At 31.6% G+C, this 285,084-nt stretch overlaps 30 protein-coding genes and 1 pseudogene across 45 annotated transcripts in view; 14 read left to right on the top strand and 17 right to left on the bottom strand.

Annotated features, from left to right (window-relative positions):
* The window catches only part of LOC114423496 (probable WRKY transcription factor 20), a 5,945-nt gene extending 679 nt beyond the window's left edge, over window positions 1–5,266 (bottom strand). The window contains exons 1-6 of one of the 6 annotated variants that reach the window (XM_028390269.1): window positions 4,709–5,266; window positions 2,987–3,163; window positions 2,138–2,687; window positions 1,873–2,038; window positions 1,631–1,789; window positions 1–150 (exon numbers count right to left, since the gene is read on the bottom strand). The exon at window positions 1–150 is cut by the window's left edge and continues 679 nt beyond it. In XM_028390269.1, coding sequence (XP_028246070.1) covers window positions 1–150; window positions 1,631–1,789; window positions 1,873–2,038; window positions 2,138–2,687; window positions 2,987–3,163; window positions 4,709–4,909 — 1,403 coding nt within the window. In that variant the 5' untranslated portion in view covers window positions 4,910–5,266. The other 5 variants (XM_028390271.1, XM_028390274.1, XM_028390273.1 and 2 more) reach the window with 5 other exon arrangements.
* An 8,707-nt stretch (window positions 5,267–13,973) lies between these two features.
* Window positions 13,974–17,290, bottom strand: LOC114423495 (FRIGIDA-like protein 1). The gene is made up of 3 exons (XM_028390268.1): window positions 16,411–17,290; window positions 15,262–15,425; window positions 13,974–15,188 (listed from the first exon to the last, which is right to left on the bottom strand). The coding sequence occupies exons 1-3, from the start codon at window positions 17,249–17,251 to the stop codon at window positions 14,553–14,555; spliced, it is 1,641 nt and encodes a 546-aa protein (XP_028246069.1). The 5' UTR covers window positions 17,252–17,290; the 3' UTR covers window positions 13,974–14,552.
* A 10,436-nt stretch (window positions 17,291–27,726) lies between these two features.
* Window positions 27,727–30,007, top strand: LOC114424427 (probable serine/threonine-protein kinase WNK11). Its single transcript, XM_028391274.1, has 3 exons — window positions 27,727–27,819; window positions 28,317–28,820; window positions 29,261–30,007. The coding sequence occupies exons 1-3, from the start codon at window positions 27,817–27,819 to the stop codon at window positions 29,651–29,653; spliced, it is 900 nt and encodes a 299-aa protein (XP_028247075.1). The 5' UTR covers window positions 27,727–27,816; the 3' UTR covers window positions 29,654–30,007.
* Window positions 30,008–43,231: 13,224 nt separating this feature from the next.
* Window positions 43,232–47,667, top strand: LOC114423494 (heterogeneous nuclear ribonucleoprotein 1-like). 2 transcript variants are annotated; one of them, XR_003668845.1, is made up of 6 exons: window positions 43,232–43,452; window positions 43,568–43,689; window positions 43,978–44,199; window positions 44,477–45,680; window positions 45,990–46,062; window positions 47,015–47,667. XR_003668845.1 is itself a non-coding variant. In XM_028390267.1 (5 exons), exons 3-5 carry the CDS (start codon window positions 43,978–43,980, stop codon window positions 47,026–47,028), a joined length of 1,440 nt encoding a protein of 479 aa, XP_028246068.1. In that variant the 5' UTR covers window positions 43,233–43,452; window positions 43,568–43,689; the 3' UTR covers window positions 47,029–47,667. The 2 variants fall into 2 exon arrangements, 1 of the variants encoding a protein (XP_028246068.1); XM_028390267.1 differs by lacking the exon at window positions 45,990–46,062 and having other exon boundaries at window positions 43,233–43,452.
* Window positions 47,668–53,553: 5,886 nt separating this feature from the next.
* On the top strand, window positions 53,554–59,721 carry LOC114423491 (protein TORNADO 1-like). Its single transcript, XM_028390262.1, has 3 exons — window positions 53,554–55,291; window positions 56,240–57,483; window positions 58,031–59,721. The coding sequence occupies exons 1-3, from the start codon at window positions 53,785–53,787 to the stop codon at window positions 59,414–59,416; spliced, it is 4,137 nt and encodes a 1,378-aa protein (XP_028246063.1). The 5' UTR covers window positions 53,554–53,784; the 3' UTR covers window positions 59,417–59,721.
* Window positions 59,722–59,982: 261 nt separating this feature from the next.
* LOC114423493 lies at window positions 59,983–62,630 on the bottom strand. Of its 4 annotated transcripts, none has more exons than XM_028390263.1 (2): window positions 62,359–62,630; window positions 59,983–61,566 (listed from the first exon to the last, which is right to left on the bottom strand). In XM_028390263.1, the coding sequence occupies exon 2, from the start codon at window positions 61,540–61,542 to the stop codon at window positions 60,250–60,252; it is 1,293 nt and encodes a 430-aa protein (XP_028246064.1). In that variant the 5' UTR covers window positions 61,543–61,566; window positions 62,359–62,630; the 3' UTR covers window positions 59,983–60,249. The 4 variants fall into 4 exon arrangements, with proteins under 4 accessions (XP_028246064.1, XP_028246065.1, XP_028246067.1 ...); XM_028390264.1 differs by having other exon boundaries at window positions 59,983–61,584; window positions 62,359–62,627; XM_028390266.1 differs by lacking the exon at window positions 62,359–62,630 and adding an exon at window positions 62,129–62,307.
* A 14,310-nt stretch (window positions 62,631–76,940) lies between these two features.
* Window positions 76,941–83,377, top strand: LOC114423490 (kinesin-like protein KIN-12F). Its single transcript, XM_028390261.1, has 16 exons — window positions 76,941–77,284; window positions 77,410–77,547; window positions 77,744–77,827; window positions 77,951–78,076; window positions 78,171–78,230; window positions 78,343–78,396; window positions 78,490–78,582; window positions 78,768–78,863; window positions 79,012–79,157; window positions 79,779–79,928; window positions 80,031–80,157; window positions 80,247–81,161; window positions 81,248–81,346; window positions 81,427–81,498; window positions 81,629–82,414; window positions 82,784–83,377. The coding sequence occupies exons 1-16, from the start codon at window positions 77,045–77,047 to the stop codon at window positions 83,030–83,032; spliced, it is 3,435 nt and encodes a 1,144-aa protein (XP_028246062.1). The 5' UTR covers window positions 76,941–77,044; the 3' UTR covers window positions 83,033–83,377.
* A 2,153-nt stretch (window positions 83,378–85,530) lies between these two features.
* Window positions 85,531–88,731, bottom strand: LOC114423489 (probable cytokinin riboside 5'-monophosphate phosphoribohydrolase LOGL3). The gene is made up of 4 exons (XM_028390260.1): window positions 88,368–88,731; window positions 86,600–86,728; window positions 86,236–86,420; window positions 85,531–86,151 (listed from the first exon to the last, which is right to left on the bottom strand). The coding sequence occupies exons 1-4, from the start codon at window positions 88,572–88,574 to the stop codon at window positions 85,755–85,757; spliced, it is 918 nt and encodes a 305-aa protein (XP_028246061.1). The 5' UTR covers window positions 88,575–88,731; the 3' UTR covers window positions 85,531–85,754.
* A 1,202-nt stretch (window positions 88,732–89,933) lies between these two features.
* On the top strand, window positions 89,934–92,506 carry LOC114423488 (40S ribosomal protein S8). Its single transcript, XM_028390259.1, has 5 exons — window positions 89,934–90,092; window positions 90,164–90,236; window positions 90,476–90,812; window positions 91,499–91,668; window positions 92,124–92,506. The coding sequence occupies exons 1-5, from the start codon at window positions 90,089–90,091 to the stop codon at window positions 92,197–92,199; spliced, it is 660 nt and encodes a 219-aa protein (XP_028246060.1). The 5' UTR covers window positions 89,934–90,088; the 3' UTR covers window positions 92,200–92,506.
* A 3,268-nt stretch (window positions 92,507–95,774) lies between these two features.
* On the bottom strand, window positions 95,775–99,514 carry LOC114423487 (beta-1,2-xylosyltransferase-like). Its single transcript, XM_028390258.1, has 3 exons — window positions 98,757–99,514; window positions 97,904–98,053; window positions 95,775–97,050 (listed from the first exon to the last, which is right to left on the bottom strand). The coding sequence occupies exons 1-3, from the start codon at window positions 99,387–99,389 to the stop codon at window positions 96,328–96,330; spliced, it is 1,506 nt and encodes a 501-aa protein (XP_028246059.1). The 5' UTR covers window positions 99,390–99,514; the 3' UTR covers window positions 95,775–96,327.
* A 1,289-nt stretch (window positions 99,515–100,803) lies between these two features.
* Window positions 100,804–104,857, bottom strand: LOC114423486 (beta-1,2-xylosyltransferase-like). Its single transcript, XM_028390257.1, has 3 exons — window positions 104,117–104,857; window positions 103,098–103,247; window positions 100,804–102,190 (listed from the first exon to the last, which is right to left on the bottom strand). Exons 1-3 carry the CDS (start codon window positions 104,753–104,755, stop codon window positions 101,468–101,470), a joined length of 1,512 nt encoding a protein of 503 aa, XP_028246058.1. The 5' UTR covers window positions 104,756–104,857; the 3' UTR covers window positions 100,804–101,467.
* Window positions 104,858–106,984: 2,127 nt separating this feature from the next.
* LOC114423483 (pirin-like protein) lies at window positions 106,985–110,577 on the bottom strand. 4 transcript variants are annotated; one of them, XM_028390250.1, is made up of 6 exons: window positions 110,399–110,576; window positions 110,214–110,263; window positions 110,074–110,112; window positions 109,935–109,963; window positions 108,769–108,935; window positions 106,985–107,592 (listed from the first exon to the last, which is right to left on the bottom strand). In XM_028390250.1, the coding sequence occupies exons 1-6, from the start codon at window positions 110,512–110,514 to the stop codon at window positions 107,097–107,099; spliced, it is 897 nt and encodes a 298-aa protein (XP_028246051.1). In that variant the 5' UTR covers window positions 110,515–110,576; the 3' UTR covers window positions 106,985–107,096. The 4 variants fall into 4 exon arrangements, with proteins under 4 accessions (XP_028246051.1, XP_028246052.1, XP_028246050.1 ...); XM_028390251.1 differs by lacking the exon at window positions 110,074–110,112 and having other exon boundaries at window positions 110,399–110,577; XM_028390249.1 differs by lacking the exon at window positions 110,214–110,263 and having other exon boundaries at window positions 110,074–110,177; window positions 110,399–110,577.
* A 3,637-nt stretch (window positions 110,578–114,214) lies between these two features.
* On the bottom strand, window positions 114,215–121,596 carry LOC114423481 (glycerophosphodiester phosphodiesterase GDPDL4-like). 2 transcript variants are annotated; one of them, XM_028390245.1, is made up of 9 exons: window positions 121,414–121,595; window positions 120,118–120,414; window positions 118,681–118,793; window positions 118,102–118,606; window positions 117,009–117,047; window positions 116,562–116,846; window positions 116,039–116,181; window positions 115,222–115,705; window positions 114,215–114,860 (listed from the first exon to the last, which is right to left on the bottom strand). In XM_028390245.1, the coding sequence occupies exons 1-9, from the start codon at window positions 121,529–121,531 to the stop codon at window positions 114,559–114,561; spliced, it is 2,286 nt and encodes a 761-aa protein (XP_028246046.1). In that variant the 5' UTR covers window positions 121,532–121,595; the 3' UTR covers window positions 114,215–114,558. The 2 variants fall into 2 exon arrangements, with proteins under 2 accessions (XP_028246046.1, XP_028246047.1); XM_028390246.1 differs by lacking the exon at window positions 116,562–116,846 and having other exon boundaries at window positions 121,414–121,596.
* Window positions 121,597–124,650: 3,054 nt separating this feature from the next.
* Window positions 124,651–137,590, bottom strand: LOC114423482 (glycerophosphodiester phosphodiesterase GDPDL3-like). Of its 2 annotated transcripts, XM_028390247.1 has the most exons (14): window positions 137,398–137,590; window positions 136,053–136,348; window positions 134,875–134,990; window positions 134,297–134,800; window positions 132,889–133,054; window positions 132,094–132,269; window positions 130,800–131,096; window positions 129,154–129,269; window positions 128,577–129,081; window positions 127,725–127,763; window positions 127,278–127,562; window positions 126,646–126,788; window positions 125,685–126,168; window positions 124,651–125,309 (listed from the first exon to the last, which is right to left on the bottom strand). In XM_028390247.1, exons 6-14 carry the CDS (start codon window positions 132,209–132,211, stop codon window positions 125,011–125,013), a joined length of 2,286 nt encoding a protein of 761 aa, XP_028246048.1. In that variant the 5' UTR covers window positions 132,212–132,269; window positions 132,889–133,054; window positions 134,297–134,800; window positions 134,875–134,990; window positions 136,053–136,348; window positions 137,398–137,590; the 3' UTR covers window positions 124,651–125,010. The 2 variants fall into 2 exon arrangements, with proteins under 2 accessions (XP_028246048.1, XP_028246049.1); XM_028390248.1 differs by lacking the exons at window positions 132,094–132,269; window positions 132,889–133,054; window positions 134,297–134,800; window positions 134,875–134,990; window positions 136,053–136,348.
* Window positions 137,591–140,298: 2,708 nt separating this feature from the next.
* On the bottom strand, window positions 140,299–146,407 carry LOC114423480 (glycerophosphodiester phosphodiesterase GDPDL3-like). Its single transcript, XM_028390244.1, has 9 exons — window positions 145,900–146,407; window positions 144,886–145,179; window positions 144,224–144,345; window positions 143,604–144,108; window positions 143,249–143,287; window positions 142,863–143,147; window positions 142,451–142,581; window positions 141,473–141,947; window positions 140,299–140,735 (listed from the first exon to the last, which is right to left on the bottom strand). The coding sequence occupies exons 1-9, from the start codon at window positions 145,997–145,999 to the stop codon at window positions 140,503–140,505; spliced, it is 2,184 nt and encodes a 727-aa protein (XP_028246045.1). The 5' UTR covers window positions 146,000–146,407; the 3' UTR covers window positions 140,299–140,502.
* A 3,246-nt stretch (window positions 146,408–149,653) lies between these two features.
* Window positions 149,654–155,659, top strand: LOC114423478 (sodium/hydrogen exchanger 4). The gene is made up of 14 exons (XM_028390242.1): window positions 149,654–150,004; window positions 150,834–150,952; window positions 151,042–151,139; window positions 151,250–151,309; window positions 151,435–151,481; window positions 151,570–151,761; window positions 152,579–152,625; window positions 152,780–152,846; window positions 153,271–153,371; window positions 153,451–153,552; window positions 154,068–154,218; window positions 154,326–154,388; window positions 154,647–154,730; window positions 154,938–155,659. The coding sequence occupies exons 1-14, from the start codon at window positions 149,831–149,833 to the stop codon at window positions 155,220–155,222; spliced, it is 1,590 nt and encodes a 529-aa protein (XP_028246043.1). The 5' UTR covers window positions 149,654–149,830; the 3' UTR covers window positions 155,223–155,659.
* A 166-nt stretch (window positions 155,660–155,825) lies between these two features.
* On the bottom strand, window positions 155,826–156,600 carry LOC114423479 (putative lipid-transfer protein DIR1). The gene is made up of 2 exons (XM_028390243.1): window positions 156,225–156,600; window positions 155,826–156,117 (listed from the first exon to the last, which is right to left on the bottom strand). Exons 1-2 carry the CDS (start codon window positions 156,529–156,531, stop codon window positions 156,110–156,112), a joined length of 315 nt encoding a protein of 104 aa, XP_028246044.1. The 5' UTR covers window positions 156,532–156,600; the 3' UTR covers window positions 155,826–156,109.
* Window positions 156,601–164,745: 8,145 nt separating this feature from the next.
* On the bottom strand, window positions 164,746–168,955 carry LOC114423477. Its single transcript, XM_028390241.1, has 6 exons — window positions 168,322–168,955; window positions 167,406–167,517; window positions 167,135–167,306; window positions 166,872–167,053; window positions 166,103–166,246; window positions 164,746–165,152 (listed from the first exon to the last, which is right to left on the bottom strand). Exons 1-5 carry the CDS (start codon window positions 168,720–168,722, stop codon window positions 166,121–166,123), a joined length of 993 nt encoding a protein of 330 aa, XP_028246042.1. The 5' UTR covers window positions 168,723–168,955; the 3' UTR covers window positions 164,746–165,152; window positions 166,103–166,120.
* A 2,762-nt stretch (window positions 168,956–171,717) lies between these two features.
* Window positions 171,718–185,363, top strand: LOC114423476 (protein ENHANCED DOWNY MILDEW 2-like). The gene is made up of 12 exons (XM_028390240.1): window positions 171,718–171,880; window positions 172,333–172,796; window positions 172,882–172,978; window positions 178,220–178,279; window positions 178,423–178,559; window positions 178,714–178,810; window positions 178,920–179,018; window positions 179,367–179,614; window positions 183,430–183,440; window positions 183,540–183,663; window positions 183,827–183,890; window positions 184,008–185,363. Exons 2-12 carry the CDS (start codon window positions 172,375–172,377, stop codon window positions 184,479–184,481), a joined length of 1,833 nt encoding a protein of 610 aa, XP_028246041.1. The 5' UTR covers window positions 171,718–171,880; window positions 172,333–172,374; the 3' UTR covers window positions 184,482–185,363.
* A 1,322-nt stretch (window positions 185,364–186,685) lies between these two features.
* Window positions 186,686–188,030, top strand: LOC114423583 (probable long-chain-alcohol O-fatty-acyltransferase 1). Its single transcript, XM_028390399.1, has one exon. It carries the CDS (start codon window positions 186,910–186,912, stop codon window positions 187,954–187,956), a length of 1,047 nt encoding a protein of 348 aa, XP_028246200.1. The 5' UTR covers window positions 186,686–186,909; the 3' UTR covers window positions 187,957–188,030.
* A 12,471-nt stretch (window positions 188,031–200,501) lies between these two features.
* On the top strand, window positions 200,502–201,732 carry LOC114424296 (annotated as a pseudogene).
* Window positions 201,733–208,001: 6,269 nt separating this feature from the next.
* On the top strand, window positions 208,002–213,232 carry LOC114424218. The gene is made up of 7 exons (XM_028391070.1): window positions 208,002–208,045; window positions 208,142–208,790; window positions 208,932–209,128; window positions 209,454–210,114; window positions 211,490–211,595; window positions 212,341–212,507; window positions 213,173–213,232. Exons 1-7 carry the CDS (start codon window positions 208,002–208,004, stop codon window positions 213,230–213,232), a joined length of 1,884 nt encoding a protein of 627 aa, XP_028246871.1.
* Window positions 213,233–214,204: 972 nt separating this feature from the next.
* On the top strand, window positions 214,205–218,094 carry LOC114423472 (disease resistance protein RPM1-like). Its single transcript, XM_028390235.1, has 2 exons — window positions 214,205–217,229; window positions 217,818–218,094. Exon 1 carries the CDS (start codon window positions 214,478–214,480, stop codon window positions 217,196–217,198), a length of 2,721 nt encoding a protein of 906 aa, XP_028246036.1. The 5' UTR covers window positions 214,205–214,477; the 3' UTR covers window positions 217,199–217,229; window positions 217,818–218,094.
* An 11,730-nt stretch (window positions 218,095–229,824) lies between these two features.
* Window positions 229,825–231,148, top strand: LOC114423469 (probable long-chain-alcohol O-fatty-acyltransferase 1). Its single transcript, XM_028390232.1, has one exon. The coding sequence runs from the start codon at window positions 229,901–229,903 to the stop codon at window positions 230,969–230,971; it is 1,071 nt and encodes a 356-aa protein (XP_028246033.1). The 5' UTR covers window positions 229,825–229,900; the 3' UTR covers window positions 230,972–231,148.
* Window positions 231,149–231,384: 236 nt separating this feature from the next.
* LOC114423470 (mitochondrial import inner membrane translocase subunit TIM22-3-like) lies at window positions 231,385–234,432 on the bottom strand. Its single transcript, XM_028390233.1, has 5 exons — window positions 233,487–234,432; window positions 232,817–232,881; window positions 232,612–232,684; window positions 232,155–232,208; window positions 231,385–231,741 (listed from the first exon to the last, which is right to left on the bottom strand). Exons 1-5 carry the CDS (start codon window positions 233,650–233,652, stop codon window positions 231,620–231,622), a joined length of 480 nt encoding a protein of 159 aa, XP_028246034.1. The 5' UTR covers window positions 233,653–234,432; the 3' UTR covers window positions 231,385–231,619.
* Window positions 234,433–234,561: 129 nt separating this feature from the next.
* Window positions 234,562–237,274, bottom strand: LOC114423471 (V-type proton ATPase subunit e1-like). The gene is made up of 4 exons (XM_028390234.1): window positions 237,133–237,274; window positions 236,855–236,997; window positions 235,898–235,945; window positions 234,562–234,931 (listed from the first exon to the last, which is right to left on the bottom strand). The coding sequence occupies exons 2-4, from the start codon at window positions 236,950–236,952 to the stop codon at window positions 234,865–234,867; spliced, it is 213 nt and encodes a 70-aa protein (XP_028246035.1). The 5' UTR covers window positions 236,953–236,997; window positions 237,133–237,274; the 3' UTR covers window positions 234,562–234,864.
* Window positions 237,275–237,923: 649 nt separating this feature from the next.
* On the bottom strand, window positions 237,924–241,244 carry LOC114423468 (cell division protein FtsZ homolog 1, chloroplastic-like). The gene is made up of 6 exons (XM_028390230.1): window positions 240,810–241,244; window positions 239,829–239,928; window positions 239,448–239,677; window positions 239,031–239,198; window positions 238,562–238,795; window positions 237,924–238,453 (listed from the first exon to the last, which is right to left on the bottom strand). The coding sequence occupies exons 1-6, from the start codon at window positions 241,059–241,061 to the stop codon at window positions 238,184–238,186; spliced, it is 1,254 nt and encodes a 417-aa protein (XP_028246031.1). The 5' UTR covers window positions 241,062–241,244; the 3' UTR covers window positions 237,924–238,183.
* A 1,750-nt stretch (window positions 241,245–242,994) lies between these two features.
* Window positions 242,995–249,779, bottom strand: LOC114423467 (transcription initiation factor TFIID subunit 6-like). Its single transcript, XM_028390229.1, has 12 exons — window positions 248,871–249,779; window positions 248,438–248,524; window positions 247,947–248,048; window positions 247,742–247,850; window positions 247,370–247,464; window positions 247,145–247,282; window positions 246,943–247,038; window positions 246,544–246,668; window positions 245,548–245,680; window positions 245,052–245,177; window positions 244,669–244,780; window positions 242,995–243,576 (listed from the first exon to the last, which is right to left on the bottom strand). The coding sequence occupies exons 1-12, from the start codon at window positions 248,994–248,996 to the stop codon at window positions 243,206–243,208; spliced, it is 1,620 nt and encodes a 539-aa protein (XP_028246030.1). The 5' UTR covers window positions 248,997–249,779; the 3' UTR covers window positions 242,995–243,205.
* Window positions 249,780–251,551: 1,772 nt separating this feature from the next.
* On the bottom strand, window positions 251,552–256,063 carry LOC114423465 (syntaxin-51-like). Of its 2 annotated transcripts, none has more exons than XM_028390227.1 (6): window positions 255,828–256,063; window positions 253,282–253,491; window positions 252,874–253,076; window positions 252,686–252,786; window positions 252,546–252,590; window positions 251,552–251,913 (listed from the first exon to the last, which is right to left on the bottom strand). In XM_028390227.1, the coding sequence occupies exons 2-6, from the start codon at window positions 253,485–253,487 to the stop codon at window positions 251,782–251,784; spliced, it is 687 nt and encodes a 228-aa protein (XP_028246028.1). In that variant the 5' UTR covers window positions 253,488–253,491; window positions 255,828–256,063; the 3' UTR covers window positions 251,552–251,781. The 2 variants fall into 2 exon arrangements, with proteins under 2 accessions (XP_028246028.1, XP_028246029.1); XM_028390228.1 differs by having other exon boundaries at window positions 251,560–251,913; window positions 255,823–256,063.
* A 1,553-nt stretch (window positions 256,064–257,616) lies between these two features.
* LOC114421175 (putative BPI/LBP family protein At1g04970) lies at window positions 257,617–263,656 on the top strand. Its single transcript, XM_028386999.1, has 6 exons — window positions 257,617–258,239; window positions 260,616–260,895; window positions 261,003–261,354; window positions 261,905–262,153; window positions 262,404–262,529; window positions 263,257–263,656. The coding sequence occupies exons 2-6, from the start codon at window positions 260,891–260,893 to the stop codon at window positions 263,347–263,349; spliced, it is 825 nt and encodes a 274-aa protein (XP_028242800.1). The 5' UTR covers window positions 257,617–258,239; window positions 260,616–260,890; the 3' UTR covers window positions 263,350–263,656.
* A 13,117-nt stretch (window positions 263,657–276,773) lies between these two features.
* On the top strand, window positions 276,774–281,608 carry LOC114424307 (indole-3-acetate O-methyltransferase 1-like). Its single transcript, XM_028391152.1, has 4 exons — window positions 276,774–277,092; window positions 277,513–277,929; window positions 279,452–279,727; window positions 280,858–281,608. Exons 1-4 carry the CDS (start codon window positions 276,991–276,993, stop codon window positions 281,212–281,214), a joined length of 1,152 nt encoding a protein of 383 aa, XP_028246953.1. The 5' UTR covers window positions 276,774–276,990; the 3' UTR covers window positions 281,215–281,608.
* The last annotated feature ends 3,476 nt before the right edge of the window (window positions 281,609–285,084 follow it).

The raw sequence follows: 285,084 nt of genomic DNA, 5'->3' as shown, positions 1-285,084 counted from the left end.
CCTGCCATGTCATGGCAACTATTCCTTGCAGTTGGTACATCATGATTGTGTTTCCCCTCATACGTGGTAATCACAGCTTTTGGATCATGAGATGCCCTCTCCACGTGTTTTCTAACGGGGCAACCGGTGTTCGTGCATTTGTAATAACTCCTGAATAATAAAGTGAGCATTATAAGAAACAAGATTATGCAAAAATATGTAGCACCACATTGTTGTCAAATAGCCAAAAAACTCAGTGAGCAGCCAACCTCATCAAGGTTCCATGTACACACATTTCATTTACATTCCATGTTTTGAAGTTCTAGCCAAAAAAACAACATACGATTACACTACAGAGGAAACACAAGATTATACACTATAGTGTTGACAGCCATATTAATAATCTTCTCATAAAATAGAAAGGTATGAAATTTGAGATGCATGAAAGGAGTAGCATCCAGTTTGCATCTGCAATCTTACAGGTCATTCCTAGGACAACTATTACACCACCAAAACTGGCAGAACATAATAATATAGTTCAATATATAAATACTTCCTTCCAAGTGCCAGGCAGCTTCAGAAAATTACATCAACATTAAAACAACAGACCTTATTGTAAAATTGGGGTCAACTATGCCAATCATGAATAAAAACTAATAGGAAGTCCAGACAGTTGGGTTGAGATAATCACTACTTGTTTCAGTAGGGGGCACATGCTTATAAGGAATGCATGTTCTCAGACAACGAGAAAACTACAGCTAATATTTCATTTCCAATATCATGACGTAGAAAAGAACAATATTTGGCTAACATGGCAGCATACTGTGAAGGAAAAAACTTTATAACACCTAAATCCTAAAATCTTGACAATCATTAGATAGTAGAAAGCCTTCATTTCCAATCATGCAAGCCAGTGGATATCATACTGCCTTTACTTTTCCCCTAAATTGCCTTATAACTTACTATTAGTCTACAATCATGACTACACTAACATTGATATATTTTCTCTGGGAGCATAGGAGCATCAACACATATTCATCCACGCGTTCTTGATATCCAAGTATCTAACAGTATACTATTACTGTTGCATGAACCTCTCAGTTGACATTTCTTTGCAAATTCTTAGCAATAATGCTCTTACAGTCAATTTGCTTCCTTAAACATAATGTATTTGACCATTATTACAATTTCTTTTTAACCCACCATCACCAACTTTCCTTAATGAAAATACCATGCTGGTATATAACATCAATATCCCTCACACCAACATCCTATTACCTAATGTAATTTCACAATTATTTCATATTTGAATTTCATGAGTCAAGGAAAACAATACAATCTCCTTAACGAAATATTCAAAATGCTTTGGAATAAATCTGTGTAAGCAGATTTACAGTTTAGAATATGCATCATTTCAGAACATATTATAGTAACTACTCTCTTTCCTATTCTAGAATATATTATAATACATCACTCCTCTGAGTGAGATGAGGTTGGAGGTTGTCTAACCCTTCTTTACCGTAAGCAAAACACTAAAATAGTTTAATAATATACATGCCAAAACAGCCTTTGATAAAGAACATCTTTTCAGATTTCAATTGGATATCATCAATTTTGATTATGCTGTATAGTCGTCAATGAGAGGACATACCTAGGGTTAGGATTGCCTCTCACCACCTTCTGCCCATACTTGCGCCAGCGATAGCCATCATCCAAGATATCAACCTCACTCAGAGTTTGTACAACAACACGTGGCTCCCGGATAGGCTTAACTACAGGAGTGATGTCAGCAATTCCAACGTCCATTTTTCTGCTCAACAAAAACTTGTGATCATCGGCAATTATACATAAGCAGCAGAAAGAAACTAAGAGCTTTGGGAGAAATTGTCAAACCTTCGCTTTGAGAAGGGATCATCATCATCAACCTCATCATTATTCCGGTTTGACAAAACCCCCAAACCATCTAGATCACCATCATTTGTTGCTACAGGCAATAACTCTGGTTTACCGTCGGGCTCAGCCAGGTGAGACCCCTGGCCACACATATTGGATCCTTTGTCTACAATTCAAGAATTAGAAGAAAAAGAAAGCCACATTATTTGGTTTACATTAAGTAGGAATAAAATGGAATCAATAAGAAGCATCTAGCAGGTATTACCATCTCGGCTAGTCAAAGAAGCTTTATCAGATCTGTCTTCTTGCACAGACATTATAGTTCCTGCAGAGTAACGGCGGTTTGGTTGAGGTTTAGGATGATCATGTGTTCCCTTGTAAATTATCTCAGTGATTTGTCCATCATGGGAGCGTTCAAATAGTTTCTTAACTTCACAGTTAGGATGTGTACATTTGTAATAACTGCGTGGAAATTCACTTCCTTTAACATGTTTTTGCCCATATTTTCTCCAGTTGTATCCATCATCAGATACTCGCTCAGCTGCAACGGTAAGTCCACTACCTCTATTGTCAACTTGTGATGCTTGAAGCCCAGTTGTTATGTTGCTCCTAGGGTTCAATTCATCCAAATCACCTTCAACACGGGCACTAGCTCCTGAGCAATCCATTTGAACAGGCGATGATAGACTTAATTCATTTGAAGGGGATGCTGACTCATTTTTTACTAAGGCTGATGAATCAAAAGCTTGAGCTTTTCCTTGACTGTCTATTTGAGTAGATTTTTCACTTGCATGGTTGTCAAAGTCTGCGGGAACCTTAAATAAGTGAATAGCATTGAATCAGTACCATGCAACCAGTAATCTTCAAAACAACATTAATCAAAGCGTGAAACATGACAACCAAATCTGTTTCTAGTTAGCATTTTTAAACCCCTGTGCATCCCCCAGCCCTAATAGTGAAAAGATTATAATACTTAGGGACTGATTTAGTCTGAAATGACAATGACAAAGTGATGAATAGCAGCAAAATATTTAACTACTTATCTTATCCTGTTGACAAAGTGATCAGATATATTCATCAGTTTTACTAGCAGTAACATCAAGTAATTCATTACCATATTTGATCCACTGTGTGGTTTAAACTCAAAGAAGCTAGGTTTTCTCTCATCAACGGTATTGCTATTGAAGCACACAGTGGTTACAGGAAATGTAGCAGATGCAGCAGAAGTCATGGAACCATATGCTGTTTGATGAAGCAAAGAAAGCGACCCTGTAGTCGGTGAAGGTTCCACCTACAGGGTATACAAGAAAGTAATATATAATCTACAGCCCTCTAAGTTGGCAAATGCTGAAGCAAAAGAACAATCATAAAATCAAATATATAAACATATACACTTAAAAAATAAATTCTCAGAGCAACAAATGAAAAAAGCAGGAAAAAATAACAGGAAGTTTCAGAAAAAAACAGTAGCCAATGATGGACCATGAAAAATAACAGACAGAAAGTACGTATACAATAATCTGAGTTAACCACAAAATCGAGCAGATTTATCAGCTATTTGTGCAGAGAGACCCAATTACAATTGAGCAAATACAAAGTTCATCATTTTCAATCCAAGATAACATCACATGCTGTTCATTTAGAGTTTATCCAACATGATAGCCCAGTGCATCATGGCATGTGGGAGTTATATAAACACAACTCAGAAAAGCCGTTCCCACGTCAATATTGCACAGCATTCTGCACAAATTAGGACCACCCACACTATTACACATTAAGATTTTACAAAATCTTGATGTATTTTTGTGCTTTCACAAAAAAAAAACAAATCTTAACCCACAATCTTTCTCACATTCCTCATGCTATTCCCATGTCAAGCCATACAGAACTAAAATGGATCCACTAATCCTTGGCAATGCATTTATTCTTTTGTTCCACACATATAAATAGGGAAAAGGAAAAGTATTTCCTGTAAAACCTGCAATGCAACACCGTTGAAAACAAAAAGGGAAAGCACCGACGACGCAAAAGGAAGATTCAGTATGTGAAAAAACAACACTGACGCAAAAGAAAATGAGAATGATGAGTGATCCTAATAAGAGAAAGTCATATTCCAACACAACACCGTATTGAGCATAAAGCAAAGAATACAGAATTCAATAAGAGCAAGCATCAGAATCTCACGGTCCCAACAAAAAGCAGTAGCCACCCATATAATAAAATCTATCAAAGTGAAAAAGATCAAACACAAAAAATGGGCCAACCCTAATTACAAAAATTAAATTAAAATAATTAAAAAAAGCAAAACAAAATTAGCCTTGGCCACCAGATTAAATAAGCACATATACTCACTCTGTCACACACACACATCGAATTTTCCATGAAACAAACAGCATCTTCAATTCATCAACATTAAAATCACGCTATTTTTTATAAATAAATAAATAAATATATATTCCTTCCAAGGCATAATACTGCCCCATATGCCCCATTTGGATGCCCTTGGCATTTACATGAAAATCACACCGAAAAGAACAAATTTTTTATACGCCACTCACACTGGATGGACTTCAACTCACTCGGGTCAAGTAAAAACATTTAAACACACCTTTGACCAAGTTCAACTCAAAAAGAATTTATAAAATTTAAAAAAATAAAAAGCACCCAGAAATGAAAATCACGTTTTGCCAACGAATTCACTTACCCATTTCTTTCTTTATTCTTTTTCGGAGCAATTTAACGGATCAAACCCGAACCTTGAACCCAGCCCCAAAAATGAGAAACCCTAGAAAATTAAAAAAAAATTGAAGGCAATCATTGACTACTGAGTACTAACCTTCATGTTGGAGAGCAGCACCGGCGACTCGAGAAACGACGTCGGACTGAGCCCCGGCGAAATCGTGACGCACGGGGAGCGGGAGATCGGGAGCTTAGCCGGCGACAGGAGCTTGTACCTTGCTCCCGCGGGGGCCGGAGCTGCGTCGGCGGCGGAATTGGGCCGATTCGGATCGTCGGAGAGGGCTTCGCCGGCGTCCATTGCGGTGTAGAGAGAGAAAGTATCTCTCTGTGTGAAAGAGAGAGAGGGGGGGTTGTTGAGTCAAAGGAGAAGAAGAAGATGAAGGCCGAGAGAGAAGGGCAAAAGGGTCATTTCAGGGGAAGGGTATGTGTGTGTGAAATGTGAATGTAGAGAGTGAGACATAGTTTTAGTTGTAAGGATGGATCTCTCATCTCTCTCTCAGAAACTGAATTGTTAATGTGTGTTGTGTTGGGTCATTGGGTTTTCATTTTAAACGTTTTGTCTGTGATTCTTTCTTCTCTTTTTCAATCTGGTCGTGTGTGTGCTGCTGCTATGTATACTACTCCTCAACTCCACCCCCCCACGTTATAGAACTGTGATAATAGCATATTTCTTAGTAGAAGTAGTGCTAACAAGATTGTACTTTTTAACGTGTTCTTTTATGAGAAAAATAATTATTCACTAATTATCTGTTTATAGTTTATCATGTATTGATTTATTAATTTTTAAAATAATTATTTTAAAGTAATTTAAATAATAATTTATAATTAGATAATTTTATAAATTTATTTTACATTAATCATATTAGATAAGCATTAAACTCTTCTACTTTTATATATATATATATAAAGGAGTAATGAGAATAAGAGATTAACTAAATTTTGTAATTTTTAATAAATTTTAATTAATATTGATCAAAAGATTGTGTTAGATAAAATTAATCTTATTAAATAAATAAATGAGAATAATATTAATATTAAATTCAAAAATAATATTGATTATAAATATTGATGAAACCAAATAATGTTATATTTAAAAGATAAATATAATACTTATTTTAGAATATTTTTTTATCAAATCATATACTTATTTTAGGATAGAGGTAGTAAAATATTACTACATGGAAAAAGATACACAGATTGATGTATCTTAGTACTTTTTTTTATTTGATGAAGCACACGTGTGATTCTGTAATTTTTAATGATTTTTAATTAATGATAATAAATATATTTTTTTCTAAGTCACAAGTTTTTTTCATTAAAAACAAGACTCTAATGCTACACATTTGGTTAGACCGAAATCATTTCACACCAATAAATTTACGTATTTGGTGGTATAAAAAATGCTTTTTGAAAGAGTATATTAAAAAATGTATCAAGAACATTTTTCTTTTCATAATAGAGTTTAAGATCCTACAACAAATGATACAAGTAAAGTAATAATTTGTTAGGACTAAAACTAAAGAAAATAAAATAAAATAAAAAATATAAATGATAAGAACTAAAAAAATATTTAAAATAGCTTTAAATATTACAAGTAATAATTATATTTAATGTTATTCATAATTCATAAGATATTCTTTAAAAGTATAATAAAATATATTAGCAATTAATATATTAAAAATTAGTCTATAATTCTAATATTTCTCTTTATATATATATTAGGTAAAATTAACTGAAAAACTAGTTATAGTAGAAAAGTGAGTCAAAAACTAAAAAATTAAGCTCAAAGTTAAAAGTTGAAAGATGATAACTGAAAGATAAAAAAATTAGTTTATTAAATTATAAGTGTTAAGTAAAATTAATTTTTGAAGTAAGTAGAAAGTGTAAAATGACTGAAAATAATAAAAATATGATTTATTTAAAAATAACAAGAACTTTGATAAATATATTAAGGATAAAAATAGAAGAAGATATAAAAAAAAATTAAAAGTTAAAAGTTAGCATTTTAAAGAATGTTACTTGAAATAACTTTAAAAAAAAACATTAGAAACAACTGAACAGCTGCTAAAAAAAATTATTTACGGAACCAAATGAATTTTTTAGTTAATTAAAAAAGTTAAAAACTAGAGAAACATATCCAAAAACTATATTTCTAATTTTTAGGGAAAAAAACTGCACTTATTGTTTATTATCAGAAGGACTTAAAGTAGAATTATTGTGCATTAATTGTATTTAGGATAACATACTACATATATGATTTTATGAATTTTAAAAAAAATTAATGTGCATTGATTGTATTATTTAGTTGATTATAAATATAAAAATCATCAGATAATTTTTGTCTCTCTTTTATATGTCTATTTTGGAAGATAGAACATATAATGGTATAAGTTGATGAATATAAATAATGTTATTCTTTATATTAAGCATGCAAAATATAATTAATAATTTTCTAATATGTTTTTTATCAGTACTATTTTTTCACTTACGATAAGTGTATGAAATATTTAAGAATTATGAAATCAGAGTATAATTAAAAGCATAATTTAAACAAAAAAAGATAATAATTAATATATTTCTTGAACATTTTTTGACAGAATATTGCTTGAACTTTTAAATGGACAGATAAACAAAAAAAATATTATTCCATCCAAAAATAGACAAATAAAATTAAAAGAGAATAAAAATTTAAATTTTTTTCCAAAAAAAAGTAAAAAATAAATATTGTGTGATTCATTAGTGCTTGGTACAGGTCATATCTTATATTTATGAATAAAATATTTTAAACCTGAATTAATTTAAATTGAGTTGAACAATCTATTCAAGAAGATAAAGTTTTCTTCAGAAATTACAACTTAATTCAAGAAAAATGAATTTCTTATTATTCCATATTTAGTTCAAAGTATACAATTGCGGTGGAAAACTATAATTATAAAACATTTTTAAAAACATTAACTATACTTTAACGGAAAAAAATGATATAACTTTAAAGAAAAAAGGAATTATGGAATGATAGTGTAAAAAAATTTACATAACTATCTCATCATAATTTATTATGTATGGTAAGTTTGTTAATTTTTAAAATAATTTAAATGATAATTTATTTTGAATCACAAAATAAAAATGTATAGTTATTAAACTCAACTTTAAATATGAAAATGTAGGATTTTTGTAACATTAGTTTGATATGAAAGAGAAGGAAATGTGTGGATTGAAATTTAGACTTTTTAAAAAGTAATGTGGTAGATGATTTTGTCAAGGAATGGTTTCACTATTGGACAAAGATTTCATAACAAAATGATTCTTAATCTTTTCTTTTCTCTTTTGTTGTTGTTGCTAGCTCTTCTTAATATCTTTCGAGAAATAAAAAATTTGTTCTTTTGATTATCTGATTTTCTGGGCTAGGTAAGATTTGAAAGGGAAAAGTGGTGTGCCAAGTACCAACTCTATGTTACTCTTTACCACACAAAAAAGAGTTTGAGTGATTGGTGTAGAAGAGCAAATCAAATCCCTTTCTGCAAGTTGGAAGTTAAGGCCACACCAAAATTGGTTCCACAAAGGGATAGATTCAAATAATTTATCACCATGGGTAGGAGGGTCAAGCTCAAGCAATCAGATCTTAATGCATGATTGTTTTCTTTGTTATTTGTTTATTCGTTCTATATTCTTTTTAACAAAACCTCAATTTCATCCTAAAGTATTACTCTCCCTCCTAAGTAGTTTCAAAAATAAAAATACATATATAAAAAATCTTCCAAGTATTAAATATAATATTAAGTAATTCTTCAAATATTGAAACATCTTTTAAATCAGTCCCTGAACTTTAGTAAAAATATATTAATTTAAGGACTAAACAAATGAATATTCAATACTTGAATGATTATTAATATAATTTCATTACTTTAGGGAACACTGAGAAGAGAAAATATTATTTAAAAGATTGGAGGTTTGTTCATAATTTTTTTTTTATATTTGTTGTCTATGTTATTTGAAATTTGGTCTCTAGACTACAAATCAAATCAACCAAGCTATATTATCGTCGGCACTCCCTTGTATGATAAGTGTTACAACTTACAAACAAGTGACCCATGAGTGAAGTTGGAAGTTGATTAAATGCACTGAACCAAAACTTGTTCACTATAGCAATTCAGGATGCTTTTGGTGGGGTTTAGAGAGAAACAATGAAGTTGGAACAGTGGACATTAATTATAATTTGAGTAAATTATATTTATATCTTCGGTATTTTTCTCAAGTTGCATCAGATATCCATTTTTTTATATTATTTTTACTTATCTTCTATTAACATCGTTAATTAACGTCAATTAAAATATGTGAGCGGATAAAATTGTCTTAACATCTTTGTTATACTTGCGCCCCCTGTGTTTTTCTCAAATTGCACTCGATACCCCTCCCTTTTTTACTTTTACTTCTTTTTTGTTAACATCGTTACCTAACTTCAACTGAAATATATGAGCAAATGAAAATTGTCTTAACATCTTTGTTAAATATTCAATAACAAATTAATAATTGACCATAACATACATTTCTTAAGGCAATAACAATTTTTCCTTTAATATTTGACTCTTACTTCATTGTTGTTAACACTTGAAGAAAATACAGCTCTTAACTAAGACACTATATCAAACACCTAACCATAAAAAATAAACATTTCAAAGAAAGGAGTTAAAAACACAAATGTAGGAGCAAAACATTAAAATTTGAAACAAATGATCATATTTAATCAATAGGCATTGTTGGGAACATGCTCAAAAAAAACACAACAACCAAACGACCCAACACGTATCAAAAAAACTGAACTAAAAAGAAGAAGAAGAAAAAGGAAGGGTGTTAACACATTTGTATCAACAAGGTGGGTCCATGTCCAACAAAATATTAGGTTCACGTTCAATTAGAGAAAAAAAAAAGAATGATAAGTGTTAAAATATTTTCGGGTTGAAAATGATGTCATGTCTTTTATGGAGTTAAGATGAAGAAGATGAGAGTATTTTAGACTTAAATTTTTATTAAAAGTCATGTGATCAATATGTGTTTACTTTCTGTTAAATTATTAAACGGTGTTTAAGAGGAAGATAGTCTAAGTATAATGTAAGTTAAACAATTAAGAAGTTTTCTGTAGGGTGCAAGAAAGGAGGAGTGTCGAGTAAACTTGAAAAAACACAGGGGATGCAAATTTGAGGAAGAAGATGAGGGTGTAATGAACATGTGCTTACTTTTTATTAAATTATTAAACTGTATTTAGGAGGGAGGAGACTTCAATGTAACGTAAACTAAATAATTAAGGAATTTTTTGTAGGATGCTAAAAAGAAGAGATGTCGAATCCAATTTTAAAAAAAAAACACAAAAAATACCCGTGTAATCTATCTCTACAATTTTTATCGCATCTATATGGGGAAATTTTTTACCCCTCCTTTTAAATTTGGATATTAATTCAACCTTCTGTCACAATAAATAATGGAATGTTGGCAGTTTGGATGGATATACCATAAAAAATTGGAAAGAGTAAGTTTTGATATGTTGGTCTCATCACCCTTTTGAATCACTTATTTATTGATCATGGAGAAAATAGCAAGTTGTCAAAAAGTGGTTAAGAAAATAATTTTTGGTCCACATTAATATAATGGTTTACAGGCTTTAATAAAACATGGTCTAGGAAAGGGTAAGCTAAGCTATGTATTACCTGAGAGAGAAAATGAAAAAGAAGGGTGTACTTATGCCTATGATTAGGCGAAGATAAAGGAAAACAACCGAAAATCTAAGCCTTTAACGGCTTGAGAAGTGGTTAGAGTATAGTTCTGCTTTCTATTCTAATTCTTTACCACTTTTTTTAATAGGGTATGAGGGTACCTCTTTTCTTCCTTGATGAATTGTACTAATATTAAAATGTGTCACATTCAATGTAATTGCATATTATACATTATATTTTATCCAGAGTTGCCTCCATTCTCTCTCCCTCCCTCCGGTCTTTTCTATATTACTATTTAATAAACTTAAAGCATGAATCACTCATGTACCATAATAGTGCTAAACTACCTGCAAATTGTCTTGTTTTATTTAAAAGCTTATTTGCACTGAATATGTAAGATCAATAAAATATCATATTAATGGAACTTTTATTGCAGGAATTTGATGTCATATTATAAAGAAATGTGATATGCTAAAAGCATTATCACATATTGCAATTCTATAGAGGTAAATTCAACCGTGACTTGAATAGATAGAGAGCCTGAATCAAACTAAACGTATTATTTGAAGTTTGATCAAACTGCAAGCCAAATTATATATCATCAAATTAGATTTTTAACTCTTATAGTAAGAGATTTGTATTAGATAGTAAAGTAAAAAGTTATAGTCTAATTGGTAGGGGTTAAGGTAGCTTGCATGAGGTCCTAATCAAATTTCACTGTCGTCATTACTTAGCCATGTAACTTCTCTTACATTGATTAATTAATTTTATCTGAAATTTAATTAAAATATTTTTTTATACTATCATCCAATTACATATTATTTTGTATCATAAATTTATTTACATTTAAATAACTATATTTACAATCATATCAGTTATTTGTAATTGGTTGATGATATAAAACATTTTACATTAACAGTGCAAAATAATTATTTGTATTTATAATTTTTATTCCTTTTAATTATTATTTCTTAATTTAATTTTAATTTGAGTTAAATTTTAAGTCTCGACGCATGTCTTATCTTTCTTTTTTAGATTAACTGAATTTTGAAAATATTGTAATATTAATCAAGCATAATTTGAATTTGTTTTTTAATTTCAAAATTTGAAATTTACAACAATTCTTATTATAGAGATAGATGGTGTAATGCATTTTTTGGATAAAAGAAAATGTCAATGTAATATATAGGAGTGTTAGAGTAATAGATTTCAAATAATAAATAAAGAAGGTTAATGTAAAGATAAAAGTAAAGAAAAATAGCATTGACCTACCTTTAATTTATGAGCATGATCTAACCTAGACTTAGGTGAATAAACTATAAACTTCCAACAAATGAACAAATTATATATACAATTTTAAATCTAATCATAAACATACTAAACCTTTTTTTTATAATAGTTTAATCATCTTCAGCCAGTTAGGTAAAACTGAATTTCAATAATTCAATAATGTTGTCGATGAATATATCAGCCCATCTTTTCTTATACAATAAATTTTTGAACGACTCAACATTCTACCTTTATCTAAGATGAGTTTTTAGATGTGATCTGATCCACTAACATGTCAGTACATTATTAAGAGATTGAAACATTATTGATAGGTCGTAATAATCAATTTTCTTTCATAATTGTATGCCGCAATATATTGAGTGTAGAGGAAGATTGTCGCCATGAATGCATGTTCGGTCCCAATACATTTTTAAAATATCCATAGTTTATATTATGTTGTCATGGCGATTGTAGGGAAATGTCTAATTACGTCAAATACATAAATAACTGTGACTTTAAATGTCGTGAAGCAATTCATTCCCAATTACTAAAAGTTGGTGATAAGCCATTCATTTTTTTATAGATAACTTGTCCATTTTCGTCTGAATGAATGAAATTCTCAGCTCTCACTTATAAAATTTTGTGGAACACATTGAGAATATGTCACAACAATCAATGTGGAATAAGCATTTTTCCACACAATGAAAACAAGGTCTCTCACAGGTTACATCACAGGAAAAAAGGTTGTGGTTTTTGAAAAGGTGGCACAATCTATACAACAAGTAGTAATACATACAAATCCTTTCATAGGTAAAAAATCACTTCATAGGTAGAACAGTGACATGTTTCTCCAATACATTAACTTTCTAAGTAGTGTAAAACTCGAGCCATATCTTTTAAATAATCTACTAGTAACTTCCTCCAGTTAGAAGCACCTCAAATAAATGATTATAGCTTCAACGTAAGACTAACAAAAACAACTTGTGCAGAAATTGATAACAACAGAGCACTAGTAGTATTCATCAAGACAAAAGTCAATAACTTTTTTAATGTAAAATTTTTTTATACTATTATTCAATTACAAATTGACATGTATGATAAGTTTGCTACTTTTACAATAACTATTTTAAAAATCATACCAAAGATCATTTCTGATTGAGTCTAAAAAAATACATTGACAACAGTGCATAAAAAAAAATAAACTAGAGAATATAAGAACCATACCCACTTTCTTAAGTAATCATAATCATTCTTATCAACCTTGATAGTAAAATTTTCTCTATTTATCGTCATTGATGTTCTTTACGGGTTTCATCAGCTTGAGTGATACTTTAGTTTATTTCTTTCTACCTTTTCATGTCACTTCCTAAGGATTCAAAATCAAGGGTTGCCACTGCCAGCCCATGGTTTATCAATTTATGACCGATGGGAACCCGCACAGGTCCCAATTTGGGCTGTTTTTCACAAAAAAGATACCTCAACAATTATAGACCAAAGCATGCATAACGTGTTTTGCTCAAAAATCATTCTTAAAAAAAAAAAGCGCACATATCATGATCCAACTACATATCCCCAGCATCGAAGACAACTAATATCAATTCATCTACCACTACAAAATACAAAAGTTACAAGTGGCTCAATTTGAATTAGTTTTAGTCAAAAAGAAGCAACCCATAAATTTATGTTTGATGCCAGCAATTAAATTGTTGATAGACAATGAGACAGTTCGTACAGTACAAACCATGAGACATAACAAGGACCCTTCACCATTAAAAGCTGTGAAGTAAACACATGATACAAAAAAGTAGAATACAAATGCAATTGTATACAATGTCAAGTTGGTTTTGAATTTTATACAAGACTATTAAATAGCCAAAGCAGAGAAACAAGAGACGAGAATCCGCACTACATATTAGTCTTGTAAGAGAATTCTGATAAATAAGACTGATGATGAAAAGAATAAAGAAAAGACATGAGTAGAAAGATAAAATTAATGGAAAAATTACAGTATAATGCATCTGGCCTTTGCCATCCAATATGGATAGTGCATTATGATTTTTTAATCAATGCAATTCCCCCAAGCCTAATGTTAGAGCTAAAATGTTTTTGGATTAAAACATTTCACATTAAAAAAGTGAGATTTTGGGATAGTAGAGTTTGATGGCCTTCTTTCAATTTTTCATCCAATGTCAAGATTAACAATAAAAGCCTCTAAATATGATGGCCTTCATTCAATTTTTCAGACTGGGACATAAAAAAATTGCCTGTTTTATCAAACTTCACATGGGTTGTAATAGGCATTTGCCAACAGCCAATGAAAACTTTTTGAATCTTTCATGATATGGAATAAACAGAAAATCAACTACAATTGTAGAACACTTGAGACCATATGATGAAAATCCTTTAGTAAAGACTAGTTCTATATGGTTTTATTGAAAATTTGATAGTTAACAAAAACCAATGATGACTGATCCATGTAACAGACCCACCTAGTACTAGTAGGATACAATTTAGGTTGTTGACATTGGACACAAACTCCTTCCCCCCAAAATAATCACATGAATAACAACAGACTTGTTTAATAACTCATCATACACACTTGAAACTACAACTTTGTAAAGATTATATTCAAGATAACTTTAGCTGTCCAAGTCCCATTGCTTACTCAAAACAACAAAGCCTAGGAAATAGAGAAGAAAGAGAGAATGAGAAAACTCATGACCATGATTAACCTAGAAATAATTTTATAGATACAATTAAGAAGTGATTCAAGTAATTAAAATTGTAACAGTAAGCATTCCCTCACAATTCTTAATTACTGAATCTACTTCTTGTCCTACAATCATGGTCAATGGCGCAAAGTTGCAAACTAGCTTTTGATAACTAAGCAGTCAAGATGTAAAGTCAGGGAAAAACTAGTATATCAACCCTCCAGTTCAGTAATGGCAAATTAAGTGAATTATTGATCTATTGAGGATAATAAGATGCTTGGTAATAATGTTGCAGACCAATCCCACCATAAGTAGAGGCTCTATCATAATAACCAACAGCTTGCACATGTGGCTCTGACGAGCTAAGATGAGAACCACCAAGACTGGGGTTGCCGCTGGGACCCATTGGGACACCATCATGACCATAAGGCCCAGCTGAAGGACCTGCATAAGGAGGAACATTTGGGGTAGGAGACACCATGCCAAATGGCATGGCTGGCAAGCTCATGTATGGATTTGGATGCTCTGTAAACAAACCTGATGGATGGACAAGATGTTGCTGGTAGTGGTGTATAGTTGAATTGACATTATTGACATTCTTGAGGACAGCTGCAGATCCAACTGGTGCTGATGCTCGAGGACGCTTGATCCCAGTTTGCTGCGGCTGCTTCTGCATATTTCTCTTTTGCTGCTGTTGTTGCTGTTGCTGTTTATGCTGAGGAGGCTTTGCAGCAGAAGTCGGTGCAGCATGTTTATTATTTGTCTTCTGCCTCTTTAATTGCTCTATATGCTGCTCCAGGCTAGCAAGTGGGTACTCAGATTCAAGCTTATAACTCTCAATAGTCTTGATCACCATTCTCAGTGTATTAATTTCTCTAGATGTACTCTCATTCTGCAAAAATACCTTAATAAATATAGGGTTTAGGGCACCATGCATTGGATTTATTAATCAAGGTGACACTTACCAATGACTTTCCTTCCTGGAAAAGTCTTTTACCAAGTTTCTTAGCTTCTTCTACACAAGCTTTCAAAATAGGAACAGGTGAAATCCTGTCAGCAAGATTAAACTCAAGAATATACTTGACAGCCGGAATATGTTTGTCCTTATCTATAAGTTTTTGAACAATATCTGCAAACCACAAACGCCTTGTGTTAGCAAGAAAACTACTTTAAGTGGGTAACACTATAAATTAAGCATCATTTGTCTATAATATATTATCAGAGAAACATAGAAGTGATAAAACTCTTGTATCATCGTAAATTAATGAAAATTCACTCTTGTTCCTATAACCTACACCACCCAGTGCCTCCACTCGCATACATGCCACATGCATGTGTGTGATTGTGCATATGCTAGCCTCCTTGTATATACAGTTTAGCATCCTCTAAATGGACAAAAACCTACTCAATTTGGAAACATACAAATTTTACAGAGAGATAAATACTAGGCAAATTTTACAGTTTTCAATTTTTTTTGTTGTAACATAAAACTATGTTTTTACCTGTGAAACTTGTGTTGTTTCCAGCTAAAAGAATGAAATTTTTGTCCTTTTTTAAAACTTGGAGGATGCTAACATACACATTAAAGGAGGAGGTACACTACACACCTAACATTTTACCAAATCTCTTCCAAGACAAGAAGCCCTTTTACGAACTTCACTTTGCACACAATAAAAGTAATATCTTTAGGCTGCAATTAGTGTGTTTTTTTATTACTTATATTCATCATTTACAAACCATATTTTTTGTTTTCACATTGTTTCCTATTTTTATCATTTCTTATGGAGTATCTACAAAACAGAAAACAAAAGTTTAAACAAGAGCCCCATTTCAATTCAAGTTACTTGCACATACAAAGCAAGTGCATAACTCTCATTACCATTCATTTCTTCCCTTCTCTCTTTCTTATCCTTATTCATCAATACCAACAATTCTAATAACCCTAAGTTAAAATATGTGCACAAAACTCAGGTCCAAGAATCATTTCTCTTTCAAACTATATCCTTATATTTTGAAATACTAAACTCCAACAACATACATAGCATTGGTATCATCCTCCAATCAGTCAAAATATCAAACACCATCAATTCATAAAAAAACGTCAACATCCTTACCGGGAACTCTCTCCGTCAACCCGATCGTCCGGCACAGCTCCGGGAAGTCCTCCTCGTTAGTCGGGGCAGCGACCGAAAAGTCAACAAGCTCATCCAAGCTGAATTCAGAGACAAAACCAAAGGCACAAATCAAATGCAAAAGCCCCAAAGCTCCAAACATATTGTCCTCATCACCCACCAACCTCTCTTTCCATTCCAAAGCCAACTCTCTAGCTCTCACACTTGCCTCAGCACTCACACTCAGAGCAGCAACCCTGAACTGCTTCAACAGCACAATGCAAGCCTTCCTAATCCTCCTTAATTCCCATTCCTTCAATTCACTACCTTCTCCGTGAAACACCTCCAACGCTCCCAGAACCATCGTACCGGCGTCCGGCGCGTGCCGAAACGCGCCGGGAAGCTCCGCCTGAACCCTGGTTCTATCCTGAAAGTTGTCATTGACGTAATTCATCAACCCTACACCGTCCATTTTCTCGCATAAAGCGACCAATTCGTTCCTGGGCGTGACCGGGCCCGGAACGACGTCGTTCTGGAGGGACACCCCAGGTGATGATTCGTCGTGATTCGATGATGGGTCGGTAGGGTTTGACGAAAAGTTCACATCTTGGGGGGTGTGGGGTGGTGGGTCGGGAATTGGGGTTAGGGTTTGGGAATGGGATTGGAGGAGGTTGAAGCGGTGGGTGAGGGAGTGGTGGAGGGTGGTGAAGTGGGAATCGAGGTCGAGCCATGAGAGAGGGAGGGGGGAGAGAAGGGAATGCAGATTGTCGAAGGCTTTCTTCAGATTCTCTTTCTTGGAATCGACAAGGTTCAGTGCTGCTGAGATCGTCTTCAGTGTAGCCATTGTTAGAGCTTTGTGAATTCAGAGGTTAATCGAGTGGGAGGTGCTTTCTAAAATTAGCATAAATAAGTATTTATTTTATACAATCAAAATTTATAATTCATAATAAAATAAATATTTTTAAATACATAAATTATATCTTAAATTTATAATAAATCATTTATATTAGGTTATATTATTATTTTTAATTATTGAGGATTTTTAAAAAAATATTTAAATTTAAATTAGAACTAAAAATATTAAAAATAATAAATTAAAAGAGATTGAAAAAATTAAGCTAGATCATTTCGTTGATATTAAAAATTTAAGATGGTATATTATATTATGTTAGGATTTTATTTAAATTTAATATATATATATATATATATATATATATAAGATGTTATTTTGATTATTAAGTTGGACTAAAATATTAATAAAAAATTAGACTAAAATAAAATTTTGTATTTTTTTAAGAAATTATACCCTAGAAAATGTAATCAAGTTTTTGTATTTTGGACCAATTTGATTTTCAAACTTTAAAAAATATGTAATTTTAAAAATAAATTATGAAAAAAAAACACGGTGAATTGTTAGAAACAATGAACTAAGTCTACATAATTATTATTTTAAAAAAATTTGATAATCAATATAAAAATACAATAAACTTTGATAATGTTTGATAAAAAAAATAAATAAAAGACAAAATTGTAAATTTGATTCCTTATTTGTTTCTAATTTTAATTTTGGTCTCCCTTTAAAATTATTCACGCATTTGATCATCTTTTTGGTCCCCGAACTCAGATTTTGACATTAACAGTTGAAAATTTATATTGATTAACGCGTGTCAACGATTGATTCTTCGCTAATAAATGCATCATTTTTAACTCAATAAAATAATTACCGCAACCCTTCAATGGTAATCAACGATAAAGAGGGATGCGGTGAGAGAAGGAAGGTGAGAAGGGGGGTGGAGGGATTTTGATGAACTCTTGAACCATGGATTTGAAGTTGTTGGTGAGAACGGTGGTGAGTACATGCCTTGAAGCTCTACTTTGTTTCTTTGAGTTGCGTACAAGGTATTTGGTATGTGGGGATGATGGGAGTTGTTGTCTTGCATTATTATTAATGTTGTCTTGGTCAACAAATATTGATTTGTTGTTGTTGGTGTTGCTAATGAAGATGGGAGGCTTTCATGGAGGGTGCAATAGGGTTCAGATCTTTGGCCTTGATAGTCTTAAGTTTAAGAAGGAATTATGGGGATTTGGGTGGGATTGTGAATTGTGAGAGAGAGTGAAGGTAGTTTGAGGAAAGATCAAACATTGAGGGATGAAAAGGAACAAGAGATGGTTGTTGCGAATGGGAGATAGAACTCAAAATGATAACTCATTAATAGACGAATCAGTCGTTCACACGTGTTGGTTAACATAAATTTATAAGAGGTTAATGTCTAAATCTGAATTAAGGGGCTAAAATTGTGTGATTGGATATAAAAAGAGGACTAAATGCATGAATAATTTTAAAAGAAGACCAAAATTAAAATTAGAGATAACTAGGAGATCAAATTTATAATTTTACCTAAATAAAAAACACATTTTTCTTATTTTTTGTTTCAATTTTATTCTATATATTTTTTAAGTTTTAAAATAATTCCCTAAATGAAGACTCTTATCCCGATTTTAAAAGATTAAATTAAGTTATTAACAATTTCACAATAATCAAAATTATGATTAAAATCTAGTTAAGTGTAATTTACGTCATATTTTCTTAAGTTGAAAACATAAAGTTGTTTATTCAAATAAAAAGAATTCAGAGTTTTTAAATTCTAAGTTGCCATGAATTAAACTTTATATGTTGTTTATAATCACTGTGAGAAGTTATATTTTTTAGAATTTTTTATTATTCTCGAAACAGATTTTCACAATCAACACAGACATGTGTCCATTTTCATGTTTCACCGTGATATCCATGTAATTGAATACTCCCTCCCTTACATAACTTTGGGTGTTTTAACTTTTTATTTTTGTTTCAAATTTTGGTGGTTTTAGAATTACAACATATTGTTTCAAAAAAAGAATTCCAACATATACATATGCAATTTTTTCCAGTTATAACCTTTTATGTAGTTGAGTATTTTTTTAATTGGCAGGAATTAAAAACAAGTATGAAAGAGTCATTTTACTCAACCAATTAAATTAGATTATTTTGGTATATTATAGTTGAATAAAAATATATTGAAATTATTTAAATCATTTGGTGATAATAAAAATCAGTTTGAAATTTAATATGGACAGACGTGTTTGAGATAATTATAAATTGAGTACTTCGAAATAACAGAAATTTATTTATAAGAGTATAATGAAGTGAATTATATTAATAATATATAAATGTGAAATATGAAAAATTAGAAATATCTTTTTATTATGCGGTAAAGTCTTTTAATCATTGTTTTTTTTTTTGTTGATGTTGTGATTCGTGATTCCTACGTCTGGCGTGGATGTGATTCTAGAATTTGAAAATTATAAGCACTTTAAGAAATGAGATTCACTTCGATTATTGCAAGAAAAATAAAATTTAACAAAGCTCGAGAAAAATAAAATTTGATTATATAATGAATTAATAAAACATAAGATCATTTAGATAAGATTTCATTACTAAAAAATAAAATTATTACTAATTTTATAATTTAAAAATTCAGGGGATGAAAATTCATTGTTTAATAACTAAAAGATGATAAAAGATAATATTTAAATAGAATTTCCTAAAAAAAATAAGATTGTTATTGATTTGATAGTTTAGAAAGAAAAAAAAAAGAGATAAAATCAGATTATATAATAACTAAAATTTAATAAAATATAATTTTAAGATGAGATTTCTTTTAAAAAAATCACTTAATAATCTATTAGAAAGAAAACATTATTTAGAACAAAATATTATTTAGAGCAAATTAGCTTTCAGACAGCAAAACAAATCAATTTGCACACCTCTTGGATCTCCGACTGCTTCAACCGCGCGGAGAGCCAGAGGTGGCGCTGGAGCGTCTCCGGCTTGCTGGCGGTGAAGACCTTGCAGAGGAAGCGTTGGAAGGGGAAGAGATAATGAATGGATAATTTGGAATTTCTAACAACAAAAAAAAGAGCAAATTTTTAATAGAAATTAATTTTAAAAAAAAATATGTCGTTAAATGAGACCAAAGATATGATTTCAAATGAGGGTATGCATGTGTAATTAAAATAAAGTAAATTCTACGGTGCCCCAATTCATTGAAGGGTTTTTAATACCCTCAATAAATCAACAGTATAATTTCATGTGTATTAATTTGTAAAAAAAGATATAATACATTTTATATTCTAGAATAGGAAATTTTTAACTCTAGGAGAAATCTTATTTTGGAACAATAAAAAAAATCAAATAAATACTATCAATTAAAAAAAATTAAATTCTTATTTATACAAATTAATTCTAATATATATTTAATTAATAAAACACTAATAATTAAGGAATTAATAGCTATACACTTTGGTAACAAAAGAAAGCTATTATGCCATGATAATATAAAAAAATTTACATCGTTAACCAATAATTTTTTTATAATAATAATGTATATCAATTAAACTCAATATTTAATAATATTATAATAATATAATTTAAGAAATTAAATACATGAAATAACTTAAAATATGTTTAAGTTGAAAATATAATTATAACGTTATATTATATTATTATTTTATATTAAGGTGTAAAAACATTTTAAAAAAATGTGTGTAACAAAATATATAAATATTAAAAGTAAAAACATTATATAAGAATCTCACAAAATGTGACATTAAAACATTAATGAATAAATATTGATATCCAAAATATTAAAAAAATATAAATATTACACTTAATAAAATGTTTTCAAGATATAAAGTACTATCAAAAAGTACTATAATTTGCTCAAATGATCTTGTTTGCTGAGAACTCAAGAGCTCAAGTAACCTTTCAATCATTTTTTTAGGATTCAGGCTACGAGGCTTCAAAGCCAAATCTAAGGCAAGCCGCATTCTTGTTCCATTGTTCATGTATAAACAATTTTTTATTCAATTATTTTTTAATGGGATATAGTTGTAAAATTTAACAATAATATAAAACAGTTAAGTAAAATTAATATTTAAACTTACTTGTATTTTGTAATCATTTGCACCTATTTACGTCATCCAAGTGCTAGCCAAATACCACAATCATTCCTATTTTATAAAATCATCAATTTTTAACTTGTAATTTAATTAGTGTACATATTCAATAAACTAAATATAATAAATAAACTTACAAGTCATGCTTTTGTATGTCTCTTCCTTTAAGATGCACAATTTCATATTTGCTAATTTGCAATCTCTTTGTTGAGGAACATAAGTAGAATGATGCATGCTACATAATTTTTTTTATATATAAAGTCTACATAGAAAATTCATTTATTACATTAACAATGACAGTTGAATTAATGTCATTTTAAACATTATAATAGTAAGTAATATTTACTAATAGTTTAACATTAAATTTTCGTTCATCTCTAGTTGATGTTGTTAAAAGTGAGTCAAAGACAACAATCTGTTTCTTTGACACATCAACAATCATTAGAAACTAATGAAAGTTTTTCTCGTTGACAAGATCAAATATCTATTCATACACAAACAAAAAAATTAGACTATCAAAATGTAAGAATAAAATGACAATGAAAGTTTATTGATGTTATTCACCTTTGTCAAAAATTTAAATTTACCCATAAAAGAATCTTGATAATATTCTCTCACTTTGTTGGGGGCTTAACTAAATCAAGAGGACAATGCTACCAAGTGAAAAGATACATTAATATTATTTTTTAAAAACAAAAAGTAAAAATAATGTTCAAATTAACGGAATAGAATGATGTCATATGGAAAAAAAAATACTAAAACATAGGTAAGCATGAACCAAACACTTGGATGGTTTGATTTTGATCTAACTTCATAGGTCATCTTATAGGTCTCCAGATCAAGTATTTATAAATATTATCTGTTAGTAATGTTAATTGATAAATAAAAAATTAATAGCAAAAGAAAGATAGATAGATATGATTACTTCTTGACAAATTTCTTTTTTTGGCGCCAAGTCTTTTAATATTTTTCTACTACCACTACAAAAACCTTTGGGTGTAGTTATTAAAATCTCATTGCTAAAATATTACGAATAGGTAAATTAAAATCCAATAACAACAATTATGCAAGTTTTTTTTTTTGAAAAAAAAATCAAAATCATCTCACTTCAATTCATATTCAAGGCAACTATCATTAGTTTTTAACTAAAAAAACTTACCTCTCCATTTTATCTACATTTGGTTTTCAAAAAAATGTACAATAAAACATAAACTTATTCTATGGTTAGACGGATGACTTGGAGTAGGTGTACTTCAAGCAATCCACTTAACCGCTACATGTAGGGACAAAATATAGTAGGTCTATTGTTGATATGATACCCTGCATTATAAGTTGTGATTTGCAAAACCTTCGAAGGTTTCATATTTTTTTAAAGGTGAGAATAATTTTTTTCACTTGCTTTCTTCTAGAAGTGTTTACTATCACCACTTGCATAAAAATTAAGTCAACTTCCTTGTTTGTAAGGCATCTTGAATGGTGTGCCAATAGTAACGTATTTTGTTAAATTCAACACAAAATCATGAAAATCATCTATGTTTTTCTTTACATCTTTCTTCTCATCCTATTCATTGGAAGAACATAAAAATTAAGAATGATTTTATTCATATGAATTTGTCACACACTTTGTAAGAAACCTAACAATAAAGAAGGCAAAACATATATGGTTACTCCATGTTTGACCTGATCAACCTCTTTAAAATTTGTTTGAACATGATTTTCATTGTCATGAATATTTTGAACAGATTGTTGGGCATACCTAATATACTTTCATCATTGATAGTTTTGTGACCTTTTTTGCGATTTATTTCACCCAAAGATTTCATTGAGTTGAATGAATATAAAATCTTATTTAATCTTGTTAAGAAACAAAAATTAAAAATGCAAAAAAATTATTATAATGTATATTGCAACTAGTAGGAATTTACCTTAAAGATGTTGATAATTTATTTATTGGAGTTTTGTTTGGAAGACCTAAACCTCTTTGTGTTGATTATCTTTAATTTAGGTTATCTTAAAAAATAATTGGAAAAGAAATTTATAAAAGCATAATTATCCAAAATAGAAAATGATTAATATTGTGTTAAAGTAAAAAAAATTATTCTAAATTATTTAAAAATAACATTTAATAATAATAAATAATTATTAAAAAATAATGAAAACATAACTGCACATAAACAGAAAATTAAAATAATGTAAAATAATTATTAAAATTGAAAATTATAATAATATAAATTCAAATTATTCAGAATTAAAAAAATACTCTTAATAACTATAAAATAATATTAAAATATATATAATTATTACATATTTAAAATTAAAAAAAATAATAAAAATGTTGAGTAATATTATATATATTATATAATTTTGAAACAAATATAAAACAATTCAAAACAAAACTATTACTGCACATAAATAACATATAAAAAGATAACGACGGATAAATGGTTAAGAAAATCAAATATACCAATAAAGATAAAAAAAATGGTACTTAATTGATTTGTAAAAAACAAAATAAAACAATTGCATAATATAAAAATTAAACTTCCTAAAATTTGCAACGGTTTTTAAAATATTATTATCTTATTTTTAATATATATATTTTAAAATGAGACGGTACCAAACCCGTCAAGTATTAACTGCATCGAAGCAAGCACCTTAAAATAAATCTTAAAGAGAGGTTAGTATAATTTGCTCTGTTATTTAATAAAATAAAGACCATTGCAGATATTTGTAGCGTTGCTCTATTTCTTTCCTCCCTCATTTTTTCTAGCAATCATCAATGGTGGCATTTCCAATTTCAACATGCAGACCAATAATATTCTATTGAATTCAAAACTTAGAAAAGAAAAAAAAAAGTCGAGGGGACCCCTCCCTTGTCCGTCCGTTCCTGTTTATAATTTTTACGTACCTAAATCTAATAAAACAAATTTTATATTTTATATAAATAAAAAAATATTCAAAATTATATTCTAAAATCAAAAATAATTTGAAATAATTGTTCTGACTAACGTTAAAAACATAAATAATTATATTGAACTTTTTAAAAGATAAAAAATTAATTTAAATATAATAAAAACATAAAGCACTAATAAAAGTATATTATAGAAAGAAAAAAAAAATACACCACTTGTGTTTAAACTTATATAGTAGGACAAACTTGAAAAATTTTCAACACTTTCGACTAAAATTTGCTTCGTGATACCATATGTCTCTATGACACCATCATCGTTGACGCTGTTTAGCCATGCCATGCATGGTTCTGTCTTCCTCAACATCATTCACGTGGAAGTGAGAACATATATTTGGTTTCCATTGAACATGGATGGGAATTGATCATACCTTAAAAGATCACAACTGCTCATTGTTTTATAAGTGTTTCCGTTGGGGAAATTTATAACTAAATAGACACATCAATTGATTCAACTTAATTTCACAAAAGCAATATATACACTTCAACTTACAGAAGAGATAATAGGTCCAATTGTTTTAGATATTTGTAGGATCGATTTTGGAAGCATTATTTTGAAAAAAAAATATTTAAGAAAATGATTTGTGTTTGGGTATGATAAGTTAAAAGTGAGTTGAGGAAAAAATTGTTTCATTAGTAAATAAAATTACTTCTAAATTAAGTATCTAAATACATATAATAAAGTGAACATTTGATTTCCACCTTTTGAATACCTATTTTTCTAATTTTAGCTATTATAAATCACCTATTATTCTATTTTAATTTCATTTCTCATTTTCTTCTACATATTTACCCTTTAACCGCTATATATAAATCCCCATAACTTCTCGTATCTTTTTTATTTGTCAAATGGAGGCATATGAAGTGCCTTTCATCCATTCATTGTTTTAAATCTCAGTTATGTATTAGACCGATTATGCATTTGGTCCGACTAGACTCAATCAATTTGGGGTAAATTTGACTATCTGGACCAATTTTTAAAATCCGTTTCACGTAAAAAAGTAAAAACAAAAAAAATGCTAAAAAAAATTGAAAACTTGTGTAGTTGCGTTAGAGAATTATTATTTGTGAACTTATATTATCAACTTTAATATTTCAATTATTATTTTAGATTTTAAAATATGAATGAATTTTTCTTAATCAAATAATGTTATTTACATAATTTTAAATTTTTTAATATATATCGTATTAAACCGAATCAATTACTGATCCATCAGATGGACCACTCATTGACTACTTCAATCAGATTAATCACCGAGTTTCATAACTTTGTTTCCATTAGTAAATAATAAGATTATAATTTATTAAGAAAAGATTTTAAAAATTAATTCCACCAAGCATAAAATTAATTTTGGAAACCACAAAAACTACCCAAACACCTTCAATCTCCCTGTACAAATTGATTATAGTAATCGCAAATTATCATTTCGCCTTAGACACACGCACTTCAATTTTGATAAAATTGATCATTTAACCTCAGTGTAACTGTGTAAGTAAAAATGTCCTTGTACCCCCCACTTATAATATGCGTTCTGTTGGCTGATAAAAAAGAGTGTATTAAAAGCAATTTGCGCGTTTTATGTTTTTAGTTTTTACAAAATTTTAAGGATATTAATTTAAGCTTAATTAAGCTTGTTTAAAGAATTTCTGATCATGTATTAGTACAAAACATTAAAGGACACATGTGGCTATTACTTATATCAAATTCTTGATTTGAAAAAGATTTTGATTTCCATTCATATTAATAATTAAGTTTATTTATAGGTTGTGAAATGCTGGATCATAAACTCTAGCAGTCTCACATATTACGGAGCACTATCTCACATACATACTTAGAGCTGCAAAAAACTTCATCTTACGTTGCAAAAATGGGATATTGAAGATGGCAATTTCGAAGAAAAGAAACACAGTCACATTATTCTCACACTGAGAAATTATGTGGTGGATGAAAAGATAGTACTATAATATATCTCTCAACATGTGACCTCATATCTTCACATGCATCACAACGTTATTTTCCGTTGAGATATTTCTTTTAACTAATACCAACAAAAAAACCGCATGCAAAACTTTCCAGCTACCACTTGGTTTCATTATTGAAAGGATATGTTGTAAAGCCAGCAACTATAATTCCATCTTATCAATTAAGTGCCCCAAATCAGGCACACCGTTTCTCAGAAAACCAGCCGTGGTTTCTAATAGTACTCGATCAATGACTCATATTTTTCGTGGCATACGACACTATATATGCTTAATTAGTAGTTGCAAAGGCCATGCAATTTGTTCATATCACATGTTCTTTCATGTATCCATAATTCCATTAAGTGCAAAAGCTAAGGCTAGGATATCACGGGTATAAGGTTGGCCTTCAAAGTATTAAGGATTCATATCTTTTGCCAGTTATAATGCTATACTACACATGTTTTGCAAGATTCATGGAATAACAAAATACTTCAACCCATGATTATCAAATTCTAGAGTTAACTTGCTAACTCTTACGAGTTTACGAGTTTACTTGTCTTCTAGTTAATAAGTTAAAAAAATTAGACCAAAATGTAAGTTATTTTTTTATTATTTTCTATCTGTTTAACATTCAACATATATTTATTTAGCGTGTTATTCTTAAATACAAAATTCCTACCTTTAATAATATCAAATTCTTGTTCTCTAATAATATCAAACTCTCGATGAAAATGATTTATCACTACTATAACATTTACAAGTTATGGTCTAGTAGTAATATATTATATTACTGGACTTGATTATTTAAATATTCTAGACTTATAATTTACTTTGTTACTTTATTATATTGTTAAAATGTTTAATTAATATATTATTTATTGATATTTTGTTATTACGAGTCTACGAATCAAGTTTATAAAACTCTCATGAGTCTGCGTAAACTCTCAAATTTGATAACCTTGTTTGAACCTTTCAAATATGAGGGTTTTTTTTTTTAAGATGAAAACTTCGTTAAACCTAAAAGGTTGAACTACGAACCAAAATTAAACTAGATTTAAGGTGTCATTCATGCACACAGAATGATACAAAGTTTTTCTTTTGTTTGACGGCTTGATAGAAAGTTATTGCATCCGAGATACACCACCTTAAAACATTTGTACCTAAGTTAATTGTGAAAATTGAACACTGCTACAATGATTTATCTTACTCTTTTAAAGTATAAACTAAAAAAGTAAAGACAAAAAATCACGAAAAAATTCTCGTTATTATTTAGTCATAATTATCTTAAAACTTTTTATTTAAATAATTTCTAAATATTCAACAATCTAAAATATTTAACTGACGTATTCTCCTTGATTTTCTGTATATATAGCTCCCACCAATGGCTCCTCTTTTCTTGTTTATGTGTCCCATTCTACTACTTCTCACATTAGGTGGTGTTTCTTCAGCTTCTCTTTTCTTCAAAAGGCAATTGATTTTTCTTCATGGTAATGATCACTACCTTTCTCTATTTTGCATTATAATTCTTCTGCTGAATCTGCTAAATAAAACCAATAGCTACTGACAACGTCCAACACAGTTATTGATGATTCGTTTTCTTAAACATGTTGGTTATGTGCCTGTGCATGCGTATGAAAAAATTATTGAAAAAGACAAGATCTACTTAGTCTTAAAGATTAATTTCATGACTTTTGATTAGAAGATATAAAAAAAAAAACAGTACCCATAAGATTTGATTTCTTTTTTCTTATTTGCCTCTTGGATTAATTTTGATCAGAATTTCGTGCATACTAATATCCGAGGATTTTTTTTCTTTAATTTTCTGTTAGAAACTGAATCTTTATATGAATTTTTATGATCGGTTGCTTACTTTCTTCCTTTTTTTTCTCCCACAAATTATAGTTACCATGATGATTTTGTTCTCTGAAAATTTGAACTAAGAAGCAAAATTTTGATGGTACTGTGATCTATGTTTTGGTGCTAGATGCCGAGTGTTAAGCCTGATGCATCTGACAAAGACTCAGAACCATTTGTTGAAGTTGATCCAACAAGAAGATATGGAAGATACAGTGAACTATTAGGATATGGTGCTGTGAAAAAGGTGTATAGGGCATTTGATCAAGAAGAGGGAATAGAGGTGGCATGGAACCAAGTGAAGCTGAGGAACTTCAGTTATGACCCTTCCATGGTGGATAGGCTTTACTCTGAAGTGAGGTTGCTAAGAAGCTTGACCAACAAAAACATCATTTCCCTTTACAGTGTTTGGAGGGAGGAGAAACACAACACCTTGAACTTCATCACTGAGGTCTGCACCAGTGGGAATCTGAGGGAGTACAGGAAGAAGCACAAGCATGTGTCCATGAGGGCCTTGAAAAAGTGGTCCAAGCAGATCTTGGAAGGGCTGAATTACTTGCATTTGCATGATCCTTGTATCATCCACAGAGACCTCAACTGCAGTAATGTGTTTGTGAATGGGAATACTGGCCAGGTAACTTTCTTTTTTTCCAAATGAATTTTTTTCTTCAATCACATGTTTTCTTTTGATTGTCAAGATGAAAATCAACCAAAAGAGAAAAAATAATAGCAATTGTGGTCTCATTGGCCACATTTATTTACAATTTCCCACAACATCATTTTATTTTAAAACCTGAGAAATTGTTAAGTGCTTATGATTTTATGGAATTTGGTTTCATTTGATACATGTTTTAAGGTATAATCAGTAAACTTTAATAAGTCAAGAGGTAAATCTCTTAAATATATCTCAATACTTTGAGAAATTAATCTCGGCTAGGGGATACCCAGAATTTAAAAAAAAAAAAAAACTTAACATGTCATGGTCAAATTAGCAATAGTTATGATTTACTTTTTTGTTGCTCTTAATTTATTGCAAGATGTCAAGAGTGATATTTTTGTTTTCATGTGTATTAGGTTAAGATTGGTGACTTGGGCTTGGCAGCAATTGTGGGGAAGAACCACTCTGCACATTCAATTCTTGGGACACCAGAATTCATGGCACCTGAGTTGTATGAAGAGGACTACACTGAAATGGTTGACATATACTCATTTGGAATGTGTGTGCTAGAGATGGTGACACTAGAGATTCCATATAATGAGTGTGACAGTGTTGCCAAGATATACAAGAAAGTGTCATCAGGTGTGAGGCCACAGGCCTTGAACAAGATCAAAGATGCTGAGGTGAAGGCCTTCGTTGAGAGGTGCCTTGCTCAACCAAGGGCTAGGCCTTCTGCTGCTGAGTTGCTCAAGGACCCCTTCTTTGATGTGCTTGATTGTGACGAAAATGATGATTCTAATGCTTCATGACTAAAATTAATTATCTTATCTTTACTTTATAAGATAATAATACTAGTATATTGATATATTGATTTTTTTAAATGATTTATCCCTTTTTTGAGTTGATAAGTCAATTGGGGTAGGCTTGGTGACTATGTTATATTTGCGTTTATCTTTCTCTTTTTAGGGTGTGTAATTGGATAAGGGTTGAACATGGGTGAACAATGAAGATACACAGGGGGAAGTGTTTATCTTCTTTTTTTTTTTTTGCTCTTCCCTTTGTAGGGCTGTGAAATTGGATAAGGGTTGAAGGGTGGGCTTGATTGGAGATATTGTCATATTGTACATTCAAAATTCTACCAAAATTTAATATTTTTCAGTAAATGTTACAAGTGTCCAGCTTAAGTATCTGTGACGGCAACAACTAAGAAAATGAGTGGCAAATAAATTTAGTTTTCATGTATTACAGTACTATATAGTACCAAGTTTGTCAACTCTGCAATTGTAGTTTAAGATTTGTTATTTTGTACTCATTTCTGAAATTCTTAGAGATGAAATGTTTGCACTTTGAAATAGTATGTATTCTTAATATTTTAGTTTGAATCAAAACATTTGCTATTTTAAAAAAAATTAAGAAAGTATTAAATGGTATTTTTAAATAATATTCTCATTTATTCGCATATCACATAAATTCGTGTGGTTTTCCTCATTTTTGTTATTGGTATCTTAAAACAAAGAATATGATACGAAAGTATTAACTAAATCTCTTGTGTAACAACTATGAGAATAGAAAGATACTAGCTAGTATTTCGTATAATGAACTATCTGTTTCCTTGCCTCCTCTTGATCATGATAATCAGATCTTGGAACAATCCAAAGCATTGGGAATTTGAAATATATGTACATCATTTGATTTGAAGTCAAACATAAAGTGTAGTCAAAAGTTTGAATAAGTCTTTGATCAAAATCACATATATAGGCTTGGAGGCCAGCACAGAGATGATAACTTCAACAAGCAAATGGTTTGTTCAAATTTTGAAAATTGGCCTAATGACTTTTGAAGAAGAGGAAAGGATCGTGATAAAGGGAAGAAGTGGATATGACGAAAGGATCAAATTTGTTGGGAAATTATGGTAGTTACCAGTCTCGTTTGTTTTTCCTAACAAGCAATGGCAGTGTTAGACTTTGACTTTAAAATTTAATTTGATTGCCAAAAGAGAAAGAAAAAAATTGATTGGTAGGTTTTGAAAGGAAGGTTGCTAATAGCCGGAAAGTCTATTCAATTATAAAAAAATTACGCTGGTTTTGGTAACGGACTTGTAGATCAATATTCAACAATTCAATTCATCCAATAACATAAAATCCATGGCGTATCTAATAATGGGGTTTTAATGGGTCGGTTTAATGGCAAGGATGGAAATGAAGATAAGGAAATGATAAACTTTATCTATTCTAAGTCATTATTTGGTGAGATATATAAACTTATCTTATTAATTTACAGGAAAAAAAAAACTTATCTTATTGATTAAGTTAAATTAAAAATAAGAAATGATAAACAACACTCTTTTTGGAAACTCTTTTAAATACTTTTTTTTATGGATATCATGCTTTATTTAACTAATATTTTAGTTTGTGTATTTCATATGATAAATATTTATTTTTGTATAATTAAAATTCATAATAAGTATTTTTTAAAACATAAAAGTTAAATACTTTTAAATATATAAATTATATTTTGAATTTACAATAAATATTTTAAATTGTGAGACAATTTTATTTTTTAATCTATTGAAAATTTCTTTTAAAAAAACTGTTAAACTTCAATTTGAAAATAAAGATAAAAGAAAATAAATTGAAAGACATAGTCAATTAAGAACATCAAGTACACATATAAAAGTAAAAGAAAAGTAATTTGAGATGGTTGAAAGATAATTTTTTTAGAGAAAAAGATTATTTCTTTTTTGGTGTGAGAAGATAGAGAAGATTAAATTAATAACTGGTATTTTAGTTTGTACAATACACATAATAAGTATTTATTTTATATAATAAATTTATAATAATAAATACTTGTACATTTTAAAATTATATTATAATTAAATTTTTAATAAATAGATATTTAAATATATAGAGTGTTTTTTTATAGATTCAATATTTTGCTATAGCTAAAATTAGCATTTTAGATTTATGATAAAATTTTTATTGGGATACATGATTATTATTTATTATTAATTATTGATAATTTATTTTTAGAATATTTAAATTCAATTTACAACAACAAAAAAAGATGAAAATAGTTTTAAAAAATATTTTATATGTGTATTTTTTTTAAATATAAAATATATATTTCAAAATTAAAAGAACGAAAATATTAAACCACATTTAAATATTACTTTTAAATGCAAATTAAATTGGCAGGGTCTTCTTGATCTTAAAGCATCAACTTTAATGAGTGGCACTCCCACAAGTACTTAGATTTTAGATTTGCTCATTTTCTGGTAAAATACGATGACAACAGTCATGGTATATGCTTTAAACAAGAGACAACGACACTTTTCTCTGAAAGTGCTTCTGCAAATTGCAAGGACTTCTTATTTTGCACTCTCCTCTTCAGTGTAAATATGCATTGCCCGTTTATCTATATTGGTCTCCATGTGATTTCAGTAATGTAAATTAAATCTTGTAAAAAAAAAAAGGTAATGTAAATTAAATGAATATTGTTTATGGGTTGAAATTTAACAAGTTAGTAAAATTAACTATCTACACGTTTCAAAAAAAAAAATTGATCTTCTGAATATTGTGGTGTATCACCACTTTAGTTTTTAAAGATTATTATATTTATTTATTTTTATAAGATATTAAAGTGATCATTAAAAAATAAATATTTGATAAACACTTTCCGATTTTAAATAAATAATTTGACAGTAAAAATATTTTATAAAATTAATACAATGACGTGCTAATTAATATTTAAAAGACAAATCTAATAAGAATTTATTTACAACATTTAATTTTATTTACTGACTTTTTGAGCACATTTCTCATCGTTTCAACATATAATAAGTGTTTGATGCATTATACAAGTATTTAAGAATATATAATAAGGTATAATATACTTAAGATACTATTAATTTAATTGATATAAATGTTATTGTATCGATAATAAAAAGTTAAACTCAAAATATAAATAAGTAAATTTTTAAATTTTTTAAACTTTGAAAATTTTAAAAATTATCTTCATAATTTCATGGATGTTGCAAATTCTAGTTTCTCATTAATTATCATTAACTAAAACAAATATATAATGTTAAATATTTAAAGTTAAGCTTATATATTGTTCAATATCATACTAAATTCGTATAATCTTTAAAATAATAATTAAATATGAAATATCATGCACACATGGTATATATATATGATATAAAAGAATTTGTTACAATTTGATCTAAAATATGTAATTTTATTAAAATATTTAGAAAAATAATTTTATCTTTCATAGTAATTTTATCTTTTTTTATTGATTATGATATTAATATGAAATAAATCTCACACGCAGCCATGATGATTCATCTTTATGGGATTCTCAAACACACAGATAAAAAAATTTAATGGTAATTATATTCTATATGACTTGTTAAGATTATATCTCATAAAAATACCTATAATTTATATCAAATAAACTATCTTTTTTATCTTTTTAAGAAATAAAAATATAAAACACTTATTACGTCGGTGATGTGCATGGAACTTTTAACCGTTAATAAAGAATTGCATCAATAAATTAATATTTTCAAGGTAAAATAATCCCTATTTTAGACGGTTCAGAAACTATATTTATTTATTTTAGAAAAACACTAGTCATTTCTTCAACATAGTGAAGCTCCACTAAGCAACAAAAGCTTCTCTTTGTGGTATATTGAGGATCTATCACATCCCATTGTCAATACCATTAGAATCAACTTGGCCTTTTATGGGAATGCCTCTTTAACGTGGAGACATTCTTGTAAAAAAAAACGTGGAGACATTGATTATTTGAAAGACCAAAAGAAGACCAAGAAAAAGAAAAGGTAAAAAGTAAAATGTAAATTCTTTATCATTATTTTCAAGAGGAAAAATTTGCATATACTTGAACAGAAGTCAACATGTGACTTGGGACTAGTTTATTTATTTGACTCACCGAATAACCTAGATTGGAGAAATATCTCAAGATTTTTATTCCCAGCAGTAATCTGTGTGACTTCTTTAAATTATGTCGAATCAAGTTCTTAATTACGAGCATTTTTTTTATAAAAAAAATGCACTTCTTTTTTTATCATTCAGAAACAAACACACACATATCCATTTTATTTCTGTTTTATTTTCTTCTTATTTTTCTCTTCATTTCCTATCACATTTTATTACGTATCATTTTATCTTTCTATTTTTTCTCTCTCTTTCTTCTTTCAATCTCAATTTATCCTAAAATTAGATTGCCGTTTATTATTTTCCATTTAAGAATGATCTATGAGTTATAGTTTTTAAGTTTAAGTTTCTTAATATTAACTCAAAAAAAATTTTGGCCGTGTATATAAAAATTGTTTTATTAGAAGAGGTAAAATCCACCTTCTAATCTTTATACTTCCAATAGATTAATTATTAGACTCGATTAAAGGCATTTTTTACGAAGGAGACGCACACACATTTCATTAAGAAAAGAAATGCAAACTATAGCTAGTAAAAGACTATATATTCTCCACTCATGTGGTTAGAGACATCATGGATTCCAAGGGAGAATTATCAAAAACAGAATAAAGGTTTAATTTATACTATAATAAAAAGATTAATCACTAAGTATTTAGTGAGAAAAAGTATAGTTACTAGTAACTCGATCACTTCAAATGGGCCATGAGGTTATGAGTGGGCGCACATGGAGCAAAAATGCAAAATATGACACTGACTGGAAAAGACAAAAACCAAATTATAGATGCTTCTTCCAAGAGATTTTTAAAGATTGTAAATTTCTGGGGACATGATTAAAGATAAACTAACTCATGATTTTATTAAGAGATGAGGGGGCAATAAATTAAGTAGCACATGCTTATAGCAGTTTTAGTTTTTGGTCTAAAATAGATGTATCAGATAGAAGATGTTTTACATATAACAAGTTAACTAATTAGTGACAAATGATGTTATTGATTTAGGTTCTGGACAGTATTTGAGAATTTATAATTAGCCAATGTGTCGTGGTTCAATAACCCAAATTCTTCAACTGAACCTTAAACAGATATGCATCCAAATTGATTCGGTTCTGAATGAATTATGACGAATGAAAACAAAGTCTTAAATCGTTATAATTCAACGTGGCATTAATTTTTCATGTCACTTCACAAAAGAAATGCCAAGATAACCAATTTAAGAATGATATACATAAACCCTATAGGGTCTAATTAAGCTATATAACTCTATAACCTTATCTTTCATTTATATCTTGCATATATATATATAAACTTAAGCATCAAAAGACCTTATTAGTATATCATCGAAGTTTAGCTCTCAAGAATTTTCAGATATTTCGTACGAATGTGTGCATAAAAATTACAGTAATATGAAAGTGTGCATGCATATGATTTAAGACCAATGTTAATATATTGTGAACATTACGAGTTAACATAGAGTGCAGAACAGTTTAGATTAAGAATTGGAAAATGATTGTCCAGAATATGATAGCATGTTTTTTTCGGGTGTAATCATGCAAGACTTGTATAGAGTAATTCTGGAATAATAGCTACATTCAACGAACAGTTGAAACTAACCGTAGAAGGTTAATTTGAAAGAGTGTTTATATTTGTTGTTAACAAATTAATCTCTCAATCGATAAACAAGAACAAGTAGTTGCGTGTGGTGCTTATGCCTGTTCATGATTGGCAGCATGTACGTAGAGACCACCAATTTCAACCTATGAAACACAGACGTCAACACAGGCACGAACACGAACACTACACGGACACACGTGGATATCTATAATATCCAAAATATAGAACTTAGTATGAGTGTTGTGTCGGTGTCAGACAGACACTGACACGGACACGTGTCGGACACCGGACTCGACAATTCATAGATTTCAACGACATGCAAATTAATGTGTAACAAATTCAGTCATGTATCAAACCACATGACACATGCCACATACAGGACATTTTAAATGTAACATTGACGCTGCATTGTTTAATTAAAAAGAATAGGAATCGTTGGAGTAGCAGCATCCATTAGGAATCACTCCATCTTGTATCCGGGATCTCTTATTCAGCTATCCTAATAAAATAATATAAGTATCTTGCAGTAAACAAAAATATAAATAAAAATAAGTGAAGCAATGGTATTCTCTTTACATGAGTATATAAATAACTAATCTCAATATTAAAATTTATTTAAAAAATTGATCTCTTTCGATATAGATCTTTTTTATACATACAATGATCATATTTGAGGATCAAATATTTGATTAAGTGATTAATTAAGAGAAATAACTATTCATATTATATCAAGTTGATCCTTAATTAGAAATAAAGTAGAATAATAGTCATTAATCAAAAAATAATCATTGATCATGAATGAATCATAAAATTTGGCTTTGAATCCTTTGATCTTAACTTTCATCCATGCCGAGGATTCATGATCATGAATGATTTGATCAATAACCTTCTCATCAATGTCCAACACTTCCTCGTTAAAAATAATATTGTTCCAGGCAGCTGCTGCCCAAACCGTTTGCCATGCCCTTTTTGTTAACTTACTTCCCAAGCCCATCCCATGTTGCATGAAGTGAATCGTTGGAGATTATGGCACTGATACAAACGAATCCAAATGGTATGGGAGAAATTACAAGAAAACATTAAATGAGACAACTCTTCTTGTTCTTGATAATGGCCGACATTTGGTGGGCCCATGGTGAGATAAAAAATAAATATTTTTTATATAAAAATATATTTCATGAGAAAATACGCTTATAATTTTATTATAAATGATACATTTTGTTATTATGCACAAAACATAAAAATTATTAAAGTAAGTTGTGTCTCTTCTAACAAAACAAACTTTATACTTGATAGTGTTTGGATAGTTAAAATTTAAAAATTGGATGAGTTTTAAAAATATCAACAAGATGAAGTTGTTGCTAAAAGAATTAAAAAAAGATAAAACATATATCTTTTTGTATTTGCTAACAAACTTGATTTTAGTTCATATATTTGATCAAGGATCATATATTTTAAAAAATAGTTGGATTTAGTGTCATAGGGATAAAATTGAATGATTTAAGATTATAAGGAATCAAAACTAAGTTTGATAAAAAAATATTAAGATACAAAACATATTTTAGCCAAAAATATTTTTCTAAATAATAAAGTTATCTCAAAATTTTTGGAATCCTTTCAACCAGGGGCCCTGGGTTAACCCTAAGGTTGACATTGTTCTTGATGACAAAAGGGATCAAAAGAGACAGAATTATTATCACAAAAATATGAACTAATCAAGTTTGATTGTTAAATATTTGACCAAAGTTTATTTATTTAATTAATTAAATAAATAAACTCAAAGCTTGATTATTTAAATAAGTCAAACCTAAGCTTTACAAACTCAACATTAATAGCTCCTTAATAATTTGTTTACTTGTTTATATATGGGTGAGTGAGAGCGAGAGGTTGAATTGTGATTTTTGGTGTGAAGGTTAATGATTTCTTCTTAATAGTATGTTTCCTTGTTTATATATGAAATTTTAGGCAAATTTTTTAGCGAGTAAAAATAAATTAAGGGGGATGTATTGGATTAGGATTTTAAAATACCATTATGGCATAAATAAAATCTATGGGTTTTAAAAGACTTTGTAAGAATATAATGAATTTTAAGATTTTTTTAAAGGAATTTAATTTAACGATTAGAATTTTTTAGTTTGGATTTTAATATGTTTATAAAATATGAATTCTTAAGATTTGAAAGACATTATGGATTTTTAAGATTTTAAAGAATTTCGTGAATTTTTTTAAAATTCAAAATTATTGATAAATATCTATGAATTTTCTCACCTAACATTTAAAATATAACTCATCCTATACAAAGAATCATAAATTTATTACATAACAAATCAATCTCGTGTAGCATATTTACAAGCATGATAAGCTCATTCTCCTTTAATCATCAATCATGTTAATTATATAAAAGCTATATACTGTCATGTTTGCTAGTACAATGAATATTTGTAATCATTCTCACAATAACAATCCCACCAAACAAAAAATATGTCTAACAATTGTTTCAAACTTCATTTATACATGTACCAAAAAGAACTCATGTACAAAAAAAAATTATATATTTATCCACTTATGCATGAGTTAATTTCTCCCATTCACTAAAACCAAACATGTAATCAAGATGTCCCAAATTTAACGAATTCTGAAGTTCTCTCATATTATTCCAGGACATGTTATCCATGGGTCGAAAAAGTTAAAAAAAAATTATGAATATCTATCACTTTCAACAAAGATACAAGGGATTATGTATGATGAAAAAAAAAAACATGTGAGATGGCAGGAAAAGAAAAAAATAAAGTCTCATGAAATCTCAATGATTTGAGTGAGATTGTTTGATGTGTATTTTTTACTAAAAAAATCTCATAAAATTCATTATAATAAAGGATTAATCAAAACCTGTATACTTTCGAATATGACAAAACTTTTTTTAAGTTACTAAAAAATCTTAATTAAATACTAACAAAATTTATTGACTTACTTAAAATTTTTAATAATCTTGATTGAATATCACATGAGTTATTTTTATTATTTAAAAATCTTAATTAAATATTTCACGACTTTTTAAAAAATATATTTTAAAATCCTTATTGAATACCCCTAAAGTTAGCTAAAATAACACTAATACATAACCTAACTCTAGAAGAATAATTCTTTATTTTCATATTTTCTTAATTTAAAATTAAAATATGAGTTACTCGGTATGTCATATTTATTTAACGTACTATCAAAAATAATTTAATTAATTAAATATATAAATAAAAGAAATAAATATATGTAAAACTAAAGATTTAATTAAAATTGTGAGATTTTTAAAATATGAGAACTAAAATAAAAAAAAATAAAAACTAAAATTGCAGATTAAAAATTAAGGGAAAAAATCATTATCTTCTTTATTATACTAAATTTGATTAAAATTTACTTTACCACGCTAAATATAACATAAAATTATAATCAGTATGATAAAAATATTGATTAATTATTTATTTATACAAGCTAATAAATAACTTACCGTATCAAATGAAATACAATAAAGTACACTTTTACCAAACTCATTAATTGCATGGTGATGGTGGTCACTGATCAGAGACTCGGAGCATTTTTGTTATCGTGTCCATGTGTACGTGTTAAAATTGGATTGCCTTGGGTCAGATTCTGGATATATTGAGTTTTTGTCTATCTAGGTAGCTTACTGCATTATTAATTAAATCTTTAATATTATAGAAACCTTTCAACTACTTAATTATTTGTTTATAATGAAGTGCTGTCGTGACATTACATTACTATATAATAGGAAAAAAAAATCTTAATTATACTTTTATTCTCATAATTTAGTTTACTTACGAATTTGATTCATTTTAATTACTTGTATCTAACCTTTATATTTTCTCAATTGTTAAAATTAAATTTCTCCTCTTCAAATTTTATATAATAATGAATAAGAATGCAATGAATATGACATTAACTTGTATATAGATTCATATAGAAAAAATATATGTAAAATGATTAAAGAAAATAAAAAATAAAATGCATAATAACCTAATTTCCCACAAATTAACGAAACATTTTTTCCTTATCTTATTCTTGTTGTCATTGTGTGCATGTTTCTTAATCACATGAACTTTCTCGTGCATATAAATTTGTTTATGATCCTTTTTTTTATGATACTCTTGTTTTATGTAAAACATATTCTCCAATTACTCAAAAGAAATATCATTTTCTTTTATATGTTTGAAACTTCTTTTGAATTTTTTCCATGAAAGAAGAACCGAAGAAGTTTGTTTATGGTTTCAAGAAGACAATGATGACTTCATTCATCTGACTCTTACGTAATTTATTCTAGACTCTTTATGGCCACTTAGGCCCAAATAAACCAATAAAGCAAACATGTTGGCCCAACTCTAAAATTAAGCCTAATTATATAATTGTTGCACAACACTTTTTATAGCTTGAGATTTTCCCTTCTATATATCAAATTTAATGCAAATGCAAAAAATTGAATCATAAATGCAATTCGTTTGTAAAAAACACGGGTCCGGTTCGAGCTTAAAAGACTTAATCCACCAAAAAAAACACTACTATAGCATCCACTGAGGGGTAGGGAATAAAAAAACCTAGACTTTTATATCCACGTGAGTGATAACTCTAATACTTGGACATTGGATGCTTATAATTAAAAATGAATATATAATTTAATTAAATACTATTAATAAATCTTTTATTAAACATTATAGTAATTTTTCACAATAACAATTTTACAAATTTATGAGTCTGATGTGAAGGTGGTGCACTCTCAAGTTGTGATACTCTGGAGGGGTGCAGTTTTATGGGAATGGGTCGTAGGGAGGGAAAGGAAAGGGATTTGGGGTTTTTAATAGATGACATCGATGGATTGAAGAGAAAGACAAGATTAAGGTTTTAATCTTAGTAGTGGAACCAACACCTCCAAAAATACTCATGAATGGAGATTTGGTTTGGAAAGTGGATTTGGTGCAATTGAAAAAGGAAATGAAAAGGGGAGGTGAAACATTGTTAGAAAAAAAATGAAATGTTGCGATCAGTAATCGCGGACGGTGCTCTATGACGATAAGTGTAAAGAGGAAGATGAATGCTGATTAAAAGACATGTTCCTTAATCATGTATGAAGAAAAAAGACATTTTGGGAAGATGTCCTTAAAATATATGTTAGTATTTCAAAAGATTTATCTGAGTCTCAAACTAAGGAATATTCAAATTTTCAAAATAATATCATTGTGACTAGTTGTAATTAAATGAATGTAAGTGCAAAAATCACAAGAAATATGGTTGAATTACGATTTAAAAATTTGTACAATTCTTTTTACAAAGAAGATTATCGTCTAATCAGCATAAACTTAAAAAAAAGTTTTGATAAAAACATGTCAAACAAAGAACTTAAACAAATTTTAAAGAGAAACTTTTCACAAAAACAAAATCACAACCCGGTTAGTAAAAAGATAAAGTGAAATAATAAAGATCAAACATTTTTGTATTGGTCCGTCTTTATCATTTAGATTATGTCTAGTTCTTGACAACTCATAAAGTTTTTAGTATCTTGCACACAAAGATACAAATAGTATTCATTGCCATTTTTAGCTCCACTTAAGTAGATTTACAACAACTTCTCCAAGCTAATAACCCCAAGCATTATTTCCTACCAAGTCATTTTTGACTTAAAATAAATCAATAGATTTGATTAGGTTGGGTGTACATAAACTATGCTATCATCTTACACATGAATATACAAGTTAAGCTCACAATCTTCTTCTTTCAGGATTTACAAAGTGTTTTGAGAGCGTTTACAACTTAAGAGAATTAGAAATAAAAAAGTTTGAAAGCTAGAGAGACTGCTTTGTTCAAAGTGTGTATCTTCAACTTGTAAAGACAGATATCACAAGAAAGGGGGGTGAATTATGATTTTAGAAAATTTTAAAGTCTTTTCACAAATAGACAAATTTTTTGTCTAAAAGAAAAACTTTGTAAAAATAGATAATAGATTTTTAAGGCTCGGTTAAACGATATAAAACAAATTTCACAAAGCAAAAGAGATTTTCGAATTTCTAAAATAAATTCAAACCCTAGGTCAGTTAAAGCAGAAAGAATACAAGTAAAGATTAGATGTAGGAAATAATACTAATTCATCTCTACCATTGAGGTTACATCTAGTTTTTTTGGCAAACCATCAAGTTCCACTAAGTTTTCACAAGTTACAAGTATTTTGTCACAACCACTTCTAGCTCTAGAAATCAAGTTCTACCCCAAGTTTGATGAAATCTATTATTCTTTATCTTATCAAGTCACTGCTGGCTCTAAATAAATAAGAAGAGATTTGTTGTTTGTGTTTGCACAATGAAGAATTTTATGATCGTCTTATAAACAATTTTGCAATCAACACTTAGTTTTTTCTCTCAATATGTTCAAGTGTTTTGAGAGTTTTTCTAATCTTTACAAGAAGCTTTTTACATAAATAATGTTGAATAAATGTGTGTAAGGTTTGTATCTTTTTATTCAAAGCTTATGGTATTTACAACCTTCATTCTTAAGTGTTCGTTGTCTCACAACGGATAAATTTATTCACTTGTTATTTGTCTATTGATCATGGGTGTTATTAAATGTACACCCTTTCTTCATGTAGAAGGTTTACTCTAGTTGACTTTTGTGTAAAGTACTTCAGCAAAAAGTCACTTTCCATTGGTCAAAGCATGTCTACACAACAGAGTGCACCTTTTGATGGAGTTTGGCAACTTTCATATCTTGTGTTTCATTTATTCTTCATAGGATTCGATAGATCATAGGAGAATGTTTATACAAAACGAATCTCAGACACAAAGTATTAAATGCCGACTCTTACATGTTGTATCGGATCATGACTTTTAGCTTGCTATTGTTTGATGCTTCAAGCGTAAACTTGTGAAGCATGATTTGATGACGCATAAGACAATTTTTAATATTTGTATTTATTTGCATGTAATCAAAATAATTAGGAATCATGATTTGCATTAAGACACAAATGTCTTTTGGCTTAACACAACTCTTCTTATATTAATTGGCTTCATGAAAAAGTAATCATTGTCTCTAAACGACATTCATTATGCATCTTAGTCATCGTTTGAAACTAGGTGTTTGTTGGAGCATTTAATGTAACATTTAATGTTTGTTAACTTTCGGTCACTACAAGCTGATAAAACAATCTGCTTATCTTTCTTGGAGAGAATTCCAAATCTAATCTTAGAGGTCAAATCGTCTTTTGTTCCGTGAAACACACACTCTTAGTCTTAAATGATTTACAAATTAACGTTTGTCTACTATGGTCTTATACAACAAATGTAGATGCAACACACACACACACTTAGTCTTAAATGCTTTACAAAATTAACGTTTATCTATTGTTGTCTTAGACAACAAATGTAGAGGCAATATTAACATTTGTTAACATTTCACACACAACTTTTTTAACTTAGTATTTATTTATATCAAATTAAAATTATTAAGACTTATGATTTATATTATAATTTAACAATGAAACTTTTTAAAGTAACTTTAAGTTAAGTGAATATGTTATTTATTCTTCTCTTAATTATAAAAAATAGTTACAAAAATAAAACATTTTTTTTCTAAAATAACATCCTTATATTGAGTAAATTCATCTTCATTTTTAAAACGAATTTTAATCATTATTCATTCACATTTTTTCTAAAAGAAAAAAAAAAATCTGTTGTCATCTCTTGGCTCCTCTAAATTTTCTTGCACTAGAGGATTTGCAGTCTCTCTCTCTATTTATATATAATAATGTCTCTCCATATGTTAGCTACAAATTCCTTTTCCTTACATTTAGATTAAGGAAGTGGAATAACCAAGAACAAGAGATTTTAAAAAAAGAAAAACAAATTAAAAAAGCAAGAGAGAGAATAGATAGAGGATGATGGTGAGCACATCCTCTGTTTCCATTCCCAGTTTGTTCTTTTCCTCTTCCTCCCATTGAAGCATTTTTTCACAAGCCCGTGATTTTTTCGCCATCTCCATCATCAAATGGTAAATTTTTCTCATCTGGGTTGCTCCTACTTTCACCGATCTCTCGTAAAGTTTTTGAATTTTGTTGTCTGATCTAGTTCCTTGTTCTTTTTCCTTGATGGGGTGTTGAGATTAGATTTTCTGGTTCGGGTTTTGATTGATGCTCGGAAGATCCGATGCTGCTAGATCGAATTTGACAAAACCCACTTCGTGTCTGATCGAAGCAACAACTGGGTTCTGTCTGAATTTTGAGATAAGGTGTGTCTTTTCTTCTCATCTGCATTTCTGATCGGTTTTTGCTTTGGTAGAAAGGTTAGATTTATCTGTTTATATTGAAAACTGTGCATTTAGATTGATTCCATGGCTTGAATTTTGGCTATCATTCAGTGATTTGGATATGGATTATTGAATTGTGAATTTTTTTGTGCTTTGAGATGAAAATTTTGACTCAAAATGTGTGTCCGTTTTGAATTTTGTTCAATCTCAATATTGGAAATTTGGAATTGGTGATTGATGGTCTATTGGTGATGGTTGGTGTTGGAACAGATGGAATCGGATCTTGGCAAGCTCTTCATTGGGGGAATATCTTGGGACACTGATGAGGAACGTCTAAAGGAATATTTTGGGAAATATGGGGAGGTGATAGAGACTGTGATCATGAGGGATCGAGTAACCGGTCGCGCTCGCGGCTTTGGTTTTGTTGTCTTTGGTGATCCTTCTGTTGCTGAGAGAGTCATTATGGATAAGCACATAATTGATGGCCGCACAGTGAGTTGTTTCTATATAGATACTTGGCATTGTGTCAATACTTTGTGTTTTAGCTGATCTGTAATGGAATCTAGCTAAACTTTTGTTCAAAATAGAGATCATTGTCTCCCATGCTTAGATTTTCTACTTTGTTGATGATCAAAGAATCATTTTCGCTTTTGGTGCTATTCACTTTCATATGTACATTGGATCAAACTCGGCCCTTTTTAGTGTATAAAATAAGAAAGTGGAAATGGGTTGCAGATTTTGATCTGTTTGATGTTCTCTTAAATTTCAGGTTGAAGCAAAGAAAGCTGTTCCTAGGGATGATCAGCAAAACATTAATAGGCAATCTGGTAGTGCACATGTGTCTCCCGGTCCTGGACGCACAAAAAAGATTTTTGTTGGTGGTTTACCATCAACTATCACTGAAAGTGATTTTAAGACGTATTTTGATCAGTTTGGTACAATTACTGATGTTGTAGTTATGTATGATCATAATACACAGAGGCCAAGAGGTTTTGGCTTCATCACTTATGATTCTGAAGAAGCTGTGGATAGAGTTCTTTACAAAACTTTTCATGAACTCAATGGAAAGATGGTTGAGGTGAAGAGGGCAGTTCCCAAAGAACTTTCCCCTGGTCCCAGCCGAAGCCCATTGATAGGATATAACTATGGTTTGACTAGGGCCAGTAACTACCTAAACAGTTATGCTCAGGGTTATAATATGAGTCCAATAGGAGGATATGGAGTCAGGATGGACGGTAGGTTTAGTCCTCTTACTAGTGGTAGAAGTGGGCTTACTCCTTTTGGCAACACTGGTTATGGAATGGGAGTGAATTTGGATTCAGGATTGAGCCCAAACTTTGGAGGGACTTCCAATTATGGGAGCAATGTAGGTTATGGTCGAATATTTAGTCCTTTCTACAGTGGCAACTCTGGCAGATATACCACTCCTATAGGCTATAGTGGGGGTAATGGGAGAAGCAATTCTCTTATGAACTCACCTTCTCGAAATGTATGGGGAAATGGGGGCATCAATAATGCCAATAACCCTGTGAGCCCAAGTCCTTTCTTAGGATCTGGAAGTGGTGCTTTTGGTGTTTCAATTGGAAATAGTGGCACAGGTTGGGGTCCATCCATTTCAGCTCAGGGTGGAGGGGCTGCTTCTGGCTATGCTTCTGGGAATAATGTTTATGAAGGTGCAGATAGCAGCTTTGGATTAGGTGGGGGAGGGTATGGAAGAAACAGCAGTACTGGTGTGGCTCCATCCTCTTCATTTAATGTGTCAACTGGTGGTTATGAAGGATCCTATGGGGACTTGTACCGCAGTGGCAGTGGCTCGGTTTACAATGACTCTGCTTGGCGTTCTGCTGCGTCTGAGATTGATGGTTCTGGCTCATTTGGTTATGGTCTTGGTGGTATAGCTTCAGATGACCCAGTAAAGAGTTCTGAGGGTTATATTGGAAACTACAATGTTACTAGTAGACAACCTAATAGAGGTAAGATTTTAAGCTACATTCTTGTCTCGAAAGAAAATCAGATTATTTTTTATAATTTGTTTGCTTTTGATTTCCAATGATGTGTTTCTATGCTTCTGAAGATGAATTTTTCTGAAGGAACTTGGAAAGGAGATCTTTATTGACTCGTTTTCTTTACACTTGTCTTTAAGCTTAAGACCAATATATTTTTAACTGTGATATATTGATGAAATTATCATGGCTGCTTTGTTAATGTGTTCTTTTACTTATGCTGAATACTTCTTGGTTTCTGACTTTTGTTATGCATGTCTTCTAATTTTATATCTTCAGATTCTTGAGCATTCTCACGAGTGTTTACTGCAATCCAAGTAGAAATATTCCTTGCAACTTCCTGTACTTATGTGTAGGTTTCGTTATCATTTCATTTAAATTTATTCGACTTTGATTCTATTTGTAAGTTATATTGGGTCAGTTTGGATAAATTTCTCAATAAACGCTTATATAAGAAGAAATTTTTAAAAATGAATCAAACTTTTTTCACTAGTTAAAATCAACCTATGCATGTTAGTTTTTTGGAGAACTCGGACGAGAGCTTCTATAAACCTATGATAGAAGCTTCATTTTACCTTCAAATTTTCTTCTCCTATAGGTAGTTAAGTACTTATTAAGAAGTTTATCCAAATTGGACTATTATATTAACCTGAAAGATGCTTAAATGTGGATAGAGATGACGCTTAGAGCTTTTATAAAGTTGAAGTGCATAAGTTAATTTTAACTTGTGTTGCGAAAATATTCATTTTATCTTATTTTCTTCTCCTATTAGTATTTATTGAGAGGTTTATCCAAACTAGACCGTTATATTAACTTGAAACTGTTAGGTGGTTTTTAGCTTGTAGTTGGGTCTCATGCGACTTGGTGTATCTTAAATGCTTTGGTGTCTTGAGTTGGGCACAACTTGTGCTCAATTTAAGCATCTTTTATAATGAAATATTTTGCTTATAAAAAAAAGAGTCCACAATCTCAAGTTGAATACTATGAATGATTATATTATCACGAAATAGGCACAGAAAGGTGTTACATTTCTGTGTTATTAGATACTTATTCTCTTGAAGTATTTAAATTTATAATGATCAAAGACCAAAAACTTGAATCATTCTACTCATTTATATGTTCTCATCTAGAATCAGTACACCTTTGATTATTGTCAAGAACGAGTTTGTTATTGGTTATCCTCTGCGTATTATATTCTTGTTAATTGGTTGACTATTTAGCATGTTCTTTATATTTTTATGATGTTCATAGTTAACTTTATTGCCAGCTACTGATTTTCTTTTACTGAATCCCCTTGCTTTCAGGAATTGCTGCCTAGGAGATATGATAGTTGGAAAGCTCATGGTAGCAGTAGATCAAGGAAAACTGGTTAAAGGTTAATGAGGTATTGTGAATTCATACATCTCCATCACCTAAGAGATACAGCTCATAAGGAAATTCGACATATATAGCTAACGGTGTTCTTTCTTCTTTCATTTGAATTATACATATTCAAAGACAAAGCAGTTACAAGTGATTTTGTGTAAGGCTTGTTTTTTTTTTCCCCCTCCTTGTTTTGGTCCTCTTCATTTTTCAAGACTTAGGTTCCTTTCTTGGAATTGGATTGAGGTGTAAAATCAGATTTGCGGGATATACTCAGGAAGATTTGTTCCATGATAGTGTAATAGTACATCTCCGGAGAGGCGCTCTGTGTTAGTTGTTTTAATGTCAGATTATTAATTTTTGAATTTCTTCTTTCTTTTGCCACTGTAATGCTTGGCATGCAAAAGTGTTGGTTCTTGTCACCATCTTTTTCTTTTTTTTTTCTATGGTATATGTAACTCTGATCAAATTGTAAGCGAGGTTCAGTTTGATTTATCAAGTGTGAAACATGAGTGGGATGCCCATGTAGGATCCCCATCAAATAATTAAGTTGTTGAACAGTTTTATTAGTTTTTGTCACACTTTTGTCATACAACTTTGCATTTGGTCTGTTATTGAAGTCAATTGCATGCTCTTGATTTTCAAGATTAGTCAATTCTTACATCCTATGTGTTGTTGTAGCAACTGTTTGGTGAAAATAACATAACTGTTGTTGAATAGCATAGAACAAAGTTGATTGGTTGCATGCGACTAGTGGGTATGACTCAATATAGAAACTTTTTTTGTTTATATAACTGTTTATTTTTATGTAGCTTATTATGCTTATCACTAGCAACTTTTATGGCAATTTAGCATTCTGCTTGTTACTTTCATGGGATTCCATCCTAATAAGAATTGAGATTTGGATCTTCAAATGAAACATGTGTGGCCATGCTTTCACCTTATCTTATGGATTAGGATTTGTCTTAACCCTTTTATCTTCAACTGAATTTTGGACATCATAATCATTAATCACACAACTTGTACATAACAACGTTACTTTTGTGAAGTTGGGTCTACGGAAAATGATATTGGCCTAGGTTTGATTTCTTGTTTCTTGATTAAATAAACTCAAATATTTCTATTCTCAAAGCTAAAATCTTTTTGATAGTTGTCGACAAAAAGTGCTAATCATTCAAAAATTGCATTTCTAAGTAATGTTTTGTGCTTGATAATTTTCCCAAAAGAGGATTAAGAGAGATATTCTAGGGTATAGTATTTGACAGGGTTGATTGAGACAAAATAAGAACATTTCTTTTTCGACGGAGAAGAAAGTGACAAGTTATTAGTTTATTATAACTTCTTGGTTTTATTGTATTTATTTATTTTATATAAAAAAAGACTATTTAAAAACACCAAAATGGGTAAAATCTTATTTAAACAAAATTTCAAACTTCTGATTGGTTAATTGTGTAAAAACAAATTATACTGGCTGCATAGAAACTAAACTCAAACAAGTGCATTTGCAAATCTCCTAAATAGAAACTATTTGCAACTTCAAAGGTAGACTTGTTAGGTTTTAAAATAAAAACTTTCTTACAGAGAAAGTTGCATACCAAATAAAGTTGAAATAGCTTTTGTTTATAATTTTTCTCTATTTATTCGTTAATAAGTTTCGTCCACAATCTTGGTTAGAACTAATTCCCGGTTTTATTCTAGTTCTTATGCAATTAGGATGTTTTAATAATAAAAAAAACTGCGTAATTAAAATTATTCAGATAGATATTTTAATTATATTTAACTATTCAAAATCAATTTAATAGAACCGTTTTACTCAAGACAAACGAGTTCTAAGAACTCTTCTTTTTAATAAACTTAAAAACCTTGTTGGAATGAAAAAAGATTTATTTATACATTTAAAAATATAATTTATATTTTTTCTCAGTTTCAATGTAAGAATTAAAAAAAATATAATTTATACATTTAAAAATATTTATTTATTATAAATTTTAATTATATAAAATAAATATATACTTTGTACATAAGATACTAATTTTATATTAAAATATATATTATGAAATTAAAAAAAAAATTGGACAGCTTATATAAGCTACTGGACTAGTTAGCCGCAATTTGCATTTTGCAGAGTTGGAAATTGCAAAAGTGGAAGGGCCCACTACAGCTAGTGTATGATGTGACTGCCACTAAGATCATACATAGGGAAGAGGCCCAATCAAACTATTTTTTGTTTTTCAAGAAAGAGACACCCATTCATAAAAGCTTTTCTGTAAGTAATCTAATAGGATCTGATTTCTCTGCTGTTCTGTTCTTGTGTGTTGTCTCTTAATAATTACACAATTTTAAAATTGAATTATAAAATTAAATATTAGTACAATTATATAGATAACAAAAACAGTTAGAAAAAAGACAACAAATAAATCAATTTTAACTATATGCCTTGCAATTGCATGTCAACAATAACTGCACCAAGGAATTGTAGTTTAATCTTTTGTCATACAATTTCTTTTTTTCCCTATTAACATTAAGATTCAAAAGTGTGTTTAAAATCTTATAAAATTGTTTTCGAAAATGTGAGCTTGAGCATGCATGGCAAATAGCCTCGAATTTGTAGATATTTATTCGAATTCGTCTTAATTTTAACAAGAAATATTCGTTTTGATCCAACTTGTGTATGCATTGGCCCACTTATATAAAGTTCAGGCCGTGTAAATGTATTCCTTGAATTTTATAAGTTACATATAAGTTTTTAATTTTTTTTCTTAGTTAAAAAATTTGTTTCACTGGTTAGTAAACATATTTTTTTAAAGCAGTTTTTAAGATTTTTTAAATGCGACTTGAAATAGCGTTTCTTTTTTTAATTAACTTCTAATTATTTATATTTTATTTTTTTTATCCTTAAAATATTTATTTAATTTTTTAATTATTCTTTTTAAATATTATTTATGTTAATTTATATTTTTTAGTTACTTCAGTTAATTTTATCGAATATTTATATTTTAACGCGTTAGCTTAAAAGCTTTTAATTATTAGTTACTATCTAATTTTTTTAATTTCAAACTAATTTTTAAGTAATTTTACTGAACATAGCATAAACACTAGCGGCAAGTAAGCTTCTTTGGCCCTACTAATCCAATGTTTGGCTATACGAGTATTACTCAATTTTCTTAAACGAAAATGGGGACGGAGACGATTTTTTTTGGATAATTTTTTGTTACAACAAATAGATATAATATATATATATATATATATATATATATATATATATATATATATATATATATATATATATATAAGATTTTATTGTTTATTTTTATTTTTTAAAATATAAGTTAATTAGTTTGAAAGTTAAATAATTTAACTATCATAATAATAATAATTAAATAACAAACTTAAATTGTACATTTAACCAAAAATATAATTTAATTCTTAATTCTTTATCTTTAATTTATTTGTTATTTATTATTTTTTTGAGTTAAAATATAATTAATAACTCAATATATAATTTATTTAAAAATATATCAATAAATTAAAAGAATAAAACAATGTATGTTGTGTTACTTATGGGGTATACCTGAACCCGATTAAACTCGACATGAATGAGAACTACAATTAAAATTTTAAATTTGTCTCTTTCATATTTGAATACATACTAACTTTATCTTTTACAAGAATAGGGATAGGGAGAATTGAATCCATCCTCAACCTAGTTGGTTATCATGTCTAAGCTTAAAAATGTAACATTCTCATGCTTAATCCAAGTAATAAAATTTATTGTCGAACATTTTTTATTCCTAAAATATACATAGTATTACACATATTTTTAACTCTTTATTATTATATAGAAGGGTGAGGGAATTATAGTTTCTTGAAAATATAAGTTCTCTCACCTCATTCTACTTTATCTTTTTTAATGTTTTTACTTTTTAATTGAACATTAAAAATATTCTAAAGAATGATAAGTAGTTATCAAACATTTAGTATGGGAATAATATACTAATCCAAAGAATATCATTTTTGAAAATATAATTTAGTTGGTGAAACAAACACTTCCTACGTAAAGGAAAAATAGACTACCTTTTCCCCTATTTTATTTTATAAAAATTAAAACTCTCTTGGCAATTATGCAATCTTTAGGTTAATGATTCTCACTTTGTTAAGGAGGTTGTCTTGATTAGCAACCCTTCCAAATGGGTGGGCTCAAATAAACACGTAAGGGGCCAATGGCCATTAAGCATGACATTAGAGTGATCGCAATTGCTTTCTGCACTTCAGAAATACTTCCTGCACCTCCTTTAACTTAAATTTTTTTTTACAACATTCTGAAACAACTTGCGTGACATAATTATTATTTAGTAATTTTCCAGAACGAGGAATCCGGAAACAAAAATATTTGGTGGAGCCTTCTAGAAATACAAATCCAGAGTTACTTTTTGATAATTTCAGACCAAGCAATTTGGATAGGATTGTTTTGTGATACAAATTGATTAATCCATAAGACTATTGGGTATTTTGTGTATTTCAGATTAGACAATCCGGAAGTAATTTTTTTTTCTCCCGATCAAGTGTTTCGAAATAGCACACATATTTCAAAAGGTAATCCGAAATAAAAATAAAACATTATTACAGATGACCTAATCTGATAAGACTATTACTTTGTTTTGGCATATTCATGAAACACAACGCCACTTGTATGATTCTTTTGCCTCCTTTAAACACGTCCTCTGTGAAGGCTGGCCATTTTTTAATAATAATAAATATGTTTTTTTGCCTTTTAAAAAAAAAAACTTAATGTGTGATGTTAATTTGTGCTTGCACTGTGTAAATTGTAGATCGAATCCAAAGATTATACAGTGAGTATTCAATATTCATTCAAGAAATTGGCAAGGACACTTGAAGTTGACCAGGGGCACTTATGAAAAAAGAGAGACATAAAAATGTAGGGGTAAGAGAATAACTGAATAAGTCTATTATATGAAGAAGGATAAATTTGAAATTTTAGAAAATATAAAATTAAGAAGAGGTACAAGAAGTATTTGATGGGGTGCGGGAAGCAACTTCCTAGAGTGATTTATTTCCCCCATTCAGGAAAGATGACTTTGTGGTTTCAATTTTATTTTTCCATTTTACATCTATAATCACTTGTGTTAACCTGCATTAGTGAACGGAATTTAATTAGAATATATTCATAATAAAAAATATCATATTGTTATTTAATTATAAACTTTAAGGTATAATAAGATTTTTTATTTTCTGTAGAATGATAACACTGATATTTAAAGTTTTGAAACTATAACTTTATGCATACTATTCCAACTCCCACTAGACCAATCCTAGTGGGTTAAAATATAATAAGATTATTAACCTTTTATGATAATTATTTTAAAAAACATATCTAAAATTAATTTGCAATTAGTTAAACGTGTAATACAGTAACAGGGTTTCAAAGTCAAACGAAACAAAAGTAAAATCTGAATCACCGAGGTTAATTAGTTGTACTTTAAACTTTGAAGAGGTTTATTAGTCGGCAAAACATATATTTGTTCATAGGGTCTACCATAACGTAGACAAAATCTCACGCGGTAAGGCACATTGCTCCACAATATCCGTTTAACACAAGACCAAAGTCTAAAACAGTTTATTTATTTTTTGCTTTTTTCCCACTATATCATATGATTGTCAACTTTGTTTTACGCGATTAGTTTATATTAGCTACATAATAATGGACCCGTGAGTAATCCAAAAAACAATCTTAATTAGACAAAGACAAACACAGGATTTCTTCACTATTAGGATCCTTGAAAAGTGGTTAAACTTGCCCACTAACTCACCTCTTCTCCCTTACTTTATAGGATTCTATGTTTATTCTTATGGGAATGAGGAAGAAAAGAAGAAATCATAAACTTTACACCGTGCCAAAAGGTCAAAAAGCAGATACCCTACACTCATCAATGGGCCCCACATTCATTCACGGTAGATTTATGGTAGAATTCAATCAAGTGAAGTTCTTTTTTTCTTGTTGAAAAATGATATCAAGGTGAGACTTCTTTGTTAATTACATGTGTTAGTAACTACAAGCAATACTTTTCCAAAATAATGGGGTTTGCAAAGGTTTTGTACAAGCATGAAGCATGCATAAAGAGGCTTTTCACATTGGAAATTTTGACCAGGTGTTGATGCACCAAACTTAACATGAAAAGGAAATAGCTAGGATACGTGAAGAATCAATGTCAGTGAGAACATTCATTTCTTGCTAAAGAAACACCATCAAGCCAAGTTAAGAATCAATCTCAAATGGTTCTTATATTTTTTTTATATATTTAAATTATAAATTAAATAAGAAGAAAATAAAAACTTTTTTCATAAACACTTATACAAGAAGAGAATAAGAAAATAACATGAATTGAGTTTATCACAGAGACAAAAATAGACCTATGTACTTAACTTTTACATAAGTTATTTTCATTTAACTTCTCCAAAAGTTAAGGTACATGAGTTGATTTTTAACTTATGGAAAAGTTTAATGCATTTTACCTTCTTATTTTCTTTCCTGATAACTGTTTATGGATTAAACAAACAGGACCCTAGTCCCTTTGAAGAACTACATTGTCAAACATTTGTGCATTGTCTTCCATAGAAGCATTTGAGTTTAACATTGTTGTTGATGTTCTGGTAAGGACACAAGTCCAAGCAACTCTGAAAGAGTTTCGAGGTGATGGCATCAAACCAGACCCTGAAAGAGCTACAATGGGTTCAGCAAGCAATCAAATCTGAGGCCCTAAATCTGCAAAGTATTTCCTTCTACCTCTCTCAACCAACCTCAGGCTGTTATCAAGAAACAGACAACTCCATAAGCATAAACATTTCCAAGGAAAATCTTCCATTCTTTTCCCTCCTCTTGACAACACTAGCAGCACCTAGGAGTACCAACTCTTCCTCCTTGAGAAACTTGGAGTTCCACAGAGTTGAATGGGACTCACAACATGTAAGAAATCTTGGCACCTTGCTTGGGAATAACCAAAATGTACAACAAGTGGTTTTTAGAAGAAACAGGTTCAATGGAAAAAGCCTGTTAGAGCTTTCTGACATTCTGAAGACAAATAAAGTGATCAAAGAGATCATGCTTTCAGAATCAGGTATAGGGTCTGTTGGAGCTGGACTCATTGCTTCTGCTCTTATGGTGAATGATAGTTTGGAGGAGCTTCAGATATGGGAAGATTCAATAGGGTCAAGAGGTGCTGAGGAGCTTTCCAAGATGATTGAAGTTAACTCAACTCTTAAGCTTTTGACAATTTTTGACTCAAATGCCATCACAGCTACCCCTCTTATATCTTCCGTTTTGGCAAGGAACAGAAGGATGGAAGTTCATGTTTGGAGTGGGGAAAATGGGGACAAAAGTTCCAAGGTGGTTGAGTTTGTACCTGAGAACAACACACTTAGGATTTACAAGCTTAACCTGTCAGGCACTTGTAGGGTTACTTGCTCTTTAGGGATGAACTTCACCGTGAAGTTGCTTGACATGACTGGTGTCAAGCTAAAGTCACGGTGTGCTAAGGAATTTCGGTGGGTTTTGGAACAAAACCAGACCCTCAAAGAGGTTAACTTGTCTAGAACATGCCTTAAAGACAAGGGCATTGTGTATGTTGCAGCTGGCCTCTTTAAGAACAGAAGTCTGCAAACCTTACATCTAAGTGGAAATTTGTTCAGTGGAATAGGTGTGGAGCATCTACTATGCCCTTTGAGTAGATTTTCAGCACTGCAAATGCAAGCCAACACTACCTTGACATGTGTTACTTTTGGAGGAGGGAGAACAAGAATAGGAAGGGATGGTCTAGCTGCTATTATACAGTTTCTTATAACCAATGAAACAGTGAGGAAATTGGGGATTCATGATGATGAGAGTTTGAGATCGGATGACTTCGTTAAAATTTTCAAGAATTTGGAGAAGAATGCTAGCTTGAAATGCTTGTCTCTACAAGGCTGCAAACGTGTGGAGGGAGAGACATTGCTGCAGACAATTATGGAGACACTGCAGATAAATCCTTGGATTGAAGATATTGATCTCTCAAGAACACCTTTACACAACTCTGGAATGACTCGGGGGATTTATCAGAGATTAGGCCAGAATGAGAAGACTGAACCAGAAATGGATTTGGTCAAGGACATGCCACTAACAGAACCCAAGAGTTGCAGAGTTTTCTTTTGTGGTCAAGAATGTGCGGGTAAGGTTGAGTATAATTTTTTATCTTTAACAAGGTATAGATCTGTGCATTGCAGGGTGTAGTAAAATTGTATAAATCGTATAATTTTAGAGACTTCATATAAATTATTAAAATTGAAATCATTCCATAATTCTTCAAATAACAAAAATAATGGCAAACATTAATCATCTTAGAATAAATTTTGGTATGACCGAGAAACATTTTTTTGAAGAGACTAGAGAGAAACATTATAAATTAGTAATTGTGAATTCGTTTGTGCATTCATCAAGTTAGTGGTACTTCATAGATTTCTATGTAGAAATTTGCTCTGAAGTTCATTTTACTAAAAAAGAAAGAGATAAATAAGATCAGCATTGACATACCCAAATGTAGCTATTCTGTTAATCTTACTGATCCAAGTGTAGTTTGTATTTAATATCACTTGTGATAGTGCCTTTCTTGGTATACCTTACCATCTTTTCTCCAACGTTCTCGACCTTAAATTTTTAGATAGCCAAAAAATACTTATGTCTTCACCATTGTTCTATCTTCTTAAATGAACTGTATTGTGGAATTCAGTATTTATCACTTATTTATCAATAATTATACTTAGTTAAGAAGTATCATAACTGAAACATTCTGTCCAATAAATTAAATATTAAAGTGGTGAGAATTATAATAGAATGAAGGATGGATGATGTGGTTTCATAACAAACAATGTTCATGCTGACATGGCATGATAAGAAAGAATGTTCATGCTGATGTGTCAACTCTACAACTCAGGCTTCAGGTTTTTTATAATATAAACAGATGTTTTACTATTGATTCATTTCATGGCACACTATCTCAATACTATATAAATAAAATAAGTTCATGGAACCAAATTAAGCTCCATTCTTTTAATATCAGCACAAGCTAATGACAGATCAACTTGAACCATAGTTAATAGTTTAAATTCATATTTTTCAGGCAAAACCACACTTTGTCATTCAATATCACAAAATTTCTCTGCTTCATCACTTCCCTACTTCGATCAAGTCAGAACAATTGTGAACCCAGTGGAGCAGGCTGTCAAGACAGCAGGAATGAAGATAAAAACTTTCAAGGATGAGGATACAAGGATTTCAATATGGAACCTTGCTGGTCAGCATGAGTTTTTATCCCTCCATGATCTTATGTTCCCAGGGCATGGAAGTGCATCATTTTTCATCATCATATCAAGTTTATTCAGAAAACCAAGTAACAAAGAACCAAAAAGTTCAACTGAAATTGAAGAAGACCTGCAATATTGGCTCAGGTTCATAGTTTCCAACTCTAAAAGGGCAATACAACAATGCATGCTACCAAGTGTTGCTGTTGTACTCACACATTTTGATAAAATCAACCAACCATCACCAAATTTGCAGCACACAGTAGATTCAATTCAGAGATTGAGAGACAAGTTCCAAGGTTATGTTGAATTCTACCCAACTGTATTCACAGTTGATGCAAGATCATCAGCATCAGTTAGTAAACTCACTCATCATATCCGAAAGACAAGCAAGACAATTCTCCAAAGAGTGCCGCGAGTTTATCAACTTTGCAACGATTTGATACAGATTTTATCAGACTGGAGATCTGAGAACTACAACAAGCCAGCAATGAAGTGGAAGGAGTTTGGTGAGCTATGCCAAGTTAAAGTCCCGTCGTTGAGAATTCGATCAAGAAATGATAATAAAGAGAGGGTGGAAATGAAGAGAAGAGCTATTGCTACCTGTCTTCATCACATTGGTGAGGTGATTTACTTTGATGAGTTGGGGTTTCTAATTTTAGATTGTGAGTGGTTCTGTGGTGAGGCACTTGGTCAGCTGATAAAGTTGAATGTTAGGAAGCAACACTCCTCAGAAAACAATGGATTTGTTAGCAGGAAGGAACTGGAAAAAATCTTAAGAGGAAGTTTGCAGAGCCCTATTCCTGGTATGGGTTCAAAGGTATTTGAGAACTTAGATGCTAGTGACCTTGTGAGGATGATGTTAAAACTTGAACTCTGTTATGAGCAAGACCCATCAGATCCAAATTCTCTGCTATTGATTCCCTCAATTCTTGAAGAAGGAAGAGGAAAGCCTCAGAAGTGGCAGCTAAGCATGCAAGACTGTGTTTGTGCGGGACGTCATCTTGAGTGTGATGATTCAAGCCACATGTTTCTAACTCCAGGATTCTTCCCTCGTTTACAGGTAACAGTTTCTATACCACACCTTTTTCCCTAAGTTTCACCCTCTCCAATTGTTTCTTGCAACAACTTCTTTTCCCTGAAATTATTCCCTGCACTTGATATCTCAAGGTTTATCTGGTGTTGGTTACTTTCTGATGGTGGATAACCTAGGTTCACTAAATGCAAAAGCATATAAAATGTAGTTTGGAAAGAAACATAATTAGGACTCACCTGCTTTGGTTAATGGTTAGGACTTAGGACACATCATACATTGTACCATTAATTATAGGACTAAAAATGAGTCGAATTGAGTTGAATTTGTCTTAGCTCAACTAGACTCAATAGGAATTGATTCGGTTCAAAACCTGAATCAATATAATTTTTTTTTTCTAGCTCGAACTTCATTTGAGTCAAGCTCGTGAACAACTCGATGTCTTGATGTGTCTTCAAATTGCTTATATTTTGATCTTCACTCCTAAGTCTTTAAAGCAACAATAACTAGGATTTCTGGATTTTTCCTGGATATAATTTTGGATTTTCTGACTGAATTTGTTCCTTTGGTGTTGCAGGTGCACCTTCACAACAGATTAGAGGCTTTAAAGGATCAACATGGGGCAACTTACAGTCTTGAGAAGTACCTCATTTTAATCAGCATTAATGGAATCTACATAAGAGTAGAACTTGGAGGGCAGTTGGGTTACTATATTGATGTCCTTGCATGCTCCACAAAAAACTTAACTGAAACTTTAAGAGTCATTAATCAACTTATAATCCCTGCGATCCAAAGCATTTGCCATGGGATCACCTTGACTGAAAATGTCATAAGACCTGAATGTGTGAGAAAATTGACACCCCCTAGATACAGAAAAACTCAATTTGCTTCCCTGCAGCAACTGAAACAAGCACTACTTTCACTTCCAGCAGATGGCATGTATGATTATCAACACACATGGAGTCCAGTCCTAGACTCTGGTAGGCCTATTCTCCAAGATGGATTTGATTTTGCGCGAGACCTTTTATCCGATGATGACTTCCGGGAAGTGTTGCACCGAAGGTATCATGACCTGTACAATCTTTCACTAGAGCTGCAAGTCCCACCTGAAAATAACCCTGAAGGGCAAGGTCAATCTGTAACCATGATTGATGAAGCTGCAAAGGTTGAACCAACCTTTGGTGGCATTGCAAAAGGGGTTGAAGCAGTTTTAGAAAGACTCAAGATTATTGAACAAGAAATCAGAGACTTGAAACAGGAAATCCAGGGGCTGAGATACTATGAACATAGACTTCTCCTTGAACTTCATCGCAAAGTGAACCACCTAGCAACCTTCAATGTCCAGGTTGAGGAGAGGAAAGTCCCCAACATGATCTATTTTGTTAAGACAGAAAACTACACAAGGAGACTGGTCACCACCATGCTTTCTGGCATGAATGCTCTCCGGCTCCACATGTTATGCGAGTTCCGGGGACAAATGCATGTTGTTGAAGATCAGATGGGGTGTGAAATCATGCAAGTCGATAATGCAGCCGTGAAGTCTTTGGCTCCATACATGAAGAAGTTCATGACACTGGTAACTTTAGCTCTTAAAATAGGAGCTCATCTTGCAGCTGGGATGGGGCAAATGATACCAGACTTGAGCAAGGAGGTGGCTCATTTGGCTGGCTCTTCGGTTCTGTATGGTGCAGCTGGGGCAACTGCAGCTGGTGTTGTAGGGGCAGCCGCTATAGGTAGCAGAAACAGGTCCAGGGAAGGTTCAAGGGACATTCAACAAGACTTAAGAGCAGCACAGCAATGGGTGGTTGATTTCTTAAGGGAAAGAAGCTGCTCCTCAGGGAAGGATATTGCAGAGAAGTTTGGACTGTGGCGAGTAAGGTATAGGGACAATGGTCAAATTGCATGGATATGCAGGAGGCACATGTATGCCAGATCTGCAGAGATAATTGAAGTGCCTGTTTGAAACAGTTGAAATCCTTATGTAGCACTAGGAGCCTTAGCCTCCAAGTTTCTTCTCTTTATTGTTGTGTGTTTATATTTTCCACTATTAATATGGCATGTAATGATGTTCTCCAATACATTTAAAGGAAGCTCAATGGCTCATACACACACTACCTTTCTGATTATGAGCGTGTATTTCAAAATCATTAAGAATGAGTTTAATTCATGCACTGTCAATGTAAAAGCTATTAGCCAATAAATTTGTTATATAAGTCAATAAATTTACTATTCATGACTATTTGTGATTCAAGGATGGTATAGAGACTTTTAAAAATTTGAAGTATGAGTGCATGTATGAATAAATATGACCATTCCAAAAAGTGGAACTAGGACAAGGAAATACGGCCTGACAAAAGATAAAAGATCTAGGATCCTGTATGTTATGAGCTTTTTCATGCGAAAGAAAGCAAATTTTTGTAGATTTTGCTTCATCTACACTTTGGCTTTCACCGTATGAATGTGGGATCACAGTATTACAAGTGCTTACTGATTATACACATGATTAATATCTTGTGAGTTGAAATAAGATTTCAAAATTATTGGCATCCAAATCAAGAGAACGACAAAGGAAGAAGGTAACACAAAAGTTCATGTAGCAGTTAAGATAGCAACAAGCTTGTGAGAGTACAAAGTTATATTCCCTGTAGCCTACAACCAACCAACTTGTGATGAAATACAGAAGGGGAAACCACACAGGATAGTACATTGATTATTTCACTTCACTACTTAATATCAGTTTTCTTCTAAGGATCTACAGCGACTGCCTGTATTCCCTTGAACAAGGGAAGCAAAAGATCAGAAGAAAGCTCTGCTGCCATAAAACACGCGGGAATTATTGCTCTTTGATGGCTGTAGTTTCTGCTCAGTGGTTGAATTTCCTGAACTGGTTGGTTCACTTTCCAAGTCCATCGGAAGCTTCATTTTTGCTAGCGACTCAGTGAATTGCTGCATGCTTTTCATGTACATGTCTACTATATCCTGCTGCACAACCTTTGGCTCAGGCTCAATGTTCACACTCACAACAGGCTTAGGGAATGAATCAATAGGAACCCCACATGAGGAATCACTCTCACCATCTTTGGCATCCACATTTTTGTCCTCTTTGGTGCCTGAAACTTGCTCCTGAATGGGAGACTTAGAAGCAGCAGCAGCAGCATCAGATGATTCTGAGTTTGCTGGCACAGAAGGGGAAGAAACCCCATTTGTCGACACACTGCTAGGGGGGGAATCGACCTTAGTTGGCTGAACAGACTCAACACTGCATGCTGAGAAGCTTTCCACAAGCTGAACACCGGCTTCGGAACTGTGATTTTCAGCATCAGAAGTAGCCAAGCTATCAGAACACTGAGTCTCCTCACACCGAATGCCGAAGTATTCTGAAACCATCAAGTGGTCTTCATTCACAATCTTTGGATCTGGGAACTCGATTTTGTCTAAATCCCGGGCCAGTGACTCGGACGTATCTGAGTCCTGCACGGTACCATCTGTGGCCACCTTGTTTGGCATTGCAGAAATTGCCATAACATCAGGTGAAGCACCAGTGTAGGAAAGCGACAACTGAACAAAACCTGAAGGAGAATGGAATAGATCAGTTGAAGAAAGAGAGAACTCTTTCTCAAGTTTCCCATTCTGGACCAGTACTTCAGACAAGGGTACCAAAGCAAAACCAAGCAACTGGTCTTCAAGGTAGTTCTTCACCCTGCTAAGCATCCATATCTCACACTTGAGAGATGCATCAACAGTCCTAACATCAATACGAAGATTCTCGTTGAAAACAGGGTTCCTTCCTCCTCCATTGATGGTTTTGGTAGACATGGTGGTCTCAGGATTACTGGTCAGACTAATCTTAGCATAAACATCTTGCTTGTGGTATATGCAAATGTTTTGAATGTCCCTGGCTTGATGTATGTAAACATCAAGCACTCCAAGAAACTCCTCTACATTTGACATGACTACTTCCTTGCCATTCACTTCAATGTCCTTGGACAAAGGACTAGAGTTTCCTGAGAAAACATCAGACTTGTGCTTCTCACCCTCACCCAACACTGAGCTCCTGAAGGGTGACACAACAGATTGTGGGGAATCCATTATGATATCACAGTAACTGGCAACCTGGCAAACCACAAAGAGCTACAAGAAAGTCAATTCACCCTTAAGTTTAAGAAAACTAAGACACAAGACCACAGCAAGAAACATGTGCTACATCAAATACTAATTACTAACAGAGCAACCTAGTACTAGCTGAAAAACACAAAATTCACTAATCCAAAACCTAGCTCAACAAAACACAAACTTAAACAAACCACCCAAAAACCTAGGCTTAAGCAGATCCAAAAATAGAAACAAACTTTCACTGCGTGTAAACCAACTTAGGCAAAAGAAGGAAGGAAGGAAAGGCAACACTCAACCCCAAAACGTGAGAGAGAAGTAGTAGGAAGCTTGAACTTGACTACTTGAGTTCTGATTACTTGAGTTCCCTCAAAAGGCAACTCAGAATTTAACAAAACCAGAAGCAGAAGCCCCCCCAAAATTGAAAATTTCCAGTGAAATACTCGAAGACCCAGAACCAGCAAAGGTTAAAAATTAGCAAGAGCAATAAAGGGTAGTGCCAAGTTTCATCATATTCCAATAAAGCTACCAACTTTATCTGTTTTACTGCACAAAAAAACACTACCAGCGGAACCCAAGGGAGGGCACGGTGACCCAGAACGCGTTAGTCACAGAATTCTAAAACCACAAGCCACTTTAAAATTCCTCCTTCAAATCACACACCAGCACTAGAAAACAAAAGAGAATTCAGAGAGAAGAAAAAAAAAGATTCAAATACAAAAAGAAAGAAAGAAATATGTATCTAGAAAGGGTATAGACAAAGGAAGATGATGAGATTTTATTTGATTTTATTACCTGGTTTTGGGTTGAAAGTCAAAGTCTTGGGGGTGTGGTGTAGCTCAAAATGAAATCCAATAATCCACAATCAGAGGATGACCCAGTTCGTGAATCGAGGTGAAAGAACAAAAAAAGCTGTGAACTTTGTTTGGTGTCTTGTGGAAAGGAAAGGGATGTTGTTGTTGCTGACTGGTGCTGAGAAATAGAATGAAAAATGTTTTCTGGGAGTGTATGGATCCGTGTAGGGAACATGCTCGCAGAACAAGTGTGTATTTGGAACAGTATTATATAATATGGGACATGATAGCCGCAGCAGATAATACTATATTTCTTACGTATAAAATCAATCATATGTTTTTTTTTTCTAATGTACTGTATGGATACGATAAGTATTTGATCCGGTGATATAATTATTTTAAATATAAAGTACGATATGCATGACATATATATTTAAATTTTAAAATATAGATATAATTAATAGAAGTGAGATAATTCTTTATAAGATTTTAATGTGTTGATATTATGTGAGAGAATTATTTATTTAAAGATAAAATTTATATGTTTAAATTTCTGTCCTTAAAATTTTATGACCTGAGCTTGAAAGACACCTATAATAAAAAAAATTATAATATATATAGAAATTTATAAATATAATTATAATTATATATATTCAAATTAACAACATACTTCTAAGAAATTATTTAAAATTAAATAAAAATTATAAATCATTATTATAATAAATCACTTTATATTCTCTACAGACTAAAATTAAATTAGTATTGAACTCATCCCTTTCTTAAATTGATTTAAAAACAATGCTGAGATGTTTCTAATTTTTTATATTATAAATATTTTAATGTCTATTTTCTTTTTTATGGTTACTTTCATATTCGAGATCTTATCTATAGAGAGTCTAGTAACACTTAAATTAACGATTTGTTATTGTTCAATGTCTCGAATGTAATGTAATTATATTGATTTTCATATTATTTTTTAAAGGCTTAGATATTTTACAAATGTATAAAACATCAGTGTTTTAAACGTATCGACTATGAATATATGAAACAAATTATAGTATTGGTGCTTCATAAATATACATCAGCAATAGTAATGATGTTTGAATTTAAGGGCTCGGGCAAACATTCTTTTTTTAGGGCTCGTGCAAACATTCTAAACATTTATTACTAGGCCATTAAAACAATCGTATATATGATTAAATATGAAATTTACAGTGAAGATCAATTTATATAATTAATTTCACTCAATTTGAAATTAAATATATCTACCTAAAAATTTAGCTAGTTAGTTGAATATGATGTGTTAATTATTTTTTTATTCAAAATATTTTTTTTAAAAGAAACATAATTATATCATTTAATTTTATTCATGACTTGTGAAACAATATAAGAGACATAATTAAAAACATGAGAGTTAATATAAAATTTTGAAGCCATTACTAAGTTATGAATTATTAGATTAATTTGTCTCTTCACAAAACCCATCCTTGACTTTGAAAAATTAAAAAAAAAAAAAAAAAAAAACCTGCTCTACATCTATGAAGAATGGCATGGAAATCTTCAAGTGGACATGCAAGCAAAAACTTCAAATTGTAACTTCTCACAAAACATATGTATGAGAACTTGTGCCCATTTCCTGTATAAAAAAAAACTTTTGCCTTGTGCCCTTATGTTTAATACAGAATACAGACATCAATTATATTTTAATGTTTAAATTATTAAAATTTCCCGCAACTTTTGTCTTTTATTTGTTCTTCATTTATTTTATTTTTTTATAATCTTATATAGAGATATCAAACATATTAATTTGATTAGTATTGATGATTCAAATCAAACTAATTCAATCTTAATCAAATTAGTTTAGTTAAAACTAACCAAAAAAGAGTATCAAAATCCATACCAAACAACTCATTGAATATAATGAATAAACTTACACTCAAAGCAATTCAACTTATGAACACTCAAAATAAGTTCTGCTTTCACAGGAGAGTCTCATCTTTTTCTTTGTTCTTTTCCATTTATTTTCATTCTAACAAACAAACAACGTATATCTCCTTTCTTTCCCTCATGAACTAACTGCTGATGAAATTCAATGACCTTCTCCAAAGAAACAAACCGTTGGTGAAAAGGACATGATATAACTATAAATTAATACTATATACTCCATTTTTGTAGCATAGTAGAGGGATGGGGTATGGGACACACCGTCCCACGCCATGGCCCCATCTCCACACAGACCAATCAGAGAGCATTTGAGTGGGTTTTTGCAAGTGGGACATGATGCTTTTAGTGCATTTTATGTCACTTTTCTTTGCATACAGTCCCACACCTCTGCCTCTGCATCAATCAACAAGAGTTATCTTTCTATATTCCAACTTTCTAATTTTCTATTCTACTTAAGGGATTCTATTTTTAAATTCCTTTCTCAAGAGCATGTTCTAACTGATTTCAAGAGCATGTGATGTGATAACTGATGAGATATGGATCTTATCTTGTTTTTTTTTTTTTTTCATTCTCTTTCTAAACAAATAAACAAAACCTAAATCTAGAGACGTTTATGAACAGAGAGAAAAAAATGATACTCACAATTTATAAAGTTTTTTCTTTCGATATATACAATTTATAAAGTTTTGATTCATACAATTTTCTTGTTTTGAAACTCATGCATTTGAACTAGCTTTGGTGGTAGTTCCAGCTTTTGTGCTTGAGTCAAATTTAAGACTGATATCAGTTTATCTAGTTAGTGTAGTTGAATTTATTGAGTGACCTATTATCATGGCATTATTATTTGCTAATATGATGTGTCTTACAAATGTTACACTCAAAATAATTAATATTCAGCCTAAACTATGTTAAAAATCTTATATAAACAAATAATATGACAAAAATAAGATGTATAAATAAAAAATAACTATAATTTATTAGTTAATTTTTTAAATTTAAAGTTGAGTGCAAACCTACAAATTCTAAGAGATATCAACATATTCTCATAGTTATTTATAATTTATAATTTGTTAAAGAGACTAACCCAATTAATTGAGTAACGTGAATAAATTAGATGTTATTTGTTTTTAATTCCTACTTGTGTGCACATAAATTATGGTATTATTTTTAATGTTTCATTTTAATTCTTCTTCTTTATCTAATCTTATATTTCCTTACATAAAATCGAATTTTGTGAAAAGCAGTTCATTACTATATATCAACACATTTTGACCACGAGAGATTCAGGTCCACCGTAATTTTCATGGAAGCGAAATCATTTGCGGTGCAAAAAATCATCATGGCTATTTTGTACTGCCTCCAGTTTTAAATATAAGATAAAAAAATAAAATTACGTTAGATAAGAAAATTAATTAATTACATGTAATTATATTAATCTCAATTAAAAATATATTTTTTTCTTTCATTAAAATTTGATATAAGAAATAAAAAAAAAATCATTGAAATTAAAGCCTTATGAAAATTGAAAGTTAATAATCATCCATACATTAGATGTTACATATCTAAATTGTTTTCTTTAAAAGAAACATTTAAAGTGAATTAGAATGAACATAAAAGAGAAAGAAAACAGGTAAGAATATATTATTTCATATTGTGATTAAATTACATTATAAAAATTCAACAAAAATAAATTACATTATAAATTTTATAATTTCGGTCAAAATATATTTAGGTAGCTAAACTTTACATGTTTATATATATGTACTTAAGAGAGTGATAAAAAAAAACATAGACTTAGAGTTAAGAAATTTATGAACAGAAGAAACCTAATCTTATCGATATAACGAACCAAAATTTAATTCTGTTGAGAGAAAAGTCTAGTTAATGTTTGACCTTTCCTTAAACAATATTGCTTCCAAAATAGAATATCTGTGGGGAAAAAACAATTATATGAATTTACAATGCTTAGTTTGGCTTTATTTTCATATAATTGTTTTTTCCCCACAGATATATGACAAGAGCTTTTGCGCTTTAATTCTAGAAGTTTTCCCTTAACTTAGTTTTCTTTACCCAAATAAAAATTGAAAATAAAGGCAGTTGCTTAGAATTTACTCTACTATCCCAATCAGATAATGGGTAATTAATCAAATAAAGCCAAACTAAGCATTGTATTAAGTATTAACGGCATCACCATCTTCTTGATTAACCTGAATAAAATATATATATATATATATATATATATATATATATATATATATATATATATATATATATATATATATAGCCAAATTTGATCACACAAAATCGTATGCAATGAAAAAGCATAAATGATTACTTGGACAAAAATAGTGTAGAACTGAGATCAGCATAAAAAATCGCCCACTTATAACAAGAGCTTTTGCGCTTTAATTCTATAAGTTTTCCCTTTTTATTCATGCATTGGCCCCAAAGAATCTTGTTCGTTCGCCCAAGGTATCGTGCAATTATTTTGCACCATACATAAATTGTGCATACAAATCATAAGCTTAATTATGGTAGGATCTTGTGTTTTATGACTATATTTGATAAGTCATTTTATTTATATTTTTGTTTTTTTATTAATTAAAAAATTTGTTCGATTATTTCATAAACAAATTTAAATTAAAAAAAAAGAATTATACAATTAGGTAATGTGACAATATAAAATATATAACTATATAGTCATTCAATCATATCCTATAATATATGATAAATTGATTATCTTTTATAATAATTATCTTAAAAATTATATAATTAATAATTTATAATTAAATAATTATGTAAAATTATTTTATATTATAAGTATATAAAAAGTGTCAACGTTACACCATTCAATTAATGACTCTTAACTACTTATCTTTGAAATGTTTCAAATTCCATCCAATGTAGGCCTCGAGATTCCTAGAAATGGCCTACTGTTGGTACTAAGTTGTCCTGCCTCTTAATGATAGTTGCAAGAATAGGTTGGGACTAGTTATTCGAACTGAAAACATAGTCACTGGGCAATTTGATTAGAGATTTTGACTATTTTTTTATATATTACACAATAGTTATTTTTCACAAAAGAACATCTATAATATAAGGGAATTAGTTCTTTTATTCTCTTCATAAGGTTTAAAGTCGACAGTTAACTTAAAAGAAAATTAAATATGAACATTTAGCATAATCACTCATTAGTAGACTTTGACTATCTTCAAATGATATAATTTAATGCCCAATATAAATATAACTCATTAAAATCTACTTACTAGTTTAAAGGTGGTTAGGTTAATACTTAGTTTGAATTATTTTTAAAATAATTTATCTTATCCTTTTTTTTTCTTTCTCTCTACAATCAGCAATCGAAAAAGTATGTTACAAAAAAAACAGTCAAAATAGTACTAACTTCTTTCTATATTTGTAGTTGTTTACGAGGTTAATGAACCTAGATTAAGAAATATTTTTTAAAAATAAAATATTAAGTTATTTTTAGATTAATTAAAACATCATTATTTAAAGGACTAAAATCAAAACATAAATATTTAGTGGACTAGAAAAAAATTATTTTATAGAGACTAAAATTTTATTTAAGTCTTCTTATTACTACCTCCATTATTTTATATAAAACCCCTAGCACAAATTCACATAAATTGGAAAAATTATTAATTTATTTAATAATATTAAATTTGTTAATCTTTAAATTACTCTAAAAATTATTCAAATTCATGAATTTACTTTTTCACTTAATTAATTAATGTTTTTTAGTTTTTTTTATTAAAACTCGTCATATCATTTTTTTCTAGTCATCTTCTTGGATCCTCATAAAAGAAAAAAAAATAGTCTGATTAATTTATAGTATTTATCGTTTATTGAGAATAAAAAAATATAAAATAATTAATAATATTTTAGTAAAATAAAATTAATTCATGAAAGAGACGGTTTAAAGAAATTATTATAAAAAAGACTGCAAATTTCTCAAAATGTTTTTATATAACACATCAGAGTTAATATCTCACTTTATTTAACTCTTCCAAAAAAAAAAAACAGAGTAAGAAAAAGAAAAATTAAATTTAATAAATATGCACGCACGTAGAGGAATAGAGGTAAATCGGTGAATTTGTACTACAACAATGCCAATATGACCCAATCTCATGGACACGAGACTCACACAATTACATCCCTTCTAGTAGTCACTTCGAAAGTCATAGAAACAAGTTGATACATAAATTGACAAAAGATTGTTCAATTAGACAACGCGAGACTTTAAATTTAAGAATACCTCTAAAATTACAACAAAAACTCCAATATGAGATTTCTTTTGAGGAGAAGGTGCATGTATATTAAGAGTTGTTTCATGTGCTTTTTCTACCTTTGATCACGTATATTGATTCCGTAATTTGCGTGTGAAGACTTCGAACAAAATTAGACAAATAAATGAAAACGACCGACCCAATAAGCATAGAATTAGATTTCAACTTTCAAGCTCTTTGGGATAGTATTTAATTAGGTGACAAGTGATTGGAACTTAAGATATTGCAAACTTTCACTTTGTCAATATATATATGGGGTGAATATTGTCTCTTCTAGAACAAAAAAAGATAAGTTTATTGACTGAGTTATTGGAGCTAATTAGTATGGGATTTGGAAAAAGTAGTTACAAATTCTATAATTTGTCTTAACTTTCTTTCTTCGATCCTTGACCATTCAACATATAGTAAGTCTTGCATGACTAGGTATTTTCATAAACAGTAATAAGAGATATTTAAGACTACTCAATTTTCATAAACAGTAAGTCTTGCATGACTAGGTTGTTTCAACTATCGGATGCTCCAAATACTAATTAATTATCTTCTCTCTGAGGTTTAAACTAATTCTCTTTTGATCATAATGTAACTTGCTTAACATGGGACATGCTCTTGTGTGTTTCTCCATAACTCTACGTGGATAGTTTTTAATTAGAGTGCGATTGTCTTAAAGATCATTATTTTTTTTTTCTTGAGGAACTGAACTCAAAAAATATGATATATTTTTGTTTTACACTAGAGCTTTGAGAATATATTTTTAGGCATTATTATAGTTTCTACAAAAATGACATCTTATGTTTTGTTTGATTTTTTTTCCCACCAAAAACGAATTCTTGAGCAAGCATGTTTTTTGCAAGAGCATTTATTTTGACAGGCCCAAGTTATTTAGAAATTGTGTGAAAAAAGAAGAAGAAGAAGAAGAAGAAGAAGAAGAAAATGGCTTTGATTTCCGGTAACAAGTCATAGTACGAGGGTATCATTTTAAGCTTAATGTCTTTTTATTTATTTGACGGTTTTAAAAATAATAAACAATTAAAAACATTAATTTGTTGATTAAGAAGCCATGGTGTAGTGATGTAAAATATGAAAAGAAATTGTTAAAAGAGTTATTAGACCGCAAGCTAATGTTCATTTGTTCCTCTTTTTCTTTTGTCATTATAATAAAATAAAATAAAAATGATTATTTTATAACAAGGCAATGACGCAGAGGATGATTGCATTCCTAACTAAAGAGAGACAGCATTCAGCAAATATTGACTATAAATTGAAACCATATTGTGTGATTACTTGAAGAATCAACATGCTTTGAAAAATTTGCATCTCATAACCCTTTTCATCACTTTCATGTGTTTTTCTTAGATGGCCCTCTTTGACTTAGAAAACCCCGTGCCTGACATGGAACTTACCTACTCCCTCATTAGTCATTCTTGATGTACAAAATACATAAAAAAAATCATACTTTGGGAACATTCATGTCCTTTTAGCCACCATGGGGAACCCACTTCTCAATGTAAACTAATTTAGCAGCAAGGTAACGGTGTCCAAATTTTCCTTATATTAAAGTTAAAATATACATTTTATTTAATATTTATTATTTCTCTCTGTCATTCTCAGCATGTTTTAGATCTCTGGTTTTGTTTGTATAAAAAAAATCTGGTTGTTAAACCTAATCTAAGTCTAAGTAGGAGTTATAAAAAATAATTATTGTATTTTTCTCTTTTAAAATTGACATGATTTTGAGAGATACATACATTGTAATAACAAGCCTTCAAGCATACATTTTTTTGTTATATCATATCATCTATCTATTTTTTTTTTCATCTTTGTCCCTCATTAGATGTTAAATATGTTGAGATGTTTTTGGGGTTGTAGAGTAAAATTTTCCAAGAATAAGAAGTCTATTTGATATATTTTTGATTTATTGGAAGAAGGCTCTATAGATTGTATAACTTAAGGATTTGAGAATATTTTTTTAGTGGAAAATGGTGTTTGCTGGGTAACTTTGAAGGATCAACTTGATGTTCAAAGGGTTATTATGATAAAATCAAGAATATGTTTTCGAGGCAGAAGAAAGACATCTAGTGATGGAGTCCAAGAACAAAAGTCGAGTAGGATTGGTTGATTAAATTGATGAGTAACAACATTTATGGGCGCGTTTATGGTTCTAATGATTTGAAAAGGCAAGGAACATGTGTAGTTCTCAACTAGGTGGTTGTTTCTCAAAAGACACATGTTCAAGGCAATTTATTATTCCATTATTTTTACATTTCTATAAATAAGTAATTCTTTGTAATCTTTATTCGATTTTTGAACAATACATTACTCCTACATAGCAATTATGGCGTGCTCATCGTGACAATCACGTTTTATGAAACATGCATGTTCTGATCCAATTTTTTCTTTTTCTTTTTCGATTCGTTTAGATTTACTTCCTTCCTCTTATCTTCCTCTAAATAACTCTTGAGACTCTTGAGAATAAATATGAGAATAAATATGTATGCACAATATTTAATTTATTATGTTATTAATTTTAATAAATAATTGTTTTTTATTTTATTATCATATTTATTGTTTTATTAAATTATTAATTTGATAAATCATTCATTAAAATTAAAAGTTTTTTTATCATGATAGAGATTATGATAATAAAAAAAATTATATAATTTTAATTTAAATTGTACTTAATCATAGTATTATTATGAATAAGACATCAATAATTTGAATATATCAATATATATGTAATAATATTTATTGAATAAAAATAAATAGATCTCATTTATTCAAATGGCTTAATTAAAAATTCACAACAGTTAATATTACTTTGACATGTAAAAAAAAAATATAATAATTTTCTTTAACATGAGATTATCATGATAATTAACAAGTTATTTGTTATATTTTAATTTTGGACATCTATGTCTTAGAACACTAGTTGAATGAATATTGGATATGATTAAATACTTATAAAATTAATGATTAATCAAGAAGAAATTCATCAACTCTAAGTAATAAGTTTGAGCTCTATTTGAATGAAAGAAAGAAGAAAAGAGTTTTTCAAGTCACTCATTGATTAAATGTGTTAGTTCAATAGAATTTGATAATGATATTATATTCTAGAGTTAACATTGAGTTATAAATGATGAAAGAAATATTATATTACTCTTCCATTAGTTCTTGAAGGTAAAAGATGTTATTTCGTGTTATTTGAACATTAAGGAGTATTCTTAAACATCTACCTTAATTAATAAATTAATTATGATTAATTTAATATCGGTCTAGTTAGACCTATGAAGTCATAAACAAACAAGTATTTCAATTTTTGTAAAAGAAGATAATATGATAATTAAAATATCAGGATCTTTATCTTATACCAGGAAGCTTCTTAAAATAAAATATATGATATAATTTTTATTTTTATAAAGATAAAAATATATGAAATTATTTTAAATAAATTATTTCTTTTTTTTTTCTTTAAAAAAGGCTCAAATTCATAACTCTTTAACATTATAAACAAAAACTTGCACAAGGCAAAATGCACCAGACAAAAGTAAAGTGAGGATTTACTCTTCTAGCCATAAACATTGAAGAAAAATTGTGTTAATTTAAGAATATAAATCCAAATACACAAATCTATTTTTTTCTATTTATTATTGTTATATATTTTTAAATATAAAATAAATCATAATTTTTCGCTACAAGTATTAGAAACACTTTTATATGTAACTATCAATAACTCCTTCTCTTGGATTGCATTTATGATATTATTGAATTTATATCATAAATGTTGTTTGTGCAAGTATTGCAGACCAAGATCAATTGTATTTGATCTTAAGAATTAGTCATTTTGTCAGAAATACAAATACTTTGGTTAAAATCTATATAATTGTTAAAATTTGATTTTAAGTTTAACGTTTTTTCGAATTGAAAACAAACTTTGTTGCTAGTTTGATTAAAGAATCTTAAAGGCATTTTGATTAATGTAAAGTCCCGTATAAATATCTTATTTATTGATTAAATCGTTTTTCGAATCTTTAACCAAAGTTCTCTATCAATCAATTGGCTTCGAACCCTTAAAGGCAGTTTCGAACCTTAATTGTTGGCTCTCTATACATCTGAGATTTAATGAAAAATTATTGAATTAAAGCAGTTCTAAAGTTATAGTCATGAGTAAAATGCTAAATAATCATTTTTTTTCAAGATGATTTAATTCCAACGGTCCCCAGCTACCATTTTAAATTATTCACCAATAATCATTCTTTTGTTATACTGAATTACTATAATATATAAGTTGTATTAACAAGGTGTGGTCCCCTTCAACGTAGTTGCCACACTAATTTTGTAGCACTCCAAGCAATGCTTCAATTTTTCTACACTAACACTCACTGTGTATTTAATTGAGATGATCAAAATAGAGAAAATAGAAATAGAAGAGATATTTAAATTAACGTATAATATAGAAGGTATAAGACTTAGGCAGAATTCATTATATTTCTTCTCTATTTCTCTCTTTAAGTTGATTGACTTTTAATAATTCAAATTATAATTTAAGATTTTATAATAATATAAAATTATTTTATACTATCATTATATCAATATTAAACTCATATTTTATTGAATAGTTTTGTAAACAGCTGAAATATGGGCTTTTGGTCCAAAACAATTTATCCTGCTTTTGTTTTTGCTTGTCTTTTTTTAGTGCATTTTTTGGATTGGACTCAATTGGTCTGTTTTCATTTTTCTTCTTATTTTTGTTTTTTTATTACTAGGTGTAAAATGAATTTCGTTACCTTATCATTTAAGATAGAAAAAAAGAACATATATAAATAGAATAAAATAAAGTAGAACAAAATTATGTGTTTGCCACACTTTATAGCAAAACCACTTTATTGTGAATGAGCTTCTTATAAATAATTTATTTTTTCGCAACTCTTAACATCCTCGGTAACTAGTTTTAAACCCCTACTATTGACTTTAAAACTTTAGAAAATAAAATGAAGATTATAATTCCAAAGCGAATTGTATATATGATTCTATAAAACATTGTTTCATCTACTAAAATCCTGAAATCAATAACACGATGTTTACAACCAGTTATTAGTGATCTTATAGTTTATTTATACTATGAACTAAAATGTATAATTTCTTAAGAAAATGAAGTGTTAAGGATGTTAGTGCAGTTTAACTATTTAAACCTCTCTAGAAAAGGAGTGTAATTTGCTCTAATAATTAAAGTAAAGTTAAACCTTTGTATTAATAGCAAATAACAAGCTAGAACGAACTAATTGCAATATTCCTTATGAGCCAGAACATATTTATGAACTCTTCACCTCATTTCCTTTATATGCAAGTAGTTTCCAGAAAGAGGTTAATTAGTAGCAAAGAACAGAGTGGAAAAGTGTAGCATCATTGCAAGTCATGTGGAAGATGCAAAAGAGTGCAAATGGTGTTCTTAAGGGCTAATGATGAAGAAATTGGGTACTTGAGTTGATATACTAGCAAATGAATTGGCCAGGCAGCCTTTTCTAACCCTCCAATTCACATCATGTTGGCACCAAAATGCTAGCTGCAGCTTAATCATGTTTATAAATGAACATCATTTATTAAAAGTTATATAGTGTGTGGAAAGGGTTGATCAATGTATTGACATATGTCAAGTACTTATGTTATATCTTAACATGCATTAATGTATTCGTGGAAATAGTGTGTGTAGCTACTCACTCAAGAGACAAAAGTATCTTAAAACGTGAGGGCATGTATATACATACACAAATAATTTGATATTTTGAGAATATACTGTAATTAGTAACCACACCTCTTATGTCATCTATTTATTTCGAGTGATTTGGTTGAGTTCAAATAAAAAGGAAAGAAAATATAATTTTTAAAAATTAGGTGGGTTTCACACCTTTATTATTTAATTTTAATTTTAATTTTTTTTCATTCCATTCCACTCAACCAAATCCAAACTTCATGTTTTATGTGCTCTAATAATCAACTAACCACTCTTAAAAAAAACCTAACTAATGCATTAAAAAACAACAACTAACTACTACTAGTACGTTAGATTTTTTTTTTTTTTTTTGCGGTTTAACTTAGCTTTTCTTTTTCTGAATAAAAAATTGCTGTTTAACTTAGCTTGTTTAATGACGATTTATTTAAATAGTCTTTTCATTAAGATTTGTAAAGATTAAATTCATAACTAAATCAAAACATAAATAGTACTAAATGGATTATATATTAAAACATTTTTTTTTATTTTTCTCTAATTAAGATTTATCAATATAATAAAATATTAATTTATACTCTATTAAATATCTTTATATTTCTTATTGTTAGTTGTTTGAAAATTGAAAAATATCCTTAAAATTATATTTTCTAATATCATATGACAATTCTAGTAGAAGAAATTTAGTATTATAATATAGATTTTATTATATATTTTAAAATTATATACCTAATATCTAATTAAAAATTTAAACTATTGTTTGGCCAAATTTTCATAATTTAAAAAATTCTTAAAGAGAAAAAAGTTTGAGTTTAAAACTTAGTGTGCTTGCGTAAAGAATAATCGTGGTGTAAGAAATAATCTTGTAATATCAAATTATGCATGGTAAAAAAAAAATATAATCTGTGTGTCATAGACTAGATTTAAGAGTGAATTAAAATAGTTTTGTTGCGGGTTTTTCTTCATTATCTTTTTTTGAGTTTTAATTTCACTAATATTTTGTTTGTTTTGCAGGGAATATGGACGAACAAACAGAGGAGTGAAAGAAAAGTATTTTTTTTTTTTAATCCATCCTTCATTTAGTAGGAAGAGAGGAGTCACTTTTGTGCAATCAACTTTATTTTTATGCTTTTATAAAATAAATACTTTTTGATTATCATTATTATATAGGTTGACCTGTCTCAGAAAAAAAAAATACTGCTCACCAAAAATTATATGCGATGATCTATGGGTATCAATAATTAAAAGAAAGTGTAATTTTGATTTCCTAACTTTTTAAATTTATAATTTTTATTTTTTTATTTTTAATCATAATATTTAATCTTCTAATTTTATAAAATTGTAATTATAGTCCTTTGATAGTTAAAATCTAAGAGACCCAAATCATAAATTTATAAAACTAGTTTAATTAATAATTAATAATTGATTGTTAAAGATGACAGGAGGGAAACGGAAGCCAGAGTCAGTCCCTCCCACCGGCCCCAACGACTAGTTATTTGAATCTAATTTTCTGCATGGACAATTTTGACCCTCGGTGCCTCATCAGTCTCTTGGAGCGCTTTCTTTCTTTTAATTTTTTCCCACTATAAAAAGTAATCATTACTTTGGTTAATTTGAACTTTTAAAAAAAATAAAAAAGAGTTTTGGGCAATTAAAAGAGACGATATGAATTTAAAATGTATATTATAAAATTATTGATTTTATGTTGATGTCATTAGTCAAGTAATAAGTAATAGCACTTGACTTTTATTAAATAAATATTATACGTACTACAATTTATATAACAAATTTGTAAAGTTGATTGAGTAAAAAAAGAGAGAGAAAATGTTGTGTGTTTGATTCTTCTACTAAAAAACTAGTAATTAATCAGTAATATTTGTTGATAAAAAACAATTGATATAATATCAATTTTTTGTTTTTTTTAGAGAAATCAATTTTTATACTTATATCTCGTTATCATTGTAACATGTAATAAATGATCTGCACATAAAATAGATATGAAATTTATTATATTAACTGTTGAATGAATTATTATATAAATAATTTTTCTCTTTATATAGTAAAAAACATTTTTTTTTTATAAAATTTAGCCCTGATAATGATAATATGATCTATGTAAAAGATTTTTATAATCATATTGAGTTTTTAACCATTCTCAATCAAAACTATCATAGTAAAGATTTTTATATTGTCAATGACTTAAATTTATCTTATAAATAATTTATAAAATAAATTTTCAAAAATTAATAATATTATCACACATGATAATTGATAATTAGATGACATTAGTTATTAACATTTTTTTATATAAATATTTTGGTTAATATTTCTTTTTTTTATACAATAACATGTTTTGTTAATAAAAAAATAACACCTTTTAAAATTCAATGCATATATACGCACATAACAATTTTCAAAGTGTAGTTCTCACCATGTTATGACAAAAATAGATGACCTGAATCATAGAGATTAAATTACAGTAAAAACTATCATATTTTAAGCTTACCTTATTTAAAAGCAATCATTTTCCCATTAAACCAAAAAGGACAATTTAGGGATTTCAGTTGAAAAATTCATAACGTTCATCTTGGCTCCCCAATGAACTACTACTCCAATTCAAACACTCTTCATCTTCACTTTCACTCTGCATCCAACGTTTGAATCCAAACTCTCTCTCTCTCTCTCTCTCTCTCTTCTGAGCTAATTTGCCAAAAATCATGAGGCAAAAGACCAACAACGCAGGTTCTAGTGGTTTCTTGGGAAGTATATCTTCCAATTTTCTCAGATCCATCTCTTCTTCAAATCGCAAACCCACCTCTTCTTCTTCTTCAAACCCTAAACCACCAAATTCTGACGCTGAAAACACACCCCCTACTACCCATCCAAACATTCCCCTCAATATTCACCACCAATCAAAGCCCAACGACCCATTTTCTCACAGCGACTCACATGTGAAGGCAAGTTCACAATTTGCTTTCTTTTGGGTCGCATTTCAATATTCAAGCTGTAGTCTGAAACCCCAGAAACGAGGGTGTAAAAAATTTTATTTTGGCTTATGATATGTTTTGTTGTTTTGGAGCAGGTTGTGGTGAGAATTAGGCCTGAAAATAGTAATGGAAAAGAGGGAGATTCGCAAATTAAGAAGGTTTCTTCAGATGCCTTGTGTGCTGGGGACAGAAAGTTCACGTTTGATGAAGTTTTAGATGCCAACTCCAATCAGGTATGAACTTCACTTCACTGTGTAATTGTGATTTGTGTTTTGAATCTTCAACTATTTTGCTTGATGTAAGAAAAAGGGTAATTTGAAATTACATTAGTTTGCTGCTATAATGAGGGAATGAGGACTTTACCAATGTTGTACTTTTTTGCTTGGTTTACGTATGATGAATGTGATTTGTGAGCTGCTGTATGTTCAGGAGGATGTTTTTCAGTCAGTGGGTGTTCCCTTGGTTAGAAATGCTTTAGCTGGTTACAACACTACAATTCTGTCATATGGCCAGGTACATTACTACATTTTGATGCTTACTATATTTTTTATGTTCTTAGTGACAATATGTGTTACACTTTTGATGGAATATTGAGGGTTATTTTCCATTTTCACTTGTGTTGTACTTCCTTTCTAGTCTGGAAGTGGAAAGACTTATACAATGTGGGGTCCCCCAAGTGCCATGGTTGGTGAGTCCTCGCGATCTAGTCAACAGGGAATTGTTCCTCGGATCTTCAGAATGTTATTTTCTGAGCTTGAGAGAGTATGTTCTATTTCCAACTTTAATTACTAATTCTAGTAATTTTTCATATGTGTTTTTTTAATTTTGAATGATTGAGTTTGAATTACAATATCAGGAGAGGCTTGTGTCAGATCAGAAACAGTTCAACTATCAATGCCGTTGTTCATTTCTTGAGGTAAATTTGAACTTGAATTTCTTTATAAAGCTTCCTGAAATAGCAATGAGCTTGTCCCTTAATGCTGCTAATGAGTTTCTTCCTTCTACTTTCGTTCTGTGTTTTAAAACAGATATACAATGAGCGAATTGGGAATTTACTCAATCCTATCCAGGAGAACCTTGAGGTAGGCATATGATGCTATCCTCTATGCTATCTTCTGTTTCTAGTTGCTTCATGCTTATTAATTATAATTATGACTTGGTGCAAATGATTGTAGATGAAGGATGATTCCAGCAATGCACCATATATTGAGAATCTGATTGAGGAATACATCACTAACTATGATGATGTGGCACAAATTCTGGTCAAGGTAGGGAACCATCAAAGCATATATTTTGTTGAAGCTAGATATTTATAATGCAATTTATGTGAAGCTGAAATCTTTTTTTTGTTAGCTAATACTTTTGGTCAAGCAATTGTAGGCACTTGTCCATTAATGACTGCTGTTCATTTCTAATCTTATCAGCTAAGTTGAGTTTTTTATGTATGCTGCAGGGTCTTTCAAGGAGAAAAAATGGAGCAATGAGCTTAAATTCTAATAGCTCTAGATCACATATAATTTTCACATTTGTCATTGAGTCTTTGTGTAAGGTACTGTCAAATTTTGTGATTCTACCCAACATTACCAGCAGTTGTGTATGGAAACTGTTGTTTTCCTAAGATTGAAGGCAGGTTTATATTGTTAAATTTTTTCGTTAGTTCTGTTGCTAAACATGATTTTCGTAAACTGATGTTGCAGGGAACCGCAAAAAGTTTAAGTACCTCAAAGACTAGCCGAATCAGCCTTATTGATCTTGCTGGACTGGATAGGGATGAAGTTGATGATGGAGGTAGCCAATGTCCAAGGGCAAGCGGACATGTAGATAAATCATTATCTCAGCTTGAGTAAGATGCCATGACTAAATTACTTCTTAGAGTTTGTTTGGGTAAACAAGTTATTAAGTACTTATTGAAGCCTAAAAAAAAGATTAAGTACTTGTTGAAGTGCTTATCATGTAAGTGCTTATGTATAAGTTGTTTCTAGTTCTGTAATTGAAAAGATAATAGGGTTAAACAATTTCCATATAAGCTGTAAGTTGTTTTTATAAGCTATATTGAAGATTTTGTTGAAATAAGCTGAAAATAACTTACGGACACATCATAAGCTATTTTCATAAGTTCTCCCAAATACTCACTCACACAAGTGCTTTATGTCAGAAGATAAGCCTAAATAAGTTGTAAACAAGCTCTGACAAGCAGACCCTTAGTTCTGATTTATAATTTCTGCAGCCTGATTGGATGGGTTTTGCTGTTATGTAGGTTGAAAGATAAAAATAACACATTACTCTTCTTATTTTACTATGCCAGATAATTCTATATATTGCTGTGGTAATTTTTTTATTCTTTGAAAAACAATATCCTGGTCCTGGTACTTCTGAGCAAGTTGCTTCTATCACTAATTAATGGCCAAGTCCATGACTATGATTGTTTTCTATTTGTAACCACTTTTATATTTCATTGGTGTAGGCATTTAGTGGATGCTCTAACTAACAAATCTCAGTCTGGAAAAAATGAAGACATTCCACACAGCGACTCCTGTTTAACACGCTTACTACATGGATCACTTGGTGGAAATGCCAAACTCTCGGTGATATGTTCCATCTCCCCTGATAACAAGTATATATTACCTGGATTGAAACCATAATTTGTTCATGTGTAGAGAGTAGTGGGAGGGTATTTTTGAGTTTTGGAAATAAAGATTGTGTTTGTTGATTGTAGGAGTAATGATGCAACACTGCACACACTCAGATTTGGGGAGCAAGTAAGATCCATTAGAAATGAGCCAGTTATCAATGTACTAAAGGAGGCTGATGTTGATTTGAGTAATAATATCCGACACTTGAAGGTATATTCCTGGACTTGTTACTGGTAGTAGTTATTGAAAGATTAAACTTATGCAAATCTTTGAATTACAATGTGTTTTCTATGGTTTAGGAAGAACTTATTAGAGCAAAGGCTGATGTTCATAGCTCAGCTGGGAGTAAAGATGGATACTTCCAAGGACATAATGTGCGGGAAAGCCTGAATCAGATGAGAGTCAGCTTAAACCGCTCTCTTCTCCTATCTAACATAGATAGTGATACCAATGAACATGTAAATGTCAATGAGGATGACATAAGGCAATTACGCCAGCAAATTGATGAATTGGATAATTCATCTGAAGGGAATCCAAAGGATATATCTGTTGATGAAGATTGTGTCCAGTTTTATTCTGATGAGGAAAATTGTGATGCAGACACCATCACCAGTGGTGATGAAGTTAAAAATGCTGAGGTATACTGTGGAGAAACATTGAGCAACCCCTCAAGGGAAACTGAATCTTCACTCAGAGATAGTATTTCAGTCAATTCATGCAATCATTCTCCAACACTTATTGGACCACAGTTGTCTGAGTCTCCAAAATTCAGCAAAACTCAAAGGAAAAGTGTGGCTATTTCGTCAAGTTATCTGGGAAGTTGGAACAATGTGGCTGAGAGTTCAACATTCAGTAACAATGTGTTAAGCAAGCCATATAAACAGGGTGAGCATGTGCAATCCTCATTACAGTCTAGCAAGGCCAAGTCCTTGGCAGCAAGCCTTCAGAAGGGATTACAGATTATTGACTATCACCAGCAGAACTCAGCATTGAGCAAATCTTCAACTTCCTTCTCCTTTGAGCACTTAACTTTGACACCATGTCTAGACATTGACAAGGCTGAATCTTGTGACCAAACAATGCGACAGAAACCTTCCAGTGATGAAGTAACTGCTGCTTTCCTTTGTGCATCTTGCCAGATGAAAATATCAAATCAGGATTCCAGTGAGGTCCAAGCGGGAAATCCTGATGAAGTGACAGATAAAATTCCAAGAGTATGTTCTGATTTAATTTTCTCAAATATCTTTTTAAATACTGTTTCTTGTCGTGTGACCTCATTTCTCCATTTTCTCCCTTTAAGCATTTGGAGAATGTAATAGCAAAAAGCATCAAGAAAGAGAAGGAGCTGGAGAATGTTTGCAAGGAGCAAGCAGCCAGAATTGAGCAACTAAATCAGTTGGTATTAATATCCTTCCCATCTTCCTTTATGAACTGTGGTTTGGATTTTACATTTATTAACAGCATGTGTCAAATCTCCAGGTGGAGAAATTGAAAGGAGAAAAAGAACTGGACTCCATTATTATGTACAACTCAATGAAAGATGAAGAAAAGGTCAGTTGAATGTTATACAATTTATAGTCTATAATATAAAGTCTATCCAGTTGAAAGTTAGTTTTCATTTGTTTTGGCTGATGTTGTTGAAAGTTAGTTTTCTATTTGTTTTGGCTGATATTGTTTGCAGCTTCTAAGGGGAATTTCCTCAAGTGGTCATTTACCATGTATTATAGAGGAAAAATGTGAAATTAAAGAAATCCAGGAAGAGTTAGCCCAAAGAGGTGTCTCTTTTGATTCAAATGAGAAGGAGTCACTTCTTAAGGAAATTCAGAATCTAAGGAGCAAGCTGCAATTATTTAGTGATGCACAAGTTAAAAAGTCTACAGACAAACTAAGGTCTTCTTTGGTGTCAAGATCCATACAACTGCAAAAAAGCGGTGTATTTTCTTATGAAAATGGCAATGAAGACCTAGATAATGAAAGACAGAGATGGACAGAAATGGAAAGTGAGTGGATTTGTCTTACTGATGAACTTAGAGCTGATCTTGAGTCCTACCGCCAACGTACAGATAGGTTGGAGATGGAACTGAAATTAGAGAAGTCGTCTTCAGTGGAGATGGATGATGCACTAAAGAGAGCTGTTATGGGACATGCTAGAATGGTAGAACACTATGCTGATCTACAAGAAAAATATGATGACTTGGTTACTAAGCATGATGCTATAATGGAAGGGATAGCAGAGGTGAAGAAGGCAGCAGCAAAAGCCTCGAAAAAAGGTCATGCCCGCTTTGCCAAATCTCTTTCTGCTGAGCTTTCTGCATTAAGGGTGGAAAGAGAAAGGGAATCAAAATTATTGAAAAAGGAGAACCAGAGCTTGAAGATTCAACTTCGAGATACTGCTGAAGCTGTACAGGCAGCTGGCGAATTACTTGTTAGACTAAGAGAAGCTGAACATGCAGCAGCTGTTGCAGAGGTACTGTTCTATCTCATTAAGTGGTTTCCTAATCAATGTATCATATTTCAAAGGTGTTATTCTGGTATCAATTAGGGATGGTGTTTTGGCACACCAATTACCAAATAAACAGGAAAAAGAAAGGTGTTATTCTGGTATCAATTAGGGATGGTGTTTTGGCACACCAATTACCAAATAAACAGGAAAAAGAAAGGGACTGGCATAAATTATACAAAATTAACAAGGAAAGACACTATAAGGAATACAGAATGAATTGTACTTCTGCCATTCTATCATTTATATTCCCCTAATTTCTTGGACCAGTAACTGCGGTTCAGGAGATTGAGCATAGTTCTGTCTTAACACATTTCTGATTCTTATGTTATACAGGAGAACTTTGCAAATGTGCAACAAGATAATGAAAATATGAAGATGCAAATTGAGAAGCTGAAAAGAAAACACAAGACAGAGATTAATACCATGAAGCAGTACATTACAGAGAGCAAATTACCCGAATCTGCACTGCAACCACTGTATAAGGAGGATTCTGATGGGGCGCACAATGCAACTTTCTCCTATACATATGATGATCAGGCATGGAGAGCAGAATTTGGAGCAATATATCAGGAGCATTTCTAATTCAACTGTAATATTAGCAGTTGATCAATTTGATAGCAGAGACTGCACATATGATCAAACTCAACTATTTGTCTGGCATCAGATCCTACTTGGATCAAAAGCATCCCTAATGCCACATTCTTTTTTGAATTCCTAGAAATTCATTATATCTTTTTCCATGTTGTGATCATTCATGCCGTGTACTGATATGATAGGTAAATTCATTGTTCTTTACCCCTAGATTTTTCCTGGTAAACAAATCTCCTTGATGCTTTTCATTTCAGATTTCTTTTATTCCCAGAACAGAAATGCAAATGCTGCTATATGTTGCCAAAACTTTTCGCTAAATGCAATATGATTCAGACGTGGCAGACCGACCCACCATTTCAGAAAACATTGTTGTTTTGTGTTGTATGAGAGTCAAACAGAAAGTCCCATTTCACAACTCTTTCGTTATGCTATTAATAAACAGTTTAATTTGGTTCCTTATTTGATTGAACTTCATCCCACTATTAATAATCAATGTCAAGTGAATTTGGACGGAAGAGACCAAATTGTATCGATTTGGAATTAAGGGACCCAATTAAACCTTTAATTATTACCATGTCAAAATTGAATAAAATAAATAAATAGTAAGACAAAATGGTAATTTGAGTTTAATAATATGTACTGAACCATTAAAAAAATATTGATATGAATTTTGAAATAATTATAATAGAAGTTAACAAATGTATCATACTTGCAAGGGATTGATAGTCTAAAATTACTTCACACTAACAATGCTTATTATTTTTCATAAATTTTTTAGTTTAAAGACTATGTGTAATGTATGTATAATTTTTTTTTACATTATCAATCATTTAAAAATAACTATCGATATAATTTTTAAGGTAATTATTGACTATTATAAAGGTAAAAAAGTTATCATATATAATAATTTGTGATTAAATAATAAGTATAGTTGTTTTGCATTCCGTGCATAATCTATTTTTTCCACTTACTCATTTTGAAAAATATGAAACCTAAAATCGAACATTTAAAATTTTTGGTACCAAAATTGTTGAAGTAAGAGGATTAAAGTACTAATCCAAATCCAACTTGTTTTGTTACAGTACGAGTTCACCAAACCTTAACATGTACAACCCAAATTTTCACTCCAATTCAAGTAAGACTTTTGATGGCTAGTGACTAATGAGTGACCACCACACTACCGCGGCACCACACCCACATGCAAACCACAAATTTGATAGCCAGGAACAACAAATTTATCATATCTTTTATTGATTCCAATGGATCATTAGTTAACTCGGAGTACATCAAAGACAAGTTTAAAAGATTTTCGAGTCGTGGAATCCAATTTGGCAACTTTTTTAACTTCCCCCTGAGGCAAAGCTTCCTAAGTGCAGATTGGGTTGACTTAAAGTTGAAGTCAATCACTTCATTATAACCTAGTGCATTAATATGTAGTTTCTCCAAGAATTGCATCTCATTGATTGAGGAACATAGTGTGTATCCAAGTTCTCCCTTGAAATTAGTTATCATCAAATCCCTTAATTGTTTTAGCTTTCCTACGCCTCTAAGACTATCCTTCACTGAACTGGAAGATATTTTGTTAGCCAGAAGATGGGTACCTTTCTAAGCTTGCTAATCTCCTTTCGTATCTCAGACATATCTGTTTGTCTTATATCCAAGGTCTCCAAGTTCTGGAGCTCACCAATGGAATTTGGAAGGCTTCCTATCCATGTATTCCTGAAGCTTAGATACTTCAAAATGGATTAAATTCTCCAAATTTTCAGGAACCTGAAATAATCGAGAACCATATATGATCGAGCATCATATATTCGATTGTTTTCACAATCAAGTACTTTCAATGGCATGGCATGTATTTTGCAAGAATTCCGCTGATGAATTGTTCATATAACCCTTTCTTTGTGAGTTAGAATTTGATCAATTGTGTGATCTTTCAATACTTCAGATTAAATCATCGGAACCTGTTGCTATTGTTAAGGGCCTAACAGTCCCACTTGAAACCAATTGATTTCATACCTCATGAAAAATTGAAAATTAAAATAAAGCTCATTTTTCAAGATGGAAGACTCGTTGATTTCAATCCATTAAGGTTATCCACCAATGAATGTAAGACAAATATTTAAATGCTCATTCAGGTTAGTAGGAGGTATGCTAGATAGTCATTACCGAAAAACACTTTTTGATGAGAGAGATAAAAAGCTTTGAGAAAACAAGTGAAGCTATTCAAAATTGCATGTTCCATGGAGATCCCATTGTCCAAGGAAGTTGGATGCTATTTCAATGACATTTCAAATATACACTAGAGTCTCAACTCTCAACGCTATGCCAAAACGAATCAAAAGTTTGTAAGTGGGAAAGATGACATTCAATGACAAAAGTTTAAGCTCACAACATCGATTAATGATAAAACTAACCATAAATGGCAGTGTACTTGAGGATAAAAATAACTAAGGGGAGTCATTAAATAAACTTCTCAAAAGTTGAAAGATAACAATTAGAGAAAACTCATTTCCTTTTGCTACTTTATCCAAATCACAAATGTGATTACAGATGAATCCTAAGATACATTTTTGGTGCAATTAGAACTTGATACTGCACATGGCTACCATCAAACTTGCTAATATTGCAATAATTCAGGAGAATATTCTACAGTTCAAGCCTTTTAAAGAAAGAAAACAATTATTAAGAAGAAGAAAAAACAAAAGAAAAATTCTTATGAGGACGGTGATTCATACGTGCTATACAGTTTAGTTACATTCTTACTTTTGTCACTAGAAGAAATGCCATAGAATTCTTCTAGGTATGCCAAAGCTTCTGAGTTGCTGTTACAAACCTTCCACAATGATGCAACCTCTCCTTTAGAGACAGTTCCCCAACCCTCACAATCATTTAAAAATTCAAGCAGCTTTGAATAAAATGAATCATAGTTCATCAACAGGAAGGGAACAGGAAACTTTGATCCAATCCGTTCTAGCTGAATCAATGCCAATATCTCAAACACCTCATCTAAAGTACCAATCCCACCAGGAAGGGCAACAACAGCAGTTTTATCAAACGAATTGTTCCTCACTACAGCGTCCACTAGCCCATGCTTCCTTGCTGAGAAAAACCTGAACTCAAAAGTTAAAACAATATAAGCAGTCAATTTCACTCATGTCAATAGAAAAAGTTATTGAGCAACAGTTGTAGATTACCGGAAGGTGAGATAATTTTCTGACGGTAAGTATGGATGAAAGTTAGACGCAGTCCATTCCCCAGCTTCTCTTCCTATCTTGAATCCACCAACTGGTTTTCCTGCTAGCATAGAACCTTGAGTAACAGCGTCCATTAGCCCTGGTCCAGCCCCTGACCAAGAAGTGCAGTCCAAAAGATTTGCTATCTGTGCATCAAGATATGTTGCAAAAATAATCAAAACTTATAATTACCTTTGCCACTATCACTGTTGTTAATGCCAGAAACAATGTGATTAAGTAACAAATGAATGAGATCTTATACAATACACACTGGCAAGTAAGCTGAAAAAAGAGGTAGGAAGCTATTGTAAGAATATTTACTTGCCTCTTTAGCCAGCTCTTGTGCTTGCACATAATGTGAATGGCTAGGTCCCATCCTTGAAGAACCCAGATACACAACTCCTCTCCCTAATCTGTTTATGAGTTCATAACATTTTTTAATCTCTTCTTTAACCTGTAATATTAAAATAAAGAAAAAAGTGAGTCAGTTTCCTGGATTTTCGCTGGAATTCCAAAGGACTACAAAAATTCTTGATAGAAGAACTCTGTGCAAAGTGCTTTTCTTGAGAACTCAAATATGTACACTTTAGAATCATTTCCAGCCATAACACAATTTATACCAAAAGCTTGAGCTATTAATTCCTTATCCCTTCATACAGCTGCTTCAAACACCAAGGGGTTGCACAAATTATAGGCACCCGAGATTGAAATGTTAAGTCCAAAAACCATAAAGTGACACCTGACGGATTAAGCCAGAAATACATTACCTTGAGTCCAAACTAGGCATAATATACCCTAGGTCATGCAACACTGTCCATCATACATTGCTGACCTGCACTCCCTCAGATGAGGTTTATCCGGTGATATTTACCATAATGAATAGAACCATCCACCAAGTGGAATGAAGAAAAATAAAATGAAAATTGAAAACAAATTTCAGAATTAATACTCTCTGAGGCAGCAAAGTAGGAAGAACTAGTAGACATCCTAGAAGCTCTACAATAAAATGACTTTCATGACTAGCCAACATGAAACCTTGTAGATACAAATAATGTTATGTTACTTTTCTAGATAGAAAATGTAAAATTTTAATTAGAACTTAGTTTTTCATGGAATATCAGGATTAAAAGAAAAGGTAAGCGTGGTCCTAGTGTAATTCTTGTTTCTTATATGGCTTAAATATGAATTTAGTCTCTGTAAGTTAGCTTTTTTTCCATTTTGGTCCCTGTAAATTTGCACTTTTCAATTTTAGTCACTTTAAGATCCATTTTTCTTTTCATTTTTAGTCCCCGTAAATTCATGCTTTAGGGACCAAAACTGGAAAAACTAAAACTTAAAATAGACCAAAAAAGAACAAAAAAAACTTGCAAGGACAAAATTCATATTTAATCAATTTACTGAGAAGAACTTCTTGCATATTCAGAGAAAGGTATCTAGCCAAATAAGCAACCTTACTCTGGTCCTAAAACCTACACATTTGTGTGTTTCAGTTTCCCAATGCACAACCTTAGCATTCACAACACAACAACAAAAAAAGAACTTGTACTACAAAAGTAATCAATTTCCATCAATAGATTGAAAACTCTCCAGAATACCAATTCCTAGCTTCCCATCACTACAAAACAGGTAATTCTTCTATCAATTATCAATAACATATTCCCAAGAACATATTCAATCGAACACATTCTTACCAATGGACACACCCTTTGTCCTTTGAACTGAAACATAACATTGCTAGTAGTTGTCACCCCCACAACTTACATGGATTTAGTAGGTCCTCTTCAAGCAGTCCAACTAAACAGTAACTTTCACGACAGAAATGGGTTTCCACTTTCACCAATTCTCATCACATATATGCACCAAGAAAAAAGAAAAAAAAACTAAAACTAAAACTAAACCAAACTAAACAAATAAGCAAAAGGGAAAGCTATAAGGTGGGTTGGATGGTCAAGGGAGAAGAGAAGGGGAGAAAGGTCGCGGGTTATCTGTTAACAAAACTAAGATTCTAACAACTAACATTTGCCGATAGAAAAAAAAAAAAAAAAAGAAGAAGCAAAAGGCACTAACTTCAACTAGAAGATGGTAAATGCTACCTCATCTGAGCTCTTCCTCTCATCCAAATCAGTGAACTCATGCTTGCTAAAAAAAATTGCACTTTGAATGGCCTTGTGCTTTGAAAACTTGAAACCAATTCTACTATTCTGTTCTTTTCTGCACAAAAATTGGCACTTGATTCTTGTTTCATGAGTGTCTCTCAGCACAACATAGGTACCCAACGAAGCTGCCACTGAGAAACCCATCCTTGAGAGATTCCTAAAGGCGTCAACTACAAGCCTTATAAGAAGCAAACCAACAATTCAAGGTCTGAGTTTTCTAGGAACACAAACAATATATGCTCATTCCATGAAACAGAATCAGTGTGAACAAGACACAGTTGTTTTTTTTTTTTTGGTCGGTTACAAGATAACAAAAAAGGAAACTCACGATGTAAAAGCCTAATATGTTATGCATTTAGGCCTCCTTGATCAGGTTATAACAAAACTAAGGCGATTTCTATTTACAACTTTTTTCTCCTCTCATTGCACTCAATTCACATAAACTTTTTGGTTACCTATAATTTTTATTTAATTTGATTTAATTAAAATTTAAAATTACGTATTTTAATCATTTTTGTTAAGTCAAATTTATTTTTTATAGATATATTTTTTTTACACGGCATTACGTTTTTATAAATAAAAAAGGATTTATTGGAAAAGAAAAGTCATTTTTATCTCCTCATAAATAAAAGAAAAATATAAATTATAATTTTTTATTTTAACTAATTTCAATTTTTTGTATAATTAAAATATTTTTGTTAATTTCAATTCATTTTTTTCGTACAATTAATAGCTAGCTTGATAATAATTTGAAAGAGATGGTAAACAAAAGATTGTTGGAACCAGGAAATGAAAAATTGCTTAAGATTTAAATTTTTTATGTTTTGCAAAAACTATTTTGTATATTAAAAAATTGGGGAATTTATAATAAAAAGTATCTTAAAACCTATCAAAACAAATTCATGAACTTGATTTTATATGTTTTGCAAAAACTAATTTGTATAATTGATTTTTTAATTAAAATTATATTAAAATAAAATAATAAATTTAAATTTATGCTCAGTAATTACTTTTGAACAAAATAGCTTGGGTTTTGTAGACCGAATAATCAAATTCATTCTTGAAAGTGTGATGGGATTGATAAATTAATTCTTGAAAGATAAAAAAATACAAATTTAATTTCTAAATGTGTAAAAAGTAATAAAAATTAGTTATGTGATTAATTTTGTGAGACGATTTTGTTCAAAAATTAATTTGATAATAAATTATATTTTTTAGGATCAATTTAACATTAACTAGTATAGGAATCAATTTGTTATTAAGTTATCTGTAGGATTAATTGATGCAATTTTTTACACAGGGATTAAGTTTAAAATTTTCTTCTTTTAAGACCAATTTATTAGTAGGTCATACTTTCCGCTACGAATTTGATTATTAACCCTAAAAAATGAGGATAAGAGACAACAAAGGATATTTTTGTTCGTATGAGGTGCAAGAGAAAATTTATAGATACAGAAAGAAAGACTGCCTACAATAGTTACAAAGTGGGCCTGGATTTCTAGGTGTAGGTCAACGGTAGCCCAATGGGTTCTTAACCCTGTCCCTTCTCTTTGATCAGTAACCCTACCCTTTCTTCTTTTTCTTCTTCTTCTCATTAGCCAGAGCTCGCAGCACCACCACCAGCACCACCACCAGCACCGTTCTATTCTTCTTCCACAATGGGTACGTTCTCTCTCTCTCTCTCTCTCTCTCTCTCATAACATGATGATGCTGATTCATGTGAATTTATCTAGGTATCTCTCGCGATTCCATGCACAAGAGGCGCGCCACCGGCGGCAAGAAGAAGGCTTGGAGGAAGAAGAGAAAGTAAATTCTTCTAACTTATTCTTATTCATCATTAACTGATTGCATTTTTAAATATTTCAATGTTACCTGATTCATCATTTTTTAACTAATAAGAATTAGTGTTAAAACTCAGCATTTTAAGGGTTCATTAGTGTGGAACCCTAATTTGAACCAAAGAAGTTACATTGTTTATTATTATCCTGTTTTTTTTTTTTTCAAATGATTATTTTGTGTTTAATGGGGGTGTGTTTGTTTTGCAGGTATGAGCTTGGGAGGCAGCCAGCAAACACAAAGCTATCAAGCAACAAGACGGTGAGGAGGATTAGGGTTCGCGGTGGAAACGTGAAGTGGCGTGCTTTGAGGCTTGATACCGGGAACTACTCTTGGGGGAGTGAGGCTGTGACCCGCAAGACAAGGATTCTTGATGTTGTGTACAATGCATCCAACAATGAGCTTGTTCGGACTCAGACGCTGGTCAAGAGTGCCATTGTTCAGGTCGATGCAGCGCCCTTCAAGCAGTGGTATCTGCAGCATTATGGCGTTGAGGTTGGCCGCAAGAAGAAGAGTGCAGCAGCTTCTGTCAAGAAGGAAGGGGAGGTACAACAAGTTGAATTGAACTGTGTACTAAATGCTAATACTTGTTTGTTTGTTATGTACAGTTTCTCTTTTAGATGCTTTAGAAGATGAATGCTTGCTGTGAGATTAGAATAGCTTTTGTCAATGTTGGTTGTTGAAACTTGGAAGCTTGAATCTTTTGCTTTATTTCTGTGGATTATACTTCAATTTCAACAATATGCACTGTGCACTTTATTTGGTTACGATGCACATATTATTGTCATTCCGCCAATTCTCTATATTTTATAAGAATTTATTTTATATGCACTACTTTTTTACACAAATATCCAATGAGATTTGATCATTTTACCACGTCATCTATTTCATTAATATGATGTGACCACACTGCAGCAGGGTAAATTCCTGTTGGATGTCTATGCAAAAATGTTTTACATTGAGCCTGCGTATAATTAAACCCATTTTGGAATTCTAGTTTTGAATTATTCAAGAGCTGTAAAGTCTTAATGCAGGAAAAAAAATCTCTAAAATGTGTTCTGGAACTGGGTTGCTAAGGCTACATATGAAATAGTTTTTATTTTTTTAAATTAGAATAGGTTTATATTTTTTTGTCAATGGTGATATTTTTTCTTCAAATTCTGTTTTTCTTGCAGTTTTGATGATAACCTTGGACTGTTTCTTTACATTATTCAATATTTCTGTTTTAACAGGATGGTGAAGCTGCAACTGAGGAGGTGAAGAAGAGTAACCATGTTGTGAGAAAATTGGAAAAGCGAAAGCAGAACCGGGTGCTTGATCCTCACATTGAAGAACAATTTGGAGGTGGTCGCCTTTTGGCTTGTATCTCATCTCGACCTGGCCAATGTGGCCGTGCTGATGGGTATGTTACTTTTTACTCAATTAGCTATCAGAGATATATCAAGTGCATGCTTCCTGCATCCAGTGAGAGTAAATTTTAGAATTGCTTTTCATAGTTAGAACAACCATCCCATTTGCAAGAGCATATATATGATGAGCTAGAATTTAAAAAATGATAGGTCCAAAAAATAAGGGATTTTCCTCATTCTAAAAGTAGCTCTCAGCAACCTCTCATGTTGTATTGCGTTCTCCAGATGGTTTAGATTTACTTTAGTAAAAAGGAATTGCAAGACATGGATCTAAATCAGTAGTGTTCGGTTCCTTATTGGCAATCTTATCCTCTAATCTGAAGCAGCATGTATGGTGATGCTGACTTCAAATATAGATTTAGAGTTAAGGGCAAGTGAACAATATTCTTCAATTTTAAATTTAATGGTCCTGGTTGTTGGAACTTAATGTCTTCTGAATTTGTGGCAGATATATATTAGAGGGCAAAGAGCTGGAATTTTACATGAAGAAGCTTCAGAAGAAGAAGGGCAAGGGTGCTGCTTAAGATATTGTCTCTCTTCCTACTCGTTGTATCAGAATTTCATGAAGCTCTTAACTATCCACCAACAGATTATCGGTTTTGCTAGGAACTCTATTTTCTTTGGGAGGGAAGGGTTTATGGGTGTAAACATGACCGAGAACTTTTATTTGTTTACTTATAGTGAGTCCTGTTTAAATTGATTATTTCCACCATTACAATTTTCTAGTGCATTGACTTTCTTTCCTTGCATTTCTTTAGAGCAGACAGAGTACTTGGAATTATTTACATTTGCCCTTTATAAGTTCTTAAAATGAGTAGTTCTTTTGATTTCTGAACTTCCTCTTCATGGATTTTGATTCTCATGTTGAGTAAAATAACAAACTCATATGGTATTTATGAGATTTTTTTAAATTTTATTTAATAGACCAGTCTTTTGGATTTATTCTCTTTATAACACAAGTTTTGTAGATTCAAGGAACTCGTTTACATTATATTGGTTGATTGATCATTTGATCTAAGTGTCTATTTGAAAATGAGGGAACTAAAATTAATACCAAAATTATATTTTAGTTATAAAAACATTACTCATGCAATAATTTGTTACATAACTGAGCAAATAACAAGAGAAAACATGGGACAACATCAAAGCATGATAAGGCTTCAACAACTCAAATGGTAGTTAGGAAAAAACACAAACTTCTGCAACAGCACGAAAGACTAGGAAGCAAATGACCCCAATTACTGTCCAAAAAATTCCTATTTCTGTCCAGAAAAACCCAACTGCACCAATCAATAGAAAGAATAACTCAACACCATCAACTAACTCAGCACCATCACCATTTGTAACCATTCTGCAAGATGTGTCCAATGGATGAAATCCAATTGATACACCAACAAGGTAAATGCTAAAGTTCAGTTTAAAGTCCAAGACTTTAAGGCTCCAAGACCAGTCACTAGGGGTTCTACCACAAGATTGAACCTGTCTCAAGAAGTTATCAGCAATCCAAAGAAGTCACCATGGAAGATTTAGGTTGTATTCATGTATGTAAGGTGCCTTTGAGACACACGGTAACTAATCCCAAATTTATGTATGTAAATACATGGCAATGATCATGTAATGAAATGAAACAACTGTATGGTTTATGAATGAATATTCCATTTATTACTGTTTAAGACAATTCTAAATGTTAATGACATTTTATTTTACTAATACTGTCAAAATGCTAGGGACCAATTACAATACCATCACATTTTACAGGGACTAAAGCAAAATTATCAATTTCTTAGGGACCTAAAAACAAAAAGTTAAAATTTCATAAGGATTTAAAACAATAGCATCATATTATATTGGGACCAAATGGACCACATACATGATTCACATAATTTTACTTCCACCAGCATGTCATGTCATTACAATTGTTTATGCTTCGCTATGACAACATTATTATACCTACTAGAACACCACTTCTTTGCAATTGCAATGCTAACAACACTCAATCAATCCCAAAGGAATCCTAAAACTTTGACCCTCTTTTGTTCAGTGTTGATCTTAGTATGTTGCTCTGCAATTTTTTTCCTTAGTTGAGCAACATCAGAATTTGCTTTAGATTGATGTTCTTTTTTAGCCAACATCTTCTTCAACTCCATGATTTGTTCAGTAAATGCACCTTTCAGTGGTGCATAACATTTTTACGCCGAATCAAATATTTTAATTGGCACTGTGAGTCAATTCTCTAGTCCTTGTTTATAATTTTATTTTTTTTTTTTTACTTTTAAGAGTAACAGCATGATTCTAGCAAACCACTGGCGAATTGAAAATTGGCTTCACTATGAAAATCAGATGTTTAGGTTTATCAATCAAACCATACAGATTCACGTTTTGGCTTCTGGGTCTTTGGAAATAAGCGCTTCTATTATTACTAAACGGCGGTTGCCTCCTCCTCCTTCATTGTCTTTCTCTGTCTCTTATTTGTTACTGAACCTATCTACACTCTACAACGCTTCCTGCTTCCTTCAGTTTTAATCAGGGATGGAAATAGGATGTTCAAAAAAAGGCTTTACATATATTGAGCTTGTTTAATGTATTCATTTGTTATTTTTGTTCAAATATTTTTCAAAGGAACTAATAGGAAATAAATATAACTTATTAGAGGCTAATTTTTTTTGTTAATTTATCAGAATTTAAAATATATTTTAGTCTTTATTTTTCTATATTTTAAAATGAGTCAAAAAGATAGTTTTAAAACAATTATCATTTTTTTTTTGCTGACAATGATAGTTTTCTCATTTTGATACACGATTTTGAACTATATAAGCCACCTGAAGTTCAAATCAAAAAGGGGCGATTAGTATCATTTAATTTTACTAATTACATCTAAAAAAATAAACTTCTTTGTTAAAGTGTTATTCATTGATCATAAAAAAACAAGTGGTTTTCATTGGAACATCTTTTAAAAAATAAGAGTCATACAAAACATAAGCACAGTTAATTGAAGAGTATTTATGTAATGATATCATTAAAATAGAATGAAAATAATTACAAATTATTTATATTTAAGTCCATCAAACCTTTTTTTGTTGCATATAAATTATATAATTGAATACGAAGGAAGTATTAACTAATTACTCTCTCCTATCCTTTTTGATTGTCAAATTTTTGAAAGAAAAAAAAAACCTTATTTATATGTAACTTTCAAAGTTCTAAATTATATTAATTACTCTTTTATCAATTATATTTTTCATTGTTTTAATTTTTAATTAATTTACACATGTATTTATTGGTGAAATAGAAATAAAAAAGAATAAAATAAAAAAGTTCACAATTATTTTATAAGGATCAAGAAAAATTATTGTATTTATTACTTTCTAGTTTCTAAAAATCTTAAAAGGCAGATAAAAAAAACAACAAAATCAGTAAATGTAAACATCAAATTAATTAAAATAAGCTATTAACTACTATCTCCAGTCCATATAGTATAAAAAACAAAAAAATCTTTTTTTTTACCCAAATTGTAAGAAACATATGACTACATAAAATTAAAATTTATGATACTATTAAAAAAAATCAACCAATTTAACAATTTGTATTATTCTTAATTAGATATTTATTTTTTAAACATAGGACCGGAGATATATTAACTAGATGACATGACAAAAACAGTCTAAGTAATATTATTTGAGAAAAATAAACTATACAAATAATATAAAATAATTTTACATGATACAATCAATGGTAAGTCATTAAACTAATTCATTTCTTATCTTTCTCATGTTAAGTTTCTCATACATCCTTTTCGGGCGGTCAAGAGTGATTCATTTAAAGGATTTTGTTGCCATATGCCCACTACAGTTACAGCAATACTATTAAATACCAATGATTAAGGGAAAAAGAAAACAAAAACCATAGTATTGTAAATAAAACGAACATGTATTTTTTATCTGAAAATTCCAAAAAGCATTTAGTACTTAGTCAGTTATTCTTGTAAGTAGTTAACATGATGTAACATGCTATTTTAAACTCTGAACATACTCATGACACGCATCAACAAAACCCTAATAAGAAATCACAAAAAAAACAGAATCTGTCTATAGAAATATTATGTCAGCCAAAACTCAACTCATAAATGCGATTTGTATGTATTACCTAAATATTAAGTAACATAATACCTGTGTCAAAATTAGTCAGACAAAAAAATGAGCTAATGGAAAACCTATTGTACAACAAAGCCATTTAAGTGGGAAAAATCAATGTACAAACAAAAAAATTGAGACCCTACTTCGGTATACAACGTGGGACAAAGAGCAAGTGAAGGTGAAGGAAACAAAATCCACTGAAAGATGCTAGATACTGTGCCAGCTACTATCATTCCATCATGCTATATAAATCAAGACAAATGGACCTTTGTCTTATGGCTTTGATTCTGCACCTTCAAGGGTATTGTAGAATTGTTAAGTTAAATTCAGCTTAGAAAGTAATGCTATTTCTGCTCCAACAAGATATCAGCATCTTTGAATCACATGGTAGTAACCAAACTGGCTGCAATTAAAGGTAAAACATTGCAAGACACATATGAGATGTGAATCAGAAAATTAAAGATCACCTTCCATTCCACTACAAAAGCTCGGATATCAACCCTTTCAACCCCAAAACACTCAACATCCAAGGCCTTTCATTATGTCAACCAGCTCTTTGATCACGGTTCCAGTATCAGCATGTGATCCAGCAAGGTTGATTGCATGATACTCTAACCCTTTCCACCGCGAAATATATGCAAAATGGGGTCGTCTGAAATAGCTGCTAATGATCTCCAGAATCACAGTTTTAGGCAATGCAGATACTATATGAGTAAGACCAGCACCATGGGCGCCAATGATGACTGATGCATCTTGAATGGCTTGTACCTGATCCTTCAAAGACATGTGCGCAAACAATCCATTGACAAGGTTAATTTTACATCCTTTATAATTAGATGCCCAGCTCTTCAATGAGTCAAATACTTCTTGCTCATTACTTAGTCGTGATTCAACTTTACCACCATGACGTGGATGAGCTAAATAATCTTCACGACGAACAAAGAGGACATTGTGTCCAAAGAGTGGTTTTCCACCACGGAATAAATTAAAAGGTAGCCCAAATGCTGCTCTGATCATTTCTCCAAACTCAGAAAGGCGTGCAGTTTTGTGGTCATCGGGGTTTTGCCGTAGTTCTTGAGCAGGAGCTCCATAACAATCTATATCTTCTGTTAGTCCTTTAAACAATGCTGTCTCATATCCCAAAGGTGAGAGAATAGCATGACGAAAACAAACTGAACCACTGAAGTTTTTAGCATATCTGAGGCTTGAGAATAAAGCTTCCCATGTCTCTTCAAGAGGAGCCTGAAATTTTAGGAGGAAACTAGTAAATTAACAACCAATTTCCATGGTTGTTAAGAAGGTAAAGAAAACTAATCAATAAGTGAAAAATAGTACATGTGTTCATATAATTTATGAAGAGAGATCAAGACACTGGTGTCCAACAAAAAACTCATAATAATCATGTTGTTGAGACTTCACAAGAGGGAATTGTAGAATTGTTGAGAATTGGAAGTTTAGAAAATTATACTTTGGATTGGTACACTGTACCGAAATCCAACCCCTCTAACCTAAAGAATAACAAAATTATTGCAAAGGCTTCGGAAATGCAAAAATAAAAGGAAAAGCTAGAAAAGTTAAACTAGGTCAATTTAACATCAATTTTTCGATTATAATCAATATTTAATCTAAAGTTTCCTACCAAAAAAAAAAAATTAAGAAATACAAAGATATACTTCAAATAATGATTCCTTTTATTTAAATCTGGAAACCCAGCTAGGTCCAATCAGTCCCTTTTATGGAAGAAAGCAAAAAGCATCTAGATTCTATAAGAACATCCCAAGTTATCAATAACTAGTTAATTTTAAATTGGGTTACAAAAATTATTCACATAGTTAATAACCTCTTCTTCATTCTTCACATCTCAACATCCTTTTTAAATTTTGTATTTTAAAATCCTACATTTCACTTCCATAATTTTTGGGCGCTTAATCTAACAGCTAATGCAAAAATCATTTAAAGAGGTAAAATGTATGCAAACCAACATTACCATAGATACTGCATGCTTTACACTTTCTATGTTTTCGTAGAATACAAACCAACAGCATTAGAATGTTGAAATTAAATGAAACAAATTAACAAAACTGATCATGCATACCTTGCTGTGGCCGTCAACAAAGATCAAATGTGGTCGATTAGGCAGACCAGTGACTCTAGAAGAAACATAAGCACTGTACCAGTCTGTAACAGTGTGAAAAAGATTAGCATACTCAAAACGTGTCACCAGAAGTGCAGGTTCCTCAATCCACTGCAAGTAGAAACTCTCTAGTCAAGCACACACAAAAAAAAACAAAAGTTGTACAAATAAAGAAAGATAACAATATACAGTAAATTCTGTCAAGAGAGGCAATTGTGAAAATTAAAAGCTAAATCAAAGAGAGAAAGTATACACGGAATGGTAGGTTTTATCAATTGAATATCAAAACCACGAAAATTCAAACTTTCCATTTCCTCACCTCATCACACTCAAAATCCTTGCCTCCCATGATCCGATTCTTGCTAATTATAAACTCTGCACGGTGTGCATAGTAAATACTCACCATAGCCACAAACGAAACCCAGAAAAATAAAATAATAAAGAAAAAGAAACCTCCAACTTTCTCGCGAGTCCAAAATTAGAAACCCTACAACTAAGGTTTTAAAAATCAGTCCGTCACCGCGATTCAAAGGCAATATCAAAGTTTTTAGAGTGTCTACAACGGCAATTTTGGCTGTATAAGCCACATTTATCCGCAATTTCCCACATTATCAAGGATCGGAGCAAAACTACGACCGCAATTTAAAACCTCGTATAATAACACAAAAAGTAAAAAACCCAACACCACCAAACCACACACACCCACATGATGAAAACTCAAACTTTCTCCCTAGTCCAAAATGAGAAACCCTAAACACAAACACCCACATGATAAAAACCACGAAAAATTCAAACTTTACACTTCCCTTCTCACCTCATCACATTGAAAATCCTTCCCTCTCACGATCCGTATCTTGGCTATCAAGTCCCGCATGGTGTGCCCATCGATCCCTCCCCTCGGCACATACTCATCCAAAAACTTTTGGTCAACCAGAAGCTCCCGGTCAACGATGACTTCACCGCCGTCAACCTCAAACGCACCGTTTTGAAACCGGGGAAGCTCCTCGCCCTCCCTCCGCCCCATCACCGCCGTGAGAGGCTCCCCTCCCTTGGCCATGGCGATCCTCTCCGGCACCATGCGGAGCCTCCCGCCCTCGCACACGGAGCTCCGGAGCGTGTCGCTGTGGCGGCACCGGAACCAGCCCGCGCCGGCGCGGGGGCGGAGGAGCTCGCGGCGGCGCGTGAATCCGTTGCCGAAGTAGGCCTCGCAGGAGCGGGGAGGGGCCGTGGTGGGGCCCTGCGACCACGGGAGGTAGGAGGGGAGATTCGGCCATGGCTTTGAGAAGTGCGTTTGGTGGGAAAGTGGTGTGAGATAAGTGTGAGTGTTAGGTTTTTTGAGTTGTGAAGAAGAAGAGGGTTTGTGGTTGAAGTAGAGGAAGAGAGAGAGGGAGTTTAGGACGAAGAGGAACAAAAGGGTATGAACGAGCAACTTGGTTCTTCTGTTCATGGCTTCTTCTTCTCACTCTCTCTCTCCTCCTTCGGAGAGAGGGAAAGAGTAGGTGCGTGGTTTCCTCAAACAGAGACAAACCAATGGGGTGATGCCATGTGTCAACATATGACGTGAATTTGGTCTCTTTTTCTTCTTTCATAAGGTTTTCTGCTTCCTTCTTATGGTTACATTGTGTATTGTGTTTGACGAGAGAAACACTCGTATAATTTATTTAAATTTATTTGTTGAAATAAATTTTCATTTTAGTAAAAATAAGTAGTATTTTATATTTAAATTATTTTTTTACTTAAATAAAGTAATTTTTTATTTTATAAAATAAATTCTATCAATTTCTTAAATAAGCACTTATATGAAAAATATTTATTTTAAAATAATTTTTTTAAAAAATTAAACAAATTCATCCAATATTAAAATTTATATTTATTTTTGGACTCAAACTTTTTATATTTTATTTTTGTTCAAAAAAATTGTTTTATTTTTATTCTCTAAATCAAAGACATTGGTAATGAGAGAGATGACGATAAATATTTCTATCAGTTTAATTTTATATGACCTTTTTTTAGAAAAATAAAATTAAAAATCTGTTACAAAGTAGTTATTATTTTACAAAATTCATTTAAAATGTTTTGTTTATAAAGAATTCTTAATTGGAAAGAAAGTATGAATCGTTGTAAACACTTTTTTTATGGATAAAATTGATATTATGAATATTATTTTTTTCATTCTTGTAATTAGAGATAAAAAATACATGCTAAAATATAATTTTTATCTTTTTATTTTTTTATATTTGTGATTTTAATCATTTTATTTTTTAATTGAGACATTTATTTTTTACTCGTAATTTAGTCTCAATTTTTAATTTAGACATTTTATCTTCATTTTTTTAAAAATTATGATTTTAGTTTCTTTTTTCAATTTTAGACTTATTATATATTTTTTTAAAAAAATTATTTAATAAATTAAACTTATTAGCCATTAAATAATTAAAAAAAAACATTTAACAAAACATTTAACACATGAATAATAAATAAATACATGTAGACAACGTTTACAGATTACTTACCTTATGATTTTTTTAAAAACAAAAGATAAATTGTCTCAATTAAAAAATAAAATACTACAATTACAAGCTTTTTAAAAGTGTATGATCTCAATTAAAAAATAATTAGATAAAAATTATATTTTAGCCAAAAATATATTAAAAACTTATATAATATTTTTGTTTGGAATTTAAAATATTAATCATATCTTTTAATATCTAATGTTAAAATTTTAAGCGTTATACAAAATGAAGCGCGTGTTTGAATCAACCTTAGAAAAATTGATTTTGTCTTAAATTATTCAATACTGTATCCATTAAATACTTCAGAAAACGACTTCCCTGAAAATGATATCAGCCAAAAGCTTAATGTACGTACAAATTCAATTTGTATAGATTACCTCAACAATTAACAGAGAATCCGTATCGAAAATACACAGAAAATATGAAACCGTGGAAAAGCCTATTATTGTACAACAAAGCGGGGTAAGTATGAAAGTATCAATACAAAAATAAATAAAAAATTGAGACTCCTCTGTATAATGTGCCAGGTACTCGCAAGGAGAATGTGAAGGAAACAAAATGAACTAGAAGATGCCACAATATTAACCTATGAAGCACCAACACTGACACGAACACAGATACGTAGACACCAAAATATAGAACGTAATGCGGGTGTCGTGTCGATGTCGGACACTAACATGGACACGTGTCGGACATCAGATACCACAAGAGACTAGAGTGTCCGTGCTTCATAGATACTAACAAACCAAGGCAAATGGACGTTTCTCACATGGCATTGATTCTGCATCCTTCACAAGCATTGTAGAATTGTCATGTTAATTATGCTATTTTTGCTCCAACAAAAGATATCAGCAACTCTGAAGCACTTTGTAGCAACCAAACTGACTGCAATGAAAGGAAAAAAAAAAAGAAACATTGCAAGCCACATGAAATGTTAATCCGAAAATTCAAGATCACCTTCCATTCCACCACTCAAGCTCAGATATATCAGCAGTTTCAACCCCCATAACACTCAACATCCAAGGCTTTTCATTATGTTCGCCAGTTCTTTGATCACAGTTCCAGGATCAGCATGTGATCCGGCAAGGTTGATTGCATGGTACTCTAACCCTCTCCACCGTGAAATATATGCAAAATGTGGTCGTCTGTAATAGCTGCTAATGATCTCCAGAATCACAGTTTTAGGCAATGCAGACACTATATGAGTAAGACCGGCACCATGGGCACCGATGATGACCGATGCATCATGAACAGCTTGTACCTGATCCTTCATAGACATGTGCGCAAACAATCCGTTGACAAGGTTAATTTTACACCCTTTATAATTAAATGTCCAGCTCTTCAAGGAGTCGAAGACTTCTTGCTCGTTACTTAGTCGCGATTCAAGTTTTCCACTGTGACGTGGATGAGCTAAATAATCTTCACGACGAACAAAGAGGACATTATGTCCAGCGAGTGATTTTCCATCGCGGTGTATGTTTAGAGGTAGCCCGAATGCTGCTCTGACCATTTCTCCAAACTCAGAAAGGCGTGCAGTTTTTTGGTCATCAGGCTTTTGCAGTAGTTCTTGTGCAGGAGCTCCATGACAATCTATATGTTCTGAAAGTCCTCTAAACATTGCCGTTTCATATCCCAAAGGTGAGAGAATAGCATGACGAAAACAAACTGAACCACTGAAGCTTTTAGCATATCTGACGCTTGAGAACAAGGCTTTCCATGTCTCTTCAAGAGGAGCCTAATTTTTTGGAGGAAACTAGTAAATTAACAACCAATTTCCATATTTGTCAATAAGTTAAACAAAACTAACCAATAAGTATAACATAATACATGTGTGTTCACACTATTTATGAAGAAGGATGAAGACAGTTCGTTATATTTAAGCAATGTAATTTAACTTGGAAACTTAAAAATGCAAAAAATGTCAAACACTGGAGTCGAACAAAAAACTCAACAATAATCATGTTGAGACTTAACAAGAGGGCTTCAACTTGACTTGAAAGTTTAGAAGAATATACTTTGGATTGGTACAACTACAAAGTACCAAATTTTATTTTACTTTTGACAAATAAAAAGTACCAAAATTCAACCCTCTTTTTTCCTAAAGAATACCAAAACACCAAAATTATTCTACAGGCTTTGGAACAATAGGAGATGGTAGAAAATTTAAAAAAAAACTACACCAATTTGTCATGCAACATTTTAGATTAAAATCAATATTTAATCTAAAGCTTCCAGCCAACAAAGGTTCAAGAAATGCAAAGATATACTTCAACTATTGATTCCTTTTATTTAGATCTGGAAACCCAGCTTGGTCCAATCAGTTCCTTTTAGCAATCAACAACTAGTACTTGTTAATTTCAAATTCAGTTACAAAAATTAACCACGTAGTTAATAACCTCTTCCTAAATTCTTCACATCTCAGCAGTTCTTTTCAATTTTTGTATCTCAAAATCATACATTTCACCTCCATTTTCTGGGTGCTTAATCAACAGCTAATGCCAAAAATTCTTTGAAGACATCAAATTTATGCAAACCAAAGTAACTGCACCATTGGCTTTTTTTATGTTTTCATAGGATGCAAACCGGTATCATTAGAATGTTGAAGGTAAATGAAACAAATTAACAAAAGTGATCATGCATACCTTACAGTGGCCGTCAACAAAGACCACATGAGGTCGATTGGGCAGACCAGTGACTCTAGAAGAAACATAAGCACTGTACCAGTCTGTAACAGTGTGAAAAAGATTAGCATACTCAAAACGTGTCACCAGAAGTGTTGGTTCCTCAATCCACTGCAAAGTAGAAAACCTCTTGTCACAAGCACAGAAAAACAAAAGTTGTATAAAGAAAGATAGCAATAAGACTACAGTAAATTATGTCAAGAGGAGAAGGCAGGCAGGCAATTGTGAAAATTAAAAGCTAAAACAAAGAGAGAAACAGACAGGGAATAATAAGTTTTATCGGTTGAATATCTCATACACATTTATTATAGAAAGAAGAGAATGATTGCATCTCTAAGGAAGTCTCTTAACCTAACCCCTATGCTTGATATAGAATAAAGCTATGTTTATGGACACTCTTTTGGGGTTGTGCTCATGGTTTATTTCTGAGGAATTGCTATCTCTCTAATAAGCAGAAAAATTGGGCAGGACATCCAGCATTCTTAGTTTGTTTGTTAGTTGCACTTTCCCTCTTATCTCTCAAAATAAATAACTTCCCTTTCCTATCAAATAACCGATCTTACCCAATCATTGGATTACACACCGCACTGGATAAGTAAAAAGACAAAACACACTTATTTCCCCCCTAAAAGTGATCTCAAATTAATGAATCTTTTAGACTCAGACAAGGTAATAAATTAATAATGAATCACCATAACAAAGTCCAATTCAGAATCATCAAAACAAGGAAAACCAACACCCAGAGTCAAAAACTCCACAACGATTCCCACTCAACCCAAGCACCACTTGTTAACACTCACATCACGAATCAAAATTAGAAACCCTACCCCGACCCCTCCCATGATCCTAACATTGCTAATCAAAATCCCGCAGGGTTTGTCTTGTAACATCACTCATAAACACTCACATCACCAAAGCCACAAACAAAACCCGGATAATAATAACCATGAAAAATTCAAACTTTACACTTCCCTTCTCACCTCATCACATTGAAAATCCTTCCCTCTCACGATCCGTATCTTGGCAATCAACTCCCGCATGGTGTGCCTATCGATCCCTCCCCTCGGCACATACTCATCCAAAAACTCTTGGTCAACCAGAAGCTCCCGGTCAACGACGACTTCACCGCCGTCAACCTGAAACGCACCGTTTTGAAACACGGGCATCTCCTCGTCCTCCGTGCGCCCCATAACCGCCGCCAAATCCTCGCCACCCTTCGCCATCGTGATCTTCTCCGGCGCCATGCGGAGTCTCCCGCCCTCGCACACCGAGTTCCGGAGCGTGTCACTGTGGTGGCACCGGAACCACCCCGCGCCGCCGCGGGGAAGGAGGACGTCGCGGCGGCGAGTGAAGCCGTTCCCAAAGTAGGCCTCGCAGGAGTGGGATCGCGCAGAAGTGGTAGTCCAGGGGATGTGGGAGGGGACAATTGGCCATGGCTTTGAAAAGTGAGGTTCGTGTGAAAATGGTGTGAGATATGTGTCTGGTTCAAGTTCAGATTTTTCTTGTTCTTCTTCTGAAGAAGAAGAGGGTTTGTGGGTGAAGTAGAGAGAGAGATAGAGGGAGTTAAGTACGAAGAGGAACAAGAGGGTTCGAATAAGCAACGTGGTTCTTTTGTTCATGGCTTCTTCTTCTTCTCACTCACTCACTCACTCACTCACTCTTTCTCTCTCTACGGTAACAACGACAGAGTTGTGTTGTGGAGCGAAGTGGGTGCGTGGTTTTTTTTTCTCTCTCTCTAACAAACGAAGATAGGCCAGTGGGGTGCTGACACGTGGATTTGGTCGTTGTTCTTAGTTCTTTCCAAAAGGAAAAGCAAAAGTGAAAAGTTTGCTGCGAATCAAATTCTATTCTTTTCTTAGTGCTGGTAAAGGGATCAGGATTCTCTACGGTTAACAGAATGTTTCATTTTTTTTATTATTAAAGCATGATTTTGAATATTCCTTCAGGATAGCTAGGTTGGTTAAGTTGGAGGCACATAAGGCTTGTTTGCTGATCCAATTTGAAAACATATGAATAGAGTTAGGGACAAAAATTAAAGCTAGATTTCAAAAAGGTTTTGGAGCAACTGATATAATTCACTTAGGATCAAAGAAATCACCACCAACACAGAAGATAGGGGAAAACTTCAAAAGGATTCAACCAATGCAACTTGGATCGTGAAATCAACTTAATTTCTTTAAGAAGCAAAAATTAAGACTGGGTGGAAAAAGATCGTGTTTGGATAATAGTTTGTTAGTAGTCTCTACTTGGTCATTAGCCTGTGTGTAATAGGGAGTTGAATGAATGGTCACACTTGCGAATTTGCTTCTCTAATGCCTTTTTCTTTCATAGACGGTGAAAGAAATATTCACAAATTAAATCCAAGTGAATTTTTAAATTGATTCAACCAGCGCAATGTTTGACTAGTTTTTTTTCATCTTTTTTATATTTTATTTGAATATTTTATAAATTTATTTGATAAATGAGTTTATATAACATTTTTTTTCAAATATTATTTGAAGTGTTAAGCTTTATACCTTGTAAATTATTATTATTATTATTATTATTATTATAAAATTCCTCATTTACCTCTTTCTAATTCAAAAATGACTTCATCACCACCTTTACTAATTGTAATTTTATTTATAAAAATCAAACTCAAATATAAGAGATTTAGGGTGATTTACAAATATTGTTCAACAATTATATGATTAACGGTTAGTTTATTAATTTTATTAATAAAAAATATCAAATAGTAACATTTCTTTTATTTCTTCTCATCTTAATCATTCAATCCATCTTATATTTTATTATATTTTTATATTCCTTACTCTTGTAGTATTTAACAATTTACACATATTTTTTAACAAGTACATTTCTATATCTCTTACTCCCTTAGTATTTATAAATTCCAATACTCATTTTTTTTCATTTCAAAGTTGTACCCACCTTCAAGATACAAACCCTCACCAATATACTCACTTTCACCTAGGAATAACAATGGATGGGTCGGCCATGAATAGGAATTATCCGTTACCCACCCATTAGAAAAAAATTTGTGATCGTTATTCGTCCATTATCTATTAAATATCTGTTTAAAAAAAATATGTAAAGTATCCATGAATATCCATGGATACTTCAAAATTTACATATATATATATATATTATAAAAAATGAATTTCAACCTCAAGTAAAACTAGTTAATTAAAAACTAAAGATAAAAAAGAAACATTAATACAATAGAATTAAACATTGAAATAAATATCTTTTAAGCATAAATAAACATAAATTTAAACTACAAATAAAATTACAATATCTCAAAGCATAAGTTACATTATTTATTTATATATATAAAAGGGGAATGTAAGCGTGAGAATGAAATAATATTAAAATTAGATATAAAAATTAGAATTATTTTCTTTGATAAAAAGATACTTTTATAACTTTTATGGATAATGGATACCCATGGACAGAATGCTATGATATCTGTATCTATCCATTAATAATCATCGGGCAAAAAAAAGTACTCAGACCCATAAATAATAAATATCCATTTGAAGTATGACCTTTTACTCATAATAGATATTATCCACGGTTATGAATATTTTTCCCATCCACTTTGTTCATTAGCAAATCTACAACAATCTTCATGGAACCCTTAAATTTCGTGGATAATGTCGTAATGTTTTATACTAATTATTTTAATCATTATAAGGTTTACATTATTTATTTTAATTTTTATTAAAATGCTTAGTCTTTAATAAAAAAATAAATAAAGGTCAAAATTATCTAATAAGAAACATAAAATTATAATTGCCTAAAAATATATCTTTGTCTGTGAAACTAACCATATAATTTATATGAAAGAATGATATCAACATATACTTTTACGTCATTTCATATTTATTAATTAGTTCTTCAATTACTTTTTTTCCAAATTCGCTCTAAAAGGAGGAACAACAAGGAAAAATGAAGTCTTGATTAATTAATTTGGCTTTCAGATGTCCAATGTCTTGCCTTTTCAAATCCGTTGGCAAAGTTCTCAAAATCATCAATGGTTTGATCAATCTCTTCTTGTGAATTCATGACAAAGGGTCCAAATTGCACTAGAGGTTCCCCCAAGGGTTCTGCTCCAACCAAAATGAACCTAAGGAGCTTAGAAGATTTGTTCCATGCCTCTAGGCCATCCCCAGGACCAAGAAGAAGAATATGGTGAGAGTTTGAAGGCTGAGATATCATGTTTCCAAATATACCCTCTCCTTCCAATATATAGACAAAAGCATTCCAAGAATTTGGTATAGGTTGTTGCAAGTGACCTCCAGGTTTGAGAGAGAAGTCCAAGAACATGGTTGGTGTCCTTGTGTAGATTGGAGACTTTATCCCTAGTGCTTCCCCAGCTATAACTCTAACCTTGATACCATCATCCTCAGCTTCTGCTATGTCCTTACTCAACACTTCTTGATACCTTGGTTCAATCCTAGATAATATATAGCAGCACAAAAAGGTTATACAAGGTTAGCTTAAAAGTATGTTTGGATTAACGTTAAAAAGTTTTTAAACATTCGTTTGTGCACTCTGAGGCACCAAATGCAGAAGTAACTCTTCTGTCGGATTGGAAAAAACGCCAATTACGTCCAACAAAACTGGCTCCCAGACACGCAGAAATTGATTTTAAAGGGCTAGGATTCTCTTATGTTAGCAAGCAACATGACAAAGTCTTGTTATGAAAGAGAATTATACATGAAAGTTAATGAAGCCTACACAAGTAATGTGGTAGGTCCTACTATAATTATTTCATATCTTTTTCATTTATAGCATGGCCAAAACTAACATGAGAGAATCATAATCCTTTCTTAAACATGGCCAAAAACCAACTAAACATAGCAAGTAGCACTTCCAAAAGGCTATAGTGAGAAAGTAGACTATATCTATATTGGGTCACTCAAAACCTGACAAACTTTGAAACTAGCAGTGGCAATATGTTGCCTTTATTATTGAAGTTACCATCATCACAGGGAATATGGATGAGAGGCACATATGCTTGCCATTTCAAACCGTTATGCACACTTGCATCATGTAGCTACTCAAAAGCACTTCTAGGAAATGGTCCATGATGGCATGGGAGTCATGAGATAAAGTGGCATGTGAAACTAAGCAAGGTATATATTAATTCCAAAAGTTAAAAATATATTTGACTTTTTTTTTTCTTTGTAAAGAGAGGAATCACTTTTTGTCTTATTGATGGTAAGCATCATCCGAATTAAACGATCACTCAAAATGACATAATGATGATGACCAATGACGCAAAAAATGTTATCTAACCCTGAGGCCAAGGCAAAGGTTGTTGTTTGAGAAATTGAGAAAACAGAAAAGCTTAAAAGTCTTCTCCTTGATAGTTACCTCTAATACCCTTATTGGGGGATCTTTGTTATTCAAATCTTATTAAAGGTGTGCTAGGTAAGATTTAATGAAACATAAAAGTGTCCTAGTCAAAATCCAATACAACAATACCAAAGCTTTTTATCCCACTAAATGAGATAGACTACTGTACTAATCACACGACACCATTGGACTCGTTTAAGGACCAAGGTTTCAGAAATTGCCTGATCATCAAAATCCAATGAGAAAATAAAAAGGAATATAATTCACTTACATTTTATATTTGGAAGCCAAGTTGATCCACAATTGTAGACCCTTTTGGGTGCCTTGAGCCGCAGGCATTTCTGAGTGAACAATCCCTCTCCCTGCAGTCATCCATTGCAAGTCACCAGCTTCTATTGTCCCCTTATGTCCTTCAAAATCTTCATGCATTATAGCTCCCTGAATGAGACAAAAGATTGTACACTATTAATAATAAATAAATGCCCAGGCACAAGGGAAGGGACTTACATAGCACCTTCACAACTTTAGGTACAAGTTGCTAGTAGCTTAGTTGGTATTCTACAAGCAGATACAAGACATTATAACATGTGGGGTCATTCTTGTCTTCTTGCTTATGTAACCAGCTTTTAGGGGTAATTCTTTCGTGGTTGTGTTTAAATGTCACTTATTAATATTGCTTGATTTGGCAGCCGGGCATTAACTTTTAACTTATTTGTTGCCATTCCATCCGCACAAAATTTGCAACCATGTATGACCTGATAATATATGGTTATACTTCAAATCAGAAAACCAAATACTAATATTTGTTTTTTTTTATTGTCTCTAAAAAGTTGTTTTTGAAATTTTTTCCGTCATCTAAGTATATTTGAAAGTGTTATCTCTTGATTTTTGCTTTCTAAAAGTTTGTTCCTTAAGCACTTAAATAGAATACTTGAAGAAAATAGGAGTGAGTAAGTATCTCTCAAGTGTTCCTGTCTTTTGGTTTTTGAAAACAATTTTCAAAAACATAATAGAAATTAGTCGATGAATACTGTATTTCTTTTATCAGCAAATATTAACATATTAGAATGTTAGTTTTGTTCAATATTGTCACATGGCCGTTATGGTGGTGCCCTTCTCCCTTGACTATTCAACCCATCTTATACTATGAAATTGTTTTACAAAACGATTTTAAACATAAGAAAATGAGAAGGGCATTAAACATGGCCTTAGTTTCCATTTATGTATCATTTTGTAACCCTCACCTTTATGATGGCCATTAGTCCATTAAAACAATATGTTTCCAACTTTGAAAAGGATTTCCACAAAAGTAAATAACCAATAAAAAGATTTGTCCAATGATGGCAAACAGTTATACAGGCAGCATGAGATGTTTGCCATCGGGAAAATTGAGCATGAGAAGAAGCCTGTGAATTGAAACATTCAATTTTGCTCTACCTGCAACATGTATGTGACCGTCTCAAAGCCTGTTACAGAAGAGTATCACAAAGAAGGAACAATTAGTCAATATATATCTCAGCAAAGAAAATTTCTCTAGAACAAAATAGAATGAGAAAGAAAAGGCCAATTTTGAAACCTCTATGGGGATGATCAGGAAAACCAGCAGGAGCAGTAACTGCAATGTCACAAAATTTCACGTTCTTGGAAAACATACAAACAAACAAACACATACACTTTCCCCTGCAATATAACAGAGCAAAAAACAGAGCTTCTCACCTGAGAATTCATCCAAGACAATGAAGGGATCAAAATACTTGAGCTCAAACCTGATCAAACCCACTTAACAAATCAACTCAAAGATCCCAACTTTGCAATGAGTGCAAACTTTTGATGCAAATTGAAAAAAGGGTCTTGAAGCTTTAATTTTAATTATTTTTTTTTCATTTTCTCTTACTACTTACCCTCCTATGCTTCTTCTAACAACAGTCCCAACACCCTCAATCTGAGGTCGTGCCAAGAATTTCCTGGCAACAAGACGAGGCTCATTCAGAGAACTGCAACCTTTTCTTTGTGGCATTTTGTGAAACGGTGCAAAACAAGAATCTTTGATTGCTGAAAAGTGTGAGGAATAAGAGAAAATGGTTGAAGGTATATATAGGAAGGTGGCGTGAAGAGAGAGAGAGAGAGAGTTACCCTTTGGAAAGGTCAAATGAATGAGAATGGAAGTGAAGTGAAGGAACTTCTAGTTTGTTTGTTCTGAGAGTTTCTATGAACGTCAGCATAACGCAGTGATGATGTGCAGTTCAGGGGATCCATCTCAGCCACTACATGACTGCCACGTGGAGCACCGGAAAAGGAAAAAAATCTTCCATAGTGCTTTTTATTTAGCACCAAACACGCAATGTAAATGTGGAAATAAATCTTTCTTTTTCAGATAAATATTGAAGTTTAATAGGAGTGTATTGTTATTAACCAAGAAGAAATACTTAGATATATCATGAATGACCGTAAAAAAAAAGATATACCATGGAGTTATAAATTTTTAATTTAATGACAAATTAAATAATATAAAAAAAACAAAAACAGAATATATGAAATGAGAAAATAAGATTAATCTATAATTTATATCTATCAAGTATTATACCAGAATGATCATTTTATGTGAGGACCATACTCATCAATTTCAATGGTTAAATTAAAATAAAAGGTAAAAATTAAAATATTTTAAATTTAAATTAAAACTTTATTTAATCTTAAAATCTTTACAAGATTATCAAATAAAAAATCAAATATCTTAAACATTTAATTTATATCATCTTAAAATATCTTATATTTAACACCTACAATATCATCACTATCATCATGACTGTCCATCATAACTATTATGATCATCACTATAATTATTATCATGATTATCAACTCCTATGACTGGTTGCGGAATCATATTGGTGGCTATAACAATAGTCATGACAACAAACACAATGATAATGATGATTGCGGTGACGATCTTGACATAAGTTAATTTTTTTATAAACATAAATTAAAATTTTAAGATATTTGATTTTATGTTTGATAAATCTTTTAAATATTTTATTATTAAATAAAGTTTTAATTTAAATTTAAAATATTTTAATCTAACTGTCAAATAGTAATTCTCTATATAAAATCACACGTTTTTATTTTACCTACACAAGCAAACGACAACGAGGATGTTTTGTTTAAAGTTGGAAAAGTATATTAGCAAATTCTAATACAAATTTGTGTGTTCCAATGCTTAAAATGAGAAGAAGGAAAAAAAATTGTTATCTTGGAAGGTAAAAGTACTTTTTAGCTTTCATAACTTTAATTCAAACATGCATAATAGTAGTTGTGGATTACTTCTATCGATTTTAATGGAGTTCTTAACTTCACGGGCATAGCCCAAGGCTTGTTAGGGTTATAAGGAATTGGTTAAGTTTGGTTGAAGAAATGAGGTAGTGCGAAAAAAGAAATGAGACAATTATTATTTGTCAAGACAACTATTGTGGTTGAGTTATTTAATTAGTTAATGTGATATTAATCAATAGTTGAGGAATGTCCAATCAAGTAGAGATACGTAACCATATAAGATTTGTTTTATCATCCATAAAAATCATTTATTTGTAACTTAAACTTAAATTCAATTCAATTTTTTAATTGAACTTTTATACATAAAAAAACCTTTAACTAATGTCACGACTTTATCAAGGAAGGATGAATGTGAAGAAAAAATGATTTATATATAATTACCATGAGATGTTGACTTGACTTACATGTAAAGTATATTAAGTCTATCTGTTTTGTTTTGTTTTTTTTTTGGCTTAATTTTGATGAATACAAAAGCTTTATTATAATATAAGATAAATTATGTGAAAATTAAGTGTGCACAACAGATGTCCCTTACAATGAAAATTCCTATATAATCTCAGAAAAATACATAATAACTATCTTAATCACGAATTGCCATCTTCACTAATTCTTGAGATCACCATACAGATACCACAATTCTGAGTTACATCATTCGTCATCAACTGTTCAAAGCCTCATTTGGAGGAAATCAAAAAGAATTTGAAGATTGTTTCTATGAATTATATGGCAGTCACCTTCAATTCAGTGATATTTCCATAGTAAGAGAATTTACAACGAAACGAAGAAACTGCTCTCTAGTTTCCTCATTGCTCTTTTCAGTCCCCTTAATTTCTTTTTTTTTCAATGAACTGGACTCACTTTGATAATGAATTGAAATGAGAAGTAGACGTGACGGTAAGCTGACGTGAAAGATTAACTTCTAAATATGAAATGAACTGGAGATATATTTTTTTTTTTCATTTTCATTATCGATTGAAACTTTTTAGGTGTTAAGCATTTCTAACTGAGAGTAAAAGATTAACTTCTAAATATGACGATTTATTTTAAGAAATTGATATCTCCTTACTTATGTTTTTTTCGTACACACGAAATTCAAAATCAAATCCGAATTCAATTACTTACAGTCTTACACCACTTATATTTTAAAAAATTATCTTAAAAACAAGTTTATAGTAAAATCCCAAAAAATAAAATACAAGTCAATGAAATATTTCAAAAGACCCATAACTAGGAGATCAATGGCAGTATAGTAAAATTTAAAAATTAAGTGCATATTAATATATAAATATTTTAATTTAAAAAAATAATAATTATAACATACTAATAATATAAAAATCTTTTTAGAGTTCTACAATATTGTGCACTTGCGGCACGCAAATACCTACACAAATGTAAGGATTTGATAAATGTGCTATTCAAAGTGGAAAGAATTTCTATCCAAAACCATGTTTTGCGTGGTCAAGGAGTTTGGCATGGAAGTCAATAAATTAATGTGCTAGCGAGCTGTTATTTACCAACAATACCAAGCATTCTTTTGTTGTATTTTTTTCGAATTTTAGACTAAATAATAATATTACATAGACTTTACTTAAATCTCTAAAAAAATTGCGTTAATGAAAGAAAGACATTTATTTCAATAATTTCTAAATTAATTTATGATTAACGGGTGAGAAATATCCTTAATCCTTTTTTTTTAAAAAAAAACAATAGCTCATTTATCTTGATGCTAAGCCAACAAATTAAAGCAACTTTCGTGGAGAGAAGATGCACTCCTTCAAATACAGCATTGAAATTAATGACATCACTGGAACAAAAGCATGACGAAGGGGAAAGGAAGCTCAATTTCTTTTGAGACAATTAACATCATCACGTAGAAAAGTCAAGGGATATCCTTTTTTTTTCCTTGTATTAATATGACATTTTAGTTAAAAATAAGTAACAAAACCTGGGATAAAAATATTAATCTTAAAATTCAAAATTGCTCTCCATTACAACCTAAAATTATTTTTGAAGTGAAATTGCGTAGATTTTTCATTTAAATTTTTTCTCCCACATATGTTGGTGGAAATAGTTCTTTAAAGGACTGAAAAAAAATATGTATATCTAAAAATTGTGAATAATTGCTTTTTGGTTCACTAATCAACACTGAATGTCTCTTATTACTATAGATTTTCTTGCTAATTTTGGTCTACAACAATTCTTTTTATAGATAACAATTTTGTTACGGATTCTAAAATCTACAAGAATATTTTGTGAAAACATTGGCATGAAAATTTCTTGAAATAAAAAATTCCCACATGTTGAGATCTGTAAATTTTCTGCAAATTTCAATTTCGCAGGTAAGTTTTCTGCAAATTTTAAGTTTGCAGAAAATACCACATGTTGAAATCTGTAAGAAATTCCTCATGTAAATTTACTGCAAATTAAAAAAAAAAAAATACATATGCAAACTATATAGTTGGATTTCTTACTTCCCAAGAGCTGTTTCCTACTCCACATGCTACTGCTACAACAGGAAGAGTTTGGAGAGGGGGGGAATATACCTAGCTACAATAGCTTATGGAAATAATTTACTACGGCAAGTAAGCAATAAGAATTATTCAAGCACTACTAAAGCTTCATTCTGCTTAACCCAGAAAGAAGTAGGGGAACTAGCATAACCAACCCTTTCTATCTTAGTTTTATTTTTATTTTTATTTTTCCTTTTTAATGGGAATTAGGAAGCCTGCACCACTCAAAGCAGAAGAGAACCTACAAGCACAGTAGTCAGAGTGGACAAAAGGAAGACGACGGTGACCTTAGCCTGTGCATTTCGCGGCGGTTGTGCTCCTGGTTCAGTCCCAGCAATAGGGCTAGATGGGGCTATTTTAGAAAGAGGAGGCAATGGTGGTTCTGTCACCTCAGCTTCAGTCAGGGGAGGGACAGGAGCCAATGCCGGTGGCAACGAAAAATTGTCTATTTTTGACAAAAGGCCGGGCAGTTGAACTGGTTTCATGTAAGGAGGTTTTCTGTCACCCAAATTTAAGCATCTGTTCCCTGCGGTAGGATGAGTAACAATCATATCAGTAATCAGATGTGAGAGTAAGACTCCATTGTAGTTCTGAATTGGACATGAAGGGAAAACCAACTTTACTATGAAAACAAAATGAGAGAGACACAGTATAAAATACGATGGAAAGAAATGAAAAGGGGAAAGTAATCGACTGTTTGTTGTGTGCTTATATCAACAGGAACTGTGAGGGAAAACTTACTACAATAATATAAAGTATGGAAGAGAACTGGAAGTAAAAAGTGCCTAAACTGTAAAGTGATTATACAGAATATATCAAAACAAAATAGTGCCAAAATTGCACCTTTAATTCCAAGAACAAGAAATAAAGGTATTCTACGCACTTACTTCTGTATCTATTAGCTGTTTTTGGGAAGTCTGTGATGACACCATCTATTCCGGCATCCTTAACAAATGTGTTGATCTCCACAGTTGCATCTGACATGAAATCCCATGCCTGAGATACAAACTCATTGCTGAATGTTTCTACATAAACAGTGAGATTAGAAGATTTGAACTTTGGCACAATCTTTGTAGAGCCAGTCACAAACTGTTTACGATCAGGATATACAGAGGCCTTCTTGACAACCACAGAATGAGCAAATCTTTTGATATCCGAAATAGCTGAATCAACAGCATCACGAATTATCTCATCAATCTTGTAGACAAGCTCGTACTTGGTTTTCTCCTTGAATTTCAGTAGTACAGAACTATTAGTGGATTGAATCATAACTTTTGGAGCCCCTGGTTTGTCATAACCTGCTTTGCTCAAAGTATCAATCACTGCTTCAGTCACACTTAAATTTTGTTTCCTTGCAAGATAGGCTGCATTCTGAAAATAGTAGAAAAAAACATAATTTCAATAAAAATGAGTTTTTTATATAGAAGTTCATTATCTTATCCGATGACATGTTAAGGATGCTAATTACGTCTAGTAATGCTGCCAACAATTGCTTGACTCCCTTCTCAACGTTATGTTGGTGTTTACAAGAATGATATTAATGCCCCTGATGAATAGTGACTTGTCATTTTTTATGTTTTACCATATGGCTTAGAGTTTACTGAGCATAACCAGCTTTTTACCAAAGATATTACATGTTCACATAATCTACAGCTAAAGGAATGAATTGAAAACTGAAATAACAGGCATAAGCAGAACACATACCTCAATGATGATCACAACACCTAATAGGGAAGTCTGAGCTTTTGTCAAGTTCAAGAAATCTAACAATGTTAAAAATTGCCCCTTCTTGTTAGATTTTGGGTTCCTATACAAAGAGCTTGTAGAATACGGGTTCAACATTGAGGCTGCAGGGAAAAGGAAAAACAGAAAAACACAGACATCAAATATTTTCTTACAATTTTTTTCAAATTTTCATAAAATGTAAAATATATCCACAACAGGCAGTGAAGCACAAAAAAGAAAATACAAGTGAGGGCAAAATGAATAAAAAATTTCATAGATTAATCTTCCAAGCAGCTATAAATAACTTGGGATTTGTCAGCAGGTTCTGGGCACCTCTTTCAGTTCCATATCCTGCCTTAAATAATTATGATAATATACCTATCATCTAAATTTATTATCCTGTAAAGAGAATCAATATGGAAATTTTCGTCCCAACTATTCCTTACATACGATTTGTTTGTGTTGTGTATATGTTTCTCATTCTACATGAATTTTGACTTACGGGCCAAGCTTTTTATATCATCCCAAGCCAAGTCAAATGTAAATATTCCATTGCCAGATTTGATCTCTGGGATAATTTTGCCAAGTTTGCTGAAACTTGATAGAGCAACATCTGTGCTCTCTATAAGATCAATAGAGCTTAAGCAAAATGGTATTCCATCCTTTGACATTTGAACAGGACAGTCAAGAACATCCACACCATCTGAAATAGCTTTTTCATATGCCAAGTCAGTACAAGGAGGATAATCTCCACTCGCTCCATATTTTGAAATGACCAAGATGTTAACTGAAACATGAACATAATGAATGTATCTGGTTAACAATGATGCAATCTACACTAGCACTGAAGTGTAATACAAATATACAATGAATCAACCAGGGATAGACTAAAGAACAAGATGAGAGTACATATTCATACAAGCATAACAAAGCATTGATTTTAATGTACCTTTCTTTGGGGAATTGAGGCCTATGTGAGCAAAGCAGTCTGCATAATAAGAAGAGAATTCAATATTTATTGAAAGGGGGGAAATTGTTTACTCTTGCATACACATATTTTTCTGAAGTTAGTCAGGTTAGGACTGTTAAGTTATGTAGAATCCAATCCAGAAAGAACCAGCATACATTTTTTTAGAATTTTTAGAAGATGCAGAACCATAGGAAACCAATACAGAAAATTTCTATTTGGAAAGATAATCACATGCAATACTTTGAGAAGATATCTATATTTGTGTTAAAGAAGTAAGGAAAATGAACATCATGTTTTTACAATGGTTGCCTATAGTATATAGTTGGAATCTTCCAAAAGAAGTCCAGTCCAGTCTAAACTGGACTTTGCTTAAAAGGTGGAAACATAAAAAAAGGAGTTGGTAGTGGTCAACTTAAGAGATCTGCTTACACTATTTGATCAAGGAGAAGGCGGGGGCCTCTCTTTCACCCCCAAAAGAAGAATGATTGAATCATAAAAAATTTGGAGGGTGAAGTGCCCTTTCTTCCATGCTAGAAGTGAAAGCCCAGCCAAGTTCTTTCAGTCAAAAATTTGATGCACTGGCTAGCCTTTTTAGTAAGATTATGTGCATGCACTAGCACCAGCATTAAGACATGAAATCCTATATGCGATGGTAATTATAAATTCCACCAGTGTCATTTCTTTGATCAAGAAATCCATATTGTATAACTCTCTGAGTGGAACCCTCATGGAAATGCTATATACCCTTACCATGATTTTTAATAAAAGAAGAAGATAAACTAGCTTACATATATATAAATATCTGAGTACAATAATCTCGGAATTCCAGCATTATACAAAATCAGGCATGGTGATTCAAACCATATATCCTTGCTTTAAACATGCATGGTGTTCATCAAAATACTATGCACACAAGGCCAGCAGTAAACAGGATCATAGCTTCATCAACTCCATTAAATGAACAAATACAATCTTAGTAGAAAAAAAATGATAACAGGAAACAAGATTTGATCAGTTCAAATGCATTAAATTTATGGAAGGCTATTCTAGCAAAAAGAGAAAGACAACTTACCTATAGCTTCAGATGGCGTTAGGGGGAAGTCAGACAACACACCATCAACAGAGAAGTTTCCATTGTCAATGAAATTGAGGTACTCAGCAACAGGGTCATAACTGTAATTATAGCTTATTGGAATATCGTTCAGAATATCTGAAGCAAAGACTTCAAGTCCCACTTTGTGTGCATCAGAGACCAAAGATGTATGTGGTAGTAGATAAAGACCTGTTGGATCTACAGGCCATATGTATCCTTTGGGAACAAGTATTCCTGAAGCAAATGTCTTGATAGATGCTAGGTTTTTTAACAGTGAACCATAAGTCCGGTTGGTTGATGGATCTACTTCATCTTTTTCCAGAAACCTGAAGACCACTTTTGTTATTCTTGGGTTGATGTGTGCTTTTATACTTCTCAGGAAACCAGCTTCAGGTGATGAGATATAACTGACATTTACTGTTCTAGAAACAGAAAGTACAAAGTTTTTCATACTCAAATTGTGTTGAGCGTAGAATGCATCATACTGCAAAATATCAGGAAACAAAAACAGTTTTAGCTCAGTAAAAACTAGAATACTGAGATGAAAATGCATTATACCTGAATATTCAACCACGGTCCAGATGCGGGTGTTATTGTGATCATTTCATTCACAGTAAGAATTTCAAAATTGTCATCAAAATTTGGATTTCGAGCGAAATCTCCCTGAATCACTGTCCAGTAACCAAAAACAGACAGCAATTAATATACCATACTTAAACTATAATAAGGAAATGCGGGTATTTTATATAACTCAAGGCCTAAAAAATTGCCAGATAGCATAAATCACTCCCAAAACAACCTATTATTATGTGGCACTCGTTAGTCTTAAATGTATAAGTTGCAAAGAGACTAAATTATCAAAATGATAACTATCAAATAATAGTAATTGAAGATGGTGATCATATCCATGAGATAACTGAATTAAAAGGGATAATCTGAAATGAACTAAGGTTATCTTGATATCAAGTAAAAGAAACAAGGACTGACTTAACCTGGCAGGAATATAACTTCTCCATCATAAATTTCATATTTCCTTGGGATTAACCTTTGATGCATTCAGCAAAGAATCTGATGAAACATAGACTTAAAGACAGTAGAACTAACACAATGATCTATAATTTTAATGTAAGGTTGATTATATATTATATCTCCTTAAATTAGAAGGAATTATCTGTTTTAAAACTTGAGAGGCATATTTTCCAGTTTCTTCCACTATTATATTTGGCAGTACAGTATCTCAGTAATTTGATAGCGTGATTACTAAGTACAATATTTAGGCCTTCCCATTTAGCTTATATGGAGTTTTGTTTGGAAATTATTTGCATGTTATTAAATCCCAGGCATCATGTTTCCTCTCATTTGTGTCTCAAGACTGCATATTCCTAGTGTAAGGGAGTATCTAGGAGTGGAAAGTAGAAATAGAATAGAGTAGCTTCTGAATCAGTGAAGCACTATCTTCAAGGTTCAGAAGCCCAAGAATCCTAGATGTAAACCTCAGGGTTTTTGTACTCAATTTTTCTTCTTCTCCACTTCATCCATCAATCCTCATATAAGTCATAAAGTTAGTGCAAATGTATTAGCAAGAATATGAGTGTACCTCACAGCTGTTAGTGACAGCTGTCAACAGTTTTTGTTAGTTAGACAATTATGTTGTTTTTGTTACCTATAACAAGACAGTTGAAGTGCAAGTGTCAGGTGAAGTCCCATGTCGGTAATATGGGAAGGTTAAGTACCATATCAGTGAGGATAAGACCCATAAACCTGAGCCACAACAAATCGTTTGTGTGTATGTGTTTGGGATAGATCCTACCATGAATCTTAACAAGAATTACAAAACTAATTTGAAGAGTTTGCTACTGTTAACTGCTAAAATTATGATAAAACATAAATGTGTTAACCTTGATCTATTGAAAAGGTAGAAAAGAATCAATTAGCCCATCAATTGCTGTAAGTATGTAACAATAAAATCACATCTTTAACATAAGTTGAACTTACATAAGACATTGGAACGCAGCTCTGTTAAGGTGTAGTCAACAGCAAAATAGGCACTGGTTTGTACACCATTAACTGAGTATGTCTTACTTCTATTTTCAAAAATTTTATCAATGTCAGTAGCATTTTCAAGCTTGATGTTTGAGATGCAGATCCCCTCCCCATCTTTCGTTAATTGCACATCACACCACACAATGAGATTTTTTAAACTAATTTGTGCTGCCAATTCGTAGGCATATTCACTGGAATCAGGAAATATCCCTGACGACCCACCACGTGCTATGACCAATGGTGGACTTCCTGCAACAAAGAACTTATCCAAGTGAGTTTCAAGACACAAAGTACAGAGCATAAGTTTTTCCTAAACAAAAGAAAAAAAAAAGGTGCATAAATCATTCAAGTACATGTCAAATACTATTGACAATGGCTTCTTATCTTATTTTATAAAGGAAGAAAACTCTAAGACCTAATGATATCTAGAGTTGTGTTCATTGTTTAAGGCCTCTCCATTATCACCAAACAAAGATTTGAATTTGTCGAATTCACAAACAGTCCATTTCACCAAAAAATGTGCTCTTGAAACTAATTTTCCATTGTAACATACGATGAACTTGCTATATAGTACAATGTCTAGAATTTCCAATACCTATATGCTTTCAAAGTTTCCATTTATCTCATGCCAGGTTTAAAAAAACAGTCCCCGACCGCGATTTCGGGCTGCAACATGAATGTTTTGAGGTCTCTGCCACCAAAATTGTGGCCGCATTTGTCTGCAATTTCTCGCAATATAGGATCCATCGTCGACAGAGTTTACCCATATGATTGCAACCTCAATTTAAAACCTTGATTGCATGCAGAAACAGACTAACCAATATCGGATAACAACTCACCGACACCAACTTCAACAAGTTGATTCCCTGCTCCAGCTCCAAAATTCTCACTTCCCCACTCACTCTAATTCTAAAAACATCAAATACAAACACATAATTTTCCAAGCACCAGAACACAGTACACTACATACAGCATCTCAAATCTCAATCCTCAGCCTCATATACTTCAATAAAAGTTCACATGCAAGAAATGCACCGATCATTTGATTAATAACAACGTGGAATTAATTAACACAAACTCAACGAAGAAAAACAAAAGGAACACCAAAGCAAGAAAAGCTAAGTTTCGAACACTTTCTCTGTTATTTTTTCTTTTTCTTTTTTTGGGGTGCATTTTCAAAGCAAAACGTGAAGAAGCGAAAAAAACACAAAAGGAATAGAAAGAAGAGTGAAAGGAAACAACACGAACCAGTGAGAGTGTTCCAAGTGGTTCTGTGAGATCCTCGTGCAGAGACCAGAGCGAGCAGCGAATGAAGAAGAAGAAGAAGAAGAGAGAACGCATTGGGAAAAGCGCGTGGCTTCAGCATTCCGGCGAAGTTTCAGTTTCCGGAAAAAAGCAGAGAGTGTTGGCCAGCTTAGTATGAGTAACAAGCTTGTTTTATAGAGAAAACAGAGAAGTACTTCATTTATTAAGGTGGACCCACTTATTACTTTGGAAATTGGATTTTTAAGTTCAGAAAAGAAGTAATACACCTTTTAGCATATACTCTAGTACTTTATAGTTTGTAAAAAAAATAATATATATATACTTTATTATAATTTATTGAAAGTTACCAAATCAAGAAAGAGGAAAGGAGACCACAGAAATTTATAATTTTTAATAAATATCATCCGATAATAATAGAAGGTGTTTTAAAGAAAATAGTTAAAGAGTATGTTGTTAATCTTTCTTATTTGAGAAAAAGGAGATGCATTGATATTTTGTAAAGTTTTTTATTATATTTTTATTCAATCGTAATTTATTGTATAGGATAAGTTTATTAATCTTAATATTATAATAATTATCTTGAAAATCATGTTAAAGATGATTTTTAATTAATTAATTATATGATTTTTTTATATTATATCTTTTAAACTCTTTCAATTTTATGTAACGAAAAACTCTTTTAATTTTACTTTTTTTTATATAAATTTCATGTTTTTATTAATTTTTTACTTAAATTGTAGTTTGTATAGTATAGTATTACTTTTTGTGCTTACTGATTTAAAATAGACCATTTAATCAAAAGTAATTTAAAATAAACAAAATATTTTGTGCTTACTAAATGTTCCTTATTTTAGAATGATGTGAAATTGGGCAGATAGTTGCAGACTAATTTATTTTAGGTGGTTTTTTATACTCAAATTGGAGAGAAAATAAGTTCAGAACCAATGGGTCTCACAATCCCAATAAAATACATCTATAATTACACAACATGCACAATTATAGTCGTGGCATCCGGACAATTGTTTATGGTGATTTTTTGTACATCATCTATGAAGGATCTTTTGATAATTTTCTTAAAAAGCCAAATATTTTACAATATTATTTTCACTCTATTTTTCATTCATTTCTCTTAAATCAAACAATCCAATTTTAATATTATTTATACTTCATTTATCGGATTTTAATATTATTTATACTTTATTTATCTTTTCTCTAATGATTTCTCTTTTATATTCATCTACTGTATTTCTTTCCTGACACCCAAATAATGAATAAATGTAGTAGCTAGATTTAACTTTTTTTAAAGAATATTATAACCAATTTAAAAATCACTTCAGCAACCAACAAATCATTTATATATTTTATATTGTATAAGGGTATTTTAAATTAGATATATTAATATTTTTGCACTCCTTAATATTTGCGTACTAACCATAAAAATCAATAATTTTAAAACGAAAATACAATATCTAAAGTTGAGTATATATACATTGCTTTAAAAAAAAAATCAAAGTTGTATTTTTTTAATTTCTCTTTAAGAAACAAGGAAGTACTATATGTTAGTAAATTCTTAAAAATTCGCTAATATATTTTTTTAACAAAAAAGAGTATTTTTTTTTATAAAAAAGATAAAACTATAACTCCCGGCAATATTTATTTTCTAAAAAAATATTATGTATAAAAAATATCACTGATGAGTTTGTGTGTGTGCATGTGTGTTGGCGCGTGTGCCTCTTTGCTCTGTGTGTATGTTTGTATTGTGTTTTTAAAATAAGTATTATTTTATAAAAATGTATTACTAATAAGTATTAAATTATAGAAATTCAGAAGTATTAAATTATTATTTTAACGAGAAGTATTAATATTATTATTAATGATTGTAATTAAAATGTATTAAATTATGATTTTATTGGAATAATTTGCATAGTAAAAACTTATATTTTAACAATAAATTGTGTAAAATTTAATGATATAAAATAGTTTTAACTTATAAATATGTTTTTAAACTCTAAAATTTGAGGTAATTCTGTTTTGGGTTTTCTAAATTATTATTTTTAGTTAAATTGTGATTTTGGTCTTTTTTTTTAAAAAAATTATCAGTAATTTTGAATTTTGGTCTTTTTCTTTCTCTCTTGTTATTTTAGTTTAGTCAGTATATTTTAGTAAATTCACAGTTTTAGTTTAATTATCAATTTTGTTTTATTTCTTTTACTTTTTACATTTTAATCAATTAATTTTTTTTAATAATCATAAATGAATATGTTAGATCTATAATTCAATAGAACCAAAATATAAAACATAAAAAATTGAAGCAAAATTATAAATTTATTAAAATATGAAAAAATAAAATCGTATAAAAATATATAATCAAAATCATGGATAAAAAATTAAAGAAACTAAAATTACAATTTAACTAAAAACTTTTTAGTCCCTATGATTTTTCTTTTATAAAAAAACTTGTTTTAATCCCTATCTCCAAATGGCGTAAGTGGTGTTGCTTATGCAGTAAAAAAATGTGGTATTGCTCAAATGACTAACAGAGGACATGTAAGTTTATGACATGTCAACTTATTAAATGAGGTGAAAATTTGTTTTCCATACTTTGGGTTTAAATATTTTTTTTCTCCTTCTCCCTCAAACTTGGGTCAAGTTCATTACTAAAGATAACTTGATGTGTTTTGGTTCCCTTAATCCCCCTCAAATTTAAAAGTCATTTGTTTTAGTCTCCTAAATTTTAAAAAAATTCTTTTAGTCCAAAAATTAAAAGTTTTCTTTAGTCCTCTTAATTTAAAAATACTCCTATTATTTTGGTTCTTAAAACTGGCACTATATATCAAAAATTCTATTAACACTAATTATTTTAGCAGTTTTAAAAATATAATTTATGGTCACTAATTAACAGTAATTATTTTAACGTTCTTTGTGAAATAGATTTGCAAAAATTCTTATGTGTGGTTTTAAGTTTGAAAAGCATTTTTTACAAATTCCAATACACAAATGAAGAAAAAAAAATAATTGTTGCTTTGAGAATAAAAAAGTAATTTTGAACTCTTCCAAATTTAATCCTAACATGCAACGCCATTCAACTTCCTTATTGTATTTTCCTATGTTCTACACAGATTAATTCACTTGTCCTTCTTTAATATCAGATGTTGAATAATTTACTGTATAAATATATCTAAAAATGAATGATTCATCCGTACCCCACCTATCAAAGTATTTCAGGATAAACCAACTCACTAAGTAAATATATCTTGCAAGTTACAACTGAAGATACAAAAATCACATCTACTAAAGATTTCAGATGAGATATGCACCCGTAAACGTAATAGTTATTGCTACAACAGAAAGATCGGAGAAGGGGAAGTATAACTAGCTAGCTACAACAGTTAATAGAAATGATTTACTTGTGCAAGTAAAAGATCAGGATTATTCAAGCAGTCTGAAGCCAAAAGCTTCATTCTACTTAACCCAGAAAGAAATGGGGAATTAGAGGGCTAAAGCCAGCATAACCAACACTTTCCTTCAATTTTTTGTAATTTTTTTTTCTATTTAGTGGGAAGTGGAAGCCTTCACCAGTCAAAGTAGAAGAGAAGCTACAAGCACAATCAGAGTGGACAAAAATACGCAAACAGTGACCTTAGATTGCGCATTTTGCGGTGGTTGTGCTCCTTGTCCAGTCCCAGCAATAGGGCTAGATGGGGCTATTTTAGAAAGAGGAGGCAGAGGGGGTTCTGTCACTTTAGCTTCTGTCAGGGGAGGGGCAGGAGCCAAAGCTGGTGGCAAGGAATATTTGTCCATGGCTAATAAAAGGCTACCTACTCGAACTGGTTCCATGTAAGGAGGTTTGCTGTCACCCAAACTTAGGCATCTGTTCCCTGCGGTAGAATGAGGAACAATCGTATCAGTAATCAGACGTGAGACTTCATTGTAGTAATGGAATTTGAGATAGGGAAAACTAACTTTACTATGAAAAAAAAATGTGAGAACCAGTAAAAAATATGATGGAAAGAAAGGACAAGGAGAAAGTAATTGACTGTTTGTTACATGGTTTTTATTTTTTGATCTGTAAGAATCAAAGACAAATACGAGTGAGCTTACAACAATTCGTGCACTATGCTTAAAATAAAGGATGAAAGAGAACTGGAAGTGGTAAAAAGTGCCTAAACCCTAAACCGATTACACCGAAAATATAAAAACCAAATAGTCGTTTAATTCCGAGAGCAAGAAATAAAGGTTTTGTATGCACTTACTTCTGTATCTATTAGCTGTTTTCGGGAAGTCTGTGATAACACCATCAATTTCAGCATCTTGAACAAATGTGTTGATCTCCACAGTTGCATCTGACATGAAATCCCATGCCTGAGATACAAACTCATTTCTGAATGTTTCTACGTAAACAGAGAGATTAGAAGATTTGAACTTTGGCACAATCTTTGTAGAGCCAGTCACAAAGAATTTACTAACAGGATATACAGAGGCCTTTTTGACAACCACAGAATGAGCAAATCTTTTTATATCCAAAATAGCTGAATCAACAGCATCACCAACTATCTCATCAATCTTGTAGACAAGCTCATACTTGGTTTTCTCCTTGAATTTCAGTAGTACAGAACTATTAGTGGATTGAATCATAACTTTTGGAGCCCCTGGTTTGTCATAACCTGCTTTGCTCAAAGTATCAATCACTGCTTCAGTCACACTTAAATTTTGTTTCCTTGCAAGATAAGCTGCATTCTGACAATAGTAGAAAGCAACATAATTTCAATAAAAAAGAGAAAATAAATATATAGAAATTCATTATATTATCTGATGGCATGTTATGAAAACACTACTATTATCATTCATCCTCAAAAAATATAAAACACAACTCTCTTTCTCAGTGATTTGAAATGGGTAACTGAAGTAGGGAATGGGGAGTGCAGGGATCAAATTCCCCACCATGAACATCAGTATCCTTATGACCAGGGCTACAAGGTCTAAGCCATGGACCCCACGATTCTTGGTTCAAAATATTTCAGGGGCACAGAGAGGTAAAACCCATAATGTGTTTCTAGAGCTAACAATTCGAAACCCATTGTTTTTATTATTGTTTGAAATGGCTTACAGTTTACTGAGCATAACTGCTTTTTACCAAAGATATTGCATGTTCACATAATCTACAGCTAATGGAATGAATTGAAAACTGAAATAACAGGCATAAGCAGAACGCACCTCAATGGTGATCACAACACCTAACAGGGAAGTCTGACCTTTTGGCAAGTTCAAGAAATCTGACAATGTTAAAAAATGCCCCTTCTTGTTATATTTTGGGTTCCTATACAAAGAGTTTATAGAATACGGGTTCAACATTGAGGCTGCAGAGAAAAGGAAGAAAAGAAAAACACAGGCATCAAATATTTGCTTAAAAACTTTTCATATTTTCATAAAATGTAAAATATATTCACAGCAGACAGTGAAGCACAAAAAGAAAATACAAGTGAGGGCAAAATGAATAAAGTTTTTGTGAGATTAATCTTCCATGCAGCTATAAATGATTTGGGATTTGTCAGAGCAGGGTTCTGGACACCTCTTTCAGGTCCATATCCAGCCTTAAATCATATCTTTTACACATATAAAAACACCAAAACAAATCTGATAATACATCTGTAAGAAAAATTGGTAATTTGGTATAGGGAAGCAGTAAAGTCATTTCCATCCCAATTATTCCTGACATGTGATTTGTTTGTATAGTGTATATGTATCTCACTCAACATGAATTTCCACCTGAGGTATATATCATTTAATGTTTGATAGGTATTTTATATAAACGACCTGAATGAAGAATATTGGACTATTTGACTTACGGGTCAAGGTTTTTATATCATCCCATGCCAAGTCGAATGTAAATATTCCATTGCCAGATTTTATCTCTGGGATAATTTTTCCAAGTTTGCTGAAATTTGATTGAGCAACATTTGTGCTCTCTATAAGGTCAATAGAGCTTAAGCAAAATGGTATTCCACCCTTTGACATTTGAACAGGACAGTCAAGAACATCAACACCATCTGAAATAGCCTTTTCATATGCCAAGTCAGTACATGGAGGATAATCTCCACTTGCTCCATATTTTGAAATGACCAAGGTGTTAACTGAAACATGAACATAATGAATGTATCTGGTTAACAATGATGCAATCTACACCAGCATAGAAGTGTAATACAAATATACAATGAATCAACCAGGGATAGACTACAGAACAAGATGACAGTACATATTCATAAAAGCATAACAAAGCATTGATTCTAATGTACCTTTCTTTGTTGCATTGAGGCCTACGTGAGCAAAGCAGTCTGCATAATAAGAAAAGCATTCAATATTTATTCCAAGGGGGAAGATTGCTTACTCATGCATACATGTATTCTAAAGTTAGTCAGGTTAGGATTCTTAAGTTATGAAGAATCCACATGCAACTAAAATCAAGTACAGAAGTACATAGACATTTTTAGGTGCAGAACCATAGTAAACCGATATCAAAATTTTTGGTTTGGAAATATAATAGCGTGCAAATATCTATATTTGTGTTAATGCAGTAAGGGAAACGAACATCGTGTCATTTTTTACAATGGTCGCCTAAAGTATATAGCCGGAATCTGCCTAGTGAAAGAGCCTAGTCTAAACTAGACTTTGCTTAAAAGGTGGAAGCATAAAAAGGGATTTGGTAGTGGTCGCCCGAGAGATTTTTATTAAGATTATGTGCATACACGCAAAAGCATTAAGACATGAAATCATATATGTAATGGTCAACATAAATTAAAAAATGCAATTTCTTTGATCAAGAATTTCATATGATATAACTATCTGAGTGGCATCTTCATGGAAATGCTATATACCCTTACCTACATTTCAAAATAAAGATAAAACTAGCTCGCAGACAAATCAATGTCTGAGTACACTGATCTCAGAATTCCATCATTAGACAAAATCAAACAAGGTGATTCACACCATAGATCCTTGCTTTAAACATGCATGGGCACTTACAAAATTAACAAAGTAAAACTAGTAACAGGATCATAGCTGCATCAATTCCATTCCATTCATCAAATATAATCAGAGTAGAAAAAAATGATAATAGTAAACAAGATTTGATCAGTTCAAATGCATACCTATAGCTTCAGATGGTGTTAGGGGGAAGTCAGACAACACACCATCAACCGAGAAGTTTCCATTGTCAATGAAATTGAGGTACTCAGCAACAGGGTCATAACTGTAATTATAGCTGATTGGAACATCATTCAGAAAATCTGAAGCAAAGACTTCCAACCCCACTTTGTGTGCATCGGAGACCAAAGATGTATGTGGTAGTAGATAAAGACTTGATGGATCAATAGGCCATATGTATCCTTTGGGAACAAGAATTCCTGAAGAAAATGTCTTGATAGATGCTAGATTTTTTAACAGTGAACCATAAGTCTGATTGGTTGATGGATCTACTTCATCCTTTTTCAGAAACCTGAAGACCAGTTTTGTTATTCTTGGGTTGATGTGTGCTCTTATAGTTCTCAGGAAACCAGCTTCAGGTGATGAGATATAATTGACATTAACTGTTCTAGAAACAGAAAGTACAAAGTTTTTCATACTCAAATTGTGTTGTTCATAGAATGCGTCATGCTGCAAAGTATCAGAAAAAAAAGTCTTAGTTCTGGAAAAACTAGAATACTTGGTGATGAAAATGCATTATACCTGAATATTCAACCACAATCCTGGCGGGGATTCATTTTTAACCAAGTCATTCACAGTAAGTATTTGAAATAAATTGTTATCAAACTTGTCCGACCGAGTGAAATCTCCCTGAACCACTGTCCAGTAACCATAAAAGTCAGCAATTACTATTAATATGTATAAAACTCAAATGCAAAGTTAGAGAGAAATTTCAGACCATCTGATGAGTAAAATGTGGATATTACCAGTGTAAAACTGTATGTAAACAATTAATAACCAGGGTAAGAAGCCTTAAGTTGTTTCAGAGAACATTCATCTATACAGATTGAAAAAGAGATTTTGGCATAAAACTATCAAAAGGTTAGCTATTGTTCTATTATCATCATCATCATCATAACCCATAATACCATACTAAAAAGTGTAATAAGGAAATATGGGTTTATATATAACTCAAGGCCTCCAAAAATGCCAATTTCTATTGCCAGATTCCCAAAACAATTTATTATTGTGACACTCATTAGTCTTAAATGTATAAGTTGCAAAGAAGACTAAATTATCAAAATAATAAACTATCAACATGATAGTAGTTGAAGATGGTGATCATATGCATGAGAGAACTGAATTAAAAGGGATAACACGAAATGAATTAAGGTTAGATTGATATCTAATAAAAGAAATAAGGACTGACTTAATCTACCAGGAATATAACTTCTCCATCATAAATTTCGTATTTGCTTGGGAATAACTTTGGATGCATTCAGCAAACAATCTGACGTAACATGGACTTAAGGACTGAAGAACTAACATGATGAGGTATAATTTTAATGTAAGGTTGATTATATGTCATATATTCTTTAAATTAGCAGGAATTACCTGTTTAAAAACTTGAGAGGCATATTTTGTTTTAGTTTCTTTCACCTTTATACTTGACAGCACAGTATCTCAGAAATTTGATAGCGTGATTACCAATAACATTATTTAGACCTTCCCATTAAGCTTATATTTTTTTTTTTGGATATTAATAGCAATTTGCAAGTTATTAAATCCAAGGCTCAATGTTTTCTGCCATTTGTGTCTCAAGTCTGGAGGTTCCTACTGTACCAGAGTATCTAAGAGTTGAAAGTAGAAATAGAATATCCCAGTTTCTGAATGGGTGCAAGTGTGCAACACTATCTTCAAGGTTCAGAAGCCCAAGAATCCTAGATCTAAACCTCAGTTTTCTTACACAATTTTTCTTCTTCTCCACTTCCATCCTTCAACCCTTTTAAAATGTGTTAGTGTATATATGTTAGTTAGAGTATGAGTGTACCACACAGCTGTTAGTCACAGCTGTCAACATTTTTTGTTAGTTATACAATTAAAGAGTTTCTGTTACCTATAACAGGGCTAATAGTTTGTACTAATCTCAGTGAATAGATGATACACTCATAATTTTTAGATTTAATTCGTGCAAAAGAACTTTGTGTGTGTGTGTGTGTTCTTGAAAACAGGACTTACAAGCCTAAATTAAAGTGTTTATTACTATTAACTTCTAAAACTATTAGAAAACATAAATGTGTTAGTGTTGGATCTATTGAAAAGGTAGAAAAGAATCAGTAAGTCCATCAATTACTGAAACTGAAAGTATATAACAATAAAATTACATTTTTAACATAAGTTGAACTTACAGAAGACCTTGGAATACAGCTCCTCAAAGGTGAAATCCACAGCAAAATAGGCACTGGTTTGTACACCATTAACTGAGTAAGTCTTACTTCTATTTTGAAAAACATTATCAATGTTAGTAGCATTTTCAAGCTTGATGTTTGGGATGCAGATCCCCTCCCCGTCTTTCGTTAATTGCACATCACACCATACAATGAGATTTTTCAAACTGGTTACTGCTGCTAAATTATAGGCAAATTCACTGGAATCAGGAAATATCCCTGAAAACCCACCACGTGCTATGACCAATGGTGGACTTCCTGTAACAAAAAACTTATCCAAGTGAGTTTCAAGATACAAAGTACACAGCATAAGTTTTCCCTAAAATAAAGCAAAAAGTATATAAGTCATACAAGTACATGTCGAATGCTATTCACAGAGCCTTCTTAATTTATATAAGGAAAAAAACTTTAAGATTATATAGAGTTGTATTCATATTGAGGGCCACGCCATTATTACCAAACATTGCCAAACAAAGATTTTAATTTCTCAAATTCACAAACAGTCAATTTCACCAAAAATATCCTCTTGAAACTAATTTCCCCGTCACATACTATGAACCCTACAATTTTTTTCTCTTTTAATTTCTTTAGATTTAATAATTAATAATTCTTAACTTTGCTATACACAGAAAGCATTGAATATCTCAAATTTCCACTTGTTATATGCTTTCAAAGTTTCCATTTATCGCATACAACGCAACCATGATTTTGGCCACAACTTCATGTTTTCTAAGGTCTCCACGACTGTAACTGTGGTCACATTTATCTGCAATTTCCCGCAACATAAAAGGATCACAAAGAAACCGACCGTGACCGCAATTTAAAACCTTAATTGCATGCAGAAACTGATTTACCAAATTCTGATAGTAACTTATCCACACCAACTTCAACAAGTTGATTCTCTGCTCCCACTCCAAAATTCTCACTTCCTTAATCACTCTAATTCTAAAAACAACAGATATAAATATACATAATTTTCCAAGCACCGGAACACAGTAAAACAGTACAGCATTTCAATCATGAGCCTCATTTATTTCCATTTTCACCAACAAAATTTCAATTAAAGTTCACATGCAACTAATAACAGCGTGGAATTAACACCAACTCGACGCAGAATAAAGGAATACTAAAGCAAGGTAAGCTAAGCTTCGAAGAATTCCTCTGATTTTATTTTTTTTTGGGTGCATTTTCTCAGCAACACATGCAGAAGCGAAAAACAGAAGGAAGAGAAAGAAGAGTGAAAGGAGACACGAACCGGTAAGAGTGTTCCAAGTGGTTCTGTTAGATCCTTGTGCAGAGACCAGAACCAGCACTGAATGAAAAAGAAGATGAAGCAGAGAGAACGCGCGGGGGACAGCGCGTGGCTTCCACATTCCGGCGAAGTTTCGGTTTTCCGGTAAAAAAAACAGAGTGTTGGGCAGCTTCGTATGACTGTATGAGTGACAAGTGATAAGCTTGTTATATAGAGAAAAAGAGAGAAGTACTTTCATTTATTTAAGGTAAAGCCCACTTATTTTTTTGGAAGTTTGGATTTTAATTTGAGAAGAGGATGGCTGACATCATTGACACGCTTTTTCTAACTGTCTTTTTTAAACATATTTGCTATGTTGGAAAATTGGAGGGTAGGAGAGGAATAGATAGAATGAAAATAGAATAAAGTGAAAATAATTCAGAATACTATAAGGTCTTGTTGCATTAGGAATCATTTATTTAGTTGGAAAATTTGTCTTTCATTTTTATTGTGTTAAGAAATTTTAAATTAACAATAATCACATGTTGAAATTGAGATTAATTTCTGATTTAATGAATTAGGGAATATTGTGATCTCTAATCAAAAATTAAAAAATAAAATGAAATTAAAATTGAATGTTAAATTGTTTGGTTTTAAAAAAAATAGATGTGAAATAAAATAATAAAGTTGATTGGGTTGAATGAAATAAGAGGATGAAAGAAAATTAATTACACCCTTGCAAGCAAACACATTCATACCCAAAATTACTCCCAGAGGAGCATTTCAATCATTATAAGCAATCGCTGTAAAAAAACTTGCCAGTATGAAAAAGATTCTCAGACCAGTCACGTGTTCAGCTCTTTCATCCGGGAGAGAGAAATTGCTTTTGCGGGACTCTCATTTAGTTAACTTATTTCCACTATTAATCTCCTCAATCAAACCACGGGCCATGTTTATGTCTTTGTTCATCCACTCCAAATCACCACTGTCAAACAAAGTGTTTGTTTACATAAAAAAAAAAAAAAGAGAAATTGAAATTCTTGTATGGCTTAAATAGCATTTTTGTTCCCATAATATATATTAATTTTCACTATCAAGTAAAAGCTATATAACTGATGACATAACAATGATATTGATATATTACTGACTTTTCAGATTATCAATTATCAAGAAGTGTGAGTGACCAATCAAATTTAATCTTTTTGGTAAATTGTGTTCAAGCAGCATAATAAGAAAGCATTCAATATTTATTCCAAAGGGGAAGATTGCTTACTCATGCATACATGTATTCGGAAGTTAGTCAGGTTAGGATTGTTAAGTCATGAAGATTCCACATGCAACTAAAATCAAGTTCTGAAGTACATGGACATTTTTAGAAGGTGCAGAACCATAGTAAACCGATATCGAAATTTTCGGTTTGGAATTATAATAGCGTGCAAATTATCTATATTTGTGTTAATGCAGTAAGGAAAATGAACATCGTACCCAATGTCGAACCCAAGACCCTAAGTCAGTGGGTGCAAATTATAGAAAATAAAATCAATGGATTCAATTATACAAATATAAATAAAATAAAATATAAGATTTTATTTACAAATTTAATGAATTTTAAAAAACGAGGGGTGCAAGTGCACACCCTCACAACCATATAGGTCCGTCACTGATCGTGCCATTTTTTACAATGGTTGCCAAAAGTATATAGCCGGAATCTGCCTAGTGAAAGAGCCTAGTCTAAACTAGACTTTGCTTAAAAGGTGGAAGCATAAAAAGGGATTTGGTAGTGGTCGCCCAAGAGATTTTTAGCAAGAATATGTGTATACACTAGCAAAAGCATTAAGACATGAAATCCTATATGTAATACTTAATATAAATTAAAAAGTGCAATTTCTTTGATCAAGAATTTCATATGATATAACTATCTGAGTGGCATCCTCATGGAAATGCTATATACCCTTACCTACATTTCAAAATAAAGATAAAACTAGCTTGCAGACAAATCAATATCTGAGTACACTGATCTGAGAATTCCAGCATTAGACAAAATCAAACAAGGTGATTCACACCATAGATCCTTGCTTTAAACATGCACGGGCACTTAAAAAATTAACAAAGTAAAACTAGTGGCAGGATCATAGCTGCATCAATTCCATTCCATTGAACAAATATAATCTGAGTAGAAAAAAAAAATGATAATAGTAAACAAGATTTGATCAGTTCAAATGCATACCTATATCTTCAGACGGTGTTAAGGGGAAGTCAGACAACACACCATCAACAGAGAAGTTTTCATTGTCAATGAAATTGAGGTACTCGACAACAGGGTCATAACTGTAATTAAAGCTGATTGGAATGTCATTCTGAAAATCTGAAGCAAAGACTTCCAGCCCCACTTTGTGCGCATCATAGACCAATGATGTATGTGTACGTAGATAAAGACTTGTTGGATCTACAGGCCATATGTATCCTTTGGGAACAAGAATTCCTGAAGCAAATGTCTTGATAGATGTTAGATTTTTTAACAGTGAACCATAAGTCTGATTGGTTGATGGATCTACTTCGTCACGTTCCAGAAACCTGAAGACCAGTTTTGTTTTTCTTTGGTTGATCTGTGTCCTTATACTTCTCAGGAAACCAGCTTCAGGGACGAGATATAACTAACATTTACTGTCTTAGAAACAGAGAGTATGTAGTTTTTCATACTCAAAATGTGTTGTGTGTAGAATAAATCATGCTGTAAAAAATCAGAAAAAAAGGATCTTAGTTTTGGAAAAAATTAGAATACTGGGTGATGAAAATACATTATACCTGAATATTCAACCACAATCCCGGCGGGGTTGCTCTTGTAACCAAGTCATTAACAGTAAGAATTTCAAATATATTGGTATCAAACCAGCCCGCTCGAGTGTAATCTCCCTGAGTCACTGTGCAGTAACCAAAAAAGTCAGATATATATATATATATAACCGAAGACCTCCAAAAATGCCAATTTCTATTGACAGATTGTATACATCACTCCCAAAACAATCTATTATTATGTGAAACTCATTAGTCTTAAATGTATATAAGTTGTTCCGATAAAAAAAATGTATAAGTTACAAAGAGACAAATTTTCAAAATAGCAACTATCAATGTAATAATAATTGAAGCCGGTGACCATATGCATGAGAGAACTAAATTTAAGGGATAACACGAAATGAATTAAGGTTATCTTGATATCAAATAAAAGAAATAAGGACTGACTTAATCTAGCAGGAATATAACTTCTCCATCATAAATTTCCTATTTACTTGGGTTTAACATTTGGTGCATTCATCAAACAATCTGACGAAACATAGCAGAACTAACGAAATGAGTTATAATTTTAATGTCAGGTTGATTATGTATTATATATTCCTTAAATTAGCAGGAACTGTCTGTTTTAAAACTTGAGAGGCATATCTTGTTCCATTTTCTTCCACTTTTATATTTGGTAGTACAGTATGTCAGTAATTTGATAGCAAGATTACCAAAGACACAATTTAGGCCTTCCCATTTAGCGCATGTGGTGTTTTTTTTCTTCTCCACTTCCATCCTCCAACCCTCTTAAAAACTGTTTATGTATATCTATTAGACTATTATTCAGCATGAGTGTACCACACAGCTGTTAGTGACATCTGACAACAGTTTTTTGTTAGTTAGGCAGTTATGGAGTTTCTGTCACCTATAACAGGACTCTATAAAACATCTTGTACTACTTGCAGTGAATAGATGATACACTCAATTTTTAGATTCAGTTCACAGACAAGAATTCTCTCTGTATGTTCATAGATCCTAGCATGAATCTTAACAACAAGAATTACAAACCTAAATTAAAGTGCTTGTTACTGTTAACTTCTAAATTAATCATAATACATAAATGTATTAGTGTTGCATCTATAGAAAAGGTAGAAAAGAATCAGTTAGTCCATCAATTACTGAAATTGTGTAACATAAGTTGAACTTACAGACGACATAGGAACACAGGTCCTTTAGGGTATAATCCACAGCAAAATAAGCCGTGGTTGGTACACCATTAACTGGGTAAGTCTTACTTTGATTTTGAAAAACACAACCAATGTTGGTAGCATTTTCAAGCTTGATGTTTGGGAAGCAGATCCCTGGTTATCTTTCGTTAATTGCAAATCACACCATGCAATGAGATTTTTTAAACCAGTTCTTACTGCAAAAATATAGGCAATATCACTTGAATCAGGAAATATCACTGAAAAACCTCCACGTGCTATGACCAATGGTGGAGTTCCTGCACCAAAGAACTTGTCCAAGTAAGTTTCAAATTTCAAGACACAAAGTAAACATAAGAATTTTTCCCTAAAAACAAGAGTGCAAATCATTCATGTACATGTCAAAAGTCAAATACTATTCAGAGTGGCTTCTTAAACTATATAAGAAAGAAAACTTTAAGATCTAATTATATCTAGAGTTGCATTCATTGTAGAAGGCCTCTCCAATCCATTATTACCATACAAAGATTTGAATTTCTCGAATTCACAAACATTCCATTTCACAAAAAAAGTATGCTCTAGAAACCTAATTTCCCCTTTTTACATACTCTGAGCTTACAAAATTTTTCCTCTTTTAATTTCTTTATATTTAATAATTAATAATTCATAACTTTGCTATACAAAACCATGGAAGGCATGGATCAACTGACTCAATGTTGTTCCAGCTTAACCAGTGGCCTTGAGTTGGAGCTTGGTATACAATAGCATTAAATACTTGAAGGAGAGCTTAGTCACCACAGTAGTCCTACTTGGCTCTCCTGTGGAAGATACCAATGGTCTCGTACCGAAAATGCTTGGCTATACTAAAAGTATTGAATATCTTGTATTTCCACTTGCTGCATGCTTTCTTAGTTTCCATTTTTTTTTATCTGTAGGAACGAAAGATAGGACCAGAGGATTTAAAACAACTCATGCACTCTGCTCAACCAACTGAACTAGACCCCTTGGTTCTTAGTTTCCATCTATAGGCTAGAGCATACAAAAACAGATTTTCAAAATTCTGATAACAACTCAGCTACACCACACCAACTTCAACGAGTTGATTACCTGCTCCAACTCTAAAATTCTCACTTTCCTACTCACTCAAATTCTAAAAACATCAAATATAAATAAATACATAATTTTCAAAGCACCAGCTCGGCGAAGGTGAACAAAGGAACACTAAACAAGCTAAGTCAAGCTTCGAACAATTCCTCTTATTATTTATTTTTTTGGTGCATTTTGTCGGCAACATATGACGAAGCGTGAAACAGAAGGAAGAGAAAGAAGAATGAAACGAGACACGAACCAGTGAGAGTGTTCCAAGTGGTTCTGTTAATGCCTTGTGCAGAGACCATAGCGAGCAGCGAGTGAAGAAGAAGAAGCAGAGAGAGAGCACTGGGAACGGCGCGTGGCTTCCACATTCCGGCGAAGTTTCTGCTTCCGGTGAAGTTCCGGCTAAGCCTGCCGGAGAAAAAAAGCCGAGAGTTTTAGCCAGCTTACAAGGTTGTGTACTTGTGTGATATATATAGAAGGTGAAATAAAGAGAAAAGAAATTTTAAGAAAAAATAGAATTAATAAAATAGAAAAATTATATTGTTTAGATGGGTAATAATAAGAAAAATAGTCATTTCTCTTTCCTTTTTTTTTTTTGATGAAATGGGAAATTCCCCCTACAAACTAGAAAGCACGAGAAAACGTGATTGAAGAAGTGTTTACTAATCTCTAGTATGCCCATCAGAATAGTCATTCCTCTCTTAATGAAAAGCAATTAGATAAAAATATTTCATTTTTTAAGAAATTAAAATAAAAAGAGATTATTTTTCTATATTTCATGTCAATTTGAATGAAAAGTATTTTTTTAGGTCCTATAAAAGTAATAACGATAAATATATGTAGTTATTCTTACTTTTTTTTATACACATGTTTTAAAATATCCCTCAAAATTAAAATAACAATTTTTATTACCTCACTTTATTATTTACCAAACATTATCAATTGCTACTAGAATAGTAGCCCAGAAGACAAGAAGATTACAAGAGATCGAAGACCTCGAATGCAAAATTGGAGTCAATGAGTAAACGTGCATTTTTTTTTGTTTCTTTTTATTATTATTGCTAATCACATTCATAATCACACTCTTGTCTTCTGCACCTCCCATTCTCCCCCTTTTCTTTTTTGATAGCAACTAATCAATAATTTTAACAACCGTTTGAAAAGTCACATTCTTTTGATAATGATATATAACAAGACATATACTTAAATGATAATAATTATAAAATTATTTTTTTAATAGTTATTTGGAATCAATTATCAAATATCAGCCTTCTTGATATTTTAATTTTAATTATATTACATAGGGTTGCACTGTAGTGGGAATTAAACATGAGCCTTAATATTTGATTTAGGTAATAACGATTACCTTAATATTCATCTGTCGTGCTTTATGGCTATTCAATAAATGAAAATACATATATTTGATTAGCATAGGTTACATTGATTTGATAGTTTCGTAGACTTTGAGTTTGTCTACTATAAAAATAAAAACAAGTCAATTCATACAATATGGGGACATTGACTTGAGTTAATATGATCAGCTTGCATCAGTTAGGTCTCATTGTCTTTTTACACTTTTTGGTATTTTCTGAAGGAATCAACTTCATGGCTTAAGATATTGAGAAAGCATTAGCCAACAACTATTTCAAAGTTCAATTATCGATCATTTTAAGTTTATCCCATAAAGACAGGGAAATGGTTTTTTATTTTGTATTTTTTGGTGCAATTTGATTTGATTTTTTTAATAGAAATATTTTAAATTAAATAAAAATAACATATAGTTTAATTTAATTAGATTTGGACATAATAAACCAAACTGATGATATTTGACAGTTTATTTTGAATCAGTAGTTTAACAGTTTTTAGATACTTTTATAATTTATTTTTATATGACTTTCAATTTTAGTCACAATTTATCCTTAAAACGGTATTTACATGACTATAAGTAATAAAATAAAATAAAAACAAAATCATTTTAAGCGATCAAAATCTAAAATTATTAAAAAGAAGAATAAATAAGTTAAACTGCCAATATTCCAAGTCCCCAACCTCTTCGGCTCTTCCTCTCTCTCTCTCTCTCTCTACTTATTAAATGAAATTAAGAGACCAATTAATTGTCAATCATGATGGTGTTTATGTATAATTCCTAAACTAAATGGAAAGTGGATATGAAGATTCTATATATAGGTAGCACCACTTGCTGAATCGCCACAAATTCCTAGTCCTAGAGGGTCTCAAATTACTTTTACTATTATTGGCAGTGATAAATTAAGTTAATATGCAAAAACGATTTACCCAAACCTCTTAGTGGCCAAAAGTTTTTAGTTGTTGAAGTAAAATGAATTAGCATTGCTTGAAGTTTCTGCAATTTCTTTTTGGAAATCCCCATTTAGCCATTCACCTAAAATTGGAAAGTTATATAAACTTTTTTTTTATTTAGTCAAGATTTATATAAGAAAAGGGAAGAAAGTGAAGGTGGTCAAAATTCCTCCTATTAAAATTTAACTTTCCTAAAAATTGGGGAGACTTAAAGGAGAGAAATTTTTTTAGCTTAATTTAATTAGTCTTTTAACTTAATAATTTTATTTTATCTTTTTAAGATATATATAATAGTAAATTAAGATTGATTTTTTTCTTTTTTTCTTAATCAAACAAGGTAATTTCTTCCTTCTTCTTTCTCCTCGGAAATTCCTCCCATCTTTCACCTTAAACTAAACAGTAAATAAATAATCAACATAAAATGAACACTTTCTTAGCAAAAGCTGAAAGAAATTAAAGATAAAGACTTCTAAAAGAATGATTTTCATTATGAAAACTAGTTGACTAAGTTTTCCAAAATTGTGGCCGTTGCAGTCGCCTTAAACCAGGAAAAAAAAATATATCAATATGCAAATTAAAGTCATCACAAATTATTGAGAAAACAGTACTATATCTAATACCCAAGGGAAAAAAAAGGCTGTTTAATTTATCTAATGTATATTTCATTCAAAACACTATAAGAAGATCAACGTTACGAAGTTTTCAATGAAAAAAACTGATAGCAACTTTTGATTTTGGACAAATCTTTTGTGCATTTTTTTAATTATGTTTTGAAAATTCTATGACCCATTCAATTTTTATTTTTATTTTTTTTGCGAATACCCATTTAAAATTCTTGACACAGAAATCCATGGATAATAACTAAGGAAAAAAACGCTATCAGTACAATATATAGCAACTATATATCACAATAACTCTAATGTTCAATTTAATAAAAAAATACTTCTCAGAGAAAGAAATCCTTTAATTCCTTTTCCAACTATATATGGAGTTCACAAAGTTATGGCATGCTGGGATGCCAAACTTGGTTTTCTTTTCTTTATGCTGTGATGGGGGCTGGAGCTGCTGCTCCTACTCCAGGAGCAGCTTTGCTAGATGGAACTTTTCCAGAGACACCAGGCAAAGGTGCCTCTGTCACATTACTATCAGTCAAGACTGGGAGTGGAGGGGGAAGTGGTGGAAGGTACAAGTTAGAAATTTGTTTAAAAAGTTTGCCAGGTTCAATAGGGCTCCTGTAAGGTTCTTTGTTGCCATTCTTTAAACACAAGTTCCCTGCAACAAGTAGAACAACAATCAAGTCAGCAATAGTGGCATTATAACTTGATTAGCTTCATACAAACAGTTACTAATTCTTTGGAGATTTAGATACATAATGTAAAAAATTCAAAGAAAAAGTAGTAAGACATATTTGTTTGATCCATAGGAATCGAACACAGCGTCAGAATCAGGAGATTTATAATAACTCACGTATCTTGCTTAATGCTCAACCAGGTGAGGTAAACCTCCTTGACAATAGTAAGACATATAAATGCATATTTCTACATTAGTAGATTAACCTAATAGCCAATAAGTATATCCGTGTTGGTAATAATCATGAATTTATATTACATCCATATAAAATTATTAATTTGCAGTTTGCACTATGCAGACTTCTGCTGCTATAGTATAAAGAATTAGTATCATCGCTAATGATACTAGCTCCCATCATCACACCATGTAAAACAAGGATCATTTGAGATTTTTTTTTCTTTTTTCGTCACTTGTTTTCATAAATAGTTACAAAATATTACATTATTCTCTTTATTTATTATACAAATCTTTAAAAACAGGAACTAAAGTAAACGTAAGGTGATAGTTTTGTAATTAATGAAAACAGTAAAATGTTTTCTTAAACCAGGTAGACTTTGAGCTTGCAAGTTCTACCAACACAAAGAAAGAACTAAATGATGTCAATTTTCAAAAATCCTAGTTCAACAAGCAAAAAGGTTGATATAAAAGGTTCAACTTACTTCTATATCTATTTGCTGTCTTTGGGAAGTCAGTAATAATGCCATTAACCTTGGTTCCAATGACAAATGAATTTATCTCAATGGATGGATCTGAGTAGTAGTCCCATGCTTGTGATACAAATTCATTGCTAAAAGTTTCTACATAAACTGGGAGCTTAAATGATTTTAGCCTTGCCACAGTGTTTGTAGAGTTAACTAGAAAGGCTGAACTTTCAGGAAAAACAGATGCCTTTCCTATAACCACAGAATCAGCAAATGTTTTGATGTCCTCAATGGCTGAGTCAGCCGCGTCGCGAATGTTCTCATCAACCTTGTAAACCCTTTCAAATTTGGATTTATCTTTGAATATCTTCAGCACAGAGCTATGAGTTGACTGAATCATAACTTTATGTGATCTTGGTTTTGCTTTTTGTAATGCATCAAGGACTGCATCGGTCACATGTAAATTCTGCTTCTCAGCAAGATAGGCAGCATTCTGATAACCAAAAAAATGAAAATGGAATTAACAAAGCATAAAAGGAATTAATCAAGGTGGAAACAATTGTTATATTGCTGATGAACTAATCAACCATTCTTGAAATTAATGAAATACAAAACAACATTGCCCAAGTAACAATCACTTGGACTTCCCTTATTCTAAAGAACTGAGGTTAAGGATCAGTAATGTGAAATTCACATGAAATTTTCAAGCAGCAAGCTCCTAGTCATGTTGCAAGAATTATAGACAGCAATGAAAGACCAAGTACCATACTCCTGTGTAAATTGGTTTCAGTATTACATAATAACACTCATGCCTTTTAATCCCTGTAACAAAAGTTATCCTTTATAGCCGTTATCAATATATTTTACTTTCTCTAACAAAATATTCATCATATGATCATTTAAACATGCTTAATGTCAGAGTATTGACTTGTAAAATGCAAACATCTTTCACATGAATGAATCCAGAACAAGCAAGATAGAAACGGAAAAACTCACCTCTATGCTGATCAAGATGTGAGAGCCTTCGTTCAAGGACAAAAAGTCAGACAAGGTTATAAGTTTTCCTAGATTTTTGGATTTTGGATTCCGGGACAATATGTATTTCTCATAAGGGTTCAATATTGAGGCTGCAATAAAAAGCAAAGAATACCAAAAATGAGGGATGTAGGCATTTATTGAGAACAAGTTGCATTCTTTATTTGTTCTTCCCTTGCTCTAGCTTTCCAATAAAATTATATCTGGGACTTTTAGCTAGTGGAAAAAAACTAGGAATAAATGATTTGAACAATTTTAAACAATTCAAAGTTCCCATTGCTAGATACTCCATAAGGAAATAAAACAAGGAGGGGGAATGGCTAAACAATATCACACCTAGATAATAAGCATTCATAATCATCATTCAACTTACGTGTCAATGTTTTTATCTCATCCCATGTCAAGCTGAATGTATATATGCCACTGCGAAATTTAATCTCCAGAATAGTTGTTGCACGGTTTTTGAATTGTGTATCAGCAACTGTTGTGCTCTCTAATAAATCAATAGAGCTTAAGCAAAAGGGTATTCCATCCTTGGACATTTGAACAGGACAGTCAAGTACATCTGCCCCATCTGATTTAGCTTGGTTGTATGCAAGGTCAGTACACGCAGGATTGTCTCCACTTGCTCCATATTTTGTGATAACCAAAGTGTCCACTATATCATGAAAAATATGAAAGAAGGAACAGATCACTAAAGACAACTTAAATATTATGTGATAATCATAGTGTCAACTATTAACTTGTAATGTAATATACCTTGTCTTTTTGCATTTTCCCCTAGACCAGAAAAGCAATCTGCAGTAGGAGATGAGATTTTAGGATCTGAATGGGATGCTAATAGCAATCTTAATTGTCAAAATGGAAAGAAAATTTCATACTTGCACGGATGTGATGACAAACAGCAATTCCATTTAAGTTTATTTAGGGAATGCATTATGTTTTAATAGAATGTACTTGGTAAGGTGTTGGGGAAGGGGGGACTTTGCTAAGAAAGGTGTAAGAATGGAAGGTTAAAGAAAATTCAAGTATCATATAAAGGGTGTATGAAAATAATTATAAAGCACCTCTGTGTAGAAATGTTTAGTCTCTATACAAAGGAAACAAAGCTTACTTATGGCTGCAGATGGAGTTACTGGGAAGTCTGACAGCACACCATCAACAGAAAAATCATCACCGTCGATGAAAGATAGACACTCAGCCAGAGGATCATAGCTGAAATTGTAGCTAAATGGAACATCATTAGTAAGGTCTGATACAAAAACTTGCAGCCCTTCTCTATGAGCATCTGTGACAAGAGGGGTATGTGGTTGTAGATAATGATCTGAGTCTACAGGCCATATATAGCCCTTGGGAACAAGAATTCCTGAAGAAAATGTCTTGATAAGTGCAAGATTTTTCAAGAGTTCACCATATGTCTGATTGGTTGTAGGTTCAATCTTAGACTGCTCCAGAATCCTGAAGATGAAGCTAGTTGGTCCAGAACTAAAGCTTGATTTTACTCTTCTTAAGAAGTCCACATCAGGTGATGAGATGTAATTGACCGGTACACTTCTACCAGGGAGAGATTGAAGAAAATTTTCTACACTCAAATTCTGTTGCTTGAAGAATGAAGCATGCTGCATTGTATTTTAGAATGAAAAAACATGATGAGTCAACAATAGAGATTAAAGGCAGAACCAAAATACAAAAATTCCCGACCTGCCTTGAGATTAAAGAAATTGTTCCATTTACCTGAAAATTTAACCACAGGCCTGTAGATGGTGATTTTATTAATTTAACTACTTGTTCAACAGTGAGAATGGGAAGCTTGTTGCCATCAAACTTATTAGTCCGAGAGTACACTCCCTGGACAACTGTTCCAGTAACAAGAAAATTGTAAGTGCCCATATACAAATCAAAAAGGGGCAAGGACACTGGAACAAGTTTTCCACTTCTGAGATGTTATGATCAAAGGAAAGAACCAAGAACTAGTTCCATATGAATAAGTCAATTTGGTTCTTAACACTATCAAATCAGTCAATTAGTCTTTGAATTAGACAAATATTAGTTAATTTGATTCCTTAATGTTAGGAAACAAATTGACTAATAACTGCAATAGTAAAGACTAAATTAATTTTCAGTTTTTTATAATGTCAAGAACAAAATTAATTGATAGTTGCTAAAGTCAGGGACTAAATTTCCTTTTTTGTAATGTCAAGGGCCAAATAAACCCATGGTGCCAACCAATTCAGGGATAGATGTTTTCCTTCTAGTTCCACGTTTAAGTAATAAATGTCATCACTGACCCCACCTTCTTATCTTTGGAAATATCTTATTTATTTGATATAAAAAGATTTAAACATCATCCAAACAAGAAATCAAAATGTTCAGGTCTTGAGATAGATTGAACTCACCAGAGACATTTGCTAGTTCACCAAAGTTGTAATCCACTGAAAACCATCCCCGGGTTGAGACCCCATTAACTAAGTAATCCTTTGCCTTGCCTGGGTAAGCAATGGAAATGTCAGTGGCATTGTCTAGCTTGAGCTCTGGGAAACAGATCCCAACTCCATCCTTTGTCAATTGCACATCACACCATAGAGTCACATTTGGACCACAAGTATCAAGTGCCAAACCATAGGCAAGTGAACTTGAATCTGGAAATATCCCTGAAAACCCACCACGTGCTATGACCATTGGTGGAGATCCTGCATAGCTCACCAGACAAGCATGTGAGGAATTGCTATTAAACAAATATGGTCCTGATTTCTGAATTCGCATGATGTCAATAAGTGAGACAAAAGTTGGTATGCATTTATTTATTCATGTTCATACACAAGGCTGAATTTCTTGCATTTGTTTATGATGAACAAAGAGATGAAAACACATTGAGCAGTTAGTTAGCATTATCAATCACAACAAAACCAGCAGTTAGTTATACCTATTGATTGATTCAAGAGTTTAATTTCCTTGCACTATCAGTGTAATTTTTTTATATTATCAACCGATAAAAATTTATGGTAGGAATGACTTTTAAGATTGCTATTGTAAAAGACAACAAATTTAACATACATGTGATTGGATACCAAAGTAAAAATCTTTTACACTGTGAATGCATACACGGTTTATTCTTGACTCCATATAATAACATGGTTTACTTCTTATTTTCTTTGAGATAGAAAAATTGATGACTATTCATTGCTGTGACAATTGCTGAAACACTACTAACATAAATCAAACTAAAAAAGGTTGACATAATAAGTAATTCATTAAAATAAGACTCAAAGTCTCTAACTCGAGAGAATATCAAATACCCAATTTCCTCCCAGCCATGAGTCTCAGCAACCGCACAAAACTAGCTAATAGGAAGACAAATGAGGATCAAGGAAACATTAGAAGACTAAATGGAAGCAGAATAAGGAACACACCTTGCAATGTTTTCCAGCCACTTGGTGGTCCAGCTGAAGAAACCAGTGCTACCAATGAGTACTGAAGAATGAGTATAGCAAGTACACGAGAGAGAGTCATGAAGTGCTACACAGCTTTCAAATCTTACCAAGAAAAATCCTTATCTGGGTGACTGGGATTTAATAACTTCAAGGAGGTACCAATTATGAGAAATGTGCAGTTCTATAAGAAAGATAACCAAAACTGAATGAACTTGAATAGTTCAACCAGAGGAACTAGGCTATGAGGAACTTGAATTGTTCAACTATAGAGGAATATTCATAGCCTCATAGGCATGTAGGACAACACCCTTTACACATCCTTGGCTTCTTCTATGATCAAGTCTACTTCGAAGGCAGGGTCAACCATACAGCTATTTTCCAAGCATATATATGTGTGTTGACTTTTTATCCAGTTACTAGTATATGATTACGCGGTTTTTGAAATTTTCATGCAAATGCCTCAAACGTTACGCAAGACTTATAAGCTTTCATCTGCAATGATTGAAATAAATAAATAACATGGATTGGCAAGGAGAAGATGAATGGAAAATTCACAAAGGTGAGACACATAAGAAAGAAAAAGGGTCAGTAAACTCTTTTTGTAGCACTATGCTGTAGTTACTGTTAGCTAACATTTCTGTGTTTATGTCTGCATTTAATGATCACCGCTGCATGTCCTCTTTTGTGTCAGATAAATAAAGCAGATGCCATAAATTTCTTCCAAATGCTTATTTTGTTTTTATATACGCATGTATTTTCCTTTTAAGGAAATGCTTTTTTTTAATAATGTTTCCAGTTTGTCATATTTTTAAAAAAAATTAATACAAGTTTAAGTGAATACATGATTTATCTGGTGGAAGAAGTCATCTTCGATTTACATGTGTGTATAATTTACTTGAGCAAGATTAATTTTTGATCTAATGAGTTGAAGGACGTTCATGATCTTTGATCTTTGACTTATCATAAAAAAAAAGTGAATCTTCATTTCCTTTCTTCCTTACTCTTTAATATGCTCACAAATTTTATTTTATTTTATTGGGATTATTTAAACTATATGTCAAAAATGAATAGTAAAAGATTAAACACTGATGCACTTGTATGGTATGCAAAATTTTCAAGGACACTAGGTCTACAACTATATATCTTGTTCGATTAATTTTATGCCATAATTTCGCCGTGCAATTTGGTGTTACCCAACTATGACCTGGTAGTGGTGCATTTCTTTAAAATCTCAAATATTAAAATAGTTACAAGATTTAATATTAACATCTCGTGACGTTGGTGTAAAGTTAATTAATGTTCCGTGTAAAATCTCAACCATGTCCTTTTGTATTAGTCTCTGTATATATCTCTCTCCTTCCCTCCATGTGTCTGTAATTAATGTATCATATTTTTTTAATTTTTAATAATTTGGTAAGCTGGCTATTATTACAACTCAAAATAAATTGCAAAAGAAAAATAATTATCAAATTAAAAAAATAATACCTGAAAATATGCTTCATTTAAGATTGTAACAAAAAAAAAATGCTTTAAGATATGTCATAGAACTTGTTATAGACGTGAATTTGTGTATATTCTTGAAGCACGTCTAGTGTTTATATGATTTGAGATTCAACGATAATTTTAACAAATCATATATCAGAAAAATGCAAATAAAAAGATGCACAAGAATAATTAGAACAAACATGCACTATTGCTCTTGCAGGCGATGCTCTCACGTTTTCTTCACTTGGTCAATTTCATACGAATAATACGATTATATGTTGGTGTAAATTGACCAAGTAAAATATAAAGGGGGAATGTATGTAGTGTTTGTCATTTTCCTTCGATAGGTGGGGTAAATCAAGATGATACAATGGAAATAGTTAAAATTAAAAGTTCTTCTAATTTTGTATCTAAATAGCCTCTAAATAAAATAAAAGTCTTCTAAGTCACATGTGAGAGATGTAAAGCCTCTAGGCATTAATTGTTTGAAATCTTCATATGTTTAATATATAATTTAGAGTGTGGGATGCACACATTATAAAAAAAAATACTAAATAGAGTCCAGATCTCATTCCAACTATTATTATTTTACAAAATTTATCATCCAAGATTTTGTTTCATGCATTTTACCATCATGCTTTTTAATTTTTGCGCAGCTTATTGACCCATTAAATGTGTGACGACAAAGTGATGGCAGGTCCCTAAAAAACGACATTTTTTTGTCACCATTTTGCATTTTGCAAAATGGTGTTATTTTGTTATCAACATGGTGGTAAAACATGTTAAGAACTGAAAAGCATGATGAGATTGCACCCAAGTGTTAAGACACATCCGTCCTCTCTTGCATATTGTTTGGAAAAAATCATTGTCAAAGAAACTTTATGTTTAGCATTGTTACTGACTTTATGCATTCTCAGTAGATAGATTTCTCATGCAGACTTAATGTGTTCCACTAAAACTAGAGACTTATCTTTTACCACCATTAGCACAACATGCAGATAACCTCTTTTAACACTATATATCCATATACCCGTAAATGTTGTTGTTCATTTCCTCTCTTTTTTTTTTTGCTACTTTAATTAACTCGTATCTTCAGCTATCTTAATTTTTAGCTACGATAAGTAATTAATATTAAGGCAAACAAAACACAATATCATAAGGAAGAATATATATAAGTACCATAAGAAAAAAAACAAGATCACCATTTTTGCATTTCTTTTGGCAATCTTTTTGCTCCTTAAAGCTTGGAGTTAGGAAGAACATTTTTTTTAGTATAGATCGACACTATTTCAAAAAAAAAAAAAAAAAACAAGTCATAGTAGAGGAGGAGGAAACAATCGCTATAAAAAAAACTCATATTTGAGGATGAGGAAACGATCGCTACAATGTAGTGAAGGAAATACAATTACATCTAGTACTTATGTTTTTTGTTTGTGTAGTATATTTTTAAACAGTTCTTGTAATAAATTGTTTTTGGCCTTGACGTAACAATATTGTTAACCAACAATATTGTTAACCAAGTGACCTTAATAACTCAAAGGGATCGGTTAAATTAAGTTATATGTAAAATACTTGCAAAGTAAATTTTTTTCTTAAACCTAATTGATTCAATTAACAAACATTAAAGAAAATGAGCAATGAACAATCAAATTAAAAAAAAGGTCATAAAAGAATATATACCAAGATTTATAATAATTCAGTCACAATTTGTGATATCTGTCTAATCCTGAAAGCAAACCTAATTAAGAATTTATACTATATGATTAGAGGTTACAATACAATAAACCATTTATACTCAAGATATCCACCTTGATAACCCAACCCTAAAATGCTCTTCACTTCATTCTCTAATGACCACCCACTAGCAAGGGAACCTACCCTAGGAAATTTACACAAAATTTAACTATTTATTTATATTTAGGGTTTAGATTAAGCCACATACACACACATATCATATATATATATATATATATATATATATATATACACGGAATAATCAATCGTATACAATCTTATCTTATATCTTATATACATATAAAATAATAATTTGAGTAACCTATTATAGAATGTGACCAAGTACAAGCGTAAGCCTTATATAGGATCTTATCATGATTGTGAGAGTGCCACGTTACATCTTCATGCAGTCTCTAATACGTGTCTTTCCTTGCTGTCACCGCTACACGCTCTAATCCGTGGCATGTTTGTTTCTGTTTTTGATTATTTCATTGCTCCCAGATTCAGCAACATATATACATTTATTAAAGTTAGAACCGAAAACAACAACCTTTGAGTTCGTGATTCTCTGACCTTTGATTTTAATCAACAAAGTTATCTTGATAGCTTTTATTGATATTGTTATAAATATAAGGTAGTGAGGAATTTGGTGGTATGAACGTAACCATTATTACTATAATTTGATTAATATATGGGTATGGTGCCAGTGAATTTGATTCCTGAGGTATTGAGGAATTTGGTTCATGAGCACGCACTAGTGGTGCCCATATCACTCTTTGTAGCGGTTCTCTGCCTCTGCTTGGTCGTTGGTCACTTGCTTGAAGAAAATCGATGGATTAATGAATCCATTCTTGCCATTATAGTAGTACGCTATATTCTCTCAACTCTCTATTTTAATCACAACGTTCAAAGTTTTTATTTTATTTTTTTCTCCATATATATCCAAATCCATATAGCATACATCACTCTTGTTTGTGTTATGCATGCACCATTTGGTGATAGCTAGCAATAACAGGAATGGTTGAAAACTTAGCTTGTATGGAATCATTAATGAAAACTATACGATTAAATTTATGGAAAAACGGTTAATAGGGAGTCTGAGAGTTGAATTTATATGTATGTCAAGGAAATGGCTTACTACAAATGAATATTAATAAATCAATATTTGAAAAGACACTAAGAGCTAAAAGAATGAAGCATGGGGTTTTCTCAAAAATGGAGTTGCTTTTGAGTAGCAATGTGGTTTACTTAATTATTTTAGATTATATTAGTGACTGGGTGAGTGAAACTTGCCCTCAAATACAATACATTATACCAACTATCTAAAAGGTTAACTTTATATAGAGAGATAATAGGAAATTAATCAATAGTATATGATGATGCTGAAGTGTCGGATTTCCGATGAAAATGCCTCTCTTTGAATTATATATATCCTCTTCAATCTTCATCATAATTAGTTGCAATGGCATGAAGAGCATCAGTTTGAGATTCTATGTGGTTTTTGGCTTTCCAGAAAGAGTTCTTCCTCTTATTTTTTTCCCATCCTTAACAGGCTGATTCTTTTCAAACAGCTATTCAATACTAATATTTCTATGAATAGTTTCGAAGGATTATAAAAAGAAATTAATGTTGAAATTTGAATACACTCTTTCATTGAGCCTTTGTACCTCTAACTAACTTTCTCCTTGGTATAGGGATTCATTGCTGGAATTATACTGTTATTAGTCACCAAAGGGAAGAGTTCTCACATCCTTACATTTAATGAAGAACTATTCTTCATATATCTCCTTCCTCCCATAATATTCAATGCAGGGTAAAAGTTTGTCTTATATTAGACTTAAAGCAGTACTTTTTGTGCTTCAAATTTTTTTTTGATGTCTTGAGTTAACCCTCTCCTAACAGATTTCAGGTGAAGAAGAAACAGTTCTTCCATAACTTCTTAACCATCATGCTGTTTGGGGTGATCGGTGTTTTTATTTCAGTGTCGATTATTACATGCGGTAATGATACAATCTCATAGTTTCTCTTTTCCTTATAATTTATAGCACTATCACTATAAAAATTTAGCTGGAATAACTCACCATTAAATCTTTGCATTTGGTTCACCTAGGCAGCTGGTGGTTGTTCCCCAAGTTGAAGTTGCTTGGCCTATCTGGGCAAGATTATCTCGGTGAGGCCATTGCATCATCTCAATACTACACAAAAGCACGGGCAATTCAATATATTATAATGATCCATGTATATAGCTATATTGGATTTGGATGATAATTATTGGTTCATCTTAAATTGATTCAGCTATAGGAACAATTTTCTCGTCAACGGACACGGTTTGCACACTGCAGGTTAGTTAGATTGGTAAATGGCTTACTTTCATTTGACACTTTCTGTGTGCTCTTATTGTTGAACATTGCATCTGGAATCTGTTTGTAGGTTCTCCATCAAGATGAAACTCCTTTACTATACAGCCTAGTCTTTGGGGAAGGAGTGGTAAATGATGCAACATCAGTTGTTCTCTTCAATGCAGTGCAAAAGCTTGATGTTTCAAGATTAAGTGGCAAGACGTTCAGTGTTATTGGAGAATTCTTGTATCTATTTATAACAAGCACTGGTCTTGGAGTTATAGTGAGTTCCTTTATTGAATTCAAAATTGACCTAATAATTTTTTTGCATGTGTTGTTAGATGACTTCATGGCTTTCTATAAATTCTCTAGATGATGGTGTTGCTTTCACATGCATCTATACCTACTTGTTACATGAAGGAACATTCATGACTGAAGTTTTCAATGTTTTTGTCTGGCTTCACTTGTAGTTTGTCCCAGGGAATTCACATTTGATTCAAAGCACGGTTACCATTTTCAACTTATATTTTTATTAATGAATTTTGTTGCTTACACAGAATTCTATCAATTTTGGTACTTAGTTGTACTGTTTGTTTCTTTTTGATAGAAAAAGAGATTTTATTAGGGAAAAAGATAGAAGAACACACCTAGTGATCTTGGAAAAACTATGGAAGGGAATTGAAAGCTATTTCTATGCTTGAGTTGCACATAACATACTTGTGATTGGATATGGCGTGAGAGGCCAAAGTCTGACAAGTTATATTTGTGCTTATCCTGTTAAACAACATTGTCCTTACACAAGACATTACTTTAGAAAGAGCACTGGAATTCTGAAATTTGGTTGTCAAGCAAGAGATTGTGAAGGTTGGGGAATAAGTAAGAAACTGAAAAGGGGATTTGCAAGAAAATGCTTTTCAAAGTCCTTTTTTTCTATCAGGATTAGTAGAAAGGTAGTAGAATCAAGTAAGAGCAAGGTGGATTATAAATACATTTTTATTTCAAACTAATTTTTAAGTAGTGTTATTAGTACAAAGCACAGAACATGCTCTCTTGTTTTTCCTTCTCCTATCATTTCATTGAATAAATGCATATTTATGCAGACTGGCCTTCTCACAGCATATATCTTGAAAGCCTTAAGCTTTGGAAGGTATGTATTGTTCTCTAAAGATTCTCACAAAATGGACTTTTCAAAGTGGCATGAAGTGGGAACATCAAAGTTTAATAATTACCTTCATATTATGGAGTTAGAAGGTGAAATTTTGATTACACGCTAACAAGTTTGCCTCTGCATATGTGTGCAGACATTCAAGTGTTCGTGAAATTTCCTTGATGATCTTAATGGCATACCTATCCTACATGTTGGCAGAGGTATTGGAATCAAGCTAATAGAATTTTTCTGCTATTGATTTGACATTAGTTGCAAAGCTATAGAACTAAATGGGTTTGGTATCAGTTAGCATGTAGGTAGCTAAGCTTATGGAGATTTGGGCTTTATAAAGGTTTCTAATATTTTCTCTTCATTCTTCTTGTGATTTTCTCTCTCTTTCTTTTTTTGATTTTTTGAGATGGAGGAAGGGAGGTGTGGCAGCAGGGGACCAGCTGACTAACCTCTCCCTAAGTTTTCATGGAGTCAATTTAGTGTAAAACTTAGCATATGATAAATTTTTAACCAAAACCTTCTTTGTTTATTTAATGACAATTTATTTTTGTAAGCAGATGAACTAAACTAGAAGACTAGAAATAACTTCCTTTTTGTTTTAGTCATCCATCTTAATTGAAAATTCTTATGCAGCTATTCGATCTAAGTGGAATCCTCACCGTTTTCTTTTGTGGAATACTAATGTCACATTATGCATGGTATAATGTGACTGAAACTTCAAGAATCACAACCAGGTATTGATTAGTCCATCAAAGATTTCAGTAATTTCCAGATTAAATGGTCTGAGATTTCTGATTTCTTTCCCTTCTCTAGGCATGTGTTTGCAACAATGTCATTTATTGCAGAAACCTTCATATTTCTATATGTGGGCATGGATGCCCTTGACATTGAGAAGTGGAAGATGACCCAATTAAGGTCCTAATCCTTTCTACAACTCTAAATAATTATATTTTATCTAGAGTTCACCTAAACTAACACATCACACACTGATGGAATGTTATTTATGGTCTAATGCATGTCCTTGTATGGTGTGTTTACTCGTTACCGATTGCATAGTGTCACTACTTACATAGACAAGTTAATGTGACTTCAACGACAGTTTCAACAATCTCCAAAATATTTACTGGACTATGACATCATTGGATTACGATAAAGAAAACATTATATTTAATGATAAAGTATAATCTGCTTCTAATTTGTGAAACAATCAATAGTAATTGGATTAATGCATAAAGCTACATTTTAGCTACCTATTTTCTGCTGCTTGAAATTGTTTTCAGACGACACACAAGATCTTAAGTATCTGTTATTTTGCAATATTTTTGTTTCTGGAATCTTCTTAAGAAGAATTTGAGATATATTGCAACATATCACCTTAGTATAATAATAGCCTTTATTTCTTCTAATAAAGCATAACTTCTTCACTGCAGTTATGGAAATTTGATGGGGATATACAGTTCCTTAATCCTATTGATATTGCTTGGGCGGGCAGCATTTGTTTTCCCTCTCTCTGCTCTGGCCAATTATACGAACACACGTGCTACTTCTGACCAAGCCTCAAGTATCACATTCAAACATCAGGTTTCTAAACATGTTTTATATGATATTCTCATACTGTAAATTTTACAGCTAATAGAGAAAATATCTTTAATTATTTATTGGCTTCTTAAGTTTGGTAAACCATCCAGATAATCATTTGGTGGGCTGGGCTAATGAGGGGAGCTGTCTCCATTGCTCTGGCTTTCAAACAGGTATATGCAAATTATAAATTCAAATTTCTAGATATTATAATTATATAGAAATTTTATTAAATAAATATGACTATATGAGTGTTAATCAAAAGACTTGCAGTTTCTCAATCATCTTTTGTTGGATATTCCAATCGCAACATTGCATAATTTACCATTGCATTATGTATGGAGATTCCTCCCACAGTTATGCAACAACCAATGACACTGTTACCTTAAGAAGGAGTTGCCACTGAATTCCTCTCTTTTTTATTTATGCAGTTCACGTTTTCTGGAGTTACTACTGATCCAGTTAATGCAACAATGATTACCAACACCATTATTGTTGTCCTATTCAGCACACTGGTGAGTTGAGGCATTTCTTCTATCTTGAAATTAAGAAATAACAACATAAAATAGTTCATGTGGAGCTAAAGAAAATTATTTTCCTATTGTTGTCTTCAACCCAAGTGAAATCATTTCTTGCATATGCTTTCAATTACATGCAGCTTGGTCATTCTTATAATTCAGTCTAAACTTTAAATAATTGATATAGCTCCAATATCATTGCAGGTGTTTGGTTTTCTCACAAAACCACTAATTAGATATCTGCTTCCCCACAGTGCAACAAGGAAAAGCATCAGCCATTCAGAATCAGGTCCACCATTTGACGACTTGAATCTTCCTTTCCTATCCCTTGAGGAGTCAGCAGCGACCAACATCAGCCGCGCAAAGGCAAGTTTGTCCATGTTGATAGAAAGTCCTGTGTTCACCATACATCGCTATTGGAGGAGGTTCGATGATGCCTACATGAGACCTATATTTGGGGGACCTCACGGTAACCAGTCACAGTGCTAGCAATATAGCAAATCATGGATATCTCAGTGATGTGCTTAACTGTTGGAACACAAATGATGATCCATTTCAATCCAATATTGAAGATGAGTAGCTTCCATGAAGATTCATTGCCACTGTTTGTGATGCTTAGGTGAGGATTATAGTAAGTAATAAGGGACCAGCTGTCTTTGGAATATCACACAGAAGTGTGAACTTACTTGAAGCTTTAAAGAAGCTCATAGTTGGTTGAGCAGCGGTGCTTGAGTTATTGGAAACCCCCTAACACTGTCTTCAATTCCTACCAATAAAAAAAAGTGCAGATTTTCCTTTGTTCATGAATGTTGGGGCGAATAATTGAGAATTACTCTTCAATTTAACGAATTTGTGACTCTCGAATATCAAACTGATTTATTTATTTTTTATACCTTATTCTATCAATATTGAGTTAATGCATCCAATTGATTAAAGTAGTTTTACTGAGTTAATTTCATGAGCAAGTGGATTTGTGCATAATGTCTTATTTTGGATTGTTGCCTTTTTATAGTGGATAGATGCCACTGGGGGATGCATTACATTGAATTCATTATTTAAATTCCTGTCCTAATCCATATATTGCTTTGTGCATTGAATTCAGAACACAAGAAACAAGCATTTTATTAGACAGATTACAGATTGAAAATCTTTAAATAGTAGTACATCAAACACCTTTGTAGAATCTACTTGATAGGGAACTGATACATCATACACCTTGCAAACATGTGAGAAAGACATGGAAAATAAACTACTAATTTATTTGAGAGGCACAAAATGCCAATGTAGAAAAAAGCTTCTTCAATATTAATACAGCACATGAAAGACAAATAAAGACTAAAAGGGTGCTTAAAAGGATGGGATTCTCAAGAATTTCTTCAAATCACTGCAAAATGAAGAAGACAGAGTCAAGAAACACTATCTAGTCAAAATATAAGTCTTAGTTGTACTTATGTTATTAATAGAAGTTCTATTCGGGCTTAAGATGATTACCTTTACATTTAGGTGGTGTTTTCAGACCACATTTACTGGGCAAGGCAAAAGCATTGGTGGGGTTGATTCCAAGTGCAGGTAGGATAGACTTGTATCTGCAAAGGCAAGGCAAATTGGCATGTTGAACAATTTCACAGCATTTTTCATTGGGTTTTTTAGGGTGGCTCCCAGTAACTGCTGCATAGCATAAGCTTAGCTTATTTGACTCTATGTCACATAAAACATAAGCTTTGGCACCACCCAACATGGCAATGAGCAATGATGCTACTAGCCACTGCACCAAAGCATTGCCACTAGTATGTGCCATACTCTCCTTAAACCAAGTTACTAAGCAGCTAGGTCTAATCTAAACTTCTCTTGGTATAATCTAAATATCTATGGTTTGCCTAATGCTAATTTATACTGGAGTTTGGAATGTAGCTTGATTATTGTTTTGTATATGTTTCACTTACTTTTAGGTTAGTCATGTGAATCCACTCTGTGGATGTTCACGAGATAGGATTATATTATTTTAGAATTAAAGATTTGATCTTAAGTTCTTAACCACAACCAAACTTAAACTGGTCCATTATTTGTCATTAAATAAATAAGAAAAAAAGAAACCTTGCTATATGGTTTGTATCCGTTCATGCATGAATTTGCACCGGCCGAACCTTACTGTCTGTATTTATATTTTTTTAAAAATAAATGTTATTTAAAGAATAAAAATAATAATAAAAAAGTCTTTGACATAATGCATGACATTTTATTTGTGTGTAATTATATTCAATTAATAAGAAATTTATAATAATTTATGTGTATCGCTCAATTAATTGGATTAGATTTTTTCTTGATAATTTTTTTATTCATAAAAATCAAATTAAACTATGAGAGGATTCTTTATTTGTGTGTAATTCATTCTTCTTATTTTTAGCAAGAGATTAATTTTTTTTTCTATAAGCTTGACAAGAGATTAATTGGTATGCATTGAGTGTAAGATTCCTTTACTCTCATATCTAATAAAATTCATTCAATTAGTCATGTCATCCTATCAATTAAAAATGCATTTTAAATATCAATAGAGTTAGGTCTAATAAAAGAGGATAGTCTAGATCTCCTAATTACAATTAATTACAATGTGGTAAACTAAGACTTGAAATTTTATCTATTCAGGTATAACTATGTTTTAAATATGATTGTCTTTGAAAGAGAATATCGAAAGAAAACTAAAAAAAAATGAGTTTCAATAAAAAAAATACAGAGGGGAGCAGAGAACTTGAGCATGCATATTTTAATACTGATATCCAATATTAATAAACATGTTGCTTAATATATATATATATATATATATATAGAGAGAGAGAGAGAGAGAGAGAGAGAGAGATTAAGCGCTAAAAAACTATGGTAGGTAGGGGTTGGATAGGCCTGATGTTGTCCCTTACCAAGCTCCAATGTACTCTAGTGAAGGTTCTCAGTCCTCACCACAGATATTGGTGGCAAGTGGTTGGGATATTCACAAAAACACTCTATTATGGGTTCAAGTCATTGATGATTTTAGCTGGGTGACAGTAATATTTGCCATTAATGTGCAATGTGTAATTGATATTGTTGACTATTAATTCTATCTGTCTTTTTATATAATGTTGTTTGTTTTTTTATTTTTAAAATAAAAAAAGCAGTTGAAATAAATAGTGACGACAATAATTACATTGTGAAGACTTATGCAGGAAATGAAAACAATTATATGTATTGAAAAATAATTTATAAATAAAAAATGTGTAATGAAATAATTAATTTTATTAATAATGATAAATGATCAGTTCATAAGAGTATTTTTAAGTGGATTGAAGTGAATTATCCACATTAAAGTGGGAAGTTTTCACTGTTTTTGTTATTTACACTTTCTTTTTCCCTTTTTATTTAGTGTATGTTTGTTAGGCTAGAATTAAACAAGAAAAGAAAAAGGAAGGGAAATGTAAAAACTTCATCTACTTGATAAAGGAGAAGTCTGTAGGAAATATTTGAAATTGGTGTGGAGCTCATGTTATATCTTCCAACCAAAAATGTGAAGAAGTGTGTGAAAATGTGCACGCTCATTCTGTTTTACTCTAAAGCAATCTCATGACAAATAATTGATTATGTGGATAGCATCATCGATTACTACATTTAAAAAAAAAAATTGAGGGTAAAATCTTATTTTTGTTAGGGTAAATTATGGTTTTGTGAACATTTTGACATTTATGATTTTACTCCTTAAATTTTTTTACGAGATTGAACTTTTATTCTTTCCAGTAGTTTAATTTTTTTAATCTATTTTGTCTGGTAAGTAATGATATGATATTGATTTTATTATTACTTTATTTGATTGTTTTTTGTGTGACTTTTTTGTATTTTTAAAGATTAAATAATTTGTGGTGGCGGAAAATTGCTTAATCTTAAGTACTTGAGGACTTGAAAAACCAAATTCATTCCAAAGCATTTCATAAAACACAAAATCATATCACAATTTTCCTTGAAAAAACAGCCGATTACATAAGCAAATCAGTTTTGATAAAGAACTAGACTTTTAACCCATGTGTTTTACAGGTTTTTATAAATTTTTTATATATATATATATCATTTTATATTTATTTATATAAATAAAAATAACAATTTTTAAATATTTTGTATTACGTTAAACATAATTATATTATTAATGAGAAACTTGATTAATTATATTTTTAATTCAGTTAATTCTATCTTCAAAATTAAGTATAATTAAAAATTTTGTAATTTTTTGTTCATTCAAGTAATAATAGTGATGCAATATCTTTTGAAAAATAAATGTACATAAATAAAATTATTCATTTTAAAGATTTTTAGTAGTGAAACAAATATATAAATATTAAAATTGAAAAATAATGTTAAATATTATATTTTTAGTGAACAGATATTTTCTTTAAACTTATTAAGTTTATTAAATTTTATTATAATTTATTTTTTTTCTCCAAATAATAATATTAATGTAAATATGAAACATAGAAGTTAAAGAATAATAAATAATATATATATATATATATATATAAATAATGTATAATATTTGTTTAAATTTGAGTGTACATTTATACTAAAAATTTAAATTTTTTAAAATAGTATGAATTCTATTAAATAGATATGGTCATTAATTATTTTTAAAACTATAATTTTACTTATTTTGAATATCAGTTTTGTGTAATACTTTTAAAATTTTAAAGTTTGAATTAATTAACCTCACTATGATCTAATAGAAATTGAATAATCTCAATTTAATAATAATTATTATTATTGTTTATTTTCCCTTAGTTTCAGTTTTATTTTCATTGCTTACAAATTTTCAAAAGTTATTTATAAAAATAATCATATGTTTCAAAATATTATTGTTTACATATTTATTAACTTACTAAAGATATCACCAATTATTTGTATTTATTACTAATCTTTAATATGTTATTAACTATTGTTTCTTTGTAATAATAATTATATTGCTACATAAGTTAGTTATTTAAAATTAATGATATTTAATTGATGTTTATTATCCTTTATTGTCTAAATGTATAAGGATATTAAGTTATAGTTTCTTTTGAGCTTTATAAAAAAACTGTATTATTATTATTATTATTATTATTATTATTATTATTATTATTTATTATTATTATTATTATTATTATTATTATTATTATTATTATTATTATTATTATTATTATTATTATCAATTTAATTATTTAAATTATTTATTGTAAGTTTTAGCATATATTTCAAAACTAAAAATATTATTATTAAATTGATTGCATTACTGATAATTATTAAATTATTTACACTACATGTATTTTAAAGAAAATAAATTAGTCAATTGATAGTTAAAAATTATCATTCATATCATTTGAGAATTGACTTGAGTAAGAAAAATAAAAAATTTTAATGAAATTATTCAAAATAATATTGATAAAAAAAATAAAAATTTTCACAATAATATAATCTCTTTATGACTTGTTGAATAAATATAATATAAAAATAAGATTTTTAATACAATAGTTATAGAAGGAAACAATTAGACCTAAAATCATGATATTGATTCAAATGTTTATTCAATTTCACAAAAATTATTTAAAGAAACAATTAGACCTAAAATCAAAATATAAATATAAAAAACACTAAAAATAAAAATTTGAACAAATTTTTTTTATCAATATCAATATATATCCACATTATACCTTACTAATTTAAAAGAGTTAAATTTTGATTTTTTAGATGATCGATAGCATGTTCAAAGTATCCTTTCATACATAAAAAATGAAGAAAAAAAGAAATGATATTATATCAAAACATATAATAAAATAATAATAAAATGAAGAAAATAAAAATGACAGGAGTGATATTTACAAAGAAAAAAAATAATGATAAAAGACAAAGAGTAAGATAATATACTTGATCAAATATAATCTTCAATTTCCACTTATCATTCCTTACAAAATGTATTGAATAAATAATTCATATAAATTTTTTTTAATAAAAATATGATATTGATTCAAAAGTTTATTCAATCTCACAAAAATCACTCAAAGAAACAGTTAGACCTAAAATTAAAATATAAATATAAATAACACTAAAAATAAAATTTAAACAGATGAGTTTTTATCAATTATGAATATAGGTCTACCTTATACCTTATCAATCTAAAAGAGCAAAATTCTCAATTTTGACGATGACGAACAACACATTCAAGTATTCTTTTTCATACATAAAAATAAAAATTAAAAAAGAATGAAAGAAATGATATTATAGTAATGAAAAGAAGAAGAAGAAGAAGAAAATAGGAAGAAATTGGATGGATATTTACAATCCTTTGAAGTAAAGTTTATAAAAAAAATGAAACCATCAATTTGATAATGAATATGAAAACGGTAATAAAATTTTTATTATAATCAATGACTATAAATATTATTAATTTTTAAAATAATTTCATTATTAAAAGCTTTAAATAATAGTAAATTTTTATATAGAACCAAGTGAAAAAAAAGAAACAAATAATATATTGTACTATTTTAATATATAATAATAATATCTACTATTTTATTATATACAATAATAATATCTTAGACAATTTTAATATATATTATTTTATGGTATATAATATTTTAAATATTTTTAGTTATTTTGTGAAATATATACTTTAATGTACCTTATTTTTTACAAAAATAAAATTAAGCTTAGTCAAATATTATTTAATTTATTATTAATGAGAAAATTATTATTTAAAATAGTATCAAAATTATATAATTAGGATTAATAAATTTAAATAATTATGGACGAACTTAATTAAAAATTATATTTCACAAATAGGTTAACTTTGAATTCATATTTATTTATTTTACATAAAATTCAATCTTAAAACTCATTCATGTATATATAACGGTTTTATATTAATCTTGTTTAGTATGATTCAATAATATTTTAATACATGTAACCGGTAAATCTTATTGGTATTTATTATGTAACTTCAACGTGATATTAAAATAATCTAAAATATAATTAATTTTTTTATCATTGAACAAAGAGTTATTTTGGAAAACATAATTTAAAATTTTGTAACATATATTTTTACATATAACTACTTTTATATAAAGGTGAAACTAATAATATTTATTATTTATTTATTAAATTTATAGTTTTTTAAAAAATTAGTTTATAAAATAAAATTTACAACAAAAATAATGTAAAAATTCTTATATTTATATTAACTATTAATCTTCTATCATTAGTTTGCATTTATCTAATTAATTATAATTTAAATAATTAACATTAAATATAACTATTAATAATTTTATTTTTAAACTTATATATATATATATATATATCTAATTTTTATATTTTTTTTATTTTCATATTATATTATATTATTTTATAACTTTAAAGTCATGAATTTAATTTATTATTTTTCCAGAAATATATTTTAAAGTAATTAATTATATAAATAAATAAATTTATGCATAGATGGTAATATTAAATTAGTGTAATTTTTTATATTTATTTTATTTAATAATTTGTCTTTCATATTAATTCAATATGTAAAATTAGATATTATAAATAATTTAAATTATTATTAATGTGAGAATTTATTTATTTTATTAAAATATATCAACGGTTATTGATCGATACTTTGAATTAATATAATGACACAAAATATTGAATGTTCTCCTTCCTCAAAATCACAAAATATAGAATGTATAATGTAAAATAAAACTTGCATTAGCATGTGTGTACCAAATTTGATGACCTAGACATCCCCCAAATATTGTTCTAGTTTTTTAATTGGTTTGTTGCCATAGCTCCTTTAACATCATTTTTCAATGATCTTTGAATCATCTAAAATCTAAATTATTAAAAGAGGAATTCACAGTACTTAAGAAACTCTAATGGAAAATAAAGAGAATTTCAATAAAAAAAAACTTTTCTTATAAAAAAGTGTCTCAACTACTGATCTAGAAAATACTTATGAAGAATAATATAAGAGAAAGAGTTGTGAACATCACCTGCACTTGATTTCTTGTAAGAATTGCTGCATCAAATGGGAAATACAATTTAGAGGATTTAGGGAAGGAGGGGAGGAGATAACAAATACTACATTTGACAACCTAACCTAGATTTTAATGGACAGTAGAAGAGGTGAATTCCTCTAAGGAATTCACAGTACCTAAGAAACTCTAATGGAAAATAAAGAGAATTTCAATAAAAAAGACTTTTCTTATAAAAAAGTGTCTCAACTAGGAAAATACTTATGAAGAATAATATAAGAGAAAGAATTGTGAATATCACCTGCACTTGATTTCTTGTGAGAATTGCCGCATCAAATGGGAAATGCAATTTAGAGGATTTAAGGGAGGAGGAGAGGAGATAACAAATACTACATTTGACAACTTAACCTAGATTTTAATGGAAAGTAGAAGAGGTGAATTTATAGATCTTTTAGTAGATGAGAGATACAACAAAAGATAAAATTTCTCATACATTAACACATAGACAAATAAACTGATGCGGCAGCATATGACTTCTCACCTCAAGATTTATATATTATAGGATTTATATATTATAAATAGATACACACTAGTAGTGTATTAAAATTTATTTCCATTTAATTGCCCACTAAATAGAGTAATATTTTTTTTGTCTCTAAAAAATAAACTATTTCCATTTAAGTCCTCCCGTATGAAAATGTATCATAATAAAGTGATGGCAATTTATTTTTGAGCAATTAAAGATGACTTATTCCTATTTGGAGGAATTAAAAACACATGCAACCCCTTTTATTTCTTAGATAAGCAACATACATTAGCATCACTGTTTTGTTGTGAACTCAAGGTATCTCCCGACTAAAAAAACACAAGGACTAATCCGTGAAAACAAAAAACTATGTAGGGACATCACTCTCAGTTTTGGATGACTCATATTCACAGTTTTGCACACACTTTCTTTGGTACACAAACCATCTTAAAGGCCTTCAACTTCTCCACTTCTATTCTAACCTTCAAGCAGTAGCATACCCCCCTTCCATTGATCACCATTTCACCATGATTTGGCAACAGCTCCAACTGACACTTGTTCACCACAGCCTCTGGCAAAGACAATGATCCACAACGGGTAAAGAAGCACCCCACAGAAGGGTGCTCCAAAATGAACTTCTTATTTGGAACACATCCACCACACACAATCCCTCTTCCTTGAACTCTCTCCTTGAACCCTTGTGGAAACGCTGCTTCCACACACTCAAGACCTTTAGGGGGTTCAAGTGCTGCCAAAAATGGCATACCTGATAGCTCAAGACCCAACGACAGTTCCAGAAATTGACAAGACTCTGTCTGGTGTTCATGTTTCTTAGAAGTTACAAGATAAGAATTTGCACTTGACTTTATTTTCTTAAATATTATTTAAAATTATTCAGGATAAATATAAGAATGACTCGAGAGAGTGAAAGAGAGTGCGAGAAAGAAGACCAAGAAAAGAGAGGGCAATTAGTTGTGTTTTTATTTATTGTCTTGTTTTAAAAAATTTATACAAACGTTGAAAACAATTTTTTTCTCTGTTTTCTATGCACACCTTTGAAAATAAGGAACATATTAAAAAAATGTCAAATTTATAATTTATAATTAAAAAGTAAAAAATCGTCAAAAAAATAAAAAAAAATGAAAATAAAAAAACAGGTATTAAAAAAAACAGAAAATAAAAACCCTCCTAACTTTTTGTAAAGCTCACTTAACTTTTGTTTTAAAAGGTACTTTTTTTAAGAATAAATATGCTATATTTTTAAGAGCTTAGCAAATAACGTGTCTCAGCTATTCCTTTTAAAGGGGGAGAAAACCCTCACGAACACAAGAACACTAATAAACAGGTAAAGAACACAAATACAAACCAATAAACATTGACACACGCCATTCTTTCTCAAATAAAAACACAAGCATGTAGCATGTATTACTTTTTAAGCACTTCGTTCTCCTTTTTGAAATGTTTTATTGAGAACACTACACTATCATAAGCACAAACATTATCCAAGTTTTCTCCAAAATAATACATGTACATCCGGCAAACTGCATTTCATTAACTACACATAAAATAGCATTAGTCATGTTTGAAGGAAGATACCTTGTACATCATTTTCTTTCCTATTGTCAGAATTTTACAGGTGTCAGAATACCCACAGCCACAGGTCATTCTAACCTAAGTGCCTAGTTAGACAAACAACAACTGCAGGACCTAGAAACACATCGCCACTCCCAAACAAACTAATAGTTGTCTCTATTACATCATCTTCATTCTCTGCTAATAGCTTATCAACAAGAACTAAGAACACAAATCTTATCAGTCAAGTTACAGAACCTTATCAACATGTGGTCAAGATCAGTTCCAACTATACTGGAATTAACACCATGCAATCTGTCACTGCAACCAAAACAATCAATATATTTCATCACGTTCTATGCATAAATATCATTTGAAAATGCAAAAAGCAACCCCATCAAACTGAGAAACAAAACTATCAAATCCTAACTAGGATAAGTCATTGTTTTCAGAAATTTGCAACAGTATTGCATATACATAATTACATATCAAAGGCAGCATAGTCATCAATTCTATGAATCGTTTTACTCTATTTAGCCAGGCAATCTATACCTCGTTCACGAATAAAAAAAAAGAATCTGTACCTCATTCATCATAGTCTTGGATCATGACAGGTTCGGAATATTCATAAAAGGCAAGTGCTAACCAATGTCTCAATTAAGGAAACAAACATAAATTTATTATTGGAAAAGCATTTATCATATTAGAAGAAAGAAGTCATTTAACATTTATTTTTTGAAGTAATTAAGAGGATTTAATAAGGTATATTTATTGCTCCTATGACAGGGAAAAAGAAAAGAAAAATAGTTTCAACTTTCAAGCATGAAGAGGATCATCCGAACAGGTGTCCAAAGTCTTGTCCAATGGAAATAAAGGTTTTCTACCTTCTCTCATGATTACAAACTACAAAGAAAACCAATAAAATTAAAAGTGATTATAAGACATGCTGAATTATTATCATACTAATTTTCAGTTTACTTTCAATATATAATTTATCAATTATCAGACTAAAAAGAATATTATCAGTTTATGCATGCAAAATACAAGTAACAACCAGTTCCATTCCAAGAGATAATATTGTCCTGAAATAAAAATCATGGAAGAAGCGGAGACTCAACACCATGCAAAGCAGATAAAAGGTTGAGTAATTGACTGAGCAGTTAAATACAGTTGAGTAATTTACTAATGAAACTCGAAAGAGGTTAGAAAAAAGAAGGGCAGTATGATGGTTTTGGAAAACAAAATGTTGTGCGTGTCAGTTTTCTACTAACCATAGAATGCTGTCAGCATCATGAACTCCTAAAAATATGATGACGGCCCAGAACTTCAGGTATCCCCAATGCCGAAATGCTTTCACAGCCAAAGATCTCCTGAAGCTTCCCATCACACACTATAGCCATAGGATTCGCAGGATCCTAGGAATATATTGAAGGACTGTAAGTCAACAAGTTATGTCCCAATGCAGTTAATTATACATAATTTGTTATTCAGAAGATCATATCATTTAACTTTTTTTTCCTAAACTAATTGTGTGAAAAACAAACTATTTTTTATCTTCTTCCAGCAAAAAGCCATGTTTGCCTTCAATTGTCCATTGGAATGCAAGCTTGAGCACCTATGTGCTTGTACTCAGTATTAATAAAAAAACACAGTAACTTACTAACACACCTAATATTAGAGCACTAGAAACAAATTAGACTAATACAAATACTAAAATTTCAAGTTTAGATACCAGACTCAATGATGCTAAGTAAAACAGAAAATGATTACAACATAAGATGTAATAAAATAGTAAAATACTACTAATTAAATAAAAATAATAATAAACGGGGAAAGAAAAACCATATAGTTAAAAGACAGAGTTTAAGGTGGGGTAGAGCTGAAAGAAGAAAAAGCATGGAACTAACAGAGTTTAGTGGTTCACAATTCAGCATTAGTTAGCAAACTATCAATTAACAATAATTATCATCATCATCATATTAAACTTTAGTGCACCAATGTGCATGAAGTTAGTACAAATTTTAGCTTTCTATTGCTTACCTCTAGCTGGTTGACTTTAATGTACTCCCAGATACGCCTCAGAACCTCAGACTGCAGCATCTCCCTTCCAGTAATGCCGAAAAAGTTAGCAAGTGCATCAGATATTATTACAGAAGGAGTAGGTTCAGCACTTCTTGTTCCTGACTCCACATCTACCTTCTGTTTCTTTGGAACAGGCTTTTCTGAAAGTGCACAAAAAAGAAGAATTTAAACAACACAATAAACCACAATGTCATAAAAATAAGCATAACCTAGATACCTACTGGTTGGTTCAAGGGGGATAATGTGCTTAGATAGCAACTTATTCATCTTGAACATATCAGTACAATCCGTCTCAAACACCACACGCAGTTCATCATTGCAAATTATTTTCCTTTTGTTGCTGGGATCTTGGAGATTGTTCTTCCTTATGTAAGCCCACAGTTGCTTCACAATCTAAAACCACAGTTACTCCACATTTTAGAAATCTCGCTGGAAACTATATCAAAATTATGCATTAAGCAAACAACAAGCTTCAAAAATATCGGTACAAACCTCAGTCCTCGACAATGCTGGCTGGCCAACAATGACCTGAAGTTCAGGCGAAACACCACAGATTTTGGTGAGACCTCCTGGGCCACCTCTTCTCTTCACCTTAGTTTGAGTACTACAAGACACAAGAAAAACAGCATTACTCCAATCCCAATTGCAACAAAAAAAGCAAATTTAACAGACACAGACATAATATTCTGTTTATAAATTACTAAACAACCAAGTTTGAATTCAAACACATGCAGACTCATTGTCCCTTATTATACCATGCAGCGATCTTGAGTAACATGCTGCTGACATATGCATCTGTTGTTAAAGCCTAATCTTCTGCCAAAGGATGTTTGGTTCCAAAAATCATTCTCTGTTTTCATTTTTATTTTTACAAATAATCACAAAAAATGCCCCCTTTATTTTCACTGCTTTCAAACCAAAAGCAGAACAACAAAAATCCTATTTTCACGTACAAATGGCACTGTCACTAATTATTAGTGAAAATAAAACAAATAAACAAAAATATTTCCTCACATCATAAATTCTCTGTTTTCCACAATTGATAATACTATTTTAGTCTAAGGATTTTGCATGATAAATGTTTATTATATGACTAAAACTCAAAATAAATAAATATTTTTGAATAAATCAATTATATTATAATTAAAATTCATAATAAATAAGTATTTCTATACTCAAACGCATGCTTAAGGGAACCGAGTCCGGGTACCATACACCAACGACTTACTAGTCACCAAAACCTCAGTTTAAGTAGCAAAAGTTGTTTCTTCAAAAAAAATGTACCAAAAATTGTCCTAAAAAAAAGAAGTAGCACTAAATACTCCAATTCCTTTTCCACTAACCCTACTTTTCCTCACTCTACCAAACAAGAAACAAATTAACCGTCTTAATCGTAGCAAAACCTAACCTTTCCTTGGGAACCTGGTTGCCTTCAACAACAACAGGAGCGGAAGGAGCTTCAATGCGCGAAGCATCAGCAGCAGTAGCAGCAGCGACAACAGCGTTAGAAGAAGAGAAATTCTGCAACTGAAAGCCAACACTGACAGGGGCAGAGTGAAAATTAGGGTTTGGCGGAGGGGCAAAATGGTCCTTAGGCTGTTGTAACTGCCTATGCGGGTTTTGCGGCGGTTGTCGGGATCCGAAGAGGAGGTTGATCTGCGCGGTGATGAAATCGATTTTGTGAGTGAGGTCGTGGCCGAGCTTGGCCTGGAGCTCCTCCACCACCTGGTTTAGCGTCGTGAATCTACTAGGGTTTGATTCCCGCAGCAGAGACTGAACCGCTTCAGATATTTCTTCCTCTGTCACCATTGCTTTTTCTCTTCTTTTTAAAAATATAAAATAAATAAACTGAAATTAACTAACGGACTCTCTTTTTTTTTTTCTCTCTCTCTCTACTACTCTGTGTGGTGATGAGGTTTGTTGTTGTTTTCTCTCTCTCTCTCTCTCTCTCTCTACGCCATAGTGATATTGGTTTTTTCTCTTTCTCTCTCTATATAACTCTCTTTCTCTCTCCTGAGCTTCGTTTTGGATTGAAACGGACAATGACAGAAATTAGAAGGGATCGGTCGTAACTTACCACGTCGTCTTCTCTACAAATATTTTTAAAATATCTTTGCTTTTTTTACCTTTAATTAAAGGTTAAAATATTTTTATTGTTGATTAAAAATTATCAAAAAGTTTACTAAATTTTTTCGTCTATGTTCGTACAAAATTATAATATGTTACTTGTTAGTTTAAAGTTAGGTTTGAAAATTTGAACCTATATTTTTTAAAATTTAAATTTTAAAATAAAATTTTGAAGGTTAAAAATTAACACAAATTATATTAAAAATAATAAAACATGTCTTTGTGACAATTTTAAATCACAAAAAGTTTCAATTTTTTAAATAAAATTCAAAAATTGAGTCATTCTTCCCATAATAATGAAGTTCTCAAATCCAAAAAAAAAAAAAACACACAACAATTAACACCAAAAGTCTATGATTTTCAAGAGAGTATCACATTTTACCCGACACAAGAGCTCGGCAACAAGAGTGTAGGCAACGGTGACCTTGGTGTTAAAAGAAAGACCCAAACATTCGTCGAGCTTGGAAGAGAATAAATTAGTGACGAGAACAATAAGGTTGACTAGTGGTGGTGGTGTTGAAGATGGATTATGGTGGTGCGAAGGTAACACAGTTGAGTCGTTGTTATGGTAGAATGTGTTTGGACGTCATGGTGGTGTCACGTTCTCCGAAGACAATGGGGTGAAGGAATGATTGGGGAGGGAGAGAAGAAGAAAGGAAGTGGTAGTGGGGGCAAGGCAATGGCGATGACAACAAAGGAAGGGAGTTGCAAAGAGTGGTTGGGATCGAGAGGGAGGAGTGTCGAATCAAAGAAAGAGGAAGGTAGAGGAGAAAAAAAAATAGAGTTCCACGTGTCCATTTTTTAGTGGACAAGCATAAGAAACATAGGTTCATATCCATCAGAACCTAACTCTGGGGCAAAAAGTAGTATTGTTGGAGTACAAGTGCGAAGTGATGTTCTACATCATGTAGGAATGAGAAGGTTGAATGTTATACAAGTAAAGGAAAAACCCATAAATCTAAGCTTTAAGGTTTTGGATTAAAGTGTGGTGTCAAGTTTATCTGTATGATTGCTCGAGGCCCATTAAGGTAAATCTCTTTGGTGTTTACCCTCTTCAATTGCACAACAATTGGTATTAGAGTCGATGGCTTGACTTTGTGACTAACACAAACGAGTAAAATGACGGTGGTAGATCCTAGGCCTGAGGATCCCTTGTATCAAAAGTCTTCCTGGAAGTGGATCTAGGTGGCGTATCATGTGGGTGGAGCGACAATGCAAGTATGCAGAGCATGTGGGTTATAGTGAGTACCACAAAAATACTTATGGATGAAAATGACTTTCGCTTGAGGGGAAGGTACCACGTGGATGAGACTCACACTTAAAGAGTATATTGTTTGAGTACAAGTGTGAGGTAAAGTCTCACATCGTGCAAGAATGAGAAGATTGAACACTATATAAGTGAATAAAAGATCTATAAACATAAGCCTTAAGATTTTTGGTTAAAGTGTGGTGTCAGATACACTTATGTGATTGTTTGAGGCACATTGAGATAGATCTCTTTGGTATTTAGCCCCCTTGGTTGCCCAACAAGTACATTATAATTTTGTAGGGACAAAAAATTTCATAGGGACTAAATCCAAACTTTAGTAATTTTAGAGGGCAAAAATATATTTTAGCTTTAATTAAATTGCCAAAATATCGTCAATGGGATATAATAGTTGAACATGATAAGTGAGTGATTGTAAACTTTTGACATTGTCTTTGATTCTTACGAATAAAAAAAATTGTCAAATTCAAATCTTATGGATGAAAAAATGTGATTGAGAGAAGAGAATTCCACAAACACATTTTAAATGATAATATGACATTTTAGATCATGTGATTATTTAGTCGTGTTGTCTATTTAACTAACAAAAATAAATGTAAAATTATACAAATTCATTTCTTAAAAGTAAAATCTAAAACTAAATATTCATATATACAAATTTAATGAATTTGCATGGTTTTTCTTTTTACCTAAATAGATAGCATCTATGAAAGATTGCATGATATAAATGTCACAACACCCAACAAGGCATGACCTAATTGGAGATGTGTACAACCACGTCAATGTTTAATGACAAAATTAGATGATAAATTTCTAAAAGTATAAACAAAAAAATAAATTTAGAAATTTTGATCCGTTAAAAAAATATACAAGGACCAAAAATAAAATTTCTAAAAATTTAGAGACTAAAAAAATAAATAACTCAAAATTAATGATTGCATAATAAATGTCACATAACTAATTTTTTTACACGTGACACATCATCATATTAAGTGTAATTTCTCATACAGTAAGTCACTCAATGAATGAGAGATTAAAAAAAAAATTAACCTTTCAAAATAAAGTTAAGTCACTGAAAATATAACATTTCAAAATTGTGAGAGAATCAATTTTTTATTTGAAGAATTAAAAAAATCAAATTTAAGAGATTTTACATAATTAAGCTTAATTTAAAAATATATTTATTTATATTTTTATCACTAATTTTATTGATTAACCTTTGTTGGAAATCCTGATTACCTTTAATAATAAAATTTGATGTTCATGGGCCTAATGAAATTTTGCAGAAGGGTATCTTATAACAATGCGTGAATTCTTTGTATTAAATATAAAACTAATTTTAAAAAATAAATTTATCTTATTAATAAATAAAATCAACGAACCAGATTGATGTAGTTTTTTTCCCCACAATTGTAGACGATCTTACTCCGCTTTCATCTTCCAATCTTGTTCGGGAAAGAGTGTAAGCAATGAATTTTACCGTACGCACCCGTCTCTTCCCTCCTCTTCTCTTCCACTCCCAATAAAAACCCGAACCCTCGCTCGCACCACTGCGTTCACCATCGTGAAAAAGGTACGCATGCCGTTTCTTTCCATCGTTCATCAATTTTTTTTTTTCACTTTCGAAAGGTACGCACCATGTCAAGGTTCTTCATTTCGCGGCTAGTTTCTCGCATTTTCAATCGAATACTCTCACGGGAATCGTTAAATTCGATTTTCCTCGACGTTTTCTGTTGTCTCTCTTGATTATCACCTGTGGATTATGTGCATTTAAATATTCAGAACTTCACATTTAGCATTTTTAGTTACTCGTTGGATAAAGTTGCTGCGAGTGTTATCAAGGTTTTAAATTACTGTTGCGGTCACGGTTTCGTCGCGTTCTTTGATATTGCGGACAAAATGTGTCTGGTGCGGCCACAGTTGCAGTCGCGGACTGTTTTTAAAATCTTGGTGTTGCTCATTGATGTATTTTTTTTAAAATATTTTTTGATAAGTAACATATGTTTTTTTTTTTTTGGTGCTTAGTTGTTGCGAAGTTAGGATTTGAGGGGGAGAAGAAGAAGGGACATGGCATCTTCAGATGATGAGGGAGAGGCTCAGGCACTATCTGTGTCGAATTACTATTTTGTAGATGACAAAGATGACGAGCCTGTGTGTTTTTCCGTGTTGCCAATTCAGTGGAGTGAGTCTGAGAGTCCAGTTGGCAAGAAAATGCAATTGTTCTTGCACGGTTTTGTGGATAATGGACTACAGAAATTTTTCGGGCAAGTCGTTGCGTGGAGGTTTGATTTTTCCTATGTTAGGCCTGAGATATCAGTGCTATCAAAGGATGGAAGATGGATTATACTTGAGAAGCCTCGTAAGAGCTATGAGGATACCATAATAAGGACTACTTTGATCACCACTCACTTCCTTAGTTATGTGAAGAAGAATCCTGACTCATCTGCGAAGTCTGTGTGGGATAAATTGAGTAAGAATAAGGAGTTTAGGTAATTTTCAAAGTTCTGGAGTTCTGTTTCTCATAATTGGTTTGGAAGTACATATTGTGACATTTTTCAAATTAATTAATTGCAGATCTTATGAGGTTATGCCTTTGCAAAAAGATTTATTAAATCATATGGCTTTAATGGGTGAAGCTGCCAAAAGAGACACTGCCTTAGAAAAGTCCAAGGTTTGTTTACTTTTTAGACTTTAAGTCTTTAACAACTATGTTGTGGAGGTGAACTGGGAAATTAGCATTTGATATATTTTTTCCTTCGGAAACATCCTTGTATACTCTAATATACATTAAACATTTTTCTGATAGCTGATGCAAGACCAAGAGGATTTAATTAGATGTGTTTGAAAATCATCTGTAGCTATTTTTTGCCCCTTATTTTTAGTTTAACAGAACATGTTGTCTTATTATACTAAATTGTATCCTTTGACAAGTTCCGGTAAAACATTTAGGATTAAGACTTCAGAGTTAAAGTAGGATTACATTTTTGAAGTGGATTTTCAATGTTGTGGCGGTGGCATCTATCATGGGACTCTGTGAAGGATAAGGTTGTTAATAGGTGGAATTCAGAAATGTAAATAGGCTTGTTAACTGCTTTGATTTTCAACTTTGGTGTGTTCTTGGGAGAGAATAAATGAATAAAAACTAAGTAAATAGCACAATTCTCTCTCTGCATCCCGTCAGCAGCAAATTACGCGCTTCTCTTTGCCCAATATCTCAGAGCCATAGTTAAATTTTTAGGTTGCACTTTCACCTCCTCTCTGCTTGCACCTACACTGTTCTGACAAGATGCTTAATTTCTTTGTGAGGGTATTTCTTTTTTTTTCTTTTTCATTCTTGTTAGTGGGTATTTTCATGTTTCTCTCTCGCATGTGCAATTATAGGATTAATAGCCATTTAGAAAGACTGAATGCAAACAGGAAATATAGATGTCCTAAACAAGGAACTTCTTTTATGAAGTTATGTAGGCATATGCATTTTCTTTTGATGTCAAAACAAAAGATTTTGAGAAACTTCTTTGACTCTGATTTGTATTACATCTTTGTTGAATCTGAATTGATGAGGCAGCAACAACAACAACAACAACGCCTTATCCCACTAGGTGGGGTCGGCTACATGGATCAACTTCCGCCATAATGTTCTATCAAGTATCATACTTCTATCCAAATCATTAAGTTCGAGATCCTTTTTGATAACCTCTCTTATAGTCTTTTTGGGTCTTCCTCTGTCTCGAATTGTTTGCCTTCTCTCCATCTGATCTACTCTCTTCACTACAGAGTCTACCGGTCTTCTCTCTACATGCCCAAACCACCTAAGTCTATTTTCCACCATCTTCTCTACAATAGGCGCTACTCCAACCCTCTCTCTAATAGCTTCGTTTCTAATTTTATCCTGTCGAGTCTTACCACACATCCACCGCAACATCCTCATCTCCGCTACACCTACTTTATTCTCATGTTGGCTCTTGACCGTCCAACATTCTGTTCCGTACAAAATCGCCGGTCTTACCGCAGTCCGATAAAACTTTCCCTTTAGCTTGATCGGTACCTTTGCATCACATAAATCCCCCGATGCTTTTCTCCATTTCATCCATCCTGCTTGAATGCGATGATTCACATCCCCTTCAATTTCTCCATCATCCTGTATTACAGACCCAAGATATTTAAACCGTGTGACTTGAGGGATAATATGGTCTCCTATTTTCACCTCTGAGTTAGAAACCCTCCTTCTTTTGTTGAACTTACATTCCATATACTCCGATTTGCTTCTGCTTAGGCGAAACCATGTGTTTCTAGAGCTCGTCTCCAAGTTTCCAACCTCTCATTCAACTCCTCCCTCGACTCTCCAAGGAGGACTATGTCATCTGCAAAAAGCATGCATCTCGGCGCTATCTCTTGGATTTGTTCCGTGAGGACATCCAGAATTAAGGTAAAAAGGTAGGGGCTAAGGGTTGACCCTTGATGTAAACCAATTGTGATGGGAAAATCGTCTGACTCTCCACCCTGTGTCCTAACACTAGTCGATACCCTATCATACATATCTTGGATAGCTCGAATATATGCAACCCTAACCCCTTACTTCTCTAGAGCTTTCCACAAAATCTCTCTAGGCACTCTATCATACGCTTTCTCCAAGTCAATAAAAATCAAGTGCAAGTCTTGTTGGTCCATGCGATATTGCTCCATCACCCGCCGTAATAAATAGATCGCTTCCATGGTCAACCTTCCCGGCATGAAACCAAATTGATTCTCAGTAACTTGAGTCTCCTTTCTTAATCTCCGTTCGATCACTCTTTCCCATAATTTTATGGTATGACTCATGAGCTTGATTCCCCTATAATTTGCACAATTTTGTATATCCCCCTTGTTCTTATAGATTGGCACTAACGTGCTTCTCCTCCATTCCTCCGGCATGCGTTTTGACCTCATAATTTCATTAAAGAGTTTGGTGAGCCACTCAAGACCTCTATCCCCAAGAGTTTTCCACACTTCAATAGGTATGTTGTCTGGCCCCACCGCCTTACCGTTACTCATTCTTTTCAACGCTTCCTTTACTTCCTGTTTCTGAATTCGACGATAGTACTTATAGTTCCGGTCCTCTTCTCTTGTGTCTAGACTGCTAGAGTCATATCCATATCCATCATTAAATAAGTTGTGAAAATACGCCTTCCACCTTTCCTTGATATCTTTTTCATGCACTAAGACTTTGCCTTCTTCATCCTTAACACACTTTACTTGATCCAAATCTCTAGTCTTCCTCTCTCTACCCTTAGCAAGCCTATATATAGATCTTTCTCCGTCCCTGGTTCCTAGAGCTTGGTATAGTCCGTCAAAAGCTTGGGCTCTTGCCTCACTCACCGCCTTTTTGGTTTCATTTCTAGCTATCTTATACTTATCCCAAGTTTCAGAATTTCTACACCTAGACCACTCATTGAAACACTCCTTTTTTACTCTAACTTTGCTCTGAACACTTTCTTTCCACCACCACGATTCTTTACCCCTAGGTCCAAAACCTCTAGATTCACCCAACGTCTCTTTAGCCACTTTAATAATCTCTTGGGACATCTTGTTCCACATATCATTTGCACTTTTTTGTGATTGTCCACACCATCCCTCCCATATCTTTTGTTGGAAGATTCCTTGTTTCTCACCCTTCAAGTGCCACCATTTGATCCTTGGTGCTACCATAGGACTTCTTCTCTTTGCCCTATCTCTAATTCTTACATCCATGACCAAAACTCTATGTTGGGTAGTCAAGCTCTCTCCCGGGATAACTTTACAGTTCAAGCAATACTTCCTATCAGACTTCCTGATAAGGAAGAAATCTATCTGAGAACATGTCCCTCCACTTTTGTAAGTGATAAGATGTTCCGCTCTTTTCTTAAACCATGTATTGGCTATAGAAAGATCCAAAGCCTCCGAAAACTCCAAGATGGATTTACCCTCCCCATTCATCTCCCCTAGGCCAAAACCCCCATGCACCCCCTCAAAACCTCTAGCCACGCTACCTACATGTCCATTGAGATCCCCTCCTAGAAAAACTTTCTCTCCTTAGGGTATATCCTGAAGTACCCCTTCTAGATACTCCCAAAATTTTACCTTAAAGTGTTCTTCTAACCCAACCTGAGGTGCGTACCCACTAATAACATTAAAGGTGTCCTGTCCCACTACCAATTTTAAGGCTATGATACGATCTCCTACTCTTCTTACATCCACGACATCCTTCTTCCACTCCTTGTCCACAATAATCCCTACCCCATTTCTTAATCTGATTTTGCCCGTATACCACAGCTTAAATCCCGAGTTGTCTAATTCTTTCTCTTTTTCACCTGTCCACTTAGTTTCTTGTAAGCACATAAAATTGATCTTCCTCCTCACCATAACATCCACTATTTTCATAGATTTTCCAGTAAGTGTGCCTATATTCCATGTACCAAAGCAAATCCTCCTGTCATGAACTAGCTTCTTTACCCACACCCGTTCACGAAAATGTGGGAACCCTTGCTTACTTTTCACTACATCCGGGCGGCGATGCAGCGGCCCTTGCTCTTTTGACACTGTACTCGAGCCATACAGCGCGTTGCTTCCGGGCAACGACCTAGCATTCACATTATTACGTAATTGATCCATGTCATAGAGATTCGACAAAGTTTTACGTTGGTCGTCGAAAGCCTAACACAACCCTCTCCTTTTATCCGGGCTTAGGACCGGCTAAGAATAGCAAAGCTAACCTAGGCAGGATTGAATTGATGAGGCAGCATTTATGCTTATTGTTTCAATGGTCATGTTTTGTTAATTTAGAATTGTGAGTTTGTGACTGTAGGGATGACTATAAATTATACATTAATTTTTCCTACACAAGTCTACTTTGAAATAGTATTTTATTGACATGCTTTGCTCTATCTCTATCATAAATTTTTAGGAATTTGTCATATCCATTATTATATTATAATTGTAATCATATTAGATAAGATTCTCTTACCTATAACTGCATTACATAGCTTATACTGGATTGATTCTTGTATTCATTTAAATTGAATGGGAATTATTTGAATTTTTTTGGTTATTTGATATAATTGATGAATTTGTAGGATTTCTAGGTCAAGAATATGAAGTTCATGAAGTGTATTGCATGCATCATTGAGCTAGATGAGCTAGTTTCTTCATCTTTGTTTATAAATCTTTCCTTGCTTTCCTTCTCGTTAGTAATTTAGTATCCTTTTTGATATACTTAATGTGTGCTCCTTCATAAATTGTGTTTAACTATTGATGGTGGATCTACTTTCTGCCCTTAAAACTTGCTTTCCTTTTAGTTATGTTAGATTTACTCTTTTCTTGGTTTTGTTATAAGGATAAGGATTTAGTTATCCTTTGACTTGCCCTTTTGATTTCTTTTTATCAGTGTTGTTAAGTAGCCACTAGCCACTATAGTGCTATTTTATAGCAGAATTTCTCAGATCTGTGATTGTGATTCCGTCCGCTATCGATGTTGTGGTTCCGGCATGGGTCCTGCATCCCCTTGTCATCTCTAGCGAGCCTCCAGCCAATTGAACTTTTGAGTTAATATTGTGTTTTTGAAAGGTAACTTTTGAGTTAATATTATGCTAATTTTTATGTATTTTATTTTTATTTGCATACAACTTATTTTTTCATTCATATTTGATATATATATATATATATATATGTATATCATATATCATATATTTCAACTGTTATGTGACTTCTGCTATATGCCCGCGATGCTATTTGTTATATGATATAGTAGATTATTGGCTTTCTGCCATTTTCTGCAATCTGCAATTGATAACACTGCTTTTGATTAAGCATTTAACTTATTCTTTTAAAAAAAATATTTAATTTGTTTTCTTATCAACATGCGTGCCTCACTTCAATGACAAGTATTTGATTTTAACAGCTTCTGCTCATGGTTCTGGAAGATAAGGATATGCTGAAGATTAAAAAACTTTCTGATGAGGTTTGTTACTTATATAGTTTCCCATCCTTGAAGATAATTTTGCTCTGATATATTTTCTTTTGTTACTTGCTTTTATTCATGTCATATCCCTCATATGTATTGTTTGCATTATATTTTCTTTAAATGTAATTCATTAATTTCAGGAAGTTAAAGATTTAGCACGACCTGGATTTATAATTGATGATATTGACAATGGTATGATTGATGAAGATTCAGATGGAGAGGATGAGTTGTTTGATTCTGTTTGTGCGATTTGTGACAATGGTGGTCAACTTTTGTGGTATATTTTTTTTGTGGGTTATTTTAATTTTGTTTGATTTCTTTGTGCTTTGTATTCAAGTTATTTTACATAATTCCTAAAGAGTATTCTATATGTTTTACTTGCCTCAGTATTTTCTTTTGTTAATTTTCTAGTCATTAAATGATAAATGCAGTTGTGATGGAAAGTGCATGAGGTCATTTCATGCTAATGAGGAGGATGGTGAAGAATCTACTTGTGCCTCTCTTGGTTTTAGCCGGAAGGAAGTTGATGTATGTTTATTTTATTTTCTCTTTATATTTATTTGGCTTTTCTTTTTCTATTTACCTTTTCATTGTTTACTTGGATAGAAATTTGATTGCTTGTGACAAAATGTTGCAGGAGATCCAGAACTTTTACTGTAAAAATTGTGAATATAATCAACATCAGTGCTTTGCATGTGGCACACTAGGCTGTTCTGATAAATTTTCTGGTGCTGAGGTATAACTGTATGAAACACAATTGGCTGATCTTGTTGATTATTTCATTGACATTTTTTTCCTAGCTGTATGAAGTTCCACCCAATCCTTGGTTGTTTATCTGATACGCACACACACATTGGAAAATCATACCTAATGTGGGCGTAAGTTCTTGTAATCCATATGTTGTAAATAGGCTGCAGTAAAGTGTAGTACAGACTACAGAGAGTACTGAAGACATAAATACCCTTATACACTGAATGTGCTATGAGATGCCACTACTAAAAAACATTTTTTAGAAACAGGAGGGTTTTCGTAGAGCTTCTTTGTTCTGTATGGTACTAAAAGTCATTTGGTTTTTCTCCTCTAGGTTTTCAAATGTGCTTCTGCAATCTGTGGTTTCTTTTATCATCCACATTGTGTTGCAAAGTTACTTCATGGGGTAGTTGAGGATGATCTGAAGGAACTTGAGAGAAAAATTGCTGAGGGGGGACCTTTTACTTGTCCTACTCACTATTGCTGTGAATGTAAAGAAATGGAAGACAAGAAGAAACATGATTTTCACTTTGCTGTTTGTAGGCGGTGCCCCAAGTCGTATCATCGCAAATGCTTGCCAAGGTTATTTCGTTTTTGCCTGTGTTGTGCTGCTAGTACTTATTTAATGATTGTAATGTATGGAGGGTTGATTCTTCATTTATAATACACAATAGTGCACTGTTTAGAGTTGTATAAATGATTCAGTTCAGTTGTCACAGCTATATTTAAGTCAATCTTCTGTAGGACAAGCTGAAAGTATATCTTGCACCTGTTCTATACGGTAATCGGTATGTCATTTGGTTGCCATTTTACACAAGTTGAGAAGCTGGAAGGGGTATTTATTCTTACTTAACTTTTTTCTGATATTATTTTAGTTATTGTCAGATTCCTGTACTCTCTGACATTATATATATATATATGTAGAGAGAGAGAGAGAGAGAATTCAACTCCTGTGAGAACACTCTCTTATGTGAGAACATGAGAATGTAAGTTGGTTCCGGGGTGAGGATGTTGTTATCTTTGCATTATTTTGCTACAGCCATGTAATTGATCCCTATGCAGGGGTATTCACTGTCTTGTGATATTCTGTGGGAAGACCACTTCTTGTGCCTTCTTCACTCTTTCTTAAGAAAACTTAATTTTGTTGGCTGTGCAAAAAAAAAAAGAAGAGAACAATTAATGACAACCATTAGATCGATATAACCATTAAATCTCTAAAAGATTCACCAAATAAATCACGTCCTAAAATAGACAATGGTGGTGGCGGCGGTTGACGACGATGGTTGTGGTGACGACAATCATCGTGGTGGTTGCAATGGTGGTCATGGTGGCGAAGGTGGTGGCCGTTGACGACAATGGTGGTGATGATAGTGGTGGTGGCTGCAATGATGGTCATGGTGGTGACAACGACATTCATGGTGGTGATGGTGATGTAATTGAGAGATTTTTTTTTATCCGTAGGAATTGAATATGGTATCAGGGGTTTTTCAACACTTACACACCCTGCTCAACCAATTGAGCTAGATCCCTTGGTTAATTGAGATATTTTAGGAAGTGATAATTGAGATCTTTATAGATTTGTTTGTTGTTTGGTTAATCTTTTAGAGATTTGATGATATATTAGATTTTAATTTGAAATTTTAAATATTTTAATCACAATTGTCTATTATTTTTAATCCTAATGATTGTTATTAGTTGTTTTCATGTTCTCTCATAAGATAGTGTTCTTACAGGGGTCATACTCTCTCTCTTTTTATATATATATATATATATATATATTCTTTATTGTGTCTTTTTACGTCTTCATGTGTTGCTGTGATGGAAAGATACAAAAGCTAGCCTTATTATCCTCCTTTTTCATTGGAGAGTATTATAGATCTAGTAGTTAGGACAGACCTTGGATATGTGTTATAGATTTCTAGGTGACGCCGATGTCACAGAATACTGGAAATCAGATTAGTGATAATTTTGATGGTTTTAAATTTGATTATGTATTATGTAGTAAGATATATTATTAAGTTATTTTTCATTGGCTTTGAATTTTATTATTTAATACAAATTATGATTCAGGATTCAAAAATTATCTTGGTGATTCGCAATTTGAATCTTGATTTGATAACCTTGATTAGAGGTTATTTTCAATATGTATGCTATTTTTTATGCATTTGTATATGTCCAAGTATAATTTTAAATTTTTTGTAGGATCTTATAATCCATGTTACCTTCTATGATTTACAATCTTTGTCCTCACTCTTGATCCTATGTAAAATCTTGATTTTGACAACATTGGGTAAAAATACCAGCTTTAGACATGTTACTGTTCACTTGAAGCAAAAGCTAAAGCTCAATTAAGAACCCAAGAATGATTTTGACCCTTAGGGATGAACTTATGTTTTCACCTATAACTATTTAGTTGGCTTCACAATGACTTCTATAAAATTTTCACATGATTGAAAGAGTTTATGGAAATATATTATCAGACCCCAATAGGTTAAAGTGAGGATATTGTCATAATGCTCAAAGTTATAACAATTGAACATTAGTTTTGTAAAATGAGAGAATATAGAGGGATAATAGACTGAAGTTGTGTGAGAGTACATAATGGACACTCCTTTATATAGATTAATTACAATTAATACAATTAATTATAGGAGATATTGTTCCTATAATTTTGATATGATAATAAAGACATAATCTGAAATTGATCCTATTTTGATTCTCAACACTCCCCCTTAAGATGAAACTTACTAAGCAATCAACTTGTTACAAGAAAAATTATTCCTAAGAAAAAACATAAAAATTGAGCTCCACTAAAAAAGACAATAGTTTGAATAACAACTCAGAGATGTTGGTTAAGTCGGGGAATATTGCTAGAAAGAGAGAGCTGGAATATTCATCAGCCTAAGAAAAGCAAGCTCTGACTTTCTTAAAACCATCATTTGGAAGCTTCAAACCAATATTTTGAAGACAACTCAAGGATCTTGGTGAAATTGGGGAATATTGCTAGGAAGAGAGAACTGGAATATCCATCAGCCTAAGAAAATTCAGAGCAAGTTCCAATCTTCTTAAAACCAAGATTGAGAAGCTTCAAACGAACAGAGGAGACCCAAAATTATTCTAACTTGAGAAAGAGGAAATAATGGTAGAAATGCGCAACCAGCGAAGCTCAAAAGTCACCTAGAAACACGCTGGAAAGGTACAGCGATAGAGGCAACTAGAAAGCTTTTCGCTGGAAAATGAGCGGCGAGCTAAAGGCGGTTGCCAGAAAACACACTGAAAAGAGACCGCGGAAGGGTAGGCGACATAAATTCTTTGTCGGAAAATGAATGGCAAGTAGGAGGCGGTGACAAACCAGACTAAAATGAGAGTGCAGGAAAAGAAGCTGGAAAAATGAACGGGTAACAAAAGAGAGTCCATGTCAAACGAGGTCAAAATGACCCCAAACTGCAGGGTTAGGTGCACGAGGAAGGGACATTGCTGGAGGTGGAAGCGTGCCAGCAAAGGCATCGATACACGCTAGAGAACGGTGATGCGAGGGTGCTGTTTAGCTGGCAAAGGGAGATCAGTGGACTGTTCATGACACCGTGACCACCATCGTGTAGATCAGTGGATGGCTATGTTGATGGTGGGGTCAGCGGCTGGAGTGGTGGTCGGAGAAGTGGCGGCGGCGGCCGAAAAAGAAAAGTCGGAAAGTAGAGAAAAAAGGTCGCAGAAACTGGGGGCAAGGAGAAAAGGGGCAGCTATAAGAAGGGTCCACTGGAATGTGGAAAAAGGTTGCTGGAATAAATACGATGACTAGAAAGTTTAACCGGGGACAGGGGAGGACAGTATGTCCCTGGTGGGGGATGGTTTTTGTTATTCTCTCAACCTGACTCTGATTCCACGTAAAATGAGAGAAAATATAGAGGGTTAATAGACCGAAACCGTGTGTTAGAGTACACAATAGATGCTCCTTTATATAGAGATTAATTACAATTAATACAATTAATTATAGGAGATATTGTTCCTATAATTCTGACATGATAATAAAGACATAATCTTAAATTGATCCTATTTGATTCTCAACAAGTTTAAAATGGCTTTTATGAATAAGCTATCTGGTGTATGGATTTTCAGAGGTTTTAAATATTTATAAAAGCACATTCAAAAGCCACTCATCACTTAAACTTTATTGTAACAGCACTAGAAGTTGTCAAAGTTCTGAAATGCATTAGTAGTTGAATAAAATATTGCACTTGTTCCCAATGTAGCCGCCCTAGAGTTTGGTTATTGAAAATTTGGAAGGCCATTTAGAGAGTGATTATGCTCATGACATTTGATATGACTGACATTTTGTTTTGTTGTCATGAATTTCTTTCTTGTCTGTCTCACCATAATTACAAAGGAGTTGCCTGCAGGGTCACAGTTGGTAAGAATCACTTTTTTTAATGGTTGAGCCACGTATGCATATCCACATGGCCAATTCACATATTTCTTTCATTATTTTTCTCTTCTGCTTCTGGATCAGATCATGGGCCTCAAACCCCCCCCCCCTTTGGACTTAAGGCAGCTTTGGCTAACAAGTTTATAGATAAACCTCTCACGTTTAGACCGAAGCTCCTGATTCTCACAGTACCACCAGAAACGGAGAGGTAATGTCCTTTTTCTTGTTATTGTTTTCAAGAATAAGAGAGTTAAATAAGCCTTTCCTTCACACCAACCTGCCAAGACTACCTTGGAGGTGTTGCTTCCTTGGTTGGAGGAGACAGTTCATTTTCTTGTTCTGCCTTTGATGTTTGTTTCCTTATTATATAGGCTAGATGAAAAACGGTCGCCTTATGATCTTGTCTGGGACGATAAGAGTTTTCTATTGGGAAAGGTTAATAAATATTAATAACATCTTGTGGTAATTTATATTTTGATTGATACATGCTCCTTTATTGTTCTGATTGTTGTCTTTATTTATTTCCATGTTCCTGTCCTTTTTTGTCTTCAGTCATTTTATCTACTGGGATCAGTTGATGCAAACGACAGGCAGATAGAGCAGTGGAATGTAAAGCCACCCCCACTCTACCTTTGGAGTCGTCCTGATTGGACTGATAAGCACAAGGTCATAGCTCAGGAGCATGGTCACTTTATCAGCCAGCGGGAGCTGTCAAGAATCAAAAGCTTTGATAAAGAAAAATCACCGGCCAGTCATACTATGGATGATAGTTATGGTTTTGATATCATGCCAGGTCACAATATCTTGAATTCAACTGATGCACCTAAGGATGAGGGCCAGACAGGATGCTCACCACATGGAAATGTTGATCGAGAGAGTCAAGAGAGACTGGAATATAGGGTGAGAAAGGCTGATAAGACCTCATGGAAGAGGAAACGAACTGAGGAAAACGATGGAAGATTAGGTGTGACATCACCACCCAATCCAATTGATGGGAGATCCTCAGTTGAACGCTTTCAGCCCTGACCTGAAATGCCACCTCCAGATTATGACCTTGGTGATAAAAGTTATAGGCATATGGAGCCCACCTCTTCCTCACGTATGGGGGAGATTAGAGCAGCCTATAGCAGGACCCAAAACTGGCCCAGTTTTGCCAATCCCCTTTATGATTCTGGGATTACAGATGTAGGCGAACACCGTAGCAGCCTTCCGAGAGACACTGCCCATAGCTTCAAATATAGACCCTATGCCAAGGAGGATGAGAACTATCTTAAGGAATTAGACACTAGGCAACAGACTCGCCATTATGGTATTCAGAATCCTAATTCTGTGACAAGCAACTATCTATCTGGTAGCCATCATCACATGGGGCCAAGTTATCCAGCCTGTGGTTTGGCATCTGAGTCTCCTTATGTGATGAATACACCAGCCATGCAGCGATATGCACCTCGCCCGGACGAATTAAACCATGCAAGGATGGATCCTTTGGGGTCTTAATCTGCTATAGTTGGTAGAAATGGCGCTTTTGAACATAGTGCCGCCCCACCTGGATATGGGAGTAGGATGCCAGGTTTTGCAGCTGGTTCTCACCATGTGTCTTCACGCCAGAATTCCGCAGACTGATTCAATGGGTAGTTTGAATGTCCATTTTTTCGTTTTCCTCGTCTACTTTAGCATAAAAATGTTGTATGCGTTATCCTGCAGAAATCATAGTTTTTTTTTTTTTTTTTTGGTGTATGCTGTATGCTAAATCTTCGGTCTATTTCCTTCCCAAAGAACATTTAGGTTTTTTCTTCTTTTTTTGGTGATTTCTGTTTCCTTAAATGGCCAGTGTAATTGAGTAATCAATCCTCTGTATATGCATGAACTTGGAGTGGGTATTATATGTCAGAGTTCACTATTTGAAAAGAGAGGCTTTCACTCTTTCTCATTATTCAATTGGACACCTTAACATTCTCTTCAAATGGAGTAAGGCTTTCACTCAGAAGTGCATTTTGCACTACTTCCACAATTATTCTAAAAGTATTTGACATTTTCAAACTACCTTGTTTTATTTATTTTCCCAACTTATTTCTTAAAATTAATTATTTTATCTTTAAATTAAATTTTAGTAGTTTTTTTTAAAGAATGTCGATAGTTAAAATAATTTTACAACACAATTTAACTTATTAATTGCAAAACAAAGTCATTTGTTTTAATTTTCATTTATTCAACTACCAACTCTAACATTTTGCACACATATAAGAGTAAGACGGTACGATAACTCCCCCCTGCATTGCGATTTGCGAGAAGCCTTTGGCATTGAAGTACTTTATTTTTTATTTTATTTTAATTTTCATCTATTATATTTTTCCACTGTTATTTTACACTAGTCAGTAACTTGTAGTAAAAGACTGTCTAAAAGTTTAAAGCCACATAATTTTACTCTTACCAATATTTTTGGAAAGAGAAGTCAAATTTGATTATAAATATAACTGATCTGTAGTATTAATTGCTCCATTTAATTTCATTTATTATTGAATACCCCGCCACACTTTCTTTTGACTTTTGAGTCCCATAATCTAGACGGTTGCTTAGTATTACATAGTTGTCATGGAGTTAAACTGTTAAATAAGAAATGGGATTAATATTAATATACAATATTTTCATCTTATTTTTTTCATCATATTTATTACATCAATTACTTTTTCTTAGTTGTTCTTTTTAATTATCACCTCTTCCATACTCCTGTTCTGCACGTACCTTCCCCATTTTCCAAAAAGAGAAAACGAGTAACGATAGCTTAATATATTCTACCGACCGAACAAACGAGATGGCCGGAAAAATATTGAAATTGTTACGTTTAAAAATTAAGTGGGTAACTTCTACGTGGGTGAATGAAGCCATGAAGGAGAAAGATAAAAAGAAGAAAGGTGATTGATGTAATAATGAATTAATGGGAAAAAAGAGATAAAAAAGAAAATAGGATACACTAAAATAAGATGTACTATGATAGTAATAATTAAAAGTGAATTACTTGCAAAAAAAGAAGACTACTTTAATACGAAAGCAGAGCAGACATTAATATGAGGGAGAATATGCAACAAAATTAAACTAAAATAAAAAGTGAGATAACTTATGGAATCCATTTAATGTATTTTCTGAGCTGTACTACTAAATTAAAAAAAAAAATTGTGATGCGATAGAGGATTCATGAAGGCATTAATAAATAATAATTTATCAACATGTCCCAGTTGCATCCAAAAGTTTCTTATTATCTCCTGTCATCTAAAAGAAAAGTGAATTAAAAATTGTAATTCCCTCTTTTGTGTTCCATCTTTGAGAGACCCTCAGATCCACCAACATAGTCATCATTTTCCTTGACATTTTCACCGGCCGCTACAATACAACCACCTAGATTCAAGGAAGAGAATTCAAAGAGAAAGAGAAAGAAGGGAGGAAAAGAAAATCAATCATGGATATTGGTGAAGTTGAGAGGTTCATCAAGGTATGGCTCACAACCATCTCATGTCTATGCTATTGTTATTACATAACTTCTAGAATACCCAAAGGCTTCTTAAGGCTTCTCTCCCTTTTCCCTATTCTCTACCTCTTCCTCATCCTTCCCTTGAACCTCTCTTCCTTCCACCTAGCTGGCCCCACCACCTTCTTCCTTGTTTGGCTTGGCACTTTCAAACTCATTCTTTTTTCTTTCAACCAAGGCCCTCTCGCCCTATCACCCCCAAACATTCTCCATTTCATCTCCATAGCTTCCCTCCCCATCAACCCCAAACAACTCCCACCACCAACAAATAAAAACCACACAAACAACACCACCCAAAAGCCAAAATGGCTTTTCCTCCTAAAAGTGCTTATTTTTGCAATGATCATACGTGCTTATGACTATAGAGAAAATTTACACCCTCATTTCATCTTAGTCCTATATTGTTGCCACATGTACCTTGGCATAGAACTTGTGTTAGCCCTTAGTGCTGCCCCGGTTCGAACCGTTTTAGGGTTTGAGATTGAACCACAATTCAACGAACCCTACCTTTCCACGTCCCTTCAAGACTTTTGGGGTCGTAGGTGGAACCTCATGGTTACCCGTATTCTACGCCCCACCGTATACCACCCCGTATACCGTATTTTCATACACTTTGTGGGTCCTTCTTGTGCCAAGTCAAGTGCCGTGTTGGCCACGTTCCTTGTGTCCGGGCTCATGCATGAGTTAATATATTATTACCTTTCACGTGCGCCACCCACGTGGGAAGTCACGTGCTTTTTTGTGCTTCACGGTGTGTGCACGGCGGCGGAGGTGGTGGCAAAGAAGGTGATGCTCCGTCATGGATGGCGGCTGCACCGCGTTGTGTCGGGGCCGCTCGTGGTGGCGTTCTTGGCGGTCACGGGGAGGTGGTTGTTTTTTCCTCAGCTGTTGAGGAGTGGCCTGGATAGGAAGGCCATTGGGGAGTATGCAATTTTGGTGGATTTTGTTAAGTCTATGGTGCCATTATATTTGTTTTGATTCTTTATAGTGATGAACATTGTGATATTAATAGTCAAATCTGAGAAACTTACAATTGATTACTCAGTTTTTCTTCTTTGGGTTAAAATTGATTTATTAATTGTGCAAATAGAAATGAGGCATGTTGTTTCAGGAAAACGATCTGTGGCCTATTCTATAGACATTTATATTTTAAAGCACCCGTTTTATTTTTAAGGAATTGGGTGGATGAGTTTTGGTGGATCCCTCGTTTGGAAAATAATTAATTTTTATACAATTTTCATACCGTATAAATGGGACAAAAAAATGAAAATATTTACTTTTTTAATTACCTAAAATAGCAATATAAGAATAAATTAATTCATCTGTAAAAAAAAAAGAATAAAACAATTCAAATGTCTTTATATTTTTTTTATATCGAAATCATGTAGCATGCATGAAATTTATGACAATTCATACATCGCTCAACTAACTCATTTTAAATGACTTGATATGATGTTTCACATATTATTGTTTTTTATTTATATTTTTGTTAATAAAATTAAAAATATATCATGTAATTAAGAAGTACGAGTATTTGACAATCAACAAAATCACTGATTTCATAAACTATATATAAGAAGCAAAAAAAAAAAAAAATAGTAATATAAAGCAACGCAACTAAAAAGTAGGAATAACATTCCATGTTGCACCTTTTCAAGGCACACTTTTATCAAATCTCATTGTTGACTAAATAAAAAATAATTTTTTTCTAGATTATAGAACAAATTTCAGGATATCCTACATCACACTTGGTTGCATTAAATCCACTATCGACCTCTTTGTGTGATTTCAGAGGAACATCCAAGTGACAATGTACCTTTGGGTTGTTGCCAGGATCATATATACCTAAGCCTGAGATACAATTTGAGATCTCGATGTGGCGAATCCCATATATGTTCTCCTCTGAAAATTGGTTGGTGTTGAGGGACAACCGGCCATGGTGACCTTTGAAAACCGCCTTCAATCTTCCTCGATGTTACTGTAACATCGAAGGTTTTCAGGATCAACCGAATATGGCATCTTGATCAGGGCCGATCCTGACATTGTATATTATAAAATATAAATATATATTCTATAAAAAAAAAGACACATTTTCATAAAAAAATTGTATGACTTATTGCATTTAACTAGTGGCAAACAAATTTTTAACAAATTTTAAAAATATGCATTACTTTTTTTCTTCAATCAACTCCTATTTTATCATGAACAAAATATTTTCTCTACTTGTAAAATTTTTACCTCACCTATCATCTACAAAACAAAATACACAAATTATCATAAAAAATGGTTTCTTCAAGTATTTCGAGAAATAACATTAATAATAACATCAATATTAATATTTTTCAATATATCATTCTTAATAGATAAAATTGTCAAATTACTCAATCTTTCTTGTGGCATTGATGACCTCAAGTAAGTTTCACAAAGTCATTATCATTTAATGACTTTACAAACTCAAGAATTTCAAAGGCTCATATTAACTCATTAGACAAAGTCATTTTTAATACTTTCAATTAAGAAAAAAATAATCTAAATTGACATATGATAAATCACCATGAGAAAAGGTAGAGTGAACATTAACACAATGTTTTTGCAATTGATTAGACTTTAACTTTTTTGAATCAAATCAGAAATCCAAAAACAATTTCAAATATTTTTAATTGCTCAAATCTATTCTTTAAAAAAGTAATTGTCACATCCACAACAACTTAAAATAATTAATTTTAAATGACTCATCAGTACATTGAATTTTGTTCATCCTGATTATTCTCGTCAAATTATTTTTTTTCTTCTAATAACACCACATTTTCTTGGAAGTATAGGCTTAACATTCATATCAATGACAACACTTTTAGCAATATCTGTACTAGAAGTGAAGTCTTCATCTCTATACTTTTCAAAATACAACAATACATTTTCTAATTGTTTTATGGTAATGTCAATGCACATAGATTTAGATTGTAGTTTCTTGCTCACCATATTAATAGAAATTAAGTTGTCATACCAAATAACCATACCACGTAAAAACTCAAAATTCTCAAGTGAATTAACCAAATTCTTTGTTTCACTCCTTGACTTGACATCATCACAAAATTTTTGTAATTTCAACAAATCCAATCTTATTTGGGGACCTTGAAATCTAATAGTTTTAACACTTTGAATTCGACTCTCCCAACGAGTATTGGACAAAGATTTTACTGTTAATCTAGGACCATTATCAAGCAAAATTTTCCATTTTTTTTGTAGAACTAAAAAATAATGAATGTGTTGAATAACTCCAAAAAAAGAAATAGTTATAACAGAAGAATGTTACATAAGAGTTAGATTAAGACTGTGACAAGCACATGACATATATAATGCTCTCTAGTTTATTTCAAGAAATCATTTTTGAACTCTTTGATGCTTTCCTTTCATATTAGAACCATTATCATAACTTTGACCCCTCACATCATCAACATTAAGATCAATATACCTCAACACATTTTGTAACTCATTAAAAGTCCCAATCCAGATATGTCATCTACTTTTAAAAATTCTAAAAAGTACTCCTCAATTTTTATTTTATTATTTGACATGTTTATACATCGTACTATTAGAATCATTTGTTCTTGATGACTCAAATTAGGGGTGCAATCAATAATTACAAAAAAGTATTTTGCCTCTTTAATGACCATTATGATGGAACTTTTAACACTGTGGGTAAAAGAGAGATAATCTCATTTTGAATTTTATGCCCAAGATAATGATAATGAATTTCACAATTTTGAATGCGTCTAACACGGTCTTGCATTATCAAATCAAATTCCGCAATCATTTCAATCAATCTTAAAAAATTACCATTGTTATCTTGATACATTTTTCATTTAATCCTCGAAAAGCCAAATTATGTTTAGTGAGACATTTCATAGCTGAAAGTATTCTAACTAAAACTTGTCTCTAACATTCTTTCTCTTTCATAACCTCTTGTTGCAAGTTTTTTTTTTTTTTTTTTATCAATTGTTGATTTTTGTTCAATCTTACTCTCAATTCATTCAAAGTATTCATGTTATTCATATGCTCAAAACTATTCTCATGATATTTAAGTCTCTCACTAATATGTTGCCAATCTCTTAAGCCCTCATTTGGTAACAAACTCTTCTTAATATTATTAGATTTGAATAACTTACAACAAAAATAATATACTTTATCAACATATTTAAAATAAGCCTACCATTTCCTATCACTAGGCTCACCATTGCTCAACTTTTTAGAATAATAAGTATGAGAAAAATGTCTAAAAGTGTTATGTAAAAGAAAAACAAGATTAATTTCTATAATAGGTCCCTTTTCAACTAAAATATCTCTTGCTTGGTTATCAAGATTATCTCAATTTCTAAGATCATAAACATCTAAAGGAGGAATTGATTATTCCTGGCCTCATGAATATTACCAAGATTTTCAATATTAGATTTATTTGACTCATCATTAGGCTCACTTGAATCATTAATTTCATCATTCTCATCTACATGATTTTCATTATGCAGAATTTTATTTAATTGATTTAAATTTTCATGAGAACCTACCCCTTTAAAAATGAATTTATCAGTAATTCCTTGTTGTGATTTTATTAACTATTCAGCTTGTTTTTTTTTTTTTTTCTTTTTTCACTTCCAGACAGATTATTTTTAGGTAGCATCTTATAAAAGATAAATGAAATAGTCAATTAATGCAAAAAAAAAAAAAATAACAATTGCACTTGGAAGTAGAAGTCGAAGTTCAATACTCACTCACACTTTGTAGTTTGCTAATTCCAAAAGCTAAATTCAAACACGGTAAATATAATTAAAAAAATTAATATCAAATTAGATATAACAAGTAATAATATCAATGTGAGAGAAATTAAAAAAATAACCCTATAAATATAATTTTTTTAATACTTACGTTTTTGAATCAGTGGCAGTGGCTATCTTATATAATTAGCTATCTTATATAATTAGCTAATACTAATAATTTTTTTTTTTACAATTCCCATTACATTACATTAAGGCTCATTCATTCTTAAGCACCAAATTATCAACACTTAGGCAAGTGAATATCCATTTTTTCGGTGGTTGTTTTCTTTCCACCATTGCTAGCAACGTTTTCTACTTTTCTTAATCTTTATTTGAAACTAATATTATACTCTAAACCATTAAAGTTTAAAGTTTTAATTCTTACACATTATTTTATATCTTTTTTTATTTTATATCATTTTTTAAATTGTCTCTTATTTCAATTAGTTAAAATAACTTTTATCTGTTGAATTAGTTTAATATGTATGTGCTGATATTTTTTATCACTTTTTTATTTTTTTATCGATAAATGTTACTTGTTAATTGTTGTTAATTATTAGAGAAGAGATCAAATTCACAATTTTTTTCTCTCCTTTCTTTTTTTTATCACTCAATCAACCTTATAATTCCTAAATCACTTTTTATTATTTGGTGTTTTGAGTTATAGAATTATGTTTTCACCCATTTTTTTTATATAATTATGTTATTTTAATTTTTTAATATATGAATACTTTTTACTATTTTGGCCTCCCAAAAATTATGGTCAAACTCCGCTACTGCCTACATAGGCCTTGGTGATAGGTACAAAAATAGTCATGTTCCCAGTGCATGATCCTTAGATATTATTGGCTGATTTGTTGCCCTACCTGTAACTACAATCCAGTATTTCCTTGTCTGTGGATATTTGTGGGGCATGTTGGATTGAACTCCTTTATTGATGTCTGGTTTCTATTTTGAGACTGTGCTAGTGCATACTTCAGACATTCTCTACTAAAATGTTGCCATGTTATATTGAATTGGTTGGTCATAACTCAGGTCTTTTCTCCTTTTGTACATTATTTGACAACTAAAAATTACTATAATTTTGGCTGTGAATTGCTTTTTCTGACATTACCAAGAATATTGTGTTGTCTTGCATGCTATGTGCATTCCTATCGCTAACTTTTCCCATATTGCTGTTTTTTGTTTAGAATGTAAATGGAGATGGATTTACAATCAGCAAAGCAGCAGGGGAAATTGAAGGCACACAGGATGAGTTGCTAAATGAAGCAGAAGTGGCAGCGGTTGCAGAAGAGAAAGAAACCCATTCATTTGAAATTGATCCTTCTCAGGTAATATAGCTAGGTATGAACTTTCGGAAAAGATTACAGCAATTTTTTTTTTTACTTTCTTTACCCTTTGTGTTGGACCATTGTCAGACACATATTTGTTTCAGACAGTGCAAGGACACTTTAAATATTTTTAGCTGCATTTTTTTTAAACATCCGTAACAATACAAATTGGAATATATACCATAAAATTTAGATAAACTTTATCATTTTTTTAATGTTTACAATGAATCAAATTCATTTCGGAAACATGAATCCACTCTTGTGATTTAAGAATTTTATCTTAAGTTTATTTAGATTAATTTTGCACGTATTATAGCTGTGTTATGTGCTGTGATTTTTAAAATTTTCCATATTTGCATGTTCATGTTGAATCGTATCTGTTTCTCGTGTTATATATCCAGGCTATTTCCAAGTCAGACCTCAAAAATTGTATCGATGATCTGTTGTTTGTCTTGAGAATGATGCTAGATCAGATCATTCATGTTACAGAAGTGAAATTGGATGAGTTAATTGTATTTAATTTAAGAAAACAAAATGAATATATACATTTATTAAAATTAGAACTAGCTAAATATACCTTTTAATGCTAAATTCTTTCTTCTCTAGGATGCAGCTCTGGTGGCATTGTTTAGAGTGCTTTTAATTGCCAGTGATAAGTGTTAATTCTTATTACTGTTAGTAGTGCATGGCTTGTATTGTACAATTCTCCTATACTTAAATAATAATGTCGAAATATCCCGTACAAGAAGCTTCTAAGAAAATTTAAAATTTGTGTCAAAGAATAGACTAGATTGTTATCCTAAACCAGAATAGAGTTTTTTTATAAGCCAATAAATATTATAAAACTAAGTGAAAGCATAAGAAATGCTCACTTAGCAAAAGACATAATAAATACTTAAAAGGGGAAAAAAATATACTCAACAGAATTTTCTAACTCACCCAATTACATATAACCACAAAACGCTGAGGGAGAGAAATAGAAAAACCGAACCCATTAGGATACATCAAACTGTTATATTTAAGATTTTCTCTGATTTATATACAGCTTGAAAATGTAAAGCAACGTTGCTTGCCAAATGCCTTGAATTATCCCATGTTGGAGGAGTATGACTTCAGAAATGATACGGTGAGTAATGCTTTATATACATCTGCTACTAAAAAACATTGAGGATTATAATCAATATAGTATTTATTGATGTCAAAACCTTACAAATTTATGGTCATGGAGTATAAACTTCATGTGTGACTCTTGCGGTATAACTCTTTCAATGCTGCAGGTGGACGCAGACCTTGACATGGAACTAAAGCCCCAAGCACAACCACGGCCATATCAAGCGAAGAGCCTTAATAAAATGTTTGAAAATGGTAATCCTCACAACATTTGCAAATTGCAAGGACAGATATCACTAGCAGTTCCCTCTTCCCATGCTAAATTTAATTAAGAGCATGCTGTTCCAGTTTTGCATATTTTCATCCTCATTTTAAACCAGTGTAGTGTCGTGAAGGAAAATTGAAGTTTTTGTTTTAGTAAAAGAAAATATACAGACTTCAGAACATGTTTTAGAACTATGCAACCTTTGGAAAGTAGAGATAAGTTACATTGATCCTTATCTTTGATGCATAACTACACTAGAGATAAGGTTGTTCTTGTTCCTTATGCATAATATCTTGGCATGATAAACAGGTGCATGTGGTTCCGGCCCTTATGTTTCGTAAAGTCAACAGTATCACTAAATCTCATTGTAAAATTGGGCTCACAGGTATGCCATTTTTGCATTAGTTTAATGTTGCTTTGACCATGACCTTAATCTTTTCTACTAAGAGTAAGGTCTGGACAGTTGAAATTGCAGCTACACTTGTCAGAGAGGACGAAAGGATTACAGATCTGAACTTCCTGATTGGTCCCAAGCTGTATGAGGCAAATTGGTTAGATCCAGTAAAAGGTGGATTTATTGCAAATGTACAGTGTAAAGAAGTATGGTGTCCAATGACAAAAAGAGTTTTTTGCTGAATATTTGAAGAAAGACAACTCCAAGAAGAGGCAGGTAAGGCAACTTGGAAGTTGGAACACCCTAGACCTTTATAATAGAAAATTTATGGGGTGATTATCAAATACGGGTTCTGCTGAATTTTTTTATCGGTCAATACGTACTAGTTTGTTATTTGTTAGTGGGGGAGTTTGAACGAACTACCTCTTCCCCCTCTTCCCTCCCTTCTGCTTTAACCACTAAGAAGTTAAATGTACTAGAAAAATATAAAAATATTTTTATGAATAATCTAAAAAGATTTTAGAACCTAAGTAGACAATAATATTTTAAACTATTGTATAAAGTCTAAAAAAATCTATCTTTAGAAGTATGATGTTACTATCCTTACTTGTCTATAAATAGACAACATCTTAATGTAATGAGTTTGAAAAATCAATGTAAACTCTTCCTTCTATTGTCTGAGAGCTACAGGGCCACTAAGTTATCTACTACTTCCAATTAATATTTTTAACTACACCTCCATCCTAAACCCAACTATCAATCACCACCCAGCAACTAACTATCTTTCTATTTCCCTAAAATACTAACAGTAATGTACACTTTGCTGTGCTTGTGTTTGCAGGAGGAGATGTATTACTCAACTAAGAGGCAGCAATTTTTAGTTGATCAGGGTTACAGCTTTAAGGTATTTCAGCTAGGTTCACTCCGTGTTGCATTTCTAGTAATTTTTTCCTCAAGACACACATGGTTTTGTACTTTTGCTCTACTGTGTTTGAAGTTTTTAATGTGTTAGATGGGATGGCAGGATTTGTTGTACGTCTTACTTGGAATAAGTTACAGCATTTACTTATGAGTAGGACTTCACTCTTTTCTATCTATATATGCTTAGATTTTGATGATATTTGACAACTAATTACAGACTTGCCTCCTTAGTGCCTCATTTGAGCTATTATCATCTTGAGGATCAATTGACACTTCTTGGAAAGGTTTGCATCCTCCTTCCCTTTTGACTCAGTGTTGAGTTGCTCATTGCCAAATAACTAATGTGTATCTATCAGGTGTTGAGTGTCTGGTGAAAATGCAGTTGAATTAGAGCACCTAGAAGAAGATGCAGATGAAAAAGCCCTTCATATTGCCCGTCGTTCTGAAGGATCCATAAGTACAATGTCGGGTGCGAAAGGGATGGCTTATATGGAGTACAAGTGTGTTACCCTTTGGTTGTCTCAAACAATATTACTTTTTTTGTCCCATAATAATTATCGTATAAGAAAAAAAATTTATCTTAAAATAATTATTATTTTAATTTTTAAATGTAACAATTATTTTTATCACTTATATTCTTTGTAAAATTATTATTATTTTTCATTTGTTTATTAGTTTTTTTTTTTATGTATGTAAATCATCCTATGACGATTATAATTGGACACAGACTCGTGCTGTTGGATTGTCTTTTTGAGATCTTAAGAACCTTGATCTGTTCGCTATACAGACTTATAGATCCTTGCTCATGATTTCTTTCTTCCCTGTGCAGCACTGGGAATAAAAAGGCCAAGCACAGATCAAGAGCAAACCAAGAGATCCATCGAAGAGACACTTCTTGTTTAAAAGAAGATATAGAACAACCTAAATTGCCTTAGAAATCATTGGATGCTTCGAAAAGCCTGCATAATGCTTCTTTTTCTACTGTTCGATCACTTTATGGAGATGTAAATAAACAGTTTTTGTTTTTACTTCATGTGAATAAACAAAGCAATTGAAACAACCAAGGTTACATATATACTAGTCTTCAAAAAGGAAAATTTGTTTTACAACCTTTTCTCAACTCAACCACAAGGGTTTTTTTTTTTCCACCAATGTGTTGAGGTGTATGACTTTTCTTTTTCTTCGTCATAGATGTGATGTGTAGTAGAGTTTTTTTTATAAAGAAAAGAATCGTGGTTCTTGCAGATGTATGACCTTTTCTCATTTCTTCATAGAATCAATTACTAAAAATGTCTATCAACACCTACAAAAACAGAATGTTAAAGGAAGAGCATTATAGCATTATTGCACGACAAATAGGCAATAGACACACATGCTCAAAGTTATTTATTTAGCTAAACATTAGCAATCTTGCTACAAATAATAGAGTCCTGGACTTTTTTGGACTTCTTTACATTGTTTTCTTTCCTTATTCTCTTATTTCTTTTGGATCGGTACTTACCTTGTGACAATTCAAATGGAGATGACTCAAAGCACCTCATAGTGAATTTGAGTCGGTGCTGTGTAATAGAGCTTGTATACAGATAACAAATCTGAGTGAATAGAACAGTGTTGTATAAAGTTAATTACTAGCTCTAATGGTTTTGATAAGTTCACTTGAAAGGTTAAATGTGATGGAAAAGGGGTGGAGACACAAAGGAAGGTGCCATAGACAAATAGAGAGAAACTATAAAGTTAGAAAAGGAGGAGGGAAAGGTGGATGTAAAGGCGGTGGCTAGAGGAGGAAGAAGAGAGGAGGTGGTGGTGAGGAAGAGAAAAACGGTATGGAAGGAAAGAAAAGAAAAATATCACTATGAAGAAAGAAAAACCCACCTAAAGTGCAAAGGAAACTGTACGAGGAGATGAAAAAAAGAATGAAGATATATGAACATCCATTTTTTTTATACACCTAATAAATATCTCTCCTTCTTTATCTTTCTTTATGTCAACTTATATTACGTATAAAATTATATTTTTTTCACTTATATTTTTCTCTCACTAGATGTTTATTGACATAATGAGTGTTCATCTAAATTTTTTCATAAAAAAATCTCATAATATAGAGAATGTCTCATAAGAGGATGTTACTCTTTTATGACTTTACACCTATTTATAGTTGAGAAGTATTAGAAATACATTCCTTCAAATATTCTCTTATTTATTGATTAAAATTTATAACAAAGTATAAAATCAAGAGAGAAAATTATTAAATAGAATATGTGACCCACAAAAATATTACTAAAAGAGAGAAAATTGGGTGAGCCTTGGAATCATCTATAATTTTGCTTTGGAATCTGCTAATTGCACTTCCCCTTTTCTACTCCTCAGACACTCTAATATTTCTTTGGGCTTTTTGAAGTACTCAAACTACTCCCTCCTTTACCCTCCTCTTCCTCTGCCTTTTAACCTTACCACGTTTTTGCTAGGTCCCAAAATGTAAGACCATTTCATATGATTGGAAAATGTTACTTATCAAGAATGATGTTTTAATTGAATGTGAAACTGCCCTTTTTTCAATGAGTAGCAATGACCGATGCTAAAAATCTCTTGGCATTTTATAGTTCTCAAGATAATGTATTTTCCATAGTTAACAAGAAGGAAAAATGGACAACACATTTCATCATTTTGTGCATTATATATGATAATAAAACTTTTTTTATCAAGAATATATTCATTTTCCATAATAGCCATGAACCTACTCATAAATATTTCAATGCTTTTTTTTTTTCACACGTGTCTTCCTCTGAAGAGAATCCTACTCGAGATGTACTAAATATGAACATTTTTTTGATAAAAATTCAAATTTTAATTCTCTTTGTAGTGAGATAAATTGCTACAATATCTTAATCACTAATAAAAAAAATCAACAATTAATATTTCACTATATTTATAATTGGATAAATTAAAAATTTTATAATGTCTTATGACAATTTAATCGTTGAAAGAATAAATTTTTTAATTTAATTCCTAAATGTATAAAAAGTAAAGATAATTAAATTTTCTGTGTACAACTTAATGATAAATTGATCAATGAATTTTATAATTAATGTTAAATTGATCCTCTAAAAATATAACTTAATATCAAATTGATCTTTCTTAGACATTATAACTTAATGACAAAATGATTCTACAAATTTAACGGCAAAACAAAATCGTCATACTTTAAATATTTAAGAACTAAAATGATTATTTATCTTTTATAATTTGTTATATGTATATAAGTGATATTAATTATTGATCTTCTAATAAATTAATTAATTATTTGTTTTATTATCTAACTTACATGGAAGAATTGTGTGTGTATATATATAAGACGATACCAATTTTATACACGAATATATACCTTTGGTATTAACTATACTTACCGTGCTACAATCACTAATGTTTTGAAAACTGGATTGGATTGGTTGATTCAATCAGGAATTGGTCTCGACACTCTTAAAAATCAAAATATTTTGGAATCGATGGGAACAGTAAAGATTGGATTGGTCGATTCAATTGGAAACTGGTCTCGACACTCTTAAAAATCAAAATATTTTAGAATCTGTGGGAATCGGTAAAGAATCAGTCCAACATTTTGAAGTTGAACCGGCACAAAGAATTGGTATGAAACTGGTCTTCTTAATTTTTATTTTTTAAGTTTTTATTTAATCTAAATTATTTTTTAAGATAAATAAAAATACATATTTAAATACTTCACATATGAATCAATTAGTTTGTTTACTAATATTAATTTTTATTAATAAAACATATAATTTAATTATTTATACTAATTTATAATGTTTTAGATCCTAATTTTTTACAGGTCTGGATTTTTTTATTACTTAAAGTGTTATATAATATAAAAAAATATAAAAATAGTTTAATCACAATTCAGCTATGATTAAAACATTCAACCTTGAATTAGTACCTCCATCAATTCAATCACTAATCCCATTTTAAAAACCTTCAAAATCACTACCAACAGTATTTTATTGTGACGTATTTATTTTCATTTTTTACTTACACACAAATTGATGTCATTATCATCAGATATTGTAACGTGTTTACTTTCATTTTTGAAAGGAAACTTGCTAACAAAAACTAAGCAAAAGATAAATTACATAAAAGAGACAAATCTAGATAAAAACAACTCAATTTTTTTAAGAAAAAAAAAAACAGAAGATGAATTGATAGTATTCCTTCATCTTTAGTTTAGACTTTGAGACCAAAATTTTATCATCCAACGTATCGTGCTAGCCTAAGTATATCAAACAAACAACGATACCAATCCACATAAAGGAAAAATGTCTCAATTCCAAAAAGTTAGTTAAGTGAAATAAAACAATAAAGTACGACTTTTGACAAATCATATATTTAAGTTTTTATTCATCTTCTTGAGGTTATATATATATATAGATAGATATATATACACGCGTCTTCGGCTGCTGACTATCATAGAAGAAACCTCTTTCAAACTTTCTGGAGGCAATAACAATTAAAAGGGAAGTATCCTGCATTAGGATTTAGCAATAACATGAATTATATATTAAGCCAATCGTTTACTTCCAGATTTGATATATCGTGAGGATATTATTTTATGTATATAACACACCAATTATTTATCGTTCCAGCCTTGAGTCTTCTCTTCAATATCACATGGTGATTAAAAAAAATGTATGAGAGATCCTCTCCTATCTATAATATTACTCATCATTTCCATTGACATTTCACATACTCATCAGGACAGATTCAAGGGAGATGGATGATGAAATTGAAAGGTTCATCAAAGTATGGATTTCAGCAATCTTATGTCTATGTTATTGTTATTACATAGCTTCAAGAATACCAAAGGGCTTCTTGAGACTTCTCTCCCTCCTTCCAATTCTCTACCTCTTCATCACCCTTCCCTTGAAACTCTCTTCACCCACCTTAGTTGGATACACTTCCTTCTTCATTTCTTGGCTTGGCTCTTTCAAGCTCTTCCTTTTCTCCTTCAACCAAGGCCCTCTTGCCCTATCACCCCCAAACATTGTTCAATTCATCTCCATTGCTTCCCTTCCCATCACCCCCAAACAAAACCCATCAACCAATGAAAAAAACACCACCAACAAACCCAAATGACTTTTGTTCCTAAAAGTTCTTATTTTTGTAATGATCTTAGGTGTTTATAACTACAAAGAAACCTTGCATCCTGATTTCTTGTTAGTCATTTATTGCTGCCACGTGTACCTTGCCTTAGAGCTTATGTTAGTCCTTGTTGGAGCCACTGTTCAAACCCTTTTTGGTTTTGAGATAGAACCTCAATTCAACGAACCCTACCTTTGTACATCTCTACAAGACTTTTGGGGTCGTAGATGGAACCTCACGGTTACTCATATTCTACGGCCCACCGTATACGACCCTATACGCCGTATGTCTACGAGTTTTGTCGGCCCCTTGTGTGCCACGTCAGCTGCCATGTTGGCCACGTTCCTTGTGTCCGGGCTTGTGCACGAGTTATTATATTATTACCTTACACGTGTGCCTCCCACGTGGGAGGTTACGTGTTTTTTTGTGCTTCACGGTGTGTGTATGGTAGTGGAGGTGGCTGTGAAGAAGGTGGCTCTCCGTCGTGGGTGGCAGCTGCACCGTGCTGTGTCGGGGCCGCTCGTGGTGGCGCTTTTGGCGGTCACCGCGAATTGGCTGTTTTTTCCTCAACTGTTGAGGAATGGTTTGGATAGGAAGTCCATTGAGGAGTATGCTATTTTGGTGGATTTTGTTAAGTCAAAGTTACCATTTAAGAATGTTTAACTTGCTAGGGCGAACATTGTTAAAGGATATGATTGTGAGCCAAAAGTAATGTTCACTCTAAGGACTAAGGATACTTAAACATTACGTATGTTTAACGTGTTAGGGTGCAAAGGGGCTCATTTTTTACTTATACAAAATAATATAACTATTAAATAAGACATGTTAATTTTGGAAAACAATGAGTGTGATCACCCAATAATAAACATCTGAAGATGTGCAATTCAAAAGTCTACAATCATTGTGTGTTTTATGTTATATGCATGTATTGGAGTGTGAATGTGTTATAATATATCTTCTTTGTCATTCATATATATATATATATATATATATAATACTAACATTTGAGGATCTAAAAATTATTTTTATTGAAAAAAAAGATACGTGTCAATAGTTGGTGTATTTGCTAAAAAAAAAAATTGTAACTATTTCGCTTCTTCACGAATTAACTCCATGGCTTCAAACAAATACGTACATCCAACAGTTGCACTTTCTGAAGAAAAAAAGCTTTTGAAACAATTGTCCATTTGAGGGAAACGATTTCACGCTATAATCAAATGAATAAGTCTTTCGGTTTGCACAAATGCACAAAACCATTTCATAACCTTTTTGGTTTGAAGAAAACCAACTACACAAAAATGGAGCTACGTATAAGTTGAAGTTGTGACTCAATTCGTGACTTATTTTTTTTATTGACTAAGCATGACTTGTTCTTTTTTTAGTGTTTTGTTAATATTTGATAATAGTGTTGTTACCTATTTTTTTTTTTAAAAAATAGTTTTTGTTTTACAAAAATTGTGATGCAAATTTTTATTTTTTTTAGAAAATGGTGAATTTATTTTTTCTTTTTGATATTATGAATTATTATTTGTTTTCAAATTTTAACAATTATTTTTTAGGAGTAAATTATTTTTGACCTTAATATTTTTGTTAAATCAAATTAATAATACTATCAAGGTCATACATGATTATTTTTTTACTTAATCATAAATTTTAAAAAATTAATCATCAATTTGATCCCCAAAATTTTAAAAATTTAGTTTGATTCTCAAATTTTTATAAATTAATCAATTTGATTCCTAGAGTTTTAAAAGTTTCAATTTAATTATCAAAATCTTAAAAATGAATCAATTTTATATCTAAATTTTTAAGAATTATCATCACTAACATTAATTTTGATTCAACTGAATAATTTTTTAAAGGACTTACTATCACTTAGCTAGAATTATGCAGGTGATAGACAACTCATAAATATACATTATTGTTATAATTAAACTTAATATATAATTACTGTAATTGGCTAGAAACTCATGAATGGATTTTTTATGAATTTGAATCAGAAGAATAAACTTATAAAATTATATTAATTGGTAATGTGATTGTTTTTTAGGTTAAGTATAATTTTTTAAAAATTATTTAATAAAAATTGGGTCATGTAACTCAGCAAGACAAGACTGAGACACCGGACCATAGCTTGTGAATCTGCGTTCGAAGAGGATCAGCAGCAACAGCAATGGAGGCGCCGCGGTGTTAAAGTAGTAGGGTATTCAAGGGTAACAGAGGAGAAGACACGGTGTTGCTTTCAAATTGTACAATACTGCTGTGGATCTTCTTTCTCTTTTGTTGATTAAAGTTTACAATGTACATTAACTAATGAGTTGAACCAAGACTCCTGTTATGGATTGGAGTTTAAAACTACTGCTGCTAAGTAAGATGGTGGGTTAAAATTTTGAGGATGATTAAGTTGGAAGGTATTAGTGGTTGTTTTAGACTTTTGCTATAATGTGTAAAATAAACTCATTTTGTGCATGTGAGGTGCAGCAGGTGCCTTTTATCAATTGTGTAATGTCTTGTTGTCTCTTTAGTTTTGCTGAATTAATCAATTCAGATTTTAAACTAGGCATTGTCATGTATACATTTGAAGGTCTTTTTGAGGCAATTTTTTGTTCTGATCTTTGGATGATTGCACTCTGAACTTTAGTTTGAGTCAAATGTTTTATTATGTTTGTTGTTTCAGTATCAAGTGATGCCATACTTCTTTGCAGAATGGATGAAGCACTATGTTCATATATTGAAAAGGATCGACCATTTTTGGGCATTTGTCTTGGACTTCAACTGCTTTTTGAATCCAGCGAGGAGAATGGACCAGGTCAGTTATAAGCCATCTTTAGTTTTTGTTATTGTTAATCCTTCAATTCCTCTTTGAACAATTTTTTTAATATTATAACATAAATGGATGTCAAGATTCCCATCCATGTAGATGTTAAATTTAATTAAACGCTGTTAATGTATTCAATTGAAAAAAAAATACTGTATGGATGTGTAACTATGATTCACTTTTCGTCCCAGATTTGAAAGATTTTTTTATTAGGCCAATGCTAATGAGAGGAGAATCTTTTGCCTTCATATCATATTTTTAGTGTGTACTGTGTAATTTAAGGTTTTCTTATAATTAACTCTGGTGGAAATAGTGCTCAATGTACATCATCCTCAAGTATTTTTGTTTTGTCATGACTTTTGATTTCTTAACATGAATAACTGGGTAATAAAGAATCTATTGAGAATGAGCTGAGTCATTTGTTAAAGTCTGTAGCCTAAGTAATTTTTGGCATGCTTCTCAAACATACAGAGAGAATGTGGGAGACAGTGCTCTCTGTCACTGATTTAACAGAAAGCTTAATTTCTTGAGCACTACAAGAGCAAATTACCTTTTATTCACGCTTTCTTATAGACTATTGAACGGACAAATATTCTTGTGAATCAGTCAAAGGTCTTGGCTTAATACCTGGAACTGTTGGGAGATTTGACTCATCAAATGGTTTTAGAGTACCCCATATTGGCTGGAATGCTTTACAAATCACGAAGGACTTGGAAATTTTGGATGATGTTGGAAATTATCATGTCTATTTTGTGCACTCTTATCGTGCCATGCCTGTATGTTTCCAATTTTCTTTTGAAAATCTCTCTGTATCTTTGGCTGTCACATATTACTCAGTCAGATGACAACAATGAGTGGATATCCTCTACCTGTGACTACGGTGACAAATTTATAGCATCTATTAGAAGAGGAAATGTGCATGCAGTTCAATTCCACCCAGAGAAGAGTGGAGGCAAGTTTTATTTTCCATTCCAATCCTTTAGTTCTCTCTCTCTCTTATACAGAATCCTAATAATGGAGGCTGCAATCTTTGTTGAAATTTCTATTCTTCATTAGCTTGTAATTGGGCTCTGCTCATGCAGACAAATAAATTTTCTGAATCAACATTATTTCATGCAATTTTTTGCAATCAATGCTCCCTTAAAGTAAGAATTGAAGGATGATTTTAGTTTCCAATTGATTAAAAATAATTGAAATGAAAAAGAATTAGGAAACTATTTAATCCCATTCTGATTGAAAATTTTCCTTGTCTCTGATAGTTTTCATAGAATTTGCATTTTCAATCTTTAATGGCTTTTGGTAGAATACTTTTATGAAATTTGAATCTCTGCAAATTTCACTCTTCTTTTGGAGGGAATGCAGTAATTTTTTTGATATACTTGTTTTTATAGGTAAAACACAAGGCTATTATTTTTTGGCTTTCTTGGGATGGCACATTCTTGTTCTGATTCCTGAATATAATATTCTCAGATGTTGGTCTCTCTATTTTGAGAAGATTCTTGAATCCGAAATCAAACATGGCAAAGGTGGCCTTCATAGCTTTCTATGTAATTTTTCTGTATCACAGTTTATAATCATTTTCTTTTGACATATGGTAACTAACCATTGTAATATTCACTTGAAGACAGAAGCCTGGGGAAGGCAAAGCTTCAAAACTTGCAAAAAGGGTAATAAATCATGGAAACCCTCGTGTTTTAAATTAACTAATATGTATTCTTGGCCTCTAGGGTGCATTCATTATTTTGTTTTTCTAACAAAGCATTGTTTATTAAAGTGATTGCTTGTCTTGATGTGAGAACAAATGATAAAGGGGACCTTGTTGTAACCAAAGGAGAATGATGTATGAGAACATACAAAAGAGAATGAGGTATCAGAGATAATACTATTTTTTTTAATTGTATTTATGGTTTTTGAGTTTGCTCAAAATTCAACTAGAGTATATGCCAAAACACTGGGCATCTGTACAATATTACCTACTTGTAGGTGTAGTAGATAGTTAAACAAGAACAATCTAGACTTTAGTTTTTTGCTGTCGCCTGTTAATTTTTATTATTAAAGAGTAAATCTATGTTCTTTAAGTGATTAAGTGTATTATTTTATGAAACTATTTTAATTGTTAGGTAAGAAATCTTAGCAAGCCAGTTGATATTGCTGGACAGTACTATAAAGAAGGAGCTGATGAAGTATGCTTTTGACAATTATGTTCTTTTCTATGAAACATGTTCTTTCCAACTAGACTTAAAGATTGGGATTGTGTGCAGGTCAGCTTTCTAAACATTACCGGATTTCGCGACTTCCCTCTTGGTGATTTACCAATGCTGCAGGTTTGTGAAATGTGCTAAAATGAAGTTTTTGAGTTGGTGCTAGATTATATTTGATCCACTATCTGCCGTGGTTTCAATGTTTCATGCTCCCAATGCTTCATAGGTATTGCGATACACATCAGAAAATGTTTTTGTACCTTTGACTGTTGGGGAGGAATTAGAGATTTCACAGATTCAACTGGAAGGTATTATTACTGATCATTATGGAGATTATGCTATTGAATTTCTTGCAAGTTTTTTTTCTCAGCTAAAATTATTCAGTCTTAAATAGTTTTATCATTGTGTTCCCTCAGAAATTTCAAAAGTTTTTTATCCGATAAATTATATTCTCAGGTACTATTCTAGTTTGGAAATTGCTTCTGAATATTTTAGGTCCCGGCTGATAAGATTTCTATCGGAAGTGATGCAGTTTTTGCAGCAGAAGAATATTTAAGAACCGGAAACTCAACCCGTAGCTTGTTTCTGTTAAAATGCACTAATATGTGTCACTTCTGATGTTTCTATGGCTGTCACATTTAGGTAAAGACTGGGAAGACCAGCTTGGAGCAGATATCAATAGTTTATGGGAATCTGGTAACCTGATAGCTGATAGTCTTCTCTGCTCTTTTTTCTTATTCATGCACCTTTATGTACTTGAGAATCCCTAAACATACATGTAACGGTAAATTTTTCCCATTTATAAAATAACTTACTAATTATCATCATGTTCGTTCAAAGTAATGTAAGAGAACAAAGTTGGCGGGGAGCAGACAACAGTAAGAGAAAATAGGAAGAAAGAAGCAACAACCATTTGGGATGTAGCAAAAAACTTGGGGATAAATGAAGTGGAAGACTAGGGGAGGATGGTGGAGAAATTTATGGCATTGGAGGAGAGAGACAGGATAGAGGCGGAGAAAGCGGGGAATAAGAGCCATATCTCATGAACATTATTACTTACAATGTGAGGGGGCTAGGGAGGGGGTGAAATGGGCAGCGATAAGGAGATTGATTAAAAAGGAGAAGGTAGATATGATATACATCCAAGAAACCAAGAAGGAGATAATAGACAAAACAATGTGCCAAGCAGTGTGGGGGGATCCAGAGGTGGCATGGGAAATGCAGCCGGCAGTAAACTCAGCTGGGGGAATCCTATGTTTGTGGTGTGAGAAAAAAGTCAAATTAGAAAGAAAGGTCAGCGGAAATGGGTTCATGTGGCTGTCAGGGCAGTGGATTAAAGAGGCAGTGCAGGTCAACATTGTTTCCGTATACTCGCCATGTGATATACAGAACAAAAAAATCTTATGGGAGGCCATCAAACAATTGAAATCAGCAATCTATGGGGGTCTATGGTGTATTACGGGGGACTTCAACAACATTAGATATCCTGAGGAAAGGGTAGGAGTTTGCCAGAGGTTGACAGAGGAGAGTAATATAAAAAAGTTTAATGATTGGATAGATGAGATGGAGGTGGAGGAAGCGCCATGGGTAGGTAGAAAATTCACATGGTTTAGACCCAACGGAACAGCAAAGAGCAAGCTGGACCGATTTCTCGTGTCTCCAGATTGGCTCATTAGATGGCCCGGTAGCATCCAACAACCAATGGACAGGAACTTTTCTGACCATTGCCCAGTTTTGCTACGGTCCAAGTTCGTAGATTGGAGCCCAAAGCCATTCCGGATTCTTGATTGTTGGCTTATGGACAAGTCCTTCAGTTCAATTGTGCAGGATGTTGGAAGTCCAACCAACAAAGAGGATGGGGCGGATTTGTGTTAAAGGAAAAAATAAAGAGACTGAAAGCAAGGTTGAAGATATGGAACATAGACTAGTTCGGTGATACTTTTAAGAGTTACAAGAAGATAGAAGGAGAACTGAATAGTTTGGAAGTGAGCACATCACATAGACAGCTGTCTACTCAGGAGGTGATGACCAGGAAAAAGCTCCAAGAAGATTTGTGGAGAGCTGCACAGTATCATGAATCCTTACTGCGATAGAAAGCGAGAGCCAGATGGATAAAAGAAGGGGATTGTAATTCCCAATATTTCCACTTGTTGGTTAATGCCAGCCGAAGAGACAATTCTCTGCATGGACTATGGATTGATGGAGAATGGGTTGAAGAACCAGCAAGAGTAAAAGAGGAAGCCCGCCTATTTTTCCTACATAGGTTTCAAGAAACGGACCATAACAGACCTCACCTAGATGGTATTGAATTTCAGTCTATTGACCAGCACCAAAATGACATGTTAACAGGGAGATTTACGGAGGAGGAGATAAAGGTCGCAGTTTGGGGGTGTGGGAGTGAGAAAAGTCCGAGTCCAGATGGAATTAACTTCAAATTCATCAAGAGGTTTTGGAACTTAGTCAAACCGGACGTTCTGCGGTTCATGGAGGAATTCTATGTCAATGGGATTTTTCCAAGGGGTTGTAATGCATCATTCATTGTCTTAATCCCCAAGGTGGTCAACCCGCAATCGTTGGAGGAGTATAGACCGATCTTACTCATCGGTTGTATGTACAAGATAGTTGCAAAGCTGTTGGCCAACAGACTGAAGAAAATTATACCATTCATAATAGACGAGAGACAAACAGCATTTATAGAGGGGAGGCATTTGCTCCACAGTGTATTGATAGCAAGTGAGGTGGTGGACGAGGCTAAGAGAAGTAAGAAGCCGTGTTTAGTCTTCAAAGTGGACTATGAGAAGGCATACGACTCGGTATCATGGGATTTCTTGGTCTATATGTTGAGGAGAATGAGCTTTGGCGCTAAATGGATATAGTGGATAGTGGGATGCCTAAAATCTGCATCTGTATCGATATTGGTAAATGACAGCCCGTCGACTGAGTTCTCACCACAGAGAGGTCTCAGGCAAGGGGATCCATTAGCACCTTTTCTCTTCAACATTGTAGCAAAGGCACTGAATGGATTGGTGAGAGAGGCTATTAAAAGAAATTATCGGGGCTTCTCAGTGGGAGCAAACATAGTTGAAGTAAGCATCCTACAATATGCGGACGATACAATATTTTTTGGTGAGGCCTCACAGGAGAATGTTAGGTCAATTAAAGCAATTCTGAGGACCTTCGTCAGGCCTTAAGATCAATTTTACAAAAAGTTGTTTCGGTGCATTTGGTATGCCGGAGAGATGGAAGTTTGAAGCAGCCAGTTGGTTAAATTGTAGTCTGATGTCCATTCCATTTGTGTACCTAGGAATACCTATCGGGGCAAATCCGAGGAGGGGTCAGATGTGGGATCCTATCATAAAAAAGTGTGAGAGGGCATTATCTAAGTGGAAGCAAAGACACCCGTCCTTTGGGGGGAGAGTGACTCTTATCCAATCAGTCTTAAATTCTATTCCCATTTACTTTTTGTCTTTTTTCAGGATACCTAAGAAGGTGGAAGAAAAGTTAGTCAGTTTGCAACGCAAATTTCTGTGGGGAGAAGGACCAGATAAAAACAAGATCGCGTGGATTAAGTGGAACATAGTTTGCCTACCAAAGGAAAAAGGGGGCTTGGGCTTGAAGGATATAAATACTTTTAATCTTGCTTTGCTTGGTAAGTGGAGATGGAATCTATTCCAGCATGACGGACAGCTGTGGGCAAGGGTATTGAAGTCCAAGTACGGAGGGTGGAGGGGATTGGATGAAGCACTAGGGTGTAACAAAGAATCATTGTGGTGGCAGGACCTAAAGACAACATTTCAAACCTCACAACAGGGAGAGGAGTTCAAAAAAGGGATACAGTGGAGGTTGGGGAGTGGAGACAGGATCAAATTTTGGGAAGATGAGTGGATAGAGGGAGAGGCACCATTGCTAACAAAGTACCCTAGATTGTTCTCAATCTCGCGCCAACAGAACCAAGTAATCCAGCAGATGGGAGGATACAAGGAGGAGTGGGAATGGAACTTATCTTGGAGGAGGTCACTGTTCGATAACGAGATACCAATGGCTACTAATTTCCTAAGAGACATTGAGAGGAAGACAATACAGAGAAATAGAAGGGACGAGTGGGTGTGGAAGACAGATCAAAGTGGAAAATATACGGCATAGTCGGCTTACAATCTGATAAGGGGGGCAGAAGTTGAAGGGATACAGGATGGGGCTTTTGAGGAGCTGTGAAAGTTAAAGGTGGCAATCAAAGTTGCAGTATTTGCTTGGAGGCTACTTAGAGATAGGTTGCCTACTAAAGTAAATTTGCACAGGAGACAAATAGAGGTCACAGAAGTTGTCCATTTTGTGGAATTATGAAAGAGGAATCAGGGCATTTATTCTTTCATTGCAGCAAAATCCTCCCAATTTGGTGGGAATCATCTTCATGGTTGAACATTTCTGGAGTTTTCCCGAGAGACCCAAGGCAACACTTCCTACAACATTGTTTCATATCGGATGGTGGGATAAGAAATACTAGATGGAAATGCTGGTGGCTGGCGATAACATGGACCATCTGGAAGCAGAGAAATAAGATCATATTCTCTAATGAATCCCTCGACAGTAATAAATTAATTGACGACGCATCCTTTCTATTGTGGACTTGGCTATCGAACTTCGAGAAGCACTTCTCAGTACATTTTAATCAGTGGTCTAGTAATATTAGAGAAGGGTTTTTGTATTAGGAAAGAAAAGTCACAGACTTTGGTAATAGCTACATAGCTTGGTGAAGCCTATTCTGGTTCCTTACTAGACTCTACTCAGTCTGATTTGGAATCAACTGTATGGCCATCCAAATACATGTATTTCAGTACCTCTAGTACTCACATCTATTAATATAAATATCTAGCTTTGTTGATAAAAAAAAAAGTTCTGATAGTGCTCTTTTATGTGAAATATATTAAATTTAAAAATATTCAAAAACCATTTTATGTTGTTTCAAGTCCAAATGGAGAAGAATATGCATGGTATCAATGTACAGTAAGTTTATTTTATCTCTTTGCTTAATTTTTTTTATCATGTCCATTACACTAGATCTCTTAATCTAGTTTTCCTTGCATTTAAGCATTCTACCATGAAATAGTAGATAGTACTAGAGTGACAACTTTTAGAGAGGCTAAAAGAAGCATAACTTGTAAGCAGAGGTGTTAGATTGGTTATGGGCATATGCATAACTAATGTGACCTTGCAGTCTTGACTCTTGCAATTGTCAAGTTGTCCAGTCTGTCTAAGTCATTGGTATATAAAATGCCCTCTACTTGTATGTAATTTGTGCTGCTGGTTATATTTGCAATACTAGAAGGGGACTACGATCATCACTTTCCATGTGCATCTAGCCTTCTAATTTTTTAGTCAATGGTTGTCATGAGATTTTAATTCATGGATCTCTTGGAATTTCTTTTGATGTGAAAGAATGAATATAGTTAGTCATTTGACTTCTTACTTCCTGCAGTATTTTTTGTCTTATCTCGTTACTTATGTTTATTGTAAGGTTAATGGGGGACGAGAAGGCCGGCCAATTGGTGCTTACGAACTAGCAAAAGCAGTTGAAGAGCTTGGCGCTGGTGAAATACTACTTAATTGCATTGATTGCGATGGTAAATATAATTCTGTATCCTTTAACTATATTTCACTATATTTTCTCTTCATTAAGAGCAGTTTGGTTTTTTCTTTGAACACGCCAAATGACATTGTGTAATTCATGTAATTGACCTCACTTAGTGGGATAAGGCTTTTGTCATTTGCTTGTAAGAGCAGTTTTTTTTAATTAATTTTAAAAATTGTTTATTATTTTCAAAATTTTGAATGTTGTCTGAACCATTTTCATCATCAATGAATTTTTCAAAATAAAATGACTTTCTTATTTGCAATATATGGACACTAAAGGTGGATAAAAATGACTTTCTCTTTTCTTGAACTCTTTTCAAAGGTGTCATGACTCATTACTAGTCCAGTCTTCCCAACTGAGGCGGAGTAAAATAAGATATATACCCTCTACCTTGACCCTCAACTTGTTATGGGGATTAATTATCAGTATAGGTATGGGTATGTCCTCTATTTGATTCATTCTTAAGGCTGTTTTAATTATTTCTTATGTGCAATGAGATTGGGGTGTCTTGTTGCATTCATGAATTTTTTCTTGTTCTTTGTTATGTTTATGCCTCAATTTTCCTATTTCTGTATGATCTTTTATTCTTCCTCCTATTTGTACTTTCCCTCTTTTTACTCTTATAAACATTTTTCTATTTGAAAAAATATAAAACTTTTTGGGGTAATTTGATTATATATTTAATAAGATGTTTCTTTTATTCTAATTTCTTTTTACTTTTGTCAATGTTTCAGGTCAAGGAAAAGGATTTGATGAAGATTTAATTAAGTTGATATCAGATGCTGTAAGTATCCCTGTTATCGCAAGTAGCGGTGCTGGTGCTCCTCAACACTTCTCTGAGGTGTTCTATAAAACAAATGCATCAGCAGCACTTGCTGCCGGCATCTTTCACAGGGAAGAGGTATTGCTTCTGTTTTATTAATTTCTTAATGCTGATGGGAATGATTTTGATTTGTTAACTATGTTATGTTAGGGATCAATTATTGTATTGATTCATTTTCATTTATTATTATCATGTGTGTGTTTGGATAAGTTCTGAAAGAAAAATTTCTATGATATGGATTTTTTAGAGCTTCTTTGAGAAGATACTGTTTCTTTTCTTGAAAGTATCAAAACTTTACTTTTTTGATAACTTGTCTAATTATCTGAAATTTTTTTAGGCAATTTTCGGTTTTAAAGAACCCTTTGTCTTTAAAAATTACCACAAACAAATGGGATCATTTGTGTCCTTTTGGTTTGAGAAAATGTTTTTTATTTTCAGTTTTTGCTTTCACTTTGAATTACAAAAATGCTATTTTATTTTCACTTTGTTTTGTTGATTTTAAAAGTTTGTACAGTAAACAGTAAAAACAACTTATTATTTCCTGTTTTCACTATTTTCTATACAATTTTTTTTTTTTAATGAACAAAGTGAAAGCAAGGTGACATTTCAAAAAATGAAAAACAAAACGTTTCCTCAAACCAAACGGATATTTCTGGAGTAATGAATAGCAGATTTAGAATGTACTTAAGCTGATTTTGGTTGATGCTATTCAGGCAGTGAAATTGAGTTTTTATTAATTGCAGGTGCCTATTCAGTCGGTAAAAGAGCATTTGTTAAAGGAAGGCGTAGAAGTTGGAATTTGATCATAAGCATTTAAGTGGTAAAATTTTGAGATGCACTTCATAACAAGCAGCACTATCACTCCGACCATTTGTTAGTACAAAATTGTTTCATGTGTCACGTGTATGGTATAGTATGTGATGTTTCTCGTGGGTTTGATATTGGTTATGGTTATTGATTATACATATATTTAAGATGAAAAGATACTACTGAAGATATTTTTAAGAATAAATGTCCAATTTTGTCCATGAAAATAATAAAATTATTGTACGTTCTGACGTCTAATGTCACATGTCTATGATTCCGGCCAATATATACAAATCAGCCAAAGATTTTCAATTTATGAAAAGAGTTAATAAAACTCTGGTGTCACGTAAATATTAGTTAAGCTTAGGACTACGCAAACTTAGTAATTTCATACTATATACCTATCAGCAAAAGGACAAGTTGATGCACTGTATAGGTACTTGTGGTATTCTATTCCAATCAAAATTATAATTTATTTCAATAATGAACATAATAAAAGTTTGCATTAAAAGTTAACATAGATTATCAAACTAAAACTCTAATTCGGATTAAAGAGCAATACCAAAAATGTGAAAATATATACAAGTTTTGGGGCAAACGAAGCGTAATCTTTTTCTAACTTATACTCTAGGGGTAAATTTTAAATAAATAGCAAAAATGACTAAGTCATAGGATATCTTATGAATTTTGAATTTAAAGTCTGGAAAAAAATTTATAACTTAATAATTTGACTCTGAAGTCCTAATAATTTTAAAATAATTTAAGAAATCGTAAAGTAGAAAAGGAAAAAAAAAAGGAAAGTCATAAAATGATTCTAGTTCCTTTCTGAATATTTTAGTTCCTTTCTTCCTAAGTTTTGTCCAGTGTAAAATTCTACCCAGAAAGTAAGCAAAATAATTACATCCATTGTCAAAGAAACAAAGAAAAATTTTAAAAGATGCTCAGAATTACATGTATTTCCAAAAGTGTGACATTTTTTTTTCTATTGGTAAATTACAATGACAATCTCATTGGGTACGCTCCTGCAACTTGCTCCTCACTAATTCTTTTATTTGTTTACTTACATTAACAGATCAGCAATAAGAGAATCTCATTGACTATGCCCGTGCAGCTTGCTCAATAATTGAACACTAAAGAATGACCAAGGGAAAGTGAATGTCTTCCTCTTGAAAGACACAGTTGACTTTCTTCTCATCTCACTCTCAACACATAACAATAGCAGAAACTAGATCTATACTAAGATGGAGAAATTGCAAGAAATTGCAGTGTCCTTGGCTGTTGATTATTTGCTTCCACCCTTAAAGAAAGCAGTGAATTCAGTCATGGAGGTTCCAAAAGATGCTGCAGACATGAAAGACAAACTTGATGGGATTCAAGCCATGATTCATGATGTGGACAAGATGGCAGCAGCTGAAGAAGGCAACTCACGTGATGGTCTCAAAGCAAAGGTGAAGCAGCTGGTGGAAACATCTTTTTGCATGGAAGATCTCGTTGATGAATACATTATCCATGAGGAAAGGCAGCTTGCTGATGATCCTGGATGTGCATCTTTACATTGTAAGGCTATTGATTTCGTCAAAACTACGGCCTCTCGTCTTCAATTTGCATACATGAACCAGGACGTGAAATCAGAATTTCGTGGGATCAAGGAGAGGAACAAAAGTGAGGATTGTTACCAAATTCAATCTTCTGGAGGACCCCAAAACATCACGTTTGACAACCTTCGAATGGCTCCTATGTTTCTTAAGGAGGCTGAGGTTGTGGGCTTTGACAGCCCTAGAGACACATTGGAAAGATGGTTGAAAGAGGGGCGGGAAAAGCTCACTGTTGTCTCTGTGGTAGGAATGGGAGGAAGTGGAAAAACTACTCTTGCCAAGAAAGTTTTTGACAAAGTCCAGACACACTTCACTCGCCATGTCTGGATCACAGTGTCTCAGTCATACACCATAGAAGGATTGCTGCTCAAGTTTCTGGAAGCGCTGCTCAAGTTTCTGGAAGCAGAAAAAGGAAAGGATCCTTCTCAGAGTGTTTATTCTACAATGGATAAAGCATCGTTGATACATGAGGTGAGAAATCACTTGAGCTGCAATATTTATGTTGTCGTGTTTGATGACGTGTGGAATGAAAATTTTTGGGAGGAAATGAAATTTGCTTTAGTTGATGTTGAAAATGGAAGTAGGATAATAATCACAACCAGGCACCGTGAGGTTGCAGAGTCTTGTAGGACATCTTCTCTTGTTCAAGTGCATGAGTTGCAACCTTTAACTGATGACAAATCTTTCGAATTGTTTTGTAAAATGGCATTTGGATCTGAATTAGATGGGCATTGTCCAAACAATCTTAAGGGCATATCAACTGAAATTGTTAAAAAGTGTGAAGGTTTACCACTAGCTATTGTGGCCACTGGTGGCCTTTTATCTCGCAAAAGTAGAGATGCACGTGAATGGCAAAGATTTAGTGAGAATCTAAGTTCAGAATTAGGAAAGCATCCCAAATTAACTCCCGTGACAAAGATTTTGGGTTTAAGTTATTATGATTTGCCTTACCATCTCAAACCATGCTTCTTGTATTTCGGAATATATCCGGAAGATTATGAAGTTGAGTGCGGGAGATTGATTCTGCAATGGGTAGCTGAGGGGTTTGTCAAATCTGATGAAGCGTCACAGACTTTAGAAGAAGTGGCAGAAAAATATTTGAATGAGTTGATCCAAAGAAGTTTGGTTCAAGTATCTTCATTTACAAAGTGTGGCAAAATTAAAAGGTGTCGTGTTCATGACGTAGTACGTGAAATGATCCGAGAGAAGAATCAAGATTTAAGCTTTTGCCATTCTGCTAGTGAGCGTGGGAACTTGTCCAAAAGTGGGATGATTCGTCACCTAACAATAGTAGCATCTGGTTCCAACAATTCTACGGGAAGTGTTGAAAGCTCGAACATTCGATCACTTCATGTTTTCAGTGATGAAGAATTGTCAGAATCCTTGGTGAAGAGTATGCCTACAAAGTACATGTTATTAAGGGTACTTCAATTTGAATGTGCTCCAATGTATGATTATGTTCCGCCCATTGAAAGTTTGGGGGATTTATCATTTTTGAGGTACTTAAGCTTCAGATGTTCAAACATAGTTCATCTTCCAAAATTAATTGGTGAGCTTCACAACCTAGAAACATTGGATCTAAGACAAACTCGTGTGTGTATGATGCCAAGAGAGATCTACAAGCTTAAGAAGTTAAGACACCTTCTGAATAAATATGGGTTTCTAATGGATAGTGGCATTGGAGATCTAACATCCCTACAAACACTACGTGGAGTGGACATAAGCTATAATACAGAAGAAGTAGTAAAAGGGTTGGAAAAACTTACACAATTAAGGGTGTTGGGCTTGAGAAAAGTTGAGTCAAGATTCAAAAGTTTTCTGTGCTCCTTGATAAACAAGATGCAACACCTGGAGAAGTTATATATTTCTGCAGATGGAGATGGGAACCTGGATTTGCATTTTGATGTATTTGCACCTGTACTTCAGAAGGTTCGTCTTAGGGGGCAGTTAAAGGAGTTACCAAACTGGGTTGGCAAGCTCCAAAATCTTGTTACGCTGTCCTTGTTTTCCACGCGGTTGACACATGATCCATTGCCACTACTTAAAGATCTACCAATTTTGACGCACCTTAGTATCAATTATGCATACGATGGTGAAGTTTTGCAGTTTCCAAACAGGGGGTTTCCGAACCTAAAGCAAATACTACTGTTACATTTGTTTCCATTGAAATCCATCGTTATTGAAGATGGAGCATTGCCTTCTCTCGAAAAGCTCAAGTTAAAATTTATTCGCTATCTGACAGAGGTGCCTCGTGGTATTGACAAGTTACCAAAGCTTAAGGTTTTCCATTGTGTTGATATGTCAGATGAATTTAAAGAAAGCTTTAATCTCAACAGAGGACAACGTCGTCAATGGATAATAGAATGATAGTGGGAATGAAAAAAGTCCGTCTTTCAAAGTGAGTGTTTTGTTATTCTTATGCTGAATATAAATGTTATTGCAATTGTCAACTCTTTACCCTATCTTTAAATGAAATTTTATTAAGTGGATTTTTTAAGTTATTTTTTTTTCTCACAATATTTTTTTGATCTTCAGGATTATGTTATTGTCAAAAATTTATATAAAATTTTAATTCAATGTAAGAAATTTTTTTTTATAATTTTTTTTTATTTCACTAAATTATGATATTGTTTGGTGTTAAAGGTTATTTATGTATCATATCAATATTATTTTTTATTTTTAAGAAACAGTTTCTTTTAAAAAATATAATTTTTTTTAAAAAAATATAATTTTTTTTTAAAAAATATAATTTTTTTTTAAAAAAAATTCATTTTTATATAAATTTACTCCCATGAAGAAGAAACAACAAGAAACGATTTCTTCACTTCAAGAAATTTTCATTCAAAATGATATTAGCTTTTAACATATACGTTTTATTTGATTCCTAAAGTATTTTGTATGCTTTTGCTTCTCATACCCTCTCTTTAATTTGAAGTATATGCATTTTTTTTGTTTGTTTATTCTGCATGCTCCTTTTCAACAACAGCCTTGATATTCATCATGAAAACTGCCTTGGAATTCAGCATTGTTCCTTCAAGTCTCCAAATAAACAGAATATGTGGACCTATCTTAATTTCTTTAGCAAAGTGATAAAACTTCTGAATTAATGGTAGTGATGTAAGACATTTGGCTTTTTTATTCAGTGCCTTCTTAGATACATCATGTTTGCACCATGTTATGAGAATTTCTCTTTCACAGACTGTAATCATTGAAATTTGTTTTCTATTTCTGAATGAGAAGAAAAACAAGTTGTCACTGTGTAACTTCTGGATGAGGAGAATTTTTTTTTTTTAATTTTGATAAAATTTCTTCTGCTAGTGTTTTCTCGTGGATGCTTCCATTCACTACACTAAAATTATTGTAACAATGCAACATTTTTCTAATGCGACTATGGTATAAATATTGTTTCTAATTATAGGATGTCGATCATTTTATTCTATAAAGATGTCTTTGTGGTTATACTTAAATTTTGAAAGAAATAACACTCTGTAGTCTTTATCAATCTTTTAATGATCAATGACTCATTCTGCAAATGCTTTTATCAATTCTCAATTACTGTTATTTTTTTATTCTCTTATTTTCAAGTAAACCCTCATTGTAAAAGTCTAACCGGTAATCACCTAAGTTGAAGAAAATTGCAAGCATTTTAGTTTTGAGTCTCATGGATACAATTTTGGTGCATTGTTTTAAGCACTTTGAAGACAATAGATCGAATGTTGACCATTTTCTGTAAAAATCATATTAATTATATATGTAAATTATCAATAAAACTAAAATTTTCACATATGGTTAAAATTATTCTGAAAAGAAAAAAAAATGAAACTTGAAATGAAAGCATTACTAGGAGCTTCATTTACGAGAAAAATTATAGGGTAAATTAATAACAAGAAATTTGTGATTTTTGGAGCTGTATGCCATTGCATATAGTTGAACAATTGCTACAAGTTAAAAACTAACAAGTGCAAACATCCTCTCAAAAAGTGCAAACATTAATTATTTGAATAGGTATAGTTGGTTATATATAATTCATCATCGATCACCTGAAAACAAAATTTATACAAATCAATGGGCCATAAATATGATTGTAAATATAAATATATGGTGATACACATAACTAGCTACTTTTTTTCCTTGAAGACTAAAAATAACTCAAATTTTTTAAGTTGGATTCTTAAATATGACATTTGAATGTGTCTATATGACTATTTCTAACCATAGTAGGTGAAGAATTCAGGAGAATGATGGAATTTAAGTGCATAGTAATGAGATACACAAAATTTGGTTGGCTTAAGAGTCACTTAGTAGGTTTTGGATATTAAAGTAACACATTTAATATTAAATTTATTTTCTCTTCTAATGCTTTTTTTTGTTAAATTTACTATTAAAGTAACAATTTTGCTTTATTAAACTAGAGGTACTTTTTTTGCCTGTTTCTTTTTTCACCTTTTATCACAATTAGCTAACATTTATAAAAAAATATTGTAATAATTTCACTTATAAATATAAATATTTTCATTAATTTTTTTTAAATAATTAATTGCTTATCTGTTTTGTAAATTAGTATTATTAAAAACAAAGATTAATTGACATACTAAAATTTACTTTGTCTAAATTTGTAAATTTTTATATGTAGATGTATTCCTAAATTTAATGTTAAATGTACGTCTAAGATGAATTTTTTATATTATTTTTGAAGAAAGAATCGAGTTTTTTTAAAAAGTGGGGTTATTTTTTAAAGGAATAAAGAAAATTTTAACTATTGCAAAGAAAAGAAGGTAATTTAATAACTCTACTATTATATATATATATATATATATATATATATATATATATATATATGATGTTATTTTATAACACTGAAGAATAACTACTTAATTTTTATTTCTAAGATCATGGAAATGATTTCACTTTTACTATTGGAGAGAGTGGTCGAATATAAGTGACTCAATAAAGAGTTAAAAATAATGAATTTGAAAGAAACGAGAAAAAAATGAAATGAGATGTTTGGTTATATAGAAGTTAAAGTCTCATTTGTTTAACAATTAAATTTAATTTTTTACATAGTGTATTCATACCAAGGTATTTACTAGTTAAAGTATGATCTTTATTATATTTTTCATTAATTAAGGATATAAATATTAGTTAGTTCAGAATATATTTTTCCTATCATTGACGAAGAAGGGTCAAGGGAGAATGACTTTTCAAAAAAGAATTTTTTTGTCAAGAGTTTTTTTTTTCTTTTTATAAAAGGTCTTTGAAATTAAATATTAAACAACTGCCATATAATAATAATAATGATCATAATAATAATTAGTAGACTAGTAGTATTAGTAGTATTAGTATTGTTAAATGTAATTAATATGATTATCATACTTTTTTAGTTGTCCTTTAATGAAGAAAAAATCATACAAAAGTAAAAGAAGAATGAATTTGAAAAATAAATTACAGGAAAAAAGGAAATATAGAACATGCTATTTGATTAAATGGACACTAAAGTATTTTACTTATTTTACAATTAAAATATATATTTTTTAAATTGGACCGGTTATTGAATTACTCTAGACATTAATTTAAGGTTCAATGGTTATTAAACTATTATGTGTAATTAGTCTTAGTAAATTAATATGTAACAATTTAATAATATATAAAATAATATTAAAGAAGCATAATATCATAACTTTACACAAAGTAGAAACTAAAAAATATTTTTAACATTCAAAGTACACATGAAATTCCAAATCAAATAAATCATAATACTTTGGTATAAGTTTGAACAACACAAAACAATTTTTGCTGATAATAACAATTTCACTATCAATTTTTTATATAAAAAATGAACTTTAATTGTAAAATAAATGGGACTTTAGTAATTCCAACTTAATCAAACAACTTCTTCTATATTTTCTTTTTTTCCAATTTATTTTTCAAATCCATTCTTCTTTAACTTTTATTGACATTTTTCTTCATTAAAGGACAAAACTAATTTTTTAATATTATATTAATTAAATTTAATGAAAGGAAAAGATATTATTATTATAAGGAAATTTTTTAATAATTTTTAAAAAATATCCTTCACAAAAAAAATATTTTTTTTAAAAAGTCGACTCCCTTAACCATCTTTCATCATCGATAAAAAGATATCTTCTAATTTAACTAAATTTTATCTTAATTAATAAAAAATGACAAAAATATTTTTTTTTAGTAATTACCTTCAAATGAATACACTATGTGAACATTTTATTTTAATTACTAGTAATTTAAAAAAGGCATATGATAAGTAAAATATGCTATGCTTTTATAACTTAAGACAAATTCTGCCCTACTATTTTAACCTCTATTTACTTTTAACCATCAATCCCAATATATAGTAAAAAGAAAATCTCTTTCGTGATCTTAGAAAAATAAATAAGTAATTTTTTAGCATTATACAACATGATATTACTATATATATACATACATATATATATATATATATATATACATATATATATATATAGTAAAGTTATTAAATTACTTCCTTTTCTTCCAATAGTTAACATCCTTTTTTTTATTAAATATGAACTTGCTAAACTTTAAATGACTCAAATTCTTTCTTAAAAAATCCTTCTTAGATGTGCATTCAACATAAATTTAATTTTAGGAATACATAGATAGAGAGAGAGACTTAGAGAAATTAACAAAGTTAGACATTGGTATGTGAATTAATTTTTGCTTTCAATAATGCTAATCTACAAATCAGATAAGGAGTCAAGTATTTACTTTTTTAAAAAATAAATTAATAAAAATATTTAGATTTATAAGTGAAATTATTACAATATTTTTAATAAATGATGTCTTATTATGATAAAAGCTTTAAAAAAACAAAGAAAAGTTCTCTAGTTTGTTTACTTTAATAATAAATTTAACCAAAAAACTATTAAAATAAAAAAAATCAATTTAATATTAGATGTATTACTTTAATCATCAAAACCTAAAAAATGACTTTTAGGCAAACTATTTTTTTTTTTGTAACTCATTATATTATGCACTCAAACTCTATCAGTCTCCTCAATTCTCTGTTTACTATAAAATCAATAGTTGGACTTGATACATTCAAGTATCAAATTCAAGAATACAACCTCAAAATCTGAGTTAAGTTTATAGTTTTTTAAAAAGAAAAGTAGCTAGTTAGTTATGTGTTTTCAAAGGTTATGAAGCATGAGGATTTTTTCTTTCACAATGACCAACATGTAAAAGCAAGTTTTGGTAAGCACTTAATAGAAGAAAACACAAAATTTTTTATACATTAATAGAGATGTTTTTTTTGTATTGATATATTTTTACAAACTAATAAATAAGACATGTTAATTTTGGAAAACAATGAGTGTGATCACCCAATAATAAACATCTGAAGATGTGCAATTCAAAAGTCTACAATCATTGTGTGTTTTATGTTATATGCATGTATTGGAGTGTGAATGTGTTATAATATATCTTCTTTGTCATTCATATATATATATATATATATATAACATTTGAGGATCTAAAAATTATTTTTATTGAAAAAAAAGATACGTGTCAATAGTTGGTGTATTTGCTAAAAAAAAAAATTGTAACTATTTCGCTTCTTCACGAATTAAATCCATGGCTTCAAACAAATCACGTACATCCAACAATTGCACTTTCTGAAGAAAAAAAAGCTTTTGAAACAATTGTCCATTTGAGGGAAACGATTTCACGCTATAATCAAATGAATAAGTCTTTCGGTTTGCACAAATGCACAAAACCATTTCATAACCTTTTTGGTTTGAAGAAAACCAACTGCACAAAAATGGAGCTACTACCATTGTTCAGTTTTTCATATACGCCAAATGCATTCCCTACCAACACATAACAGAGAAACAACACATAACAGGTTGTAGGCATATCATACTCTGTGTGCTGTGTGTAACAGAGTAACATCACACATCAAATGACAATTTTTGGGAGGATGACCCAAAAGTTTTTACTTCAGACACCTACAACAACTAAGTCACAACAGAGAAGGAGAGTCAAAGTCTTTCAAGTATCATGTATTTGGCTTTTTTGTAGGTCAGGATAGCTGAATTTTTTTCTACAACATTTGTATGTTTGATTGAAGAAGGAAATGTTGAATACTGTAAATATGCTCCTTTTTGAATTTGAATTTGAAAAAATCGTTTGTCTTCCCATCAAAGGTTAAGCCTATCCTTCTCTTCTATGTTCCTCTATAAATAATTGTAAACTGAGGTATGAGTTATGTTACATTTGTTAATAATCGATTTGCATTCTAGATATACTTTGTTGAAGTTTTTTATCGTTAAAAATGGCTAACAAATACAACTTAGTTGTTGAGATCAATGAGAGTTGGAAAATCATAATTAGAGTTGTTCGATTGTGGATGGTATTTGATGTTTCAACTCACAAACAAACATCTGCAAGCAAAATATCATTATCCATGGAGATGGTGCTGGTGGACTGAGTAGATTTTTTTCCATGAAAATGGAAGTTTAGATGGTTAGGACTATTGTCATTTGCTTAAATTTCTATGGTAAATTGATTGTAAAATAAGGAAGAGTGAATTGTTTCATTTATTTATCTCCTGCAAAGATATCATAAAACTTTCACTGTTTGGAGAAAAAATTCATCTCCTTTTCAGTATTTGATATTTTTAATGCATAGTTTTTTTGCTAATTATTTCATTGCTGAAGATTGATATTCTTTATTTGATGATTTGTATTAGAAGTGTTTGCATCACAATATTGCTTATGTTTCTAATCTTTTATTTTCATTTTACTAGCTTCACAGGAAGACAAAATCATATATCTTTTAGAGGCTTTTGGAGACAGTTTTAAGTCTCCACTAGCACATTTCTTGCTTCATCTTTTTTTTTTATTCTTCCTTTGTCCTTTTTTTTATCTCAAGTATCTCATTTTCTTTTCTTTTGAACTTCTGCGGGAATCTTTGTCTTTGTCCCTCTTCTCTTTGCCAACATGTGTTTGTGTCCGATGAAGAAACATCATTCTCTTCTCCCTTTCAAAATAGCAAGGTTTGGTCTAAGAATCAAGTTTTTCCTTCCTCTTTCATTTCATGACTTAGGATACAACTTATATAGCAAATACCAATCTAATATAAATTCGATCTTCATTTTTTTCACATTTATGATGTTATATCTTCATTCATTCACTAGTATATTGGTCTATGTGAACTAGATATTGTTTTTAACCAAATAATGTGGCAGTGGAACAAACTTTGTATAATGTAGAGAGACTAAGGCTTCCCCCACCAGAGGATCCTAATCAAGAAAGATCCAACAATAAAATTGTGTAGAAGGCACTTGAACCAACCCACATGAAGGCTAATTTTCATGCAGAAGTTAGGAAAGGATTTGGCACAAGACCTAGAGTCATATTTAGATATCATGAAGGCCAAATTTTGGCTGCAACTACTCATTTCTTTCCACATTCTTACAATATTCAGGGAGCTGAGGCCCTAGCATTGAGATGACTGCTACTTTGCATTTCATTAATGTTATTTATGAGACAAACTATCAAGAGGTTTCACAGGCTTGGAATAAGAGGTTCTCACATAATCTTACTTCTTATTTTGATGTGATTACATGTGACTTTCAATAGCTAAATTATGCAGCAAAATGACTAACTGAGTTTGTTGTGTGCAAGAAGAATGGGTAACAAAGAGGTTGATGCCTTGGCTTCTTTAACTTTTTAGTCTAAGGATAATTATTGGATAGAAGAGGCTGTTCCTCAATTGTCAAATATTGTGCATGTTGATATATTAAACTATTTTGACTAGTCTGATTAATAGAGTTTTCTCTCTTTAAACAAAAAGTTGGTCTCTATCATATTTTTGTCCCTTCATGAATATAGCTTTTGCATTTTTTAATAATGCCTTAATGTACATCCTATAATTCTCTTTCCTTATATTTATTACTTTCGTTCTCATTTCTCAATAAAGAAAGCTGGAAATCATGTGGTCAGTCTCATTGCCCAGCTCCATCTTCAAGGGACTGCATGACGACTTTACTGTGGATGTTGCTATATTAACTATTTGTGTAGCTCATTGCCAAGCTAGATTTTTTTTTTGTTACATATGCTAGTTAATGTAACATTCAAAAGTATTACACAATTAGTCCATAAACAAATTCACCAAAGCAATCAACATATGATATTAATGTGTTGGGATCTTTGTTCATTTTTAAAATTATTATAATATAAATATTTTTTTCTTTCTTTTTTTAGCTTAACTAATTTGTTGAATACTCTGTGTTATTTAATATAGAGAATATAAATAAAATATAGTGGATGAGAATTGTGTAAATATTTTTTTTCTTGCTTATTATCTTATCATTTAACTAATATATTGAATATCTCAATTTATTTAACATAGAAGGTAAAAGTAAAATTAATATCTAAAATCAAGTTATGGGCAAATTATGCATTTCTTATTTATTATCTTCTTACTCATATAGGTAAATTCTTAAAAAATACTTAGACAAATTTTAACTTTTTTTATATTGTGTATATGTAAATTTATTAAATATAAAATATGTAAAATATAAAACACAAGGATGAACAATTTGTGTAATGAAAACAAGTAGAAAAAATTTACACTTAACTCACAAGCATGAAACTTTTACTTGAAATCAAATAAACATATAAATCATGATGATAAAAGAATATATTTTAATTAATTTTTTGTAATATTTGTAATGTATTTTTTCCTTTCCTTTTTTACTTAACTAATTTTTTTGAATACTTTGTTTTATTGAATATGGAGAATACAAATAAACTATTTTTTATGAAAAAATATGAATAAAATATAACTAATGGGATTAATGTAAATATTATTTTGGTTTATGTCTTGCTTATTATCTTTTCACTTAATTAATTCATTGAATATTTTATTTTATTTAAGATACAAAGTACAAGTAAAATTAATAACTAAAATTTAGATGTAAAATTATCGGGTGTGATTTTTCTTTCATCTTCTTCTCCCAGTAAATTAAGTATAAAATATGAAAATGATGATTTTAAGATAAGTAACAAAACCTATACTTAATTTGTGGAGATGAACATTTTTATTAAATATAAAAATAACATATATAATATAAAATATGAAATTTATTTTTCAAGCAAGTAAGAAAGTCTAGTAACTACATTTTTTTAAATCTAATTAGTAAATTTTTTAAAAAAATGATGAAATACGAAAGCTGATGATATTGAAAAAATATATATTTGTAAATATAATTAATTAATTTTTGGGGAGGAATATTTTAACTAAAGATAGAAATTACATATTCAAATATAAAATATTAAGGTGACTTTTTTCTAGTCATAATCTTCCAATTAATCAGAGAAAAGAGACCTTGATTAATCTAGAATTTAATGGGGGGATAAATAAAGTCTAATAGGGAATTATTTTCGTCGAACTTGGATATTGTCCTAAAGATAATTTTCTTAAAGCTAGTAACAAAATTTATACTTAATGTAAGTGGAGTAACTTTTCTACTAAAGATAAAAAGTAAATATAATAAATAAATATATGAGAAAAAACTCTTTTTTCGAAAGATAGAAATTATATATTAAATATAAAAGAAGAAAATGATTTTATTAAATAAAATAATATATATATATATATATATATATATATATATATATATATATATATATATGTATGTATAAATTTGTGAGGAGGAAAATTTTTCCTAATTAATATATATATTTAATTATAAAACTAAGAGAAATTTGAATCATTATGGTTATTAATTTCTCTATGAAAAAATAGAGTAAAATTTTTTTAGGAAAATAATTATTTCTTTTAAATTTAAACCACTTTAAACAAACATTATTGACTTTTCTGTTATGTAATTTTTTATATCGTCTTAAAATTTAGTTTTCTAGAAAGAAAATATACTATATTATAATTTTTATATGATATTAAAGTGTTGGGATATTTAATTATTTTTTAAATGATTATAATATAAATGTTTTTTCTTTCTTTTTTAGCTTAATTAATTTTTCGAATACTTTGTGTTATTTAATATAGAGAATATGAATAAAATATAATGAATGAGAATTGTATAAATATTTTTTTCTTTCTTGCTTATTATCTTATCACTTAACTAATTTATTGAATATATTATTTATTTAACATAGAAAGTATAAATAAAATTAATATCTAAATTCAAATTATAGGCAAATGATGTATTTCTTATTTATTATCTTCTTACTCATATAGGTAAATTCTTTAAAAAAATACTTGGACAAATTTTAACTTTTTTTATATTGTGTATATGTAAATTTATTAAATATAAAATATATGTAAAATATAAAGCACGAGGATGAACCATTTTTGTAATGAGAGCAAGTAGAAAAAATTTACACTTAATTCATGAGCATGAACAATTTACTTAAGACAAACGAACATAAAAATCATTATGATAAAAGAATATGTTTTAATTCATTTTTATAATATTTGCAATGTATTTTTTATTTCTTTATTTACTTAACTAACTTTTTGAATACTTTGTTTTATTTAATAAGGAGAATACTAATAATTTTTTTTACAGAATAATATAAATAAAATATAACTAATGGGATTAATGTAAATGTTTTTTTTGGTTTATTTCTTGCTTATTATCTTTCCACTTAACTAATTCATTGAATATTTTATTTTATTTAAAATACCTAGAATAATTAAAATTAATGCCTAAAATTTATATGTAAATTTATGAGGTGGAGTTTTTCTTTCCTCTTCTTCTCCCAATAAATGATGTACACAATATGAAAATGATATTTTTAAGACAAGTAACAAAATTTATACTTAATTTGTGGAGATGAATATTTTTCTTAAATATAGAAATAACATATGTAATAAGAAATATGAAATTTATTTTTAAAACAAGTAAGAAAATCTATACTTAATTTAATGAGAGGAATATTTCAACTAAAGAGAGAAATTATATATTCAAATATAAAATATTAAGGTGACTTTTTTCCAGTCTTAATCCTCTCCAATTCATCATAGGAAAGAGGCTCGGACTAATGTAGAGTTCAACGGAGATAAACAAAGTCTGATAAAAAATTATTTCAGTCGAACTCGGATACTATCCTAAAGATTATTTTTTAAAAGCAAGTAAGAAAATCTATACTTAATTTAAGGGGAGTAACTTTTTTACTAAAGATAAAAAAATAGATAAAATATAAAATGATTTTTTAAAAGAAAGTAAGAATATTAATATTTAATATACCGGAAGAATTTTTTGTTTTTGCAAAGATAGAAATTATATATAAAATACTAAAAGTATTATGTCAATGGAACTTACTCTACCTGACAAACATGTCGATGCAATCTCAATTTCATCAGTTGATAATGATATATAACTTCTTCTTTTTTTCATTTTAATTTTGTGCAAACAAATTCATGTCATATTTTTCTTTGTTATCAAATAATAGGAGTTGAACATGTATACTATATACACAACAAAAGTTGGAGTAAAACATCATTATCCACGTTGTCTAATGGTAAATTTTTTTTATTTGGTTTCTTAGTGTCAATGTAAAACAATATTTTTGTCAAATGATCCAAAATAGGTTCCAGACAACATTCCACTTAATGAACTAAGCTACTGTTAAGACATTTCACTTCTCTACCTTATAACAAATATCAGTCATAAATGCAAATTATTCTCCTCAATCATCAAACTTGAATAATTCTTTGCATAAAATTAATCAGTGCAAATATATTCAATAATTTGCTGATGTATGACAATCTATATGAACAACAAGATTGAATTTCCATAATGCAAGACTATGAAATACAATTTCAACAATCAGGTTAGCTTTGATATTCAATTGGTGAATTATATTACTCATGTATTAGTACTTCAATTATTTAAAATAGTTTTACACATATTGAATTGTTATTTTACATTTTTAGAGTATAAGCACAATTTTTAAAACAAGTTAATACAACAATTGAATTTGTATGTAATCTATATAAGAAAGTTTAAATTCAAGGTAATATATCAAATATCAAATGAAATAACAAGATTATGATACTTGTAGTCCATGTAAGATTTCTAGTATTGGAAGCTCAAATGCAACACAATTGTATCGGAGAAACATGTTTTTTGAAACATGATTAGTAGTCTAAGCTGCAGCACAACAATAAAATGTAAACTTAGATTTTCTTCAAATTAAATCATATAATAATTACAATTCTTGATAGTCTACAATAAATCAGTATGCTCATACATTACACGGGTATATATACTAGTACGCACAAAAGGGTGAGATAAATCATGAGGAGATGTAATAAAGGCAGCACAAAAAATAACTTCTAAAGGGTACAAAGGACGCATAAAAAACACCAAAAAATGTTCCAATTGAACAACATTCCACCAATACATAATAATAATAATAATAATAATAATAATAATAATAATAATAATAATAATAATAATAATAATAATAATAATAATAATAATAATAATAACATGTCTCAGCTCTAAAAGATTGGTCTATAGTGAAATAAGCATCACATTTGCGAAATCATAAGTTTAAGTTTTTATTCATTTTCTTAAATAGATAAGTAGTAAATCTCTTATAAGTATCCTTTTAATTTATATACTTTCTCTGATTTTGAATGAAGACATCGTTTCTCCCTAAAAAATTGTTATAAAACATCTAAAAGAGAAAAGGGTCTCGGACTTCGGCTAATCATAGAAGAGACCCCTCTGTCTCTCCGGCCTCAATAGTTAACAATTAAAACGGAAATATCAGGCATTAGTAATAAGGAATAATATTGTATATTGAACCAGTCGTTTAACTCCCGATATAATATATTGTGTGTATGGTTTTATAAATTTTATAATATATAACATCAATTATTTACCATATAGTATCATTAATTCCAGCCTAAAGTCTTCAATATCACATTTTGATTAATAAAATGTATTAGAGACCCACCGATCTAGATCTAAAAAATTAGCCATATATATATCATTTTCATTGACATTTTACTCACACTCAGGACATAGATTCAAGGGAGATGGAGATAGAGAAGATGCTGGGAGATGAAATTGAAAGGTTCATCAGGGTATGGATTTCAGCAATCTTATGTCTCTGTTATTGTTATTACATAGCTTCTAGAATACCAAAAGGCTTCTTGAGGCTTCTCTCCCTCCTCCCTATTTTTTGTATCTTCATCATTCTTCCCTTGAGCCTCTCTTCACCTAACTTAGTTGGATTCACTTCCTTCTTCCTTGTTTGGCTTGGCATTTTCAAGCTCCTCCTTTTCTCATTCAACCAAGGCCCTCTTGCCCTAATATCATCCCCAAACATTGTCCATTTCATCTTCATAGCTTCCCTCCCTATCAACCTCAAACAACACCCTACAACCAATGTAAACATTAATACCAACAGCACACAAAAGCCAAAATGGCTTTTGGCCCTAAAAGTGCTTCTTTTAGGCTTGATCATACGTGTTTCTGATTATAAAGAAAACCTGCACCCTCGTTTCATGTTAGTCCTCTATTACTGTTACTTGTACCTTGGCTTAGAGATTGTGTTAGTCCTTATTGCAGCCTTGGTTCAAACTGTTCTTGGCTTTGAGATTCAGCCACTATTCAACAAACCCTACCTTTGTACGTCCCTTCAAGACTTCTGGGGTCGTAGATGGAACCTCATTATTACTCGTATTCTACGCCCCACCATATACGACCCCGTACGTCGTATGTCTACTTGTTTTGTCGGTCCCTTGTGTGCCACGTCAACTGCCATGTTGACCACGTTCCTTGTGTCAGGACTTATGCATGAGTTAATGTATTATTACCTTACACGTGTGCCTCCCACGTGGGAAGTAACGTGTTTTTTTGTGCTTCAAGGTATGTGCACGGTGGTGGAGGTGGTTGTGAAGAAGGCGATGCTCCATCGTGGGTGGCGGTTGCACCGTGCTGTGTCGGGGCCGCTCATGGTGGTGATCTTGGCAGTCCCAGGATGGTGGTTGTTTTTTCCTCAACTATTGAGGAATGGTGTGGATCGGAAGGCCACTGAAGAGTATGAAATTTTGGTGTATTTTGTTGTTCATTCTAGGTTACCATACATATACGGAAGTCTTTAGGGTGAATTGCTAAACTTACTATGTTTTTATGTGTGAAAAAAAAACATCGGTTTAGTTGTAGAATAAGACATGTTAAATTTGGAAAATAATGAGTGTGATCCAATAATGGAAAACAGAAAATATGTGCAATTCAAAAGTCTAAAAATATCGTGGTATTACTATTATCACACTTTTAAACCGATTAGTTCATGATGGTCTATTCCTTTACTGAATAGAATAATCAAATTTGACGAGAATGTGTATAGTTAGCAAATGCTGCTATAAAGAATATGTGTTTTAACGTGCAATAAGCAAGCTCAAATCATTAATAATACATAGACATAGTACTAATATATTAAGATCTGCTGCAGATCTTGTTAAAACCAATATGAGAATGAGACAAGCTCAAGATATGCCATATTTGAAACCACGGATAAAGAACATATGGTGCAATCAACATGCCATATTTGAAACTCGATCAGAAATTAATAGCATACAAACAAGCCATGTCCTTGTTACAATGTATCGTACATCACCCCTATTATCTCTAGAATTGTTCATAAAGGCTACAAGAAAGGCAAAAGAAAGGTGCATATATATATGCTATACACCTTATCTTAATGATGCAAAAAAAGCAGCATACCCCTGTTTCTCAATGAGATGTAGGAATTATGCACTTGTTTTCTTGGACATGGGGTATGCAAGTGCTGATCGTTTCTTGGTTACCCCTTCAATCATAAAAGAAAAAGCCCCATAGGTGAGGCAGTTCAGTATAAGAGCTTGGGGTGTACCTGGAGAATCCTAAAGGATGAGTCATAATAACAATAAAAACATACAAAAAAAAAGGAAATTACATAGATATATAGAGAGAGTACTTTTACAAAAAAAAAGAAAAAAAGTGATTGAAATGCATTGTCAATTGTGGGTCAATGTTTTGATTTGCTGGACAATGGAGTCTAGTAATAAGCCTCAAAAGTGGAGATAAAATTGTCTCAGCTCTTGGCAAGAATGGTTATGTTTATACGGTGATATCAACAATGAAAGACAAATTAAAATTCGTATGTTTGAGAAAAGGGTTAGTCAAAATAGGCAGATTAGAATGACTTCTATCCTTAATTAATTTCAGTTGGTGCAGTGACCAAGTTAATAAAATTTTCAAGTAAAGGGTGACAATTCATCAATTATATATTAAAAGAAAGGATACCTGGAAAACTTGTAGCAAGACCAGCGCAACATCCAGCTAGCCCAGCGTTAATGGCTGCAGATGTGAAAGTAATCACATTATCAGTGAGAGAACATTATACTGACAAGTGAGAACGGTTTTTGAGTTAGCTTCTAAAGTATTTGACTAAATCAAAAGCTTGATTGACCAAATTAGACCTCTTTGATAAAGGAACCTATTTTATTAACTTATAGCATCTTGTTAGTGTTTTTTGAAAAGCTCTTCATTGAGCATTTGTACACTATCTTATCATAATTCTTTCTTTTTATGGTCTTGTATTGTCATTTTATACATGTCAGTTAGTTTAACTGCTAATTTATCAAATAGTTTTAATTAAATTAGCTAGTTTATTAGTTTCCAACTAACTTTTTAACTTCCAATCAATTTATTATCTGTTAGTTTTACCAAACACATATCATTGATGTTAAATATTTTATACCATCATGCTTTCCTCGAAGTCTTCCAAAGATGCAGACAACCAAACTATCAACTCCAGATAGAACTGCAAAAGTCTAATGAAGAGAAGACAAAATAAAAACGGATTATTAATAAGTTAAAAATAATGGACATGTTCAAATAAGTGTTGAGTTCACAAAGTAAAAAGTGGGGCAGAAAATAAACAACATTGATCTCTTATAATATACCTTAGCCTGAGATCCTGCTTCCATAAAGGATCCTTTAAAGCCTTTCTTCTTAATCAATCCAGCACCTGAAACAGACCCATCGAAAGCATCCTTGAACATGAACTGAAAAATTGACCAACTATCAAACACTTAAGAATTCACGTTATTTTACCACAAAGATTATTGGCACAAACAAGAGGTGCTTTTCTAATGTGTAGAATTAAAACTTGGGTATAAGGGTATTGAGAGGTTGCACTACTGCAATATATCTCGTCTTGATCACGTACAGGATATAAACAAAACGGCATATACTACCAAATTCCAACTTTCTCAGAGGTTGCTATAATAAATCCATTTAAAATCAATTCCAAAGTGCAAATTCCCTGTAGCCTATTTGATTAAGAACAAAATTTAGATTCAGTTGCAGTTCTGTAAGTGTGTTTGGTGTTATTCTCCTGTCAGAATAGAAGTTTTACTTTCTAACCATTAATAAAAATCTTTATTATGTGAATTACCAAAGTGAAACTCTAATTATAATTGAAAAACAACAATAAAAGTACCTTTGGAACAGCTTCTAAGAAAGTTAACATACCAAACAAGAGAATATGAAAAAAAAAAACAGGAAAAAGAAATGATAACATCACAAAAAAGTAAACATAAAGCGCATGCAGGTTCAAGTCAGAAAGAGGACCGTAGCCGAAAAGGGAGCCGGTGAGGGCGCCACAAGCAGTGCTAGTGGCGGCGGAGAGAAGAAGGGAAGTGGTGGGAGACGGAGTAGAGGAAGGGCCTTCAGATTTTCTAGGATTGGGAGCATTGTTCACCTCACTAACCGAATTAACTGTTGCATCCGATGCCATCACTTTTGAGTTTTGACGATGGGGTTACCCTGCTCTTGACTAACAACATTACCTCTTTCAACGACGACTAATCAACACTGTTATTCACAATTACTAATTAGCTTAGGAACACAAGGTCCTTCTCTGACTATGTCAGTTATGCAATCCTCATTGTTATTAACGATAATCAAATTCTTTATAATATGAAAACAAAAGTTCTGTATAGAAACCAACGAAATAAGATTTTTTCCCCTTTTTTCTTGAAAAAAAAATCTCTCTTACAGCTAGCAGATACAAAAGATATCACCATTCTTATAGAAATGTATTAATAAAAAGTGGCCCCTCGACCACTTCTTCCTCATATGCATGGGCATTTTCTGTCTCTTTGATGTGCTAGATAAATCTACAAAAATGCAAAGTCGTCATCCTACAAGATAGCTGAAATCAGAGGAAATGTCTGTGTTCTTTGCTGTTAAGCAACGGATTATGCTATAAAGTGAAAAAGCCAATCTCCTCAAAGGTCATGCGAATAATTCAAATAAGAACATTAGATCCTGTGTGACTGACACTTACAGTTACACTTATGCCTTGATCAGAAGATCTCTATGGTAAGATTCCAGTTTAAGTCAAGAAAAGAAAATTTTGAAACCAATTCTCTCAATTAGTATTGGTATATAAAAGTTCTTTTTGTCTACTGTCATAGCTTTGCTATTTTAGGAACTGTATGCTTCTAATTGATTTTATTTTGTTCGATAGTCATGCCAGTGACTTCTGCAATAAATCTAAAATTCTTTGTCTTGTGCTAAATATTTACAAGGAATACCAAAACTATTGGTGTTCTATAGATGTCAGTATTGAATTAATATTTCATTCAGCTGGTAGTGAAGTGAATTGTGTACACAAGAGCAAGAGTTGCACAAACATGACCCATTTTGAATCTTAGACAAAACGTACTTCTCTTTCATCAACTTATTTTTCACCAAAATACATATTTGATACCATTATCCTCGGACATGAGAAATGAATGAGTGCTAAATACAACATCCGTAACACGGCAAATGCCACGTAGCAATAGAAATGCCAACTGGAATGCCATTATCCAACAAGAAATACATACAGTTCCACCCTGAAAAAATACTGAAAAACTCATGATAGCCAAAATTAAATTCTATCCAGCAGCCAATCTGCGATCCATATTCTCTAACTTACAAGGAGTTACATCTGTTCAGAGACTTATTCACCCTCGTTCAGTATAGGCACAATGAGTGGTTTCATCTGTGCCAGATATACAATCGCCCACCTAAAAGAACAGAGGAAAGATCAAAGTGAGCCTATGACAAAGAAGACATGATTTATTATTTACAAGCTATAATTACAACCAAACCAATCACAAATGAAAATTAGCTCACTTAAAGATCACTGAAGATGGGACCTATTAATATGTAGATAGAAAACTTGGGAATGAATTATTAAAAAAAAAAGAAGTCACAAGAGTTCCATATAAAGGCCAAACCACACCCCCATCCCCAAAATAAACAAAACATAAACCCTTTCGGACATACAGTTACTAGAGTTCATCAGATTTTATCGCAAGCTCCTTGTGAATGATGGAATATGCATGTGAAGTATAGAAATACAAGTACATAATTATTTATAATTTCCTATTGTAAAATCATCCATTTAGGATGTGCATAAAAGAATGACGATGAATAGTTATATCAACGGTAAAGAGAATCCTTGCAAACTATTTAAAGTTGTACAAATTTTACGTTACTATTATCGCAATAGAGAACATTGTGGCATGGCGGGCTCCTTTTTTTGCCAATAAAACACAATGCTCTGCTTTGAACAGAATAAAGCATCAAGCCTTATATATGCAAGGTACAATTACTTAAATCACCCCACTTTTATGGAGTTTAGTTATTCTGCTTCAATTACTATTATTCTTATGAGGGCTGCTATACTGCTTTTGTAATTTGACAATAAACACAAAAGTTTGTGTGGCAGTATCAAGGTCTAAGAGAATGAAACAACAGCTACAGAAACAAACAACTTCAACATTAATTATGTCTACATGACTACATGTCATCCTGTGAGTGGAGTTATCTGCTTGGGGAAAAAGCCATATCATTTAGTGATTTCTTCTTCTATTCTAATCAATAAATTTCCTATCAGAGGAAATAAGAAACATAGATGCACAAGTTCTATAATTCCTATTTTAACTTTATACACACCAAAAGATGAATGCCCGTCAAACAACACTTACATCATCCAGCAGCAAATTGTTGCAGTAATTACCAAAGTAAGGTGAAATCTGCACCAGAATAAGAAGAGATCAGAAAAAGGTCTATAAGAATAACACACACATAGACAGAGAACAGCAATAAAGATTGGTGACACAACAATGAATATTCATGGAATTTGCAAGCATTGGAGTCCATGCGAGTCTGCATATATATATTCTTCAGAGCCAGCTCAAGTCACTAAATAAATCTGAATATGTTGCATTATAAAACAAATAGGTTGCTTTTAAATAGTTGATAAAGTGTGCATTTATAAGTTCTCACACTTTCCATTGCGTCAACATGAAAAGGCCAAAAAGTTGGATTGGCATTCAACGGCTTCTAACAGAAAAACAAACACACACTATGACCAATAACAGTTAAGGTGTTGAACAAGCAGACAGTCATAACCAAGGCAACACCACATGGCTGAAGGAACGAATCCTATACCATCTTATATCTTTACAAGCAAAGAAATGCCAGACAAACAATTAACATCTAGGGATTTTTTTCTTCAAAATACTGACCAATTTCATATTCTTCCCAAGTGCCATCAGTCATGTCTGACTATAAATACCTTAAAATTAACATGTTAATCAAATTTCATCACCCTAAATCTTCTCAAAACTTCAAATCAGCAGCTGGATTCACATTAACAGAAAACAACAAAACACATTTTTATACAAACAATCCCTAACTTCATCCGATAAAAATCCTGCTAATTGCAATAATAGAACTAAACCAAAATCAATGATGAGATAATCCATTCATATAACCAACCATATTACAAAAAACTATTCACGAACGCTGTTCTATACTCAAATTGAGTGCAGAGTACCCCAATTCCTCACACGCGCACCACTCTCATAGCTAGGGCATCAAAATCGATACATTGAGAACACAAAATAGGAAAAAACGAAAGAGAATCGGAAGGAGCGTACAGATTGGCAGAAGGTCCTCTGTTGCAGCAAATTCTGGTGCAGAGGCACGCGATGATTCCGATCACTACGAAGATCAGCGTCGTCACCAAGAAACCCATGTCGATTCGCTTCCCTTCCAGATCCCGATCAGAGAAAACGAATTCCTACCGCGAATTAAAAAAAAAATGAATTTATTGATTGATTGGGGTGTTTGGTTGCCGAGAAAATGGTGGAAAGAGAGAGAAAGTGAAAATAGAAGGAAAAAAAAAAACGTTGGAAAAATGCAGTTTGTTTGTTACCTCTGAACTCTGAAGCAGAGATCTCAGGGTGCTCTGAATCGATCACCTTGCGCATATAGTGTGAGACGCGTCGTCGATTTTCTGCTTCAGAATAAACTGGGCTTGGGCCCACATAGCCCCAATACGGCTACTATAGTCGAGTTATTGGACTTCACATCACGTTTCATGTCCAATTGGAAGGAGTAGTGGGGGGTTACTATTCTCACCTCTAAAGTGCTATTTTCACCTCCAGAAATGTAAATTGTCCCCCTATACCCTCCTCGCTCTCCTACACCCCCAATCCTTTCCCTTATTCCCTCACCATCCTTTCTCACAACACCCCACCCCTTTTTCTCCCTTCTTTTTTCATCACACTCCTAACTCCAAATCTCAAAATTTTCAAGTCAATTGTCTCATAGAAGGAAAACTTTTTTTCCACAAAACTCTTATACCAAGTCCCTTTCGGGAACTTGTCATGCTTCTCTCAAAAAGTTATATGAAATAAACATATTATATACTGAAATCGAACATGAGTCAAAAGTATTCCTATCAAACAAACCAACAAAAATACAATTTCATTTTAAAAGTATATAATAGAATTATGTTTTTGTTGCGTATATTTTTTTCACCCAAGTATACTATGAAAACACTCTGTTGTACAAATATACAACAAATCATTTTTATGTTTTTTCCGCCTTGTATATATGCGAGGGAATCGTATTTCCTTGTTAGTTATATTGTTGCTAACCATGCATTGAATCCTTGTTGGTTATAATGATCACTAAGTACACAAGTGTGTTAGCTCTAGGTGGTAGAACATGTAGAAAGTAACTTATATATATCCATTCCTTTGACAAAAATGCTGTTTACTGAGCTACAAGCAAGCTGTTTGTTACACTAACAATCTGACTCACAAAGTCGTGCAAATAGCTAACTCTTGGAAGCAGAATTTGTAAAAACAAGCTTCACAATCGAAAGAAGAGACTGTCATCAGAATAATATCTCAACTAAGCTTCAAGATCACATTCACAGCTGATTAACTACAACCAAGAAGGAAAAAAGAAGTAAGCAACTAAAAGAAGAGCTTTCGTGGGGATGCTCTAGATGCAACCGTTGAAGGATAGTTTGAGGACTTGAGAGGAGGAGATGCAGCCTTGCTTTCTTGGCCCCCAGGCTCTCTGTCAAGCAACTTTGCTGCCCTAGGATCTGTTAGTAGTATCTTCTGGAAGGACTGTGAGAAGCCAGTTGCAATGATAGTCACATGAATCTCCCCATTGTAGCGATCGTCAACAACGGCGCCAAATATAATATTGGCAGAAGGGTCGGCTAAACTAGTCACAACCTACAACAGTTATGAAGTTTTGAAAACAGGATACAAATGTTTGCAACAAATTCATAAGATCAAAAAGAATACTGAAATGTTCTTTCTGGCAATAAAATTCCGAGGTACCTGAGACACTCTGTTCACTTCCTGTAGAGTTATGTCTTTTCCTCCAGTAATGTTATACACTACCCCAGTAGCTGACTGAATAGATGAGCCAATTAAAGGAGCCAAAGTGGCCTGTTCTGCAGCTTCTTCTGCACGGTTTTTACTGGAGGAAACACCCACACCAAGCATAGCAGTTCCAGAGTCTTTCATCACAGCTTTTACATCAGCAAAATCCACATTTACAAGCCCGGGTATCTGTAAAAAGATGCAACAGCAAATAATATCCTCAAAAGCTGACATCAAAATGTACTTTACATTAATTGTCCAATTATGGTGGAGGAGCAACACTCAAATAACTTGGGAGTTGGGAGAAAGGAGATGGAGAATGATTCAAGCCTTTAATGTCCCCTCTTTTTTTTCTTCACAATCTACCAATCTAGAGGGATCAACTAATGTTTTTCATGTCTGAAAATATTGTTAATCAACTCACTGTTATGATGTCTGATATTCCCTGTACTCCTTGTCGTAGAACGTCATCTGCTAGACGGAAAGCATCTTGAAGAGGTGTCTGCTCATCAGCCATGTCAAGCAGGCGGTCATTTGGAATCACTATAAGTGTATCCACATTTTTCTGCAGCTTTTCAATGGCTTCCAATGCCTGGAAGAATGACATCTTAATTTAACCTCTCCAAGTATCCTCAGAGCAAGACAATATAATAAACATCAACCAATTTTCAAAATACATATAGTACAAGATTTATGATCAACTGCAAAGTGGTATCAATGAAAAAAAAAGGAAATTCCAACTTCTTAAGCAAACTAAATAGAGCAGTCATAAGTACACTTTTAGTAGCATCTGTACAGTGTACTAATCACATTCTCAAATATGGAAAGAAATGACACCTGCCTGCAATGATCTTTTGCGCCCTTCGAAACTAAAGGGATAGGTGACAACACCTACAGTCAAGTAACCTGCTTCTTTCGCTATTCGGGCCACTACGGGGGCAGCACCAGACCCAGTTCCCCCACCCATGCCAGCAGTTACAAACACTAAATCCGAGCCTTGAAGAGCATTAGCAATAGCTTCTTTTGATTCCTCAGCAGCTTGTTCCCCCAAAAGCGGATTCCCTCCAGTACCTGCATCTCTCTCAAGCAACTTGAATCAAAGGACACATTAGAATGAAGCTAAGTACCACACAGGCACACACAAATCACACTATAGCAACATATATGCATGTCATAATCAAGCACAAAGGAACCACCTAGGCATAAAATGCAAGTGCCTGACCTAATCCACGAGTCAGAAGCTCTCCAATTTTGATAGGGTTCTCAGCAGAAGAATGCAACAGTGCTTGGGCATCAGTATTTATAGCATAAAATTCTACACCCTGATTATAAAAAAACAAAAACAAAAAGTGAAGCAGAATACAACATTAACAAAAATTAACTATAGCATTTATGAAAATGTACATCATCTTCACCATTATACTGGCATAAATCCAATTTGTAACTATGATAAATGAAAAAAAAGGGTAAAATGTGTTTTAGATCCCTCAAAATTGGTTAAAATTGGTTTTAGTCTATATTATAAAAGAGAAAAAAAGGATATGCACTCACAGTGTAAAACAATTTGATAATATCATCCAATCACAAACTCCATGTAAGATAAATTTATTGACTTGTACAGTAACTTTTTTTTTTCTCAGCAAAAATAGATAATTATATTATATGCAGAGTACCGGGGGTACTGAAAATACAAACGATAGAGATATACACAGCTGGTACCAAATACTTTCCTAGAGGTTCATATTAGGGACCAGCTGGACCCAAGCCTAGGATTACACCTGTGGTGCATCTACTACAGAGAATCCTAGCATGTACCCTCCTTTTAAATGTCATGTCAGCAGTGATTTAAGATTGGGTGACAGTGTAAACTGTTTGTGTATGACCATTAAACTCATTTTAAAAGCTGTGGTTCTCATATTTCTGAAATTTGGTGAATTTCATCGGACCCGATGGCCTATACTTCATTTTGACCTGACGAAGTCCATCACATTTAAAAAAAAAAATACAAAGACAAAAAATGTAGGTACTAAAACCATTTTTTACTAAATTGAGAAACCTAATACACAATTTACCCAAAAAAGAAACATATCCCATAAAATCAAACAAACAAACCCACCAAATTATCACACAATCTCGCATTGTTCATAAATAATAAAAATAACACATTAAAAAAATATTGAGTAATGGGAAAGGAAAAACTCACGTGCAATCCGCAACCAATCATGCGGTTAACAGCATTGTTCCCGCCGCCCCCAACTCCGACAACCTTAATCTTAGCACTGTCGAGTGTCGAGAAGGAGCAGCATGTCACGGACGCAAAACGACGTCGCTGGGGTTCGGAGTCGCATGTTCTGATTCTAGGGATCAGAGAGACACATTTTCTTTGAACGAAAGAGGAGGAAGACAATGCATTGTGGCGAATTGGAGTAGGGTTTGTGAGGGGAAGCATCGCCATTGTAAACACTTAGTGAGTGTTACTGGGTTTTAAGGTTGATGGTGAAAAATTGGGGTTTAGGGTTTTAGGGAAATATGAAAATTGAGTTCAGTTTTCATGTTTTCAGGTTCGTTTGAATTGGAAACGGATGAAGGAAGAAAAGCAACTGAAGGATAGTAGTGGTGTGCCAAGTTCAAGTGAAGTGTTATTGCGTTAACACCATATTAGTTTTTTTTATTTATCCTGTTTTATTTTTTTAATTATTCATTTAGCTTTTAAATTTTTTTTTTAGTGTTTATAGTTAATGGTAAAAAATTCACATTTTAATTTCTAAAAAAATTTTGTCATTAAAATTTTTTAACTATGAAGTATAACCAAATAGACTTCTTGAAAATGAAACATGCATTTAATGAATCACTTGAAAACTATAGGAAATAGATAAATAATTAAATCTTTTATTTCTAGATAAAATAAATGCACCGGTGAAACGAAAAATAAAAAAAGATGACAGATATTTAAAGCTACTCCTATAAATAATATATAAATATAAAAAAGTATTATAGAAAATTGTTGCATTTGTAACAAAATTATAATATGTAGTTATTTTTAAAATATATCTCGTTTAAAATTTATTTTTAAAAATTAAAGTTTTTTTTAATTGATAAAACAGTATTTTAATGGTGCAAAATTAAAAAAAATAGTTTAATTAATAAAACATTTTTTTATACGTAATAAAATATTATTTTAATGGTGGTTTAGGAATATTTGGTTGTATTGAAAATTAATGGAAAACTTAAGTAGTATTAATATAATTAATTGTTCACCAAAAAAGGTATTAATATAATAAATTATAGAAAAGAAAAATCCTTTTAACATTAACAAAAAAAAAACTAAACATCACATTTTTTTCCTTTTTTTTTTTATTTCTCTTCTGTTTCTATTTCCAACCTCGGATTGTAGCTAATAGCAAAACATAGCTGTGAATTGCCAACCGAAGAAATTGTTCAACACAACGTAGGAAACCCTCTTCAGTCCTGGTGTTTAAGGGTATTCATTCCTAGTGTTTAAGTTTATTCGTGGATTGAAATGGATAGATTTTAAAGAAAAAAATTATTTAATTTAATCATTTTGTTAATTTATCATACAATTGATTTAGTTTAAACTTTTAATTCGATCCGATCTGATCTAATTTAAAATGATTTTGATTAGATCAATTTTTAGTTTTACTCTTATTTTTACTTTTTTTAGAAAATATTAAAGATATATAATAAATATAATAAGAAACAAAAATAGAAATGAGTTTCAGTTGTTGTTCCCATTTTTCCTTCGTGACATTTCATTTGTAATTATTAGGAATATATTTCAACGAAAACAAATATATTACTATTTCAACGACTTTTTCACAATTTTAAAATTTCTGTTCGTGATTTTATATTAAGTTTTTTAACAAATTTTTTTGTACAAAACTCCTTTAGTATGAATTGTTTCTTCACGGTTTTATTTTTATGATTTTTTTTCAACAAATATCATGACTTCTCCGTTAACTCCCACTCTTTCCTTTCATTCAACACCTCTGCTTTGTCTGTTCGTAATAATTTCTAATTTAATGAAAAATACTTCCTTTTGAGATCTTTAAGAATTTTATAGTATAGACTTTGACATTGTGAAAACTCTAGTTGAGCACATCTTTCCCACTCTTTTCTATTTCAATGGGACAATTGCCCAATTGTTTTTTTTTTAACTTTTTTTTTTCAATTATGTCCCATTATTTTTAAATTTTTAGTCCTACCTTCAATTTTCTTCTACATTTAAAAATATATACTTTTTAAGAAAAGATACATAACCCTAAAACATTAAAATTAGACGGGCCAGGTCAACCACGTTAATAATTAACAAATAATTATAATTATTAATTAATAAATAATTATGTGATTGGCCTCATAGTAGCAATATAGAGAAAGGATAATAGAATCATCACTGCTAAATAAATAATCTAAAGACAAAATCCCAGACGTGTTACTAATATCAAAGAAATTTAAATACAAGGTTAATTTCTATTCTAGCCTATGGTAATTTATATTCTGCAGCAAGTCACATGAGACATGCCACCTTATTGCATGCACTTTCACATGCAAAAAACAAATACCTACACAGTGCAACTAGTGCTACAAAAACATACATGCTTCAGGGTTTGAAACAACAAACGGCAACACACTTTCGCCAAATAATTCAACCACTGATGACACCAAATTTCCTGTATCAATGTCATCCTTCCAAGCCTGAGCAAGAGTGGACGACACCTTCCTTTGTTGATCTCCAACCTCCCTCCCCGGCACGTTGTCGATGGATATTTGACGAGCCATTGACATTGAAGAAACCCCCATCATGGAGGAATATCCACCTGTTGAACCTTGCATGTCAACTAACATGGAGTTCATTGCTACCACACCCCCAGGGCCATCCGTTGCAAGTTTCTTCATTGGAGGCAGCTGCTGCTGCTGCTGCATCAGATTGTCAGTGCTGGCTTTTCGTTTGCCTTCATTAGGGTAAAGATAGAATGATTATCAGAAGATAAAATTAACGATTGCATTGCTACAAATGTGTCTAAAAGAGCATTCTGATGGAAAGCTTTTGTCAACTGGGGAAGCACATTCAGAAACTCAGGCTTCCAGTGCAACTTCAATATATATATTGGAAATGTATCATGTTACTGTTTCAGAAGATCTAATTTTGACCATTTAATATTGCAAGAATGGTCAAAATTCATTTTACTTGAAATCAATATTGAATTTCCATGTATGGTTAAAGATTGTTTTACTTAAATATAACCTTCACTGCCCATTTTGGTAGTAAGTTTAAAATTATTTCCTTTCACGCTCTCAACTGAAGCACTTTATATGTCTAATTTTTTAAATGTCGTATATTTAGGGGGAGGATAAGTTGCCCTTGCCCTAATTGATGATCAAGTCATTAATTAATTTAAGGTTAAATATTTGATTTATTTCCACAAAGTCTTCATTATAAATCATTTTTGACATTCCCATTGCTATTATATTTACTCTTGTTATTCTAATATGTAGTGAAAAATTAGTATTTAAAATCAACCCTCTTATAATTTATAGAATTCTTTATTGACCATGAAACTCTTTTTCTCTCCTTTTTTATTCCAAAACGGAACATTACATGGAAATGCTATATTAGCACAAAAATATCAAAAATTCATTGGTTCGTAATATGTATTCTCCAAAACAGTAATATATTGACATTTATTTACAATCAAATGTTATTAAATAATTACTTTTTGCATAGGGCTTCCAATGCATTTCATTTTTTTATGAGCCTTCCAACGCATTTCATTTTTTTATGAGCCTTCCAACGCATTTCATTAACTAGCTTGTGTTTTATCAACAAGAAAATATTTTCCATCATCAACCCTGTCCTTTGTTGTGTTTCCTGTTTTAGAACTAAAAGCTAACTTTAAGGAGGGGGGAGAGAGAGAAGAGGAATCATATGGCTATAACCCAAATGAATGCATACAAACTAATTTATCATTTACTCCATTCAGCAGGCATGTATTGCTTTTCAAACATATCAATATAATTGCAGATGTAGAAAAATAAAGCCACACCTGACATCGCAATCACAGCTTTTCCACTGCCTCTTGAAGTAACCCGAGTTGGAGGAGAGAACAAATTGCTAAACATTTTGACCTTTTCATGCACGCATTGTCCTGCTGCACCCTGAAAGGTTTATGACTTCAGTAATCAGCAAAAGAGATGTTCAGCGAAAAAAATCAATTTATGCATAATCAAACCTAGGTAATCTATAAAATTAAAGAATTAAACTTGAATGCAATAAAAAAAAATTTACAAATCCATCTAATTACGTGCTGCAAAATCATATAATGAGATGAGTTGTCAAATTAAATGTGGCAACACATTGAAGGATGACAGTGTCAATTTTTTAGATTATTTGTCAAAATTAAAACACAGCTAAAACATTACAACTCACCAACAAAGCCCCATAAACTTGCCAAGCTTCATGCCTCTTCATTTCATTTTTTTGCTTCTCAGGTTGCATTTCTGGCTCAAGAAGATGCAAATATGGCTCGAGATTTGGAAGTATAAGCAAGCGAATCTACTCAAAGTGAAGGAACATACACATTAGTTGACACCAATACAACTAGAGGTTCTAAATCACAAAGCATAAAAGTGACCTGTGAACCCCATACAAAGACATGCATTAAAAACAGTTGCAAATATTTAAGAAACATCATATAAAAAAAAGTAATAATTCTTCATTATTATTATCCATGAGAACTAAACAGATGGTAAAGAATAGTTTATAAAAAATAATCATATATAATCTAAAAGGGAAAAGTAGAGCTGTCTCCATTAGTTATTATCCGCAAGAGATCATCAAATAATTAATATGAAACCAATTTAACAACCAGAAGCCATCGAACAATCTACTGGCCTGAAATTAAAACACGGTGGTCAAAACATACCAGTCTTGATCCGAGAGCTTCTATCCCTTTAATTGCACCATAGTGTTGAGGCAAAGCTTTTGTAGGGTCCAAGAAAGAATGAAGAAATGTCTTTGTCACACGTGGCTGCAGATTGTGATAAATATGCCCAAATCTGTAGAATTCCAAAGACTAGGAACATAAAAACCCAAAAAATATAAATGATAAAATCAGAACTTGCCATTCCATGAGTATACTATGAAATTACAAAGGTCATCACAAGCCCAGTATTCTATAGTAATTATTTTAATATACTAATATAGTCACAAGCAATGCAATGTCAAAAGATGTAAGGAAAAAAATTGTCCTTATCAAACTAAAGTATGTGCAATCTTAAGAAAACTTTTGGTATGCATATCAAGAAATCCTTCATATCATCTACAGTTCTACAGAACGTTACTCAAACCATGCAGTTAAACCATAAAGTATCAAAATCATCTATATATATAGTATTCCATCTGAATGACACATGTAACAGCCCCAACAACCACAATTAACATTTAGATTTTAGAATGAAGTATGAAACCCTATTGCTCATCAGCAATTGAAGTCTCATCAAGCAGACCTTGACCTTCTCATTGCTCTTTTTGGTACCATACAATAGTAGAAATGTGCACCGGTTGCCCATCTAAAAGAATCACAAGGGCTGAGAATTATCAAGTTAAACACTTAAACTTGAAATATGAGCAAAATCTAAATATTATTTTCCAATGTACAATGTTGGTTACAATATATATACAGGCTAGGGAATTAATGTTATCCTAGGACTTATGGGCAACAAACCTGACCCGATTACAAGAAATAAGGAAAATCTGTCCTAATTACAAATAATGGGAGGAAATAAATCTCCTAATTACATCTGTACATAAAAAATGGAAAGAATGATAAAAATGTACATGCTGCAACAGTTAACAACATAATCAAATGATATCTGCCATGGTAATTTATACTCTTATTCAATAGAAAGAAGGTCCACACCTTTGGCATATTGAAGCAACAAGATTAGCACTGAAGTTCCGAAGCTCCCAGTGATCATCAGATAGTCTGTTTCCTATCCTTTTTGCAACAATGCAAGTAATGATAGGTGGCATCAATTGATGTAACTGCAAATTATAAGAAGATATTAGACAAAAAATGAAACTCACAAGTCATATTACTGAAGTAAAAACTCAAGTTTCAGTAAGGTATAACTGCTCTAAGTCTTGGCTTCAGTAACCCAAACATATCCAAAACTGGCACAAAGTTATTGTGTTCATTTACAGAACCACATATCAGAGATCAACCTCACAACCTCATGAGAGTTGTCATAGATGACAATTATCATCTGAAGTTGATTATATATAGATGCGAAAACATTTACAATGGCATCATACTTACATAAAGTTCTATGTGTATCTGAGAATTTTGCAAAAGGCTCCGCACAAGGCGCATCAAGGCAAATAAAACAGCTAAATTATTTAAATTCTGTGCCACCTGATATGACAAGGGAAAATGGATAAGAATCAGTACTTTTACACTATTTCAAACACTAAATTAAGAAGTTTAACCAAAAACATCATTGATATAAACTTGTCAATACCTCATCAGCAACAAAAAATGTGAAATAAGGAACTAAGGGATGGAGTCCCGAGTCTGTTGCCAAGCTAACCAATGCTCTTCTAAAAGGAATGGATCCAGGCTTATTTAAAGTTAGGTCAGTTATTTTCTCATAGTAAAGCTGTAGAAGAAATAAAGATCATTAAGTTGATAAAAAAATATATGGAATTTCTTAAAAAAAATAGAAAGACATACCAAATGAGTATACCTGAAGCTCCCTTGTTATTAAATGTTTAACAGGTAATTTAACATCAACAGGAAGCCCATCTTCCTTATATTCAGATTTTCTTATCTCGGAGGGAGCTGCAAGTAACATAGGGCAAGCAAATATGTCAATGTCAGGAAAATCAAGCTTCTAGGTGGAAAGAAAAGGGGGGGAAAAAGAGTGAAATTGTGCAGATGATAATATACAAAATTGAGTGTAGCAGATCACTTAAGGTTATAAACTTCAATGTTATAGCAAGTTGGCTTGATGGACAGAAGTTGACCATAATATCATACAAAAAATGAGATTGGTAGAAACTCAGAGCACTACTACTAAGGAAGTTCAGTTTTATTGCACTTAAATCTGTAAAAATACCTTCAACTGGAGCATTTTCAGGAATTGCAGGTTGCACACCTTCAATAGCCAACCAGTGGCTAGTAATTGATGTATCAAGGGGTGCTTTTGGTAAAGGAGCTTCAATGATCTATACAAATCAAGAAAAATGTGAGAACACCATATCAAGAAGCAATTCAACTACTTTTCAATAGAATAGCAATCTTGATGTACCTAGAAATCTTACATCTTTGATATCCACGTCTTTGTCATCAATGTAGAACAAATCCTTGTGTCCAGCAGCTCTTTTGAACTGCGGAGGATCATTAGAGGTGGACCCATATATTGGCTGATACATAAATAAAAATATAAGCAAAAAGAAAACAACAACAAATATCGAAGATAAAAATTTTAAGAAGCTGGGGGCAGACGGGACTTGGTGATAAACATTTCGCAGTGCACATGAAACACAATTCAGATAGAGAAGTGTTTGCCATCTTAAATGTTTCAAAGCAATATTTTCATATGAATGTGGCATTCTACTTCTACAATGACCCTCTCTCATAAGACTATACTCAAGAGACATGCCATTGTCAATTTGCCATCGTCTCAACGAAAAATCAGCACTTTTTCATAGATACACTAACCAAGCCTAAACCTTTTAGTTTGAGGAAAAAAATGTTTACAAAGTTTTAAAAACACAACACATAACCTAATTCCAATAGCAAAGCAAGTCACCTCCAAATTTCTCAATGCAAGTGCAGTATCCACATCCTCTGTAGTAAGAAAAGTTCTCATTGAATGGCGCATGCATTTTACCGATTCCTGTTTAATTCAAAATAAACAACAAACCCATATCTCCATCAGCCACACTCAAGCAGTAGTAATAACACCAACAAAGCAACAACAATTACAATATCAAAGCCTACAAACCGCCACAACCCTTTTAACATGCTCAAATATTCCAACCACCCCATTAACGGATTTCATTCTTTCCCCTCAAATATAATTTTTTTTTTCACGTAATATTGAAAGTGGGTTTCATCGTTTGCACATGAACCGAACTGGGTGATTGCATTGCAACGAAAACCCACAACAAAGGAGGTGTCGAATTACCCGCGAAAAATTCAAAATTGCGCAAAAGGGTGCGAGAATAATGTGATGGGGGTACCTGCATGATTTCGCGAATGCGATATTCGAGATCGGGAGCGAGAGCGAGGGCAACATCGGGGGACAAGTTGGTGATGCCGATGCTCTGTGCGATGACTTCGATTGTCTCCTTTGGCACGAAACTCATTTTTGATTTCAATCGAACATCAATTGCTCTTTCACCGATCGACGAAGGTGGCTTTAGGTTAACGGAGAATGGTGATGGCAAAAACAAAACAAAACAATTTGCAGAAGCTGAAGAAGGGTTTGAATTAAGGTAGAAATATTAATGTTATTTTTATTAACCTAACTAAATCTTGCATTTTTTTTTTCACAAAACTTGCTCTAGAATAACATAAAATATGTTTTGAGTCCTTTAAAAAAATTTATTTTTAGTCCCTCCATTGAGGGATCTTGATTCACAAACTATTTTATTCTTTAGTGTCAAATATCTCTTCTTTAAATACTGATGGGGGAGATAATATTTAATTATTTTAATTGTTTGGTGGTGGTTAATTTATCCTAGCAGCTAATAGCCGTCAGAAAATTATTTGGGACCCATCCAAATAAAAAGCAAAAGGCACAAAAAGTAAGATCCTAAGTTCGTAACTCTAAATATCATCAACCTTGATTCAGAAAGCAAAAACTCCACTTTCTAACTCTTTATGAAGTAGATAAAATAGCGATAGCATGATCTTCATCCCTGAAAAAGTTTCATCTCTAGAACCACCACCATACTCTACCACAAATCCCTAATTCCCCTTTTCACAACCCCCTCCCTAATGTGGGTTTTGTGAGAATCTAAAGAACAGAACTTAGAAGGCCACCGATGCCCTCCACCTCGTCAATGACGAAAGGTCGGTGCCGCCATCGGCACCATCACCATGCGAAAGGCACCGCTTCCTCACTCAAAAAGAAACGCCACAAACCCGCTGACATATCATCATTTAATGAAAAAATTTGACACAGAAACTAAAAAACAGAAAAATAGTTTGAGGAACAAGACCGTCACTAAAAATAAAAATCTTAAATAATTGAGTTTTATCCTTGAGTGTTGTTTTTTTTTATTGAGGAATTGTCGGTTTAATTAAGCTTATTTTTATAAATAAATAAAATATATTTTTTCAATAAAATAAACAGTATTAATTTTTTTAATGTGTTTGTTTAATTCTAAACTGTTTTTGTTTAAAATAAGCAATTTTCTCCTGTCTTTTTTAAAGCAAATCATTGTCTACATCTTAAAAAAAATGCTTGTATGAAACGTAATTTTTAAGTTTTTTTAAAGTTTAAACATATCTCACTCATTTTGTTATTATTAATAAATAAAGGATAAAATATGTTTTTTTTCACTCATTTTATCATAATTTTTGCTTTTAGTAAAATAATGAAGGACTAAATATTAATGTCTCTTTCAAAAATAAGAGGATTGTGAATTTAGTCAAATATAGAGAACAAAATTCCATTTAAGCTTTATTATTTTATGTTCTCTAATTTCTTTCTTAATTCCAATATAGCATTTTTCTTTTGTTATTTTTCATGAAGAAAAAGTTGGTCAGGTTTGAAAGGTCTGAGTCTAGCCTACGATGAATCTTTGAGGTTATAATCTATCAAAGGCTTTTATTTTGACTCGGTCTGACCTCTTTAAAAGCTTGGTCTGACCTAATAGCCTCTTTAAAAGCCTTCTTCACAATAATTCACAATAAATTTTTAATATTTTATGGAGTAGGATAGGAAAGTTAAAAAAAAAAAAAAAGGAAAGTCTGAGGAATATAAAAGACACATGACTCACACCTAAATTGTAATCAAAGTCTTACATGAAAGTTATGGAACAGGAATGTGTAATCAAAGTTTGATAGTTTAAAAAAAAATTAATTGTATCCAAAAAATAATATTATATATTGATACCCAAAAAATAATATAAGTATATATATATATAAGTCGGTCTATCAGACTTATAAGGCTGTTTAATAAGTCTAAGCCTGATCTATTTAATTTAATAGGCTTTTAAAAAAGCCTAAATCTAACATTTTAAGTAAATAGGTCAATTCAGGTTAGACTTTATGTATATACTCCTGTAGACCGGCCTGACCTATTTTCACCCCTACTTTTACTATGCATGACCTTCATAGGTCCTGCACAATGAAAAAGTTTTTTGAGCTGTGCGATTAAAATGAAAGGTCAAATATGTGAGGGTGCACCAAATGCAAAAAGTATCATGTTGACTCCTTCTTCCCCTCCTGGAACCAACGAAGTCATGTCATTGAAAGACAACTATTTCATCTCCAAATCTGGTCATAGACACATTGTTTTGTTATATTTTCTGTTTTCTAGCACGTGTGAAATTAATGAGGGGGTGTGTCAAAGAACATGAAAGGGATCCCTGCAATTGCACAGTAGCCGGAGGGTGTGATAGAGGAATCGGCCGTGGTTGTAGGAGGTGTGTTTGTTTCTCACGGTGCAGGACCTATGAAGGTCACGCACAAGAGAAACCACCTTGAAATACATCCTATTCGAAGTTATGGAGTAGTTTTCATAATTTGTAATTAGAAATTACTCCATAACCTTCGAATAGATGCATATTCAAGAACCTCAGCATTTTATCAGAGGTTCTGAAACAAAAAGAAAAACGAACTTGCAGCTTCCGGAATACATAAAATATTATTTCCCTTCCCACCCACGCAAACGAAATTGCAGCTTCTGGAATACATAAATGGAAGTCACCTCAATTTTACTGATTTTTACAAAGAGAACAACACTCAAGGGTATCAACATTTGAAATCTGACAATTACATAAAAAAGCCTTTCAATACCTTAATAAATTCCATGCCACTGCCAAAGCACCAAGAAAAAACAAAGAAACACGTTATCATGTTTCAATGCACATTCAGAAACATGAAAAAAAGAGAAACTTCACGAGTTGGGTATTTTTATCTTTACAAATATTTGACCAACAGCCATATGACAACCACCAAACCCACTATACCAATCACTGATAAAAGCATGCACAAGCAGGAGCAACCACCCTTGGTACGTTTGTTTAACACTGCCAAGTTCTTCTGCACTCTCTGTTTTCACATCAGAAACACAAAAGGTAAGTTGCAAGCTACTTCTACAATATCTCAATTCAAGAGTTAAACAAGGGGAAAAATTAACATCTTGCTTTAAGAAAAAAAATACACCAGAAATAGGTATACCTCTTGCAAGGGCATTCACAATACAAATATCATTCATTTATTTTCATATAATTTTTCTTTATATGTCAAACATAAATTACCCTAAACAAAGGAAATGTATACATTTGCAGTAAATTTACTATTGTTATATAAAACACATTATCTCCTGATAAAAATGAATGAAATATTATGAGCAGAAATCCCCACAGGTCCATATTTGACTAAGCATATAATAATGGAGTATATTTTTATCTGTAAACTGTGCCACAACAAAGACTAACCAAAGAATTTATGTACATTTTTTAGAGGTTACATTGGTTCAGTCTCAAAAATCTTAATTAATATCAGAATTAAGGAATTTAATAACTGAAAAGGTTAAGAATATTAAATTCAAGAGGATATCGCATGATTTCACCAGATTGAGCATATTGTAAACTCCTCCATCTCATAAAATTTAACTTATGTTTGAAAACAAGAGATATGATCCCAATAAGGAACTAAGGAAGTTATGGTAAGAGTGTTACCCTCAGCCGAGAATCTGTAACATCTACATGTTGGTCCAAGTCATCCTAACAAAAGAAGAGAAATGATTAAATTTCAGAAATGAGAGAATAAAATGGACAGTAAAAGTAGCAAAGAAAATTAACATGTGGGGGGGACATACAATGAGTCTGGTATGTAGATTCAGCTCTTCATTCACAGCCAATGCAATATGTTTAGTACTGATTACAGTCTCCTCCAATTTCTCAAGGCCATCGTCTTGCTCTGCTTGAATAGCACATTTCCAAATTTAGATCCAAACAGCAGACTACAGGTAATATTTTTCAATTTCAAACAATTCAGATTAAAGACCTTTCATAATTTGCCGTTGAAGACCAACTAGTCCACTGTTGTCCAGGCCAACAGTTCTGCTCATTGCATCTGATTTTATTTCTGGCCCTAGCAAACTATCCCTATTTGCAAAGTTAGACATGTTCAATGTTGAAGCCATTTGGTTAACTTTTGTCCTCAAATTTGCAAGCATGTCCTTTCGACGATTCATCTCCTTCTCAGTTCTGTGCATCATTGACAAAGAAACACTTAAAATAAGAATCATGCAACTTCATATGAAAGAGATAGTCCAGATTAGGAGGTTTCAAGACATTTATTTCAAAACGAAAAGAATAGATGACTAAAAGCCATAGTATTCCAGGTCCTCTATGCTCTGCGGTAATAGCATGAACTTTTCTTAATCAGCATAGGAAAGAACTGAACACTCACTTTGCAGGGACCTTTGACAACAGAGATTGCAAGCTATCAAGTCTGGTCCCTAATATCGTGATCTTCCTTCTTATAGCAGATGCATGTCGCTGGGTTTCTGGTCCAGATGCAGGAAACGAACTACGTTCAGAAATCATGCCATTGATATCATCAGCAAGTTTCACAGCTTCATTATATTCCTTCATCCATGAGTCTGAAGATGCCATTAGCCTGAAATAAGAGGAAAAAGAATGAAAAACAATATGAGAACCAAGGTATGGACATTTACTCGTTTTATAGAAGAAATAATTAATGAAGTTCTATTTAATAGATTTGGCATTGATGGATAGCATAAACAAAACAAGTAATAAAAGATTCCACAATCAATAATACAGTAAATTGAGAAATCTTCAAGTGTGCCCAACAAGATAGAGAACTTTTCAGTCCATGTGATTAACATGAGATAAAATTTACCAGGTTAGAGAAACTCATAAAACCAAGATTTCATATAAGTAGCTATGACACAAAGATTCCCACTTATGATAATTTAACATTCCACAGCTTGCTACCAACTCCGATGCCTCAAAACAAGCACTCACAGGCATATGATAATGCAATCAAATATTATGATATTTAAGATATTGAAAAATTAAGACACGAGTATTTTTACATTATTACATCCATTTGCCCACTTTGACTTGAACATACAGCATTGGCCCAATGTTATTATTCAATAACCATTATAGTGCCACCATAATGCTATAAGGTGGCATTTTTCGACCCCTCTGCCATAAGCAATTTGGGAAGGAGGGTCAACTATGGCAGCACCATAGGCCACAATGACATGTTTACATGGCAGAATTTCCGTCTTCTGCCAACCGCTATTGTTAACCTCGCAGAGGCTACAGTGAAGATAAATTTAGGCCATGTTTACACTGAACTTCATGAATATACTCCATCCTTCCCTAATAAGGTGTTATATTATCAGCCTTCCAACAAAAGAGAACAAGTGAGAGAGATATTAAAGCTACCTCTACAAATGAACCACACGGTCTCATATTCAAATGCAGCAAAACTTAAAGGATCGCTAATTATCAGCTGAACCTAACATCCCTTTTGCTTTATGTCAAAAAACATTTATTGCAGCTTTGCCCCCAACTATGTTCCTTAACATATTTTAAAATGAAAAAGGATTTCCCAATCAATAGAAGAAACTATATGATCAGCTAATAGTTTGAAGAAGAATCAGAATCTGTGTGAACAACATTGATCTATATAGACTCAGAACTGAGAAGTTATACTTTTTATTTTTTTGGGGTTAAAGAAATTTATTGAAAGGAAAATTACAAAAGATGAGAGGACCCCTCTTGTTTTGTTTATCTGATAAAGAGTAGAGCAGTCACCCACATAGAGGGAAGAAAACCCAGAGCTTATCATAGATTTGATATTGCACCACCCTCAACGGTCCAATCTTGGGCGTGAAGGGGTGCGTTGAGATCTCATATCAACTGTAGATATGGCTAAAATAGAGCTTATAAAGGTTTGGGCAACCCTCATTTCATGAGCTAGATTTTGGGATTTAGGCCTAACCCATCAAGATGGTATTAGAGCACATCATTGATCCGATATTGGGTCACACTCAACTGTCCAAAAAAAAAACAATATCTGGTCCCGCCACTTTCCCAGTGCAATATAAAAAGAAATCAATTCTAGAATCCCTACGCCCCAGATATCCAATCCTGGGTGCGAGGGGATGTGCTGAGATCTCACATCAATTGCAAATGTGGCTAAAATAGAGCTTATAAAGGATTAGGCAATCCTCTTCTCATGTAATAACTTTTGGAATTGAGTTAGACTGGAAATTCAAGATGATATCAAAGCTTATCATAGATCCGATATTGAGTCACCCTAAATTGTCCAAAACAACTACCTGGTCCTGCAGTTTTCTCAATGCAAAAAAGAAAAATCAGTCCTAGATTCTCCATGCTCCAGATGTCCAATCTTGGGTGAAAGGGGGTGTGTTGAGATCCTACACCGACTATAGATATAAATAATATATAACTTATAAAGGCGTAAGCAATCCTGGGTCCACAACTGCCATCACCCACCCTTAACTACCAACCATTGAGCCAACACCAGCATCAACATATTTCTTACCCAAAATTAATCTTCACTAATATATTGACCTCTTAACCCAGTAAACATATTCTTCTATCCAAAATTTCAAATCTACACAACAATTGCTGTGAAAGGCATGACACAAAGATGTCCTTTTAAGCTCACCATGATCCCATAGGGAAGACAATAGAAAATTACGAAGTTCCCACCCATCATGCGATGCCCAGAAAATCAATCACGTTTAACAACAAAATACACAATTCTCAGAAAACAACAATCACAGAAAGAAAACATCAAAATCAGGAACGAAAAACGCGTAATTCCGAAGAACTAAAGCTCAACCAGCAAATTCAGTCCAGACTTACAATTCAGATGGAAAAACTGAAACCAATTAAAAAAAAAACACGAAAGGGAATAAGATCGCAAAGGGGAATTGAATGGAACCTTACGCGCTAATTCTGGAGAAAGTAACTTTTATCTTCTGAATTAGGGTTTCTAAATTAAGAGAAAGGAGGGGTTTTGATGAGGGTGATGGATACGATTAGGCGTAATAGCGTGGCGGCCCCACCAACCGGCACCGTTTGTCTGACACCGTCGTTGTTCAGCGCAGCGTCGTTTATGCTGTTCCTTGCGCTACGCGAGTTGTTAACTTATTATTGTTGTAAACAGTTGCAAAAGTGAGAGTTGTATTTACGAGTTTTTATATAGTGGTAGCGATTAAGGATTAAGCTCATCCTTCGCGGTAACAATTTCATTTGTTAACTGATTGTTATTTTATCATTATAAATAAATAAATAATTGTTATTTGAGTCAACTGACACTTCTAATTATATAATTAGGAAGTAGCTTATCCACATATAAATATTTTAAAATTTAAATAAGATATTCTAAGTTATACTATAATGTTTGAAATTATTAAAGAAATCTATGCAATTAACATGTGTTATGTCGTGGAATGATATCAAGATTGGACAATATTGCCCAAAAATTAACTGATACTTTCCTCCTAAAATATAAAATTCTTTAAGCTAATTCAGATTTTTTTAACAAAATTGATTAGTTTAGTTAATAACATTAAATTTAATAATAATTTATATTATTTTTTTAAAATTATCCTCAAAATTATTGAAATTTATTATCTCACTATTTTTACTTAATTATTTTTTTACCTAATTAATTAATATCTATTAGTCTTTTTCTCCAATTCTTGTAAATAAATTTATTTTATTTTTGACTGAAAAAACTCATACTATATCATTCAACAAAAGTGAAATAATACAATTTAGAATGTAATCATAACAATGCGAATTAACATAAAATCTATACTTCACTGCTAAGCAATTGATGACTAGATTTTTTTGTTGGCAAACAAAATGAACATTAAAGTTTGAAAGGATGTAAGACTATCTTTACAAAATATCTCCAAACTCATTATTCACTTATTTCTTTGCATGCATGCAGTCAACAATGTATTTTGTAAATAAATGTTACATAAATGTTAATATTATGACTTAAGTAACATGTTAAATGTAAATTTAATTTAAACAAAAATGAGGGACAAAATTATAATTTAGGAGTCTTTTTTTTTAAATTTCGTAAATTCTAGAGAATAAAGTGACAATAGATCACGAATTTGAGGCACAAGTCATAATTAAGCAAATAACATGAACAACTAAACAAAACATATATTCTAATTAAATTCTTGAATTTATACCTTCCGAAGAAACTATTGACTAATGACTCTTGAAAATTTTCCGTAAAAAAAAATGACTCTTGAAAAATGAAACGTGAATGAAAAGATAAAATTAGCCTCATAAGAATCTGGTTTAGAATGTGAATGATGCATTTTCAAGTGTCAGAATATACTGAAACGTAACACTACAACTTGCGTGGTTCTCGAGCTAACATAGTATGATAGTAATAGCTAACTAATAATTATTGGTCGATGATACACATGGTAACTCTAACTCAACAACTCACGTACCTACCACTACCAGTTCCTGCTACGCACGTTTCCTTTCACAGTCGCTATCTATGAAGCACGGACACTCCAGTCTCTTGTCGAGTCCGGTGTCCAACATGCGTCCGTGTCGCGTGTCAGTGTCCAATACCGACACGACACTCATACTACGTTCTATATTTTAGACATTATAGGTGTCCACGTGTCTGTATCCCTGTCGTGTCGTGTCCGTGTCCGTGTCGATGTCGGTGCTTGATAGGCTGCTAGTCCTTGATTTCAGACGCCAAACTCCAATACCAGTTTCAACAAAACAACCATATTAAGAAACCCTTTCTTAACCTTCTTGTTTTTTCATCACATGGATGTCTCTAATTTTTCATCTTTCACATCATGAACATCACAAAACCATCATGCTCTTACTACCAAAGCAAATTTTCTTTGTTTCTGCTAAGTTGATGCTATTGCTAACTCTATCCCTCTCATAAGGTTCCATCCAAAAATCCATGGCACTCACGATTGTTTTCTCTCTGCTATCCCTTCTGTTGGTTTCAGCTTGTTGCTATGTGCAACCCCTTGAAGAGAGTTCCATCTCTGGGGTCATATCTGACAAGGGCCTTGAATATGCCAAGGAGTTGTTGATAGAGAAAGGTATTGCCTCCATTGTGATGCTACAGCTACCAGAGATTGAGAATTCTGTCCAAGTCCATCTTGTTGGAAATTAATGCTAAAGTGGTTCTTTCTGACATCACAATCAAGGATGTTCAAGTCAATTCTTCATCTGTTAAGACTGGGGAGAGTGGTGATATTGTTCTTGTTAATTTGAGTATGAGGTGGAGGTACACTGTTCAGCTCTTGGTTAATCCCATTTGGAATTTAAGATAGTGGGAATGCTTCAGTGAAGGTACAAAACTAGAATTTCATGACTCATGCTTATACTTTATACTATATCCTTTGGTCTTTTTTCTGTGGCTGCAGTTGTAGAGTTTTGCTGAATTGTCGTTTACATGGTTGAATTTAAGTTTCAGAAGATTTGACTCTGTTAAACAAATAACAAATATTTTCTGAAGTAGGTTATTTCGTCATAAACAAATAATAAATTAATCAGAGATATATGGTTGACTTGCTGGTTAAGAAAGAAGGAAAATATCATAGGTTCGATCCCTCTGCTAACAAAAAAACTAACAAATTAACAATTATTGATAAAAAAAATAACAAATTGGTTAGCCTGTTTGTCCTAGACTCCTAGGGAATCTATAAAGAAGAATGTTGGAATGGCCTTTTGCATCATCTTGCAATTGGAATTGAGTCAACTTAGTAAAACTTGGCCAATTTCAAACTTATGTGTAACAAGTGATTCAGGGAGCCATAACAATAAAGATCATGGGACTTGTTAGAAAGTGTTTTGATTGCTGTGCACTGTCGAGTTCAATTTCAAACCTCATTATCTTGTTCATATAAGTTGAGTTTATTGTAAGATTGCAAATGGTGGAATGAAGAGTATCTATAATTTTTTTCTTGATCTTTGTAAATGTTGTAGCTAAAATGGAAATCATAAAGAAGTAAAGGTAATGGGTTTTTTCCTAACATAAAACTCCAGTCTCCGGATCATGTCATTTGGAAGAGCTTATGTGAAGCTTGTTTAGATTTATTTTATCATATAAACAAGGGTCATTGGGTTTGAGAATAATATTTTCTCTTTCCGTTTTCTATGTCAATTGTCTAGTTAAGTTTGCAGTTTTTTTCAAAAAGTAACGTGGAAATAATGGGACATTTTTGTAATTAAAAATGAAAAAATTTGTAAAATAACATTTTCTAAAACTGAACAGTGACTTATTTTTATTAAGCTTACATTTTAACTTCAAGGATTAAAAAAATCCACTTATTAAACTTTAGGGACAAAAATATCTACTAGTTAACTATTTGGACTAAAATAGATATGCTTGGAAACTATAAAGATTAAATGGGTAATTAAACTACTCTTTTTATTTTGGTGTCCGGATTCAGCAGGAGATTATATAAGAGTATAAGACGGCTAAAGATGATCCCTAGCTTATTGTTTATCGTTAAATTTTTTGTTATATTTTTTTTTTGTGATATAGTAATCCCTATGTGGTTCCTGACTTACTTTCATAATTTTACTGATAAAGTGTGACTCTTAGTCTTAACATGAGGTTAGCATATAGAAACTTCCATTATACTCCCACCCCATTAGAAGGGAAAAGGAAAAAGCAATAAAGCATGAATCAGTGTTTACCTAGAGATTCCAGAATTCTTGCTTCCATTCTTTTAGGATCAGTTAGCCAAGTGTAAAGTTTTATGTCTCGTCGCCTCTTGAATGTGCTGAACTTGGATTAATGAATAAGTGCATCCGCTCAACTTTATTGCCTCTTTTTTTGGTAAAGTAGCTAGACTTCTTACGGAGATAGGTCTGTCCTTGATTTCATGAAGACACGAATATGATAGTTCTTAACATAAAGTTAAGAAATTCATACACTAGTTTTTATATTTGATGTTTTTATATTTGGTGTAAGGACTCTTGGTGAGTAATAATATTAAAGTGGTTTTCCTTTTCAAATATCTGTTAATTGATAGCACAATCATTTTCTTTTCATGATATTATGAACTTGGCTAACATTTTCTTTACCGGCCAAGAAAAATAAGTATATTAAAGAGGGTACAAGATACCTTACCCCTTTTACAGAATGAAAAAACCAGAGAATATAATTATCCAAACTATCCCATCAAAATACCTCAGATCCCACTTTACAGTATCAGTAAAAGTGAAAAAAGAGTATGCCAAGTGTTAACAATGATTCATGCCATGTAACGCCAAAAATGAGTTCCCCCACATGTAATCTTTCCTTGTATTTTTTATCCAACATTCCCCCTACTTGTTCCCTTCTCGTGATATACTCCAACAGCACTACCCTGCATATGTTATCTCATTGGAAGACTTCTTTTAATTTAATATACCGGCACACAACTCCAACACCAAACAAAAAAATGTTAAACTTCAAACTTCACTATGATTTGCATATCAGATAACATAATTGCAATCCACATCAGACCCGGAGAATTGTACCTGTAACACCTAGTAGGGGTGTGCAAAAAAACCGGTTCAGACTGTGTCTCCCAGCATACAAATTTCCATCTCTTATCATTCTACTGTGTACAACTCCTCTCTGCATTCATTTTGAAAAGATTACTTTCCTCTCAGACAGTATACTGGGGTATTGACCACTCGTAGAAATAATATTTGAAATTCTTTATCTTACAGGTCATCAGCAACCATGACTTGAATTTGATCAGCTCCAAAAGATTGCCACCATTAACACTTCCCTTATTAAAGAAAATTTCTTTTCTGTGTAGCCAAAGTGACCATACAATCGCAAACCACACCACTCTCCATCTTTCATTAGCTTCCTTCCCCAACCAATCACAATTATGCTGCAGGAGATGCATTTTTGGGTCCATATGGATCACATTATGAATCCCCCACCAGACATAACACTTATTCCAGATTCCAGTAGCAAAACTACAAGTAAACAATAAATGAGGTACTGTTTCCTCAGGAACAAAGATTAATTTGAACTTGGCTAACATTATGATTCTATATAACTTTGATGTAGATATTATGCTATTGACTTCTTTATGTTTGTTTCAGGCTAGTAGATGTTTTTGAAGGGGATATAGCATCTGCCGTTGAAGAGGGCATTTCGGAGAAAATAAAAGGAGGGATTGTGAATATTGATAATTTATTGCAATCTCTTCCAGAGAAGATCTCACTAGACAAAACCGCTGCACTAAATGTTTTTTTTGTTGGAAATCCTGTGTTGAGTAATTCCTCTATTTCAATTGCAATTAATGGTTTATTCACAGGGAAAAATGAAGTTTTAGTACCTCGGGGTTACCAGAAAGGAGTGAAGATTTCTGCTGCCTGTGGTGGTTTACAAAAGATGTTAAAGGTTTCGATACATGAAAATGTGTTCAAATCTGCTTCCCTAGTTTACTACAATGTAAGTTTCTGAAATTTTTATTTCTTACTTTGCATGCCTTAGTCCAATCTATCTGTGATGTATAGTAGCTTGTTATAACCTGTTGCATAGGATCTAAGCTAGGATTGCTGATAAATTTGTATCTCTTTAGGCTCTGACATCATCAAAATATTTCAGAAGAAACAATTTGATAATTATATGAAACCAAGAAATGGAGAGTTTTGGCGGGACCAAAGCATTGTCTTTCTACAGTTTGCATCACTTAGGTATGCATATCAACAATGTGCCTTCTTTAATGAAGGTTGGGAGTTCTGATGCTGTTGGACTCTCACTGAATTTGGGACAGAAGGATTACTGTTTAAGCTTAAATAGACCTTAGACTGCTAAGATGCATCACAATAGCTTATTATTTTTTTAAAAAGACATAATAATGCTGATTATATTTTATAGACTAATTGAATGGCTTCAGTTAACTGTTCACACTTCAAGCATTTATGTTGGATGCTTTTACATTATGAATTTATGATAGATTGAAATATAGTTTAACAGTTTATATTGTTCTTGTTCTCAGGCAGGTAAAAGGCAATTGATTATTGATGAACTGCCTGATCAGAACATTTTGAACACTGCTGAATGGAGATTCATAGTTCCCCAATTATACAAGCGATATCCAAATGATGACATGCAGCTTAATATCTCTATATCTTCTCCACAAGTTATACAAGTGACCTACCAAGATATTGGTGCAACTATTTTTGTAGATATAACAATCGTTGTTCTGGAAGACGGTGAAGTCATACCTGTTGCATGCATCTCAGTGGTATGCTAAATTAAAGCTAGCAATCATTCAAGGAGCTAAACATCATAATGTATTTCTTTTCAACATTCAGATTAAGCTACGAGGCACTCAAACTTTTCACTCTTTTGTTTTCATATTACCTTATACAAAACAAATTGACAATTTGATCTTTGGCTAAAGTTTCAAAGTTGCGAATCATTTTTTCTGTCTCAGCATGATCAGTATCCGTTTATCATATCTAACAGGTTCAGTTATTCTGCTTATGCTACAGGAAATTAGTGCTTCATGTGCTGTGGAAGTTGAAGGAAACAATACTGCTGGTTGGCTCAGATTACAAACATTTTCTGAATACTTGAAGTGGAGCAAAATAGGGAAATTGCGTGTGCATCTGATCCAGGTAAATCAGACTAAAAGTATTCATATTTTCAGCTTGCAGCAATGTATGCATTTTTTAGTTAAAACTTGGATGAAATCATGAAACTGATCTACATGACCAAATAATTCCACCTAGTTTGGGGCACATTCTAGGATAGGATAGCAATTCAATCCATTAGTATTTGTGTTTTAAATTTGCATTTCCATTATATCATTTCAAATCACCAGCATTTCTGTTACAAGTTACAACAGATCGATAAGTCATTAGATTAAGGGAAAGAGAAGGGAGCAATAGACATTCATTTTATCCTCTTTTGTTGGAAGTAACATTGATAGGGCCCTTGGGGTGCATAAATCTCCCATTGAGTAGTATGAGATTCTCGGTGGAGTACTTTAATAACTTGGTTCTCCCCCTTTAACAACTAACTTTTAAGGGACTTAAGTCGTTATCAAAGCTATCTATAAAGGCGTGGACTAGAAAGACTAAATAAAATATCGTAGAGTGTGAGCCACCAATACATCGACTCTCAGGGGACATGTAGTATGTACACAATGACTATTCGATCTATTTCGCTCTTATCCTTCATGTTTCACTTTTTGGATTCATTTACAATTCTCCAAGTAGTATAACACATCTGTAACATCTTCTCCTAAATACACAAATAGTTCTAGTTTCTACTTTCTAATCATTGTGTATCCAGCCAACTACAAATTAATCTTACTCTTCAACATTTGTCAATGTTTTGCAGTCACTAATGTCAAGTGTCCTCAAAACTGTCGTCCTTCCATACCTGAACTTCAAATTAAAGAGAGGATTCCCATTACCAATTATTGATGGTTAATTATGGCTTTCAGAATGCCATTATCTTGTACAATCATCCATGGATTATGGTGTGTAGTGGTGTTTCCTTCGAAGATTACTATCTAGGTAAACAGTTAGCTTATGTTTCATAAAATAAAGCTACAACAAAAAAATTGTCAGCTGCATTATTGTGGATGTAAATGAAGAACATTTATATAGAAACCCATTTGTAAGTTACTTGTGTACATATCACAATTAGTATATACCTTTTGGATTTAGCCTTGTATACACATACATCCTGCCATGAAGATTACTTGTTAAAAATCTATACCATTATTTTTGTGTCATTGTATGTGAAAACACTCATAGCTTGTTTCACTTTATCTTTTACATTACAACAATAATAAAACCAAGTGCTCGCTTGTTTACAACTTATTTTAAAGCAATAGTGTTCTTTATCTTTTAAAAATAAAATAAAAATTGACCACGAAAAATTCCAATTGGTACTAAGGTATTACTTCAGGTCATAAGCCAACAAAGGCAAACTGAAGTGTTGACAACGCAAAAACCAGCATTGATGTGTTGTAGCAACATTAATATTGAATTTTGATGAATGCATGCTGGTTGTAATAATGTTTCGCATGTCTAATTTTTAATTTTATATATATTCCTTTTAAAAAATTATATATATTATGGCTTAATTGAAAAGCTTATATATAATACATACCTTCTCATAAATTTCAAGATTAATTATGTAAAAAAAAAATATGAATTTGATTCCTATTAACTTTGGAGGCCATTTTTATGGTTCAACCTGGCCCATCAAAGAAAGATACTGCTTCCTGCACCTTATTTTTTTTCTTCTTGCACCCCAAATGTTTTGAAATTCCCATGTCCTTCTTGTATTTTAGAATAGGTATTCCAAAAATACATAGATAATTTAGAAACCTATTCTAAAATGATTAGGTATGTACTTTTTGGAATACCTATTTAAAAATAGGTTTCTAGATTACTTATATACTCCTGGAATACCTATTTTAGAATATGATTTTTCATATTCCATAATAAGTATTCCAGAATAGGGTGGCAGGTTTGATGAAGCATGACCAAAATGCAACACTCCAAGCCAACCTTATCGTCACACAATGAAGCAATATCCTACTTCTTCAACACCATTGCCCTCATTATCATTATAACCCAACCTCAACCTCCTAGAAGCCAAATCACTAACTAAACCTTCAATCCTACTAACCACCAAATCCTTTTCCTCATCCTAGACACAATGTCCACTCCCACACGATGTCTCTCCAAAGCTCTTTAACACTCCAACCGCAGCCATGAAAATCACAAATGAAGTATAGTTCTCCCATCATTTTGTGGCAGTGATGTTGGGTGGTTGGGTGGAGGTAGGGTGCGGTGGTTATGTAGGTTTGACGACTAGGATTTTCTTAGAAGAAAGAGGGGGTGCTTGGTGAGGATTTTTGTTTTACTTTTTGGGTTTTTTGGGAGTGCAGGAAGAAATAAATTAGGAATTGAGAAAGTAATTCTCCATAGTTTAGTACATATTGAGATACGCGTGTACCGTAAAAAAAAGATATGTGTGGCCCATATATTCCCGAAAGCTTTGAGATAACTCTCATTTTGGTTTTTGAAATTATGGAATGATATCATAATAGTCCCTAAAATTAGAGAAATGATGAATAGATCTCTAAAATTAAATTCGACCAGTCAAATTAATTTATGCCATAAGTCATTTACTAACTCCATTAGTAAATGGATAATGTGGCAAATTATTTGCTATTGTAGCAACCCTAATACTTCATTTTAGGGGCCAAAGTGACTAATTCAAAGACTAACTTGAGGACTAAACTCATATCAAATTGTCAAAGTAACTTCATTCATGTCTTCTTGTTGCCCCTCCCCCCCTCTCTCCCTATATAGCTTTATATCTCTCTCTCTCTTTGCTCAAGATGGAAGGTAAAAGTTTGAAAAGAAAGGAACTAATATCAGTAAACCCTAAATATATATACCTATAATCTCTCAGGTGAGGAAAAAAAGGCAAGAAAACTTGGGTTTTGCATCATTTCACCCTTTATATTAAGAGAATTTAAATAATGAGAAGTTATGCTTAGGCTATTTATAGGACGATATTAATTTAGGTTATGTTTGGATTTTTTTTATTAGCATTTTAAGAGAAAAAAAAATAAAAATGAGATAAACTTTTCCTATAAATTAATTAAATTGGTGTATATATGCATATGTTAATTATAATCAACTATTTTAGAAAAAGCTAAATGATTTTAATTTATATATGAACTAATTTTAGTCTGAGATAAATTTATTTCATTTTTCTTTCCTATTTATCTCTCAATAAATATTTATGGAAAAACTTATTTAAAAGGAGTCTTATAGGGAGACATATTAGGAGTTAATGGCAAGAATTTGTGTCAAATGTAGTCGGTTAATTAGTTTTTATTATTTGATATTGTGACGTGATTGATTGATCATGTGAGTGTTTATTTAAATGATCTCGTAAATAATACTTGTTGAGGAGTAAAATTCACCAACATATACACTTTTAATAAATAAGTTAAAGTATTTTTTAATTCTTAAAAATTGAACTTGATTATAAAAAAATTTACAATAATTTAATATTATTCAATCAAATTAAATTAAATTCCCTTAATAACATCGTAAAACCTTCTTTTAATTATTATTTTTATTTCTTTGCCGTAACTCTCTTAATTAGAACGTACGGTTGCGACAAACTTCATGTCTGATATGATGTAATTCATCTAAACTATTTAGTCTTAGAGCATAAGTCAATTCCATATATGGTCCTAGTTTGAAACACCGAAACCATGATGTCATTTTTGTCCATGTACTAATGCATGGTCTTCTTCCAAGCCACGAATGATAAGACGTCATATATAATATTTCACAAAAAGTATGGTGCAAGTGTTCTAACCCACTATATATAATATATAGATATTATTAACTTATTATCCCTCTGAAATTCCACCACTAAAATATAAAAATCTTTGGAATCTTGACCTCTAATTTTAAGTCTATCCATTGGCCCCCTCCACCTTTTGAGCTCCTTTCAAGTCCAAACCACCGTGATAATCGGCGGCTCACGTGAATCTATGCCGGACCATTTTCTTCTTCTCCTTTCTCATCTTTATAAGCAACCACCTAACTACCCTTTTAATCTATAGCTACTACATTATATTATAATATTCTATATTTCCTCTTCTAGAGTGGATCTAGCCATGCAAGTAAACTTTAAGGCAATGGCCGCATAGGTATCAACTTTATTTTGTTGTGATATGGATTATGGTTAGAGTGGATTTCCATATTGGAATAGACATTTGAAATCGTTTGATTTGTGGGTCATCACAACTCATCTTGATAAATTCTTTGGTGGAATTAGAATAATTGTGCTTTGTGTGTGCTACAGGTAAGTTACTAAATATAAGGGCAACCTGCCAAAGAGGGGATACTTAAGAGATTAATTTATGCTAAAGAGGGTTCATAAATGATAGTAGCTGGTTCAGATTTGCACCAATAATTGGAGACATGTGGATGAGGGGCTTTACAAATTAGATAAAAGGTTTGTAATGGGAATGCTTGCTATGTTGGCTTCATGTCTGGTGTGCTTCATTACTAGGATGGATATTTTCCCCTTATCAACTTCCAAGTTATTTGTTTGTATAATTTTATATAGAGGACAATTTGGTTGATGATGCTAATTAGTTCCCATTTTACGTTCAAGGTACAAACCGTTCAGAAAGTCAATATATAACTTTAGGCTTGCCCATATTGGTGGTGAAGGTGGTAAAATTGAAGGATCTATGGTATTGGATTAAATTCCGCATGTTTCTTCACTCGTATAAATGTATATTATTAATGAATCAAGACAAAAACTAATTTTAAGTATTATTTAGGATTGGAATTAATATTGTGAGATATTTTTTTCCATCATAATCTTAAACTTTATTAATTTGTTCATTAATGAATTTTTGCTTCCTCTCCAGCTGCTTCTTCTAAAGTGAAAAAGTATACTTTAGAAGATAAAATACACGTGTTAACTATTGAAATTATAATAACTACAAAGTTTATTATTAAATCTGCTTGTATGTTATCTATGATATACTCTCCTTTCTTCTCTTTGTTCCTTATTTGACAGATAATTACGTGTTTATTAAAATCAAAATATGTTCAGTTATACGAGTTTATAATAAGCATGTCCTGTAGATGTAAATTTTTTATACTGTTTTTATTATATTTAATACTTTTTTATCTATAAAAATCAAAGACAAATACCAAAAAGACTTAATTATAATAACTCACATATTTTATTTAACCTAAGTTAGACCCCCTTGATAATTAATATAACTCATAAGTAGTTATTAAAAAAATTTAAGAAATTAACTTACATTACATGCATAATGGTGTAATTAGATGATAGAATAAAAAAAATTATACTATCGATGCATATATCATTTATTCAATATATAAAATATTAAGTTTTAGCATCAAACTATGAACAAAATCTTGTGGCTTTTCCCATGGATATAGATGCTTCCATCTACCCACCATGAATTTTCCTTTTGGTCTCTCGTACGCGATCCTAATTGATAAATTAGAGACCATATGTTACATAGAAATGAAGGCCTAGGGAACTTTAGAGGCTAAAAAGCCATCTTCCAATGCTTGCATTACTCGATCATTTGTACTAGTAACAATATGATTTTATGATTTTGTTGTCTCTCTTTTACCTTTTCTTTTGGGGATATATAGGCTAATTAGGCAGCTATAGTGATGCAAATTAAGTTAAGATCACATTATAAAACAGTGGGAAACCCTTAAAATTTCCATAGTAATAAGGCAATTTCCATAGTCGTAGGCTGTGGCTTTTCTTGTTCTCTATCTACCTAGGCAGCATTATATCTTTTTATATGACCCCTTAAAATTTAAGCAAAATATTAAAGGATATGGAACACTAAATTTTAAATATATTGGTATGTAACTCTCCAAGGAACAGTGTTTCCAAAATTATTCAAGCATAGCATTTATTGGTTCCATATTTTCCAGGCAAAATAAACTATAGTGTGGGTATTTGTCACGACAAATAAAACTGTCAAATATTTTTTTTTTTAATTTTCACAAAAGAACATTTATTGGGTTATATCCTTTGCCTATTATTATATCTACAAATATAGATTTAATTGTGCCATTGATTTCTCTATATGGCAATCAAGACTTTTTGCCATGCTGATTTGCTAATATAGAAATTATAATAATCTCCTAGTCCCACTTCCCGGATTTTCAGAGTAATTGAGTCTAAAGAATATGAGCTGGTGAAAATTGTGAGCTAAGCATCCACATGGTTAGTTGTACAAGATAAAATTGTTAATTCACATAGCAACAATATGAGTTAAATCTTATGAACTCGATGATAAGCTAGCTCGGTGTCTTAAATTCAATGATATTGGGAAGAGGAAGTGTGCATGAAATTTAGAGGGTGAACTTTTCTGCTAATATAAAGATTCCAAAAACAAAAAGAAGAAGAAAAAAAAGCTTTTGAGGAGTAAAAATGAAGAAATGCATATGAATAAATAACTAGGAGTACATTGTATGCTCCTTGAATTTGATTTGTTTATCTCTCTCATCCAGCCCCATTTCTACGTCAATGAATCCGTACACTATTCACAATTGTTTTGCTAACGATCAACATATATGCAACCATAGTACATAATGCATAGACACACATATATAATAGGCTAATAAGTTTTATCTCACATGTATAAAATCACTAGACATTACAATAAAGATGTCACGTGTCTATAATTGGTTTGTATTCATTTCCATAATCCTATCTAAAGAAAAAAAAATACACTTATATATATACATATATATATATATAGAGAGAGAGAGAGAGAGAGATTCATTTACCACGAGTTAGAGTTACTTTAATAAAAAATGAGTAATAAAAGGTATTTAATGTTCTGTAAATAATATCTATCTATTGGTGGGTATACATCTATAAAAAAAACCTTTTGGTTTTAACTTGTGTTTTGGTTTGGTTTACTTATCTTCGAACTTTAGATTAGTGAAGTTCCTGCCTAGAGGTTAATTATATAAAAGTAAACATTTTTTTCTTAAAAATTATGAGTTTTAATGCGGATCTGATGAGTTAGGTAAGATAAAGTTTTGCCTAGGTTGAAAAGGTTTAATCTATATATGTTCTAAAATTAAGACTTAAATTTAACTTATTTTAAAATACGATTTTTTAATGAATAAACTAGTTGTTTTAATTAAAAACCAGACTTACTTAAAAGAATTAAGAATTTCATTTTGCAATAAACCTTGTAATTAAGTTAATTCGCTAGGGTCGGTTTGGTAGTACAAAATTTAGATAGAAATATAATCTATATGAGGTCCTAAGTTAAAACTCAATGTTATTATTATATACCAATGATAAAACCTTGTAAATAGGCTCCTAAGAGGATTTGTGAGTTAAACCTTTATTTTTAAGAAAACTCTGGTACCTGTCTTCGATCGATCTTATAGATAAAAAAAAAAAAAAAAAAAAAACTTCATTTTTTTTTTTTACTTTGATTTCAGTTTCCAAATATTTATATAAAAAATAGTGAAAAAATATATTTTTCTTTTATTTTTTCCCATTCTTATACAAATATTTGAAGCAGAAAATAAAGTAAAACCTAGACAATATTTTTTAATTATATTTTAAAATAAAAAGGAAATATTATTTTTTTCGAAGAAATCAATTTCTTGAAATGAAATCTTTAAAAAATAATTGAATATTTTTTTATAAAACCATAACATAAATTAATTAATAAATAAACATGGCTAATCTATCTATATTTATTGCAGGGCCAAGTTAAAATGCTTCATGAGCTACTTGATTTATTATCCCTATAATTAGCTAACATTTAATTTATACTCCCTCAATCACCTTCTTTAATATACTCCTATTTCTTTTTTTTATTTAAAAATCATGTATTTCTTCGTGAGCGTGAAAGTGAGATGAGAGAGGCATTATGTCTAATGAATAAGTATTTTCCTTTTCTCCCTTATAAAGTAGCATAGACTTTGGATTCATAATTGTTGTCATGTATTTCACCAATTAGCTAGTTAGTCGGTTTATCGTTATTATTTAATCTGAAACTAATTCAAGCAAAAGTCCAATGATACTTACATTTTCATATAAAACAATAAATATAAAAAAAATAGATATAAATTTTATTTAAAATTAACTCATAATTTATATTTTTAAATCATTATAGAATATAAATGACTATGCAATATTATATTTAACAAAAGTATTTCTTAGTCGATAGTCAGTAATTAATTTACCTTTTTAGACTTAAAAAGAATATTGAGGTGGATTTTACTTTTCTCAACAAAATCTTTTTATTTTTCATACATATAATCAACCAATGGAACCCTGGTTATCATACTTAAAAGACTCATCGATTATGTCAACTGTGTTTAACTTTATTATATATATGCATCTCTTGAAATAAAAATAAAACTATAAGAAGAGGATAGGAAATCACTTATATGATATCTAGGTAGGTTTTAAAGTTTTATTATTTCTCAATAAATAGGAGCAAAGCTAAAAGTTTTAAAATTCTTATAACAGAACTCCAAAACTAAGTCTTAATAAGAAATTGAATAGTGTTGGCGCAAAAAGAAAAAAACATAGGTGACAGATCCATTAAAAAAATAAGAATAGAGACTCAAATAATACACAAGGGGAGAGACAACTTTACAAAGAATATTGAACGAATTAGACCAATTGATTCCTTTATATGTATCATTACTCAATAATTTTTACTACGTTAAACTAAAGATATCTCTACCATCATATTTTTAATTAATTGTAGCCTCCATAACTAATTATACTTGTATCATGATGCATTGAGCCAAGTTTCTTTTATATATATATAGGGTGAAAAGCCTATGTGTATAACATAGTAGTGTTTAGCGTATAATATAAAAATCTATGTATAGCACTTATGATTTTGTACTTCTTTTTGCGGATTATATAATTCATATCACATATATGCTGAGATCGTATTATATGGGAATCAATGCTATATAATACAAATTAAAGTACACAACATATATATTTTGGCTATTGAAAAGCTGTGGTGTATTTCTCCAACATGTTAATTGATTGCATACACTGCAGTTTTACATGACAAATATATATTTTCTAATTTTTTGAAATGTTTGAACTTTGAATCATGAGAATGTCTTCCTAATTAATCTAACTTATGTGCTGATATGATACAATATCAATTCAAGTGTCAGTTTAGATTAGTTTACTTATAAAAAAAAAATTAGACATTTGAAAAAGTTCCTATTTCCTAAAATTTATGTTAATATATATATTTAAATTGAAAAAAAAATGAATTAGGAATACACTATTAATAAAAGAATAGAAGTTACAAACCAGCTCCTATTTTGAGGAAATGACGAAGTTACTGGTTTTTTTTCTCATTTCTTATGAGGAGTAAAAGTTTAAAATGAGAAGATTCGTATGTCTTGTCTTACTTATTTAACTGGAGATGGATTATAGAGTGAGATACAATGAGAGAGACTCATTTAAGAGAAAAAAAATAGCTATAAAACAATGAGAGAGAGAATCATTGTGATTTTCACTTACACAGATTGTCCTGTTGGATTGCAAAAAAAAAATCTGAAAAAAGACAAGTGTTTTGCATTATCTGTTATATATTTTGGGATTTTATATTCTTGCCTCTATTGTATCAATTGGAGATTTATTTTGATTTGACTGTTTGTAACACATTTTAGTGTATTTGTTAGAGGTTTTCTTGTATCTTCATTGATTATAATGAAGTTATTTCTTCTCGATGACTCGTGTTTTTTACTCTTGCATTAAAGGATTTTTCACGTTAAATAAATTGTGTCTCAATTTTTTTTTAATTTCTATTTTGCGCTTTATATTTTATTGGTGTTCTTCACAGGTTTTTTTGTAAGTTTGGAGGAATTTATTTCTCTATTATAGAGTTTGTTAGTGTGTTAGCGTATATTCCCATGAGAAGTTTTGACTATTTATGATTTTTGCTTGTAGTTTGCTAGTCATATTCTGAAAAACCTTCTTTTTTATTTTATACTGAAAAACCCTTTTTTTATTCCTTCAAAACAAAGAATCTAGGTTTTGATACAGATGAAAAGCATACCAATATTAATATTACTCTTAATGATGGTAGTAAATTCTTCAATATGTGTTGATTTGGACTATATGGATCCAGCACACTACTTATTATATACATAAAAACAAGATGATTTATTTTGGACCTACATATTATTACCTTTAGATAAATTTAAGACCTTTTTATAATCTTTTTACTTTAATGCCTCAGTAATCCACACAAACTAAAACGTAGAATATGATTACGGATCAGAGGGATATGTTGTTGAACAAATAAATAAATAAATAGTTTTAGCTTGTTATTCTTATGGAACTTGAAATGTTTTTCATCATTTTATTTCAATTAAACATATGTAGGTACGTGAGAAATTTTAATATGCAATCGTAATAATTTGCCATGATTATAAGAACTTTTGTATAGATTATTATAACAACATTTGTTATATAATGAAAATTAATATATATTATATAATAACTTGTTATGATACATCCCTTTTTAAAAAAATCAATCAAATTGAAAAGCCCAAAAGCACTTACAAAGCATTACAACATTTGTACAACATATCAACGATGGCGGATCAAGCACAAGCACTCACAACCAACTAATAAGTTAGCAATCCTGAACTTATAAACACAAAAGACAGGAAAAATAAACAAAGAAATCACATTCTCCTATTGCAAAGAAATCTAGATAAAACATCAATGGGTCTTTTTTCACTTTATTTCTTCCATATTGTTGTTCCTTTTGGATTGACACATGCTCAACAACAACTCAAATGAAGACGCCTAAAACCTACTTCTAGTGTGGTTAGGGCACAGTTGCAATAGGGACTCCAACTTAAAAAAAATTAAAATAAAACCTAGATTGTTAGAGTGGAGTGTAGGAGGTGTAAAAGATCATTGGGGGAAGAGGTGAATGTTTGGAGCAACATAGAATTAAGGATGTATTCTTGACCAGTATTATACCTAGTAAAAGATCTAATTATATTCATTAATCCAACTTCACAAAACCATTTTGGATTTACACTCCCTCCACACTTGGACTTGATAGATAGGTGATCAACTATGACCTAACCTTACATCACCTACTCTATTCTCATACCACTATGTAACAAGGTTTTTTTTCTTTCAAGCATGTTTTCTTCTCTAAGCTGATATACTTCTTCAATAAGAACCATATACTTAGCCTCAAAGGGCTTATAGGTAGTAGTAACCCTTCATTGCATCCTCACTTACATGGAGCTTCTCTATTGAAGCGCACAAGAAGACTCGCTACATTTTTAAAAAACTACATGAAATCTCATCGATTCTTTAATTTTAATATTTGATAATTATAATTATAATTATATATATATATATATATATATATATATATATATATATATATATATATATATATATGAAAACATCATTGAATGGTGAGATTTGCGAAGTGGACACTCTTCAATTTTTTCAACTAGAGATGGATCGTTGCATCTCACTGAAGCGCCCTGTCATTGACACTTAGAAAGTAGAAATCTCTCTCTAACTTGTGTTAGCAATCCAATTTTTATATATTGTAAAAAAAATAAACCAAAAATATGAGGAAAAAAAATGAATCAATTTTTTTACCATTTTTTCATTCCAATTAGATGCCATGTTTTTTTTTTATGAATTCCATAAAAATAAATTTCCTCCTTAATTATCCTCTTAAATAGTGGCAATCTCAACTCACAAGACATATCCTAAGGCAACTTAGGTACAAATATATATAAAAATAAAAATTGTGATGCACATGCATTACTTTCTTTTCTATGTGTACGCAGCTATTTTTTGAAGTTGCTTTTCTCTTTTCTATTAAAACATTCGTAAGCAATTACTACTCTAATGAAGGCATTGAATTATCTACTAATTAATGGTGACATACGCTGAGACTGCTCACAACGTAAAAATTAGTAAATTAGGCAACGAATGAATAGTTGAATTGTTAATTGAACTTAAGTCTACAAACATAGGTGTAATAATGATGTCGAATTTTTTAAACTCCACTCTAGGTCACACCTATCCCTATTTGTATTAAAAGTATTAATTTGATCCATTGACATGATTGTTCCCTCCTTTGTTTCACAGGCCTTGGCGTGTGTATGAGCTAGATTATTGAAGTGAAGAAACGTTGTTACAGTGTTAATAAAAACATCAACACCTAGTAATATTTTTTAAATATTTTTTTATATATGTACGTGTGTTTCTAATACCTTTCTTGTAATTATAATAAACTTAAAAGTCAGTTTGACTAAAATGAAAGATACATTTATTTTGATATATATGTATTAAGATTTAAAATATAAACCAAATTTAAGTTGAAATCAAAATTAAATATGGTTTAATTACACATACAGTCTCTATAAATTTATCACTTTTAATTGGTATAATTAATAAGTGAATCTTTTAGTTTTTAAAATTTAAATTTTAATTCCCAGACGTTATCATTAAATTTTTTTTTAACTCGGTTAGAATTTTAACAACATCAAATTTTTTGGAATTAAAATGTAAACATAAGGAAATAATAAAAAAAATTAAATTACTAAATATAGGAACTAAAAAAGATAAGTTTAAAAATTATAAGGAATAAATAAATAATTAAATCTTTAAATTATTATTTAATTTAAAAGAAATAAATATCATAAATAAAAGAATGAAATTGAATCCTCAATCATTTCTAAAAATATTTTCATTCAAAGATGAGTGAGAACTATGATTCAATTTGTCTAAAAATATATAGGGGGATTAGTCAATTTCTTTCTAAATTAACTTCTCTAAAATGTGAGATTGAAAACTTTTTGTTTTTTTTACTGCAAGATTGAAAACGTGATGATTGTTGGATTTCTATTAAGATCTTTATTTTGTTACATACATATTGTATTTTATTTTCCAATGTGTACTCCCGTGTTTTAAGGAGTTCAATGTCATCCTTTACAATTAAAAGGCCATAAATTATAGTAGAAAGTATCGTAAGTACATATCCTTTCTCTGATTTATTTAATCAATAAACCAACATATAATGTAATAAATTCTTAATGACCCAAATGCATACATCCGGTCTAATAAAACAAGGAACAGACGCCGTCCCATTAGTGAATTGAATATTGTTATTATTAGAAATTGAGTACATTAAATTAATCTAATTTGGTAAAAAAAACTAAAGAAAGATGATTTTGACTGATTGAATATAAAATCAATATAAAAATGTGAATCAACATTGATCTGATTATTTAAGACAATTTATGCGATTGAATTATAATGCTGATTTGTTGTGGCTACAAAAATATTAGTCAAATCATATGAATGGAGGAAAGGACCTAAAGGAACGACAGAGAGTGGTGCGGCATAACTGCATGCATAAGTCAATTTGCAGGGCTAATTATAAGTTAGCATAAATACGTTTTTAGTCTTGATGAGTGACTTTTGATTTTGTTCAAAAACAAACTTTATCATCTCTTTAAAATTTGAAATTAATGTTTTTACAAAGTAAAACATTTTTTTATCCTTCTTAAATCTGAAATAACTATTTTTTCCATAATAATTTTTTTAATATAGATAAATAACATTTATTTAAGAATTTTGAAAAAATTAGAGGTGTCACATATTGAAATGATTTTGCAACACATGGATGTTACCTAGGGTTCGTTAAATACATAAATAGTTAACAAATATCACATGATATTAAACATCAATATTAACAGTGACATACTTGATAAATAATTTTATCCCTTAAGTATATAGTTATGAAGTATATGGTTATGAGTTCAATTTCTGATTCATATATATGAAAAAAAATTATTAAAAAATATTAATTCCTTAAATAGATCTCAATATCTGAAAACATTAGACATTAACTTTTAGTTGGGATACCTTGGTTAAAAAAAATCAATAGCAATTATTTCATATTTTAGAAGAAAAATAAATTACATAGATCAAAATTAAAACTCGCTCAAGAATAAAATCATATTTAGGGCATGTAATTTATTCATTTATTTAGTACTTGGTGACTATAAAAATAAAAAATCCGGCGCCAATCTTGGGCCTTCCTTGTTGCATTTGCATGTGAGGCCCATACTCTATGTTTTCAACTTTTTCTGTGTTCTTTTTATTATACTTTTGTTTTTTCCTTCAGAATTGTGTACAATAATTGCTGCTTTTGCTACTGACTTGTAATCTAGATGGCAGCAAAAGGAGGCTATATAGAATATACAAGCAGACATAATTGTTAATAGTGTCCTCCTCCTTTGTTTATGTATATTTACTCTCTTGTCTCTCATTTTAGCTATCACTGAGACACAATCGCCACCACCATATAATAGATATTTACAACACACTCACTTTTCACTCTCCCTTCATTTAGTTTATATATAGTTTCATTTCCTCTTCTAAAACAACAATAGTTCATATAGTCCATTTCACTTCACTAAGGTTATTTCTTAGATTGCTTCCATGGGAGACAATGTTGTAGTGTCCAATATGGAGCTAGAGAGGTTGCTTAGCATGAAAGGAGGCAAAGGTGAGGGAAGCTATGCCAACAATTCCCAAGCACAGGTACCCTCTTCATCCCTTTTTCTCTTTCCATTTACAAACAAAATGAAGCCTCCAAATCCACCTTTAAGATTTTTTCTTTCTTTTACATACATTAAAAGTAAGCATATTTTGGTACATATATACACGCTTACATACAGACATACATATATATGAAATGAAATGTATTAAGTGAGAATTATTCTTACGGAAATATTAAATATTAATTAACCATACAATTATACAGAAATAATCATGATTCATTTTATTTTATTTTAATTGTGACTATTTCTGCATAATTTATTCTATAATCAACATTAGAAAATTTCATGACAACATACTAGTCATTTAATTTTATAGTCTCTAGCTAATCATACATGTCAATATGTGTATATAGAATGATCACATGTTGTGCAAACATTAATTTTGGTGTGTGATATGCAGGCCATACATGCCAAGTCCATGCATCACCTTCTCAAAGAAGCCCTAGATGGAGTTCAACTTCAGGCCCCTAACATACCATTTGTGGTTGTGGATTTGGGGTGTTCATGTGGCATCAACACCATCAATGTGGTGGATTTGATCATCAAGCACATCATCAAACGCTATGAGGCCTTAGGATTAGACCCACCTGAGTTTTCAGCTTTCTTCTCTGACCTTCCTAGCAACGACTTCAACACCCTCTTTCAGCTCCTTCCTCCCTTGGCCAACTATGGAGTTAGCATGGAAGAGTGCCTTGCCGCCAATAACCACCGCTCCTACTTCGCTGCCGGGGTCCCCGGCTCCTTCTACCGGAGACTTTTTCCGGCAAGGTTCATTGATGTTTTTCACTCGGCCTTTTCCTTGCATTGGTTATCTCAGGTAATTATAATTAACTCTATTAATTAAAAGTTGCAACACTTTTTATAATATATACTTTTGCACTCTTTATGTTTTTTAGTTTAATTTATATAGTGCAAAACATTTTTATGGTTAAATCTTATATATATATATATATATATAACAATATTTTATACTTATAATATATAAAAATTAAGAAAAAAAATTATACACTACCATGTAAAAATTTGTACACATTCATCCAATCATAACCCAATTTATCATATATAATAAGTTTATTTTTTCAAATAATTGTCTTAGAGTAATTTATGATTAAAGGTCCCTTTCGTTAAACTCATGAATTAAACTTATAAGTCTTTTTCTTTACTTTTTCAGTCACAATATTTATTTTGTTTCATTTTCTTTTCTCTTTTTTTTTTTAAAATTTCTCTTCTGATTTGTAGGAGTTTTTTGTTAATTGGTAGTATTACTTTCCCTCTCTGTTTTTGTCTTTTTCTTCTCTTGATATTTTTCACTTGAAAGGAAAGTAATTATCCCAAACTCCTGTTTTGTTTTTGTTATGTTTGTTTTAAAAGAAAAAGGTAGCATAAATACTTTCATTTTTAATCGTAATATCTTTCATTAAATTAATCATTTTGTTTTTGAACTTTTTATTCCACCTGAGCCTAGTTAAATTACACGAAAATTAATAGTAGATTTCAAATCATGCAGTTACTTTTCTTTCTTTTATAAAACTTTTGATTAGAATTCAAACTTAAAGGTACCATAAATTTCTTGAAAACTTTTGGTGAATAACGATTACGTTAGTTTACTAAACAACTTTTAACCATTTTCCCCCTTTAATGCCCCCCCCCCCCCCCCCCCCCCCAAAGAAAAGAATCTGTTTAGTTTCTATGCAGTAATTTCTACATACATAATAAAAACTAAAAAAATATTTGCCACTTCCCGAGGACAACGTAATAAAACCGTTACATGTGTAATGCATTAATTTGAAGGCCAAAGTCCTAACTTATGGTCAAAAGTTGATGCAACAAAACCATGGTCTTTAAAGCCATTATTATTTCAGGATCAGAGTGACGTATATTTGGACTATTTTTTAATGCATGGATAGTAATTAAGCACATAATCCTATTCAACTCCATGCATTTTCATTTTAAAATAATCTATAGCATCTGGGGCCAGGTGGATTTGTTCAATTACCAAAAGAAACATTTTTCTCAGTAGCTAAAGTTGTTTTAATTTGAAATCAATTTTAAAATAGGATTAATTCTTTAATATAGAACTAAACATGTGAATATTTAATTTACTTAAAATTTAGATGATATTTTAATATGGTTCAGATTATCCAACATGAATTCAAATATGAATTAAGAGTATGTTTGGTTATAATTATAAAATTACTTCTAAGGCAAAAATAATTTTATTGACGAATTAAGATCTTTCTTTTTGAATTTATTTTATTTCTGTTCATTGAATTTATATTAAAATCTGTGACAATATTTTTAACTGCAAATCAAAATATGTGTTAAATTTTGGGACTCAGGTGCCAGAATCTGTTTTGGACAAGAGGTCAAGTGCACACAACAAGGGCAGGGTGTTTATCCATGGTGCTAGTGAGATCACTGCAAATGCTTACAAAAAACAATTCCAAACAGACCTAGCAACCTTCTTGAGCTCAAGGGCTGTGGAATTGAAGAGAGGGGGGTCCATGTTCTTGGTTTGCTTAGGCAGAACTTCTGTGGACCCCACAGACCAGGGTGGGGCTGGCCTCCTCTTTGGGACCCACTTTCAGGATGCTTGGGATGATCTTGTCCAAGAGGTAATTACTATCATATTCACAATATTTTTTTATGCGTGCTTTTTGTGTCAAAACAGTGCACATCACAACCCACATAGTCTACACATTTTGTCATATTGGCAGACCAAAAAGGACTTTTAGACACACATTAGTGAGATGAAAGTAAAAAAAACATAAACAATCAATTGTAGATAGGCGTCTCAATAATATACTAATAGCTTATTATTGTCAATTTTCACTTCACTTGCCATGATTCAAACAAGTTGATCTCAGCCGTTTGATTTCCACCCCCAAGTTGATCAACCTAACCATCCTTGCATTCATCATCATGTCGACAGAAATAATAATTAGCTGCTGGCTAGCATAATATTTATCCAACAATTAGGTTTTGGATGTTTAGAACACACAAAATCATCATCGTATCTTAAAGCAAGACAACAAGGATATGTTTCCATTCATCTGATCTAATTTTATCTAATGATTAATTTGTATGTACATTGAACAGAAACTAAAGACCAAAGTCATGTACATTATCCTCTACCATAATTTGTTAGCCATCCAATAACTTTATTAGGATAGTACAGATCATATAATGAGACCTTCCTACCAAGTAGTACTCAATATTATTTTGTAGCTCATTAATAATCATGAACTTAAAAGGGTTGTTTTCTAAGTCACTTCTGTTGGGCAAACCTCTTTCATTATAAGCAAAAACTTCAATGAAAATACTAACCATTGTCATTTAAGTGGATGTTAGGATTTGAAATAAATAAAAAGGTATAATACATTAAATGTTGTACTTTATATTAAATGCTTTTTAATTTTTTTTCATTCCTCAATAAGTGGACACTCTTAGCTGAATCAATAACTTTGATTGAGGGGTGGGAGATATTAAGAGGGTCTAGTTCGGTTAATTGAGCATAATGTGTGAGTATTGTTGTGTTCCATTCTTACAGATAAAAAATAAAAAGAAAAAGAAAAAGAGAGAGAGATATGAGCTCATTAGTGTTCTGTTTTCAATTTGGGTTTAGAATGGTCAGTTCAATTGTCTCCTTTAAGCATTTTCAACCAATTAAAGCAAATAGTATCTTGTTAATTTTATGTAGTGATATGTCTAAGGTACATGTACTAAATCATACTCTTAATCACAGGGATTAATTAGCGGTGAGAAAAGAGACAGTTTCAACATTCCAGTGTATGCACCAAGCCTGCAAGACTTCAGGGAGGTGGTTGAAGCCGATGGTTCATTTGCCATAAACAAGCTTGAGGTTTTCAAAGGTGGAAGTCCTCTTGTAGTGAACCAGCCAGATGATGATGGTGAAGTTGGGAGGGCCCTTGCGAACAGCTGCAGGAGTGTTTCTGGTGTCCTTGTTGATGCTCACATTGGTGACAAGCTTAGTGAAGAACTGTTTATGAGAGTGGAACGTAGAGCCACAAGCCATGGCAAAGAGTTATTAGAGCAACTACAGTTCTTTCACATAGTTGCATCCCTTTCTTTTGCTCTATGATAAGAGACAAACATAACAAGAGGACAAAGAAAGGGTGGCTTATTTAGTTCTCTTATTATCCCTCTCTTTCTTTTTGTGTGTGTGTATGTTTTTTTTTTTTTTTTGCACTTTTTATTGCATAGAAAAGAGTGAAAACACTCATGAGAGAGACCGAAAAGAGGGTACTTCAGCACTTGCTATATGCCTCTATTTTTCTCCCTCTTATGAGTTTTTTTTTTTTGTGTTCTTGCTGACAGATCTAGCTACTTTCTACACATCATGTGCTTTCTGACTTGTGTCCCCTTGTATCAGAACTATGAAAGCTTTCTTAATAGCTTATCATAGTGTGGATGTACATGTCCATATTTTGTGAAAGTAGCATGAATGGAACGGTGTGCCTTCTGTGCCTAACAAATGGAGTGTCGAATATGCCATTTGATGAATGATGAGTCACCCTCTTCCTTTCTTCCTTGTGCTTATCAATTAACAATATGTCTATTATATTGGAGGCATATCAAATCATGAGCTCGCAAGAAGTGAGAAAAGTTTAATCTTATCATGCGTAAGATTGAATGGTATTGGTCAAAATTATGTCTTCTTAATTTATCATATATCAAATAAGAGCTTAAGAGGAACTAATCTTTACCATATAACAAAAGTGAAGTTAAGATTATGTTTAAGCAAAACAATGTTAATTATCCATGCAAGATTGCATGACTAGCATTAACTCCTGTCTCACTTGCTAGATATGCTCCACATATACACATCCAAACTAATAAGTGGATAAATTATGGTTAGTTAAATGATGTTATAATTGAAATGTGGAAACATGGCTCTCTTTTCAAAGGGTTTGAATAATTCTGTTTCCACACCTCTAAGGTAGCTAGCTTCCTTTACCATCCAGATTATATTAAATCATATCAACCATGTTGCGTTCAATGCTGAGAAGGACAAATCCTTCAATACATATAGCTGGCAGAAAAATCAAATGACAACCTTATAGTAAAAGAAGAGGTGAACACAGAACAGCATGACCAGAAATTCTCTTCAAACAAACAGAAAATACCAAGAAAGTATGAACAAAATAGGAAAAAGAAAACAAATTAAGCATCAGCTGACTCTTCATTCCCTCCACGCATCTGATAGTGAATGTCCCCTTAAAAAAATCCCACAATGGAGAAAGGTTATCATGTCTATTAAATGAGGGACAGGAAAAGATATCTATCCAAAGGCACCTTACACTCCTCTCTAAACCTCCAAATTTAAGTTGATAGCAGTTAATTTGGATCTTAATAAACAACTTTGACATTTTATATGCTACAGATAGCTAGCACTTGCAGAGACAGACACGTGTTTATTAAATTCATAATTCATGTTGAATCAGAAGAAAGAAACTACTTTGCCACAAATCACACTTTAATATCCTCCACTGGGGTATACAAAATGATAATATTTGACTCTTCTGTCCATTAGTCTATAAAATTTACTTCATTCTTCTCGTTACTTGATATCTAATATTTGTCATTAAATTAAACCCCATTTCATTTACATCAACCTTTTTAACTTTCGAAGATTTATCCAAAGAGAAACTTTAGTCCCCAAAAGAGACATAATTTTAAGGAAATAAAGGAGATTTGGTGGAACAAGAAAAACACTCAAGTGAACTTGACACATGTACAAGAGTATTTATAGATACACAAGTGACTCATCTAATGTATTCTAACTTCACTCACAGTATTTAATGCATATATTAAGCACATATGAGACACGTAAGAGATGCTTTGAAATTATAACTTCTTGAAACTTCAAGTTCTTATTTCATGTTTTCAACTTAATGACATTAACCAATATCACCATTCCAAAGATAAACTGTGTTCCCCAGAGTCAGAAAAACAGTTACTTTCAGTAGATACTGAGGGTGATCATTGTCAAAGCAATGCTTAAAGGTCAAAACAATAATAATATCCTTTTACATGTTCGTTGATCTTATAAACCACTCCTCTAATATGTATAAATAAACAAATGTGAGTGCAATTTTCTCACCCTCAATTTCCATGCATATATGAAACATGTCTTAGTATTATATGAAACATAAAAATCCCTTCATGCTTAATTGCAATACTGTGCACCAAGACAAGAAATAAGTACAATTAACGCTATTTCACAGAGCTATTCGAATTGGTTGCATCTATGCACGCAGTAATTCCATATAGAAGGCAAGAAAGGAAATTAAAAAAAAAAAAAAAACAAGTTTGTAAAAATGGTACTAAACTATAAAATTGATCATGACTCATGAGAATGAGAATTAGTTCAATAAGAGGCATCTGCATCTTATTAGGCAAATAGTCACTAGAAAAAACTACCCATGAATTTGAAACTTTCCATTCAAAGACTGATTTTATCACCAACATATATTTATAAGCATAGTGCATTAGTTGACCTAGGCAAGGTGAAAAATGGGGTCTAGTGCTTTAAATTTGTACAGATTGAAACATAAAGGGTCTCTTCAATATTTCAAAAACAAACATTTAATCAATGGCACAGAATTTTTAATATTAGAAATCCAAAATAGATAACTCTTTGTGGTCCATGTGCTGTGGAGATTCCTTACTTTTCAGCCTGGTATAAAGCTCTTTTGTCTTCCGCGCTTTTCTTGGACTTTTGTAGTTATATCTTTGGGCTAAATTATAGAATGAAGAGTCAGATTCCCTTGTCTTGTGGTCCTCTGGATTAAAAATAAATAATAGAACTCAAATGTTATAGATAGCATGTGAAGTTCAGGTAAACTAAAATCTTTAAGCACGATAAGAACAATCAGGATTGTGCAATATTATAAGCAAACAATCAACCAATCAATCATTAACCACTGGACAAAATCATCAAATCTAACCTCAAAATTTTCCATTGTTCTCTGTTTGCTCTAATCTCTATGCTTTTTCATCACTCACCATTTCCTTCTTTTGATTCTCTTTTTATTTTAGAGGAGAAAACATATACAAGGTTTAAAACAGACTTCATTAATGCAATAATGTTATTAACACACTTTTTTTGTATCATTCTTAAAGCTATTTTTTTTTTGTAATGCATTCTTACACTATTGTTTTTGAAGATAATAATCAAAAACATGTATATATTCCTGCACATCATCTTTTTATCTGTATTTTATTGATAAAATTCTATGTTGTTAATGAGTGTATTAAAGGGCATGTGTTATGGAATCAAAAAATTAATGAAGAGTGCCCACATTAAGTATAATTAGTGCTTTTGATTTGGATAATAAAAAAATTATTTTAAATAATAAAAAAAACGTTATCTAAGAATTTTAAAGATAAAAAATAAAATAAACATATTTTGTAAAGATAAAAATGAAAAAAATATATTTAAACCTTAAAAATATTAACATGCAAATAATGAAGTTGATAAGAATGATAAAGAAAGAGAAAGACAAAATAAAAATAAAATAAAATAAAATAGGTGATAGGAATGTAGCAATACCAGAAAAACAAAATGACCCGCATGCAACGTAACTATGCATATCCTGGACCATTAAAAAGAGAGGGATTATGTTATGGTTCCCCAGTGGAATATGGTTCCCCGGTGGAAGGAGTAGTAGCAGCTTTGTTAAGAAAAAGGTCCCCTTACACCAGAACTATCAAAAAAGAAGTCATGAAAAAGCATATACATATATCAGAAATCTAGTAATAGTTGGGAAGATTCTGCATGAAAGTTTTTGGATGGACTATATTCAATGAGATAGTGAGCACCTGATGAGGTTTCATTGGTATCAGAGGGTAGTTGATTCTTGCCAACTCTTTCAAGAGCCAAAACATGCAACCACTGTCAGATTGTCCTAACACATCTACAAAATGAGTTTCTTGCATTATCCAACAT

This window comes from Glycine soja, chromosome 8, assembly GCF_004193775.1.
Source record: "Glycine soja cultivar W05 chromosome 8, ASM419377v2, whole genome shotgun sequence".
Classification (NCBI taxonomy): Eukaryota; Viridiplantae; Streptophyta; class Magnoliopsida; order Fabales; family Fabaceae; genus Glycine; species Glycine soja.
Note: the sequence above shows the minus strand (reverse complement) of the source record. Positions and strands in the feature narration are given on the sequence as shown.

What these genes read in the sequence shown, in the direction of transcription:
- LOC114423495 (XM_028390268.1), bottom strand. Translation starts at nt 17,251, where the DNA reads ATGGCTACACTGAAGACGATCTCAGCAGCACTGAACCTTGTCGATTCC. An exon ending in GTTGACGGAGAGAGTTCCCG is followed by an intron (nt 15,426 to 16,410) that starts GTAAGGATGTTG and finishes TGTGGTTTGCAG; the next exon opens with ATATTGTTCAAAAACTTATA. An exon ending in TCCAGGAAGGAAAGTCATTG is followed by an intron (nt 15,189 to 15,261) that starts GTAAGTGTCACC and finishes GTATTTTTGCAG; the next exon opens with AATGAGAGTACATCTAGAGA.
- LOC114424427 (XM_028391274.1), top strand. An exon ending in TGAATGGGAATACTGGCCAG is followed by an intron (nt 28,821 to 29,260) that starts GTAACTTTCTTT and finishes CATGTGTATTAG; the next exon opens with GTTAAGATTGGTGACTTGGG.
- LOC114423494 (XM_028390267.1), top strand. Translation starts at nt 43,978, where the DNA reads ATGGAATCGGATCTTGGCAAGCTCTTCATTGGGGGAATATCTTGGGAC. An exon ending in ACATAATTGATGGCCGCACA is followed by an intron (nt 44,200 to 44,476) that starts GTGAGTTGTTTC and finishes CTTAAATTTCAG; the next exon opens with GTTGAAGCAAAGAAAGCTGT.
- LOC114423491 (XM_028390262.1), top strand. Translation starts at nt 53,785, where the DNA reads ATGGCATCAAACCAGACCCTGAAAGAGCTACAATGGGTTCAGCAAGCA. An exon ending in TTGTGGTCAAGAATGTGCGG is followed by an intron (nt 55,292 to 56,239) that starts GTAAGGTTGAGT and finishes CATATTTTTCAG; the next exon opens with GCAAAACCACACTTTGTCAT. An exon ending in GATTCTTCCCTCGTTTACAG is followed by an intron (nt 57,484 to 58,030) that starts GTAACAGTTTCT and finishes TTGGTGTTGCAG; the next exon opens with GTGCACCTTCACAACAGATT.
- LOC114423493 (XM_028390263.1), bottom strand. Translation starts at nt 61,542, where the DNA reads ATGGATTCCCCACAATCTGTTGTGTCACCCTTCAGGAGCTCAGTGTTG.
- LOC114423490 (XM_028390261.1), top strand. Translation starts at nt 77,045, where the DNA reads ATGAGGCAAAAGACCAACAACGCAGGTTCTAGTGGTTTCTTGGGAAGT. An exon ending in TGGCACAAATTCTGGTCAAG is followed by an intron (nt 78,583 to 78,767) that starts GTAGGGAACCAT and finishes TGTATGCTGCAG; the next exon opens with GGTCTTTCAAGGAGAAAAAA. An exon ending in ATAATATCCGACACTTGAAG is followed by an intron (nt 80,158 to 80,246) that starts GTATATTCCTGG and finishes TCTATGGTTTAG; the next exon opens with GAAGAACTTATTAGAGCAAA.
- LOC114423489 (XM_028390260.1), bottom strand. Translation starts at nt 88,574, where the DNA reads ATGGGTTTCTCAGTGGCAGCTTCGTTGGGTACCTATGTTGTGCTGAGA. An exon ending in AGAGGAAGAGCTCAGATGAG is followed by an intron (nt 86,729 to 88,367) that starts GTAGCATTTACC and finishes TTAATATTACAG; the next exon opens with GTTAAAGAAGAGATTAAAAA. An exon ending in CACAAGAGCTGGCTAAAGAG is followed by an intron (nt 86,421 to 86,599) that starts GCAAGTAAATAT and finishes CTTGATGCACAG; the next exon opens with ATAGCAAATCTTTTGGACTG.
- LOC114423488 (XM_028390259.1), top strand. An exon ending in GCTTGGAGGAAGAAGAGAAA is followed by an intron (nt 90,237 to 90,475) that starts GTAAATTCTTCT and finishes TTTGTTTTGCAG; the next exon opens with GTATGAGCTTGGGAGGCAGC. An exon ending in CAATGTGGCCGTGCTGATGG is followed by an intron (nt 91,669 to 92,123) that starts GTATGTTACTTT and finishes AATTTGTGGCAG; the next exon opens with ATATATATTAGAGGGCAAAG.
- LOC114423487 (XM_028390258.1), bottom strand. Translation starts at nt 99,389, where the DNA reads ATGAACAGAAGAACCAAGTTGCTCGTTCATACCCTTTTGTTCCTCTTC. An exon ending in AGGATTTTCAATGTGATGAG is followed by an intron (nt 98,054 to 98,756) that starts GTGAGAAGGGAA and finishes TTCTACTTGCAG; the next exon opens with TGGATTGAGGAACCTGCACT. An exon ending in TTGTTGACGGCCACAGCAAG is followed by an intron (nt 97,051 to 97,903) that starts GTATGCATGATC and finishes CTAAAATTTCAG; the next exon opens with GCTCCTCTTGAAGAGACATG.
- LOC114423486 (XM_028390257.1), bottom strand. Translation starts at nt 104,755, where the DNA reads ATGAACAAAAGAACCACGTTGCTTATTCGAACCCTCTTGTTCCTCTTC. An exon ending in AGGATTTTCAATGTGATGAG is followed by an intron (nt 103,248 to 104,116) that starts GTGAGAAGGGAA and finishes TCTACTTTGCAG; the next exon opens with TGGATTGAGGAACCAACACT. An exon ending in TTGTTGACGGCCACTGTAAG is followed by an intron (nt 102,191 to 103,097) that starts GTATGCATGATC and finishes CCAAAAAATTAG; the next exon opens with GCTCCTCTTGAAGAGACATG.
- LOC114423483 (XM_028390249.1), bottom strand. Translation starts at nt 110,514, where the DNA reads ATGCCACAAAGAAAAGGTTGCAGTTCTCTGAATGAGCCTCGTCTTGTT. An exon ending in TCCTGATCATCCCCATAGAG is followed by an intron (nt 109,964 to 110,073) that starts GTTTCAAAATTG and finishes CTTCTGTAACAG; the next exon opens with GCTTTGAGACGGTCACATAC. An exon ending in TTGGCTTCCAAATATAAAAT is followed by an intron (nt 107,593 to 108,768) that starts GTAAGTGAATTA and finishes TATATTATCTAG; the next exon opens with GATTGAACCAAGGTATCAAG.
- LOC114423481 (XM_028390245.1), bottom strand. Translation starts at nt 121,531, where the DNA reads ATGCTGAAGCCACGCGCTTTTCCCAATGCGTTCTCTCTTCTTCTTCTT. An exon ending in TGATATAAAAAGCTTGGCCC is followed by an intron (nt 116,182 to 116,561) that starts GTAAGTCAAAAT and finishes TTTTCCCTGCAG; the next exon opens with CCTCAATGTTGAACCCGTAT. An exon ending in AACAGCTAATAGATACAGAA is followed by an intron (nt 114,861 to 115,221) that starts GTAAGTGCGTAG and finishes ATCCTACCGCAG; the next exon opens with GGAACAGATGCTTAAATTTG.
- LOC114423482 (XM_028390247.1), bottom strand. Translation starts at nt 132,211, where the DNA reads ATGTGGAAGCCACGCGCTGTCCCCCGCGCGTTCTCTCTGCTTCATCTT. An exon ending in CACTTGGAACACTCTTACCG is followed by an intron (nt 131,097 to 132,093) that starts GTTCGTGTCTCC and finishes TTTTTGTTACAG; the next exon opens with GAAGTCCACCATTGGTCATA. An exon ending in GATTGTGGTTGAATATTCAG is followed by an intron (nt 129,082 to 129,153) that starts GTATAATGCATT and finishes GATACTTTGCAG; the next exon opens with CATGACGCATTCTATGAACA.
- LOC114423480 (XM_028390244.1), bottom strand. Translation starts at nt 145,999, where the DNA reads ATGACTCTCTCTCGTGTACTTGCTATACTCATTCTTCAGTACTCATTG. An exon ending in GCCTGTGGTTAAATTTTCAG is followed by an intron (nt 144,109 to 144,223) that starts GTAAATGGAACA and finishes AATACAATGCAG; the next exon opens with CATGCTTCATTCTTCAAGCA. An exon ending in GGAAAATGCAAAAAGACAAG is followed by an intron (nt 143,148 to 143,248) that starts GTATATTACATT and finishes TTCATGATATAG; the next exon opens with TGGACACTTTGGTTATCACA.
- LOC114423478 (XM_028390242.1), top strand. Translation starts at nt 149,831, where the DNA reads ATGGGTATGGTGCCAGTGAATTTGATTCCTGAGGTATTGAGGAATTTG. An exon ending in TGGAAGATGACCCAATTAAG is followed by an intron (nt 153,553 to 154,067) that starts GTCCTAATCCTT and finishes TCTTCACTGCAG; the next exon opens with TTATGGAAATTTGATGGGGA. An exon ending in TTGCTCTGGCTTTCAAACAG is followed by an intron (nt 154,389 to 154,646) that starts GTATATGCAAAT and finishes TTATTTATGCAG; the next exon opens with TTCACGTTTTCTGGAGTTAC.
- LOC114423479 (XM_028390243.1), bottom strand. Translation starts at nt 156,531, where the DNA reads ATGGCACATACTAGTGGCAATGCTTTGGTGCAGTGGCTAGTAGCATCA.
- LOC114423477 (XM_028390241.1), bottom strand. Translation starts at nt 168,722, where the DNA reads ATGGTGACAGAGGAAGAAATATCTGAAGCGGTTCAGTCTCTGCTGCGG. An exon ending in AACCAGGTTCCCAAGGAAAG is followed by an intron (nt 167,518 to 168,321) that starts GTTAGGTTTTGC and finishes TGTGTCTTGTAG; the next exon opens with TACTCAAACTAAGGTGAAGA. An exon ending in TTAAAGTCAACCAGCTAGAG is followed by an intron (nt 166,247 to 166,871) that starts GTAAGCAATAGA and finishes ATATATTCCTAG; the next exon opens with GATCCTGCGAATCCTATGGC.
- LOC114423476 (XM_028390240.1), top strand. Translation starts at nt 172,375, where the DNA reads ATGGCATCTTCAGATGATGAGGGAGAGGCTCAGGCACTATCTGTGTCG. An exon ending in AATGGTGGTCAACTTTTGTG is followed by an intron (nt 178,560 to 178,713) that starts GTATATTTTTTT and finishes TGATAAATGCAG; the next exon opens with TTGTGATGGAAAGTGCATGA. An exon ending in GTACCACCAGAAACGGAGAG is followed by an intron (nt 183,664 to 183,826) that starts GTAATGTCCTTT and finishes CTTATTATATAG; the next exon opens with GCTAGATGAAAAACGGTCGC.
- LOC114423583 (XM_028390399.1), top strand. Translation starts at nt 186,910, where the DNA reads ATGGATATTGGTGAAGTTGAGAGGTTCATCAAGGTATGGCTCACAACC.
- LOC114424218 (XM_028391070.1), top strand. Translation starts at nt 208,002, where the DNA reads ATGACCAGGAAAAAGCTCCAAGAAGATTTGTGGAGAGCTGCACA. An exon ending in TAATTGCATTGATTGCGATG is followed by an intron (nt 211,596 to 212,340) that starts GTAAATATAATT and finishes TCAATGTTTCAG; the next exon opens with GTCAAGGAAAAGGATTTGAT. An exon ending in GCATCTTTCACAGGGAAGAG is followed by an intron (nt 212,508 to 213,172) that starts GTATTGCTTCTG and finishes TATTAATTGCAG; the next exon opens with GTGCCTATTCAGTCGGTAAA.
- LOC114423472 (XM_028390235.1), top strand. Translation starts at nt 214,478, where the DNA reads ATGGAGAAATTGCAAGAAATTGCAGTGTCCTTGGCTGTTGATTATTTG.
- LOC114423469 (XM_028390232.1), top strand. Translation starts at nt 229,901, where the DNA reads ATGGAGATAGAGAAGATGCTGGGAGATGAAATTGAAAGGTTCATCAGG.
- LOC114423470 (XM_028390233.1), bottom strand. Translation starts at nt 233,652, where the DNA reads ATGGCATCGGATGCAACAGTTAATTCGGTTAGTGAGGTGAACAATGCT. An exon ending in CGGCTCCCTTTTCGGCTACG is followed by an intron (nt 232,882 to 233,486) that starts GTCCTCTTTCTG and finishes GGTCTGTTTCAG; the next exon opens with GTGCTGGATTGATTAAGAAG. An exon ending in ACTTCGAGGAAAGCATGATG is followed by an intron (nt 232,209 to 232,611) that starts GTATAAAATATT and finishes TCACATCTGCAG; the next exon opens with CCATTAACGCTGGGCTAGCT.
- LOC114423471 (XM_028390234.1), bottom strand. Translation starts at nt 236,952, where the DNA reads ATGGGTTTCTTGGTGACGACGCTGATCTTCGTAGTGATCGGAATCATC. An exon ending in AGAGGACCTTCTGCCAATCT is followed by an intron (nt 235,946 to 236,854) that starts GTACGCTCCTTC and finishes ATTCTGGTGCAG; the next exon opens with ATTTCACCTTACTTTGGTAA. An exon ending in ACAATTTGCTGCTGGATGAT is followed by an intron (nt 234,932 to 235,897) that starts GTAAGTGTTGTT and finishes CTGTTCTTTTAG; the next exon opens with GTGGGCGATTGTATATCTGG.
- LOC114423468 (XM_028390230.1), bottom strand. Translation starts at nt 241,061, where the DNA reads ATGGCGATGCTTCCCCTCACAAACCCTACTCCAATTCGCCACAATGCA. An exon ending in TGATTGGTTGCGGATTGCAC is followed by an intron (nt 239,929 to 240,809) that starts GTGAGTTTTTCC and finishes TTTTATAATCAG; the next exon opens with GGTGTAGAATTTTATGCTAT. An exon ending in GCTTCTGACTCGTGGATTAG is followed by an intron (nt 239,678 to 239,828) that starts GTCAGGCACTTG and finishes AGAGAGATGCAG; the next exon opens with GTACTGGAGGGAATCCGCTT.
- LOC114423467 (XM_028390229.1), bottom strand. Translation starts at nt 248,996, where the DNA reads ATGAGTTTCGTGCCAAAGGAGACAATCGAAGTCATCGCACAGAGCATC. An exon ending in TGAAAATGCTCCAGTTGAAG is followed by an intron (nt 247,465 to 247,741) that starts GTATTTTTACAG and finishes TGTTACTTGCAG; the next exon opens with CTCCCTCCGAGATAAGAAAA. An exon ending in GTTGCTTCAATATGCCAAAG is followed by an intron (nt 245,681 to 246,543) that starts GTGTGGACCTTC and finishes GGAATTCTACAG; the next exon opens with ATTTGGGCATATTTATCACA.
- LOC114423465 (XM_028390227.1), bottom strand. Translation starts at nt 253,487, where the DNA reads ATGGCATCTTCAGACTCATGGATGAAGGAATATAATGAAGCTGTGAAA. An exon ending in ATCTACATACCAGACTCATT is followed by an intron (nt 252,591 to 252,685) that starts GTATGTCCCCCC and finishes TTCTTTTGTTAG; the next exon opens with GATGACTTGGACCAACATGT. An exon ending in TTACAGATTCTCGGCTGAGG is followed by an intron (nt 251,914 to 252,545) that starts GTAACACTCTTA and finishes ATGTGAAAACAG; the next exon opens with AGAGTGCAGAAGAACTTGGC.
- LOC114421175 (XM_028386999.1), top strand. An exon ending in CTTCCCTAGTTTACTACAAT is followed by an intron (nt 261,355 to 261,904) that starts GTAAGTTTCTGA and finishes TCTTGTTCTCAG; the next exon opens with GCAGGTAAAAGGCAATTGAT. An exon ending in TGCGTGTGCATCTGATCCAG is followed by an intron (nt 262,530 to 263,256) that starts GTAAATCAGACT and finishes AATGTTTTGCAG; the next exon opens with TCACTAATGTCAAGTGTCCT.
- LOC114424307 (XM_028391152.1), top strand. Translation starts at nt 276,991, where the DNA reads ATGGGAGACAATGTTGTAGTGTCCAATATGGAGCTAGAGAGGTTGCTT. An exon ending in CCAACAATTCCCAAGCACAG is followed by an intron (nt 277,093 to 277,512) that starts GTACCCTCTTCA and finishes TGTGATATGCAG; the next exon opens with GCCATACATGCCAAGTCCAT. An exon ending in GGGATGATCTTGTCCAAGAG is followed by an intron (nt 279,728 to 280,857) that starts GTAATTACTATC and finishes TCTTAATCACAG; the next exon opens with GGATTAATTAGCGGTGAGAA.